The sequence below is a fragment of the Stenella coeruleoalba genome, assembly GCF_951394435.1.
Source record: "Stenella coeruleoalba genome assembly, chromosome: 3".
NCBI lineage: Eukaryota > Metazoa > Chordata > Mammalia > Artiodactyla > Delphinidae > Stenella > Stenella coeruleoalba.
The window spans coordinates 153561794-153845426 of NC_137148.1; the positions used below are offsets into that span (position 1 = coordinate 153561794).

General features: G+C 47.7%; 12 protein-coding genes across 17 annotated transcripts; 7 read left to right on the forward strand and 5 right to left on the reverse strand.

Moving 5' to 3' along the window:
* Positions 1–11727: 11727 nt before the first annotated feature.
* ARL10 (ARF like GTPase 10) lies at positions 11728–22243 on the forward strand. Of its 2 annotated transcripts, XR_013827460.1 has the most exons (5): positions 11728–12632; positions 13255–13456; positions 16365–16540; positions 18634–18980; positions 19413–22243. XR_013827460.1 is itself a non-coding variant. In XM_079915785.1 (4 exons), exons 1-4 carry the CDS (start codon positions 12450–12452, stop codon positions 18805–18807), a joined length of 735 nt encoding a protein of 244 aa, XP_079771911.1. In that variant the 5' UTR covers positions 11728–12449; the 3' UTR covers positions 18808–22243. The 2 variants fall into 2 exon arrangements, 1 of the variants encoding a protein (XP_079771911.1); XM_079915785.1 differs by having other exon boundaries at positions 18634–22243.
* A 1570-nt stretch (positions 22244–23813) lies between these two features.
* Positions 23814–28302, reverse strand: NOP16 (NOP16 nucleolar protein). The gene is made up of 5 exons (XM_079917998.1): positions 28102–28302; positions 27903–28011; positions 26648–26717; positions 25023–25129; positions 23814–24270 (listed from the first exon to the last, which is right to left on the reverse strand). Exons 1-5 carry the CDS (start codon positions 28206–28208, stop codon positions 24127–24129), a joined length of 537 nt encoding a protein of 178 aa, XP_079774124.1. The 5' UTR covers positions 28209–28302; the 3' UTR covers positions 23814–24126.
* Positions 28303–28457: 155 nt separating this feature from the next.
* Positions 28458–29457, forward strand: HIGD2A (HIG1 hypoxia inducible domain family member 2A). Its single transcript, XM_079916089.1, has 2 exons — positions 28458–28645; positions 28984–29457. Exons 1-2 carry the CDS (start codon positions 28492–28494, stop codon positions 29148–29150), a joined length of 321 nt encoding a protein of 106 aa, XP_079772215.1. The 5' UTR covers positions 28458–28491; the 3' UTR covers positions 29151–29457.
* Positions 29458–31233: 1776 nt separating this feature from the next.
* CLTB (clathrin light chain B) lies at positions 31234–49856 on the reverse strand. Its single transcript, XM_079916088.1, has 5 exons — positions 49487–49856; positions 44427–44473; positions 37351–37468; positions 36978–37089; positions 31234–31684 (listed from the first exon to the last, which is right to left on the reverse strand). The coding sequence occupies exons 1-5, from the start codon at positions 49671–49673 to the stop codon at positions 31513–31515; spliced, it is 636 nt and encodes a 211-aa protein (XP_079772214.1). The 5' UTR covers positions 49674–49856; the 3' UTR covers positions 31234–31512.
* Positions 46329–53613, forward strand: LOC307184922 (uncharacterized protein; the record flags this gene model as incomplete). The annotated part of the gene is made up of 3 exons (XM_079918672.1): positions 46329–46477; positions 49597–50273; positions 53429–53613. 3 exons carry the CDS (start codon positions 46329–46331, stop codon positions 53503–53505), a joined length of 903 nt encoding a protein of 300 aa, XP_079774798.1. The 3' UTR covers positions 53506–53613.
* Positions 53614–80702: 27089 nt separating this feature from the next.
* FAF2 (Fas associated factor family member 2) lies at positions 80703–140584 on the forward strand. The gene is made up of 11 exons (XM_079915438.1): positions 80703–80801; positions 113932–114000; positions 121922–122056; positions 123718–123794; positions 126146–126284; positions 127900–127985; positions 128088–128179; positions 129800–129977; positions 130948–131119; positions 131752–131895; positions 136960–140584. The coding sequence occupies exons 1-11, from the start codon at positions 80739–80741 to the stop codon at positions 137140–137142; spliced, it is 1338 nt and encodes a 445-aa protein (XP_079771564.1). The 5' UTR covers positions 80703–80738; the 3' UTR covers positions 137143–140584.
* Positions 140585–154542: 13958 nt separating this feature from the next.
* Positions 154543–163992, reverse strand: RNF44 (ring finger protein 44). Its single transcript, XM_079917217.1, has 12 exons — positions 163906–163992; positions 163091–163145; positions 158423–158574; positions 158025–158214; positions 157679–157846; positions 157098–157274; positions 156830–156991; positions 156623–156747; positions 156219–156306; positions 156009–156130; positions 155773–155872; positions 154543–155569 (listed from the first exon to the last, which is right to left on the reverse strand). The coding sequence occupies exons 1-12, from the start codon at positions 163911–163913 to the stop codon at positions 155507–155509; spliced, it is 1410 nt and encodes a 469-aa protein (XP_079773343.1). The 5' UTR covers positions 163914–163992; the 3' UTR covers positions 154543–155506.
* Positions 163993–188953: 24961 nt separating this feature from the next.
* Positions 188954–215160, forward strand: CDHR2 (cadherin related family member 2; the record flags this gene model as incomplete). Its single annotated transcript, XM_079918673.1, has 31 exons — positions 188954–189005; positions 189282–189353; positions 192806–192945; positions 193057–193110; positions 195102–195191; positions 197035–197124; positions 197750–197875; positions 197952–198098; positions 198179–198254; positions 198354–198469; positions 198591–198824; positions 199758–199913; positions 199997–200158; positions 200445–200506; positions 201009–201252; positions 203646–203885; positions 205616–205685; positions 205810–206415; positions 207250–207321; positions 207749–207798; positions 209168–209319; positions 209469–209577; positions 209669–209757; positions 210389–210457; positions 210569–210646; positions 210741–210801; positions 210891–211015; positions 211551–211664; positions 211746–211826; positions 212289–212346; positions 215020–215160. The coding sequence occupies 31 exons, from the start codon at positions 188954–188956 to the stop codon at positions 215158–215160; spliced, it is 3936 nt and encodes a 1311-aa protein (XP_079774799.1).
* Positions 215161–215341: 181 nt separating this feature from the next.
* GPRIN1 (G protein regulated inducer of neurite outgrowth 1) lies at positions 215342–235395 on the reverse strand. Its single transcript, XM_079918231.1, is given in 3 exon segments — positions 215342–219007; positions 219010–219251; positions 235006–235395. Coding segments are annotated over 2 exon segments (2805 nt in total). The 5' UTR covers positions 219086–219251; positions 235006–235395; the 3' UTR covers positions 215342–216278.
* A 3-nt stretch (positions 235396–235398) lies between these two features.
* Positions 235399–244814, reverse strand: SNCB (synuclein beta). Its single transcript, XM_079918233.1, has 6 exons — positions 244562–244814; positions 243811–243940; positions 240941–240982; positions 240612–240730; positions 236667–236756; positions 235399–236317 (listed from the first exon to the last, which is right to left on the reverse strand). Exons 2-6 carry the CDS (start codon positions 243929–243931, stop codon positions 236285–236287), a joined length of 405 nt encoding a protein of 134 aa, XP_079774359.1. The 5' UTR covers positions 243932–243940; positions 244562–244814; the 3' UTR covers positions 235399–236284.
* Positions 244815–254973: 10159 nt separating this feature from the next.
* On the forward strand, positions 254974–258942 carry EIF4E1B (eukaryotic translation initiation factor 4E family member 1B; the record flags this gene model as incomplete). Its single annotated transcript, XM_079918674.1, is given in 8 exon segments — positions 254974–255036; positions 255870–256039; positions 256337–256432; positions 257047–257096; positions 257099–257109; positions 258076–258189; positions 258324–258463; positions 258828–258942. Coding segments are annotated over 8 exon segments (759 nt in total).
* A 1968-nt stretch (positions 258943–260910) lies between these two features.
* TSPAN17 (tetraspanin 17) lies at positions 260911–270615 on the forward strand. Of its 5 annotated transcripts, none has more exons than XR_013827717.1 (9): positions 260913–261279; positions 265484–265534; positions 265625–265771; positions 266565–266735; positions 268473–268598; positions 269172–269215; positions 269692–269808; positions 269895–269956; positions 270438–270512. XR_013827717.1 is itself a non-coding variant. In XM_079917861.1 (9 exons), exons 1-9 carry the CDS (start codon positions 261193–261195, stop codon positions 270472–270474), a joined length of 846 nt encoding a protein of 281 aa, XP_079773987.1. In that variant the 5' UTR covers positions 260916–261192; the 3' UTR covers positions 270475–270615. The 5 variants fall into 5 exon arrangements, 4 of the variants coding, with proteins under 4 accessions (XP_079773986.1, XP_079773988.1, XP_079773989.1 ...); XM_079917861.1 differs by having other exon boundaries at positions 260916–261279; positions 269168–269215; positions 270438–270615; XM_079917860.1 differs by having other exon boundaries at positions 260911–261279; positions 269168–269215; positions 269692–269956; positions 270438–270575.
* The last annotated feature ends 13018 nt before the right edge of the window (positions 270616–283633 follow it).

A 283633-nucleotide genomic window follows, 5' to 3' on the forward strand; every position in this document is an offset into this window, starting at 1 on the left:
CTCTGAAATTGACCAGAATCTCTCTTACATCCACCCAGGATGCCCCAAATCATCCTGCATTTCTACTTCATGGGGGATGGGCAGAGAGTGGAACCAGACTCTGCCCACCTGCCTTCCTCTAGACATCTGCACTCTCTGGCCAGTACAAGCCCTCAGAAAGGTCCACTCCCTAGATAGACCTGTCAACATTCTCACGACCCATCAGCGTACTGAAACTTGGTCACTGGGATAGTAGCAGGTGGGGCATTTGCATTTTTGGGATCTCTAGACTTGGAACTCTGGAAATCTGCCCCCTATAATATCACAGATAAGGCATTCCACCTAGTAGTGCTTAGGCATTGTCCATTTCCATTGCCCATTTCGCAGCAGAGGAAACTAACACTCTCAAGGGAACTTTGGATAAGATTCCTCAGCCAGGAAGCGGCAGAGTTGAAATTCAAGACGGGCTGAGTGCCCAGCTGATAGTTTCGCTGCTGGCTATCCTTGGCCTCAGCTCCTCCACTTTAACGTCCCTGGGGCTAGAGGGTTGAAGGCACATTCCCAAGGAAGAAACAAAGATCAGTAACACCGCCCTCTAGTGGTGAGGGGTAAAGATTTCACTGAAAAAAATAAGGATGCTTGGTCAGCTGTCAGACTGTCCTTAGAGACAAACTTCTCCTGCCTAATATCACAGATGAAGCAACTAAGGTGCAGAGAACAGAAGGAACCCGGCCACTGTCACAAAGTTAGTCCGGGGCAGTTGGTTAGCTAGAAAATGTGTTTTTGTTTCTTACTTTGTGTCAGGTACTATGCGTGGTACTCAGGATACATTGGGAAGGGTCCCTGGATGTTATAGGCTGACTTGTGTCCTCCCAAAATTCATGTGATGAAATCCCAAACCCCAGTGCCTCAGAACTTAACAGTATTTATAGATAAGGGCTGTAAAGGGGTGATTAGGTTAAAATAAGGCTGGTGTCCTTATAAGAAGAAGAAGAGGCCCCAGAGTTACACAAGCACAGGGAAAAGGCCATGTGAGGATACAGTGAGAGGCAATTTGCAAGCCAAGAAGAGAGGCTGCAAAAGAAACCAAACCTGCCGGTACCTTGATCTTGGACTTCTAGGCTCCAGAACTGTGAGAAAATTAATTTCTGTTGTTTAAGCCACCCACTCTGTGATACTTTGTTATGGCAGCCCTACCAAACTCATACGAGGAGACAGACAACGAATGAGAGATTATGAATAATTAAAAGCCAGATATCAGGAGGCAATAGCACCAAGTGCTATGTAATAGGGGGACTGACTCTGGAACATCAGGGGAGGGTGCCCAGAGAAATACGAGTTACAGAGGCAAGGAAGTAGGTGGAAGAGGGTGCTCCACGTGGGGCACCAAAGCAAGGGAAAAGGCCCGGAGGCAGGAGAAAGCTTGTGTCTGAGGAGAATTGGAGGGTGGGGAGCAATTAGCAGAGTCCTTGAGGTGGCAGAGCCCCCACCAGCTCAAGGTTTATAGGCCAAGGTATGGATTTTGGTCTTTCCCCTGAGAGCCATGGGGGTGAGGGGCCACCTGGAAGTGGACATAGTGTAAACAAGTCCATAGTTGGCCTTGGGTGGGGAGGGGAAGAGAGGGGAGAGTTAGAAAGGTTAATGCAACGGGCCCTGGGGTGATTTTGTTAAGCCAGGTTTTATTAGGGTTGGGGTTTATCTGGACGGCAGTTTGAGCACATTTAAATGCATTGGGAAGAATCAGCAGAGAGGGAAGTGTGCAAGATGCAGGTGAGTAAGGGGTTAAGAGCCCTGAGATGCAGGAAGGGCCACCTGGCATTTGATCAATTACCTAGGGCCTACAGGTTTTTCAGAGACCCACAAAAACATCTTTGAACGTTAAAAGTTAAATGATTTTCCAAGAGTTTTTTAAAACTGCAGAATCAAAACTAATATGTTTAATTAAATGTCCGCACAACAGAGTATTACATCAACTTCCTTTATGATAATATTTAACTCTCATAAAGATGCCGTTGCATTTGAAAACAAATTGAGAGCTAGATTTTTCTCACCTTGAAAAATACTCCCAATGAGCAACTTAGTGCTCCCCCCGAAAAAAACAAAAAGCAAAAAAACATAGTCAATCACAAATTAGACAAGTTGGGACTTCCCTGGTGGCACAGTGGTTAAGAATCTGCCTGCCCATGCAGGGGACACGGGTTCAAGCCCTGGTCTGGGAAGATCCCACATGCCGCAGAGCAACTAAGCCCATGTGCCACAACTACTGAGCCCACACACCACAACTACTGAAGCCCGCGCACCGCAACAAGGAGTAGCCCCCGCTCGCCACAACTAGAGAAAGCCCGCGCACAGCAACAAAGACCCAATGCAGTCAAAAATAAATAAATAAAATAAATAAATTTATTTAAAGAATTAGACAAGTTATCTGTAGCTAAGTAATTTTTAAAGAAAAACTTTTTAATTATTTAAATGTTTTACAGCAATATGTTTAACATGGGACATGAGTACATTTGAATATGTTTGTTTGGTACAGTATGTGGTGGAATGTTGTAAGGAAGGACAGGCTAGGGCAGAGGAGATCTAAAAACCACCCTGGGGTGGGTCCAAAGCATGTGACATGTGAGGGGCTGGCCTCGGAAAGAAGGAAGTTTTCAGTGTGTTTGGTGGAGGAGATGGGCAAGGCCCCCTCTACTGGCTTTTTTGTTGTCGGTGAGGTAGGAGATGAGCTGTCTCTTCTGTCTGTGAGCAGAGAGGGGGAGGTGAGGTGAGGGGCAAAGAGAGAAGAATGTAAAGATTTGAAATTGCCATTTCAGAGAGTGGAGGAGGAGAAACTGACGGGAAAGTGTGGATGACCCAGTTGAGGCTGGTCACCATGAGTAACTGATTGTGCCAATGTGTCTAGTTGTGTGTCTTCAGGAGCATAGTTTAATGGTCTGGAAGCAGGAACACCCTGGATTTACCCAGGGCTGGGGTTCAATAGGGTGAGCAGGATAAAGGGTCAAAGGAGGTGAGGAAGTTAACATCACTTGAGTGCCTACATCATGTGCACAAGAATAGACACTCTTACATACACTGCCTCATCCATAAGGATCATTACATTGGTTACGATGCGTTTGGCTGCAGTCAAGAGAAAAACTCAACTAACAATGGCCTAAAGGTATTTGTTGTTTATTTAGGAGTCTGTAGGAAATTAGACCTCGGATTAGTTTGGAAGCTCCATAATATCCTCAGAGACCTGGGTTTTCCCTTCCCTTTTGTGCCTTCCCTCAGCAAGTTGGGTTTCATTTGCAGGCTTGGACCTCACGTTTGAACTGTGGTCGCTCCAGCTCACAAAGCAGAGCTTCCTCACATGACAGCACTCTCTGTGGGAAGGGAGAAAATTACTTCCTAGAAGGCTAGCAGTCTTCTACCTACAACCCCTGGGTCAGAACTGAGCCAGATGCTCACCCCTACACTAAAACTGATCAACAGGAACTGGAAGGCTCCAATCATCTTAGTTTTAAGTCATGACTCCTCCCAAGGCTGAGCACATACCAAATAAATAAAGTTGGGATTCTGTTAGCAAGAAAAACAGAGGGATGGCTCTGTTGGATATTCCACCAACAGTGTCTGCACAATCATTATCCTCATTTTACAGTTGAAGAAACAGGTTCAAAGAGGTTATGTGGCATGATGAAGGTCACAGTGGGTCTGGAAATTGAGCTCAGATCCTTCTGATACCATTATGCTGTGCCCTGTTCAGGTCTTGCTGACTCTAAGACCAGTTTTCTTTGCATGTAACAATGGTTCCCAACTAGGGGTCCCTATAGCCCCTACAGAGAGTTGGGGAGAGGAGGGAACTTCCTGGGTATTTATTTCCAGTGTAAAAAAATTAATAAACAGAAACCTTAATTAAATAGTCAGGAGACCAGAAGCAGGGAGCTCTCACACTCTGTGATGATGATAACAGAGCCCAAAAGGAATAAGAAAGATTCCTCTTGGGCTTCCCTGGTGGCGCAGTGGTTGAGAGTCTGCCTGCCGATGCAGGGGACACGGGTTTGTGCCCCGGTCCGGGAAGATCCCACATGCCGCGGAGCGGCTGGGCCCGTGAGCCATGGCCGCTGAGCCTGCGCGTCCAGAGCCTGTGCTCCACGACGGGAGAGGCCACAACAGTGAGAGGCCCGCATACTGCAAAAAAAAAAAAAAGAAAAAAGAAAGATTCCTCTTCCTTCCTGACAAGGACTCATCCAGTGAAAAGCCATGGACTCTTTGTTTACTGTAGCCCTCCCAGCTTCCTTTTCCCCTTTATAAAAGAGTTCTCCTTCCCTTGCCATGCAAGGACTTGCACATGGCTTCCCACAATTGCAGGCCCCAAATTGCAATTCTCTGCTCATCTTGAATAAACCCAACTCGGCTGGAGAAATATCTGGCAGTCTTTTTATTTTAGGTCAACATTTTGGTGGCCCATATGGGGGCCAGAGATGATCCCCGCTGGTTCGAGGACTGGTGAGCAAACAGATGCAGTACCCATAATTGAGCCCACTGTCACTCACTGCTTTTCTCACCAACCCTGGTCTTTCTCCTGGATCAAGCTCACACTCTCTTTGCCTTTGAAGCTCTCCAGGCTTTTGGGGGGATCTACTTAAAGCTTTTGTCTTTCTGGTTAAGGTCTTGTTCTGTATGCGAGTACTTTTTTTGCACTTTGGTCTGATTTTTGAGATCAGAATGTTTCAATTGAAGCTGGCTGAGAAGCTGTGGGCCCATTCCTATGGGAACAAGAACTGCTTCACTGAAACTGTGCCAGTTCAGCTGTCAGCCCATTCCTTAGGAATAGGGGCTATTCTCTAGAAACTGACTGAGAAAGTCTTTGGCCTGGCTTCTCTGGGACCAACCTGTTTCCTTAGAATTGGATGGTATCAGCTTTCAAGTTGTTTGAGCTGTTTGAAAATTGTTCTTTTACTCTAGAGAAAAACCTGTAAGAAATAGGGTATCAGTTACCTAAATAGTTTGAGGGTGTCCTCCCTATAGTGACTCTGAATGATTTTATGTTTAAAAACTGCATCATTCTTCATGCACATTTCAACAAATGGACCAACCCAACCAAAGGCAATTTAGAATATCAATGGCCATTTGGAGGAACTTTTGAAATCCACAAACTTAATTTCATTAAAACCAAATTGGAGGGCTTCCCTGGTGGTGCAGTGGTTGAGAGTCCGCCTGCTGATGCAGGGGACACGGGTTCGTGCCCCGGTCCAGGAAGATCCCACATGCTGCGGAGCGGCTGGGCCCGTGAGTCATGGCCGCTGAGCCTGCGCATCCGGAGCCTGTGCTCCGCAACGGGAGAGGCCACAACAGTGAGAGGCACGCATACCACAAAAAAAAAAAAAAAAACAAATTGGACTAAAATGGCTCAAAAAATTTCCAGAACTGAGTTGTATGCCTATTTCAATTGGTACTTTGAGGATTCCCAATGTTATCAGAAGTCTAAAATTGCCTCTCTGAAAAATAAGATTTTAAGATTAAGTATGGCAAATGAAGAAAAACAAAATGGCTCCCAAAGCCTTGGACTCTTCTTCCTTGGCTTCTTTGTCTCCCATTCTGCCTCTGACACCATCTTATCTCTCTCTCCCTTGGTTCTTCATGTTCAGGCCCTGCTCCCAGCGCCATCTTCCTCCTTCCCTTCTATACCACCTACACCTCCTCTATACTCTCAAGTCCCCCATGCTAAATCTCTCACCAAACTTGTCCTTTTTTCTGAAACTCTCCCTACCCCCTTTTCCTCTGAACCTTTAAAATTAAAGGTTCAGAGGAAAATCTGTCCCTTTAAAATTAAGCCTCCTGAGGACCCAGAGAAAAACCCTTAATTTCTTATATTCCCTGGATTAAAATTAAACTGCGAGCCATAGTTAAAAGATTTTCCCAGAGTAACTGAAGGTCCTCCCGGATTTGCTGAGGAATTTAAAAGTATAGTCATTCAAACTTATGAACCTGGTTTCTCCAACTTATATCAGCTAGTTAATATGCTTGTCAGTGGCCCAGCCTTAGATAAAAACCCCTAATTGGGAAAATCATGAAAGGGCTCTAGAATTACAACTGGGAGAGCAGCCCACTAATTGATTATATGATCAGCCTTGTTCAATTGCTAGGTGACTTCACTGAGCAATTTCTAGGGCTTTTCCAAAGCCTATTGATTGAGACAAAATTCAAGCTTGCCCACAAAAATCTGATGAACCTGTTCATGACTATTACAGTCAACTTCAGATTATTTTTTAAGAAAATTCTCATCTTCCTTCAGATGTTGATTCCCCATGGGTAACTTTTAACTCTGTTTATTAGTGGGCTGAACCAGGACCTTTCCCTTCTAATATAAAGGACCAGGATGAAGTGGGAAATTATGTCCACTCTAGATTTAGGTAATCGGGCAAACCAGCTCTCACACTGTAGGTGAGTCACCACCAAAATTCTTAATCTTCAACTCCAAAAATGAAGTCCCCTCAATAAAATCAACACCCTCCCAGTTTCTGCTATTACTGCAAAGAGCCAGGACATGGAAAAGAGGTTGTTACAGACTCAAGCACTTCAGGCACCATTATCCCTCTAACCAGCCTTTCCAACTTCTTCCCAATTCTCACTGACAGGGCTCCAAGGAACTACAGGGCCGCTTCCCAATCCTCCCTCTTAATCAGCTTGGAGAAACACTCCTCCAGATATGGGATGGGTCTCTTCTCATCCTAACTGACACTACAGCCACACTCTCAGTGCTCAACCCCACTACTATAAAGCAGCCCCTGCCTCGGAGTACTAATACAGTTCAAACAGTGGGGATCTCTAATGAACCTCAAGCGCTTCCTGTCCCTGAACCTATTCTTTTTTATCTAGACCCTTTGAAAGATATACATGCCTTTCTCCTCAGTTCCTCCACCTCATCCATTTATTAGGCCAAGACTTCTTACAGAAGTATCACACCAGGGACTTCCCTGGTGGTCCAGTGGTTAGGACTCCGTGCTTCCACTGCAGGGGGAATGGGTTCTAACCCTGGTCTGGGTCCTGAATGCTGTGTGGTGTGGCCAAGAAATAAAAAAGTATCATGCCAGAATTTCTTTCTCCCCAAAAAAGGAAATAATTCTAGGATTTGACAGTAGTCATCAAAGTCACCCACCAGGTGAATTAAATGATCCTTTGACATCTTTTATTTGTTCCATTTCTGACAGTATTAGAGCTTATTCTAGAAACACAGATCATTTGTGCCTATTGAATCAGCTACCATCCCCCTTCTGGGCAAAATCTCCAACTGATGTTGGCAAAATTCATAGCGTACCTCCCATCAAGATTCATACAGACCCCTCAAAACCTCTCCCCAGAATTAGTTAACACCCTATAAGAAGTTCTTCAGGGCATAAGGCCCATAACAGTTACAAGGCTCAAGGCCTCATTATCCACTGTAGTAGCCCTGTAACACTCCCATTTTACCAGTGAGAAAACCTAAGGGTCAAGGGTGGAGGTTTGTGCAGCACCTCAGAGCAACAAACAACACTGTTATCCCTCCACACCCTGTTGTTCCCAATCCTTGTATGTTGCTAACACCCATTCCCACCAGATGTAAATTTTTTACTGTAATTGATTTATGCAGTGCATTCTTTAGTATTCTAGTTGATGAAGCTACCTACCTACCTTTTTGCCTTCACTTGGGAAGAAAAACAATTCACCTGGACAGTAATGTCTCAAGGTTCTACTTGAGACATTACTTCTTATTTCTTGCAAATCCCAGAAGCTGATCTGGATGATATAAAGTCCCCTAGAGGTTCTACTTTGTTGCAATATGTAGATGATTTACTTCTTTTCTCTCTTTCTCAAGGTTTCTCACAGAAAGACAGCATCCACTTGCTAAAGCTTTTAGCCTCAAAGGGACCGAAGTTCACCAAAGAAAAATTGCAGTTTGCCCGAACCCAGGTTTGATATTTAGGATATCTGGTATCAGAACAAGGGCTACACTCAGATCCAGATAGACTTCATGGTGTCCTAAGTTTCCTAAAACCCAAAACTAAGTGCCCACTGGGAGGTTTTCTTGGGCTAGTTGGTTACTGCCAAAATTGGATTTCAAATTTCTTATGGCCAAACCTCTGTAACATTTTACTAAACAATAACAACCTGGACCCAATTTTATGAGAACCAGACAACATAGTTTCCAAGGCCTTAAAGGAGAGTTTGATGAACCCACTTGCTCTTGGACATTGCAATTATCAGATTCCCTTTCTCCTTTTTGTTTATGAAAAGGAAAAGAATGCCCTGGGGATATTCACCCAAAAACATGGGACCACCATTGATGCTTAGGGTATTATAGCCAGCAACTGGACCCTGTGGCATGGGGACACCTTCCTTGCCTTAGAGCCATTACGGCCACTGCTCTTTTGGTTAAGAGCACCAAGAAAATTATTGTGGGATCCCCTTTAACCATCTTTGTACCTCATGCAGTAGAGGCCTTCCTGAGTTCTCATCACACTCAACATTTCTCAGTCAGCTGCCTCACCTCCTATGAAGGCCTTTTGTTAACTGCTCCTCACATAACTCATTATGCTCTAATAACTTTTAACCCTGCTACTCTTCTCTCCTCCAACACATATGAGAGACTTCAGAGCCAAACTCAGTTTTGCTTCTTTTTCAGATGAAAAGTATGATAAAATGAGTGGACCTAGGTTCCAGCAACTGTAAAGGGGGATCTAGGATATTTAAAGCATGGTTTTGCAATCACACAGACCTGGTACAAACCCCAGTTGCATCATTTATTGACTGTGGTCTTGGGGAAGTCACTTCCTCTCTCCAGGCTTCAGTTTTCTCTTTTAGGAGGTGGAGATAAGCTGACAAGTTGACAGATAGCACAAGCCAGCCCCAGGTCAGGGGGATACCCAGGAGTCACAGGGATGTTGGCAGATCAGAGAAACTAGCCCTGTGGCTACCAGAAGAGGGCCGGGCTGGGGTGTGGACAATGGCAGCCCAGAGCAGAATAGGACACAGCCCCATCAGAGTTTTCTGATAGACACACACTTTCTTCTTCCCCACCTTGCCCGGGGGCAGACCTTGGCCAGCCCTATAGCTGTCACCATACTATTACTGCAGGCTGAGAAGGCACTGGCTGGGTGGGGTGGCTTACAGCCTCTGGGTGGGGAGGGAAGTCAAAAACAAGTACAAGGCAGTGAACTGGCCTGTATCTTAGCTTCTCTTCCACCAATCCTCTCCGCCCTCCTGATACCTTAGGCACTAGGTTATGGCAACCATGGGTGGCAGCTTCTAGTAAGAGTCCTACTTGGATAGAGAGAGGTACAGGGAGGTACTACAGGGATGCAGATGTCTGCTCAGGACAGTATAAACCAGGAGGTATAGACTGTACACGAGTCTCCTTCTCAACTCACCAGGAAAAGTTCAAGCTACACTTGGGCTTCGCCCCCTCCCCCAGGCACTCAGTCCTGGCCCCAAAGAAATAGGAGCTCACAGGGGCAGATAAGAGACAGCTGAGGGACACACACCCATCAAGAGAAAGACAACATACAGGGCAACCTTATCCAGACACAGCAGAGTTCATGGACTAGGCAGGACAGGAAATGAAATACCCATTTTAAGTATTATTCTAAAAAGGAAAAGAGAGGATTGGGGAAATATGAAGGAGGAACAAGAAGTCATACAGAAGAACCAACTATAGAGTCAGACATGAAAAATGTCATAGATGAAATAAAGACCTCAAAGTCTGGGGTGAATAGCAGAGTGGATATAGCCAAAGAAATACCAAATAAGCAAGTATTGATATTAAGATCAGGTTGAGAAAATCTCCTAAAAAGCATGAAAAAGGTATAGATATTTTACATGGTACCCCAGTACGTACACACACACACACACACACACACACACACCCTTAAAACAAAAGTTTCATGAGAGGGTGTTATTGTCCACTGTATTCCATATATATATATATATATATATATAAAAAACATATATATGATATAAATTGATTTCACAATTCACTAATGGTCTTAAACTACAGTTTGAAACACAGGACTGGAGTCATACTCTTAGGCTCTCTTGCTAAGCATTACTTCTCTCCAGAGGAATGATTTCTTTGAATGGGGAGTTTGGGAGAAGACAGTAGGTATGCTCACCCCAGCTGCTTCTGGGCTCTTCTGCCCTGCCCATCTGTAGAGATGGTGGATCAGGATGCGCTCTGACTGCTCGGGAGGGGCCTGGCCCTGTAAGGTTTCTAGACAGTTTCTGTTCTCACTTCAGTGCCTACCTCTTTCTGACTATTTGGTGCCTCTGCCATACTGGCTGTTAATATTCTTAGTATAAAACTCCTGCCCTTGCATGATGAGTTGAGTCACTGATCTGGTGGGTAGTCCATCTGTTTCAGGAGAAAGTATCAGCAAGTCTATTTCGGCCCCATGTCTAAGCCACTTTCTCCAATTCAGCATTTATTGACAACAAAGATGACATTTTTCTCTCCATTTGAACATCTTCTTTGTCTTCTCCATTAGTTCTAAACTTGGGGAGCAGAAGCATTCTTTATAAACCTGCTGTTATGGACCAAATGGTGGTATCCCCCCAAAATACATTATGTTGATGCCCTAATCCCCAGTGTAATAGTAATGATAGTATTTGGAGGTGGTGCTCTTGGGAGGTAATTAAATTTAAATGAGGTCAAGAGGGTGGGGCCCCACTATGGGATGAGCGTCCACATAAGAGGAAGAGAGAGCAGAGCTCACTCTCTCTGCCACATGAGTACACAGTGAGAAGGTGGCTGCCTGCAAGTCAAGAGGGCACTAGCTGGGAACTGAATCTGCTGATACTTTGATCTTGGACTTCCTAGCCTCCAGAACTGTGAGAACTAAATTCTTATTGTTTTTCACCCAGTCTGTGGTATTTTGTTACGACAGCCCAAGAAGATTAAAACATCTGCTAAGATATAACAGTGTTGGGGCTTCCCTGGTGGTGCAGTGGTTAAGAATCCGCCTGCCAATGCAGGGGATATGGGTTCGAGCCCTGGTCCGAGAAGATCCCACATGCCGCGGAGCAACTAAGCCCGTGCACCACAACTACTGAGCCTGCGCGCCGAGAGCCTGTGCTATGCAGCAAGAGAAGCCACTGTAACGAGAAGCCCGCGCACTGCAAAGAAGAGTAGCCCCCACTCGCCGCAACTAGAGAAAGCCCATGCACAGCAACAAAGACCCAATGCAGCCAAAAATAAAATTAAAAAAAAAAAAAAAAAAAAGACTTCTCTGCTGGCGCAGTGGTTGAGAGTCTGCCTGGCGATGCAGGGGACACGGGTTCGCGCCCCGATCCGGGAAGATCCCACATGCCGCGGAGCGGCTGGGCCCGTGAGCCATGGCGGCTGAGCCTGCGCGTCCGGAGGCTGTGCTCCGCAACGGGAGAGGCCACAACAGTGAGAGGTCCGCGTACTGAAAAAAAAAAAAAAAAAGATTTAACGGTGTTAAATGGTGCCAGGAGGTCAAGCAAGATAAGAACTAAGATGCCACCAAGGGATTTACCAACAAGGGGTTTGTTAGAGACCCTGGTGAGAACAGCTTCTCTGGGTGGGTGGGTCAAAGAATAGGCAATGCAGGGCTAAAATGGAAAGGAGAGGTAGCAACCAGAGGCAGAGGAAACAGGAGAGATCTGAGCATACCGGGGGATGACTAGAAAAAAGCCCAGAGTCCTCCCTGTTGTATAAGATGGCTTGAGGTGGTTTACAGTAAAAATATACCCATTCTCTTCACAGGGTCCTCCTCTTAAGTACCCAGGCCCGTTTCTCCTGCTTTTCCTCCTTCTGTTACATCTGGAAACTTTGGCAGTCACTGGGGTCACGGAGGACAAAGTGGTCAGGTCTAAACAGACTCCTGGACCTGCCTGCTTCATCAGGATGCCAAGAGACCACAAGAGAGCAGAACCCCTGGGAACCAGGCAGCAGCCAAGGCAGGGTAGAGCGTACAAAGTCATGGACCTGGGTTCCAGTCCTGTTTCTGCACTCCATAACCTGCCATCCCATAGAATTCCTTTCCGAGATCTTGAGGGATGCAGGAAACAGATCGCCTGGGTTTGAATGCAGGCTTCACCAAAGCACTACGGTGTGGCTTGGGCCTCGGTTTTCCCTTCTAAGAGGCACTGTTTTAAGGGGTAACCTAGAACAGCTGTGAGCTAACCCCTTGGCACACAGCAAGTGCTCGGTAGATGCCAGTATCACCGCCTCTTGTCCTGCCCAGGCACAGCCTCTCGCTCCACATCGCACCTTGCAGAGTGGGCAGAAGGTCCCCGCGCTCCGGCCAGCGCCCCCACTCCAGCCGCCAGGGCGCGGGCGGCCTGTCGCGACAGCGGCGGTGCATTGTGGGGCTTGTAGTGCGGGTCTCGGTTGGGTGGGTGGGCGCGGCCGAGGCAGTTCGCAGCGGGGCCATCTTCGGCAGGCCGGCTGGTTCGGCCTGTGCAGCCGGTACCCGCGCCCCTCGCCCGGCCCGATGGCGCCGCGGCCGCTAAGCCCGTTGGTGCTGGCGCTGGGTGGCGCGGCGGCCGTGCTTGGTTCGGTGATCTTCATCCTCTGGAAGACCTACTTCGGCCGCGGACGGGAGCGGCGCTGGGACGGAGGCGAAGCCTGGTGGGGCACGGAGCCTGCCCGCCTTCCGGAGTGGGACGAATGGGACGTGAGTACCTGTAGGGGATCTGCGCCTCCGCGTGCTCAGCAGAGGGGTGTGACCGCCGCCTTGCGGGGCGGGAGCTTGACGCCGCAGGCCTCGCGCGGGTGGACGCGCGTCGGGCGGCCGGGAGTCCCGGAACCGAGGAACGGGTGGGCGTTTGGGGGAGTGTGCTATGCTGCGCCGCCGTAGGCCTAGGGCTTCCTCTGGGCAGCCGTAGCCTGGCGGGCCCGCGCCGGGCCCAGCCCGCGCCCGCCCGGCACCTGCGCAGTGCGCGCGGGCCGGGGGATGCCGGGAGAGGTCCTCCGCCCCCTCACCCGGCCCGCGCGGTTCATTTGCGCCTTACCCAGACTCGGTTGTTCGTTTCGCTGTGGAATGTGGGGATTGTCAGTCTGAGGAGGCTGACGCTCCGCGAGGGGTAGGAATTTGCCCGAGGTCACTCAGGAAAAACCTGAAGAACGGGTCTTGAGACTGAGGACTCCATAGGCCCCGCTAGTCCCTTTGCAGCAGAGCGGGTCTGGCTGCCCCTTTAACGGTGGCAGGGCGGGGATGGGCGCTTTGGGCCTTCGGTCTTCTATGGGGAAGGGTCAGGCGGGAGGGTGCCAACCGCAGCCTGACCCGTACCCCACAGCCCGAGGACGAGGCGGACGAGGAGCCGGCGTTGGAGGAGTTGGAGCAGCGCGAGGTGCTGGTGCTGGGGCTGGATGGCTCTGGGAAGAGCACGTTCCTGCGCGTGCTGGCCGGGAAGCCACCGCTGGAAGGCCACATCCCCACCTGGGGCTTCAACTCTGTGCGGCTGCCCACCAAGAACTTCGAGGTGGACCTGCTGGAGAGTGAGCAGACCCTCCCCCCGTGTCTCCCGCTGTCTCCCCATCATCTCAGCTGGACCCAAGCTGTGGCTTTTTATCTAATCAGGACACGCCCCTGTAGAAAGTCCTTCCCACGCCTCCCTGCGACACAGGATATAGTCCAAGCTCTGTACTCTGGCTTGGTCGACCCCTGTCCCTCACCCTTACTGCAGCCCACATGCCTAACACTGAGATACTAACAGCTAAAGTTTCCAGTATGCCAAGCCCTTGACAGACATCACTTTATAAATCCTCCCAACAACTCCATAAAACCGGAAACAGTTACCACCTTCATTATATGTGAGGAAAGGAGGCCCAGAAAAATAATTTTTTTTTTATTTATCGAGGCCCAGTAAAATAATTTATCCAAGCGCACGCAGCTTGCCGGTCAGCTAATGCAGACTATCTGGCTCTGGACTCTCGATGTTAAGCACCATTCGCAGTGCTTGTTTCTGAAGGGTGCTTGCTGTTTTCTTTCTAATCTTCTGAAGGGTGCTTGCTGTTTTCTTTCTAATCTTCTGTGCTTTGCATGCACACTGTTCCCCCAGTCCGGAAAGCCCTTCTTCCCTTGTTAAACTGCTGTTCATCCTTCAAGATTTAAGTCAAACATGATATCCCTCTGAAGCCTTCTCTGACCCCTATAGGCTAGATTAAGAGCTCCTCCTGCTGCAGTGTTTGCCACATACCACCCTGTGTCCCTGACTAGGCATCTGGGGCACCGATAAATCCGATCCAGCTCTGGCCTCTAGGGCCCAGCCCCAATCAGGTACCTGGGAGAGCTTGTTGAGTGAGTGATCAGAGAGGGTCTGAGCATCCTCCTGCCCTCAGTGTTAGGCCTCTTGGGATCCCAGGAGAGGATGGGAGAGAGGGTATTGAGAGCGCAGCAGTACTTAACCACCTGTGTTCAGCCACAGACTCAGTGGGGATGGACGGGTAGCCTTCCTGCCAGCCAAAGGACTCAGACCATAAAGATTAGGTGGGTTTAGTTAGGTCCTAAAGTGGTGGGATCGGACTCTGAGGACCTGGCTTTTGGCCTGAATGGGTCCAGTTCCTCTGGTCTCAGGGCCTTGCCTGCTAGCCTGCCCTGGCTACATCTTTTCTCCCTGACTGTAGCAAACGCTGACATTCACCTGAGATTTAGTCCTTTCAACAAGCTTTCCCTGTCTCCATCTCTTGTGCCAGGGACACAGAAAATTCAAGTGGGGGTTCTGCACTTAAGGCCCACTCTGTCTGGCAGAGACAGTATCCCCCTCCCTTCACCTTGGAAGAAGGGGTTTGATGTTTTCATGTTACCCAGGGGTCTGCCCTGTTAACATCCCAGGCTCAGTAAGGTCACCCAACCTGGATTCAAACCCAGATCTCCCATTCAAGTCCTGGGGCTTTCCCCTCCCACAGCACACACTTCACTGTGGTCTCCTACAGTGCCTGGCCTGCAGCCCAGCTGAGAGTGAGCACTTTGTGCATTTTTGACGACTTTTGCCTTCCCCACACCTCCTATATCCATTTTATTAGCTAGTTCTGTCAGCTTTATCCTCCAGTCGAGTCTGCATCTGTTCACTTCTCCCCACCTCCATCTCTGCCTAATTGGTCCAAGCCGTGGTCACCTGTCAGGACTACAACAGTCTCCTTGCTGGTCTTCCTGCTTCCACTTCTGTCCTCAATGTTGGCCGTAGGTATCTTTCAGAAACCCGTATCAGATCATGTCATTCTTGCTTAAAATGCTTAAGGGGCTCCCCACAGACTCACTGTGGCTTTACAGGCCCTGTGTGGTCCATCCCTGGGCAGCCTTGCTGGTCATGGCTTCCTCCTCTCCCCTTCTGGCGGCGCCTCAGCCTTCTGTTTCTCGAACACATGGATCTTGCTCTGCTTCTCTCTGCCTCATCTCATGACTAGCTCCTTCTCGTCATCCCAGACTCAGCTCACATGCTGCCTCCTTAGACCACCTTCCCAGACCAACCAGTCCAAAGCCACCAGCACATACAACCACCTCACCCCACCCCTTTCACTTTTTCTGTTTTACTTCCTTCCTTTGTGGAATGTGTTTATGTGTTACTGCTGTGTTGTTTCTGGTTACGGAGGGAGCTCCTTGAGAGCAGGGCCCCTGCCTGCCTTGCTCACCTCTGTATCTCCAGCACCCAGATCAGTGCTTGGCACCTAGTAAGCACTCAGTATATACTTGTTGAGTGCCTGCTATGTGCCAGGCATTGTGCTGAGGGCTTTGGGGGGATCCAGAGATAAATAGCTCTAACTCTCAAAGAGCTTAGAGCCCACAAGTGTCAGAAGTATAACCAGAAACACTAGGATGCAGGATGACCAGTGGGGACTTTGCAGAGGGACAGAGGGGAACAGGAATAACCCAGGTTGGGGGTGCTACTTGGGCAGCCACTTGGTGACACTATTGAGTATGGTGTTTCCAAGGAAAGAAAATGGGGCGACTAGACTGAACAAGAGAAGCCGAATGGAGAATGGCTGTGCACAGGCAGGGCAGGGAGCCCTGGCTGCTGACCACAGCTGCCACTGACCCAGGAGGAAGCTAGGATTTGGGAGGAGGCAAGGCAGCCCAGGAGAAAGAACCAGAGTACTATTTATTGAGCATATAGTATACACCAGTCCTCTGAAAGGTGCATTGCATGTGGTACCTTTGGGTCTTGCTGCAACCTGTTAGGTAAGTTCAGTGAGGAGGAGACTGATGCTCGGAGGTAGCGACCTGCGCAGGGCGACCTAGCTGTCAGAGCTGGAGCTAAACCCAGGTCTGATTGGCTCTGGAACCTGTGAACTTACCCTTGCTCCTGGCCAGTGGAGCCTTGGAAGGCAGGAAGTGGGGTGGGGTCAGGCTATATGTAGAGAGCCAGGGCCCAGGGAGGCTCTGAGCTGGCCCCTGGCCTCTCCTCAGTCGGTGGCAGCCAGAATCTGCGTTTCTACTGGAAGGAGTTTGTGAATGAAGTAGACGTGCTGGTGTTCATGGTGGACTCGGCTGACCGGCTGCGGTTGCCCTGGGCCCGACAGGAGCTGCACAAGCTACTGGACAAGGACCCTGACCTGCCTGTCGTCATCGTGGCCAACAAGCAGGTGAGGGCCATGGGAGGCTGGCTCAGGCCAGGCGGGCTTGATCCACAGATGCCTGGGCAGGGACAGGGAGCACTGGAGAGGTATTCGGGCCCAGGCCCATGACCTGCAACGCTTAGCTGAGAAACTGTCCCCCACCTCTGCTACCTGTACTCTTTTCTCATTCCTAATCCTCATCCTCTCTCTGCCTTCCTCTTTGCCTGTCATTTGTCATCCTAGAGAAATGAGAAAAATTATTATTAAGTGTCCACTATTTCCCAGGTGTGGTTTCAAATAACATTTCATATTATGCTTCTGTTCACCCTACAAGATATGGGATACTCTTTCCATTTTACAGATGGGGAATCTGAAGCTCAGAGAAATTTTGTACACCTTGAAAATAGTAAAATTGGAATGTCTTAACTCCAAAACCTGCACCTTTTCCACTCTTCTATGTCCATATGATTTCTGACTCTAGATCAGAGAGCTATAGCTAGGAAGTGATAAGAAGTTGAACAGATTAAATAATAAGAACTAACATTTATTGTGTGCTTACAGCATGCTAAGCACCTGGTAATCGTGACCTCACTTCAGTCTTACAAAAACCTCACTATAGGCCTTGCTGTTAGCCCAAAGTTACAGCTGGTATGTGGCAAAGCCAGGAGTTGAGCTTAGATCTTCCTCAAAGTTCCTGCTCTTCACTCTACCTCTCCTGGCCCAGCAACTCTCGGCATCACACACTTAAGATGCCATTCTCTGCCACAGTATAGAGTCCTGTCATATTTCATGTGGCCTGTGCCCATGGTCCTGATAGCTGTGGGGCATGTTTCCAGCCTGGCTTGGAGAGAGGCTGTCCATCTTTGACCTCAGGTTCCCTCTGCCTATCAGGAAATACTTGACCATCATTTATAAATAGGGTAACCATATGTCCTGGTCTGCCTGGGACAGCCCCCATTTATGCCTGTTGCTCTGGTATAACTATTAATAATACCTACTTTGAGTCTCTGAAGTACCCCAGTTTGACATGGGGAGGGGGAAGGGTAAGCTGGGACAAAGTGAGAGAGTAGCAGTGACATATATACACTACCAAATGTAAAATAGCTAGCTAGTGGGAAGCAGCTGCATAGCACAGGGAGATCAGCTTGGTGCTCGGTGCTTTGTGACCGCCTAGAGGGGTCAAATGTAAAATAGCTAGTGGGAAGCAGCTGCATAGCACAGGGAGATCAGTTCAGTGCTTTGTGTCCACCTAGAGGGGTGGGATAGGGAGGGTGAGAGGGAGACGCAAGAGGGAGGGGATATGGGGATATATGTATATGTATAGCTGATTCACTTTGTTATAAAGCAGAAACTAACACAACATTGTAAAGCAATTAGACTCCAATAAAGACGTTAAAATAAATTAATTAAAATAAAAAGAAGTACCCCAGTTTGGACAGTGAATCACATCATCATCTTGTATATAAACTATAATTTATAGTGATTTTGAACCTGAGGTCCCAGCACTCTTATGAATTGCTCCAAGAAGAATCATTTTAATCTTGGGCTAGGCTTGAAATTAAAATGTACCATCACCTGCCATGTTGTGTAGTGGCTTCTTTTTCATGTCACTGGGTTTCTAGAAGTCTAGGGAAGGTAAGGCCCTTGTCTGGAAGTGACCCTACTGTAAGATCTCTCTCTCCACCATTAAGTTTAGGAAACTGAGCTAGGATTCCTATAAAGGTTATAAACTTGGTCATCAAGCCAACCTGAGTTTGAAACCTGGCTCTGCCACTTATCACTGTTTCATTGGCTAAATGACTTCACCTCCCTGAGCTTATTTCCTCAGCAGTTAAGTGTGGACTGTGAGAATTAAGTAAGATTAAGTGCCTATCACAATGCCTGACTTAGAGGAAGTGCTCTTTCTTAGCACAGTGGCTGTGGGTAAGAATGACGGGGGGGAAAGAGATTGATACCAAGAAAGTCAGAGATGAGGAAGAGAGTTTAGACCAAGTGGCCGTGAGAGAACTTAGGCCCCAGTGTTCCCCCAGGGAGCCGAAGAACAGTTTATTTCATAGATGACAAGGGTGGGTTGTTGGGAAACACTGTCAGTCCCGCCTGACATCTCTGTTTCATCCCAGGACCTGAGCGAGGCCATGAGTGTGGTGGAGCTGCAGCAGGAGCTGGGCCTTCAGGCTATCGATAACCAGCGGGAAGTCTTCCTCTTGGCAGCCAGCATTGCCCCTGCAGGAGCCGGCTTTGAAAATCCTGGCACCGTGCACATCTGGAGACTGCTCCTGGAGCTTCTCTCCTAGGCTGGTACCCACCTGTTCACCAGCCAGCCCTGGGACCCCAGTTCTGCTCCTCCTGCTTCTTCATCCCCAGCCGGGGCCTGGGGCACAGGCTATGTGGCAGCACTTCCCTTCTCCCCTCCTCGCCCTCTCAAGAGCAGGGCCTGGGCAAGGCCAGGAACCATATGGAAGCCTTGGTGAGCTAGCCATGAGGCTGAAGCAGGGAGATGGGTGAGGCTGAGGGTGGGAGAGAATGGTGTCTTGCCCATTCTGGGCTGGGAGTGAATCCCACTTTCACCAGGGAAGGCAGCCTCGTCCTCTGACCTGTACAGTGAGCTGCTCAGCAGGGTTAGTTCTCCCTGCCCTATAGGTCCCAGTGGTTGAGGACCATTGTAGGTGTCCGAAGTATGCCCAGTCTAGACCATTCCCTCCTGGTGACTTCACACCCCTCTAATGTGGGCAGGTTCTGGGCAGTACGCTGTGAGCTCAGACCCCCACTCCTGCATTATCCTCCAACCCCAGCTGGCTCATGGCCTTGTGCAATCCCTCCCTCTCTGGCTCCAGGGCCATCCTTTTTAAAGAGAAGTGATTTCTATGTTTTTTTTCTAACTTGGAGATGTATTTCCCAGCCATGAAGATAAGAAGCTCAAGGACGAACCTAGAGATCCTAGCAAGGAGCTTTCTGAAACCTCCCTGCTTCCCCGAGGTTGAGGCCTGGCCCATCAGCCTCTTGACTACAGAGTAAGTGGTATTCACCCGCTAATCAGAAAAACTGAAAGCTTCCCCCAGCCGCCCACCCCACCAAAATCTGGAGACAGAAGCTGCTGCTCTTACACTAACTGTGCCAATGCCCATGTTTACATAAGTCTGGGGAAGGAAGGAGCCTGCCTGTGTCCCTGGGAAGAAGACTGTCAGTGGAGTGGGACGTTGCCCTCCAAACTGCATTTATTTATTTATTTATTTATTTATTTATAAAAGGAACAGGTCAAAGTTTAGGCTCTGTTTCTAGGTGCTGTTATTAAAACCCCAGATGATTGTCATGGAAAATTTGGATCTTTGAGGAAAATAACTGGAATCATGAATGACAGTGTGGTAAGCTACATGTGTCAGTGGAGACAGAGCTCGCACTCCCCTGACCCTCTGTGGCTATAATTGATGTCATAATACTTCACAATGATCCACATGAACTTGAACTCCACCACTTGACCCAGTAGTCAAAGGGACACAAACTCCGTGTAGGTAACATGATTCTGGGAGAGGCAATTTCATCATAGTTACCCAAATAAAAAGAAATGAGAATCAGCAGACCAACCAACAGGGTAGCCTTAGGTACATCACTCAGCCTTTCTAGACCTGCTGATTGCCCAGCTAAGGCAAAGTTGGACGGAATTTCTGCTGTCCTCTCCAGTACACATTCCACTATTCTCCTGTTTCCAGTGATCAGCCAGTTTAAGGACTGTCTCTGGATTGACACTTCTCTTTAGTGCAGACAAAAGAAGGAGTCTTTTGTCTGTCAGGGGCCACTGAACTGTCATCTCCACAAATGGGCCTTTTTTTCAAGGAGATATCCAACTCAGTTTGCTTTTTAATTGAGAATAGAGATTATGTGCCTTTGTTTCATTTGACTGGTGCAAAAGGGGCAGGCCAGGAAGGTGGGCTGTAGATGTCTCAGAATAGAATCACTTTCTTTGAAATTCTGATTAACTTTCTGCTTTAAGAAGTGATTTGACTGATTTTATTTTAAATATTTCGGGAATGACTTGGGTTTTAGAGTAGACTTTGAAGCTCTGCTGACACTTTTCATTTCGCCATTAGAAGGTTGAGAGACTACTTCTCTGTTCTATGAACTCCACCTCGTCCTCTAGTACTTAAAAGTTACCTTTGGAGCCAGCATTGTTGAGGGGGGCACCCTTTTCTACTAATTAAGATCTGCCTTTGGTCTAATGAGTATCACTATGTAGTAAGGTTTTTAAAGTCCCCACTGTGGGGAGGTGAACTTGACTAGAGTTTAACTATATGTACTTTAGTAACTTTCAAAGACTACTCTCAGAACTGACAGGTCCCAGTGGCACACCAGAAGACACCACTGAGGAGCACTGAAGGTCCCTGGTACTTGCACAGCGTGTATAGACATTCTTTTGGCCTGTGGCTGTGCCTCACGTGTGGAGCTGCTGGCCTGGCTGGGTGGCATACAGTACTCATCTGCTCCAGTTCCTACCAGGACCAGATTGGGCAAAGTGGGGGAAAGGCCTTTCATAGGAACAGCTAACTGCCTGGCCTTGTGGTGCTCTTACCTAGTTGTTCCTGAATGTGACTTTGGTTCTGGAGCCCAGATGACTGCTTTAGGGAACCAGTCATTACCTGGAGCTGTTCATCTCAAAGTGAGGTTCCTGACTAGCCTGGGTGATGCTGTGTTCCCCCTACTGCCCTGACTCTACCTGAGCTTGGAAATAGGGAGTGAATGGCTGGGCAGCTCTCATATTCTAATGAAGACAATACAGTGCCCACTTCACATGGGAAGGAAGTTTCTGCACCTACTTGCTGGTTGAACCTGTGCCTGGATCACTTACCCTGGCTCTAGTGGCTTCTGTTCTTAAGAGTTATTTAAATGAAACCATGGCTTCTGACCTGCTGCTATCCCTCTGAAGAGACGCCAGCCTGGCCCAGAGCTTGGACATGTGGATGGTCTAGGCAAGAGGGATCCTGAGGCTGCTGGGACCATCACCTTGGAGTGGCTGCCTATTCTAAGAAGCCTCCTCTGGCACTTCTTGGCGCCCAGAACTGCCCGTTGCAAGCTTGCACTGACACATTGGTATCCAGCTGTAAAGACTGGGGAGGAGGTGAAGTTGGTCCATCCTGGCCTCCCGATCCTCCACAGAGAAATGCTAACGAAAAATCTCACAACTCTAGCCTGTCTGTCTGAATGAAACCCCAGGTTCTCCAAAATAATGTTTCCACTTGCCTTTGGGAAAGAAACATTTTGTTCTTATGCTAGTTTAGTATCAACTGCCAGCATCTCGAACCAGCTGCTAAAACTCGCCTGTGGTGTCCATCGTCGTCCTCATCCTGCCCCAGACCTCAGACCTGGGCAGTCTGAGCAGTCTGCCTCTCATCTTTGCTGTGTGCTCCCACATTCTCTAAGTCCTTTCTAGTAACTGAAAAGGGGCACCTCCAAGTTTTCCTGCTGCCTCCAGGAGGTGGGCCTATTAAGGGACAAGGGGAAGATTGCCATCAAAGATCTGAAGTAAAGGAGCCTTGCTGTCCCAGCCCATGCCCTGTGAACACAGACCCACGAACTGCATAAAACGGAGTGTTGGTGGCTGTTTAAGGTATACAATAAACGCAAAAAAGTTGGATATGGTTTCACATAAATCTGATTTTGAGGAACGTGTGCTTGGTGCTTATAGTTCCAGTGAGGGGCAGCTATGGAGGGTGGTCCCAGAACACTTTCTGTGACACAACGTGTCAATCAGCAAGTTCCAGTTCCCTGGCTCTTCAGTCCACGTGGGGTTGGGGGGGTTAAGGAACATCAGCTTTGGCCTAATTCAGTACTTTTGGGGAGGAACCCAAACCCTTTCTTGGGAGGAGTTCTAGCTGTCGGGGCCAGAGCTAGGCGTGGAAATGGGAGCGAGAACATCTTTTGAGTGCCTCCATGCCAGAGGTCAGAATGCAGGCGGCGCCATTCCACAAGCATTCCCCCAGTACCTGCCTTGGGCTGGGCTCTGGGATTCCCAGACAAGGTCCCTGCACTCAAGCCCAGTCTGGTAGAGAATGTCAGCCAGACTAAAAGGTAGTTATGACTGTGATAGGCACTGCTACAGGAAGTCTGGGGCATGGGAACTCCAGCCCGGGGGCAGAGGAAAGTGGTATGGAAGACTTCCTAAAGTTGGCACCTGAACTGGGTGAAGAAACAAGGTTAAGGGCCCAGCCTGGTCAAAGGCCTGAATTTGGAATGCTGTGAAGGGCAGAAGTTAGGAGGCCAAATCACGAAGGCCCCCAGGAGCTCTGCTGCAGACTCAAATCATAAAGGCTGTGCTTGAGGTGTTCACAATGGCCAGTCACTGCTGGAGTCTAGCAGGCCGGATCTGATGGGGGTGGTTTCTGTCTAGTTTCCAGCCTGCCTTAATGGTGTGGGACAGGTGGGCTGCCTTCAGGGTCCAAAGAGAAGGCCAGCAAGAGAAAGTCCAGGCTTAGTCATCGTGCAGACTTGACTTCAAACCCCACGTTAACGCCTCTCAAGCCTGTTTCTTTACCTGCAAGACGAGGATCCCACACAACCTTACAGGGTTTTATGTGAAATGTTCTATGTAAAAACACAAGCCCTTCTTTTCAAGAGCAGTGAGGAGAGACAAATTTTACGTGCTTTAAGGAGAAAGCTTAGGAACAGGTTTTCTGTATTATTAATAGCTGAGGATAACCGTATCAAGACAAGAAAATGCCCAGCACCCACCCCACACTTTGTCTGTGATCCTGCTACATACCAGCTGTGCCACTGAATTAGGCAGGCCTGGCCCCAGGGAATGGCCATGCAGTGTGTAGCCCAGTGCTTGGCACACAGCACAGTGGTATTCAGCAGTCCCCAGACGGTCTCAGAAAGCAAGTTTGGGGGCCTCAGACTCCCTTCAGGAAAGACAAGTAGCAAAGGCAGGTCACTTGAAGACAGACCAGGAAGCAGCTATACAGCTCCTTACCCTCTGGCCCTTGAGCCACAGCTGGCCTCAGACCAGGGCCATGGAGAACCGGTCCACCAGCCCCCAGCCTGGGGTGAGGCAAGCACTGGAAGCCCCTCCCAAGCAGCCCAGAGTTCCCAGCAGGCTTCTGTAGAAGCGTTAGTGGAATTGCTATGCAGGAAACCAAGGCAGAGAGCAGTGGAACCAGAACAGGGGAGAAGAGGAGGGAGGCTGTGCCTAGAAAGGCATGTGAATATGGAGCAAAAAGGGCTGAATGGCCTCTTTACCTTGGCTGAGTAGGTTTTTGCAGGGGCAGCCCCAGGGCTTGGCTGGAAGGGGCAAATACAAAACCATCAGAGAAGTAAAATACTGTATTTTATTGTACACAGACTATATTCAAACAAACCACCCACTCTGAAAACAGCAGGTTTTGGCTTTTCCCAGAGACTCCAGAAGAACATAAATTGAAGCCCCTGGGAGACATTGTCTCCCCCAGGGAAGTGTGAGAGATTTTGTGTGTGTGTGTGTGTGTGTGTATGTGTGCGCTGTAACCTTTTGATTCCATGGGGTTTGGCTAGACTCATCTGTAGCCGCACACCTCTCCTTGCCTTAAACCCTGGCTCAGCTTCTCTGGTCCAGGAGGAAGCCTCAACCTGGGGCAGGTGTAAACCAGTCACTCAACCTCCATCTTATTCTTTTGCAACGAATCGACAAAGGCTTGCCACTCCGCTGGGTAAAAACGCTTATAGACGTTGATCTTATTCCGAATCTGTTTTGGGGTATCTTGATAGTAATTCTTCTCATCCCGGGCCATAGCCTAAGAAGGGAGAAGGGCCACTTGAAGAAGGCTGGACAGGCAAGGTTCAAATCCTAGCCCTGAGTTGGGCAAGCTACTTCCCATCCCTGAGGTTCAGATTCCTCACCTTAAAAGCCATAGTGTATGTGGGGAAATGCCCTCAGGGACTAGGCAGGAACTGGGACCAACTGAGTAGCTCATTCTCCATCCATCGCCAACTGATCCCACCTGGGCACGGGGATCCAATGTACCCAGATCTTTCAATTTTTAGGAGAAGCCAAAAATAAGGACTTTTATTTGAAACCTCCGATAATTAAAATGGCAACTACAGTTAACCCTTGAACAACACAGATGTGAACTGTATGGGTTGACTTATACACGGATATTTTTCAGTAGTAAATACTACAGCACTACATGGTCCATGGTTGGTTGAATCCCTAGATGCGAGGAACCGCAGACTTGGAGGACCAACTGTAAATACAGACAGATTAACTCTCAAGTTGTTCAAGGGTCACCTGTAGTTCAAGTTGATTAATAAAAATACCATGCAAGCAAAACGTATTAATGAGTGTGATATGAACCACAGGCCACTCAGTCTCTCCAATTATAAGCATTCTGTCAATGGCATCCATTTCTTAGGGTCTCTCTTTCCTCTCTGTTTCCATTCAGTCTCAGGAAACAGGCAATAGCCAAGCATATCAGACCCTGAATGGTCCAGGGTACCTTCCCAAAGGGCCCCAAGTGGTTCCTCCTGCCAGGCCTAAGCCACTCACCTTATAGTCCTCCCCATGGTTCTCCACCATGTAGCAAACATAGTCAATGAGATCCCGAGATAGCGTATTTCCTTTCTTTTCTGGAAGGCTGGCTTCTGCCTCCAGGTCTGGGTTGAGAGAAGCCGAGAGACAGGGAATGAAGCTTTGCTTCCTGCACAAGTTGAGCTGCTCAGTCAATCCCAAGCCACAAGAGTTGCTACACCAACCATCGGATGAGCTTTTCCATCTGCATATTCAGTGCTAGAAACTTCTTTTTAGCCCCTCAGGTCCCAGGCTCTGTCTATGGCACAAGCATCTATCAGTATAGCAATGAACTGAAAGGCAAGTCACTGCTCTTTGGGCCTCAGATGGGTGAAAGAAAGGCACCAAACTAAAAATCTCTACTTAATGCCAGGTCCTGGGGACAGAGATGAAGATGCAGTGCCTGTCCACAGGACAGGGCTCCCTTCCAGCTCTAAAACTCTCTGAGAATCTCTTGAAGAGTTAATAACAATACGTGAAATGGAAAGGTGTGAATAAATGAGAACTCCAGCTGTAAGAACTAGGGCCTGAGGCACCTCTCTACTCCTTTGTGTATCTACTCCTTTGTGAGGGGAAAAGCCAAGCTCCAATAATGGCCTCACACCTAAAATAGCTAGGTAAATACTCCCCCACTCCTCATCTATGAAGGGAGAAAAATAGCTACCTCATGGAAATGAGGTAGTCAAATCTTATCCAGGGTCAGGTGCTAAAATTGCTTATAGTCAAAATTATCTTTAACTTGGTTGCCATGGGTTGCGGGGAGGGGAGAACAGGGCATTACTGTTTCATGAGTAAAGAGTTTCAGTCGTGCAAGATGAAAGTTCTGGAGTTCTGTTGCAAGATGATGTGAATATAACACTAATGAGCTATACATTTTAAAATGATTAAGATGGTAAATTTTATGTGCTTTTTAACCACAATTAAATTTTGTTTTAATTAAAGAATTAAAAATAAAACTTTTTAAGATTAGCTTTGACTACAGAGAGTACACACGATTTTGTATATACAGTCCTGTGCAGTCAGTAACTCTTACAAGAATCATTAAAATAGACTACACACAGGAACTCACAGAATTCTATATCAAATGTCTGGTCATTCAGATACTTTAAACTTTAGGAGAACTGTTAAAAACCACAGACAGGAAAGAGGAAGGATGGGTAGAATATTCCAGAGTATTCCTGCTTCCCTGCAGAATTTACCCTCTTCTGTTTTAATATTCAGTCTCTATAGCCTTAATATACATAAAATTGGATTTATCATTGGAAAGATTACATGGTGGAATCTTTAAAAAAATCTGTTCATCCTTAATCTCATAAGAAGCTGAATGTATGCCTGAGACTTACCGTTTTCTCTTCTATCCTCTCAGGCACTAGTTACATCCTCCCTGAACATCTCTGACCTCCCTTCACACATTGGAGCTTAGCCAGTAGACTGAAAATGTCTCAGCTGAGACACAGTCCTAACTCTGCAAGCTGAGCCCTAGAACAGCTCACTTTTTTCCTCTGAACCTCAGTTTCTCCATCTGTGAAATGAGAACATCTGAGGGTCCTTTCCAGCTCTAACTGAGCAGGATGGTGACCTAGAGGAATGTGGCCCACACCCACCATTCAGCACATAGGGCTTCCGCATGAGCTCCTTAGGCCCCTCCTCCACGTCCACTTCCAGGGACTTTACCTGCAGAGAACACAGACCATGAGATTAGGAGACACAGGAAAAGATCCTGGATGAGGGGAAATTCTAAAGGCTCCTGCCCGTCCCAACACAACTGCATTACCCACAAGGATCCCTCCACAAAGGCAAGAATAGATGACAAAAAGAACTAATGCCCTCCCTGGAAGCTTCGTGGTTCCCAAGAGGCTCAAGTAAGCAATTCATCTTTCTGTGCCTAACTATAAAATGGGCATAATACCGCTTGCCTGCCTCACTTAACTGTGCGGTTAGCAAATGAAACAATGCACGTGAAAGCACTTTATACTTTACAGTGAGGAAGAGCTGTCAGACATCTTCTCTTATGCAGAAGAGCAAGCTGACGGTGCTTGGCTATTAGCTTCATAATTGTTCAAGAAACAGTAGCACCATTTTCTTCTGGCATGAAGGGATAAAAAGAAACATGTCTGAAGGCAATGGGACAAATCCAATCAGCAAGCCCATTCATTAGGTTGACTATTTATTGAGCACTAGTCACATCCTAAGCAGCACAGGATTTAGTAGTGAATGGAACACAGATTCTTGTCCCCAGGAGATTATGTTGGTGGAAAGAGTCACAGACAATAAGCAAATATACAAATATAATATACCATCAAGTATTTACAACTGCCAATGAATTAAAATAAAGCAGGAAAGAAGTTACTGAGTGAAAAGGGGTGCTATTTTTGAGAGCGGGTCCAGAAAAATAATTATTCCGGAGAAATTAGCCCTGGGAAAAACTACCCCTAGGGAAGCCTCAGACCAAGGACGACTGGCTAACTGAGGAAAGGTGTAAGGAACAGTAAGTAAAGATTCCAAACTCCTTATTAGAAAAGTTAAGGGCAGAAAAAGATAAATTCTGGAAACTATGGCTGAGATGCCAAGGGACCCAAACAGTTTAATTTCAGAGGAAAAGAAGTAAGTGCAGAAGGAAAAGGGAAGTTCCAACCCAGGTCCAATGTGTGCTGGGGCAGGGAATATGAAGGGACCCTCAACCACAGTCAGTACAGCCTGGCCGAGTTGGCTGTGGGGAAGTCGCAAACCCAGGAAGGGCGTGAGGGAGGTAATAATAGACAGGACTAAGTTCTGAAACCCAGCTAAGTATGGCGGGAGTGGGGGGCGGGGGGGAGCTGGAGATGGAGGGCAAGGGCCGGGACCCTATCACGTCACTACCTTTCTCTTAAGAAGGGGCACTGCCCTGTTGGGGTCCATAGCCAAACCCATATCGGCCAGGTTCTGCCGCACCGATTTGGTCTGGTCCCAGGCATGTCGGATGTGGGAGCTACGGGAAAAGAGAGGGCGATCGCGTAACCATCATTTCGCCGGCTGTCCCGCCCGAGGCCCCCTGACTCCTGAACCTTGGTCCCCTCACCATTCGATCCGCGGCGCTGCCTTCCGTCGAGCATTCCGGTTCAGACGCTTCCGGTTAACATTATAACCGAACTTCTGCCTCCGGGTCTTCCCCTTGGCTTTCGGCATCGCGCTGACCCCAGAACGGGTAACTCAGACTCGGTGCCTCTCACTCCAAGTACCTCGTGTAGCGACTCCTTCCGGCTAGTGATCGCGTGGTTTCGCAGGCTTTGGGGAAATGTAGTCCTCCACGCAGCGACAGCAGACTGATTACTACGACTCCCAGAGTGCCATGAGGGATTACACCTGCGTACAACACTGAGCATAGTCCTTTTCCCCCGCCCTCTTTGATGACCTCATCAGGAGGCGGGGTTTAGCGTACGGGTTTTCTTCTACTGCTGTAGCCTAAAACATGGCGACTCCTGGCCCCGTCACTCCGGAGGCACCCTTTGAACCATCGCAGCCCCCAGTCATTGAGGGCTTTAGCCCCAGTGTATACAGCACTTCGGAAAGCTTCAAGGAAAAGTTTCTTCGCAAGACCCGCGAGAACCCAATGGTACCCATAGGTAAGCAAGCGGGCGCTAAAGGTACTGTAGACCAAGAAGACAGTGATGTACAGGGGAATGAAATCGGGGAGGACCGGGGACGCCAGGGGGGACTGGAATGAGAGTAGACCAGAGATGTAGCGAAGGGGCCGGGCGGTGATTGGAGCAGGAGCTGGACGGGATTGGGGCGCTGAGATGGGGCCGATTCTGACACGGAGGACCCCCGCTTTGGCCAGCCCCTCCCACCTCAGCTCCACCCCATACCCCCCTCTCCTCAGCTGCTGTTTAGAGATTTTGACCCTGGGGGCGGGAGCCCAAGGCGGGGAGGGTGCTTCCCACCTGCTTTGTCGCCTCTTCAGGCTGCCTGGGCACAGCGGCCGCCCTTACCTACGGCCTCTACTGCTTCCACCGGGGTCAGAGCCAGCGCTCCCAGCTCATGATGCGCACCCGAATCGCCGCCCAGGGCTTCACGGTCGTAGCCATCTTGATGGGTCTGGCTGCATCCACTATGAAATCTCGACCCTGAGTCGGTGGCCTGCCCTTGAAAGCTCCGCGGAGATCGTTCCCAGCTCCAGGAGCAACCACCGGTCCTGCCACTGGCATTATTCCCTCATGTCCCCTGACAAGCCCCTGTATCAGTGGGGGCAGAAGTGGCCAATTGTGTAACCGACAGATTTTTTTCAGGAATCTCAGGTTCGGTTCAGTTTGAGTGTTGCATACTTCTAGTTGTGCTGCACCTTCACCACTCCCTACTTAATAAACTCTGATCCACTTGTAGTTTGGTGAATTCATTCCCAGTCTCACCCCCATGCTTTTTGGTTTTTGGTTTTTGGTTTTAGGAGAAAACAGACTAAAGACTGCAGGGGCTCTTAGAATTCCAATAGTCTACTGATTCTCAAACTTTCCTGGTAGCAATCACCCTGGGGTACTTATTAAAAGTAGAGAGTCTCTACAGTGATGTTATATGAAAAAAAAAACAAAAAACTGAGCTTTCCAACAGTTTTCAAACTTTCAGTAGAAAACCTTCCTTCATATGGGCCTGCCATGGTTCTGTCAGAGGCAGGGGGCTCTGCCTTCCACTTCTGCTCCTGACCCCAATCCCACCTCCTGAGAGCACCTAAGGCTCCACTGATCTAGACCATCTCAGCTTGGTTCTTGATGCATTTTATGGACCAGGAAACTGAGGCTTAGAGAAGCAGCGTGGTGTAACAGAAAGGGCATAAAGCATAATCCCCAAAGCTTGCCAGTGGTTTGTGGCAGCACCTAGTGTTTTATGGCTAAGGAAAAAAGGAGGCTGGGGACCTGAGCAACCTAGAAGAGAGGCAACTCATGAGTTTCTCATTCATGTAAAGTCTCAAACAGGTGTTCCTGGTCTGCAGTCATCCCTAAAGTGTTGATTCGGATTCAGGTTCCTTCCATCTGTGACTCCATCAGTTTCAACACCAGCTGAATGACTTAGGCCAGCTAAGTTTCTTGCCCCCACCATACTCTTTCAGCTGTAAGACAGAGATTATAAATGTAAAGCAGTACTTGTGGTGACCCTTGGCCTCCACAAGGAACAGATATGAAGTGGTGAGGACTACGGCACTTCTAGAGAGGATGGCCACTATTTTTAACTGTTGGTGTTGTGGGCTCCCCTCCCTCCAAAAAAGAAAAGATTAGTTGAAGTCCTAACCCCAGTACCTCAGAATGTGACCTTATTTGGGAATAGGGTCTTTTCAGAGGTAATCAAGTTAAAATGAGGTCAGTAGGGTGGGCCCTAATCCAATATGACTGGTGTCCTTATACAAAGGGGAAATTTGGACACAGCAACGGACATGTATAGAGAGCAGGCGATGTGAAGATGAACTCAGGATTGTAGTAATGCTTGTACAAGGCAAGGAACACCAAGGAACACAGATACTTCCCTAGTGCCTTTGGAGGGATCATGGCCCTGCTGACACCATGATTTCAGATTTATGACTTCCAGAACAGTGAGACAATAAATTTCTGTTGCTCTAAACCAGACACTGTGGTATTTTGTTATGGCAGCTCTAGGAAACTAATACGGTTGGCAATTAAATATTTTTAAACATTGTTCAGATCACAATGGCTTGAACATAACCTGTTTGCAACGCTCTTGAAGGGGAAGGTGTTGTCACTGATTGTTTCTCCCAAATCCACAGAAAAGCACAGCTGAAAGAGGCAGAGGGTCCTGACCAATCCCAAGGAAGGGTTGTGGCAGAGGCTACCTTCACCAGCCCCTCACCCAGGCAAAGAGGAAGCACCCACCGGGAACCTCTGGTCTTGCCTCTTCCCTCCAAGCTGCTTCCCCTCTGGGTGTCTGTGGCTATATGACAGACCAACAGAATCCCTATGTCATGGGTTTGTTCAAGGATCAGAAAGGATCAAGCTTGCAAAGCATTCTGTGAGAGGTTGTCTTTCCTCCTGGGGCTGGAGGCAGCAGACATAGACAGATTGGGATGCCCTCTGCCAGCTGGCAGCTCCTGGGTTACCAGGGAAATAGCCCTACCTTCTCTCAAGCCCATGAAGCTGGGAAAGTTCTAAGCACAAACAGCCCTGACACCAGTTTGTGGCTTCCAGAGAAATGAGAATGAAATAAGTGTAAAAAGAGTTAACAACACACCCTTTAAGCCAAGAAAAAAAAATACATCAGGAGGGACAGTCACAATTTTGTGGACTGAGAGGAGATGTGAGGGGCTGGGCCGTAGGGCCGTGAGGGAATGACAGTTGAGAGGGGTGAGGGTTCCCCTTCCCGGCCCCGGGAGATGGCGAGGAACGGAATAGGCTGTGTAGCAGCTGCTGGAGGCATTTCCCCCTGGCCAAAGCAGCTGCTCCTCCTCTGCCCGGCCCGGCCCCTGTATGGCGGCCATGTTGGTGGCAGGCTCCTAGCGGGACAGCGGCGTCTGCTTCAGGGACATGAGCACCGAGCGCAGGCGGGACACGTCTTTGCACTGCTTGCTGCTCTTGGGGTTGAAGTCACACAGCTGGGCCACCTTCTCCCACTCTGTGCCTGGGGTCTCCTCCTTGGATTCCTTCACAAAAGCCTCCTCAGATGCCCTGCAGGTGGAGATAGGACAGAGGTTTCATAGCTGTCTGCCTTTCCCCTTAATCAGTGATGCGCTGCTCCCACTGAGCAAGACTGCTTTGTCCAGCCTACTCTGGGGTCCTTTGTCTAGACGTCTCCTCCCCAGCCCCGGGCCTTCTGACCTCAGGCCCCCAGGAACAGCCTAGTTTGGTCCTACCTCAGGGCCTTTGTACTTTTGGTCACCTCTTCCCCCAGACATGTTCATGGCTTGTTGCTTCTTGTAATTCAGGTCTGAGTGCAGGCCTTACCTCCTCAGAAAGGTCTTCCCTTGCCACTGTAGCTCAAGTAGCCTCCTACCCCTGCCCCAGCACTGTCTGTCCATTACCTCTCTATCAAGAGTTCCCAAACTGGGGCTCCTGACACCTAAAGGCCCTTGGAGGAACTAATGCAGTATCTCAGCTATTTTCAACATTTCCAAAAACTAAGCAGGACATTGACTAACCACCTAGCTGAAGTCTCTGGTTCAGCATTGCCTCGGGGTTCTGTGGACCCTACAAGTGTTCTTTAGAAAAGAGCTGTGGTCAAAAATGTATAGAAGAATCAGTTAAAGAAGATCTTCAAAACAAGACTTGCAAAGCCTTTAATGTGCTTATGTGCACCACGAATGTGAGTACACGATGGATATAGAATCTGCCATATCCCAAGCATACTTGACTACAGAACTCTTTTTAGCCCCAAATGACTATTATCTCTTTGGCGCCACAGCCTGAGGAATGCTCCACTGGAGTCTTTGCCTTTGATTGGAATCAAATTAGGATGGAAACTGGTGGGTTTTTCATCAGAAGTTCTGGCTGACAGTTACAGAAGCCACTGATTAAAGAACAATGGGGAAACAAAGTATAATAAATGTAGTTTAGTGGACAAAACCTAAACATGGGAGTCATTAAGAGAAAAGCAATGAGGGATTCTGGGGTGGGGAGGGCTGGGTCTCTGTCCTGTTTCGCCAACAAGTGTCCCTAAAGCCCCTTTCTCCTTAGAAGCCCCCTGCATCTCAAGCAGGACCAGTTCTGCCACATGCCAGGCACTGACCGATGGCAGGGAGCTCTCCACGTGATCCCCACGGCTCAGGATGAGCCGGCCCCAGATCAGGTGACCCGGCCCCTCGCTAGTGATCTTGCTTCCCTGGTGTGTGCTTATTTCCTAACCTGGGAAGGGAGGATCAGTGCCTCCACCTTGCTGATCTGTCTCACTGGCCTGAGAATCAAACAACGTAGCAGGTGTGTGTAGGCTTGAGAAAATGTAAGGTGCTGTGTGACATTGGCTGACCAGTGGGGCTGAGGGGAGTGATCCTAGGAGCTCTCTCTTCTGGGTCAAGAGGCTTGCCTCTAACCTTGTTGCTCAAAGTGGGGTTCATGGTCCAGCAGCACCGGCATCACCATGGAGCTTGTTGGAAATGCAGAATCATGGCCTCACCTCAGTCCTTCTGAATCAGAATCTCCATTTTGACAAGAGGCCCTGGTGATTCATAGGCACATGGAAGACTGAGAAGCGCTGGTCTAGGCTATTCCTCTCTTCAGGACTCCCTTGGGTGCTCCTTGGACCATTTCTTCGGGTGCAACAGGAGCACTGAACGCCCTGTGGTATTCCTCAGCGCCGATGCCCTTCTTCCATCCCCACTCTCCTGCTTGAAACCTCCCATGGCTCCCCGCTGCCTTCAGGATCAAGTCTGAGCTTTTTAACATCTCACGACAGGCTTTTTGCAACTGGCTCCAAACTGACCTTCTCTCCCCATTCCCACCGCTCCAGGCGCTGCAGGCCGCTAGATATTTCCCATCTCATCGCCTTTGCCCCAGCAGCTTTTCCCACCTAGGATGCCATTCCCTTCTCACCCTCCCCACCCAGCACACTCCTTCTCACACTTTAAGGGCCGGTGGACTCTGACCTCTGAAGCCTGCCTGGGCTCTCCCTGAGCCCACTGTGTCCTTGCATGTGGCTCTTATCACAACACACTCTTGATCATGAGCAACTTGGGGGGACAGACCATGTGTGTCTTACTCCTGTCTGACCAGAGACTGGCACTGGACAGATGGAAGAGTGGACGGAAGGAAGGAGTGGAAAGCTGTTATTCTGGTGTGTCCCATGATCTGTGAGAGAAGCGTTAGCCCAGACAGTGTCAGAGGCCTGCCAAGGGCGTATCCAGAGCGAGGAACAGCAAATATTTGGCACATACACACGTGGTAATCATCACACATTCATCACTGCATTATTTTCTTCGGCTTCACAATCCCCAGCACACTGTCCAGGCTGTCACTACCAGCCAGCGGGGCGGCATAAGAGGAAATCTCTGCCATCTCTGGTCTGGATCAGGCACAGGACCAACTAGACCTCAAAGCAGAAACACGTGAAAGGGAACCACTGGTGGTCTGGACAGGGGCTCATGACCAAATTCAGGCTGAAGTTCTAAGGAGGAGCAGTGCACTTGTGGGCAGGAGCGGGGAATGGCTGTGCATTCTTTATACCTCTAGCACCAGCCCTCAATGTTTGTTTGTTCAATAGAAGACTCACCCCACCTCCCCCCTCCAAGAGGCATCTCAAAAGGAGGGAGTTGGGCTGCTTTGCCCTTTGCCTCTCTCACCTGGGGATGGCCGGACATTCCTTTCTTTTCTTTGCCTGGATTTTAGCAAAGCTGTCTCAAAGATGCTCAATAAACATTTGCTGGAGGGATGGAGGTGAGGGTTGGTGCCTGTACCCACCCCTCGGGCTCACCTCCTGCTCTGATCATTGCCCCAGGCCCAGCCATACTCATTTATACCCCACAAGGGGGAGACTCAAGAAACTGCCAGCCACACACAGGCCCTTGCAGAGGAGCAAAGGAGACACGTACACGTAGCCGATGATATCAGCATCTGGCTGCTGGTAGAATGCTTTGTCGGCGATCCTTGAGGGAAGGGGGTTAGGTGGGGGAAGACGGGATGGCAAGATGGACAGACAGGCAGAGGGTTAAAGAGAAAGAGAGACAGCGTTAGTACCTCCAGTTGGAGATGTGTTAGGAAGCATAGTTCTGGAAGGCTCAGCAAGTCTCCACAGTCCTGAGAGGAGAGCAGGGATCCTCCACCCACCCGAGTGGGTGGCCTTTTCTAAAACTCAGCCCTATCATATTAGTCCCCCTGTTTACAAACCTTCAGTGGCTCCCCACCGCCTGTGTCTGCCCGCCCCTCGCCTCCGAGGCCCTGCACATGGGAGCCCTCATTCCGGCCCTGTCTCCCGCCACTCACTGGTGCCCAAGCACAACGTCCTTTCTTTCGTATCATGCTGTTCCCTAGTCTAGAATACCCTCCCCCACCCCCTGCCCTCTTTCTCCTGGTGAACTCCTAGCCACCTTCCAAAGCCCAGGTCCCTAGACACAGAGGTCCCTCCGCCACCCACATCCCTTGCTTCCACAGCTTTCCTGCAGAGGGCCCTACTACTGAGTTCAGCTGTACCCGTGTGTTTCCCTCCTCTGCTCTTTGAGGACACAGACTGCGTCCTTCTCAGCTCGGCCTCCGCAGTGCCCGGCCCAGGGCCTGGCATGCAGCAGCTTCCAGGTGGTGGCTTCCCAGAGCCAGCCTTTTCCTTTCTGGCAAGTCTTGTACCTTGAAGTGCACAGCCTCAGAGGTAGGGGCTGCTGGCAGTCTCTAGTCTGAGACCATTTCTGCAAGGTATTCTCCGGTAGGCTTCTGCTATCTTTCCTGACCAACATCTGTCCCCCTTCTTCCAGGAAGGGCATCCTGATTGTCCTTTGAAGCATCAGCTGCCCCCACTCAGTCCCTGTGGTTTGGGTGGGACCGGACCCCATGCACAACCCAAGTAATGGGACTATCGACCAAGCTGGGTCTATGGGAGAGTCCCTCCCCCGAGACAATCACTGGGCCTGGGGTGGGCACGTGACCCACACCAGACCAATGAAGGTCAGGTGGAGGACTTCAGCTAGAGCTGTTGGGAGCAAGAGGCTTATTTTCACTGAAGTTGCCAAGAAAATCGAGCAGAAGCCTGGAGCTGCTAGTGGCCACCTTTGCCCCCATCCCAGGGGTGTGTGCCCAAGAGTGAAGGCCACATAGGGGAAAGCAGACCGAGAGACAGTAAAAGTGAGCACTGACGAACTTTGTTTCAGTGCCTGAGTCCACTGGGTCTGCAGCCCTTACCCCTGGCCTTTCCAGTTATATAGGCCACTAACTTCCCTTTATTCTTTAGCCACTTCTGGGTCGAAGCATTATCATTTCTATAAGCAATAAAATCCTGCACACGGCTTGGTTCTTCCCTTCCTGCCAGGCCTGTGTTCTCTGTCATGATAACCATGGCCACAGGGGGCCCAGGTCGAGCTGTTGGCCACTGGGCTCCAGGATGGCCTGGCTTACATCCCACTGGGTCCCAGGACCTCGTCTGCTTACTGGCAGACTCACTTTTGTCTGTCGTGGTGAGGAGGTCAGAGCTTAACGGCATACCAGCTCTGCAGAGCTCAGCGCGCTGAGTTCCACAGGCCACTGAGGAAACATCATCGTGGGTTCGGCTTCTCCTTCCTCCGCGTTCTTGCCACCAAATCACCCATCCTCAAGACAGTCCCCCCACCATAGTTCCTCTCATTGTCCCCATAGGTCCTCTCATGTCCCCATCAGTCCTCTCATGTCACCATAGGTCCTCTTATGTCCCCATAACTCCTCATATTCCTGTAGGTCCTCTCACATCCCCATAGGTCCTCTCATGTCCCCATAGGTCCTATCATGTCCCCATAGGCCCTCTCATGTCCCCATCAGTCCTCTCATGTCACCATAGGTCCTCTTATGTCCCCATAGCTCCTCATATCCCTGTAGGTCCTCTCATGTCCCCATAGGTCCTCTCATGTCCCCATCAGTCCTCTCATGTCATCATAGGTCTCTTATGTCCCCATAGCTCCTCATATCCCTGTAGGTCCTCTCACGTCCCCATAGGTCCTCTCATGTCCCCATAGGTCCTATCATGTCCCCATAGGTCCTCTCATGTCCCCATCAGTCCTCTCATGTCACCATAGGTCCTCTTATGTCCCCATAGCTCCTCATATCCCTGTAGGTCCTCTCATGTCCCCATAGGTCCTCTCATGCCCCATAGGTCCTCTCATGCCCCATAGGTCCTCTCGTGTCCCCATAGGTCCTCTTATGTCCCCAATAGCTCCTCATATCCCTGTAGGTCCTCTCATGTCCCCATAGGTCCTCTCATGTCCCCATAGCTCCTCATATCCCTGTAGGTCCTCTCATGTCCCCATAGTTCCCTCATGACCCTACAGTCCCCTCGCACCCTCACAGCTCCTCTCACCGGTTGTTGATCTTGTTCTTCTCAACTTGTTCACTCTGGCGCTGGTTCCATTCCTCCAGGTCCTTCTTGGCCTTCTCCCGCCACTCCTGTTCCATCACTTTGGAGGCAGCATCTGCAACCCACAACAGGTGAATGAACAGCAGCTTTCCAGGAGGGATGTGAGGCACAGCTGGCTGTGCTTCTGGCTGCTGCTTCTCCCCTCGGCCCCGGCAGGCAGCCCTGGGTCCATCCTCAGCCAATCCCACATTAAGGTGGGGCAGGGCCCCATATAGCCTAAGGCTTCCCCACCCGACCGTGTCCCAGAGAGCCAACCCCGTGGGGAGCCCGGGGCCAGGGGGACCAGCCCAGCTTGCACACTCAGCCCTGCCCTCACCCAGCTCTTGCAGCCGTTTCCGCTGCTCCTCTCTCCATTTGCGGATGCTCTCGGGTTCCTGCGTCAGCCTGTCGACCTGGGCAATTGCAGCATAGCCATCAGCTGGACCATTAGCCTCCTAGGACACAAACACACGGCAGTGTACCCAGCCTGTCCACCTGCCCCTCTGTGTCTGGCGCCTGAGTACCAGGACACCCCCTCACATCTCAAACCACTTCATACCCACTGTCTCCTGGGACTGTACCCTGCCTTTGCACTTGCTGTGCCCTCTGCCAGTAATTCTGCTCCTTGTGTGACCGTGGGCAAGTTACTCAACCTCTCTGTGCCTCACTTTCCTCATCATAAAATGGGCTACAAAATAGCACCCACCCCACAGGGTTAATATGAGGATGAAATGAGTTAAAAAAGTGTAAAGAACTTCAAACGCTTCTTGGCACTCAGAGAGTTCCCTGTGTTTCTATCATTAAAGCCCTGCCCTATTAGTTTTATTTACCAAATAACACAGTCCCAAATGGCCTCACTTTATAATATGCTTACTTGTCCATTGTCTGTCTCCTCCATCAGAATGTCACCCTTGTGGCAACAGGGACCTTGCCTGTCCTGTTCACTGCTGTGTCCCCAGCATCTAGCACAGTGCCTGGCATGTAGCAGGTACTCAATAACTATTTGCTGAGTGAACGAGCAGCCCTGAGATAGGCAGGGTGGCCATGGCTACGACTGTACAGTGATGAAAAACTCAGACTCTGCAGCTGGACCATCTGGGTTCAAATCCCACCTCTACTGCCTGCTATATATGTGTGTAGCCCAGGCAAGTTGCTCAACCTTGCCTGGCCTCAGTTTTCTCATCTGAAGTGAGAATAGTAATAAAATTACCTCTAAGAGTTAGTTGTGAGGATTTGATGCAACAATATTTATAAGACATTTACAAGAGTGCCTGGCATGGAGTGATGGCTCAGTAAATGGTAGCTAGAATTATTATTATTATTAATTCCCATTTTATAGGGGAGGAAACTGAGGCCAGGAGAGATGGCACAACACAGTGGCAGAAGCAGGGCCAGAGTCCAGTCCTCTGGCTCCCAAGCCAGGGCTCTGCCCAGTTCTCCACGCCACCTGCCAGGGTGGTGACTTGAAGCATTGCAGGCTGAGAGCTCAGCCCAGCAAGGATGGGGCTCCCCTCTGGTCTCGCAAAGCTGGAGACTTTATGATCCAGCCCCATCTCCTGGCACGCCCACTCTGGTGCTCTGTCCGCCCCGTGCATTCCTGTCTGCACACATCCCACACGCCCATGCTGCCCGCTTTTGTCTCCTTTGTGCTTTTCGCCTTCAGTTGTCTTCCCTCCTTTCTCTGGCTGATGAAATCTTATTCCACCCCACAAGTTTCCAGCTCAGAGGTCACCAGCTCTGGGATATTTCCCAGCCCCAAAACAGATTTCACACCCTGTCCTCTCTGTGCTTCTTGTCACACCCTCACCTTCTACTGCAGGTGTCTCCCCGCTGGACCGTGAGCTCCCGGTGGGCAGGACAGGACCTTGTTTATAGCCTCTGAACTCCTGTCCCATCTTTTTATTGCTCCCTGTGCTCCTCCTGCAAGCACTCATTAAAACTGTCACGAGTACCAGCGTATCTTCTCCCCACCCAACAACATCTGTCCAGTGGTGCCTGCTGTGGGCATACAGCTGGTGCTCAGTAAGCAGTGGCCATGTGGATGAAGATCCCCCCGGGGCCAGCATGTGCCCGGTTCAGAAGAAGGGCTGGGTAAGCATCTGCCCAAGGGGCTGTGAGCAGCAGGGCGAAGGAGCACGCAGATGGAACATCAGGGCTGCATCTCCAGCTGTCTTTGGGGAGAAGGAAGGGCAGGCCCAGGGCGGAGAGGTGCAGCCTGGCTCCTCGGATCAGGCCCACCCTTGGGTGGGGCAGTTGGGGCACTGTCCTTATTCCTCTTTCCTGCCCAGCATTACACTTCAACTGAGAGAGTCTCTCAAGACATCTCGAGGGGCCTTTCCAGGGCCCTAATCTGGACAACACGAGTTGATCACAGGTGTACCTTTCCAGTTCTGGGAACAGCCCTGTCCTGAGGCTAGGCTACCAGGACCTCTGCCCAATCCTATAGACTGTCCCATCTGCAGACAAATGCAGTTACTTTTACTTTCTACATGTTTATCCAGGTGCTACATTTTATTTCTTCTTGGCACTCAGGCTATCTTAAAAGCCTGGTTTGTTTACATGTTTACTATCTGCCCTCCCCACCCCACCCTACCCCGCCCCCCAGTAAGGGAATTCCATGAGGACAGAGACTGCCTGTCTCTTTATAGTATGTAGAACATGGAGGGCCTGGCTGTAGGAGGATTTCAAGAACATTACTTGAATGAATTAACAGATGTTCAGGCTTGGGGTCAGGGATGAACGAGACAGCCCATCATCCGGAAGCTTGCAGAGGGAGTCCCTCACAAATGAGGACCATAGCTGGGGTACATGCATAACACGGGTCATGAAAGAGTGGGGACAAGGGAGGGCATGACCTTTCTAGCCTGGGAGCAGAGTAGGCTGGGAAGAGATAGGGAAAGGGCATTTCAGACCAAGAGCGGGCCGCTTAAGGACCACATGAGGCCGGTGCCTTTGCAAAAATCTGAGTACAGAGATGCTACCAGGTGTGGAGCAGATGGGGTGGGAGAGGTGGGCTGGAGGGGGTCCTCTGGGTAAAAGTCATCCCATGGTGTCCTTCAGGACCCACCATCTCCATCAAGACTGCCCCAAAATTAAGACTCACAGGTTACAGCGTTTTAAAACTGGCAGAGAACTTGCAATTAAACGGTTCCCTTTGGTCTTTACAACCCTACATGGTGGGTTTCATTATCTTTGTTTTACAGGTAGGAAAAGTCTAGCTCCGAAGTCCCAGGGTCACCTGGCCAGGAACTGGCAGGGCCAGAATTCAAACTGAATTCCTGGGTGTCACACATAGCCACACGTGTGTCCATACATAGCCAATAGGGACCAAAGTTACTTCTGTGTCACGTGATTTTGGTCTCCCTGATAAGTCTACCATCCCAAGGTTAGAGACTGCACCCCCTCCTCCCACTGCCCCACGCCCCATTCCCCGTCTGTCTCTCTCACACCCACACATGCACCCGCCTTGGCTCACTCAGTGGCTAGGTCAGGGATTTAGAAGCAGCTTCCAGGGCTACAGAGCACTTTTCTCAACAGACCTGCAGAGGCAGCAGTGCAGGGCTTCTAATCCCAATTTCACAAATGAGAAATCCAGCTCAGGGCAGTAACTAGTCCAAAGCCGTCCAGCTGGGAAAAGCCAGAAATGAAGCGCAGGTTGTCTGACTCCATCCAAACTCCTCTGCCGCAGCCCGCCACAGCGCCCCGCGTAGGAGCAGTCTGGGTGTAGGAGCAGCTTGAGAGACCCTGGGGCTTCTCTGGGGCGGGGGGGGGGGGGGGGGGCGGGCGCGGGCAGCTGCACTGCACACCCAGGGGCACTGCTCAGTGTGGTCCAAGCATGCTGTGCCCAGGCCCTGGGCACAAAGCCTGGCCAAGCTGGGCCTGCGTCCTCCACCAGCATGGCCTAGTAACAGTCTCTGGCTGGGAGCTGTGCCCGCCCCCCCAACCCCCATCCCTTCCGCCTGCGGGCACAGCAGCCCTGAACCCGTGGTCTCTTCAGGTTCCCCCAGCACACCCTTCTCTGCAGCAGGTGCCAGGCTCCAGGCAAGCCCCAGAATGCGTGTCTTATCCTCTGTGCCTTTGCACATGCTGTCCCCCTAGCCAGGACCACCCACATGCCCCTGGGCAGCCTGGAACCCACTTCCAACATCCGTCCCTGTCGCACTCTCTGACTTCAGTGCAGCGTCTGGCACCTGAGCCTGGTTCAGGTCCCAGCTCTTCCCTGCTGTGCAACCAGAGCTATTAAACCTCCCTGTGCATCCTCCTCCTCATCTGTAAAATGGGGATAATGACAGAACCTACGTCGTAGGGGTGTTGGGAGGATGAAATGAGTTAATCCACATAACGCTTTTGGGTGGTGCCTGACGCATAGTAAGAAGTCTTGAGACCAGCCCCACACCCAAGCCCTTGCCATCCTGCATGACTTTCAGGTCTCTGTCCTTTGAGCTCTTCGAGGACAAACATCCATGGGATTTGCCTCTACATCTGAGGCCCTGAGCACAGCGTATGGCACTCAGAATGCGAGTTGACTAAATGAAGGAATGAGGGGCTGCCTGCAAAGCGATGTGGAGGGCACGGGGACACAGCCTCAGAGCGACTGGGCTTTAAGTTCCCTCCTGCGACTCATTGGATGCGCAACCTTTAAGAAGTCCCTTCCCCGCGCTCCTTAGGTTTCCTCACCTGTCAAATGGGAGTGACAACATCCCACTCGGGGTGCAAAATGGGGCCTGAATGCGATAACTGCCCTGTGACCCCTGTAGCCTGTAGCGGACATGCACATGCACATGCACGGGTGGCAGAGCTGCAGGGCTCACCATTGCCCGTGGCATGCCCCCAGCAGACCGGCTTGCGCTGTACCATCACCACAACCAGGAAGAACACAGTGGTGCTGCCAGCAGACAAGGCCCTGAGAAGCTATTTGCTGACTACCCTTCTCCAGCTGCTCTGGACTTATTTTCCTGCCCTGCCCCTGCCAGTGAGCAGTGAGGTCGGGAGGGCCACAGCCGGGCTCCTCTTTAATCGCTTGACTGTCGCAGTGAGGAAATCGGGTCAGCCGCCAGTGGGGCTGGCAGCCCAGGAGGGCTCACCAGGGGCTGCAGGAATGCTCTGAGTCCCTCCCAAGCTCGAAAGGGAAGAGGTCAGGCAGGAATGGCCTGTGGACTAAAAGGCCACAGGCTACAGTCAGGGCCAGGCTTTCTCAGCCCAGCTCCCCAGCACTCCTCTCCCGAGGGACCCCTCCGCTGGACACTGGATACCACCACAAGGGCTTCCGGGGGGCCATGCTGGCCGAGCATGTACTGTGACTCCAGGGACAGCCAGGAGGATGAGGCATAACCAATCTGTGGGATTGACCAGCTAAAGCTAAGCTGAGCTGAGCTGTTGATTCCTCTAAGTAGCTCAACGGGGATGCAGGCTTATCCTTAGGCCTTATTGGGGACCAGGTTCACAGTTGGACCCCCTAGTGGCCCATAGCCTTCCAGAAAAGATTAAGAAAGGTAGCAGGAAAGTTCTGCCCAGGACCCTTGAAAGCCTGGGGTGCACAAGCCAGACCCTGCTCTATGCTCCATCCTAAGAAAAGTCTGCAGGGGCTTCCCACCCGCCAGCCAGGGGCTGTGGCCTGCCTGCTCCAGCAACAAGGGGATGGTACAAAGGGCACCAGATCAGGGGCAGGAGATCTAGATGAACCTGAACTTGGCCACTAAGCTTCTGAGTGACTCGCCTCATCTGTGACCCCTCCCCTGCCTGTTAGGATGCTAACGTGGCACAGATGTGAAATGAGTTACAGATAAACATAGCTGGGGTTATTCTTGGTAGCAGGGAGAATAAGAGTTCCCACCGAGATTGTGGAGGAGGCCCAGGGTTTCTCAGATCCATTAAATACAAAGCGAGGCCTGGGGCAGGGAGGGAGAAGGCCTCAAGATCCTAATGTATAGAAAGGGAAAATTATCCTGCTCATGGTGTTCTAGGTACTTCTCCGGTCCCAAGTGTATCTCCAGCTCCAGGGCCACTTTAGGACACAGACCTTTTGGGTCAGGCCACGTCCTTTTCAGTGTGCCCGGGACAGGAGCAGCCTGAGTCTCAATGCTCTGCCAAACTGTACCGGCGTCAATGCTGCTTATTTGGTGCTCTCAGGCCCAGGGAGACACGAAGCCCTTAAAGTCCTAGAGACTGACTTTTCTAGCTTGCTGGTAGTTGAGTAATTTTCCAGAAATGGGACTTGGCCAGTTGCCCTGTGTAAGGTACCAGCCCATCTCTCTTACATAAGAAAGTATTGTTTGTTCTCCCTGAGGATTTAGGAGGCCAGCTCCTCAACGAAGCAGAGCTCAGGAGATCCTGCAGCTGCAGCCCCAGCAGTCAAGGGTCTTTGAGCCAGTCCAGTGGGAATTAAAGTTTATCTAGTGAAGGTTTTGCCCCCACCCAGGTATCTGCAGGTTGGGGGTAAAGACTGTTGCATCTGTGGGGTCCTGGGGATGCTATTTGTGGTCCAAGTTCTTTAAGTACTTTCAAAATGAACTGTGTATGTATGAAGGGAGGGGGGTTAAGTGAGTGTGGAGAGAAGCACTATTTAACTAGAAATATCTTTACTAGCTGTTTTTTTGTGGGGGGGGGTGAGTGTGTGCGCATGTGTGTTATAGGATCACTACAAAGAATTTTAAGACAATCCAGTGAAAGTGAAAGCCCTCTCCTTATCCCCCCTTCTCCCGCAAGCTCGGGGCTAACCACTGTTAACAGTTGGTACACATCCTTTCAGATCTTTCATGGAAACATATTTCTAAAATAAAAAACAGGACCATACTGTGCATATTATTCTGCAAGCTGCTTTTCCATTTACTATATTATAGGCATCTTTTCATGTCAATACAGAAAGCTCTGACTGCTCTTTTTAACAACAGAATGGTTTTCCAATTTACCTACCCAGGCCCTCAATACTAGGCACTTAGGTTGTTTCCAGTTTGTCTGCTATTATAAATAATCCTGCAAAGAATCTGGGTGTCCTTGTCCAGCTATTTCCTTTGGGAAAATTCTGAGAAGTGGAATCTCTGGGTCCAAGGCTCACCCAGTTAAAATGCTCAGACATGGTGCAGATGACCACTGGCTTCAGCCTCCCACCAATGGCACACACGTGTGCAGGGCCCTGTGTTTCCTTTAGTCCATGCCACTGCAGGCCACTTAATCTCTCCCTCTGGAAGCTGGACATCATCACGGGCAACCTGAGGCAACACCCCATTGATCCCTGTGGTCCTTATTCTTCATCCCCTTCTCCTACATGACCAAAAGAACCACATCAAAATCTTTCTGATGTTCCCATCCCAATGAACAGAACTTGAATCCCTAATCCCACCCATGATGGGGGCCAAAAGTTACTGAGACCCAGGCTGTCAGTCCCTTCTCCTGCTACGACAGAATCTTGCTTACCTGATACACATCTCCATTGACTGTGGTCCCCATGTCCTCAGAACCCGCTGGAAAGAGAACAGAAGACAGCATCACTCATTGCTCAGCTTATAGCAAGCAGGGTCTTACATTAGCCCCCGAAGCAACCTCTGTATATGTCCATGTGCGTATTGACTCCCCGCCCTACACGCACACATAATGGATATGCAAATAACCTGGGCTCAATCCTTGACTGTGCACAAAGCCTTCTCACAGCCATATGACCTCTGATTTTCACCATAGCCTTGTGACAAAGCTGTTATCAACCCATTTTACAGATTCTCAAATTGAGGCTCAGAGAGGCTACATGATTGCCCAAGGTCACCCAGCCAATAATAGGTCCTCACCTACCCAAAACTGATTTCCCCTCAGCCACGGCTGGGAATGGCCCAACTGTCTGTGGAGCTTGTGCCTGGTGAACAGGCAGAGGCTCTGGAGGCTCAGGGCAGGGTCTGAGAGGGCTCAGGAAGAGGGGCCTGCAGGTCTCTGCCTGTCCCTGTGGTGCCTTGAGCAATGGCTCCACCTCAGAGAGCAGGAATCACTGCCCCCACCAGGCAGCACCTGGCCTACTTTTCCTCCTCCTGCCCCTCCCAGAAGGAGTCGATTTTGCCCTCACCTAAACAGTGACTCCTCCCGGTCCCTTTCCCTGACATCTGGTTAGTCACAAATTCCTGTGGCTTCTGCTGCAACAAGAATCCTCAAAGTTGCCCTCCGCCCTCTGCCCCCAGCCTGGCCCACCTGTACAACTACTTTGGCCTGTCTGTCCCGCTAGTGGCAAGCACCTGGACGGGCACGCCTGTGTCCATTATCCTCACTGCTGTCTTCCCCAGAGCCAGGCACGGTACCTGTGACTTAGGACGCGCTCAGAAACTAATTGTTGAATAAGCAAATGAATCAGTGCATTAAAGAAAGAAGGAATAAATGGTTTTTGTCCACTCACTGGCCTCCCTGCCTCCATCTTCACCCTCTCCCAAACCTCTTTCAAACCAGCTGCCAAGGTTGACGTTTTGAAAAGCATACACTTACCTATGTCACTCCTCTAATTAAAAATATAATGAACACAAACCAAAAGGAAATCTACTTCCCATGGACCATGGTGGCCGATAGGGCCTGCTCCTTCCTTGGGGCCTTGGCAGGTGCTGTCCCCTCTCCCTAGAAAGCTCTCGCCCATTTCTATGTGGACTGCTGCCTCACGCCCTTCAGCTGCTGCTCAAACACTGCCTTATTAGAGGCCTTCCCTGACCACCCCTGACATTCATCCCCCAGCACCCCTACCTCCTCCCCTGGGCAGTTATTTTCTCTGTAGCACCTACCACAGCCTGATATGTTTATTTTTGTATGTGCTTATCTGTCTTCCCCACTTGAATGCCCTCTGGGAGGGCAGAGACTTTGTTTTGTCCACTGCTGGGATCCAGCACCTAGAACAGTGCCTGACACATAATAGGAGCCCAATAAATATTTGTTGAATGAGTACATTGAACTTTGGCCCATAGCTCGTGAGGATCTTTACAATCTGGCCCTGCCCATTTTTCCTGCCTCACTTCCCACCAGTCCCTCCCACAAACCCTATTCTGGTTTCCTCCTTCCCCAAACACACTATGCCGCATCCCACACCTTTCTTCCTGCTTCCCTCACTAAAGAATGTTCTTTGGGATCCAGTTGTTTTCCAAGGCCCAGCTCACAAGTCATCCCCTCTGGGAAGCCCTCTACTACTTCCCCTACTTCCCTGGGTGCTGATGGAAGGTCTCAACTCTGGGGTATCCCAGAATATCGTACAGAACCCCCCACGCTCTTATGCGATTACTGTGACCTCCCACGGGTCATTCACTCCGTTATAAGGCTCTGTACCCCATTCAGCTCCTAAGGGTGAGCAGTTTTGTCTAAATGGAAGCTGAATTGCTCTTTGGGGGCCCACTGTTATCTACAAGGCCTGAGGACTCTCAGAAACTGCAGTGCCTCTTAGCCAAGACCCACAGGAGGCTGCACGAGATCACCGCAGATGGACAAGTACACTTTACCAGCCAGGTAGAGCTGTGAGTAATGGTGACAGTGTTTTCAGCTTGGGGACTGAAGAGAAGGATACTTAATCCCATGGAAATAATGCCCAGCTGATATAGATTATAATCAACTTTGTTTGCACAGCCAAACATTCAAACATTGATTGATTTTGACCAACCGTTGTCAGCCACCCTCCCTACTCATTCAGATGGGGTTTCTCCTGCATGGGTGGCCTGGCCCCTAAATTAGTGGCAGCATCTTCTGCAAAGTGGCTTCTTCTCCTGGGGCATCTCCTCTACCAGGGCCTTACGTTACCAGGGTCCATTCACGATGATGCTGGTCTGTGCACCTGGCATTTCTGGAGGGGAAGTTGCAGCCCTGCCTCCCCGACCAGTCCCAGCCTCAGACTCCTTGTCCACAGGTGCCCACCCTGGCCTTCAGAAAGTCTCTGTGCCCCAGTCTTTCAGTCCCATGAGTGTTCTCCTGGAATGAGGCTTAACCTCTTTGGGAATCCACACATACCCACACACAGAATTAAAAGTCTCTGTCCCCACAATGAGTAGCCCATGGCACGTTGATAATCACGTGTCCATAGTCCGAAGCCGGCAGAACCGGAGTACGGCAGATACGAGTCCCAAGGATAACCCTGTGGGTGTTGCTTCTCTCAGATCCCTGACCCCTTTTGGAATGGGGGCAGACAAGGGTCCAGAACATTCCTGGGAGGTTACTGAGGCCCATCAGGGGAAATGGGCTTGCCAGGAAATGACTGGGCAAGTCGGGGTCAGAGCCAGGTGGAGTGCTTAGAAATCTGGGTGTGAAAATGTACACACCTCCTGGGCCCTACCCAAGGCTGATGAATGGAAACAAAGTATCCATTGCTCAGGCTGGCCGTAGTTCCAGCCCCAGAGGAGAGACTCAAAGTGGCTCAGGCTCAGGCCTACACTAAACAGTTTCCCTGGGAGCCCAACGTCAGTGCACTCAGCACAGGGGCATCATTTAAGAGACGAGACTCAGTGGTGATGAGTGGTGCTGGCTGCGGGAGCTTCCACCCAGCTCCCAGCAGCCCAAGGCACATTTTCCGCACCTCATTTGGGCTTCTGGCACTCATCACTGGTCTCGGGGGATTACTTGCTCATCACCGTCTAGGCCTAGGAGGATCAGATCAATTCCATCCTATCTGGCCACCTATTGAGCCGCCATCCCATAACCCCTCCCGGATCCCCATGCCCCACTCAGCAGAGCAGCTGAGCATTTGCAGCTTTACTGGTTGTGAGTCTGGGAGACCCTCAGAGGGCCACGTCCCCGCTTCTCTCCCTGCCACCTCAGGTCTGGGGGCCAATCTGTGCACCACCCCTGCCGGAGAGGGAACCTCCCATCCAGGCTGTAAACCCCTGGAGCCCCATTGTCCTGGGAGAGGTCACAGCCTGCTCAACCCCCAGCCACCTCTGCGGCCCTCTGCCTGACTTCTACCTGCTTCTCTCTTAGGTGGTTCTGACACTGGCTCTCCCAGCAGGGCCTCTCCCAGGCCAACCCGACTGGGGAAGTTGGTGGTCTCAAGGGGAAGATGTGGACAAATGAATACTGGTACATGAACGTGGGCTCACATTTCCTAGGAATTCCCTGGGATGTGTGAGGGTCCCGCTGAAGTGCTAGGAGCTGCTGCTTCTTCAGAAGTCCTCCACTGCTGGCTTGGTTGGGTAGCAAAAGACCCCCCTCCCTACCTCTACATCTCATCACCTCCCAGGGTGACTGCCACAGCATTTGAAAGAGCATGGAGCCCACAGTTGAGAAGCCTGGGATCAAGTCCCAGATCTGTCACTCATGGCTGTGTGACTTTGGGCAAGATATTCAGGCTCTCTGGGCCTCCAGTTTCTTATATGTTACAAAAGGCTTGTTATGTTTCTCATACCAAGAGGATACAGAGATGCTTCAAGCTCCTCAAGCCACAGGAACTGTCTTATTCATATCTGTATCCCCACTGGGCCTGGCACACAGTAGGTGCTCAGTAAATGCTGAATGAATACAAACATGACTAAAAGAATCCTTACTTGTAAACATTTTTAAAAAATATGTAAGGTACCACTTATTCCAACAGGCCCATAAACTCCTACCAAAACGACAACATTAACAAGAAGCAAGCGCTGTTTTGGAGGTACCCATGAAAGTGATATCTACTTTTTTACTAGATACGTTAAGAAATTGCCCTTTCAGGCAAAGCCAGAGCACGAACATTGTTGATAAACACAGTACTGCAAGGACCAGGCCCCAAATCCTGAGTCCTGGACCTCCTTTGGAAAACCATTGAGCTACAAACCCCAGGAGGACAGGACCACATCTGACGGAAGCCCTCTGTGCTCCTGCCCCCACCCTGGTGTCTAACTCAGAGCCTGGCATATGGAAGACAGTGTGGTCAGGTGGAAAGGGTTAGAGTTAGAGAGAAATGATTTAGAGTCCTCACTCTGCCACTTACTAGTTGTTTCAGTAGTGTACCTTTTGAGCCTCGGTTTTGCCATCTCTGAAATGGGTTTAATAATGCATATGAAATGATTAAATGTAAGAAAAGTGCCTAGACCAGTGACTGCAGGATGGCAGGTGTTCCCCAGGGAAGGTCTGTGAGTTCTTGGAGCACCCAGCATCCCCTGCTTTCCCAGCTGTTAGGAGGGAGCTACTTCTGAGGAGCAGGGAGATCTGGGGTTCTGCCCACACCTGCAGGGCTCGGCCTGGGGCAGCCAGCCTACTGGGAAGCTCAAGCCTGAGCTGTGTTGGATTCCAGAGCCAGGCAATAGTGGAGTTGGCTTGGGGATGAAATGTCATGACGAATTTCTGTCCTGGGAGCCACCAGATCCACAGCCCCAGGCAAGGCCTCAGATGGGGATCTCCAAAAGATCCCCCCCGTCCCCGCCGCATCTCCTCCAGGTCCCGGTCAGGTACACACTAGCCCCAGGCCTGCTCCTGGCTGGCCATAGCAGGCCCTGTTCACTCCACCCGGTACCCCGGGTGCGAGCCCCAGGTCCCCCAACCCCCAGGCCACCAGGCTGACTCACCCCCATTCGCGGGTCCCGGCTGCGTGAGGGCCGCCTGGCTGCCAGCAGGTGCCCCGAAGCCCTCGTCATTCTCTATGCCCGCGATTTCACTCTCCTGCTGGGCGAGGAAGGCAGCCGCCGGGTCCTCCTCGGGCGCCTCGGGGGCCCCGCTCTCCGTCGACGAGAAGAAGCCAAAGTCATCAGCCATTTTCCCCACGTCTCTCTGAAGCGTCCGCCTGCCGCTCGGCTGTGCCCGGCGCGTGCCCCGCCCTGCGCCCGGCGGCCGCGACACTGTCACCCGAGCCGCCCGGGGAAGCCGGCCTCGGCGGGGACAGGCTCGGCGCGGCGGCCCCGCACTTTCTTTCCGCCACCGGGCCCGGCTCGCCTGTCACTGCGGCTGCAGGCGGGAGGAGCCGGGACGGGAATGCGGTGATGTCACCGGCCGAGGGAGGAGGCCCGCAGGACGGCCGGAGGTCGCCTCACAGCGGCCACAGGAGGGCGGCAGCAGGACGGCGGCGCAGCCCGAGGGGCCCAGAGGCCCGGGCCGCACTCCCAGCTCCGGGCCAGCAGCACGCATTTCCAGGACACCAGGACAGGGCGCAGCTCCCGCAGGGTCTAGAGGCGAAGCGGACTGCAGAAAGTGACCATAGCGTGTACAGGGCCACCGCAGGTTGGCAGCCCGGGCTTCGGGAGCACCGAGGGGGTGGTCGCTGCGCAACCTGGCTCCTGATTCATTCTGCAAAAGTTTCTTCTCCTAAGCTAGGCGGGTATTATGAAGCCCATTATCATGAGCCTTGGAGAAATGACAGTAAGTTCCACGGCTTTATTGTATCTTTCCTGCAAGTCCAGGGCCTTTCCCGCAAGGCCGTGTTGCTTCCGTGCATTTCTTCAGCACTTCCTTTCATTCGGTGAGGCTTCAGCTCAGGCCGCCAGAGTTTGTGTGTCCTGACTGGGTCCCTACTTGGAGGCTGGGTCCCTTAAAAGTCCCTTAAGTATGAACCAGCTTGGGAAAGGCAGACCTAATTTATCCAGGCAGCCTGCCGTTCAGTCACCCTGAATAAACAGTCTCCAAAATACAGTAAAACCGAGACTTGGCGATGGGGAGATTACAATCTAAGAGGCCTACAGATGGGAAATGGCCAGACAGCACAGCGTAAAAGGCGCTCTGACATTTAAACACAGGGTATTGGGGGGCCCGGAGAACCACCATTGGATTTGGGATTTTCTCTTTCTAATTTGAAACCTGAAAGTCAACTATAACCTGGAAAAGAGAAAGGAAAGATGTGCTGCAAACTGGGGGTTCCCTTGGGGGTGGGGAGCAGAAGGCTAGACCGAAGGGCAGTTTCAGTTTTGCACAGTAATACTTTGATGTAGTTTTCACTGTTATGATGAGAATATAATTATTTTTCAGTGTAGGAAAGAAAGAAAGAAGTTTCAGGCCCTGCACAACCTGGTCCAAGCACAGCACTCCACCATCATCCATCTCATTCCTCTCCCTCATTCCCCCAGCCGCAGGCTCAGGTGCTGAAAAGACCTTGGAAGTTTCCTAGTTTAACAAACCAGCCATAAGTGTGGACTCCAGGTTTCGTAGAGACAGAAGGACTAGTGAACATGCTCTGTGCCCGCCGTGCTCTCCCCTGGATGTTCTTACTTGGTTCCCGGAGACTTCGGTGCCACTACAGGCACTCTTCCCAGCTATTTCTTCCTTCCTTCCTGCTCCTTCCTAATTTAACCATCAGCAGAATTTAGCTCCATGCTTAATTTATACAAATTACTGGTCCAGATCATTCTGCAACCATGCTTGCTCTTGTACATGACTCTTATTCTTAATCATGAATATTAAAAATGATCGTTAAAAAGTTATCTTTTGAACCATGCAGCACTTCTTTGTGCTGGAGATTCCCACTTTCTTGACACCTCCCTAAATATCTTTGGATAACTCTAAACACAGTTCTTGTCTTCTAATTCTCCATTTAATTGTGAAGCTCAGTAATGGTCAAAAGACATGAATAAATAAAGTTGAGTAAAGATATGGGACAGTCGCACAGAATCTAAATTTCAGCTTATGAAGTCTGAAGTGGAGAAATTTTAAAAACATTTTTAATGGAAAATTTCAAGCATGCAGAAGAGTAGAAAGATTGGTATAATACAACTCCACATAATAACCCCTGAACCTCAGTGTTACCAACATAGAGTCAGTCTTGTTTCATCTGCAACCTTTATTCTTCCCCATATATTATATAATTTCATCTGTAAATCATCCACTATGTTAACTTCTAGTTTTTTAATTTAGAGATTTTTTTTAATTGTGGTAAAAAATACATCAAAAGTATGGCCTTTACCATTTTTAAGTGCACAGTTCAGTAGTGTTAAGTACAATTACATTGTTGTTCAACACATATCCAGAACTTTTTCATATTACAAAACAAATTCTAGGACTTTCCTGGTGGCGCAGTGGTTAAGAATCTGCCTGCCAATGCAGGGGACACAGGTTTGAGCCCTGGTCCGGAAAGATCCCACATGCCGCAGAGCAACTAAGCCCGTGCGCCACAACTACTGAGCCTGAGTTCTAGAGCCCGCGAGCCACAACTACTGAGCCCATGTGCCACAACTACTGAAGCCTGCACGCCTAGAGCCCGTGCTCTGTAACAAGAGAAGCCACGACAATGAGAAGCCTGCGCACCACAATGAAGAGTAGCCCCCGCTCACCGCAACTAGAAGAAGCCCGCGCACAGCAACGAAGACCCAACACAGCGAAAAATAAAGAAATAAATTTATAAAACAAACAAACAAAAAAATTCTATACCTGTTAAACAATTCCTCACTTTCCCTTCCTCAATGCCCATGGCAACCATCAGTCTACTTCCTGCTAATATAAATTTGACGGCTTTAGATACCTCACAAAGGTGAAATCATACAGTATTGTATCCTTATTTCACTTAGCATGTTCTCAAGGTTCACCATGTTCTGACAGATGTAGCATGTGACAGAATTTCCTCCCTTTTTAAGGCTGAATAATATTCCATTGTATGATGTATATACCGCATTTTCTTCATCCATCCGTCCATGGACACTTGGGTTGGTTCCACCTTAGTTACTATGAATAATGTTGCTGTTAACACAGCTGTGCAAATATCTCTTTGAGATCCTGCTTTCTGTACTTTTAGATGTATACCCAGGAATGGCATTGCTGGATCATATGGTAATTGTATTTTCAATATTTTGAAGAATCACCACACTGGTTTTCAGAGCCACTACACCATTTTACATTCCCACTAATAAGCTCCTTTTTTTTTTTTTGATTTTACTTTCAAGGTTCCCCCCCACCCTTTTCAACTTTTAATTTCAGACTTACAGAAAACTGTAAATAATTCCCACAGGCCTCTCACCAGATTCCTTAAATGATAACACTTTATCACATTGTCTTTATTCTTTTTTCTTCTGTCTCTCTCCTATACTGTTGGAGAGTAAGTTATAGACACCATGACCCTACATCCCAAAATATTTCACTTTGTGTTTTCCTAACAATAAGGACATTCATTTATATAACTATTATACAATTATCAAAATCAAGGTATTAATATTGATATAATACCATTATCAAATTGACATAACCTACTCAGATTTCACCAAATGTCCCAACAATAGAAGAAAAGAAAATCCCAAATAATGTATTTATGTACTGCATTCAGTTACCTTCTCTGTTTGATCTCCTTCAATCTAGAACCGTTCCTCTCTTTATTTCTTTCATGACATTGATGTCTTGAAGATTACTGGTCAGTTATTTCATCCTTCAATTTGAGGTGCCTTTGTTTCCTCCTGATCAGATTCAGGTTAAACATTTTTGGCAGGAATAATACAAATGTGATGCTGAGTTCCTTTCAGTGCATCATGTGAGGAAGCACATAATGTCAATTTCTCCAGTTACTGGTGATGTTTATTTATGTATTTTTTATTTTTTAGCTGCTGGCATGCGGGATCTCAGTTCCCCAACCAGGGGTCAAACCCATATCCCCTGCATTGGAAGCTCGGAGTCTTAACAACTGGACCGCCAGGGATGTCCACTGGTGATGTTAACATTGATCACTTGGTTAAGGTGGTGTCTGTTAGGTTTCTCCACTGTAAAATTACTACTTTTCCCTTTATAATTAATAAATGTCTTGTGGAGGGTACATTAATACTTGTAAATTTTATATCGCTCTGTAAAATTACACCGATTCATTCATTATAGTATCTACTGATTTTTACATGATTCAGGTATTATAATGATAGTTGCCAAATGGTAATTTTCTAGTTCCATCATTCCTTATACATTTATTAGTTGGCTTTCTACTATAGGGAAAGTGTTTGTTTGTTTGCTGTGTCTGCAAGATTCATAGACTCATTTGATCCAAGTGGGTTGTAGTATTTTGCTATCATTATTTATTTTAGTGCTCAAATTGTCCAAGATTGGGTCACTGGGAGCCCCTTCAAGCTGGCTCCTGTGTTTCTGATATGTCTACATCATTCTTTGAGAGCATTCTCACTTTCTGGCACAGCAAAATGTTCCAGGCTTAAGAATAAACCATTTCTCTATCATCAAAAAGTCTACAAAGAATAAAATGCTAGGGAGGGTGTGGAGAAAAGGGAACCCTCCTACACTGTGGTGGGAATGTAAATTGGTGCCACCACTATGGAAAACAGTATGGAGGTTCCTTAAAAAGGCTAAAATAAGAGTTACCATATGATCCAGCAATCCTACTCCTGGGCATATATCTGGAAAAGACAAAAACTCTTAATTCAAAAAGATACATGCACCCCAATGTTCATAGCAGCACCATTTACAATAGCCAAGACATGGAAACAACCCAAGTGCCCATCAACAGATGATTGGTTTAAGAAGATGTGCCATATATATATATATATATATATATATATATATATATATATATATATGGCACAGCAACAGCAACATGGGTGGTCCTAGAGAATAGGCCTAGAGAAAGTCAGACAGAGAAAGACAATTATTATGTAATATCACATATATGTGGAACCTAACAAACAATACAAATGAATCTACATACAAAACAGAAATAGACACACAGACATAGAAAACAAACTTATGGTTATCAAAGGGGAAAAGAGGGGAGGGGAGAGATAAATGGGGGAGGAATAAATTAGGAGTACGGAATTAACAGATACAAACAATTATACTATACATAAAATAGATAAGCAACAAGGATTTACTGTATAACACAGGGAACAATATTCAGTATCTTCTAATCACCTCTAATGGAAAATAATCTGAAAAAATATATATATAACTGAATCACTTTGCTGTACCCCTGAAACTAACACAATATTATAAATCAACTATACTTCAATTTAAAAAGAGAAAGAAATGGTGATGATTAATGTCATACATGTGCAGGCTAAAGCTATGGTGGTAATTATTTTGCAATATATGAATGTATCAAGTCAACTGGTTGTACACCTTAAACTTACTCAATATTGTATGTCATTCATATCTCAATAAAGCTGACAGGGGAAAGAATAAACAATTTCTATGAGAACTTCTGGTACCTTTGAGAGGAAGATGAAGAAACCAAGATCACGTGCCAGGTGTGATCCTTGTTATGGCTGAAGCTTCTCCTCTTCCTCCTCCTTAGTCCTTATCTTCATCTTCTTCTTTACATAACCACAAAATTATTATAACATCAAAAAAAGTTTCTCCTCCAAATTCTGCAGCGTCATCCATTATCTAGTCTGTATTCAGATTTCCCCACTTGTGCCATAAATATCTTTCTATTGTAGGTTTACTCACTTAGGATCCAGACAAGGTCAAAACATTGCATTTGGTTGATATAACTCCTAAGTTCCTTACAAAAAGTTTTTATTATGGACAATTTCAATCATGTACAAATATAGAGATAACAAAACTAATATATAATATAATAATAAAATTATAATTACAATAATATACTAAACCGCAGTGTGCCCATCAGCCAGCTTCAATAATTATCAATATTTGGCCAAACTTGTTTCACCTACATCCCCACCACTGTCCCGTGCTTTAATTCTTTTAAAGCAAGTCCCACATGCTATATCAATTCATCTATAAATATGTCTCTAAAATAGAAGGATTTCTTACCTCCTCTTAATATAATCACAATATTAATTATCATAGATAAAAATAAAGAATATTAATATCAGCAAATATTCAGTAAGTATTCAAATTTTCATAATTGTCTTATTTTTTTGCATTGGTTTGTTAGAATCAGGATCTAAACAATGTCTCCATATTACATTTACTTATGTCTCTTAAGTCTTTTTGAAAAATCAGCTTTATAAGGTAAAATTTATAATCAATGAAGTGTGTCCATTTTAAGTGTATAATTCCATGAGTTCTGATGTGTATACCTGTATAACTATCAACACACTCAAGATATGAAACATGTATTACCCTAAAAAGCAGTACGCGGGCCTCTCACTGTTGTGGCCTCTCCGGTTGCGGAGCACAGGTTCTGGACGCGCAGGCTCAGAGGCCACAGCTCACGGGCCTAGCCACTTCACGGTCTGTGGGATCTCCCTGGACCGGGGCACAAACCCGTGTCCCCTGCATTGGCAGGCAGACTGTCAACCACTGCGCCACCAGGGAAGCCCGTGCTACTTCTCAGTCAACTCCCCCTACTGCCTGCAACCTCCAACCACAAGCAGCGACTGCCTTCTCTTACTACAGATTACTTTTTGTTATTCACCCATGTTGTTTCATATATCAATGTTTTACTGCACTGTAGAACTTTGTAATAGTAGGGACTTCACTGGTTGTCCAGTGGTAAAGAATCCACCTTCCAATTCAGGGGACGCGGGTTCCACCCCTGTCGGGCAACTAAGATCCCACATGCCGCAGGGCAACTAAGATCCCACATGCCGCAGGGCAACTAAAATCCCACATGCCGCAGGGCAACTAAGCCCACGTGCCACAACTACTGAGCTCGCGCTCCTCAGCTAGGGAGCCCACATGCTGCAAACTACAGAGCCCACACGTGACAACTAGGGAGAGAGAAAAAGAAAAAAAAACAGTGACCACCCAGACGGGTGGGATAGGGAGGAGATATGGGGATATATGTATATGTATAGCTGATTCACTTTGTTGTAAAGCAGGAACTAACCATTGTAAAGCAATTATACTCCAATAAAGATGTTAAAAAAAAACCCAAAACTGCAGGCCACAACTAGAGAGAAGCCCGCGCCCCCCAAAGAAGAGCCTGTGCACCGAAACGAAAGATCCCGTATGCCTCAACGAAGATCCAGGGTGCGGCAACTAAGACCTGACACAGCCAAAAAAAAAAAAACAAACAAAAACTCTGTAATATGAATAAAACATAAATTGTTTTATCTTTTCACCTACCGATGGGCAATAGAATTGTTTCTAAGTTTTTGCTATGATGCAAAAGCTACAGCCTTTGGACATATTTCCATTTCTCTTGAGTAAACATCTAGGAAGGAGTTACTGGTTTGTATGGAGAGTGTACGTTTACTTTATAAGGAACAGCTAAACTGTTTTCCAAAGTGGTTGTACATTTTACATTCCTACCAGTAAATTGTGAGAGTTCGTGTTGCTCCACATCCCCACCGACACTTTGTCTTTTTAACTTTAGCCTTTCTATGTGTGCAGTGGTATCTCATTATGGCTTTCATTCGTGTTTCCCTGACAACTAATAATGTTGATCATTATTAATGCACTTATTAGCCATTTGTGTATCTTCTCTTCCGAAGTGTCTGTTCAAATCTTTTGTCCATTTTATTACTGGATTGTTTTCTTATTGTTGAGTTCGTTATGAATGCTTTACGTTTACCCTAAATTCAAGTTCTTCAATAGATATATGTTTTGTGAATATTTTCCCATTGCCTTTCCACTTTTGTAACTGTGTCTTTTAGAGACCGGAAGTTTTTAACTTTTATGAAGTCCAATTTATCAATTTTTTTCTTTTATGGTTCATGCTTTTTGTGACTTTTTTTTTTTTTGCGGTACGCGGGCCTCTCACTGCCGCGGCCTCCCCCGTTGCAGAGCACAGGCTCCGGACGCGCAGGCTCAGCGGCCGTGGCTCACGGGCATAGCCGCCCCGCGGCATGTGGGATCTTCCCGGACCGGGGCACGAACCCGCGTCCCCTGCATCGGCAGGCGGACTCTCGACCACTGCGCCACCAGGGAAGCCCATTGTGACCTATTTTTAAAAATCTTTGCCCTACATCAAGGTGGCAATTTTTCTTCTGCTTTCTTCTAGAAGTTTTATCTTTTATGCTTAGGTCTATGATCCATTCCAAGATAATTTTTACGTAAGGTGTGAGATAAGGATTGAGGCTAATTTTTTTCCATATGATGTCCAGCTGTTCCAGCTTCATTTGTTGAAAAGACTATATAATTTCCCTCACTTAAGTACTTTGCCTCTTTGTTGAACATAAACGTACCATATATATGTGGGTCTACTTCTTGATTCTCTGTTTTGTTCCATTAATCTCTGTGTCTATCTTTATGCTAATACTACACATCTTGATTACTATAGCTATAAGTAAGTTTTGTAGTCAGATAGTGTATTTCTTCCACCTATGTTTTTCTTTTTCAAAATTGTTTGCTTCTTCTTGATCCTTTGCATCTCCGTATAAATTTTAGAATAAGCTTTTAAATTTCCGCCCAAAAAAGCTGTTGTGATTTTTGACTGGAAAGGAACAAAATCTACAGATCAACTTTTGGAAAATGGACACTTTGACAATATTGAGTCTTCAGATAAATGAATATAGTATATCACTCCACTAATCTCTTCTTCAATTTCTTTCAGCTGTGTTTTGTAGCTTTCAAAGTATATTTCTTGGCCATCTAAGTGTTTCATGGTTTTTGATGATATTGTAAAGGACATATTTCAAATTTTCACTTTCTGATTATTTATTGCTAGTATATAGAAATTAAATATACTCAATTTTATTGAGATATAATTGACATATAACGCTTTAGAGTTTAAGGTGTAGAACATAGCGATTTGCTCTATGTATTCATTGCAAAATGATTACCACAATAAGTTTAGTTAATATCCATTACCTCACATAGTTACAATTTTTTTCCTAGTGTTGTTAGATTTTTTAAATATATTGACCCTGTATCCTATGGTTTTGCTAAGCTCATGCATTCTAATAGCTTTATTTATATTTTTTTGGCTGCGTCAGTCTTAGTTGCAGCACGCAAAATCTTTGTTGAGGCATGCGGGATCTTTTGTTGCGGTGTGCAGGCTCTTTGTTGCAGCATGCGGACTTCTCTCTAGTTGTGGCATGCAGGCTCCAGAGCACGTAGGCTCTGTAGAGCATATGGGATCTTAGTCCCCCAACCAGAAATCGAACTCACATCCCCCGAATTGGAAGGCGGGTTCTTTACCACTGGACCACCAGGGAAGTCCCCTCTAATAGCTTTAAAAAACAGATTTCTTAAGATTTTCTATGTACATGATTTTCTAAGTTTTGCTAGAAAACAATTTACCCCAAAACGTAGCTGGATAGGGCAACAAACATTTTATTCTCTCTCAGATTTTCTTTGGTTCGGGAATTTGGAAAGTGCTCAGGTGCAGAGTTTTGACTCAGAGTTTCAGATGGTAGCTAGAACTGAAAGAGCAAGGGGGCTAAAACCAGGGAGGCTAAGGTGGACATCTCTCTCTAGTCAGACAGTCTCAGAGCCTTTCTGTATGCTCTTACTGTGTGGGCTATTTGAGCTGTCTTTATTGCATAACATCCTCAGGACAATCAGACTGTTTATATGGTGGCTGAAGGCTTCAAGAACAAGTACTATTGTGAGCAAGGCAGAAGCTATATCACCTATGTGTCCTATAGCCTTCAAAGTTTCAAAGCATCACTTTCACAATACTATATTGGTCATGAAAGTCACAAAAGGCCATCCAATTTCAAGAGAAGGAGACACAGAGGCCATCTCTCAATTGGGAAAGTGTCCAAGTCACATTATAAGAAGAGCATATGGGATGGGAGATATTTGTGAAAGCATCTTCCGAAAATACAATCTGCCATAATTATCATATCATCTGCAAATATAATTTTATTTTCTGTTTCTAATGTTGCATGCCTTTTTTTCTTGCATTATTGTGCTGGCTAGGACCTCCAGTACCATGCTGAATAGCAGTGGTAAGAGTGGATATCCTTGTCCTTGACTCAATTTTAGGGGAAAATCTTGAGTCGTCCATCATCAATATGATGCTAGCTGTTTTTCATACATGCCCTTCCTCAAGATGAGGAAGTTCCTTTCCACCTAGTATGTTGAGAGATTTTATCATGAATGGGTATTGAATTTTGTCAAGTGCCTTTTCTGCAACTACTGAGAAGTTAACTAAAGAATAGTTTATTTTTTAACGTTAAGCCAACATTTCCTGGAATAAATTTCACTTGGTCATGATGCAGTATCATTTCTGTATATTGTTGGATTCAATTTGCTAACATTTTGTTATTTTGTTTTTATCACTCCATTTCTTACACTTTGAGTTTGAATTTGGGCTTCTTCTTCCACCTACTTAGAGAAGCTTAGTGTGCTCATTTTAAACCTTTCTTATTTTTTTATTTTTTTGCCACACTGAGCAGCTTGCGGGATCTTAGTTCCCGGACCAGGGACTGAAGGGACTGAACCCATGCCCCCTGCAGTGGAAGCATGAAGTCCTAACCACTGCACTGGACTGCCAGGGAATTCCCCAAACCTTTCTTACTTTCTAATACAAATACTTAATGCTATAACTTTCCTTCTAAGCACTGCTTTAGCCTCATCTTACAAATTTTGATATATTGTTTTTAATTTTAATTTACTTCAGATATTTTCTAATTTCCCTCATGATTTTTTTGACTTCTCAGTCATTTAGAAGTGTGTTATTTAATTTGCAAATATTTAGAGGGTTCTACAGGGAATATATTCTATATGATTTCAATAGTCTGAAATCTTATGAGTCTTGTTTTATGACACATACAGTCTATCATGTGCTCTTGAAGAAATATGTATTCTACAGTTTCAGGGTGGAGTATCTTACGTCAGTTAAGTCAAGTTGGTGGGTAGCGTTGTTTGTCTCTTATATCCTTACTGATTTACTTTATACTTATTCGATCAAATACTGAGAGAGGAGTGTTCAAATCTCCAACTATAGTTGTGGATTTGTCTTTTCCTCCTTTTAGTTCTATCAGTTTTTGCTTCTCACCATTTTGAGGCTTTATTATTATTAGGTGCATACATACTTTGGATTGTAAGGTCTCCTGATGAATTTCAGCCTTTTACATGATGATATGATCCTTTTTAACCTTGATAATCTCCTTGTTGTGAAATCTGTTTTGTCTGATCTTAATATAGGCATTTCAGCTTTCTTATGATTAGGGTTTGCATGGTATATCTTTTCTCATTCTTTCCTATTAACCTACCTGTGTCTTTGCATTTAAAGTGATTTCCTTATTGAAAGCATATAGTTGTCTAGCTTTTAAATCCAGTTTGATATTCTCTGCTTTTTAATTGCAGTGTTCAGACATTTACATTTAATATAATTATTAATCTGACTGGGTTTAGATCTTGCTATTGGTTTTCTCTCCTCCCTCATCCTCTTTGTTCTTTGTTTCCTTTTTATTGCCTGAATATTTTTTAGGATTCAATTTTACCTCCATTATTGGCTTACTAATTATGCCTCTTTGTGTATGTTTTTTGTTGTTGTTTGCTCGTTTGTTTGTAGTTGCTCTAGGTTTTATGATACTCATCCTTAACTTATCAGAGTTTATCTTCAAATAATGTAATATCATTTCATGTATAAAAACTTTACAACATTATACCTCCATTTCTTCCCTCTCATTTTTTGTGCAATTTTTATTCTACACTTATTTCTATGTATGGTTTAAACCACACAATACATTAATGATTTTTTGCTTTAAACTGCCGATTGTCTTTTTTCCTGTCAATTTGTCTAACTTTTTTATTGTGTGAAGTACATATACCATAAAATTTACTGTCTTAACCATTTTTAAGTATGTGGTCCAGAGCATTAAGTACATTCATATCGTTGTGCAAACCATCACCACCATCCATCTCCAGAATTGTTTTCATCTTGCAAAACTGAAACTCTTTACCCATACAAGGGGGAGAATAACTCCCTGTTCTCCCCTCCCTGCAGGTCTTGGCAACCACTCTACCATCTGTCTCTGATTTTGACTACTCTAAGTATTTCTTATAAGTGGAATCATGAATTATTTATCTTTGTATAACTAGTTTATTTCCCTTAACATAATGTCCTCAAGTTTCATTCATGTTGTAGCATATGTCACAATTTCCTTCCTTTTTAAAGCTGAATAATGTTCCATTGTATGTGTATGCCACAATTTGTTTATCCATTCATCTGTTGATGAACTTTTGGGTTGTTTTCACATTTTAGCTATTGGGAATAGTGCTACTGTTAACATGGATGTGAAAATATCTCTTCAAGACCCTGCTTCAATTCCTTTGAATATATCCCCAGAAGTGGAATTGCTATATCATATTGTAATTCTATTTTTAATTTTTTTGAGGAACTGCCATACTGTTTTCCACAGTGGCTGTACCATTTTACATTCTCACCAACAGTGCACAAAGGGTTCCAATTTCTCCATATCCTTGACAATACTTGCTTAATTTTCTGCTTTATTTTGTTTTGACAGCAGCCATCTTAATGGGCATGAAGTGGTTTCTCAATACGGTTTTGATTTGCGTTCCCCTGATGGTTAGTGATGTTGAGCATCTCTTCATGTGCTTACTAGTCATTTGTATATCTTCATTGGAGAAATGTCTGTTGAAGTCCTTTGTCCCTTTTTTTAAAATTAATTAATTTACATACTTATTTTTGGCTGCATTGGGTCTTTGTTGCTGCGCACGGGTTTTCTCTAGTTGTGGCGAGTGGGAGCTACTCTTCATTTCAGTGTTGCAGGCTTCTCATTGCGGTGGCTTCTCTTGTTGAAGAGCGCAGGTTCTATGCGCACAGGCTTCAGTAGCTGTGGCACGTGTGCTCAGTAGTTGTGGTGCACGGGCTTAGTTGCTCTGTGGCATGTGGGATCTTCCCAGTCCAGGGCTCAAACCTGTGTCCCCTGCATTGGCAGGCGGATTCTTAACCACAGGACCACCAGGGAAGTCCCGCTTTGCCCATTTTTAAGTTGGCTTGTTTGTTTTTGTTGCTGACTTTTAGGATTTATTTATGTGTTCTGGATATTAATTCCTTATGATTTGTAAATATTTTCTCCCTTTCTGTGGGTTGCCTTTTTACTCTGTGTATAGTGTCTTTTGATGCACAAATTTAAAGTTTTTCCATGAAGTCCAATTTGTCTATCTTTTCTTTTTTTTACCTGGGCCTTTGGTGTCATATCCAAGAAATCATTGCCAAATCCAATATTGGGAAGCTTTTGTCCTGGGTTTTCCTCTAAGAGTTTTACTGTTTTAGGTTTTACATTTAAGTCATAGATCCATTTTCAGTTAATTTTTGTATGCGGTGTTAGGTAAGGGTTCAATTTCATTCTTTTGTGTGTAAATATCCAGTTCTCCCAGAACCATTCATTGAAGGAGTTGTTTTCTTAATTTCCTTTTCAGACCTTCATTGTTAGTGTAAAGGAATGCAACTTAAATTTGTATGTTGACTTTGTATCCTGCTGCTTTATTGAATCCATGTATTGGGTGGGCCAAGATGAGCCTTCGGTTTTTTTGTTGTTGTTGTTGTTGTTTTTTTGCGGTACGCGAGCCCCTCACTGCTGTGGCCTCTCCTGCCGCGGAGCACAGGCTCCGGACGCGCAGGCTCAGCGGCCATGGCTTACAGGCCCAGCCGCTCCACGGCATGTGGGATCCTCCCGGACCGGGGCACGAACCCGCGTCCCCCGCATCGGCAGGCGGACTCTCAACCACTGCGCCACCAGGGAAGCTCGAGCCTTCGTTTTTTTAAGTAAAAATAGAAGACACATTTTTCATTTTCACCAAGAACTGTATTGAACAACATATTCACCTTTTTGTTCCACTACCTTCTGCCATTTTTCAGGTAACTTCATAATTCCATCTTCCCAAAACTTTTAATATTTTTGAGCAAAGAACTGTTCTAGATGCCTTTTAGGGAATTGAAATTTTTTCCATTAACAGAATTTTGTAAAGACAGAAATAAATGGAAATCCGAAGGTGCAATGTCTGGTGAATGTGGTGGATGAATCAGAACATCCCAGCCAAGCTGTAATAGTTTTTGCCTGGTCATCAAAGAAACATGCGGTCTTGTGTTATCCTGATGGAAGATTATGCATTTTCTGTTGACTAATTCTGGATGCTTTTCATTGAGTGCCACGTTCAGTTGGTCTAACTGGGAGCAGTACTTGTTGGAATTAATCGTTTGGTTTTCTGGAAGGAGATCATAATAGAGGACTCCCTTCTAATCCCACCACATACACAACATCAACTTCTTTGGATGAAGACCAGCCTGTGGTGTGGCTCGTGGTGGTTCATTTAGCTTACCCCACGATCTCTTCTGTTCCACATTGCTGTACAGTATCCACTTTTCATAGCCCGTCACAATTTGTTTTAAAAACAGAACATTTCGGGCTTCCCTGGTGGCGCAGTGTTTAAGAGTCCGCCTGCCGATGCAGGGGACACGGGTTCGTGCCCCGGTCCGGGAAGATCCCACATGCCGCGGGGCGGCTAGGCCCGTGAGCCATGGCCGCTGAGCCTGCGCGTCTGGAGCCTGTGCTCTGCAACGGAAGAGGCCACAACAGTGAGAGGCCTGCATATCGCAAAAAAAACCCAGAACATTTTCATTACGTTTAAATACAGAATCGCATATGGAAATATGGTCAAGAAGGTTTTTTTGCTTAACTTATGTGAAACCCAAATATCAAAGCGATTCACATAACCAAGCTGGTGCAAATGATTTTCAATGCTTGATTTGGATATTTTGAGTATTTCGGCTATCTCCTGCGTGGTATAACATTGATTGTTCTCAATTATTGTTTCAATTTGATCGCTATCAACCTCAACTGATCTACCCGACTGTGGAGAGCATTGTCCAGTGAGAAATCTCCAGCTCGAAACTTTGCAAACCACTTTTGACACGTTTGATCAGTCACAACATCTTCTCCATACACTGCACAAATCTTTTTGTGCATTTCAGTTGCGTTTTTACCTTTCTTGAAATAATAAAGCCTAATATGCCAAAAATGTTGCTTTTTTTCTGCCATCTTCAGTATTAAAATGGCTACACAATTTTGATACGTCTTTTTTTAAATGCATGCTGATATGACAGCTGTCACATACAATCTAATAAAATTGTTTCGAATGAAGTTGAAGACTAGTAAGTACTACTAGATCCACCTTATGGAAAAAAACGAACGAACTTTCTGGCCCACCCAATATTAGATCTAATAGTTTTGTGTGTGTGTGGAAGCTTCAGGGTTTTCTACATATAAAATCATGTCACCACATGTAGATTGTTATTTCGTCATAGAATCAAGGGCAATTCCTATGCATATTTCTGGAATACTTGCTGTGCCTCGTTCCCTCCTCTCCAGGACCCTGCCCTGTAAACCCTATCCACTTCAATCTCCCCAAACGCCTATCACTGTCTCCGATTTTTGAAACCACTGAGCTCTGTTTGTGTTCCCCTTTCATACTCAGCAGTTTAGATATTCCTTCAGGCAGAAAGCCTGGAAAATCACAGCGCTTACTTATTTGTTTCTCTTCTCTCAGGGATCACAATTCTGTGCTGTGTCAATGTTTAAAAACAATTCTATCACATATTTTGTCCAGTTTTCTAGTTGTGTATTGTGGGAGAGTAATTTTGAACCCTGTTACTCCTTCATGGCCAGTGGAGAAAAGTAGAAATCTCCTCTTAATCTTTAAAAAAAAAATGAATATGTTTATGAAGGATAAATATCACTGCTTGAGAAAAGCAGAGTTAAACTTCTTTAGAGGATGTGCTTCTCCAAGACTTAATGGAGTTGCTGAAACTGAACGGAGACATTTCTTTGAGCAAAATTTTCTTCTCTGTAGAGATTGGAGGAGGGCTTTCTGGTTGACAATGAATACACATCCCTGAAGATGGAGATAGCATTCTGAGGTTCCTGACATTCTTGGTGCATCCTGGCTGGTGCTGGGTTGGGCACAGGGACCCTGGGGGCCGTGGAAGGAAGGAGAATGCCTTCACTATTGTTGATCTTGGGAATTCACAATCTTCCTGAGATGTCTGTGTCTCTGATATACCTGTCTCTGCCTAGAAAATTCAGGCCCTCAGAGGTTACTGAAGGCTGCAGGGTCATCCAATTAAAGGATCTGGCTGTGCTGAGACTCTCTCTTTATGCCCAAACATGAAATTGACATTTTCTTCTCTAAGATCTGCCCAAAGCCTTTCTTGTTCTCCTGACTTTCAGCATCTTTACTGCCCATAACGTAGCCCTGCTTTTTCTGGGCCTGGGCTGACAGGGCTTGTTCAGGAGATGGTCCTGCCCTTTGCCTTTTTGCCAGGTTAAAAACCAGTGAAACAAACCCCGAGTCCTAGTTCTTTCTTTCTTTTTTTTTTTTTAAATTGACGTATAACATATAACAGCATATTAGTTTCAGGTGTACAGCATAATGATTCTATATTTGTATATATTGTGAAATGATCACCACAATAAATATAGTTAACATCTGTCACCCTACATAGTTACAAACTTTTTTCTCTTGTGATGAGATCTTTTAAGATCTACTCTTTTAGCAACTTTCAAATCTGCAATACAGTATTATTAACCATAGTCACTTTGCTATACATTACATCCCTATGACTTACTTATTTTATAACCGGAAGTTTGCACTTTTTGACCTCCTTCACCCACTTCATCCACCCCTCATCCTTGCCTCTGGCAACCACCAATCTGTTCTGTACCTGAGTCCTAGTTCTAAATTAGCATTTTGGAGGAACCTTTCTTTCCCTTCTGTAATGCAAACTGGAGTGTCTCCCTCACAGGAGCCTCCATTAATTCCCTGTCCTGGGCAAGTAGCTGGTCTCTATGGTATGAGAGGTCCATATCTTACTTACCCTTAAAGTTTGGGGTCTCTTAGGGTCTCACTCTATCCATATGCGGTGAAATATAACTTTGCGGAGCTTCCTAGCTCACTGGATTTAAGGATGTTTCTTAAATCTTTTTTAATTTACACATTTCCCCCCACACCCTTTTTTCCTTCAACTTGTTGTTGCTGTTGAAGAAATCCTACTGCTTTGTAGAGTTTATCTCAGTGTAGGTTTATCCATTTGCATTCCTGTGGTGGCGTTTAACTTGCTCTCAGGACCTTTATTACTTCCTATAAATTAGTAGTCAGATCTAGAGTGGTGGTTCTCAACCAGGGTTGATCTCATCCCCCAGGGACCATTTGGCAATGTTTAGAGAACTTTTTTAATTATCACAACTTGCCGGCTGCTAATATCAGCTAGTGGGTGGCAGCCAGGGATGTTGCTAAACATCTTACATGCACAGAACGGCCCCTCACAAAAAAGAATTATCCATCCCAAAATGTCAGTAAAGCCCAAGCTGAGAAACCCTGATCTAGAGGCTTGAGCAGATTCCAGATGAATTTTTTGCAAGAATATTTCATACATGATGTTGGGAAATTCCCATTGCATCATATCATATATCACATCATGTCTAGTCACCTCTTAGTAACATTAACATTGATCAGCAGGTTTAGGTGTTGTCAGCCTGATCATTTGATAATAAAGTTTCAGATCAGCTTTTCATCTCAAGCTCTTAGCACTCTTTGTGATTTTATCTAAATCAGTTACTTTATTTGGGGTTGAAACTGTGGTGATTCTATTTCTCTCACTATATTTGCATTAGCTGGAAATTCTTTTTTTAATTAATTAATTTTTAATTTAATTTAATTTAATTTTTTATACAGCAGGTTCTTATTATTCATCCATTTTATACACATCAGTGTATACATGTCAATCCCTATCTCCCAATTCATTATTTCTGTGATGCATTAGCTGGAAATTCTTGAAGAACTTTCTCGTTATCAGTTTGGTTGCCCACAGGTAGAGTTCATAGAGGACAGGTAAGACCAATGCTTGATTGCTTCTCTTAATTTATCAGCTTTCAGAAAAATGAACTGATGTGCTGGCAATCTCCAAAAGCAATTAACGAGCATGGGTTTGTGGTTGTTCTCTTTCTGATATCATAATAAGCTCCTGGTTTTACATATACTTGATGTGTTTCAATTCATTGTAGGCATTATATTTTCTAAGTACCTCTATTTATGTATAATTGACATGTAAACTGCACATATTTAAAGTTTACAATTTGAGAAATTTTGACATATGTGTACAGCTAGGAAATCCTCCCTGCAATCAAGATAATGAACATCTCCAAGAACCTGAAACATGTATTTGTTCCCTTTGTTCCCTTTGTTCCCTCTCTCCCTTATCTCCCTGCCTCCCTCCAATCCCCAGACATCCACTGATGTGTTTTACATTTTGCCTTGAATTTTATGTAAATAGAATCATACAAGACTCATTCTTTTTTGTCTGGCTTCTTTTACTCAGCGTAATTCTTTAAAGATTCATCTATGTTGTTCCATGTATCAATAGTTCATTCCTTTTTATTGTGCTGAGTACTAAAATTTGTTCATCCATTCACCTGTTGATAGATATTTGGGTTGTTTCCAGTTTCTGTTTCTGTTTCCAGTTTATCAATAAAGTTGTTATGAACATTTGTGTACAAGTCTTTGTGTGAATACATGTTTTCTTTTTTCTTGGGTAAATATCTAGAAGTGGAATGGCTGGATCATAGGGTAGGAGTAGGCTTAACTTTTATTTTTATCATTTAAAAAGTTAATTTTTTAGAAGAGTTTTAGATTACAGAAAAATTGTGAAAGTAGTACAGAGAGTTTCCATACATCCCATACCCACTTTCCCCCATTAACATTCTATATTAATATGGTATATTTGTCACAGTTAATGAAACAATAGTGATACATCATTAACTAAAGTTAGTGTAATATTATTATATTTTATTTAAAGGCTTTTACCTAGTATTTAAATTGGACTGTTTGTTTATTTTACTATTGAGTTTTTCTTTCTTTCTTTCTTTCTTTCTTTCTTTCTTTCTTTCTTTCTTTCTTTCTTTCTAGGCTGCGTCGGGTCATAGTTGCGGCATGGCAGGTTCTCCGTTGCGGCGCACAGGCTCTTCTCTAGCTGTGGCACACAGGTTTTTTCTTTCTCTGGTTGTGGTGCGCAGCTCCAGAGCATGTGGGTTCTGTAGTTTGCAGCACATGGGCTCTCTAGTTGAGGCACGAGAACTCAGCACTTGTGGCTTGGGGGCTTAGTTGCCCCACGGCATGTGGGATCTTAGTTCCCCAACCAGGGATCAAACCCGCATCCCCTGCACTGGAAGATGGATTCTTTTCCCCTGGTCCACCAGGGAAGCCCCTACTCTTGAGTTTTGACAGTACTTTATATTTTCTGACTAAAGTCTGTCATCAGATATAACATGCAAATATGTTCTTCCAGTCTGTCTTTTTATTTTCTAAACTGAGACTTTTGAAGAGCAGAAGTTTTACATTTTGATGAATTATAATTTATCTGTTCTTTTATGTATCATACTTTTGTATTATATCTAAGAAATCTTTGCCTAACCCCAGTTCGCAAAGATTTTTGTCTAACGTTCTCCTCCAGAACTTTTATAGTTTTGTGTTTTACATCTAAGTCTATGATGAATTTTCCTTGAAAGGCACAAACTACTTGAATACGCATATATCTGTTAAAGAAACAGAATTTTTAGTTAAAAACCTTCCTATACAAGAAAGCTCACTTTTGCCACTTCTGTTCAACATTGTACTGGAAGTTCTAACCAAAACAATTAGGCAATAAAAGGAAATAAAAGGCATCTAAATTGGAACAGAAGAAGTAAAATGTTCTCTATCTACAGATGAAATTATTTTATATATTGAAAATCCTTAAGACTACACATCAAAAACCATTAGAGCTAATAAATGAATTTAGCAACGTTTTAGGGTTCAAGATCAAGAGACAGGGACTTCCCTGGTGGTGCAGTGGTTAAGAACCCGCCTGCCAATGCAGGGGACACGGGTTCGAGCCCTGGTCCAGGAGGATCCCACATACTGTGGAGCAACTAAGCTCATGCACCACAACTACTGAGCCTGTGCTCTAGAGCCCGCGAGTTACAACTACTGAGCCCGTGCACATAGAGCCCGTGCTCCACAACAAGAGAAGCCACTGCAATGAGAAGCCCACGCACCCCAACGAAGAGCAGCCCCCACTTGCCGCAACTAGAGAAAACCCATGCGCAGCAATGAAGACCCAATGCAGCCAAAAATAAATAAATAAATAAATTTATTAATAAAAAGATCAAAAGACAAAGAATAGTTATGTTGTAAATCAACTATACTCCAATAAAGTAATTTTTTAATGTTCTATTTTATTTATTTTGGCCGCGTTGGGCCTTCGTTGATGCAGGCGGGCTTTCTCTAGTTGGGGTGAGTGGGGGCTTCTCTTGTTGTGGAGCACGGGCTCTAGGCACGCAGGCTTCAGTAGTTGTGGCATTCTGGCTCAGTAGTTGTAGCTTGAGGGCTCTAGAGCTCAGGCTCAGTAGTTGTGGTGCACGGGTTTAGTTTCTCCACGGGGGGTGTGGGATCTTCCCAGACCAGGCTCGAACATATGTCCCCTGCACTGGCAGGCGGACTCTTAACCACTGCGCCACCAGGAAAGCCCTTAATAAAATAATTTTTTTTTAAGTTGTATTGCCATACACTGGCAATGAACAATCCAAAAATGCAATTAAGAAAACAATTTCATTTACAATAGCCTCAAAAGCATAAAATGCTTAGGAAAAAATTTAACAAAAGAAGTGCAAGGCTTGTACACTGAGAACTACAAAATATTGCTGAAAAAATTTAAGGAAGACCTACACAAATGGAAAGACGTGCAGTGTTCATGGATTGAAAGACTTAATATAGTCAAGATGACAATACATCCCCAAGTGGTCTACAGGTTCAGTGTAACTGCTATCAAAATCCCAATGACCATTTTTGCAGAAATGGTAAGGTTGATTTTAAAATTCATATGGAATCTCAAGGAACCATGAATAGCCAAAACAATCTTGAAAAAGAAAAACAAAGTTGAAGGATTCACACTTCCCACTTTTATAACTTACTACAAAGCTACAGTAATCAAGAGTGAGGTACTGGCATAAAGATAAATCAATAGAAGAGTATTGAGAGTTCAGTAATAAACCCATATACCTATCATCAAATGTTTTTGAAAAGGGTGCCAGGACTATTCAATAAGGGAAGAATAACTTCTTCAACAAATGGTGCTGGGACAACTAGGTACCCACAGTGCAAAAGAATGAAGTTGGACACTTGCCTCATAACATATAAAAAATCAACTCAAAATAGATCAAAGATGTAAATGTAAGACTTAAAACTGTGAAACTCTCAAACCTAAGCGTAAATCTTCATGACTTGGTATTTGGCAATAGATTCTTAGAAATGACCCCAAAGCACAAGCAGCAAAAGAAAAAAATAGATGAACTTGACTTCATCAAAATTAAAAACTTTTGTGCATCAAAGGACACTATCAAGAAAGGGAAAAATACAACCTACAGAATGGGAGGAAATACCTGCAAATCACACATCTGGTAAGGATCTAATATCCAGAATATATAATAAACTCATATAATTCAACAACCAAAAGACAAACAACCCAATTAAAAGAAATATGCAGAGGACATGAATGGACATTTCTCCAAAGAAGACATACAAATAGCCAGCAGTCACATGAAGAGATGCTCAACACCATTAGTCACTAGGGAAATGCAAACTGAAACCACATGAGATGCCACTTTATACCTGCTAGAATGGCTGTAATTTTTTTAAAAAAGGAAAATGTATTGGCCAGGATGTTGCATAATTGGAACCCTCATACAGTGCAGGTGGAACGTAAAATGAGGCAGCCTTTGTGGCAAACAGTTTGGTGGTTCTTCAGAAGGTTAAACATAGAATTACCATATGACCCAGAAATTCTACTCCTAATATCCAAAAGAATCAAAAACAGGTATTCAAGCCAAAAGTTGCTTACAAATGTTCATAACAGCACTATTAACAATAGCAAAAATGTGGGAACAACCCAAGTGTTCATCAACTGACAAGTGTATAAACAAAATGTGGTACACCCATACAATGGAATACTATTCAGCTATAAAAAGACTGAATTGTAACTATAAAATGATTAAAGTGGTAAATTTTATGTTATATACTTTTTACCACACTTTTAAAGAATCAATGAATGTAATTGACAACATTAAAAAAAACCAAGAGAGAAAAACCATATGATCACTTCAATGCAGAAAAAGCCTTTGACTAAATCCAACATCTTCCTAATTAAAACTCTCAGCAAACTAAGAATTGAAGGAAACTTCCTCAACCTGATAAAGGACAGCTATGAAAAACCTTCAGTTAACATTAAACTTAATGGTGAAAGACTGAACTCTTTTCCTCTATGATCAGAGATCACACAGGTTGTCCTCTTCTAGCACTTCTTTTCAACATTGTACTGGAGGTTCTAGATTTAAAAGGAAGAAATAAAAGTACCTTTATACACATATACAGACAATATGATTAAGTAGAAAAATAGATTCTACAAAAAGCTAATATGTGTGTTCAGCAAGTTTACAGAATAAAAGATGAACACACAAAATGAATTGTATTTTTATACACAAGCAGTGACCAAGAGGAAATTGACAATTTAAAATGCCATTTACAATAGCATCAAAAATATTAAATATTTAGAGATAAACCTAACAAATAAAATGAAAGACTTGTACACTAAAAACTATAAAATATTGCTGAGAGAAGTTAAGTTCTAAATAAATGGAGAGATATTCTTTGTTCATTGATTAGAAGACTCAATAGTAAGATGTAAATTCTCCTCGTATTAATCTACAGAGTCAATGCAATCACAAAATCCCAGCAGGACCTAAAATAGTCAAAACAACTTTAGCAAAGAAAAAGTTGGAGGACTATCATTACCAGATTTCAAAATTTATTATACAGTTACAGTAATCAAGACAGTGTGGTATCGGTATCAAGATAAACAAATAGATCAATGGAAGAAAATAGTCTGGAAAAAGACATGCACATATATAGACAACTGATTACTGACAAAGTTGCAAAGGCAATTCAGTGGAAGAGAGATAGTCACTATACTTTTTGACGCTTAAATTTTCCCATCCTTGGCCCCTTGTAACAGTTTGACAGCTTCTTTGTTCTCTGGTACACGTTCCTGGCTCATCCTGTACATTTCCTGCCCCCAGACTGGAATTAGCTGTTTCTTCAAAGAGTTCTATGACCTGTTAGTGGCAAATAATATTTAGAAACCACTGTCTGGGCTCCTCAGTAGTTATTTCTTATAGACCTCTTCAGTCAACAGAACTAAACAATACATTTTCTGTTTGAAAGAGAAAAATACATTGTGTTCTTACTAATATTTCTAATTCAAGTTTAAGATTACAATGTTTTTACTCAATCCTTTTGATTTTAGATATATATATTTCTCTTTCACCAAAAATCTTGGTTCTAATGCATAACATAATCACTGTTTTTGCTCTATCTACATGAATATATAGTTTTTATTTTATTTATTTTTTATTGAAGTATAGTTGTTTACAATGTTGTATTAGTTTCTGGTGTACAGCAAAGTGATTCAGTTATACATATGTGCGTCTATCTATTTTATATATAGTAGTGTGTAACTGTTAATCCCAATCTCCTAATTTATCCCTCCCCCTCTTTTCCCCTTTGGTAACCATAAATTTGTTTTCTATGTCTTTGTAGTTTTTATTTTTTTTATTTTTTATTTATTTATTTATTTTTTGCGGTATGCAGGCCTCTCACTGTTGTGGCCATTGCTCCACATTGTGGAACACAGGCTCCGGACGCGCAGGCTCAGCAGCCATGGCTCACGGGCCCAGCTGCTCCGCGGCATGTGGGATCTTCCTGGACCGGGGCACGAACCAGTGTCCCCTGCATCGGCAGGCAGACTCTCAACCACTGCGCCACCAGGGAAGCCCTGTCTGTGTAGTTTTAAAATAACAACATCAATATTATTATTGACCTATGATTACTAAATATCATATAAGATTTCTTTCTGTTTTTAGGATATAGCCTATCAGGAACTTGTAGGCAAATTACTGTGTTTTAAATTCACTTGAAATTATTATTTTCTTATTATTTTCTCCGTGGTTGAGCCACTAATTTGATACACAGCATCATAGGCTAGGTCCCATAGAAAACATAGCCTGAATCAAAAGCTTACATGTTTATACTTTACTGGGGAGTACAATTCCAAGGTATCAGGCATGAGAGAATGAAGCAGGGAGGCAAGGAATAGGGACAAGTACAGGGTAGGAAGTACATTGCGCCACCCCATGGGTTTGCCTCAGAGAGACCATATAAATGACCGCATCTCAAGACAACTCAACACGGGGCAGGAAATGAGAAATTTTCATGTGGTGGATTCCCGTCTGTCATTGGTCAGGGTTTTGCCCCATGGCATATGAATTCCCCCACATTTCTGGGTAGTGCATGTGTGGGCACCGTGCTGATCTGCAGTGTCTTGTGCTCCAGTAGCAACAGGCAAGCTGTAGCAGGGGAGGCGGGAGGCTGGTGGTGCACGGGTGAGGTGAAGTGCTGTCGGGTTGTGTCTGTGTAAATGGGTCACCATGGTGGTGACTAGAAAGAATCTGTGTAGAGTTGGTCCCACAGAAGTGGCCAAGGTAAAACAAGTGACCAAGGGCCTTGGAGACAGGTGAGACTGCAAAGATCTGAAGTGAAAACATAAGAGGCGTCTGATACAGCACACCCCTTGGACCCCTCCGTGCTATTCATTCCCTCTCATTATACCTGGTCTCATACGACAATATGGGTTCTCCTCTACTGTGGGAAAAAAATGCCCTCACTCCTTCCAAGTGATTTGAAGAAAACATACATTTTAGGTTTTCTCTGAGGATGCTGTACACATGTACTGAGATCTGCATGTCAAAAGGGACCAGCCATGTGAGGACTCAAGAAAAGTGTTCCAGGCAGAGCGTACTGCAAATGCAAAGTCCCTGAGGTATGAATAAGAATAATGAGGTGGAGGTTTGAGAGTAATGTGTTCACAGTAATGAGGTCATAGAAGCGTAAGTTAGGCTTCCTTGTCAGCCACAGGACGGAGATTGGATTCTATTCTAAGGGCAATGGGAAGCCAATAGAGGGTTTGGAGCTGGGGAGTGATAGGATCTGACTTACTTTTTTTTTTTTAATTAATTAATTAATTTATTTATTTATTTTTGGCTGCATTGGTCTTTTTTGCTGCATGTGGGCTTTCTCTAGTTGTGGTGAGCGGGGGCTACTCTTCGTTGAGGTGTGCGGGCTTCTCATTGCTATGGCTTCTCTTGCTGTGGCGCATGGACTCTAGGTACACGGGCTTCAGCAGTTGTGGCACGCAGGCTTCAGTAGTTGTGGCTCGCAGGCTCTAGAGCACAGGCTCAGTAGCTGTGGCGCATGGGCTTAGTTGCTCCGCGGCATGTGGGATCTTCCCGGACCGGGTCTCAAACCTGTGTCCCCTGCATTGGCAGGCGGATTCTTAACCACTGTACCACCAAGGAAGTGCCCTGACTTACTTTCTGAAACGTTTCTCTGGCATCTGTGATGAGACTGAATCAGAGAGGGGCAAATGTAAAATCCAGGAGACCAGTTAGGAGGGAACTGCAGCGTTCCAGGGGAGAGATGAGATAGGGAGATAAGAGGACCTATGTGACAGATACAGTCTATTATCGACTTTTGGGTCTCTGTCACTTTCCACCTGATACTGCAGTTGACTTCCTGTTATTCTAGGAGATTCCTGAGGCTAGGTCATCCGCAGAACTGAGTAACTGTAAGACAGTAACACATATTGAATCAATCTATAGCAAAATCTAACTTCTGCGAAGGACTTTAGCAATGATAAAGCCTTCTCCCTTTTTTCCAAATTTAGTTTATTGAAGTATAGTTGATTTACAATGTGTGTTAGTTTCTGATGTATAGCAAAGTGATTCAGTTTATATATATATATATATATATATATATATATATATATATATATATATAGTCTTTTTCATATTCTTTTCCATTATGTTTTTTTTTTTTGCGGTACGCAGGCCTCTCACTGTTGTGGCCTCTCCCGTTGCGGAGCACAGGCTCCGGACGCGCAGGCTCAGCGGCCATAGCTCATGGGCCCAGCCGCTCCGCAGCATGTGGGATCTTCGCGGACCGAGGCACGGACCCGTGTCCCCTGCATCGGCAGGCGGACTCTCAACCACTGCGCCACCAGGGGAGCCCTCCATTATGATTTAATCGCTGGATATTGAATACAGTTCCTTGTGCTATACAGTAGGACCTTGTTGTTTATCTATTCTATATATAATAGTTTGCATCTGCCTATCCCCAACTCCGAATCCACCCCTCCCCCAACCCCTCCCCCTTGACAGCCACAAGTCTGTTCTCTGTCTTTGAGTCTGTTTCTGTTTCGTAGATAAGATCATTTGTGTCATATTTTACATTCCACATATAAGTGATATCATGTGGTATTTGTCTTTCTCTTTCTGACTTACTTCACTTAGTATGATAATCTCCAGGTCCATCCATGTTACAGCAAATGGCATTATTTCATCCTTTTCTATAGCTGAGTCATATTCCATTGGATATATGTGTGTGTGTGTGTGTGTGTGTGTGTGTGTGTGTGTGTGTATCAATCATAACTTCTTTATCCATTCATCTGTCGATGGACATTTAGGTTTTTTCCATGTCTTGGCTATCGTGAATAGTGCTGGATAAAGCCTTCCATTAATACTTTATTTCATTCTGTCCTCTCCCAAATCTTCAAGGTGGCTATGATGAGGGCATGAATTTTACATGTCCTCTCTGAGTTAACCCTTGCCACAAACTGTGAGGTAGAGACTATTTGTTTACAGCTGAGAGATGAGCAAACTGCAGAGAGGTTCACTTTCCAAAACCACACAATTAATGGTGCAATACTCAGGTGTCCCTGCAGAGCATGAGATGTACTTTTTGACTTACATAAGGCAAAACTTTGCTTCCAAGCTTAATTTTTTTTCATCAGTCCAAACACCCCTAGCAGAAGCCTGAGAATCTAAAATACACTATTGGGTGCAGGTATTACTTCTCTCACTCCCCTTACTTTTTGGATGAATCTAGTTGAGTCACCTTAATTCCTGCTAGCTCCACTTAACCAATAATGAATAATTTGATGGATAGCAGGGCAACAAACAAAAAACTGTTGCTGACATCTCAATGGTCTGCTTTACTCAGCAATCAAAATGCCATGTCCCCAACTGACAGAAAATATCTTATGTTCCAGTTATTCAGAAATTGAGGACTTGTTCTAGGATTTCCATGACTCAGCAGGACAGAATTCATCCTTTATCAGGAACAAAATGGTAAGGTGTCAGCAAAGCCTTATTACTAGGATTAGAGAAACAAATATTCATTAGATTCCCTGAGACAGCTCTCAGCCACAAATCCCTGTGTGCACTCAAAACCTCTATCTCTCTCCCTCTTTCTTTCTCACACACACACACACACACACACACACACACCCCAGTCCAGAGACTGATGAAAATTCATTTAATTTTTCATTAAACTGTGTGTTCTTTCGAGGACAGTGGCTGTGTGTTAACTTTATAGCATGTGGTACAGAGCCTGGATCAGAATAAAGCACTCAGTAAATGTTTGTTTAATCGACTCCTAAAATCTGTAGATGAATATAATTTTTAAAATTTTATTGAAGTATAGTTGATTTACAATGTTGTGTTAATTTCTGCTGTACAGCAAAGTGTTTCAGTTACACACATATATACATTCTTTTCATATTCTTTTCCATTATGGTTTATCATAGGATATTGAATATAATTCCCTGTGCTATACAGTATGACCTTGTTGTTTATCCATTCTATATATAATAGTTTGTATCTGCTAATCCGAAATTCCCAGTCCTTCCCTCCCCCCACCCCCCTTTCCCTTGGCAGCCACAAGTCTGTTCTCTATGTCTGTGAGTCTGTTTCTTTTTAGTAGTTACGTTCATTTGTGTTGTAGTTTAGATGCCACACATAGGTGATATGTAGATGAATATAATTAATAAATCTATTAAAAATATCTTCAGAATGCTTTAGAATGCACTGTCCAATGCAGTGGTCAGAAACCATGTGTGGTAACCCAGTACTTGAAATGTGGCCAGTCCAAATAGAGATTTAGGGAAGTGTAAAATACACCCCAGATTTTGAAGACTTAGTACAAAAAAAGATAATATATTTGATATATTGGGTTAAATCAAATATATTACTAAGATTAATCTCATCTGTGTTAAATGTGATCCTATAGTATTTAAAATTACACATGTGGATATCATTGTATTTTGATTGGACAACACGGCTCTAAAAAGGAAAATAAAGGTCAGAAAAAATTATTCTTAAAGAAGATGGCAAGCCAATATTTGATGCCGCTTTCCACACTCTTCATCTTGAACCTATCAAAAAAGCTTAGGTTTCTTCCAAGGCCAGCTTCTCCCGTGGCAAACAGAGGCTATGAGGATTCTGCCTAGGTCAGAGGGGTGGGCTGGTAGCTCATGGGCTGAAATGTGGCTTGCAGTTATGGTTGACAGTAATTTTCTTAAAAACTGAATTAGTTATTACCATTTCAAAATGGGGAGATTTCATACACAGATCCTTATTTGTTAGGTGCTCTTAGAAAAGGGGAAGTTGTGGCAATGCTGGTCTTTTTTTTTAATTTTTTTTTTATTTGTTTATTTTTGGCGGCGTTGGGTTTTCCTTGTGGCGCGCGAGCTTTCTCTCCTTGCGGTGAGCAGGGGCTACTCTTCGTTGTGGTGTGCAGGCTTTTCACTGCAGTGGCTTTTCTTGTTGTGGAGCACGGGCTCTAGGTGCACGGGCCTCCGTAGTTGTGGCACACAGGCTCAGGGGTTGTGGCTTGCGGGTTCTAGAGCGCAGGCTCAGTAGTTGTGGTGCATGGGCTTAGTTGCTCTGTAGCATGTGGGATCTTCCCGGACCAGGACCCGAACCTGTGTCCCCTGCATTGGCAGGTGGATTTTTCACCAATGCACCACCAGGGAAGCCCTGGTTTTCTTTTTTTTTTAATTGAAGTTTAGTCAATTTACAATGTTTCAGGTGTACAGCAAAGTGATTCAGTTATACATATATATATACATATACGTACACATATTCTCTTTCAGATTATTTCCCATTATAAGTTATTATAAGATACTGAATATAGTTCCCTGTGCTATACAGTAGGTCTTTGTTGTTTATCTATTTTACATATAGTAGTATCTACCTGTTAATCCCGAATTCCTAATTAATCCCTCCCCAGTACTGGTCTTACATGTAAGCCAAAAGGTACAGCTAAAAAGCAGAAGCCGCCTTTGCCCAGGGAATGGATTCTCCAGTTTGCCATATTGTATTCCTATGGTCGAGTTGTTGTTGCTGTTGCTTTTTTTTTTTTAAGTAAAATATTTCTTGTAGCCACACTTTTATTCAAAGAAGAAAAGGGAAATGTAGACTAAAAGGGTGTCTGTGTCTTAAAGGAAGAGAAGAACATTCAATGGTGTTTAATATAACCACAAAGTTTGTGTGTGGAAAGAATACATCTTAAATCAAAATTATGCAACAACTCCAGATGGCACCTGACTTTGCAATCCCTCATCTAGTTCTTCCGGATCCATCATTATTGGAGACGTTGAATAGTACTGCATCTCATTTGAGCTTTGAGTTGATGTAAAAGAAATTCTCCAAAGTGGCTCTACTTGCTTACAATTTTACCTTAAGGGTCTAAGAAAAATTCTAGGACATTGTTATGCAGTTTGTGCAGACCTAGTAAGACCTGATTCAGGCCTGAAAGAAAGAAATAGCCAAAACTTAAGTCCTTCCATCCTTTAATGTACTCTTCACGGAACTTCAGCTTTCAAAGCACTTCCGGTTCTGTCTCACCTAATTCAACCCTGTGAAGTTCATGGGGTGAGATTCCATAGATGGGGAGGACAGCGGGTGCCCAGGAGGCTGAGTGCCTTGCTAGGAGTCAGACGGGTAGTCTGTGGAAAAGCACCAGAGCATGAACCCTCTGCCTCCCAAGGCCTTCTGGACAGTGGACAGAGAAGGCGGGTGGCAGGAGAAAAGAAGTGGAAACGAAAATGGAGACCTGAAGAGAGGTGGCGGGTTAAAAGGGGCAAGGAAAGTGCAGAAGAAGGCAGACATTGAGGGGTGGAGATAAGGCAGTGGAAAGGGTGGGGGACTGCTTCCAAGGAGAATGAGCTTAGACAGCATATCTGGGGCTGTTGGTGAATCTCATTCCATCAATGGCAAAACTAGAGCAGAGAGGAGGTGGTTTGCCCGGAGATGTCCAGCACTTTGCCAGGTGGACACTAGAACGTGAATCCAAGTCTCCTGATCCCAGTCCTGGGATCTTCCTTCGGTTGGTCACAGGGAAGACGGGCCAGTGGGCAGAGAGACGAGTGAGGGCCTGAGGCAGGCAGGATCAGAGTCGCAAGAGGCGTGGACGGAAAGCTCTGCCTAAGGCTGGTAGTGCCCGGGTGGCCAAGAGCCAACCATTTTCAAGGGGCGCACATCTTCCACAGCTTCCGGCTCGAAGGCGGCGTGGGAAACGCCCCCATCCCCACCACGCCCCCAGTATTCGGGGACTTTCGGAACCTCCTGAGAGATGGTCAGGGGATTTTGGAAACATCATGGCAGGAATCAAACGGCCGATATTTCTGAACGACTGCAATTTCCTAAGAAACATTCAGAAACATTGGAGATGAAAATGGTTAGGAAGAAGGCGAAATCTGCCGAGGGGCATTCGTGAATTTCCGAAGCTTCTCGAGGAGCATTCGGGACCTCTCGGTTCTTTGCGATCTATTCGAGAGTCAAGTCCCTGGTAGATCCGTTCGTCGCCTAACTCCTAAGGGCGACTTGGGCAGACAGTCCCCCGACAATTTTCGTAAGTGTTAGGGATCGGCCCGAGAGTGGTGCCCTCTAGCGGCGGAAATTGTCACCATTCCCGCCTCCAGGTTGGGCCGGCACGCGCAGACGCAGTTGCGCGCCGGCGGCTGTTCAGACCGGATGTGGTTGCTGCTGAGGTCATTTCCGGCGGGTGACGGTGCGGACGGGTCAGAAGCGTAGAGGCGGCTGCAAAATGGCGGCGCCTGAGGAGCGGGATCTAACACAGGAGCAGACAGAGAAGCTGCTGCAGTTTCAGGTAGCAGCGAGTACTCGGTGAAGCGAATGCCACCGCGGGCTAGGGAGTTGGTCCCTAGAGGAGCCCAGAACCCTGCTCAGATTGGGCCCGAGATTCTTCTCAGACCAGCAGGCGGCCTCCTCCCCCCCCAGGCGCCAGTTGCCCTGCTTGCTGCCCCCGGCGCCCGAGCCTCTGTCGGTCCCCAGCCTTCCAGGAATGGCTGCGGGCAGACCCGCTCCCCCTCTCTCCCCTCAAGAGGGTCAGCTTCCCGGGTTCCCCTTAGCGGCGCCCGTCCTCAGCCATCCTTTTTCCAGCCTGGTTACCGGTTGGACCCTCTCCGCCAACGACTGTGGATCTACTGGGATGCTTAATCCCCACCGTGGAGTTGACTTCGTTTCGGGTCTCTGGAAGGCCTCCTCCCAGCTTCCCATGCCATTTCCACAAACGTTTACTGAGGGCCTCTTGGGTGCCAGGCCCTGTGTTGGGCGCTCTGGTGGCAGTGGGGTGAGGATTAGCCCCCGCCCTAAAGATGTGGGAGGACACCTCGTAATGAAACAGTGCATGAGAAATGTCATCAGTGCCGTCTGACGGGGTTTATTACCCCGGGCTTATTCCTGGGCTCACGTTCTTGACTCTGCTTGAGGAGGGTGGGAAACTTGGCTGGAATCTGCCTCCTTTTAGTGGATGTTTGGGTTAAGAACTTTGGACACTATGCACTTTATCCCTGAGCTGGAGAATCTGGTTGGAGGAGACTTAGGTAACCTTGACTCTGTGTTACCCTGATGGGTACCAGTTTCTTTATTTCTAGAATACGTATCTTAAAAGTGTTTATCCCCTAAGGATGTTGTGGAGATCAAAATGAGTTTATGGATGTCTAAAGGGCTTTGTAAACAGTAAATTGCTCTTAAACGTATTGCAACTATTAATCATTATTTAACTTAGGATAGAATTAAAGTTAGTGGTATGCTTATTTCCTAATATAAAATATGCTAAATATTCATTAATTACACAATATTTACCAAAAACCTTAGTGCTCAGGCAATAACAACAAATGGATAGAATACCATTTATTGAGTATGGTGTTGTAAGTACTTTCCTGAAACACTTAATATACATTATTGTATTTAATGCAACCCTATGAGAGTCATACTGTTACAATCCCTATTTTAGAGATGAGGGATATGAGGTTTAAGAAGTAACATGCTTAGGTTACACAGCTAGTAAGTTGTGATGTCAGATTTAAAACCAGGTCCATCTTTCCAGAACCCTTCCTGAGCTCTTGACGTGTGTGCTGTACAACCCATGTAAGTAGCAGTGTACACCTGAAAGTGGAATGCAAATGCTCTAATACTGTATTTTTTTTCTCTTTGCAAGCGCTCACTTTTCTGTGATTTCCTTGATTTCACTGCAGTTAATTTTGAAGTGTTTTCTCTTAAATCAAGCAGTGGGTTGGAAGTGTATAAATTGGAAAATACTGTCATAGAAGTAGTTGACATTTGTTTGGAGTTTTGAGTAGAGAAATTGATGACACAGCACATTAGAATTAAAATGAATAAAGAGCAGATAACTAGCTTCTACTTCCTTACAGACTACTAATTTCAGAGTGTTGTTTAACTCTGGCAGATCATTTTATCCCTTACAACTCTTGAGGGATAAGCCCCCATGTTGTTTAAAGTGTAATGAGGTGAGGTGAACCATAAGTCGTGAAGTACTTAGTCTGGTCCTGGAAGAACATGAATATGTGGTAGCATTTCTGAGATAAAGTGCATAGGAATCTCTGTTTTTGTCTTCATTGGCTGTCTCTATCAGTAAGAGAGGTGAGTAGCAGGTTAAAGTTGTATTAAGATTGCTTTATGAAATTGGATTTAATAAGACAAATACATTTTACATTTGTGTATTCTTTAAGCAGTTGCTTGGGTCAGGTTCATCATCCAGATTACCATTAACATCCTCTGAAATTTACTAGGTGTCAAGCGTTATACGAGGTATTTGATGTACATTAACTCTTTTAAACCTTTTTGTAACACTGTAAGGTGTTAACCCCAATTCAGTTTATTAATGAAGAAACAGGTTCTGCGAGGTCAAATAACTTGCTCAGGTGGTAAGTGGCAGAGATTTAGAAATCCATACCCATAACCATCTTGCTTATAACCTAATGGAAAAGCCAGACACATACATAAATAATGAGTATTCTGCAGTATATTAGTGCTCATGGTGTAATATACATAGTAGTATAAACAAAGTGCTGTGGAAATTTAGGAAATGATAGTATTGATGAGGATGGAGGGGGAAAGAAGGATGGCTCAGTAGTTACCATTAAGTTTCTACCGTGCCTTAGGTATGGTGCTAGATAGTTTAGAACCATTATGCTTAATCCTCACAATAGCCTTGTAAAAGTGCCACAGGTGATATGCCTCCTCCTAGGTAAGGAAACAGGTCTAGTAAAGTATTTGCTCCAGATCATTAAGCTCTTAAGTAGTGGGGATGAAATTAGAATTAGAAATCTAGTGGATCTGGATCTGAACTTAAAAGCTGGACCCTTTCCACTGTACTTTGCTGCTTTGAAGGAGGAATGGAATAACAGGTGGTGGGCAGGAGTATGTTCAAAGCTGAGGCATGGATATGAAATAATGTAGAATGTGTTTGTTGTGATGGATTTAGAGAATTGGAAGATGAAAATAACACTGGAAAGGTAAATTACAGCCAGATTTTGGAGGCCTGTGCTCAATGGTTTAAACTTAAATCTGTAGGCTTGAAGAGCCATCAAAGATTTTTTCAACTAGAGAGTGAAATAACACTAGGTTTCAGCTTTGCTTCACTAACAGTATGGAGCATGTGCTTGGAATCTCCACAGGGGTTAGGACAGAACAGGATGACACTGCTAGGAGTCAGTTTTCAATAAGTTGCTTCATTTGATATATCGAAATTAGCAAAAGTGAAATATTTTGGAAATCTCAGGTTTCCTCTATTTCACTTTTTTTGTGACATATGATTTGATTGGAACTCCTTAGGTTATATTTAGCAGGCTTCTAAGTCTGTTTGATGTCTTTTAAGATTCTTCTAGTTACTTTCTCCTGTTTATTTTACAAGCAGTTGAATATGAATAACTAATGCCATATTTATTTTAGGCTTTCCCCATTTTCTTTAAATGGGAAGTAATGAGTTTTAAGAGGAGCTAATACAAATATGGGGAAGGTCAGTTGTATTGAAGTCCATGTTTCCAAATTTCCAGGTATAGCCGATTCCCCTGGTGTCTTGGTTTACTGCCTCTAGGTTGCTGTTTGAACACCTGGAGAAGGATGACATGGATAAAGAGAGAAGCAACTAAAGGAGCTATACATGGCCAATAGAGGAAGAAACAGTCCTTTTCTGCTTGTACAGCAGTATGAAATTTTGAGATTCGAAGGTGTTTTTGTTTTTGACATTGTTTAAACACTTATTGAGCATTTACTTTATCGAAAGTGCTCTAGATCCATTGTATCTTTAAGTCCTCCCAGTAAACATGGTGTAGGTTCTGGTATTGTTGAGTAAACTAGGATCAGGAGATAATTTACCTAAGGTCAGTGATGAGCTTAGATTTGAATCCAGAACTCTGGATTCTCTTTCTTACTACCTAGCACTGCCGCTCTGGCCCTAGGTTTTGATTTGTTTTCAACAACAGGTAGGTGAGTAGGGCCAATAGAAACAGTATGGGACACTTTGAAGAAAGAGAACACAGCAAAGGAAGTCCAAAAGTGTGATTCTAATCCTGGACATCATCACTAATGTTAATTCTCTTAATCTTCTCTACGTGAAGATGGACTTTTTAAGGAGAAGGGAAGAAGAATCCCCCAAAGTGGGAATGAACAAGGAGGACCGTTCTCTCCCTTCCATACCCACAGGTATGAGAGAGAAAATGGGAGAGAGGGCTTCAGGGGGAGTATCTTCAGGGAAGAGCCAAGTTTCAGTTAGACCATGAAGATGAAGGAAGTGTTCCGGAAGTTAAGGATCCTAGGGGATACTGCTGACATAGCAGGGCTTTTAATTCTAAACAGAATCCTAAAAATGTGGTGTTACTGGGTCAAAACAATGTACGTTGTAAATTTTAATAGCTACTGCTAGACTGCTTTCCAGGGAGTTTTGGCAGCTCACACTCTCACCAAGAGGATGTGAGACGACCAGTTTCCCCACATCCTTGCCAGCACTGGATGGTGTCTTTTCAGTTTTTGTTAATCTGATTAAATTTTCAGAGTCCTTGTTTTAATTTGCATTTCTAGTCGTAGTGGTGTTTGTAGTTTTTGATTTTGTTTTGCAGTCAGTTGAGTTTGAACAGCTAATGCAAACACTTGTTTTAAGCTATTTCAAATGGGAAAGAGTAGGGACATAAGAGTGACGGATTGGCTTTGCAGGTGTCCCATGGTATTATGGAAGGTTTGTTTTCTGTTTGCAGAATAAAAAGTGCTGATTTTAAGATTGAATTCCGTTCTATAAACTCCTGATTATGGATGAGATTGAGCTCCTTTTGGCTACTTATGGTTAGTTATTGTATAAATTCCCTGTTTATCCTTTGTTCATTTTCTATTGGATTATTTGACATTTTCTTATCAGTTTGTACGAGTTCTTTATGTATACTGGTCATGTATAGCAAATATTTTCTTTCGTGACATTTATCTTTGATCATTAATCTCTTCACTTACCCTTATTTAAAATTATGTCATCAAATTGGCATTTTTTTCGTTCTGGCTTTTGGATTTTCTGTTTTGTCTAAGAATGCCTTCTACTTAATGACATTATACATATGTTCTCTTTTGTTTTCTTCAAAATATTTTATAGATTTCTTGTTAAAATCAGATCTTTACTCCATGTGGAATTAATTTTTTGTATGTATGAGATGAGAACCCAAACTTGCTTTTTTCCAGGAAAGACTATAGTTTAGCTGAATAGTCAATCCCTCCCCCAACTGATTTGAGTAGTCCTGTTTATCATAGTGTACTCTGTTTTCGATAACCTATTTGCTAGTGGCATTACTGAATTAATAATAATAGCTTTCTACCAAATTTTACTGATAATACCTGATAGGACAGGACTCCTTCCCTATTCTTTTTTTTAATTATTGGTAATTCTTACAAGTTCTTTCATGTACATTTAAAAATCATTTTGTGAGCCACTATGGAGAACAGTATGGACGTTCCTTAAAAAACTAAAAATAGAACTACCATACGACCCAGCAATCCCACTACTGGGCGTATACCCTGAGAAAACCATAATTCAGAAGAGTCATGTACCACAATGTTCATTGCAGCTCTATTTACAATAGCCAGGACATGGAAGCAACCTAAGTGTCCGTCGACAGATGAATGGATAAAGAAGATGTGGCACATATATACAACGGAATATTACTCAGCCATAAAAAGAAATGAAATTGAGTTATTTATAGTGAGGTGGATGGATCTAGAGTCTGTCATACAGAGTGAAGTAAGTCAGAAAGAGAAAAACAAATACCGTATGCTAACACATATATATGGAATCTAAAAAACCCAAAATGGTTCTGAAGAACCTAGGGGCAGGACAGGAATAAAGATGCAGATGTAGAGAATGGACTTGAGGACACGGGGAAGGGGAAGCTGAGATGAAGTGAGAGAGTGGCAAGGACATATCACTACCAAATGTAAAATAATAGTTAGTGGGAAGTAGCCACATAGCACAGGGAGATCAGCTCAGTGCTTTGTGACCACCTACAGGGGTGGGATAGGGCAGGTGGGAGGGAGGGAGACGCCAGAGGGAAGAGCTATGGGGATATATGTATATGTGTAGCTGATTCACTTTGTTCTAAAGCAGAAACTAACACACCATTGTAAAGCAGTTATATTCCAATAAAGATGTTTAGGGCTTCCCTGGTGGCGCAGTGGTTGAGAGTCCGCCTGCTGATGCAGGGGACACGGGTTCGTGCCCCGGTCCGGGAAGATCCCACATGCCGCAGAGCGGCTAGGCCCGTGAGCCATGGCCGCTGAGCCTGTGCTCCGCAACGGGGGAGGCCACAACAGTGAGAGGCCCGCGTATCGCAAAAAAAAAAAAAAAGATGTTTAAAAAAAATCATTTTGTGCAGCCGTGGAATTATTGGAATTGCTTAAAATAATAATTTGGGACTGGTTGAAATTCAGGCACATGTACATTTCTTTATTCAGATGTCACATGTCCTTTAAAATTTTTTTTTAACTTTCCTCTAGTTTTTGGATATTCCTTATTACACTTATTCCTAGGTATTTTGTAGTTTTGGTCACCCTGTGAATGGGATATCTCTTTATTTCTAAATGGTTACTAATAAAAATGCTGTTGCATTTTGTACATTTATCTTGATTTTTTTGATCTTCTATCGAATTTCTTATCATGTTTTCTGATCATTACTAATTTTCTAGTTTTGTCTCTTGGGCTCTTTTTTTTTAATAACAATTTTATTGTGATATAATTGTCGTATCTTAAATTAACCCTTTTAAAGTGTGCAGTTCAGTGGTTTTTAGTGTATTTACAAAGTTGTGCAACCATTACCACTATTTACTTCCAGAGCATTTTCATCACCTCAAAAAGAAACCCATTAGCAGTCACTCTCCATTCTTCTCTCCTTCTAACCCCTGGCAACCACTAATCTATATTCTGTCTCCATAGATTTTGCCAATTCTGGGCATTTGGTATAAATGGAAGCATACACTGTACAGCCTTTTGTGCCTGGCTTCTTGCACTTAGCATAATGTTTTCAAGGTTCATCCATATTGTAGCCTATATCAGTACTTCATTCCTTTTTATGGCCAATAATGTTTCATTGTGTGGATAAACCACATTTTGTTTATCCATTTTATCAGTTGATGGCCATTTTTATTGTTTCAATTTTTCAGCTATTAATATTGATGCTGCTATGAATATTTGTATACCAATTTTTTTTGGACATATTTTCAGTTCTCCTAGGAGTAGAATTGCTGGGTCACATGGTACCTCTGTTTAACTTTTTGAGAAATTGCCAAACAGTTTTTCCAATGCAATTATACCATTTTCCCTACCAGTAGTATGCGAAGGTTCCAGTTTCTCCACATCTGCACTAACATTTGTTAATCATCCATCTTTGAAACCATCCTGGTAAGCGTGAGGTATTAATCTCGTTTAATCTCGTTTTGATTTGCATTTCCCTAATGACTGAAAAGATGGTTGAGCATCTTTTCATATGCTTATTGGCCATTTGTGTGTCTTCTTTTGGAGATACAAAAATCAAATCTTTTGCCCATTTTTTAAAAATTGAAGTGTAGTTAACTTACAATGTTGTGTTTCAGGTGTATAGCAAAATGATCCAGTTATATTTTTTTCAGATATTTTTCCATTATAGGTTATTACAAGGTACTGAATATAGTTCCCTTTGTTTCACAGTAAATCCTTGTTGCTTATCTATTTTATGTATGGTAGTTTGTATCTTTTAATCCCATACTTCTAATTTATCCCTCCCCTTTCTTCTTTTCCCCTTTGGTAACCATAAGTTTGTTTTCTATGTCTGTGAATCCGTTTCTGTTTTGTATATAGATTCATTTGTACTATTTTTTTAGATTCCACATATGTGATATCATATAATATTTGTCTTTCGCTGTCTCACTTCATTTAGTATGATATTCTCTAGGTCCATGTTGCTGCAAATGGCAATATATCATTCTTTTTTATGGCTGAGTACTATTCCATTTTGTGTGTATATGTGTGTGTATATACACACTACATCTTTTTTTTTTAACTGAAGCATAGTTGGTATACAATATTATATAAGCTACAGGTATACAATGTAGTGGTTTGCAAGTTTTAAAGGTTATACTCCAATTATAGTTATTATAAAATGTTGGCTATATTCCCCATGTTGTACAATATATCCTTGTAGCTTATTTTACACATAGTTGTTTGTACCTCTTAATCCCCTGTCCATATATCACTCCTTCCCCCTTCTCCCCACTGGTAACCACTAGTTTGTTCTCTATATTGGAGAGTCTGCTTCTTTTTTGTTATATTCACTAGTTTATAGTATTTTTTAGATTCTACATATAAGTGATATCATACAGTATTTGTCTTTCTCTGTCTGACTTATTTAACTTAGCATAATACCTTCCAAGTCCATCAGTGTTGCCGCAAGTGGCAAAAACTTCACCCTTTTTTATAGCCGAGTAGTATTCCATTGTGTATATATACTACATCTTCTTTATCCATTCATCTGTTGATGGACACTTAGGTTGCTTCCATATAATGGCAATTGTAAATAATGCTGCTGTGAACATTGGGGTGTATGTATCTTTTCAAATTGGTGTGGGTTTTTGTGTTTTTGGATATATACCCACCAGGAGTGGAATTGCTGGGTCGTATGGTAGTTCTATTTTTAGTTTTTTGAGAAACCTCCATACTGTTTTCCACAGTGGCTGCACCAATTTACTTTCCCACCAACAGTGTATAAGGTTTCTCTTTTCTCTACATCCTCTCCAACATTTGTTATTTGTGTTCTTTTTGATAATAGCCCTTCTGACAGGTGTGAGGTGATGCCTCACTGTGGTTTTGATTTGCATTTCTCTAATAACTAGTGATGTTTGAACACCTTTTCATGTGCCTGTTGCCATCTGTGTGTCTTCTTTGGAGAAATGTCTATTTTGGTCTTCTGCCCTTTTTTAAAATAAATTTATTTATGGCTGGCTGGCTGGCTGGTTGGCTGTGTCGGATCTTAGTTGCAGCACATGGTATCTTTATTGTGGCACACGGACTCTTTGTTGTGTCACGTGGATTTCTCTCTAGTTGTGGTGTGTGGGTTTTCTCTCTCTAGTTGTGGCGCCCAGGCTCCAGGGCACGTGGGCTCTGTAGTTGTGGCATGTGGGCCCCAGAGCGCACGGGCTCTGTAGTTTGCGGCACGGGGGCTCTCTAGTTGAGGTGTACGAGCTCAGTAGTTGTGGTGTGCAGGCTTAGTTGTCCCGTGGCATGTGGGATCTTATTTCCCCGACCAGGGATCAAACCCGTGTCCCCTGCATTGGAAGGTGGATTCTTTGCCACTGGACCACCGGGGAAGTCCCGGCCCATTTTTTGATTGGGTTGTTTGTTTTTTTTGATATTGAGTTGTATCAGATGTTCATATATTTTGGATGTTAACCCCTTGTCAGTCACATCATTTGCAAATATTTTCTACCATTCTACCATTCCGTTGTCTTTTCGTTTTTTTGATGGTTTCTTTTGCTGTGCAAAAGCCTTTAAGTTTGATTAGGTCCCATTTGTTTATTTTTGTGTTTATTTCTTTTGCCTTGGGAGATGATCTAAGAAAACATTGCTATGATTTATGTTCGAGTATGTTTTGCCTATGTTCTCTTTTAGGAGTTTTATGGCATCATGTGTCATATGTAGGTCTTTAAACTATTTTTATTTTTGTGTATGGTGTGAGGGAGTGTTCTAATTTCATTGTAGCTGTCCAGCTTTCCCAACACCACTTGTTGAAGAGACTGTCTTTTCCCCATTGTATATTCTTGCCTCCTTTGTCATTGATTAATTGACTATAGGTGTGTGGGTTTATTTTTGTCCTTTGCCCATGTTTTACTTGGGCTATTTGTCTTTTGTTGTTGGGTTGTTAAGAGTTCTTTATATATTCTGAATATAAGTCCTTTATCAGATATATCATTGGCAAAAATATTCTCCCATTCTGTGGGTTGTCTTTTCACTTAATCGTGTCTTTTGAAGTTTTTTAATTTCATGAAGTCCAGTTTAATGTTTTATCTTTTGTTGCCTGTGCTTTGGTCATGTCTTAGAAACCATGGTCTAATCCAGGGTTACAAAGATTTACACCTGTTTTCTTTTAAGACTTTTGTAGTTCTGGTTCTTACACATAAGGTCTGATCCATTTTTAGTTAATGGATATGAGGTGGGGGTCCAACTTCATTCATTTGGTTGTGGATATCCAGTATTCCCAACACCATTTCTTGTAAAGATTATTCTTTCCCTATTGAATAACCTTGAAACCCTTGTTTAAGATCAGTTGACCATAACTAAAGGTTTATTTCTGGATTCATTTCTGTTCCATTGATCTGTGTCTACCCTTATCTGTATCTACACTGCCTTGATTATTGCAGTTGTGTAATAAGTGTGATCAGGAAGTATGAGTCCTCCAACTTTGTTCTTTTTCAAAAGTGTTTTGGCTATTCTGGATCCCTTTCATTACCAAATAAATTTTGGGATCACCTTGTCAATTTCTGCAAAAAAAGGCAGCTGGGTCTTTGATAGGGATTGCTGTTACTCTAGATCAGTATGGGGAGCATTGCCATCTTAACAATATTAAGTCTGTCAATCCATGAATATGAGAAGTCTTTCCATTTATTTAAGTCATCTTTAGTTTCTCTCGATGTTTTGTAGTTTTCTGTGTACAAATCTTGCACTTCTTTTATTAAGTTTATTCTTTTTGAAGGTACTGGGAAAGGAAATGTTTTCTTAATTTTATTTTCAGGTCGTTCATTACTACCATATAGAACTATAACTGATTCTTGTATATTGATCTCATATCGTACAACTTGGTTGAACTCTATTAGTTCTCTATTAGTTTTTTTGTAAATTTCTTAGTTTTTTCTATATACAAGATTATGTCACATGTGAATAGATAGTTTTATTTCTTTTTTTTCCTTCTTGCTTAGTTTTAGTATAATGTTGAATAAAAATGGCAAGAGTAAATATCTTTGTCTTGTTCCTGATCTTAGGAGGAAATCATCAGTCTTTGACCATTATTATGTTAGCTGCGAGTGTTTCTTAGATCAGGGTGACAAAGTTCCCTTCTATTCCCAGTTAGGTTTTTATCCTGAAAGGGTGTCTTGGGTTCTTAAAAGGGTTATATGAGACAACGCAAGTAAAGTACCTGATAAATACTAGGGCTCTATCAAAAAAAGGGGCAGTTTTGGAGAATGTTCAATTGTACACATGTTTTGTTACATTTCTCTTTATTTTTCCAGGGAATATTTAATAAAGGGTAGAACTGAAAATTTGCAAAACTGTCCTCCTTTTTTAAAACTGGAGTTAGAAGATAAGAAACACTTATCAAGTAGCCTAATGTATACTCGAAGGAGTGCAAGTCCTCTTCAAAAAGGATACATATAGAAAATATTTTATATACAGAAGACTTGTCTGATATTTTTCAAATTTACAGAATTAACCCTGTGATTTGGGAATTTAAAGTGTTGACAGTTAAACTTTGTAAAGATTTTTCACTTGAAAATTCAAATTTAGCTTAGTTTTAGTATCCTTAGATACATTTTCCACAAGATTAGCATTAGTTTTTGCCTAACCTTTTCATACAAAATGATGACATTCTGACGCTGTCAGCCCTTCTTTATTTGTTAATAGGGATAAAGATACATGTTCCCTCCCCTGTTTAGTTACACCGAGTTATAGTGTATATAATAAAGGCAGGATAAACATTTGATCCTTTCAATTATTTATTAGTTTTTAAATAATGAGTTGATTCCTAGCATCCTATGAAGTAACCATTGAGATTTTTTAAATTTTTATTTATTTATTTATTTATTTTTGGCTGTGTTGGGTCTTCGTTGCTGCACATGGACTTTCTCTAGTTGCGGCAAGAGGGGGCTACTCTTTGTTGCGGTGCGCAGGCTTCTCATTGTGGTGGCTTCTCTTGTTGCGGAGCACAGGCTCTAGGCACGCAGGCTTCAGTAGTTGTGGCACGTGGGCTCTAGAGTGAAGGCTCAGTAGTTGTGGCGCACGGGCTTAGTTGCTCTGCGGCATGTGGGATCTTCCCGGCCCAGGGCTCGAACCCATTTCCCCTACATTGGCGGGTGGATTCTTAAGCACTGCGCCACCAGGGAAGTCCCACTGAGATTTTTTTTTTTAACATCTTTATTGGAGTATAATTGCTTTACAGTGGTGTGTTAGTTTCTACTTTATAACAAAGTGAATCAGCTATACATATACATATATCTCCATATCTCCTCCCTAACCCACCCCTCTAGGTGGTCACAAAGCACTGAGCTGATCTCCGTTTGTTATGCGGCTGCTTCCCACTAGCTATCTGTTTCACATTTGGTAGTATATATAAGTCCATGCCACTCTCTCACTTCGTCCCAGCGTACCCTTCCCACTCCCCATGTCCTCAAGTCCATTCTCTACGTCTGCGTCTTTATTCCTGTCCTGCCCCTAGGTTCTTCAGAACCTTTTATTTTTTTTTAGTTTCCATATATATGTGTTAGCATACGGTATTTGTTTTTCTCTTTCTGACTTACTTCACTCTGTATGACAGACTCTAGGTTCATCCACCTCACTACAAATAACTCAATTTTGTTTCTTTGTATGGCTGAGTGATATTCTGTTGTATATATGTGCCACATCTTCTTTATCCATTCATCTGTCGACGGACACTTAGGTTGCTTCCATGTCCTGGCTATTGTAAATAGAGCTGCAATGAACATTGTGGCACATGACTCTTTCTGAATTATGGTTTTCTCAGGGTATATGCCCGGTAGTGGGATTGCTGGGTCGTATGGTAGTTCTATTTTTAGTTTTTTAAGGAACCTCCATACTGTTCTCCATAGTGGCTGTATCAATTTACACTCCCACCAACAGTACAAAAGGGTTCCCTTTTCTCCACACCCTCTCCAGCATTTACTGTTTGTAGATTTTTTGATAATGGCCATTCTGACTGGTATGAGGTGATACCTCATTGTAGTTTTGATTTGCATTTCTCTAATGATTCGTGATGTTGAGCATTCTTTCATGTGTTTGTTGGCAGTCTGTATATCTTCTCTGGAGAAATGTCTGTTTAGGTCTTCTGCCCATTTATGGGTTGGGTTCTTTGTTTTTTTGATATTGAGCTGCATGAGCTGCTTGTAAATTTTGGACATGAATCCTTTGTCAGCTGCTTCCTTTGCAAATATTTTCTCCCATTCTGAGGGTTGTCTTTTCGTCTTATTTATGGTTTCCTTTGCTGTGCAAAAGCTTTTAAGTTTCATTAGGTTCATTAGGTCATTTGTTTACCACTGAGATTTTTAAAATTTGAATTGTAGAGTTTTAAAATTTGCAGTGAACTCATGGATGTAAATATATTTAACGTATTACATTTCATTGCCGTTGTGCTTATTAAGGCTTAGGTTGTGCCATCTTTGACAATTGTGAGTCTATTCATTTATTTATTTATTTATTTGCGTACGTGGGCCTCTCACCGTTGTGGCCTCTCCTGTTGCGGAGCACAGGCTCCGGACGCGCAGGCTCAGAGGCCATGGCTCACGGGCCCAGCCGCTCCGCAGCATGTGGGATCTTCCTGGACCGGGGCACGAACCCGTGTCCCCTGCATCAGCAGGCGGACTCTCAACCACTGCACCACCAGGGAAGCCCTGTGAGTCTATTTAGATTGGCTCCTAATGAGTTTTATTTTTTAGGAAATCCTAGTATTTACATAATTTTATTTTTTCAGAGTCACAGAAAAGATTTACCGTTTGAATTTGTAATTTGGAAGAGGCTTGTATTATTTTTCCTGAAGACTTTTATCATATTGTCATGGCCCCAGTAGTCCTTGATAGGTTTTTAGCTTTTTGACGTTGTAAGATGTTTGACTCATCTTGTGCATTTTCTAGAATCAGGTGTTTCTCCAGGAAACCTTGTTACTTTTTGGTAAGAAATTATATTTAGATGCCACAGGTCTGGTAGCTATGAGTGCTCATCGCTGTTGGGTTGGTCTAGAACTTTTTAGTTAACAGAAGTAGGAAATACATATAATATATAGTACAGACACACACATATGTTTGTATTTATTTAATTCATGATAAAACAATTTGATATTTCCAATTCAAATTCAGGACTGCCAATTCAAATTCAGCCCTACATTTTACCTCTCTTCTTTCTCCATACCCAAAAAATTGGTTCTTAATGAGATTAACATGATTATTCATTTGCCTTATCACATAATCAACACTTTGTCTCAAAATAATAATACCCTTACTAGTAACAACAATTTGATTGTTTAAAACAATTTAAGCCCTTTTATTGCAGAATGTATAGTCAGTTTACTGTGTTTTAAAGTCATGTGGGATAATTTCATTTTGGATAGTTATGCTACCAACTCTACACTTGATTTTTGCTTCTGATGTTTAGAAATTGTTGCTGCTGCTTTTTCTAAATTTTGTTTTATAAAACAGCTGCAGGATTCCAAAGTCAAATCTACATGTAACAATATATTTAGAGAACTCTAACTTCTGTTATTCTCTCTTATACCCTGTTCCCTGCCTTCCCCTGCAGAGAAGTTTAGAATTAAAACAAAAACAAAAACCTTTCTTTTAAAAAATCTAAGTAATAAGTGTATATATTTGTGGACCCCTCCCTTTTAAAAAAGATAAATGGTGATGTATATTACACACTTTTCTCCAACTGTCTTTTATACTTATTATCTCCTGGTGATCACTGCATAGCAGTATAGGGATTTATTTCTCTTAAGTATTTACAGCTGTATAATACTCTATTGTATGGACATACCGTAATTTAGATTGATGGATGTTTAGGTTATTTCTCATCTTTTGCTGTAATAAATAATAGAGCAATAAGTAGCCTTGTGTACCAACATTTTATTTTTTGCTAGTGTGTCTTTGGGATAGATTCGTAGAAAGATTTCTGGGTCAAAGGATTAAATGCTTATATATATGTATACGAATCTGTAGTGTTGCTAGATATTGCCAAATTTTCCTACATGAGGATTGTACCATTTTGTATTCCCACTAACAATGTATGGGCCCCTGGCAACCTCACCAACAGAGTGTGTTGTCAAATTCAGTATAGTGTTTTGTTTTTTTTTTTGCCGTACGCGGGCCTCTCACTGCTGTGGCCTCTCCCGTTGTGGAGCACAGGCTCCAGACGCGCAGGCTCAGCGGCCATGGCTTACGGGCCCAGCCGCTCCGCTGCATGTGGGATCTTCCCAGACCGGGGCACGAACCCGTGTCCCCTGCATCAGCAGGCGGACTCTCAACCACTGCGCCACCAGGGAAGTCCCAGTATAGTTTTAATTTACTTTTTCCTTATGAGTGAGGTTGATCAACTTTTCATATATATAAGGGCCATTTGAGTTTATTTTTCTATGAATCGTCCACTTTTTCTTACCCACTTTTGTAGCAAGTTATCCTTTTCTTCTGGGTTTTTTGGTTTTTTTTTGGGGGGGGTTGTCATTTTGTTTGTTTGTTTTTTGGGTTTTTTGGCCGCGCTGCACGGCATGCGGGATCCCAGTCCCCGACCAGGGGATCGAACCCATGCCCCCCTGAGAGTGGAAGTGTGGAACCCCAACCACTGGACTGCCAGGGAAGTCCCATCCTTTTTCTTCTGTATTTAAAAAAAATCTTTATATATTAGGAATTTTTTTTTTTTTTTTTTTCTGTACGCGGGCCTGTCACTGTTGTGGCCTCTCCCATTGCGGAGCACAGGTTCCGGACGCGCAGGCTCAGCAGCCATGGCTCACGGGCCTAGCCGCTCCGCGGCATGTGGGATCTTCCCGGACCAGGGCACGAACCCGTTTCCCCTGAATCGGCAGGCGGACTCTCAACCACTGCGCCACCAGGGAAGCCCTCAAAAGAACTTTATAATCAGCTTCTCAAAATTGAAATTTTATTAAATTTATAAAATGAATTTGAGGGGATGTGATTGACATCTTTATGCTGTTGAATCTTCTTATTCAAGAACACAGTTATTGTCCTCTCAGAAGCTTTTTGACAGACTGATTCAGTAGTGCTTGCTAGGCTTCGTTTGTTACATTTTTATGTAACAATCACAGGCATTTATGATCAAGTTGGTTCAAGTTTTGGGTTATTTCTTCAGAATGGGCTGGGCATCCCTGTTTGTTTTTGCACTCCTTTAAGTGTTTCAAGGAATAACATCTGTGTAATTGGCAGAGTAGTATAAAAGAATATCTGTATTACAGATATTCTTCTAGAAGCATATCTTCGAGGTGGATATTGATAAGGATTAATTCTGCCAATTTTCTTTTGGGCCAGTTGAGGGTCATTTGACATATTTAGGAAATCTTAGTGGCTATTTCTCCATATTATATTTTTCCTTAAAATGAATAGCAAAAAACAGTAACGTAATAAAATTGAAGATTTGATGTTAAATGCTTCCTCTGTGTTCGTGTGTTTTTAAACTACCGTTTGGTGAGAGTGCCAGAAATGATAAATAGCAAAATCACTATGAGCACTGAGGTGCCTCTTGGCTTTGGATTTTCCCACCAAGGAAATTTTGAAAATGTTTTCATTTTCCTGGTATAAATTTAGAAGAGAAAATATTTTCATGCTAAGTATCTGGGGAATTTTTTTTCAGTATGTATGCATGTGTATATGTATTAGTGTTTATAAATTCCTGTTGGAGTTAAATAAGTGAAACCAAAAAATCCACTACCCTCAATTAACCCTCCACTCTATCTGCATTGCCTCTACCCTAGTTTACACTTCATTTCCCCTTTGGAATATTTCAGTAACTGTACCACTGCCCCTAATTTCAAGTCTCTGTCCTCTTCAATTCAGCCGTCTTACTCTTTCCAGAATAATCTTTCTAGCAAAGATTTGATTGTGTCACTAAGATTTTTCATTTGCTTTGCATTGATTAAAGCAGCATGAAATCTTTGCATCTTATGATCTGACCCATATTTCACTGTCCAACTCCATAATTCTACCCTTTCCATTTCTATTCCAGTGATATTTTTCAGTTCCCTTAACATGGCATTCTTTATCATTGCCTCTGTGCCTCCATGCATACTCCTCTGTTGCCCTGAAACACCTCCTTCTGCTAGTTTTCAGCTCAGAACTCTGATACCATCCTGAGTTCCCTGGAAGACTTGGATTTGTTTATTACTGGTGTATAGTTTATTTATTTACATGTCTTTTTTTTTTTTTTTTTTTTTGGCTGCATTGGGTCTTCATTGCTGCACGCGGGCTTTCTCTAGTTGTGGCAAGCGGGGGCTGCTTTTCATTGCGCTGTGCAGGCTTCTCATTGCAGTGGCTTTTCTTGTTGGAAGCACGGGCTCTAGGCGCGCAGGCTTCAGTAGTTGTGGCACGTGGGCTCAATAGCTGTGGCTCACAGGCTGCAGAGCACAGGCTCCGTAGTTGTGGCATATGGGCTTAATTGCTCTGCGGCATGTGGGATCTTCCCGGCCTAGGGCTCGAACCCGTGTCCCCTGCATTGGCAGGCAGATTTCTTAACCACTGCGCCACCAGAGAAGTCCCTATTTACATGTCTTTTTACTCCACAAAATTATTGGGGATCAGGACTGTGATTTCTTTGTGGTGCTTGCTGCATGATGCTCAATTAATATTTGTTGAGTGAATTTAATAACTCACCAGAAATCTCACTTAACCAGAGGGGTTTTGTTTTAGTTGTTGTTGTTCTTGATGTTGTTTCTCTTTCTTTGTTAAAGCAGTTGCAGCAGCTTTAAGTATCCCATTTTTAGGAGGAAGGGAAAAGCAAAAATTCGAGTTAGCCACATTCTCATCTTTGCAGTATGATGTAGGGGAAAGAGCTCCATATTAGGAATTGCACCATTTGAGATCTTGACAGTTAATTAATCCCTCTAGGCCTCAGTTTCCATATCTGCAAAATGACTCTGATATTTCTAACTTTACAGGGTTGTTTTAAGAGTGGATAAGAAAGCACATACTACAGTGCTTGACTCATAGATGTTTAATAAATAATTGAATCTAAATCATGGAGCATTTTATAATGCCAAGTTTTGAGGCTGAAAAGTATAATTAAATTTAAAAGTAAATTGTTAACATTTTGTCACTTGACATTAGATTATACATATATGGATACATGTATATATGTATGTATATATACATACATATATACATACACAAATCTCATGCATGTCAAGTTTTGGAAGTGTAATTTCACGCTATTTTGAAACATATACAGTGGCAGATACTGTTGGCCTCGAGGGTGGGGAGGGAACAGGGAAGGCCAGATTCTCAGATGACATTTTGGAAGACTAGTAAAGTTTGGTGCCTTTGTAATGTTTCTCATAAAGAAGAAAGCAATAACACCTTTATGTCTTCCTAAACAACTTTTCTGCTTGATTCTGAGTAGCTGAGTCACATTAGGAAAGGTTGAATAAGGCCAAAGTGGTTTTTGTTTGTTTTTTAGTGGAATTAAGTGTGTTAAATGAAAGAATAGATACTGAAATAGGAACTTAGTGAGAAGTAATTTATTTGATTCCCAGAAAACAATCTGATTGTAGTACTTTAGAACCTTTTAATCAAGTTCAAGTTCATCTCACAACACACTACAAATGTCTTTTTCCCCCAATTTTTAAAATGTGGCAGAATACACATAAAAGTTACCATCTTAACCTTTTTTTTTTTTTTTTTGTGGTACGCGGGCCTCTCACTGTTGTGGCCTCTCCCGTTGTGGAGCACAGGCTCCGGACACGCAGGCTCAGCGGCCATGGTTCACGGGCCCAGCTGCTCCGCGGCACGTGGGATCCTCCTGACCAGGGCACGAACCCGTGTCCCCTGCATTGGCAGGCGGACTCTCAACCACTGCGCCACCAGGGAAGCCCCTTAACCATTTTTTAAGCATATAATTTAGTGATAACTAGTACATTCGTAATGCTGTGCAACCATCATTATCATTCATCTCCATAACTCTTTTCATCTTGTAAAACTGAAACTATACCCATTAGACAATAACTCCCCATTTCCCCCTCCTCCAGCCCCTGGCAGCCACCGTTCTACTGTCTTTCTCTATGATTTTGAGTACTCTAAATACATCATTTAAGTGGAACCATACAGTATTTGTCTTTTTGTGACTGGCTTGTTTTTCTTAGCATAATTTTCTCAAAGTTCATCCGTGTTGTAGGATATTGCAGAATTTTCTCCTTTTTGAAGGCCGAATAATATTCCATTGTATGTGTATATCACATTTTGCTTATTCCACTCATTTGTTGACAGACACTGAGTTGTTTCCCATCTTAGCTACTGTGGATAATAATGCTGCTCTGAACATGGGTGTACATACACAGAAGTGGAATTGCTGTGTCATATAGTAGTTCTATTTTTGATTTATTGATGCACTGCACACTGTTTTCCACAATCGTACCAGTTTACATTTCCACCAGTGTTGCACAAGGGTTCCAATTTCTCCACATCCTGGCCAGCACTTTTCATTTCCTGTTTTTTCAATAGTAGCTGTCCTAACAGGTGTTAAATGGTAGCTTATAGTTTTGATTTGCATTTCCCTAATGATTAGTGATGTTGAACATCTTTTTATATGTTTATTGGTTATTCGTATATCTTCTTTGGAGAAATGTCTATTCAAGTCCTTTGCCCAATCAAGTTGTTTATTTTTCTGTTGTTTTAAGAGTTCTCTATATTCTGGATATTAATCCCTTATCAGATATACAGTTTGCAAATATATTCTCCCATTCTGTGGGTTGACTTCTTACTCTGGGTAGTGTCTTTTGTTGTACAAATTTTAAAAATTTTCATGAAGTCTAGTTTGTCTCTCTTCTTTTGTTGCCTGTGCCTTTGGTGTCACATTCAAGAAATCATTGCCAAATCCAGTGTCAGGAAGTTTTTAGCTTATGTTTTCTCCTAAGAGTTTTATAATTTTAGGTTTTACATTTGGGTCATGGATCCATTTTGAGTTAATTTTTGTATATGGTATTAGGTAAATGAGTAGGAAAAACACACTCCTCCTATGTTTCTCCTTTTCTCTGAATAGACATGTACGTTTTCCACACATCAAGCAATTCTTTTTTTTTTTTTCAAGTTCTCATCATTTATTGATAAAGCATAATAGTCCATGGCATTAGAGTCTAAGGAGCATTCTATGCAATTCATGGTGAGTTACAGGACGAATAAGGCAATATTTTACTCTTCAAGTTATAGTCATGGAATTAACCTGACTTTCCTTGGAGCGTAGGACTTCTGCTGGGAGGAAATGATGCAGTGTGAAGTAGTGGAACGTGTACTGTTTTTCTTTTTTAACATCTTTATTGGAGTATAACTGCTTACAATATTGTGTTAGTTTCTGCCAAGCAGTTCTCCTAGATTCAATTCAGTTCAGTTCTGACACTGTGTACCTGAAGTTAGCATCAGATCCCACAAGTTAAGAGTTCAGTCCCACAAGACTGCCCCCACTTCAGATGCCAATCACAAGTCCCAGATGCCACCTGAACTTCTGACTGACCAGCTGTATATTGGGGTTCACATGACCCCCTCCTTGGGTTTGATAATTTGCTAGAGTGGTTCACAGAACTCAGGAATACACTTTCGTTTACTGGTTTATTACAAAGGATATAATAAAGGATACAGAAAAACAGCCAGGTAAAGAGATATCTAGGGCAAGGTCCAGAAGGGTCCCAAGTGCAGGGGAGCTTCTATCCCAGCGGAGTTGGGATGCACCACCCTCCTGGCATGTAGATGGCTTCACCAACTCAGAAGCTCTCTGAATCTTATACTATTGGGATATTTACGGAGGCTTTATTGCCTAGGCATGATTGATTTAAATTCCATTTTCAGACCCTCTCCCCTCTTTGGAGATTGGGAGGTGGGGCTGAAAATTTGAAGCTTCTAATCATGGTTTGTTCTGTCTGATGGCCAGTCCCTATCCAGGAGCCCACCAGGAGTCACCTCATTAGAACAAAATACAATGATATCATCCAGGAAATTCCAAGGGATTTAGGATCTCTGTCAGGAACCAGGATCAGAGAACAAATATTAGAACAAAAGATGCTCCTAGTGCTCTTATCACGTAGGAAATTATAAGGGTTTTGAGAGCTTTGAGTCAGGAACTGGGGTCAAAAACTAAATGTTAGAACAAAAGAATCTCCTGGTACCCCTATCTGCAAGGGTTTTAGGAGCTCTATGTCAGAAACTGGGGGCAAAGACCAGTATATATATTTCACAGCAAAGATCCAGCTTTGGCATGTGGATATCTAGTTTTCCAGCACCATTTGTTGAAAAGACTGGTCTTTCCCCATTGAATGGTCTTGACACCTTTGTCAAAAATCATTTTACCATATATGCAAGAGTTTATTTCTGGACTCTATTCCATTCCATTGGCCTATATGTCTGTCTTTGTGTCCGTACCACATTGTTTTGATTATCTTTGTGTCAGTACCACATTGTTTTGATTACTGTAACTTTATAGTAAGTTTTGAAATCAGGAGGTGTGAGTCCTCTAGCTTTGTTCTTTTTCAAGATTGTTTTGGCTCTTCGGGTCCCTTGAGATTCCATATGAGTTTTAAGGTTGGTTTTTCTATTTCTGCAAAAAAAAAAAAAAAAAAGGCATTGGGATTTTGATAGGGACTGCTCTGAATCTGTAGCTCACTTTGGGTTTTTAACAGTATTGTCTTCCAATCCACGAACACTGGGTGTCTTTCCATTTATGTAGGTCTTTAATTTCTTTCAGCAGTGTTTTGTAGTTTTCATTGTACAAGTCTTTCACCTCCTCAGTTAATTCACAGTATTCTTTTTGATGCCATTGTAAATGGAATTGTTTTCTTACTTTCATTTTTAGAGTGTTCATTGTTAGTGTAAAGAAATGCAACTGAAACTTGTGTGTTGACTTTGTATCCTGCTACTTTGTTGAATTCATTTATTAGTTCTAACAGGGATGGGGGGCGGTCTTTAGAGTTTTCTACATATAAGAAGTTATGTCTCAATTGATTTTAATAGATAGCTATCATACAAAGTAGCTTCTCAAACCACAATGAAATTAAGGTAGAAATTAATAACAAAAGTAAAACTGGAAGATTCACAAATGTATGTAAACAACACACTCTTAAATAACCAATGGATCAAAGAAGTAATCACAAGGAAAATTAGAAAATATGTAGAGATAAATGAAAACACAACACGCCAAAACTTACGGGATGCAGCAAGAAATGCTTGGGGAGTGGTGGGGGCATTGGTAGCTATTAAACACAAATGTTAAAAAACACAAAAGATCTTAAATAAAATAAAAAAAAATAATAAAAGGGTCTTCCCTGGTGGTCCAGTGGTTAAGACTCCGTGCTTCCCGTGCAGGGGGCACAGGTTTGATCCCTGGTCGGGGAACTAAGATCCCGCATGCCACGCGGTGTGGACAAAAAATAAAAAAAAATTTTTAAACACAAAAGATCTTAAATCAACAACCTAACTGTATAAATTAAGGGACTAGAAGGAAAAGAACAAACTAAACTCAGAGCTAGCAGAAGGAAGGTAATATAAGGAACAGAGCCTAGGTAAACAACACAGAGAATAGAAAAATCAATGAAACCAAAAAATCGGTTCTTTGAAATCAACAAAATTGACAAACCTTTAGCTAGGTGGACTAAGAAAAAGAAAAGATTCAGATTACTAAACAGAAATGAAAATGGAGACATTATTACCAATTCTACAGAAGAAAAAAATGATTAGAAGAGAGTACTGTGAACAATTGTATGCCAAAAAATTAGATAACCTAGATGAGATAGACAAATTCCTAGAAATACAAAACCTACCAAGACTAAATCACAAAGAAATAGAAAATCTGAATAGACCTATAACCAGTAAGGAGATTGAATCCATAATCAAAAATCTCCCAACAAAGAAATGCCTTGAACCTGATGGCTTCACTGGTGAATTCTACCAAACAAATTTAAAGAACTAATTCCAGTCCTTCTCCAACTTTTTTAAAACACTGAAAAGGAGGGAACACTTTCTAACTCATTCTTTGAAGCCAGCATTACCGCCATACCCAGATGCCGCTAAAAAACTACAGACCAATATCCCTTATAAACATTAATGCAAAAATCCTTGACCAAATACTAGCAAACTGAATTCAGCAGCATATTAAAAGGATTATACACCATAACCAAGTGGGATTTATCTCTGGAATGCCAAGAATGCTTCAACATATGAAATTCTATCCGTGTAATATTCCACATTAAATAATGAAGGGAAAAAATCCACATGGTCATCTTAGTTGATGTACAGATGTCTTCCTTGTCCACATGAACTAAGTACAGTTTCATTATAACATTCTCATTTTTAATGTTTCCTTCATGTTTCTTAAAAATAATAAATTGAGCATTCTATACTTAATCTTTACAACCCAGTGGGTTAATTAGTATTTTAATTTCCATTTTACCAATAAGGAAACAACCTTGTGACTTCCCTGGTGGCGCAATGGTTAAGAATCCGCCTGCCAATGCAGGGGACACGGGTTCAATCCCTGGTCCAGGAAGATCCCACATGCCACGGAGCAACTAAGCCCATGCACCACAACTACTGAGCCCACGCTCTAGAGCCCGCGAGCCACAACTACTGAGCCTGCGTGTCACAACTGCTGAAGCCCACGCACCTAGAGCCCATGCTCCTCAACAAGAATAGCCACCGCAATGAGAAGCCCGCGCACCACAATGAAGAGTAGCCCCTGCTTGCCGCAACTAGAGAAAGCCCCTGCACAGCGACAAAGACCCAACACAGCCAAAAATAAATTAAAAAAAAAAAAAAAGAAACTGAACCTCAGAAAGATGCCTAAGTTCACCCAGCTAGTAGAATTAGAATGAAGGATTATTCAAGATTCTGGTGTCTTCTAAATTTCCAACAAAGCTCCACCACTTATTCCACCTACTCTTAATTGCTTGGATAAGACCTTCCTTTAGGTGAAGTTAAATTTTTTTTTTCTTTTTAACTAAAGGCAGGACTTTTCAAAGCCTTTAAAAGATGTATTGGGAATTTCCAGAAAGGGGATTTGATAAGCAGCATTTTCCAGTCTTATCTGACACCAAACTCAAAAGAACAAAACTTAATTGTTGACTCTGGGTATAAAGGTGAAAAATTTTATGTACATCTATGAGCTGTTTCTTAGCTACCAGTAGGTACAGTGATGATAGAAGAGACTGGGAATAAGAAGACTGGACAATTCTGCCACCCTCATGCTCTGTGACTTGGGAAAGCTTGTTCACTTTGCTAAGCCTCAGTTTCCTTTTATGCAAAATGAGGGGTTGAAATATTGTCCTCAATTTATCTTTACTCTTTAATGTGAAAATTGGAAAAATTCCAGATGTTTTATTCTCAGTTGAACGAAAATTTTGTTGAAATTTTCCAAATTGAGAATTTATTGAAAACTTCTTGTTTTCTAAGATGAATTAGTTAAATAATGGGAGACAGTATAGCATAGGAGACAACCTGGACTTTGGACATAGTTATTCTAGGTTTCAGTCTTGGCTCCACCACTTATCATTATTCTTAAACGAGGATATTCTTACACAAAGTATATAACCTCTTGAATCCTTGGGTTTCTCGGTGAAAATGAGGGCTTTATTACTTACATTGCCTATTACATAGTAATAGGTGCTTAGGAAATGGAAGCCGCTGGTATTTAATTTGGTAAATCAGTAATTAAATGTGAATAATAAAGATCTGAGTGTAAGAGCTTTAGTTACAGATTAGAGCCGAGGTGTGATCACTTCACTTCCTTAAAGGACTTCAAATTCCATTTCTCCTGCCACTACTAGTGAGAGCATACTGCTTATTGCATAAAGCAAAGCTATCTGTGTTGCAGGAAAGAGAGAACAAAGATCTCTGCTTTTTCCCAAGTTTCTCTCTGGGAATAACTGAAAACAAGTTAAAATATGCATCCTCAACAAGCTAGAGCCAACAAGCCAAGTGGAATTTAGAGAGTACTTAGATTTCAACTCAACCTCCTGCAGTGTTTGTTAGTATAATAAACAGATGAGGTGTGGAAAGAAACACTTCTTAGGAAAGCTCTCTAGTGATTACTGTAGAGTGATTAACTCTAGTTACCCAATCCCTATCCAAATAGTCGAATGAGACATCTGGTTACAACACTGTACGTCTGTTGTTTGTGGTACCTTCCTTGAGTTATACTTAAGCAAGAGATAGATCGAGGATCACAGTATTTCAGATGTAGGTTGCCAAGTGGTGTTGACATCCTACTGTCATCTGATTTGGGAGGAGGAAGTTAGACTAAGGTTGGAATAGGAGAAGGATATAGAATGGTTCACGCACATCCCTCCAATCTCCCCTATGCATTTTGCTAGTTAGAGATTGATTGGGGTTCTGGGTCTTTTTTGCCCTAAAGATAAGTACTTCCTTTCTCCTACTAATGCTGTCAGTCTGTTACATTTGTGTAAATTGATGTAACTAAATGTAATATTATGCTAAATCCTTGGGAGGGCAATTCATTGAAGAGGAGTTAGCTTTGAGAGCTTTGAGGGGAGGCGGAAGGGAGAGATCATCTTGGAACAAGGGATATTTCTCAGTGAGACAGACTTGGATGGGCCTGCCTGAATAGGGGATTTGTGGTACACACTGGTCCTGAAAGATTAGAGGGAGAAGGAGGTGCCAAAGTTAAACTTTCTACTCCTTGAAGCTGTTTTGTCCAGTACCATCTCAGATCACCTCAGATGTCAGTAGATCTGAATGTAAACCAGAGTTCTGAAGAGCAGGCCAGTTAGGTGAAATTACAGATTTAGCTAACCTTTATTGATCACTTACTGTGTACCTGAATTAGTGCGCGGTGTCTTCCACATAATTCTTTTTAAAGAGTCTTGATATTCTCAACTGATAATGGGTATGATGGCACTATCTCATGGGATTGTTGAGGAAACTGTATAGCTCCTTACACAAAGTAGGAATAAATGAGTGATAATGAAAAGAACAATGTTTAAAAACTAGAGAGAGATAAAGAAGTAAAAGTTGATCATTGGCGTGAGGGCAAGATGTTCATTTAAACATATTCTACTGTATGCTAAGGCACTACACTAGGTCTAGGGGATATAGAGATAAACGGGTTCTCTTTGCAAAAGAAAGTTCCTATTAAAAGAATTACAGCCTGCTGAGTTCTAAAGAAATTAGTTTGGGAGGAGCTTGAAACCAATGACTGAGGTTATTAAATATAAAATTCCCTCAGCTTCTGTGTTTCATCTCTCTTCTGTAAGTGCTTATAGCCAAACATGTTATTGCTGAGGAGAGAATTGGTAGCAAAGCTAATACAGTGTCTCCAGCCAAACCTGTAATATTCTTTCTTTTTGAACAAAGCTGGCATTGCAAAGCTTAATTGGCACCGAAATGACTATTGGCTTGACACATATTTAGTTTTTTATGGGACACATATTTAGTTTTTGACTCACGTTGAAACCAGCCCTATTTAATGTAAATTGGAATAGTCCTTTTAAAGTGCATTTTAGCAGTATGTATCAAGAACATAAAAATATGTATATTCCTCTCAGGGAAAACTGAGAATGTGGGGGGAAAAATGTATATTCCTTGGCCCATAATTTTAACTGGATCCTAAGGGGTAAAAGCCTAAATACAGAGAAACTTTATAAACAGAAATGTTCATCAAAGTGCTGTTTTAATAACAGAACATCAGAAGCAGTTGCAAAATCTATATGTAAATTGTTTTAGCCAATTAGAATATTATATAATCATTAAAATGGGTTATGGAGACTAATGCATAAAGGAGTACTTGGTATAATAAGTAAGAATGCTCAAATTTGTGCATATCCTGGAGAGAAGACTCTCATGGAGAAGAGAAAATTGAGAAATCTCCCCAAACCTTGACTGTATGCAGTGATGTGTGAAAGGTGGGGCTTGTTAGTGGAAAGAATGGGGTGGAAAGATTGGTTCCCAAGCCAGGAGAGAAAACACCAGAAGAGTCCTACGAAGATCAGAAAGCGAAGGTGAATGGATTTTTGTCAAGATGCTTACAGTCTAGAAAGGAGAAGCAAAGACCATTAATCAGTTCCCCCTGTATGTTTGTTTTTGTTTGTTTGTTTTTAAGTTTGGAAAGGAGATTGAATCAAAACTCTAAATCCTTTTCTTGGAATACAGGGAAGTGGTAGTGGTTGTGACCACAGGGAAACCTCTCCCTTCCTCATCTTTCTCTAGTATTTAAACTGTCTTAACCTAACTTATACTAGGTTTTTTAAAGTACAAAACTGAGAGAAAACCCAGGTAGCCGACCCATGTCTAGGTTATGAGTTGCATCTGTTTTCAGACAGTGAGTGCCAGATGAGTTCGGCATGTTTTTCATTTTTGGATCCTGTTGGCTAGCTTTGAGGTCAGGAAATCCATTCCCGCACGATGCATTTAGCATCATGATATAATGAATAAGAGTGCATTCATCTTTGGCGGTCTGTTTCCACTTTTCCTCCTAATTTTTTTGAACACTGTATCTTAATATTTCTCTTCTACTTCCACATATTATCCAATCTTCTTGGCTCTGTCTTTACAATATAACCTCAATCTATCCTCTTCTTTCCCTTTTCACTGCTACGATCCTATGCTAAACCAGCATTCTCTTTCCCTAGGATTCCTGTATAGTCTCCTTGCTGTTTCTTGCTCTCTGTCATGTCCTCTACAATTAATTCACAAAGCAGCCAGAATGACTGGCTACATATGGTCATGACACTCCTGCTGAACTTAGAAGTAAGGCTCTGGGTTAGTGATTCTCAACTCTGACTGTACATTAGACTCAGCTGGAAGCTCCTTCCCTTCCAGGAAAAAATTTACCTGTGCCTAGCCTGCATATTCAGAGAATCTGATTAAATTGCTTTTGTGGGGGGGGAGGTGTCTAGATAGCTGTAGATTCCCCTTGGATGCTTCTGATGTGCAAGCAGGGTTGAGAAACACAACCCTAGATGAACTTTCCCTACCCTGCCTACTTCTCAGACCTTATCTGCCAACTTGCCAAGCTTGTTCTGTCTCAGATGTGTCTCTCCCACCCCAGTTTTGTTTTGTTTTGTTTTTCCACTTTTTTTTTTGGCTGTGTTGGGTCTTCGTTGCGCACAGGCTTTCTCTAGTTGGGGTGAGCGGGAGCTACTTTTCGTTGCGGTGCGCGGGCTTCTCATTGCAGTGGCTTCTCTTGTTATGGAGCATGGGCTCTAGGTGTGCAGGCTTCATTAGTTGTGGCACGTGGGCTCAGTAGTTGTGGCTCGCAGGCTCTAGAGCGCAGGTTCAGTAGTTGTGGTGCACAGGCTTAGTTGCTCCACAGCATGTGGGATCTTCCTGGACCAGGGCTCGAACCCATGGCCCCTGCATTGGCAAGCGGATTGTTAACCACTGTGCCACCAGGGAAGTGCTGTTTTTCCACTTTTTAAATAAACGTTTTATTTTAGAATAGATTTACAGAAAACTTTTAAAAATAGTATGCAGACTTCCCATATACCTTCACTCAGTGTTCCTTATTAACATCTTACATACTAGTTTGGTACATTTGTCACAATTAATGAACCAGTATTATTGCATTATTATTAACTAAAGTCCACACTTTATTCAGATTTCTTTAGTTTTTACCTAATGTCCTTTTTCTGTTCTGGGATCCCATCTTACATTTAGTGACTGTGCCTTCTTAGGCTCCTCTTGCCTGTGACAGTTTCTCAGACTTTTCCTGGTTTTTGATGACCTTGACAGTTTGAGGAGCACTGGTCATGTATTTTGTGGGTTGTCCCTCAATTGGGATTTTTGTGATGTTTTTCTCATGATGAGGCTGGAGTTTGGGGTTTGGGGAGGAAGACCACAGAGGTAAAGTGCCTTTTCATTACATTTTATCAAGGGTACATATTATCAACAGGATTTATCGCTATTGATGTTGACCTTGATCATCTTGCTCAGGTAGTGTTTGTCAGGTTTCTCCACTATGAAGTTAATCTTTTTTCCTCCTTTTCCGTACTGTACTCTTTGGAAGGAAGTCACTATGCACAGCCCATACATACCTAAGGAGTGAAGAGTTATGTTCCACCTCCTAGAAGGCAAAGTATCTACATAGTTATTTGGAATTCTGCACAGGATTTGTCTATTCTCCCCCATTTATTTATTTATTCAGTCATGTATTTCTGTTCATATGGACTCAAGGATGTTTATTTTGTATTTTGGATTATAACCTATTACTACTTTATTTTCTTGCTCAAATTGTACCAGCTTTGGCCATTGGGAGCTCTTTCAGTTGATTCCTGTATCACTTTGATATATTCCCATCATTATGGGGTTTTTTGAGCACTCCTTTACTTTCTGGAACTACAGGATTCTCCAGGCTCATCTTGTGTATTTTTTGCTCCAGTCCTAGAATTAGCCATTTCTCCAAGGAACCTGGTTCCTTTTATTGGAGAACAGTATTATAAACCAGAATCTGGGCATTATGTGTGCTTGCTATTGGGGTGTGTGTTGTTGCCTCTAGGCCCTCTCAGCTGATAGAGCAAAGACATACGTGTGTATACTAAGCTAACTAGTTCTATATGCAGCCATCTGTCTAAATTAAACTTAAAAATGAGTTGATTCAGATGTTTCCAGCTCTCACCCACATGGATCATTCCAGCCTTCTCCCCTCGACTATCTGTAACTTCCCGCTTCAACAATGAGAAAACTGGCTCCCACTCTCTGTTTTATTGTTCAGAGTATAAGTATATGGATATAGTGCTTCAGAATTAACATATACAGTGAACCAACTCTGTCAGCTAGAGCACAGTGCTTGTGTGCAGTTCCTTTTGCCTTTAGTCTTACAGACTTCACTCATTTCCAGAGTTTTAGGTTAACACCTTTTCCTCCCACCCCATTCAGTGAGGTTGTTTCATATATTTTTAATACAATTAGATTATTTTGTCACAGTCTGTGTTCCATCCTGGGATCCTCTCACCTTCTAAATTATTTTTTAAATTTCTGTACATTAAGGTTCACTCTGCTGTAAAGTTCTGTGGGTTTTGACAAATGCATAGTGTCATGTATCCATTTGTCTCAGAGTTTTTGCATTTGTCCTTCTGCCTGGAATAGTCTTCCCACATATTTTCCCATGACTGGACCCTTATCTTTCATCAGGTCTCTCCTGAAATGTTATCTCCTTGGAGAGTCCTTCTTTGAGCACCGTATCCTGAGGAATCCCCAGCCTAAATTTTTGTTCATTTATTTTCTCTATGTGTGTGGTTTGTTTTGCTCAGTCTCTCTCTAGTAGGATACAAGCCTAATGAGTGCAGGGACTGTATTTGTATCCTGGATATCTAGAATACCAGATCAGTTAATATTTGTTGATATATGAATAGTCCTTTCCTAGCATATTGCTAGTGCATGTTTTTAATACTCATCAGTAGTGACTGAAAAGCAGGCTTATTCAAGTTGGGCTTCTAGTTTACCCTGATTCACTACTTGTACAATAAAAGGGTTTTGCTTGCATTAGGTTAAGTATTTCAGTATACTGAAGATGTACAGTTACCCTGATTGTTCTCTCCTACAGTGTTCATAACCCCTTTTTTAAAAAGTTATTTTAATAAGTGACGTATAATCTCTGGTCCCACTTAGAATTGTACAGTACCATGGATTTCCTGGCCTGACTGTACATTAGAATCAACTGAGGAGCTTTTCAAAAAACCCACTGATTCCTTGGCTCCATCCCTGACTTATTGATCTCCAGGAAGATTCTGCAAATATGTATTTTTAACAGCCAGCTTAGCATCTAGTTCTGACTAGATAGAGTTTAATTAAAACCCCAGGGTATTAATATACCATGAGTTTTGGTGACATTTTCTAGAGGATTTCACTTTAGTAGCTATGATTATTGAAGCTTATACTAAAAGGTCTTTTTAACTCGGACAGACTTTTTCTGCAGCCTTTTAAGCCCTTAACTGTGTGCTAGGTACTGGGGAGCATTATATAGAGATGAACCACAGACACTGCCGTTAAGGAGCATGTATCCTCTGATAAGGCAGTAGAATGAGTGTAAATAGTCATAATAACTGATAGAAAATAATAGGTTCATAAGAGAGGTAGAAAACATTTTTGGTAAAGACAGAGTAGTCATTCATACCCTGAGAAGAAGGTAAAAGTAAAGTCCCAATTCTTAAAGAGAATGTACAGAGAGGGAGTGGAACCCTGGACATCCCAGTTATCTGCAATGGGCTGTAAGGAAATCAAAAGTTAAAGGCGATCCTATTATAAGCCAGAAGGCAATAGCCAAACTGGTAAGAGGCCCGCAGGGGTCAGGAAAAAATCCACATTGTCAGAGCTGTCAAAGCCAGTGGTTCTTAATAGAGCTCTAGAGTTCTTAACAGAGCTTTCCAATTGCACTATTGAAAATTTTGTAGTATTTTAAACATAAAAATATATTAGCAGGGACTTCCCTGGTGTCACAGTGGTTAAGAATCCGCCTGCCAATGCAGGGGACACGGGTTCGAGCCCTGGTCCAGGAACATCCCATGTGCCATGGAGCAACTAAGCCCATGCACCACAAATACTGAACCTGCTCTCTAGACCCCACAAACCACAACTACTGAGCCCGTAAGCCACAACTACTGAAGCCTGCACACCTAGAGCCTGTGCTCCACAACAAGAGAAGCCACCACAATGAGAAGCCTACGCACCGCAACGAAGAGTAGCCCCCACTCGCCGCAACTAGAGAAAGCCGGCGCGCAGCAACAAAGAACCAACGCAGCCATAAATAAATAGTTCAGTTTAAAGAAAAAAGCAAAGTTTCTATACTACTTGTGTAATTAAAAAAAATAAACGACTGCATACCTAAAGAATGCAAAGTTCAGTTTTTGGTTTTCTTCTTCTAAGCTTTGGAAAGGATATCCAAATAGTCCAAATTAAATCCCTCACGTTGTACATAAAGGAAGCTAGAATTAAAACATGTTTGGTCACTGATCACAGGGCACAGAACCAAAGCGAGAATCTCAGGCTCCTGACTCACCAGTACATGTTATGACATTCTTAGCAGGTTGAGATCAATCTCTTTTTCCTGTTGCTTGCTGGTTATTAAGAGGAATTTCTTGAGGATAGAGACTGTATTGTATTCATCCCTATATCCCTGGACATAGTAAGTAATACACAGAATAGGAAATAAACAGTAGACATGTGTTGCATGAAAGGATGGATGGATGGGTTTGGCTTTTGTATTAGACCTTGAAGCAAGGCTAGAATTTAGCTCTGTGGAAATTCTGGTCATTAGGTGTACACGTAAGCTGTTAGATTTGTTGAGTATCGGACACCTAAAGGGAAATAGAAAATAATGTAGAAAGCTAGGTTGGCGCCACATTATAGAAACAATTGAATGCCAAGCTAAGGATTTTGGATTTTATTATCCAGTCAGCTGAAAACTTTTGAGCAGAGAAATAACACACACACAGGGGAGTGGGGAGACCAGGGGAGGTGGGGAAGAGTTAGAAAGAGGAGGAGAAATTAATTATTTTGACAATTCACTTGAGGTGTCATTAAAGCTTGATTGAAGATGCCGGCTCAGGGAATGGAAATGTGATTATAGATATAGAAAACAGTCAGAACTTGATTACTGATGAAGTATGTAGTTCAAGGGATAGAGTACTCAAAGATGAGGCTGAGGTTCCAGATGTCATATTTGCCTGTATATTTTGGAAGGTGGTGATGTCATTAACACATACAGTGGTTTTAAATGATGCATTTGTGGTACTGGTGCCACATCTACGTAGAAATGTTGAATAGGCTATTGGAAACATGCTGCTAAACTTCAGAAAAGGTGACAGGTCCAGAAATTTATGAGTCATTTGAGTAGAAAGGGTCATTGAGGATTGCCAGGAAGAGGCAAAAGCCAAGGACACATCCTTAGGGAAATTTCTACATTTAGAGGGGATAGGAGAAGAGCCAGAGAAGGAAATTTGGTCATAGACAAAGTGAAACCTGAGAATAGTACAAGGAGAAGGGAGTAGGGAAAGTACATATTGGAGGGAAGCATCTGAATTACAGACTTCCTTTGATAAAAAGTTTTACACATTTTGAATTATAAGCTAATAGGTAAAATGATGTAAGTTAGTGAAAGGCATTACATTTGCAGAAAACCTGCATTTTTATATCAGTATGATAAACAATAGATGTTTAGCATTAAAGACTATTTTGCTGGGCGCAGAGGTTGAAGAAGTCTTTCATTTTTTAAACTTGAAATTGAGAGAATATTGATTTTGATCAAGTAGTCTTGAAAGCCTTGAAGTTTTAAAAGACAAGGAATTTTCATTTTTTTGTTGTTGTATGGGAGTAACATCTACAATAACTGACTGAATAAATTCTGAATAGTGACATTTTACCATACTTGAGTATCTGCCTTCAAAACTTTATTTTCCCAGCGGTATTCATAAGTATTCTATTAGGAGTAAAAATATCCAATATGTACTGTTAGTTTTTCCCTAAGTAACTTTTTGTTTTTAATCTTTCAGGATCTGACTGGCATAGAATCTATGGATCAATGTCGCCATACCTTGGAACAGCATAACTGGAACATAGAGGTATAATAGGATTCATTGTGAGCTTACTTATATTTCTTTTTCCCTGGTCTGATAACAAATCTCAAAGACACGTGTTTTTTTTGTTTGTTTCTTTGTTTTTTTATGAATGTCTGAAAATTTTTGTGAAAGGTAACAAACTGTACCTTTTCTGCAAAGTCCCTCCTTTTGCAATCCATGTTAAGTTTTGAGATTTAGCCATTTTGGATACATTTTAGCTCGGTTCATTCATCCTATGTAGCAGGTCTCCTCTATGAGTATACCATTAAAAAACCCCACCGCCCTGTTAAGGCTTTTCCTTTCTCTACTGTCTTGCTATCACAAAGGAGCCTGCAGTCACCACGCAGGGCTGTCTGGACGCCTGCTTCTGGGTGGAATTGTCAGTGGATGGCAGGTGACACGTATTTTTTTTCACAGCAGGAATCTTCTCTCAATAGATGTTTTTTCAAATTTACAGCTCTTTAGTCTTTAAAAATAAATTTGTGAGAAAGGTGAATTTTATGATCAAAGTTTATAAAATCATAGAAAAGATTGTGACCAAATCTCTCAGTATAGTGTCCCTCTCTCTTTATTTTTTCTTAATTACTCTTCGAGAAAAATACTGGTTTTTAAATATTTGATTTGTAACCAGATACCATCATGTGAACCTTTTTCTTACATATTTTATAATTTATTCTTTTGGATTTTCTAGATAGTTGTGTCATCTGCAACTGCATGATTTTTTTTTTCAGTATATGGATCTTTCGGTTTTTTTTATATTGAATTGGCTAGAACTTCAGAGCAGTCTCAATTAATAATGGTAATAGCAGACATCTTGTCCTCACTATAATGCCTGTGATGTTTTATTATCAGGTATGTTTCTGGTTACGTTATTATTTTGAGATAGAACTACTAGAATGTAATAAGCTCCATGAGAGCAGAGTTCTTTTGGTTTTGTTAACTGCTGTATTCCCAGCATATAAATTTGATCCTAGTATGTCTTAGGCTCTCAAATATTTATTGACTCTTCTTCCATTCTTGGTATATTAATATATATCAAGAGTGGATGTTGAATTTAATCAAGCACCCTTTTGATATCTGTTGAAATTACTGTTTAATTATGATATATTATTTGAATAGGGTGCTGGATTTCTGAAAATATACTCCTAAGTGATATTTAGTTATTCAGCACTATTTTTGAGCAATTAAATTCTAGGCTCTGGTACTATGCCAGCAAATAAGACGAAGTCCCTACTCTCATGGAGCTTAATTCTAGGTAATTTAACTTTGCAGTAAATGCTATGAATAAGATGAGTATAGAAAATAGAACAAAGAGGATCAGGAAAGTTATTTTAATAGGGTGGTCAAGTAAGGCCTTTCTGGGGAGGTTATATTTGAGCTGACACCTGAATGATGAAAAGGAATAACGAATGTGCACATTTAAGGGGAATGCGTTTTAGGCAGAGGGAATGATGTTGCTCTGTATGATACTCTGGTGTTGTCTCCTTGTTAGGCTTTGATTTCAAGCATATGCTGGCTTTATAAAATGACTGACTTGATAAAATGAGTTGAGAAGCCTAGATAGCATAGATTTTAAAGAAAGCACTTGAAAACTTATTTCTGCCTGTTCTTTATTGACTTCTTCATGGTTTCCCCATTATTCATAATCTATTTGTTGATAAGCTTTCTTAGAAGATGCTTTTTTCTTAGAGATTTCCAGGTTATTTAGCATAGGCTGTACAAAGCAGCATATCATTTACTCTCTTCTGTGTCTGTTCTATTATCCTCTCTTCTCATTGTTTTTATTATGCTTATTTTCCTTTTTTAAAAACAAGACTTGCTGGAGACTAGTTTATTTTATTTGTTTTGTTTATAAAAAGCTCTTATATTTATCAGTTCCTTTTTTCTGTTTATTAAGCAAAATCTCTCTTTAATGTATTTTTTCATACTTTTGTAGGTTTATGTTCCTTTTTTTAGCATTATGATTTTTGCAGCTTTATTTGTACTCTTTCTTGCATTTAAGGCTGTGAATTTTCTTCTGAAACTGTATTTTAAAAGTTTTTCATTTTCTTCTTTGGCCCAAGAGTTATTTAGAAACATATTTGGAATTCCTAGTAGCTTGTTTTTTTTTGTTTATCCTTTTCATATTAATCTTTCATTTTATTTATATAATTTAATATTTATATATTAAGGTGCTTGTCATTTAATAACATTATAAAATATATATTTTTAAAAAATTAAATTCTTAAAATTTAGAGAAAAATATAGAGATAAAAGGAGCCACCATGTACCTACTATCCAGCTCCTGAAAGCAGGCATTTTGCAATACTTGTTTCAAATTTCTCTTAAACAAATATAGATAAAATTGAAGCCCCCATTGTCAGTTGCTTGCATGTCATCCTGTCTGCACCCCCTCCCTTTCTTTCCTTTCTTTCCTAGAAGTAACCACTATCGACAACAGTGGTTGTCAAGGAATGTGTTTTTTGTGGGATGAAGGTTTGGTGTCTGTATTCAATCAAGCTTATTAAATGTACAATTAAAATCTGCTGTTTCTTTTTTTTCTGGTTACTTAATAAGACTACTTGACATGATGAACTTGAATGTGGTTTTATAGATTTCTTTATTTTTCATTGGTAATATCTTTGTTTTTTCCTGATTACAAAACCAATACATGTCTACAAACAATTTAAGAGTTTATAAAGTTGAAAATTAAAGTTCTTAATAACCATACTTGAGATAACTACTTTTGATGTTTTAGTATATCATATGTCCTTCCAGACTTTCTTATATATACACCTCTGCTTAGTGTGCTGATAATATTAACTTTCCCAATGTTAATAACAAATATATCAAAGAGAATGCTTTTCTATATGCTGTGGGAAGACAGTACATGGTGCAAATAAAATGCATTAATAAATTCTGTGTTTATTTGGTGGGGGAGATGTTCTAACTTTTATATAGTTTGACTATTTTATTTGATGCATGAAGACCCGTGGCCATTAGAACTTTCTTGTAATAACATATCCTTTGTTAATATCAGATGATGCTTTTTACTTTAAATTCTAATTTGGTTTATTACTATTGCTGCCCCTGCTTTATTTATTTATTGTTTTACAACTAATCTGGTATAATGTCAGCCATGCTTTAACATGAAATGACGTATAGAAATATTAAAAACTTGTTGCAAAAATACCCATGCACCCACACAGGAAAAGAATTCCAGTGTTAAGAAGAAAATGCTCACCCTTAATCCCATCATTTCATGGATAGCTAGTGTTAAATTTTAGTGTATATCCTTTCAGACTATTTTTGTTCGTTTATATGGCTATATAGGTTTAAATATAATTTTCTTGTTACACAAATGGGATTATGCTATATTTACATTTTTTCACTTTTAGTAACTCATAAAAATAATACATAAAGATAACTGTCATTTGAAGACATACAGATGGTGGCCAATAGGCACATGAAAAGATGCTCAACATCACTAATTATTAGAGAAATGCAAATCAAAACTGCAATGAGGTACTATCTTACACCGGTCAGAATGGCTATCATTAAAAAATCTACAAAAAACAAATGCTGGAGAGGGTGTGGAGAAAAGGGAACCTCCTACACTGTTGGTGGGAATGTAAGTTGGTGCAGTCACTGTGGAAAACAATGTGCAGTCACTGTGGAAAACAATGTGGAGGTTCCTCAGAAAACTAAAAATAGAATTACTGTGCGATCTAGCAATCCCATTCCTGGGTCCATATCCAGATAAAACTATAATTCAGAAAGATGCATGCACCCCTGTGTTCATAAGCAGCACTATTCACAATAGCCAAGAAACAACCTAAATGTCCATTGACAGATAAATGGATAAAGAAGATGTCGTGTATATATACAATGGGATACTACTCAGCCATAAAAAAGAATGAAATAATGCCATTTGCAGCAACATGAAGTTCAAACAAAGCCTAAGATTAAATATGAAAAAAATCCTGCTCAGATCATTTGCCTACCACTGTTTCTCAGTCCTACACACCCAACATAGCAATATTAACAATTTCTTTTGCTTTTTTCCCAGATATTTTTGTGCCTGTCTAAAAATATGTATATTTTTCTCCAAAGAGCTTCTATTTATATGGACTGTATCTATTGATATCTATTACCATATGACAAATTAAAACTGAAATTGTTCTGTTTATTAATTCACTTTAAAAATAATAAACTCGGGACTTCCCTGGTGGCGCAGTGGTTAAGAATCCGCCTGGCAGTGCAGGGGACATCGGTTTGATCTCTGGTCTGGAGGATCCCACATGCCGCGGAGCAACTAAGCCTGTGCTCCACAACTGCTGAGCCCGTGCTCTAGAGCCCGTGCTCTGCAACAAGAGAAGCCACCGCAATGAGAAGCCCGCATACTGCAATGAAGAGTAGCCCCCGCTCGCCGCAACTAGTGAAAGTCTCGCGCAGCAACGAAGACCAAATGCCAAAAATTTTTTTTAAATAATAATAAATAAATAAACTCATTACATGTTAACATTAATGTTTGCAGACTTTTTTGTCTGGCTTAATAGAAAACAGCTGGATTTTCATATTCACTCCTGCTTGTAATCTTTTGTGATACGTAGTTTTAGTTGAAGTATGTGAAGAAAATCTGGCTTCACCCAGGTATGTAGTTTACCATTTTAACCATTTTTAAGTGGCATTACAATTTAGTGGCATTAATTTAATTACATTTACATTGTTGTTCAACAGTTACCACTATCCATCTTTTTTTTTTTAATTTATTTTTGGCTACATTGGGTCTTTGTTGCTGCGCGTGGACTTTCTCTAGTTGTGGTGAGCAGGGGCTACCCTTCGTTGTGGTGTGCGTGCTTCTCATTGTGGTGGCTTCTCGTTGTGGAGCACAGGCTCTAGGCGTGCGGACTTCAGTAGTTGTGGTGCGCGGGCTCAGTAGCTGTGGCACAGGGATTTAGTTGCTCCGTGGCATGTGGGATCTTCCCGGACCAGGGATTGAATGTCCCCTGCATTGGCAGGCAGATTCTTAACCACTGCGCCACCAGGGAAGTCCCACCACTATCCATCTTTAGAACTTTTTCATCGTCCCAAACTGAAACTCTATACGCATTAAACAATTACTTCCCATTACTGTCTCCACCCAACCTCTGGTAACCGCAACTCTTTCTGTCACTATAAAATTTGACTATTCTAGATACGCATATAAGTGGAATCAGACAATATTTGTCTTTTCGTGTCTGGCTTATTTCACTTAGCATAACGTTTTCAAGATTTATCCATGTCACAACGTGTATCAATACTTTATTTTTTATTATCAAATAATATTCCTTGTATGAATCTACCACAATATCTTTATCCATTCATCAGTTGATAAACATTTGGATTGTTTCCCCTTTCAGTTCTTGTCATTAATGTTGCAGTGGATATTAGTGTACAAGTTTTTGTGTGGACATATGTTTTCATTTCTCTTGGGTATATATCTCGGAGTGGAATTGCTGAATCATATGATAACTATGTTTAACCTTTTGAAGAACTGCCAGACTGCTTCCAAAGAGGCTACACTATTTTACACTCCCAGCAATGGTATATGATGGTTCCAATTTTTCCACATCCTCACCTATAACTTGTAACATCTGTCTTTTATTATATTACAGTCATTCTAGTGGTTATGAAGTAGTATCTTGTGATTTTGATATGCATTTTTCTGATAGCTAATAATGTAGTACATCTTTTTATATATTTCTTGGTCATTTGTTTATCTCCTTTGGAGAGATGTCTATTCAAATCCTTTGCCCATTTTTAAATTGGATTGTTTGTCTTTTCAATGATGAGTTGTAAAAGTTCTTTATATATACTGTAGATACTAGATGACCCTTATCAGATATATGATTTGTAAATATTTTCTCCCATTCTGTGGGGTTGTCTTTTGACTCTATGTTAGTGTCCTTTGATGCACAAAAGTTTTCAGTTGTGATGAAGTCCAGTTATCTATTTTTTTCTCTTATTGCTTGTGCTTTTAGTGTCTTATCTAAGAAACCATTGCCTAATCCAAGGTCACAAGATTTTCACCTGTGTTTTCTTTGGAGTTTTATAATTTCAGCTCTTATATTTAAGTCTTTGATGTATTTTGAGTTAGTTTTTGTATATAGTGTGATTTAGGGGGTCAGCTTCATTATTTTGCATGTGAATATCCAGTTGTCTCAGCCTCATTTGTTGAAAGACTATTCTTTCCCCATTGAATTGTGTCTTAATATTTGAAAACATGAAACCTACAGGACTACATGAAGTTAGCCATATGGCAAAGTTTAAAGCCAACTGTCAAGGTTGGAGGACACACAAGTCCTCCAAAAGACCACCCTCACTTTTTTTTAAATTAATTAATTAATTTTATTTATTCATTCATTTATGGCTGCGTTGGGTCTTCATTGCTGCCCGTGGGCTTTCTCTAGTTGTGTTGAGAGGGGGCTACTCTTTTGTTGTGGTGCGCAGGCTTCTCATTGCGGTGGCTTCTCTAGTTGCGGAGCATGGGCTCTAGGCGCACGGACTTCAGTAGTTGTGGCACATGGGCTCAGTAGTTGTGGCTCGCGGGCTCTAGAGTGCAGGCTCAGTAGTTGTGGCGCATGGGCTTAGTTACTCCGTGGCATGTGGGATCTTCCCGGACCAGGGCTTGAACCTGTGTCCCCTGCACTGGCAGGCGGAATCTTAACTACTATGCCAGCAGGGAAGTCCCTACCCTCACTTCTGACAGCAACTGCAAGTTCAAGGTGTTCCTAAAACCACCTTCAGGTTTGATAATTCACTAGAAGAGCTCACCGAAAGGTATTATAACTCATGGTTACAGTGTATTACAGGGAAAGGATACAGATTAAAATCAGCTAATGAAAGAGACACTTAGTGCAGAGTCTTGAGTTCCAAACACAAAGATTCCTTACTTCTCTCATGGAATCGGGACATGTTACACTCCTCATGGAATCGGGACATGTTACACTCCTGGCACAAGTGTGTGACAATATGCATGAAGTATTACCAACCAGGGAAGCTCACCTCAGCTTCAGTGTCCAGAGTTTTCACTGGGGCTTCATTACATAGGCATGATTGATTTGATTGGTTGCCTATGTAATTGAACTCAGTCTCTAGGTTGACTGATACTGCATTACCCAAAATCCCCAGCCTAAATTAAATGGTTGGTCTTTCTAGGGTGGTCAGCCCTACCCTAGGTTCCCATAGCAAAGATACTCTTATCAGGTGTGACATAGATTATCTCCAGAAGTCGAAGGCAGAGATCAGACCTCCTCTTGTGTAAGGCCAAATTTTTTTACTACAGTGGGACAAATATCCATTTTCAGGGGCAGAGTTAGGAAAGGAATGAGACTTTTTAACTGAAGATCGTCTGTCTGCCAGGAATTATATTAGAATCTTTGTGTATGGTCACCTCATTAATTTTTCAAATTAACCCTGAGAAGTATTGTTTCTTCATTTTGCACATGAAAAACTGAGGCACAGAATCCAAGCAATTCTTCTGAGTGCTGGAGCTAGGATTCAGACCTAAGTTTCTCTGCTCCAAAGCCAAGCCTTCCATCAAACACCAACCATCAGGATTGCTCCATTGCACAGCTCTGGGGACACAGTCTGCTTTGCTGTGTTCTCTGTGGATGGTTTTCCTTACGCTTGTACAGTGAAGCACCTTGTATCCCAGCCACCCTAAATAACACATACCATCTTAATAAAAGCAGTGAGCTTCCAGACAAGTTCCTAGTACTCCTCTACTGTGTATGAATTCTGGAGCCATCACCACACATTGCCTCCCACCATAGCAAGTTAAAGAAAGGTTCATAATTATATACTCCCTGGTGACCTATTTTGAAACACCAGCAATGGTTGTCTCATCTCTTCTAGGTTGATTTGAGCATCACTGAAGTTCTTGCTACTCTTTTCTTCTCAGGCTGCTGTACAGGACAGATTGAACGAGCAAGAGGGTGTACCAAGTGTTTTCAACCCACCACCATCCCGACCCTTGCAAGTTAATACAGCCGACCACAGGATCTACAGCTATGTTGTTTCAAGACCACAACCAAGGGCAAGTTATTTCATAGCTGGAATTTCTCCCTTTTTTATTTTAAAAGTTCTTTCACTTGGTTATGTTGATCTCTGTATGATAGGAACAAAAGGAATATTCAGAATATAAAGCTGTTAGCTTGACCTAGCTCCTTGGTAGGTTTATTGGGTTTATCATTTTTCCTTTATTCCTTAATGAACCAATGAAAGTATCCTTTTTTTTCCTGTTTCCATGCCAGTTATTTGAAGAGTTTTCTGTGCCTTGTTTATAGCACTTCATCTACATGTATTTACATGTCTAAAAATGTTTGCTATGTGTTTAATAGATCTTCCACTCTTAAGTTAGAGTGTTTACTGAATTCTTTGTTGCTTCATTTTACTTAATTTTAAGCTACTTCTAGGGAAGTACTTGTAATCTCTGTGGGAGAAATTAGTCTTGAAGGGCTAGCAGCGAGGAGGTGGTTCAGTTAAATTCAGCAAGCACTTAAGAGTGTTCCAAGGTCCTTGATATTTTGCTGTTGGGGATCTAGAGATGAATAAAGAGGCATTCTTCCCTCTTCAAATTATTCAGTCAAATTAGGGAAGTCAGGTGTGTATACTGATAGTGAACACTCCAGAGAACTTTTTGGAGTTTCTTATTCTTGGAGTTACACTCACCTCTTATAATTGGATTTAGAATTTACTCCATCACTCCTTTTTGTGGAGTACTTGATAATGTTTTAAAAATAGTTTCTAAGTAGATGTTTTGGGGTATTCTGAAGTAGAACAGCACAGATTCCTAGAGCAATTATATGATTCAAGGAGTAGTTCTAGGGAATTCCCTGGCGGTCCAGTGGTTAGGACTCCATTTTCAGTGCTGAGGGCCCAGGTCCAATCCCTGGTCAAGGAACTAAGATCCTGCAAGCCGTGTGGTGTGGCCAAAAAAAAAAAAAAAGAAAAAGAAAACTTTTTTCTTTTTTAAATTAAAAAAAAAAGGAGTAGTTCTGTATGTGTCCAATGTTTCTCCAGTTGTTTTGGGCTTGAATGTGTTTGGGACCCTAATGTCCACTAATGGGGCTCCAGAGCTCTAGAGCTCCCTGGCCATGGACACAGAGGGTCTCAGACTAACACAATATACCGTGTAAGAAATGTTTTGTAAGCTATAGAGCCTTATATATTTGCTAATTAATAATAAGAGCAGCAGTAATCAACACTGTTAAAATAATAATTAAGAGTATTACCAAGATTAGCAGCTGTTTGGAGATTTATAATTGTGGTTAATATAATTATTTGTCATTTATATACAAATGTTCAAGGTAGCAGTAGTGGTTATCTTTCTTGTTATTTCTATATACCACATTTTAATATATTAAGTCTAAAAAGGAAAGAATGAATATTTATGATTTAGAGAGGAAAACTTGCAACTGAATTTGACAGCTAATGTATGTAAGTAGCTGCAGAATAAGTGTTCAAGCAAATTTAATACAAAAATTATTGTATAAAAGAAAAATATAATAGTATTAGATGAAGTGAGGTCAAAGGTAGTTGGTTTTTAAGAAGGATGAGGTGGGCCAGGAAAAGGGAACCTTGTTTTGCAGAGGGAGAAATTACAAGAAAAGGACAAAAAAGAATGTAAATCTTAACTAGCAATTAAGGTATTAGGGATTGAGAGAATGATATCTAACTTTGTTTTTGGAATTTCAGGGGCTGCTTGGATGGGGTTATTACTTGATAATGCTTCCATTCCGGTTTACCTATTATACAATACTTGATATATTTAGGTATGTACCTTTGTATGTATGTGTTAGTAGTAACAAGGTAGACGTTGGAGCTGAAACATAGACCAGAATAAGGTTTATGCTCTATCAATTTTGGCTGCCAGTTTGTCATCAGATTGAATACTTTTCCTGAAGTATTCATATAGCATGAAAATATTTTCGGTTTTTCAGACATAACAACAGATGTTATCATTTTCACAAATAAATCTGCCTCCCTATCCCACATGTTTGTCCCCCTACGTTCCCTAGTTAATCTTCACACCCTTTCCTTTCCAACCTCTGTTATCTTTACTAGCTTCACACTCCTTGTAACTTTTACCCTAAATCATTTTACAACTCATAATTCCAACAAATTCTTTTGCTCTGAGATGACCTACTTTCTTCTAGATTCCTCCTATAACAATTTCACCATTCTAGACACACCTTCTGTACATTTTCCTCTGTCCTGGCAACCCATAGGTTGCTGGCACTGGAACCCTTCCATATGTGTTCCCCCTTGCTTCACACTTTCACCTTTCTTCTTAATTCCTTCATGTACCATTTGGAGAGCTCAGCACAGGAAGCTACAGAAAGGCTGGAAAATGTCAAGGGGCCCAAGTTTCTGGCACATCAGACTTGGGGTGTCTGGTCTGGAACTCAGTAGTAGATGAACCCACACCTAGACTTCATGGAGAACTAAAATGTTTTATGGGCATCCATGCCAACAGATGGAACCTTGCATACAGGGCATTCTATACCTTCCTCTAAATATGGGCTAATCTTTGCCTTGCTCTAGGGAGCAGAGCCTGAAGGTAAGGACCCAGCAGCTGCAGAGGATCAGACAATACCTAAGAATGGGCATGTAAAAACCTTTAAAATCATAATGAAGTCTTAGTTGATATCTCTATTTTTTTTAAAAAGCTGATTGTCCTAAATTGTGTTGGCCATTGGAATATATTGTAATGAGAAATAAAAAAATTAAAACCTTTATCCATTCATCAAAATTTGAAAACTTAAAGAGTAATAAGATAATCCTAAAATACTTGACTTCAGAGAAAGTTATCAAAACATTAATCTTCTTAAGGATTTCTAATCACTCCCTCACATACACAGCTTCTTACTTTTGTTTTTAATTTGCTCTGGAATGTTTGTGTCAATGAGTTTGATTTGATTACTCAGGAGAAATTCCAAGTGAAATCATGTTTATATGGGGAATTTGTTAAGGGGATAAGGAATTGGCTCGATATTTGGTAAGGAAGGTATCATAGTTTAGTCAGCTTTTCTATGCTGATATTTCTTTAAGTATATGAATATTGTTTGCTTTCTTTGGGAAAAAATATGCATGGCATGTGTTACTAATTTTAATCCGACTGTATCATCCAAGTAACTTATTTAATGTTACATAGCACATTGACTTATCAAGCCCCTGCTCCTTTGCCTTTTATGGAAACCCAGAGGATAAATAACTGGTACTATACAAATGTGATAAGATGGGCTCTTTAGAAACAGATGTGTGGTACCGTCTTTAACCTTACAGTAACTGCCAGGTCTCCAACTCTGCCAGTGTTGTCTAGATCCATTTTATAACTTCCTCCATGGATGCTATCAACCATAAATCACTGAGCAGAATTTACTTGCCCCGTTGAAGAGCAAGTCAGTCATGACTGCAAGTTTGGATTTGAAGTTCTTGTCCATAATTTGAATAGTTTGGGAATGTGGACTCATAATTCAAAATCCCAGGAGAACAGAAAGGAAAGGGAGAGGCAAGTAGAAGAACCAGAAAGAGATACAGCTCTGTTCTAGAATAGCACTAATAGAACTTTCTGTGATGATGGAAATGTTCTATATCTGCAGTGTCTAGTGTGGAAGCCACTAGCCACATGTGGCTGTTGAGCACTTGAAATGTGGCTGGTGTGAGTGAGGAAGTGAATTTTTAAAATTGTATTTAATTAAATTAATTTTCTTGGTAATTTAGATAGCCACATGTGGCTCGTGGCTGCTGTTTTAGACAGTGCCGTTATGGAGAGTCTGGGGACACAGCCTGACCTGTGATCTTTTTGGATATTGCGTCTTCCTTTCCCAATTCTTATAGCCCTAAATTTTTCTGCAAAAAGCACTCAAGATTTGTTTAGGCCAGTGTTGGAATTTATAATTCTAGTAATTTGCATTCTTCTTAAGCAGACAGTGGTGTAACACTTGCTGCTTTGTGGCTTTTGAGCTAGCCTGTACTCTCAGGTTTGATGGTCCACTCACAGACCGTTCACCTCCCTTTGCTGCCATGCCCATGGCTCTGCTATAGGAATCTTTACAAACTGGCCCACTCCATATGCACTACAGTAAGCCGATTCATGTGATATTTATTCCTTCCTCCCCAGGTTTGCTCTTCGTTTTATACGGCCTGACCCTCGCAGCCGGGTCACTGACCCCGTTGGGGACATTGTTTCATTTATGCACTCTTTTGAAGAGAAATATGGGAGGGCACACCCTGTCTTCTACCAGGGAACGTACAGCCAGGTCAGTGCCACAAACCATATAGATGCCAATTTTTGATATGATTCTATCCTCAAAGGAAAGCATAGCTTAGCACTGATCATGTCATTCTTTGATTCAGAAACTTTAAATAGCTTTTTATTGCTTACACAAAAAGAGACCAAGCCCTTTAGCTGGGCCCTCCTTGATCTAATCCCAACCTCCTTTTGAGGTCTTTCCTGCATAACTTGTTTCCCTATACCCTAGGTTCCAGCTGACCATTCCCTTAACATACTCTGTACTTTCCCACCTCTGTGCCTTTGCTTTTGATTTACTGTTTCCTCTATCTAGAATGCCTTCCTCACATTTTTGCTAATTGGAATCTTGCCCATCCTTCACCAGCTCATGTCACTCCCCTCTTGTACCCTTTCCTAATTGTTGCGCCCTACCCTGCCTACTTGCAATCTAAAATAGTAGTCTTTCCTTTTGTACTTTCATAGTGGTTTTCTTTTTTTTTAAACGTTATAGCAATTTCACATTCTTCCTTATTTTATAGTTGTTTGTGTTAATGTCTTATCTCCTGTATCAGACTGCAAGCTCCTCCTTATAGGCAAAACCTAAGTCTTGTATCCCTCGCAGAATTGAATAAGGGGATAGACCATAGACTCAAAGCAACACATCTCATTCAACCCAAGCCACGCAGACATTCGACTGTTGTTACCTCTCAGGGAGCAAAAATTAGGAGTTCTATGGGTGTTGGGCATATCTCTAGTTTACCAGAGAAAAATGTAGAAGTAACACCTTATGCCTGAGGGTGGTTCTGCAGCCTCCAGGATTCCTGGATCTATCTGGAGAAAGAGAAAAATGCTTACTCTTGCTTCCTTCTGTGATTCTCCCACATCTGCTTTTTCCCACTGGCTGCTCCCACCCCACTCAATGAGCATTAAGCACGTACTATATGCCATGCATTGTGCTCAGTGCTAGAGATACAGACATGAATGAGATGGGCACCTCTCATACACCCTCTTTGCTGTAATCCTGAAGGTAGACCACCAATGGTCATTCAGGAAATCTTAATTAAATTGTAATGTACTTGGGATTCTGCAAATGCAAAAGCATACACAGAAATCTGGGACACTAGCCTTGTCTTTGAAGATCTTTTAAACCCCATGCTCTTTAAAATGCCCTTGGGTCCCTCAGTCCCTCATCCCTGCTTGGTATGTGGCCTTGGATCAGGCTTATCTTCGCAGTATTTTTTATGTTGTAGCTGTAAAGTGGCAAAACTCTCATCTCCCTTTTCAGGTCAGATTTTCCTGTTTACATCTTCCTTTAGATTGTGGGAACAGATGACTTTTCTGTGATTGGGTGGGAAGGGGGCCTTTTTTTGTCAGCCTGCCTACTCTTATGTGCCTGATAGAATTTAAATCCTAACAACACTAAAAACTTTTTCATTGAAGCTTGTTAGCATGGACTTTTTGTAGGGAGAGAAATGCCAGGGTTATGAAGGTAGGAACCCAGGAATTTTCTGGTTTTCTTGCTCACCTTCCCTCATTTCTTCTTTTGTTCCTAAATACGTAGCTGTATCCATTAGGACCCTTAGCCTAACTAAAAGTTTGAGGCACAGTCATCATCATAATTTGTGATCTTTTGTTTCTCACAGGCACTTAATGATGCCAAACGGGAGCTTCGCTTTCTTTTGGTTTATCTTCATGGAGATGATCACCAGGACTCTGATGAGTTCTGTCGGTAAGTGGATTGATTTTTTTTTTTTCCCTCTTTTCTGATCTTATCTACTGATAATTTGTAGTAAGCAAGTTCTTCTCATGTCCTCTTCATCCCTCTCCACAGCACCACACTCTGTGCTCCTGAAGTTATTTCACTAATAAACACTAGGATGCTCTTCTGGGCATGCTCCACAAACAAACCTGAGGGATACAGGGGTAAGTCGTGTTTCTTTTGCCTCATTGAGATTGTTGAGATATCTTTGGAATAATCTGGAAGGACATGCCATTTATTGCATGAGTATTCTGTGGCTGACCGATCCTCTCAGCAGTCCTGAGAGATGGGGGTTGTATTACCTCCACTTTATGGTTTAGGAAACAAGCTCAGAGAGTTTAAGCCACTGGCCCAGGATCATACAGTTAGCAAGTTTTGGAGCAAGCTCAGGTCTGTCAGGCTCTAGCCCATTCATTACAGTTAACAATTGCCAGAGCCTGTTTTATTTTTAAAAATACCCAGTCCTGGGGCTTCCCTGGTGGCGCAGTGGTTGAGAGTCCGCCTGCTGATGCAGGGGACACGGGTTCGTGCCCCAGTCCGGGAAGATCCCACATGCCGCAGAGCGGCTGGGCCCGTGAGCCATGGCCGCTGAGCTTGCGCGTCCGGAGCCTGTGTTCCGTAACGGGAGAGGCCACAACAGTGAGAGGCCCGCGTACTGCAAAAAAAAAAAAAAAAAAAAAAAAACCCAGTCCTGGCCAGCAGCTTGCCTTTAATCTTAATGAGCTTTTTACTGAAGAGTTTATTCTTGTCATCAGCAATTTTAACAGAGCTTCTTGCACAATGAGTTTGAGTACCCTGAGTGCTGATAGGGATTCAGAAAGCTCAGATCTTTGCTGACTATAACTAACTCTTAACTGGAGGTAAATATCTTTAGAAGTCAGTATAAGATATAAAGGCATCTAGTGAAGGAAAATGTAGTTACTTTGCAGCTACTTCTATTCAGCAACTTTTGAATATATACTAGCATACCAGGTGCTGTGCTAAATCCTGAGAACCAAAGATGCAGCAGATGTTTTGTCTACATCCTGGAATCCGAATTGTTATTCCTAATTGGTTTTTAAACATCTGATAAGTTCCTGCAGTATATGTTTTGCCATTCTCTTACGGCTTTGGGTGTGAGGAGTGATAGATAGAAGGAGACTAAGAATATTTTTAACAGAAGCTTAAAATCTCTTCTTTCAAATCATAAGGTAAAACAGGTAAAGCTCTGTAATTGTAAAATCTTGGTTATTTGGAAGACCAACTTTCTAAACTCCTTCAGAACAGAAAAGCTAGCCCTTTTTTAGTGGGTGGGGGCAGGTAGGACATAGGAAAAGGGGATAAGGAAGGGATTGGATGAGAGGAACAAAAGACAAGGAAGATGATGGTGGAGATCCTCACCAGTAACATAAACTTGAGACTTGCAGCCTTGTCCCCTTCGACACAGGGGGAAATTATGCTGAGCAGTAGCCAGAGTCTTTGTAGAGCCTTTTCGCTCCATCAAATAGACATTGTTCTTGAACTCTGCAGCCTGCCCTAGCATCATCATGACAACCACACCCCACCAGAAAAGCCTGTCCTACTCTAATCAAATTACCTGGGAATAGGGACACAAGTATATAACAACAACAGCAAAAAGATTGAGAAACTAGGAGGGAAAAAGGTAGGCAGGGAATAAATGACACCTCCCTTCTTTCCCAACTGAGACCAAAGCAGTTCTCTCTTGCTTGTTGTGTAAAGTCTAAGAATTAATCTGTTTTATCCCTAAGTCCTGCCCTTGATCTTTTGGGTCTTCTTTCTGTCAGTCTCACAGGCTTTAAGAGAAAACACCTATCCATTCCTGGCCATGATTATGTTGAAGGATCGGAGAATGACTGTGGTAGGACGGCTAGAAGGCCTCATTCAGCCTGATGACCTCATTAACCAGCTGACATTTATCATGGATGCAAACCAGACTTACCTGGTGTCAGAACGCCTAGAGAGGTACAGGGGAGTTCCTCTCTGGAACTGAGACGAGCTGTAGACTTGGGTGCCTTACCTGGGGCTCCACAAATCCTGACTTCTTCTCTGTTAGGCAACTTTAAAAGCCTTGTCCATTTAGTGTTAAAATATTTATATATTTTTACCTAAATAACTCCATCAGATCATCTTTTCTTGGAGATGTGATTCAAAATAAAGACAGGACTCTATGCTCAGGAATGTAAATTGTGTCATTTAAAATAGCTGAGCATGATATAAAGAACTTAAATGTAAAAAATGAGGAATGCTTATAACTTGGTTATAACTCCTCCCCCATCACATAAGTAATGTACATTAATTAATGTAGAAAATTCAGGAAACATAGAAAAGCACAGAAGAAATTTTAAATCACTCATAATCCTACCACCACTTTTAACATTCTGGGGTATTTTCTTTTAATTTTATAGACACAGACACACACACTCCTACGTACATACACAATTTTTTGGAGAGAAAAAGAAATATCCCAAAATGTTACAGTGTTTTCTCTTTAATTAGTAGAACTCTGAATAAGATGTTTCTTTATTTTTCACATCTTCTAAAATGTGTGTATGTGGTTTTTTGGTTTTATGAAAGCAACATACACAAAAATGTTGTAACCCAGAAAGGTATTTACCTATAAAATATGATCCCACTGATCATTTTATGGCAATAATATTGTGTTACTTCTGTTAGGATTGGGGGGAAAGGATAGTTTTACATGGAAAGTTAAAAAGAGAGGGAAAAGCTTGCCATTTCTTTTTCTGCCAAATTAAAGTAAGAAAAGAGATGGCTCATTCAGATTCTGCATGAGAATCTGAATCCCTTATGGTAGTATTAACTGTCATCTGCCAAGATTGTCAACCTTTTTAACCCCCTAAAAAATTTCAATATAAGAAAACACAGAGCTTTGTGAGATTTATTTTTTCCCTCTATGCTTTTGATCTGTCCACAGGGAAGAACGAAACCAGACCCAGGTGCTGAGACAACAACAGGATGAGGCCTACCTGGCCTCTCTCCGGGCTGACCAGGAGAAAGAGAGAAAGAAGCGGGAGGAGCGGGAGCGGAAGCGGCGGAAGGAGGAAGAGGTGCAGCAGCAGAAGTTGGCAGAGGAGAGACGGCGGCGGGTAAGGAGCCTGTCTTTATTTACTTCTGGTGACTCTCAAACTGGTCTTTTCTCAAGTGTGAGAGAAAAAACTAGATGATAGGATTGTGAGTGATTTAAATTCTCCATGCCATTTTAATATTTACTACATTTTCACAAAAAGTATTTTTTAATTGTTTAAAAAGTTTATTAAAACAAATACAAGAGTAAGTAAAAGTTAGGCAGAAAAGCTCTGTTCCATGAAAAGTAAGTATAAATAGATAATAAGCAGTTCAATATGCTAATTCACAGCAGTAGATTTTAAGCATTCATTCTTAGTACCAGTGTTTAGCTCATCTGACATTTTATTCATCATCTTGTTTCATTGCATATTGCCGCTTGATTATAGCCAGGGTCTTTTAGTCATTCCCTTTTTTCTAACAGTTACATACCTTAACATAGTCAATAAATAATACATGTGATGCAATAGTGTGTAATCAAATAAATATAATTTGAATTAGGGTGTTTCTGACCCTTGCCAAGAAGTTTTCTTCTGATACTGGTCATTAATTTTTCATCTGACTGCCTAGTAAACCTACATGTTGTGATTGTGTTTCTTGTTTCCTTGTTCCCTGATTGGAGCCATAGCCTCACCTTTGCTTTGTGTCTCTACAGAATTTACAAGAGGAGAAGGAAAGGAAGTTGGAGTGCCTGCCCCCGGAGCCTTCCCCTGATGACCCTGAAAGTGTCAAAATCATTTTCAAATTACCCAATGATTCTCGAGTAGAAAGACGATTCCACTTTTCACAGTCTCTAACAGTAAGGACTGCCTAAGTTGTGTGAAGTGTATGTAAAGTCTGGGCTGTGTGGGCTGTAGATATGGAAACTTTTAAAGACTCTCAAGAGTGTTATTGCTGTATCTGCTGCTCTGATGAACAGGGGAGGAAGGAGGTGGGGCAGAGAGAAGAGTGCACTGAATTATTGTAGGTTCCTTCAGGTCTAGCTGCCAACTCAAAGCAGTTATTAAGGTTTCATTTTATCATGTTTGAGCTCTGCTAAGAAGAAAAGATAGCTTACCAAGAAGTCCCACAAAAGACTTGTATGTTGGAGGTGGGAGGCTCTTCCAAGCTGCTCGACTCGCATTGGCTTTAGAATCCCACCAGAACCCCTTGCTGTGTAGAAAAAGCTCTATCCCCGCTGCCCTGGAAGGACTGGAATTACATAACTGAATATAAGTGCATGCACAGCTTGCATGCAGTTGTCACCCTTTCTTTCTACTCAGCCCATTAGAAGCCCCACTTAGTAGGGCTACCTTGGGTATCTGGTGTCCATAGGTAAATAGTGTTTGTCATTCCATAGGGATGTAGTTACAAGCAGAGACTCTCAGAGTCTCACAGAATGAAGATCAAATTCTCATTGTTCCAGTGTTAATAGGTGTGTTTCCTTGGTCAGTTTACTTAATCTGTAAGCCTCAGTTTCTTTATCTTTAAAATGGGTATAATAGTCACTCTCTAATAGGATTGTTAGGATTAAGTTCATATGTAAAGTGCTCGACATTGTGCCTGGCTCATAGTAAGCATTCAAACGCTATTGTTTTTGGTGTTTATTATCAGAAGGAAGTTCCTGTTTATATTGAGCGTTGGTAAGTTGCCTTTCCAAGTTTACAACTATAATAGATGCTGCCATTTCCCTGATCATTTGAAATAATCAAGAATAAACTGCATAATAGAAATGTGGATGCTCTGTAGTCAGGTGAGGCTGGGTAGCACATTCATTACTTCTCCTGTTTAACTGGAAAACATTGGACAAGTTACAGAGTCTCTTATAGGGCCTCAGATATATCCTGCATGTAAAATGGAAATATAACCTGTCCTCTGATAACATTAAACTGAAGGTATGTCAGGCACTGTGCTAGGCACCCTAGGGGTTATGCAGGTGAGTAAAGCGTGGTTCTGGAATTCATGGAGCTTACTGGCCAGTAAGGAATGTAAGACGATTCAAAGAGCTAATTCAGAGTAAAACGTTGTGAGGCATCCTAGTGAGAGAGAAGCAATAGCTTCCTCGTTTTATTTGTTTATCTCTCATTTATACATTGATTTATATGGGAGAAGGTGCTCACATCTCTAACTTTGGATGTTTTAGTTGGGAATAACATGAATGAGCCTCACACAGGACCTAGCATGTAGTAGATGATTTCTAAATGTTCATTCCCCTTCCTTGATGTGTTTCCTAACTACTGTTTTCTGTGTGGGTATTAGCTTGCAGCCATGTTCACTGACAGTTTCTCTGTAGTATGCCCAAGCGCTTACGGAGCTTTTACTCCCCAAACTCTAATTATCATTTTGTATATGAAAAGCCTAACCAAAATTTCCTCTCTTGAGAGTTTTGGAGGAAAATCTGTTAGAATTGTGGAATAGAATAGACTTTTAGCCAAAGGGGAACCAACCCATTTATTAAATATTTAATCCTTCTAGGCTTTTTAAATATGTTTACACTACAAGTTATTTTTTAAAGAAGAAAAAAACTTCAGATGGAGAGAAATAATTCGTAAATGGGGACAAGGATCAGATGGGAAAGAAAGAAGTGTAAGAGGAGAGGTGTATTGGCAGTGCTGGCCTTTCATTTAACATTTATAGAGTTAATAACGTAACTGAATAGTGAGTTACAGTTTTTTAGTGCTCCTGCGGAGTTTGTGTGATCTTCTGTGAGCTCTACCATTTATAAATACTCTCAATGAGTGAATGTTCAGCAAAATGCTCAGTTTGTGTATGATGCTCAGCTCTTGACAGGTGTTAAAAGCTAGGATAAAAAAGGGTAAACTGTAGAAAAATCTCTAGCCTTCAAGAGTGAGCAGAAAAGTGGCAGCTGACTTTCTCCTGAATGAATGCATGTAAGAGAGAAACCAAATTATACTCAGCCCAGAAATCATTTTTCTATCCATTATGAACCAAAAGGGACCTGTAGAGGTGATTTCATCTGTTTCCTGATGGTATTGGTGCATTGCCAATGATAAACAGAAAATGTCAGTGTTGTATCAGTGTTGAGTATTGTCAAGCAGTGACTGAAAAGGAAGCAAGATATTTTGCCCTTTTGTAAAACCCTGTTGGGTTCATACCAAGAATACTTGGTGCAAGTCTAACTGATGCATCTCAAGAAAAGAAAAGGAGAATGAATGTTAATGGAAATTGCAAAGACAGAGAAAGGAGCTGAAAGTGATTAAGGTTGATGGACCAAAATATGAGAATTTTGTAAAATCATGAATGGATTAGGTGAAAGGAAAATGAATTTACTCCTTAAATGGATTTGTAGCAATAGCCTCTTCAGGCAGAGGGAAATAAACTTATGAGAGGTGGAACAAAAAGGAAATAGAAATAGATACCCTCAAAAAAGTAAGGGTAACTTGAATGGGGTGCTCCTGATCTTTGGGATGGACCTGAAAGAGGTTAGCAGTGCCCTTCACTGCACATCCCTTAGAGTCTTGTTAAAAACAGAATTTGAGATAAAGAGGACCATAGATCAGATCCAGGGTGCCTGTTCTTAATGTGTGGCGTTAAGAGACAGGGGAAAATAAGAATTTACCTGTACCTTGCCAGAGCCAGACCAGGGTGAAGAGGGCTTTCTCACAGAAGAGAGGTCTACGTGGAAGGTGTCAGATCTCGATCAAGTGAAGGAGGTGTGCATATGTGAGAGCACCCAGTGCAGAGAAGTCAGAGCCCAAGTGGCCTGGAGATGGGGTGGGTGTTAAATCCAGAACCAGGTAAGGAGGGTATACATGAGGAGAGGGGAATCAACTCATGGCTCTCAGTATACAGGGGGAAATAGAGATATAGATGCATATATGTATGTACACATTGTCTGGCTTTCTCCACAGAGAGTGCTTGGGAACATCAGCACCCCAATAGCAATGAACATACCTAGCACCTAGGTCGTTGTTGTTATTTATTTATTTTCTGTTTTTTCGTTTTTGGCCGCACCACACAGCATGCAAGGTCTTAGTTCCCCGACCAGGGATCGAACCCATGCTCCCTGCAGTGGAAGCATGGAATCCTAAACACTGGACCTCCAGGGAATTCCCTAGATCGTGGTTTTTAAATAGCATTGTCCATTAAGAAGAATCACGGTTCCTTGGAGAAATGGCTGATTCCAGGACTGGGACAGGGAAAATACAAGATTAGCCTGGAACACCTTGTACCACAAAGCAAGGAATTATTCAAAAAATGATGGAGACATGTCAGAAAGACGTGGAGGCCAGCTTGACTGGGCTCCTCGGACTCCATCTGAAACAGTTTGAACATTAGAACCTATTGAATAAAATAGGAAAGCATGGCTCTATATTAATATAAATAAATAAATTGAAGAAAGTTTGAAGAGCCAAATGTCTCCGTAGTCTCAGAGTACCCCCCCACAAAATACTTGTTAATAACAAAGGAGAAAAGACTAACTTAGAGTGGAGAGGCCTGGCAGGCACCATCTTAATCAAGTGGTCACAGTGGACATCATAGGTAATGGAGCAAAATGAAATTGTACTCCACCTGAATAGGATGCATTGAGTAGAGCACAGCATCATTTCTGTAATACTCCTGTCAAAGATGCATAACTGGAATCTAATCAAGAGTAAGTGGTTAAGAATCCGCCTGCCAATGCAGGGGACAAGGGTTCATGTCCCAGTCCGGGAAGATCCCACATGCTGTGGAGCGGCTAGGCCCATGAGCCACAACTACTGAGCCTGCGCGTCTGGAGCCTGTGCTCCGCAACGGGAGAGACCGCGACAGTGAGAGGCCTGCGCACCGCGATGAAGAGTGGCCCCCGCTTTCCGCAACTGGAGAAAGCCCTCACACAGAAACGAAGACCCAACACAGCCAAAAATAAATATAAAATAAATAAATTTAAAAAAAAAAAGTAAACGTCAGATAAACCAATTGAGAGACAAAGTAACTGACCAGTAATCTTTAGGAGTGTCAAGGTCATGAAAGTCAAGGAAATCCTGAGTATTTGTTCCAGGCTAAAAGGAGCAGACTTAGGAGATGTGACAACTACTAAATGCAACATACAATTTAAAACTGGATCCTTTTGCTATAAAAGGCAACTGCCAAAAAAAAAAAAAAAAAAAAAAGGCAACTGCCAAGACTTGAATGGGGCCTGAATAAAAATTTAATGTACATTATTATATTACAGTAGTAATGTATCAGTTAAGTTTCCTGATTTTGAGGGTTGTATTATGAAGGTGATTGCCCTGTTTGTAAGATATACACAAGAGGGCTTCCCTGGTGGTGCGGTGGTTGAGAGTCCGCCTGCCGATGCAGGGGACACGGGTTCGTGCCCCCGTCCGGGAGGATCCCACATGCCGCGGAGCGGCTGGGCCCGTGAGCCATGGCCGCTGAGCCTGCGCGTCCGGAGCCTGTACTCCGCAACGGGAGAGGCCACAGCAGTGAGAGGCCCGCCTACCGAAAAAAAAAGATATACACAAGTATTCTGGGGTGATGGGACATTCAGTTGGTAGCTCACTTTCAACTGGTTCAAAGAAAAAATTCTGTACCTGTGCTTCCAACTTTTCTGTAACTCTTGGTTATTTGTAAGTTAAAAATGTTTAACTTTATATCAGACACGTTTTCAAAAAAGAAACAGATGGGTCAATTCAGAGTAGGACTAGCATTGGGCTATGTAATAAATCTCTTAAAAGAGCTGCCCGACATGTTTGCTCTTTGAAATTGATCAACTTTGAAATGGAATTTCAGTCTAATGTGATTACTTCATATCTCCAAGTTACCCTGGGGAGAGCTGGGGTATATTTGATTTCATGGTTGTGTGTGTGTCTGTCTTTGTCTTTTTCTCACTGCCCTTCTTTTTCTATAGGTAATAGAAAATTACCTTCTTTTTCTGCAGGTAATCCACGACTTCTTATTCTCCTTGAAAGAAAGCCCTGAAAAGTTTCAGATTGAAGCCAATTTTCCCCGGAGGGTGCTGCCCTGCACCCCTTCAGAGGAGTGGCCCAACCCCCCCACGCTGCAGGAGGCCGGACTCAGCCACACAGAAGTTCTCTTTGTTCAGGACCTAACAGACGAATGACACTTTTTCTTCCTCTCCTTTTCAACCCCAATCCCTAAAAGAAATGGAAAAAAACAAAAAAATAAGAGAGAGAAATTCATATTATTATTATTATAATACAATATTTTTTTTAAAAGACTGCTGCATCCTCAGGAAGGATCAGAAACCATGCTGCCTGCAAAAGTCACCACCTGTGTGTGCACTCGAGGTTAGCAGTGAACGTTCCTGCTGGCAAACCCACCCTTCCCTACTGCCTCTGCACCACACCTTCCAGTGAAAGGAGACTCTTCACCTCCAACCCAGCCATTGTCCCAAATGGGGAAGGGGACATTCCCACTAGATCTCATTCATTCTTGCTTTTATAGAAAATAAAAGTGAAAAAACCTCCAACAACCAGCTACTGCAGCATCTCCTGAGGACTTGCTTCTTCCACCTCTGGAGAAGAGAGAGAAGGGAAGGCACAGAGCAGAGATGTTCCTTGAACTTCCCACAATTTATGAATAACTTTAATTTTTTTGTTGTTGTTGCTTTGTAATGACCAAAGGAATGAGGCTGACATAGATGTATTTTTTTTCCTTAACATCATTTGATAAAGAGCCATTTCTTAAACCCATGAGTTCTTGCCCTGGGCTCCTTAGCCCACAAGAGTGTAATAAAGGTGTCCCAGGCTGGTTTGTGCTTATTTCTGCCATTGTCCCTCTCACGTTCCCAGAGAGGTTCTTTTTGGTCCAACTCTTGCTGTCCTTTCTTGCCACCTATGCATCCCACTTGGTACAATGGGAGGAAATCTGGGTTTGTAGCTCTACAAAGGCTGTGTATGTACAGATACACCCATATACATGGTATGAACTCCGTGTAGACTAACCTATACGTACAACTGCAGCTTTTCCTTGGAATCTGGACCAGGTGGTCATTATGGGATCTGAACAAAGGATATGTGTTCTGACATGTGCATGCTATTCCTGCCCAGCCTTGAGCTTTCCTGAATTGCCAAGCTTGGTGCCTTTCCAGAGGACAAGCAGGGTCTGTGGTGGAACCAGCAGAACCATGTGAGAATACCCCGCCTGTCTCACTGGGAATGTGGTGGTGGTGGTGGTGTTTTAAGGGTTGAAAGAACCGGAGGCCTTGAAGGGAGCCAAGACAGAACTCAGCCTGTGTAAAGTGTCGGAAGGCACATTTCAGTTTTTGGTGTAGCCACCTGCTGGGGGCAGTTTTATCCTCTCCCTCTATTGCTGTGTTGAAGCAGTAGGGGTTTTTCCCTCTGATGTCTCATCTGTGGTTGAGTTTATGGTAATGAGTATAGGGGTCAGGCCATGTATTCACAGATGTCAGCGTGAGCTGACAAGTATTCCAAAGTGTTCTGTAGCTAGACTTGCAGAACTTGTAACGCTGCAACCTACTGAAGTTACTGAAGTTATTGCAGTTCCCTAGCATGCTGTGAGGCCAGGGTTCATGTCAACATAAAGCATAACTTGCTAGACTTGCAGCCTCCAAAGGCTTTCTCTTGCTTAGCTAAAAGCTAAGGACCATTCTTTTAAGTAGCAGTGATGTGACTGCTCTTCTCTGCCACCCTTAGTGTTTGGGGTAAACACCAAGGGGCAGGGTGAGGAGCCCCATGGGTATCACCTGGGGAGCCTGAGAATTTCCCAGTTGCCTTGGCACAGGTGTTTGCAGTACCATCTCCAGGAAACTTTAATTCTGCTCCTGGCTCCCTGTTTTTCTTTCACTTTGTTTCCTGCTGTCCCAAGTCCAGATGAGTGGGAAATCGCTTTCCGACTGTTGTCATAAAATGTATCTGGAGTGACTAAGGATAAACTGTTCTCCACTCTACCTTACGTGAAGTCTACTTCCTGCTGACAACCATGCAAAGATGAATTTTTCCACTTAACTCGGAGCCACCCTCCCTGTCTGGAATGCAGAGCTGTTTCCCCGCATAGGAGGGTATTAAGGACCTTCACCAGGCTGGGTGTACCAAGTATCTTTTCCACACCACTTTGGGAAGTTGTAAATATTTTCTTAATAATTCAATCTGCATATTATTCTATGATGTGCACTTTACGCCTCTTGCCTTTTGATAACTTGTCCAGTGAAGAAGGTCAGATGCCAGAGTATTAAAGTCTTCCTAGCGTTGAAACAGCCCTGCTTTACTCAGTCTCGCTTCCTGTCTTCATGCTGACCTAGACCTGCTGCCTAGGTGCCATCTCCTCTCCTCCATGAAAGATGCACATTTTGTCAACGCCCGGACAATCTGTATGTTACTCCCAAAGACCTCTGGGAACTTGATGGGACCTGCAAGTGAGAAAATACTGAGAAGCCGGTGATCTGCAAGCATTTGCTCTTCTTTCCAAATCACCTCCTAATTATTTCAGCTGTTGTTTCCAAATGGCAAGTCATCAACTAAACAAAAACACTTGTTTCCAGTTTTGTTTTGTACTCCCAAGACTAAAGTTGTAGATTCAGCTGAATTTCCATAGGAACTGACCAAGCAAAGATACCTAATTGAAGTCAGTCGAATTTCTGCAGCCTCAGTCTTTTCTTTCACTTCTGCAGGATTTCCTGCAGCAAATACTTCTTTCTCCTTGCTTGTTTTCACTATGATGTTTGGATAAGAGATGGCCAATGGAGAATATTTCTTTTAGAAAAAAATAAAAAGAACCTAGAATCTTCAACTGAGCTGTCATGAAAATTGCTAATGGTGCCAAGGCCAAGGAAAAAGTTACAGAAAATGACTGTGGGAAGGAGTGATAACCCCCAGAATGCAAAATCAGGAGTGTATTATCTGGTGCTTGAACAAGGAGCTCCACTTTACAACTGGTTTTTTTTAGGACTTGTGAGGGATGCAGCAACAGGAAATCCATCCACAAAGGATGCAGTGCCCCAACTTGTACTGCACCTGAATAGTTACGTGATAATTTACTGAAGAAATCTAGTGTACTTTAAATTTTTTTCATAAAAGTTTACATTGTATTGTAGGTTAACATTAAATGTTTTATAACAAAAATTTCCTAACAAGTTGTGGGTCTTTCTGTCTAGGGGAGATCTGGTAGATGTTTCTCTGTCTGAAGGCAAGGTTGGAAAACACCAGGAGAGGGAACAGAGGGAACATTGCCAAGAAGCAAGGAGTTAAAATAGACCTTCTACAATGTGTTCTTGTGGAAAATGGCAGCTCAGGCAGTGTGCTTTAGTAGAAGGAGCTGGCAGATCTGGGTTCAAGTTGGGGCTCTGTCATTTGTCAGCCTTATGACCTCAGACAAGTTTTTTAGCTTCCATGAGCTTTAGTTTCCCCAACTGAAAAGTTAACATCATCTGCCTCAGGATAGGCTTGTAGATTAAAAGATTAAATAAATGGAAAAAAAACTTAAAATGTATATGAAGCACCTGACACAGGTGTCATTCAATATTTGTTCCCCTTTCTCTAAGGAAGTGTATTTTGAAGGTGTATTTTCTGGCATTAAGAACTCAGTTTTTTAAGGCATGTCGTTTCTCCTGCCAGAACAGGCCCGTGTCCTTGCAAATCAGTGGCTAGAGAAGAGTCACTTTGGATCTAACAGATTCTGGACTATTGGAACTATGCTCCTAGGTATTTTTGCTCGTATTTTCATTTGAGAGGAAACTTAAGCCTCAATTCTTTGCCTTTCTCTTTCCCACTGTCTGTCCTGGGCAAAGAACTCATTTCTGTGAGTATGGATTCTTGTCATCTTCAGAGTCTGCCCTGTTGCTTATCCAAAGGTATGTAGGTGGGTATGCGTGTGTGTGTGTGTATATAATTTTTTTGAATGCACATCTTAAGTGTAAACTAGAATGTCTTCGTCTAGTAAGTTTTCAAGAAGAGTTTATTCACCTTAGGTCAGAATCCACTAAAAATGAATACTTCGCAATTGTGAAGCTTACATATAAAAATTTTGCCATCGATTAATAGAGTCAAGGAAGATGCAGACTCTGATGCCAGATACACCTGGTCTCAAATCCTGACTGGGGCTGTGATTCTGGCCAACTAACCTCAACTCTAGGCTTCAGTTTCATCATCAGTAAAATAGGGCCAACTGTACCATTTCCATGAAGATTCTGTGAATTGCTGCTGCAGATAGCCTGGCACATAATTAGTGTTGGGTAAAAGCTCCTATTACTGTTTGCCAGTTTGTAGTTTGCCCACTGCTAGCAATTCACCCCATATGGATTAAGGAAGGAGAGGAAAAGGGGAGGGGTTGAGGCTTTGCTTATGGGCAAATAGTGCCTGACACTTTTTTCTTGACACACTTCCATCATTGCAGTTGGAACTCCACGTGTGCTTTTACCTTGATGGAGCCACAAGCCCCGAGCCACCAGAGTCCCTTCCTCTTGCCTCTTCTGCCACTTTGATGCACTGTCCTCCAGGGCAAACTCCCAAAGTACATGCCATCTGCTTGGACTACTTTATCCTGTTCTGGTTGCTACTGGCCATTCTCCAGATGTTGGCAACTGATAGTTTCCACCAGCAACCTCAATGACTCACATCTACATATTTGGATTCCCTAAAATTCCAGTTCTTCTGCTGATTTGCCTTGTGTGGCAGCTGAGTATGGTGGGATGTGGCTTTGGGGTCAAATCTGGATTTGAAACTGCTGCTTACGGATTGATCTAGGGCAAGTTTCCTCCTATATAAACCTCATGGCAGTACATTCCTTGCAAAAGTCCGGGTGCCATTTTTGGGGGGTTGGGTTTTTTTTAAATTCGTTTTGGCCGCACTGAGTGGCTTTCAGGATCTTAGTGCCCCAGCCCCCGGCAGTGAAAGTGCCAAGTCCTAACCAGTGGACCACCAGGGAATCCCCTCCAGGTGCCATTTAAATGAGCTGATACCTGTGAGTGCCTGGCATTGGGTAGATGGACACTTAGATGAGTGGTCACTTCCCTCCCTCCTTTGCCAGCAGTCCCCTGCTTTGAGTGTGGCCTTCACTCAGAACTACTTCACCCTCAGGACTTCAGAACCAGTCCCTCTCACCACAGCTGTTACCACCCAACTCCACTGTCCTTACTCTCCTCTCAAAGCCCTCCTGTCCCTTCACCCTCATTTCAGTCTCCCTTCTGATGTCATCTTGGCTTCACGCCTCTCTCCACTACAAGCCAGTACTGACTGTCACAATTCCCAAAGTAAACTCAACCGTTTGATTTCTTTCCTCTTGCTCCTTCAGCTGCAGAATCCTAGTATGTATCACAGTGAGTTGAAGAGCCCTGGGGGTTGGTGCCCACTCCTTTGATCCAGCTCTAGGAAACCCTATGCATTTCTACACCATAGGCACTGCTTCACTGTGTCCCCCTTTCTCAAATCCAAGCCCACCTGCATCCTCCTCACTCTAAACCCACTGCAACATCTTACTTCCTGAGAAAACTGAGGTCTTGTCACAGAACTTCCTCATCTTCCTTTTTCACCTCAAAATTGTTCTGTGATGTCACCTGCTTCCTGTTTCTCTTCTGTCTTGTGGGTGTATTTTCTTTTAAAAGAGATATAATTTACACCCAGTAAAATGTCCAACTGTTAAATCCACAGCTTGATAAAATTTTACCTAAGTATACACCAAAACTAAGATGCAGAACACCACATTACCCCAGAAAGTTCCCTTGTGCACCTTCCCAATCAATAGCCTCTCAGACATAACCATCTATTCTGACTTCTTTCACCATAGAAGTTTTGCCTGTTCTTAAACTTGGTATAAATGGACTCCCTATGTATGTGTGTGTGATTTTATAAGTTGTTTTCATGATGAAATTTTAGGAAGTTCAAAGAAACAAAAAAATGTATTATACCACACTGTCCAGAGATGTCTGCTGTTAATACTGTGGTGTATATCTTCCCAGACTTTTCATTGCATATAAAAACATTTTTAATACAGAAATGGGATAATATTGTAAATACTGTATTATCTCTATTTCACACATTCTTCTATATCGTTTTTAATGGCTATGCAGCATTTCACTGAATAGCTGTACCATAAATTGATCAAAAGCCTATTGTGACATTTAGGTTGTTAACCTTTTTGTTTGCTTTTATCTAATAGATTATCTAATAGATTGATAAACATCCCTGTAGCTAAATATGCACATCCATGTTTATTTTCTCAGGAAAAAAAATTTTTAGTAGTCAAAAGGACTACTAAAAGGAATGGAAATTTTTACTTTTTAAAATGTTTGTGTTATCTCCAAATTGTGGTGCAGAAAAGTTATTTATACTCCTATCAGCAGTGTGTGCTCAGTCTCCCATCTGTGTCATGATCGCCAGATCTTTACCAAAAACTATCCCCTTTCCAATTGCTTGGATCTCTTTATCTTCCACCAAAAACTGTTTGGCATCTCCTCCCTTACAAAATCTTAATGTTGCTTTACCCACAAGTCACCACCCTGTCTCCTTCCCTGCCAAGATAGGTTGCACAACCAGCCTCCACTTCTTTCTTAACCTCCTGTTAATTATACTTTCATCTCCACTGACTGTCTCTTATGGTCACCTGTGACCTCTTTTTTTTTTTAATAATGTATTTTTAAAATTTGTTTTATTTGTTTATTTTTGGCTGTGTTGGGTCCTTGGTGCTACGCGCGGGCTTTCTCTAGTTACGTGAGCGGGGGCTACTCTTTGTTGCGGTGCACGGGCTTCTCATTGCGGTGGCTTCTCTTGTGGAGCACAGGCTTCAGTAGTTGTGGCACGCGGGCTCTAGACACAAGCTCAGTAGATGTGGCGCACGGGCTTAGTTGCTCTGCGGCATGTGGGATCTTCCCGGACCAGGGCTCGAACCCGTGTCCCCTGCATTGGCAGGCAGATTCTTAACCACTGCACCACCAGGGAAGTCCCACCTGTGATCTCTTAATTACCATTTTCATTGGCCTCTTACAAGACCTTTCAGAATGTAGAAGTCACCCAGCTGATATTTGACACAGAGTAAGTGTCGCCTTGTTTCCATTCCCACAGGTTGGGGGTCAGAATATGTAAACGAGGTTAAAGAATTCACACTTTATCCTGCAGGCCATTGAGGGGCTTTAAACAAGGGATTGGGGTTTTAGAAAGCTGATTCTCTCACCATGGGGAGACTGGATGGGAGGGGGCAAGATGGCAGGCAAGACAAGTGACATGATGAGAGTCGTGGATCAGGAGCGGCCTGGGGACGGAAAGAGTCTAATGATGGGCTGAGCACTATTTAGGAGGGACAGTGGCCAAGGCTCGGAGGCTGATTAGATATGGAGGGTCAAGGAGAGGGAGAAATTAAGGATGGTTTCCGACAACTAAATTTAGAAACAAAAATAGTCTCTGGTGCCCTTGGCTGGTGCTATTTCAGTGGAGGAGTACAGTGTCAGAGGCACAAGTAATGCATGAGAGGTGACGTGGAAAGATCGAGTATAGGCAGCTCTCACAAAATTTGTCAGTGAAAGGTATGGGGGGAAATAGGAGCCAGGACTGAGGAAGAGTTATTGTTTTAAGGTAGGAGAGACTTCATTATGTTTAAATGCTAAAAGCAATGAGATTTTAGAGAAAGAGGTTGAAGATACACAGAGAAGGGATAATAGAGAAAGATGCCACTGGAGTGGTGGGAGGCATTGGCTTTAGGAGGAAGGATGGGAGCAGAAGTCAGTGCATTCTGACTTCTGGAATGTAGGTTTGAAGGCAGAAGTTGAGGGTGTCCCCAAGTGATTGTGTCTGTTCTATCTGTCAGGTTGGGGGGAAGTGATGGGCCAGAGGTCTAAGAAGACTGGGGAGATTTAAAATGGCTATTTAAGAGAACAGAACAGAGTGTAGGAAGACTCAGAAGTCTGTCTCAGCAAACTGAGGGCCCAGGCGAGACTGAGACCAGAATACACGGTGGGAATATGCACAAAAAGTTACTAGTCTACCTCCCTCACTGCTGCCGATTTCTTTCTGAAAACAGAGGTCACCTGGGAGCATTCAGAGCCTCTCAGTTCCCCAGCCTAGAAGTTGGGGCCTCAATTCTAGGGCCCTGATGGAACTTCATAACTTCATTTTTCTCTGTTCCTCCACATGGTCACACTAAGTAACACACACAGATCTCTTGATTGTTCCCTAGACACACCAGGCATCTTCCTGCCTAAAGCCAGGCCAAGAAAACTCATATTCAATAGAAATGGTTTAAAGGATGTGCTGTCAATTTTTCAAACTCCTCTGATTGCCAGGAAGGCAAGTGCCTAGACCACATGATTCTAGTCTTCCAGAATCAATCACATTGACAAGACTCTTTTTTAACTCTGGCTTCATTATCACCCAGGTACTGGCAGGAGAGTAGATGTAAATCATAACTGGCCTGGCATACCAGTTTTGACACACAGAGCTGCACACACCTGGATGTTCTCACACAGCTCTTGCCTTTTGGCACCTATCTCTAAAGAGGTCTTTAGTTAGCAAACAAACAGGAAACCCATTCTAGCTAATTTAAGGAAAAAACTGATGTGTTGAAAGACTATGGGGTAGGTCCCAGAATGGAAAGCCAGACCTCAGAAAGGGTGGGGTCCAGGTTTCAGAAAGGGTGGGTGGAGTGCAGTTGTGGGAAAGGGATTGTCGCAGGTAGAGGGCACATTTCAGATGTCAAGGACTCCCACCTTTGGAGCATAACTGGCAAGCAGATTGAGGTTTCTCTGTTTAGTTGCACCCCATACAACAGAGGCAGAGCCTTTTAAAATGGTGCAGAAAAGTGTAAAGAACACTTATTAACATTAACATTCCCACCACTCAAAATAATTAACATTGATATTTTGGCATATTTGCTTCAGCTTTTTTTTTTTTCCTGGATATGCTTTGGTTAAAACCACCTAAAATGTTTATGTATTTGCTAAAATAAATCCATTCATATTCAGCAGATGTGGCTAATTTCTGGCCTATCTGGGCCCTGGCGCCAGCCCCTCGGGTGACCTACCATGGCCTTGAGTACTGACCAGCTGGCCGTGAGCCTCTGCTGTTCGGAGGGCTTTCCCAGCCTGCACTTCATCTGTGGTCAGATTAACAGTGAAGCATGATGGGTGTGTCCCAGCTTGTCAGTGGAGGCCAGGGAGTGGACATCATCATACCAAAAATAATTAATAATGAGAGAGAGAACAGTTAATTTCACTACCCTGGGATAATGCAAAGAGAGGGCAGGGCCTGTGTAAGATCATCTGGGCCCTGGGGCTGGGGTCAACTTCCCACATATTTTTCCTCCCAGGAGCTCACTCATTTATTCATTTATTCAGTCATCTATTTAGAAACACTCACAGATGCCTACTGTGTCCTTGCCCTTTTGTTAGGGTCTGGGAATGTGGCGAATGTGATGGTCCTTTGTCTGGTGAAGCAGAGTCATGGGCAACAAGAAGGATTCATAACAGGTGAGCCATCTGCGTGGTGTGCAGTGGAAACCAGAGTAAAGTGTGGCCTCCTCTGGCTTGAGGGACGGGTCTGAGGAAGCTCGCTTGAGGAGGGGACATTCAAGCTGGGCTTTGGGAAGGGAGCATGCTTACCAGAAGGAGAGAATTCAAAGCATCTGAGGCAACTTAGTGTGATTCATGGGCCAAAGGGAGCAGGGGGCACATGGCATCTCCCTCTCTGAGCCTCAGTCCTCAGTTTCCCCAGTGGGAACTATGAGGAAGGTAGGAACAGCTTTACAGTCAAGAAAACAGAAGAAGGATCCCGTGAGAGAAAAACTTGGTGTGGTGTGTGCTCACGAAATGTGAGTGGTCTTCCAAGCAGAGAGAACAGCACGCAAAACAAGGGGGTGAAAACAGGGCACGATGGAAAAGAAAAATAAACAAAACTCCCTCTGTGGCTGCCAGCCCCCGAAGGACCCCTCCAAGGGACAGAGATCTTCCACTTCCTGTTGCATTCAGGAAGTTGTAGGGGGCAGTCGGGGAGGGCTCGCCTGGAGCCTGGAAGAGGGGGAAGAAGAGACCAAAGGGAGGCCTCCGTGCGGGCTTTTCAGAGGTAGATTCTCTGACTTGGAGAATTTAGAAGTGGAGACTACAAGGCTATCTTGATTCTCGCATTTTCTAACTGGGCCTAGAAACCAGGCCTCTATAGCCTCAGTGCCCCCAAATGGAAACCGAAGATAATAAAACTCGGCGTGTTGAGGGGCAAACACTATGGGACCTGGCCCCTGCCTCCTCTCCAACTTCACCCTGTGCTCCTGCCCAAACTCATTCTTGCCTCTGGGCCTTTGCACATTCTGTCCCCTCCCTCTAGAATGCTCTTCTCCTGACTAGCTCCTTCTCATCACTCAGGTCTCAGTAATCTCAATGTTGCCTCCTCTGAAAGACCACTGCTATGTCAGGGTGCCCCTCCCTGTATTCTCCTTCATGGACCTTGTTATATTTGAAACTATTGTTTTTTTGTATTTTGTCTGTATCTCCTTCTGGAATGCCAGTTTCTGGGAGGCAGGAACTTTGTTTCATTCACTGGAGTTTCCCCAAGGCCTAGAACAGTGCCTGGCTTTGGGCAGAAGCACTCAGCCAGGTTTGTTGAATGACAAACTAAGCACCCTACCAGGCCTTGAGGACCCAGTGGCAACTAAACGCCTTTATGGAATGTTTAGACTGTTACACCCTCTGTGCCCAGAGGAGAACTCTGAATGTTCTACCTGTCAGCATACAAGCTGAGTTCAAGGGACACTGAGCCCAAAAGTGAGAGAGCATCCAGTCCTGGAGCTCCACCCTCCTCCCTCCAAGGACAACTTGTAGTGTGTGACCCTTGGAAAGGTGTTGCCAATGACACCAACTGTTATTAAAATAAAGACACACTTTACTGGCAATTCATTCATTCAAAAAAATGGCCACCATGGGCCAGGCATTGTTGTAGTTGGTGGTAGGCAGAGCTTTGGACAGAAAGGAGGTAACCACAATAATCTCTTACCCCCCGCCACTGCCACACCTTACGTAGCAGAATCGCAGCCCAAAGATGATATGATTTTACTGATTCATAATGTTGAATCTTTACCCAATTTCCCTTTCTTTACTTTTTATTTTGAAATAAATATAGGTTTACAGGAAGTTCCAAAAACATTACAAAAAGGTCTTACGTACATTTAGTTTCCCTCAACAATAACATCCTGTGTAAAACCAGAAAATTGACGTTGCCACCATCCACAGATTTTGCCAGTTTTACATACCCCATTTGTGTGGGTGTGTGTAGTTCTGTCAATTTCATCACCCGTGTAAATTCATGTAACCTCACCATAATCAAGATATGGAACTGTTCCATCACCACAAAGATCTTGCTCCTGCTACCCCTCAGTAGTCACACACATCCCACCTTAGTCCCCCATCCTTAACCAACCCCTGGCAATCACTAATCTATTCTCCATCTCTCTAATGGTGTCATTTCAACAGTATCGTAAAAATGGAATTATATGTCACCTTTGTGATTGGCTTTTTTCACTCAGCATAATTCCCTTGAGATCCTCCAAGTTGTCACGAGTGTCAATAGTTCATTCCTGGTGACCTCCCTGGTGGTCCAGTGGTTAAGAATCCGCCTTCCAATGCAGGGGATGCGGGTTTGATCCCTGGTCAGGGAACTAAGATCCCACATGCTGCGGGGCAACTGAGCTGGCGCGCCCAGAACTAGAGAGAAGCCCGTGTGCTGCAAAAAAAGATCCCACATGCCCCAACTAAGACCCAACCACCCAAAAATAAATACATACATACATACATACATATTTTTTTTTAAAAAATCATTCATTCCTTTTCACTGCTAAGTGGTATTCCACCATCTGGATGGACTACAGTTTATCCATTTACTCATTGAAGGACAATTTGGGTTGTCCCAGTTTGGGGATATTAAGAATAAAAATGGCTATTGAACTTTTGTGTGTATATTTTTTGTGTAGACACGTTTTCATTTTTCTGGGATAAAACGCCCAGGAGTGCAGTTGGTGGGTCATATAGTAAGTGCATGTTCAGTTTTATAAGAAAATGCTGGGCCATTACCATGGTGAAGCTGGGCAAAGCGGCAGAGCAGGGGCTGCAGCAGCTCTTCAAGAGCGGCCAAGTTGCCACTTGCTGGGGGTTTTTATGCCTATCTTGGTTTACCCAGGATTTAAGAGGGGTGCAGATGCTGGGAATGGCTGAGCCAACCTATTTTGAGCTTACTTTGGGGATCAATGACTATTTGGTCATCTGGATTTGGAAGCAATCAATGGACAGGAACAACATGGAAGGTGTGCGCTCTGGCTGGGATGAGCTGGAACAGTGCTCACCAACCAATGGCACACGGCTCTTACTTCACAGATGCATCTCTACTGACTTATTTATGATACACTGCATCAAAATTAATATTTTAAACACAGTTTTAAAATATAAAAAAGAAACTGCCAAACTATATTCCAGAGTAGCTGTGCTATTTAACGTTCCCACCAAAAATGTATGAGAAATCAAATTTCTCTGTATCCTTGTCAGAATTTGACATTGTCACTATTATTTTAGTTGTCTTAATAGGTGTAATAATCTTATTGTGGTTTAACTTGTGTATCCCTAATGGCTAATGGTGTTGAACGCAATAAATATCCTCTTTGCTAAAATGTATGTTGATGTCTTTTGCCCATGTTTTTTAATTGGATTGATTTTCACTGAGTTTTGTGAGTTGTTTATATATCTGACATGAGTCCTTTGTCAGATATGTGACTTGCAAATTAGGTTTTAATTTTTGATGAAGTTCAAGTTTCAGTTTTTTTCTTTTATGGACTTTTTCTTTTTTTAAACATCTTTATTGGAGTATAATTGCTTTACAATGGTGTGTTAGTTTCTGCTTTATAACGAAGTGAATCAGCTATACATATACATATATCCCCATTACCTCCTCCCTCTCGCGTCTCCCTCCCACCCGCCCTATCCCACCCCTCTAGGTGGTCACAAAGCACCGAGCTGATCTCCCTGTGCTATGCAGCTGCTTCCCACTAGCTATTTTACATTTGGTAGTATATATAAGTCCATGCCACTCTCTCACTTTGTCCCAGCTTACCCTTCCCCCTCCCCGTGTCCTCAAGTCCATTCTCTACGTCTGCGTCTTTATTCCTGTCCTGCCCCTAGGTTCTTCAGAACCATTTTGTTGGGTTTTTTTTAGATTCCATATCTATGTGTTAGCATATGGTATTTGATTTTATCTTTCTGACTTAACTTCACTCTGTATGACAGACTATAGGTCCATTCACCTCACTACCAATAACTCAATTTCGTTTCTTTTTATGGCTGAGTAATATTCTATTGTATATATGTGCCACATCTTCTTTATCCATTCATCTGTCGATGGACACTTAGGTTCCTTCCATGTCCTGGCTATTGTAAATAGAGCTGCAATGAACATTGTGGTACATGACTCTGTTTTGAATTATGGTTTACTCAGGGTATATGCCCAGTGGTGGGATTGCTGGGTTGTATGGTAGTTCTATTTTTAGTTTTTTAAGGAACCTCCATACTGTTCTCCATAGTGGCTGTATCAATTTACATTCCCACCAACAGTGCAAGAGGGTTCCCTTTTCTCCACACCCGCTCCAGCATTTATTGTTTGTAGATTTTTTGATGACGGCCATTCTGACTGGTGTGAGGTAAATACCTCATTGTAGTTTTGATTTGCATTTCTCTAATGATCAGTGATGTTGAGCATTATGGAGTTTTTGGTATCATACTTAAGAATTCTTCACCTAGCCCTAGATCCCAGTGAAGATTTTCATTTGTTTTCTTCTAAACGTCTTCTAGTTTCATGTTTCACCTTTAAATTTATGATTTTTTTCTTTTTGCTTATGGCTTTCCAATTACTCCAGTATTATTTGCTGAAAAAAACTATTCTTCATTGAATGTTCCAAAATCAGTTGGTTGTACTTGTGTGGGTCTATTTCTGGGTTCTTTATTCTGTTCCGTTGATCTATTTGTCTATCCCTCTCCTGATAAACTGTCTTAATGCATCTCTTCAGTGAAATATTGCAATCAGGCAGTGATTCTTCTCACTTTATTCTTGTTTCTAAAAATTGTCTTAGCTACTCTGGTTTCTTTTGCCTTTTCATGTAAATTTTAAAATAAGCATGGCAATATGTCAAAAAAACCCCACAAAACTTTGCTGGATTTTAATAGGAATTGCATTAAACCTAGAGATTACTTTGGGAAGAAATGACAATTTACTATGCTGAGTCTTCCAATCCAAGAACATGACATGTTTCTCTGTGTAGGTCTTTGCCTTGTTTCATCAGTGTTTTGTAGTTTTCAACATACAAGTCTTATGTTTTGTTAGATTTACATGTTTCTTTTGTCTTTCAAGTGATTGTAAATAGTATCAGCAGGTTTTTAATTTCCATTTCCATGTGTTCATTGCTAGTATGTAGAAATAATACAATTAATTTTTGTATATTGATCTTATATCCTATGACCTGACGAACTCATTTAGTTCTAGTTATTTGTAGATTCCTTAGAATTTTCTACATAGATCTTCATCATATCATCTACAATAGAGTTAGTTTGATTTCTTCCATTTTAATCTGCATTCCTAATTTCATTTCCTTTTTCTTGCCTTGTTGTGCTGGCTAGGACTTCCAGTATGATGTTGAATAGAACTGGTGAAAGCAGATATCCTTGCCTGTCCTGATCTCAGGGCTGGTAAGCACCTAGTCTTTCACATCATTAAGGATGATGTTAGCTGTAGGTTTTTGTATAGATGATCTTGTCAAGTTTTATCATGAATGAATGTTGAATTTTGGCCAAAAAATTTTTTTTGCATCCATTGATACGATCTGTGATTTTCCTTTCCTACAGGCTTTTTGAAATACTGAAAAAAAGCTTAGCGACTTCCCCATCTGACAATTCGCTCAGACTGGGAACTCAGCTCCTACCGCTCATCTAGTGCACCATGCCTCAGTGTGTTCCAGAGAATGCAACTTGGCCTGGCATGTGGCCAAAGAAGCCCAATGTAGGAAATGCTGCCCAGAGTATGTATCCACTGCTAGAGATTTACAACACACATCAGCATAGCCAAGGCTCAGAAAAGCCCTGCGATATAGGCTGTTACTCTCAACATGGAATTTCCCAAACTTATCTTACCAGAGTCCTTTTTTGCACAAACTCCAGTATGTTCCACGAGACTTTATCTGAAACACACTTAGGGAGCCGCTCAACTGAGTCTGACCCTTAATTTGCCGATGATCCAAAGGTTGAAAGAGAAGTCCCCTGACCAAGGTCACAGATAGTGGCATCACAGGCACAACAGGTCTCCTGCCCCTGACCATGCTGCTTTGACATACTACCAAGTCAGCGGGCAGCCCTGCCATACCACACGCCACCATGGAGAAGAGGAACGTACCCACATCACCAGTCTGGCCCCTTTAGTGGCTCTCGGGCCCTTCGTCCCCACTGAGCTTGAGGATCAGGGGCTCAAATCCTTATAGGTTCAGTGGGGTCCATGGGTGGGTGGGTATGTAATGCAGGCTGGGCCAGTCATGCTGTTCTAGCTCCCTAACGGTAGCACACGTTTCAGGGATGGGCGTGCAACCTGTTGGTCCAACAAGACTCCAGACCAGGAATTATTAGAATTACTGGGGGGGAAAAACAGTTTTTGCATGGAGATGATGCTAAATTAGAAGAAACTGAGCTAGAGGTACCAGGAAGCACCAGGCAGAACAAAGTTGTAAGATGAAGAGAAACCTGGTTCCTTAGGACATGCCTGAGCCCCATCTGGTCAAGGCTGAAGCAGAACCTCCCTCCAGAACTTAAATGACAGACTAGTTAAGTGCCGTTTCCCTCAAACCAGTTAGATGGAATCCTGTCGGTTGCCAACAGAATCCTAATTTGCCTGTGAAGCAGTGTGGCCCGGAGCAAGCTGTCACTGAACTGGCCCCGTAGATCCCTTTCCATCAGGAGGTATCATTTCCCCCAAGATTCCACAGCGAAGAACAATCTTTTCTGCCCCCCTCCTCCCTGTCCCCTACCCACCCTCAGACCGACATCCCCACGCGCGCTTCCCATCAAAAGGACGAGAACACAGGCGGCCAAAGGCAGCTTGGGCAGTACTCGATATACATCATACATTTATTATTAGTGAATATCCCTCTGAAATCAGCAACAATATTAAAAAAAATAATGATTGCACTACTTGGTCAAGCAGAACTAGCAAGTTTCATTTTAAAAAAAGTACAAATCTGTTAAAAATTTCAATCAGTATACACATATATAATACAACATACTAGTTATGTTAAATGCTACAAACCAATGTGAATCCAATGGAATGGAGAAAACCACACATTTAAGCTTTAAGAACCATTTTTTTCTCTATATATTAGCATTTTCTCAAATACATACATGGGAAAAATGAGGTAACTGTAAAATGTGCAAGGAACAGGGCCCCCCAAATTACATATATTTATATATATATATGTAATTTTATATATATATATATATATATATATATATATATATATATATATATATATATATATATATATATAAAAGACCTTTCTAACACAGAATACAGGCACTGGGCCCAGCCAGGGCTGGGGGACAGCACCCACTGTCATGCCTAGGCCAGAAGTTGGTAAATAAAAGAGTAAACAATGACAAGCCCCCACCACAGGAAATCATTGGTAACATGGCATCTATAGCAAGGTCGGCAAATCACAAACATCCTAAATAATTGTTTTATAAATCTTTTTTTTTAAACTTTTTTTTTTTTTTAAATGTTGTGTTTCCCCCCCAATAGCTGCTCGTTGGAATCACTGCTGCAGTCAACACACCATCCGTGAGCCTGTTTCCACCTGCCCCAGGAACCGTTAAGGGTTTCGAAAACCTTTTTTTTGGGGGGTGGGGAAGGGAGGGGGTCGGAGAGGGTAGTTCTCTGTGTAAAACAGGTGGGGTATCAACACTGCTATAAATATAGAAATGTCACCTGGAGTTATATACAGTAAGACTCTGGGTTCTCCATGGGGTGGGGGCCAGGCTGATGGGGCCCCACGGCAGGCTGGGGGGAGGCGGTGGGCCAGGGCCGCTGCGGGAGAACGAGGGTGGTTGGAGCATCCCTGAGGCAGCAGGCGCCAGGGGCTGCCTGCTAGGATGTGCCGGCCCCACACGCGGTTCGTTCGGCGCAGCAACCCCAGCGGGGGGTGAGGAAGAAACGGAATGGGACCCGGGTGGGTGAGGGTAGGGAGCTCGGCCAGACCCTCCGGGGGCTCCTCCAGGTCTTGGAGGGCAGGGCTCAGGCTGGGAGGGGGCCCCTGGAGGCGGGGTCCACACCCTCCTTGGACCCTGTCCCCCTGGGACTTCCCTGGAGGAGACACGCCCAGGCAGGTGGGAGACAGGCCCTGGCTAGAGAGGGAGAAATGCCCTGAAAAGCGTACGGTCCCGGTAGGCTCTGGGGACGTGTGCAGTACAGTGCATGGCAGTTATCAGCTGAGCACAGACCCCCCCCACCCCCCCAACCCCACCCATGACCGCCAGCCGCCTGGCCCCGCCCCAGCCGCGCACATGCATGCAGACCAGGCGGCACCACCAGACCATTCCCTGCCCCTGGGCACTTGGTCCTGGTTGGTCCCTATACACCCCCCCGCCCATTAAACCAAAAGAAAAGAAATTGTTTAAAAAATCCACACCCTCAAATCCTACACGCGATTTTGGGCCAAATGAATAAACAAAAACTGCTGCTCCTCACGTTCATGCAAAACGACAGAGAGGGGAGATGGGGCATGGGTCTGGGCCCTGTCACCGCCAGGCAGGGGCAGCCACCAGCAACACAGGAAATCACTCTCCCTGGCCTGGTCCAGGCCCCCTCAGGATACATGCCGTCCCGGGTCAGGGCCTGCCTCCCACCTGCTCGGGAGGTTGGCTCTGATGCCCTCCAGCCTGGGCTTGGGGCAGGAATGTTGTACCCGAGGTGAGGGTCCTCTAGGGAGCCAGCCCCACCCCACAGCAACCTGGGTGGGGCTGGCTGCCTGAGTCTGTCTGGGGTCAAGGCAGGAGAACCCACTGGCCTCCTGCCACTGTCTGTCCACGCCTGTCAGTGCCACCTGAGCAGAGAGCACACCACTTCAGTGCAAGAGACCAGGCGACCGAGGACAGCACCCCCTTTGCCCATCCCGGGGCCAAGGATCTCCACCAGCCACACGAGGGTAATGAACCCCTGGCTCCCAGGGCCGGCAAGAAAAGGAGACAGACCCGAGGGCAAACAGGAGAGACTGAGTTAGGGACTCTCAGGCCGCTCCCTGGCGGGCGTCTTTTAGACTGGTGGGCAAACGGGGAGGGAGTCTTTGGAGCTTGGCAAATGCAAGGGCTTATTGCAGGGGCTTCTCTCGGGCTGACCCTGGCACCAGCTCTGGAGATGCAGGCAGGAACGGCAGGGCAGGCCTGGGCCACGCCCTCCTCGGCCTTCCGGGGCTCCCGGAGTTTCCAGAGCTTTGGGCAGGGTTCTCCTGGGTGGCTGTGGACTTCACTCAGCCTCCCTGGGCACCTCGGAAGCGTCAGCCCGACAAATGGGACACGTCCGGTTGGCCTGGGGGGAGCAGCCGCACATCAGGTTCCACTCTCACCGGACCCCCAACCCATCCGGGGCTGTTCTGCTGCCCGGTGGGGACCTGGCTCCCTGAGTGGAGCCGGAACTTCTGGATGCTGAAGAGGACACGAAGGGAAGCCCTCCAGGCCACCCTCCTCCCTCACTACACCAGGAACACCTGGGAGCGGGCGTGGCTACGTTACCTTCAACCACTTGTCGACACACTTGGTGTGGAACTCGTGGTTGCAGGGGAGGACCCGGAGCAGCTGCCGTGCCTCGAAGTCGCTGAAGCAGACGACACACCTGGGAGGAGGGCACAGAGCGTCACCCGCACACTGAAGGCGAGGGCAGGTTCGCGGCAGAGCACGAAGCGCTACCTTGGGAAGACCGCAACGCATCTGTGCTCACAGAGAGACAGGAGGGGGCGCAGGGCACTCACAGCGTCTGCTCTGACTGGTGGCTGTCAGGATGAAAGCGGTACGATGGAAGCTGCTCGATGTCCGCTTTGGTGAGGCCGCGAGGCTTGGCGTCTCCCAGCCGCTCTGCCAGGTTCAGGAGGGCCTGGACGTGTGCAGGAGGGGAGGGTCAGTGGCAGCCAGGGCTGGAAGTCCCCCATGCCCCCACCTCCCAGGACAGGGCTCCACGGGACCTCATAGTTCTCCATCTCCACGTCATCCACATCAAGATCCAGGCTGATGGTGGGCCCCATTGCTGTTGGTGACATTGGCAGCATCGAGCTAGGGGGAGATAGGTACGCGGGCCCGGGGTCAAGGTCAGTAGGCGTAAGGGGCGCAGAGCTGCTCCCGACTCCCGCCATGAAACAAAGCCCAGAACTCTGCACTGTTCACACCAGGGACCCCAGTGTCTGTCCCAAGATGTCGCAGTAGGGCAGGGAGCCCAGCTGGTGAGCGTGAGTGTGCATGTATGGTTTGGCGGGGATGCTAGGTGGCTCGAGAGGCCCCGGGACCCCACGGGGCTGTGTTTGGCTCTAACCACTAGAGGCCCCAGAAGAACAGGGCACCACAGCTCTGGGGCACATGTACAGGTACTTACAGGAAGTAGGGCAGGAAGCTGGGGTAATACGGTGGTGGTGGAGGCGGCGGGGGTGGTGGCGGGAGCGGCTGTTGTAGGCGGTATCTCTGGGTGCTCAGTCTCCGGGGCATCATGTGGGAATATGGCTGCAAGAGGGGGGCCAGGTGCACGTCAGCCATGGGCCTGTCTCCCGGTCACCCTAGATCCTGGGTGGGGAGTGGCACTTACCACACCAAAGGACAGCTCCTGGTGCAGGGTATCGTGGGGCAGGTAGTGCAGGGGCACGGATGGGGACAGAGTTGGGCCCGGGGCAGAGGTGGAGTAGGTGAAGCTCCCCAGGGGGTGCTGATCCCCCCGCAGGTCCACATCACTGTCGAGCCGCTGCAGGGGCTGGAAGAAGCAGGGGTGAGTCAGCAGAGTCAGTGACAAGGAAAGCCCCCACCTCCCTGCCCCACTTGCCATCCCCTCTAGCATCAGACCCATCGCTCAGACTCACCATACGTGGATGCTGGGTCTGCAGCGACACAAACTGCCCAAGAGGCGCCATATGAGCGGGCTGGGGGTGTGGGGCTGGCGGTGGAGGGTGCAGGATATAGTGGTCACTGGAGATAAGGTGGGGGTAGGCCTGATAGGGCACAGGGAGCTGCTGCATGGTACATGCCTGGATCAGCTGCTGAGAAAGGGGGCAGAGGCTGGAGAATGTTCTTCTGGGCTCTGGGCGGGGTCTGCTTGTGGCTGGGCCAGGGGCCATTCCACCCAGCGAGCGGTCCCAATCAAAGGCCTCTGGACCACCCATGCCTGGCCTAGGCCTCCCAGGCAGGACGTCTTGCTCTTAAGACCCACAGTTACCACTCCAAACCATAAAGCAGGCACTGGGAGCAGGGAGGTCCCTGAACTCTGAAGTGCCCTCCCACTGGACGTGAACGCACATATGCCGTTCTGGACAGGGCTGTGGCCTGGAGCCGAGCAGACACTGACAGCCTGGATGGGCGCTGTAAGCTCAGCTCAGTTCCGACACTGGCCTGTGCCTGGGGCCTTCAGCTGGGGGCAGGGCAGGAGGCCCAGGCGCTCACTCACCGGGGGCGGGAGGCAGCAGAGGGGATAGTGCTGCCCGCTGAACATCACGGAGCATGCTGGGAGCTGCTGGGTGCTGCAGCCAGGGATGTGTTGGCCTGTAGGCAAGGGGAAGCCTTGGGTCGTCACTGTGGTGACTGTGTAGGACAGAGGGACAGGTCCCTGGTGCACCTGCAGGAGGAGAGACCCAGGAACTGTAGGGAGGCCACTCTGCTGCCCCCAGGTGAGAAGCAAAGTCCTGCCGGGCCAGCTCTGGTGAAGGTGAAGTCAGGGCTTGCTCCCTCTGCTCCTCAGACCGGCTCGCCAGGGGCCAGGGGCAGCGGGGCGTGGGCATGGGGGTTCCGCTTACCTGCTCGTGGAGATCAACCATGAACGGGCTCTGCTGGGAGGCTGGGTGCAGCATTCGGGGGCTCCCGCCGGCAGGAGCCGAGGCTCGGCGCTCCTCTACGGGGAGGTATGCTGGTCGGGTCGGCGGCTGCTGGGAGGGTAAGCGCTCATCCTGGGTAGGTGGGCTGGCCAGGGGGCCCTCACGGCCAGGGCTGCACCACAGAGAGGAAGCCCCAGTAGCACTGACGGGGGCCGCTCATTCACAGAGCATGGAGAGAAGCCAAGGTCACTACCCACTGGGGAAGGAAGACAGCTCAGGGCCCTGTGCCCTACCACCCCTGGCCCCTGTGCCCCAGCCCAGGCTGAAAGCTCCAGTACCAGGGGCTCCGGGCTCCACAGGACTGGGAGGTTCCCTCCTACCTTCCCCAGAGCTGGCCTGGGCTGCTGCTGGGTCCTGCAGAGAATCGCCGCTGACCCACAGGGGCAGAGGGCGGCCACCTAGTCACTGCCAGAGCCCATGGCTGCATCAGGGGAGGCAGAGGGGTGGAGGGGCTGGGCCAGGGCTCACAACCCTAGGAAGCAAACCGACAAAGGAACTAAGGTACAGAGAAGTCCAGTCCCTTGCTCCATTAGGGGTCGGGGAGACAGAATCAAACCTCTGCAGCCTGGTTCCAGAGGCCACTGATGCCCACCACACCCTGGGCTCCCCAGGCAGCGCTGCGCTCTGGCACTAGGGTTCAGGCTTGGCCTGCAGGGAGTCCAGGCCTTAGTTTCCTGCGCTGTGAAATGAGATCAGGGTCCGCCTCAGGGTAAGTTCAGAGGGCTGGCCGGCATGCTTCCAGGCCAGGGGGCTCTGGTAAGGCCCCCTCAGGGTGGGGTCTCCAGGAAAACCTGTCCTGGCGTGGGGATCTACAACTCTGACCTCTAGGTAACTGGGGCTCCTGAGGGGACTCCAGCTTCCTCCCTTCTGTCTGGTTGGCTCAAGATGGATTGCAAACAGGCCTGGGGCCTAGTTCTTCCACTAGTAACAGGTGAGAGGTTCTGACTTGGTTCTTGCCCTCGGGGTTCCCAGTCCAAGCCAAGTCAGTACAGTCATTCCTCAGTATCCACGAAGGATTGGTTCTAGGACCCCCACGATACCAAAATCCGAGGATGCTTAAGTCCCTTATATAAAATGGTATAATATTTGCATATAATCTACACACATCCTCCCATGGACTTTAAATCATTTCTACATTACTTATGATACCTAATACAATGTAAATGCTATGTAAATATGATGTAAATGCTATGTAAGTGACAAATTCAAGTTTTGTTTTTTGCAACTTTATGGAATTTTTTTCCCTAAGTATTTTAAATTTGCAATTGGTTACATCCATGGATGTGGAACCCATAGATAGAGAGGGCTGACTGTATACTTCCTTTTCATAATCTGTTCCCACAGTGCCTACCCAAATGGGACTTCACCTACTCTTCAAGTAAGGTACTGTTAGCCTCATTTTGCAGAAGAGAAAACTGAGGCTCAGAGACGAAAGGACTTGCCCAAGGCCTCACAATAAGTGTCAAAGCTGGGAGGTGGGCTGACTACCAGCCTCTTGCTGCACACTGATGCTGATGGGAAGGGGTCCAGCCCAAGGGTTCTGGCAGGACGTGATGAAGGAAGTCAACCTCTGGTGAACTGGTGGGTCTGGCGTGCAGCCAGGCCCTTTGTGTGTGGGGGGAGTGCATGCAAACCAGACCCAACACAGCCCCCAAGTCGGAGGTGGGGCTTGCTGAGAAAAGAGGAAGCAAGAACCTAAACCTAAGGGAGGAAGTTGAGTGAGAATGGGGCGGGGCAGGAGCTAGGGTCCAGGTGGGGAAAGTTGGGGGGACCACTCATTAACTCCAGAGCTTGGAATGAGGCCCTGCCAGGGAGAACTCTGGAAACTGTCAGACCCTGCAATGCTGAAGGGCGCATCCAACAGGACCAGCCTTTGGCTGTTCCTGCCACAGGGAACCCTGCCTCCATCTAACAAAACTCCTATGCTTCCTTCATACCCAGCTTTAAGTGTCACCTCCCTGCTAACACAGCTAGGGAACCGGTGTACTGTCCCCTCAACACCTTGTTCCTTTCCTCTGTGCTGGGCTTTACGTGCATGGGCCCTGACTTTCAAAATGAGCCTGAAAGGGAGGCTCTTCACCTGATAAGACAGCACAGGGCCAAGGCCACAGCCACAGTAGAGCTGAAATTCACATTTCTCCTACCCAACCTGGGCTCCAGCACTTGGCAGAGGGGTGGGCAGGGCCCAGTGACCAGCTTGTGTCCAGCACAGGGCAGGCCCGATGTGGTAAATGCTCACTGGAGAGCCAATTACATAGGTCTAAGGCCATGTCTGGCAGCAGTGAAGTTAGTGCCAATGATTAAAAACTGGGACATAAAAAAATCTGTCCTTTCAGTGTGTTGTGTGTGTGGCGGGGGGAAGGAAGCAGAAAATCTGGTCCCACTGGGCCCTCATTTCTGCTTGACCCACCTCACTCTGGGCATGAGTTTTCTCTCCAGGCCACCCCAGGCCCATTCCTTGCCTGCCCACCACAGGTGACTGGGGTCGTGAGCCCCCAGCGTGGGCCAAGTGCATATCCTTACACTCATGTGTACACACACAGCCTCCTTGATTCCTGCTGATAATCCAGCCGAGCAAACAAAGGCCAAGAGAGACTCAGAGGAAACCCCTAAATAACTTTAACAACAGACTCCTGACCCACCCCAGATTTTTGGATCAGAATCTTTGGAGGGTTGGGGAACAAGGGCACCTAGATTTCTACTAAATTCCCCAGCAGTTTCTACAGCAGAGGCAGGTGCTTGAGAACCTCTGTTCTAACTGACCTCTGAGATCCTGGGAGCCCACAGTCCTGCCTATGAGGAGTATACAATACTTCCCATGTGCCATCCTGATAAGTCCTCATAGCAACCTTCAGAAGTAGGCATGCTGAGGCTCAGAGAAGTGAGGTCCAAGGCCAGTCAGTTGGAGCTGTGAGTGCACTGGGACATGGCAGTGGCCTCAACTGCTCCTCTTGTGCCAGGCTGTCTTGAAGTCCGGGCAGTGTCAAGGCTCAGGGGTGCAGAATCACAGAGGCCTAGGCCCATGGGAATCTGCTCTGGCCAGCCTCTTCAAGGACACCCACACCTCAGGAAAGGAAGTGGCAAGGAGCCGAGAAACCCAACCACCAGACAGAAGGCCTCTAGCTGTGACTGACGGTGACAAAGATGACAGTGTTGACCCTTGCATTCTTACACACAATACCCTGACTTCTGGCCAGAGTCTTGGCTGAGGATTGGGCACATCGCCTCCCCTCTCTGAGCCTCAGTTTATTCATCTGTAAAATGGGAATAGCCCAATAATCACCTCCCAAGACTGCTTAAAGGCTGCTGCAGTGATTTGTAAAGTTTAGGTGTGACCGATCACTATTAGAAAATACAACAGGCTGACCTTCACTCCCACCCCCCAAGCAGCTTAAAGATGCTATTTTAAGCTCTGCAGGAGGCAGCTGGGAAACATGCCTCCCTCAGGGAATATCCTCTCCCAGCTGGCAAGGGAGGGGACCCTGGTTCTTGACTGGAGACAGAGATGTCCCATGGGAAACTCACCCACTTCACAGTTGAGGAAACTGAGACCAGGAGAAAGAATGTAACTTGCTGCAGACCACAAAGCCAAAGAAGGACAGAATTAGTCCTGGCTGGCCCGCTAGGCCCAGATTTCCTCAACCCCTGACTCTCATTACCATCAGTAACCTCAAGAATTACCTAATGCCAATTCTCTACTGCAGGCCCTAAAGGAGATCAGGGGAGCTTTCTCTTTCAGGCATCCTGACTAGACCTATTGTGGAAAGAAGCAAGGAAGGCCCAGAGCTGGAGCAGCAACTTGCTCAAGGTCAAACAACAAGGCCACCACCTAACTGCTCTGCCTTTCACCACACCTCCTCTGTGCTGGGCTCTCAGTGAGGTCTCCGTAAAAGGGTCTTGAGGGTCCCTAAATCCAATCTCGCCCAGAAGCAGGGACTGCACCTTGCATCCACCCCCTCGCCCAGGAGGCAGCCAACTCCCTAGTTCCTATCCCCATCCTGGTCTAGGGAGATCCTGACATATCATTTGGGCCTGGGGGCTGTTTGCAGGTACAGGGACTGTTTTGCAGATAAGCTAAGTCAGGCCCTGAGAACAGGAGCAGACTCAGGCAGGCTGAGGAGCCCCCCTCCCACCCCTCAAAAAAGAGGCGGGTTGGGCCCAGCACTGACTGGTGGGCAAGCAGAGCTCCCTAACTGTGGTGCCTGGAGGCAGCTGAGAGCAGGACCACCAGGCTGCGAGTTAAGAGTTGTTGGCCAGCCCAGACTCCCTGGGTGACCTTGGTCAAGGAAATCTTCCCTTCTGTGCGCCTCAGTTGCCACAACTGTAAAATGGGAGTGGAAATCTCTCCTTCCCAGAGCTCCCAAATAAAGCCACAAGAGGCAAGACGCAAAAAACCAGGTGGTCACATTACTGGGGGAGGAAACCAGTGTCCCTGAGGAGCAAGCCCCTCCTCAATGTGGGCCAGGAGCAGGTTGCGGGATTCGGGGAGCTTCCTCAGCCATCCCTCCCTGGGACTGGGGACGTGGGTGGGGAGGACGTGGTACAGATACTCGCCCAGAGAGGGGCTTCCCTCATCCCCCTCTCACTCCTTTGTGCCGGGCTCGGGGGGACATCGGGGGCTGGAGGCCATACGGCGGCGTCGGGGCCAGAGCGCTGTGACTTTAAGAGCCGAGGATCCCGGACCATGTGCTCGGCGTGAGACAAAAGCAACAACAAAGGAAGTGGCGGCGGCAGGGGGAGGGGGCGGCTCCTTCCTCTCCAACCGCAGCGCTCTGCCTCTGGAGAAGGGAGACTCGGCCTGGCCTTGGGGGGCGCTGGGGGTGGGGAGGGGTCCCGGATTCTAGAGGCCTCGCCATCTCCCCTCCGGACTGCCCGTAATTAACTCCTGCAGAGCCAGCTAGATCACAGCCCTCAGTCCCAGGGGAAGGGGGGGGCAGGAATTCCAGGGATGCGGAAATCGGGAGCTGGGGGCTCTGGCCCCGACTCACCTTCGGCCGCCTGGCCACACGTTGACTCCTTTGTTCCCGATCTAGGACGGCCAAGCTGGGCAAGAGGCGGGGGTGGGGGGGTGGGAGTGTGCTGCCTGGACCCTTTAAGAGCCCCCGCCCTGAGGAACAATGTGCTCCCTTCCCCACCCCCCCGGTCCGGGGGCAGTCCGGCTCCTTCCGGGGCCCTCTTTCTTTGTTGTCCGTCCGCCGGGCGTCTGCCTCGCGAGGCCCACGCGCGGTCAGTCTCTCGGCCCAGGCCCTCTGGGAGCGGGAGGCGGCGCAGGACGCGGCCGGGTTTGCGCAGCTGCCGGCGACTGGCCCTTTAAGAACTGTCCGCGGCGGCAGCGGAATGTAACAAACCCCACATTTGATTCACAACATTCGAAGCGGCGGGGTCGCGCGCCGGGCGGGAGGGGGGCTCGCGGGGGCGCGCCGGGAGGTTCCGGCAAACTGTAGCCGACTGCTCCCCGCGAGGGCCCCGCCCCTTGCTAAGAGTTCCGCCCCTCGGGGGCGCCAAGAGCCAATCATTCGCCGAGACTCGGCACGTGATTAGTGGGCCGCCATCTTGGAAGGCAGTTTTTTTTTTTTAAAACCTCCTCTCGCCCCCACCTCCTCACTTAAAGTGCCCGCAGCCATCACAGGAAAGGGGCGGGGCCACATGGTCTGACCTAAAGAGGGGAGACCGCGCGGTAAGCAAGACAAATTGGCTGTAACTCTAACTTGCTATGCAAACTCACAAATCACTCATGCTTCTGAGGCTCAGTTTCCCCGCCACATAAGTGGGTCCCGCTGGGAGAGCCGCAGCCCGGACTTACTGTGTCATGGTCCCCTCCTTGGGACGGCGCCTGGGACGCAAGTGCAATGGACCTGACCTTCGACAGGGCAGCAGCGGCTCTTAAGCCAGTCCGAGTGGTTAGGAAGGCTCTAACAGCCCTGGGCCGGCAACCTCCCCGGAGATGACGTCAGCCCCGAAAGCTACTGCGCCGCGATGACATCATGGCCTGGCCTCCTCGCATCTCCTTGTTTATACTGCGCGGTGGCTTTAAAAAGTTGGGAGGGGCTGGATTGCCCAACGAACCAATAATGGGCAACCCATGCAAATAAGCTAACGCTTGTCGGGAAGGATTGGCCCGGCTCGCGTTGACATCACAGAGACATTTAAACACCCCGCCCCCAGCGTGGCCCGGGAAAAGGGCGGGGAACAGTTTGAAGCTGGAGCAGCAGTCGTCCCGCGCTCTAATTGCTCTAGGCGAGGCCTCGGAGAGCTCCCTGCTTAGGGGGATTGGGGAACTAAACCCAATGAAGTCTTTAGTTTTCTACTGTACTCCTCCTAGCAATTATGAGACGCATTACTACAACCTGCCCATTTTACAGATGGGTAGAGAGACTCAAGAGGGGTGTCATTCACCCCAGGTTACAAAGCGAGGAAGAGTGGCCGAGCAGATACTTGAACCCAAGCCAAAGCCCAGCGTCGTTCCCCTTTGCCTCGACGCCTCCCCAGGCAGACGTTATACAAAGTGGGGTATTATCTCTACATCGATAGAAAAAAAAAAAAAGCTGGGAGCTGGGAACAGGTCAAATAAATTATGCATATAATCAATAACTGGACTCCTCTGTATGCAGCTGCACTGACATAGGGTTACCTCCAGCACAGCCCTAAACAAGATACCAGCAAAAAATGTTAAAACATTTGTTAAGCCTGTGTGGTGGGGTTGCTGGGTGTGTGTGTGTGATTTTCTATGCTTCTTTGGTATATTTCATAATCCCAAATTTAAAAACTGAAAGAAAGATACTGAACAGAGTATAACAGTATCAATGTTTTTAAAAATTGGATATATACAGTATCTGTATATAGAATATTCCTGGAAGGATATACAGGAGACTGATTAATAACTGTCCTCAGGGAGAACTGGAGGAGAGCACTGGGTCAGGATAGACTTTTTATTGTATACGCTTTTGTACATTTGCTCCTTAAAAACAAAACAAAACAAGAAAAACTCTATACAGTATAACCTACTGAAAATTCTAAAGAAAATTACTGTGAAAGAGTATGTTTTAAATATTTTAAGCCATAAAAAACTTGTGTTCCTTTAGAGTCAGAAATCCCCCTTTGGAAAGGGTATCCAGTGGAAACAATCCAGAAGGAAGCTGGGGAACAGACATGCTTATCCAAGTGTTGTTTAGACCAGCAACAATCTGACACCACAATGTGGATGGCAGCCAGCAACACGATGACTGAAAATGGTACCCACTCGCTGTTTGCATATCTCTAAGGACAGAAGATCAAGTTCATGATGCAGTGCTACAGACGTTACCTGGAATGCCAAACTCTATCCATCATAGTTAAACTACGTGTGCATGAGAATAAATGGGGTTGCGTTTCTCTAACCATCTCCTTATCAGCAACTCTCCCTTCTCCTAAATCCCTTCCAACCTTTTATTTTTCTCACTCTGTAAAAGCAATCAGAAAATCCTTCCCACATTCAAAGTGCCTACATTGTTAAGACCACCCCCCTGCTTGCCTGTGTAGGGATAGAACCTGCAATGGCTCCCTAATGCCTGGCTTTCAGGGCTCTGTTTAACAAGACAAGCTTCCCTTACCAAACTTTTTTTTTTTTTTTTTTTTGCGGTACGCGGGCCTCTCACTGCTGTGGCCTCTCCCATTGCGGAGCACAGGCTCTGGACGCGCAAGCTCAGCAGCCATGGCTCATGGGCCCAGCCGCTCCGCGGCATGTGGGATCTTCCTGGACCGGGGCACGAACCCACGTCCCCTGCATCGGCAGGCAGACTCTCAACCACTGCGCCACCAGGGAAGCCCCCCTTACCAAACTTTTCAGGCTCACCTCTCCCCAGCCTCTCTCCCATGACCATGGCAGTGCTCCCTCTGGCCTTCCCTGCCTGAGATGCTCTCTCTCTTCCTTTCTACGAATCCATTCCTCTTCTCTGTCCCTTGAGGCTCTGCTCCCATCTCACCTCTTATAGGAAGCTGTGAAGTCTCTAGCTTGTACTGAACTCCTCTGTCTCTGAACTCAGGCCTAGACGCACCCTGACCTTCACTTCATGCCATTTAATTTGCACACAACCCTGTCGTGATTGCTTCGTGTCTCACTCAGTAATCTCCTCCTGGGCTTCCCTGGTGGCACGGTGGTTAAGAATCCGCCTGCCAAAGCAGGGGACACGGGTTCAATCTCTGGTCCGGGAAGATCCCACATGCCGTGGAGCAACGAAGCCCGTGCACCACAACTACTGAGCCTGTGCTCTACAGCCCATGCGCCACAACTACTGAGCCCGCGTGCCGCAACTAGCAAAGCCGGCGCGCCTAGAGCCTGTGCTCTGCGACAAGAGAAGCCACTGCAACAAGAAGCCCGCGCACCGCAACTAAAAGTAGCCCCTGCTCGCCACAACTAGAGAAAGCCCGTGCGGAGCAGCGAAGACCCAACACAGCCAAAAATAAATAAATAAATAAAGAATCTCCTCCTGGCGGAAGAGGATACAGCATTTTTAACTGCGCTGACATTCAGCCTTCACTGAGAGGCAGACACCACGGGGTAACCAGTCTCATTTTATGGTTGAGGATCTGAGGCTCAAGGAGGTGAAGTGACTTGCCCGAGGCCACAATGTGAAAATCCTTTACCACTCCCCACCCTCAGAAAGCGACTCCAGTAACTACTCCACAATCCAGTTACTCCTTTGAAGCCACCAAGCCTCTGACTGTGCCATTCTCTCAGTCTAAAATGTCCTCAACACCCCTACTCACCTCTGGCCAAACCCTGCTCAACCTTCGGGGCTCAGCTCAAAGGCTGCCTCCTCGGAGCCTCTCCTGACCATCTGCTGGCTTCTTCAATATACGGCATGACTATTATCACACCACATCAGGATGGCAGAAGGTATCTCCATGGGACTGCTCTCCCTACCCGCAGCAGGGCCTGGCTCACACTTCCTTGGATGCCCAAGGAAGGGACTCTGTATTGCCCTTCCTTGCCCCTGATGCTTCAGGGCCAGGAAATCCTTGCCCTGTGTTCTCTCATGCATGACCCTCTAGTTTACGCCCCTGGGAGGCCCTCAGTAAATTCCCACAGACCTCTGGGTTCCCCCCAGGACCGGAGGCCAATAACACATCTCCCTCTGAAAAACCTTGCTGGGTGCATGCAGAATCACTCTGGAGCAAGAGGGAGGGAGGCTCAATTTTACCAGATTTCTCAGAGAAGCCAGAAGTCTGGACTTTCCTCTCAGGTTCACTGACAAGTCTTATGCTTTGGAACCCCAACGTGGGCCCAACGGCCTGCATACCTACTCTGTGCCCCATTCTTATCACCCCACCCCCACTCCCTTGAAGGCAGGTTCTGTTACTTTCACCTTACACAGATGAGGAAAGTGGCTAAGGAAATGACTCCCCTTGCCACAGATCCCAGAAGTGTAGCCCAGGTGGGGGTGGCTCACTCTTGCCCAGGCATCTGCCTCGAAGCTCTGTGGAGAAATCAGGGTTCTAGAGTCTTCTGCATGATCTGGGCAAGTCCTACCCTGATCATCTCATTGGTCCTTCCAATGACCTAAGAGCTAGGTACCAGTGTTTGCTCCAAGAAGCTTGGGCAAGAGAGGATATGATTCACCCACCGTCACACAGCCATCAAGGGGCAAACCTGGGATCACATTTTAAACGAAGATTAAGTTTGGTGCATGCAATGCAAATGCCAACACAGGGTCCCCAAGTGTTGCTCAATAATCAAAAGCACAGATGTCCTGGGGCAAGAGACTCTCCAGGTCCCAGAGTGGAAGAGTAGCAGAGAGGGATTTGAATCCAGGTCTCTCGAGTGCAAAGTACTGGATGCTACAATCCAGCTTCCACTCCCAGGCCTCCTCTGCAGGAGATGGGAGGGATTCTGTGCAGGCAGGAAGAAGGTGGGGTCATCGGTTCCTTCTGGAGCCCTCCCCTGCTCCATCTGCCTACCTAAGACCTGGACAGCTGGCTGCCTCCTTCCCTCCATCAGGATCAGAAAGTACTCCACTCCTTTTTTCTAAGACCCCTCAAACTCTCCTCCAGATGCAGGGCCTTCCCAAGTGGAGCTGGCAGAACATAGAGATTGAGGGACCATCCAGGGACACACAACACAGCCTGGTAAAGCCAGCTCAGGACACAGACCTCCCAGCTACCCCAGGGCATCAGACTTGAGCCTCATGCTCCAGGCTGGGGGTTGACAGGCCCCCTGCCAAGTCCTCTCTGCTCAGGGCAGGCCTGAACACACCTGAGCCCCAAGCTTTGTCTCCCCTAAAAAGCAGAGGCTGTTTGTGCATATGGGGGAGGGCAGAGTGTCTGTAAAGGTGTTCCCAGGTCTGGGTCCAGGGCTGCAGCACTCTGGCTCCAGCTTTGAGACTTGGTCACTTATGTGGTCTCACTCTTCTTCAGTCTCATCTGTAAAACCAGGATGATGACAACACTAATGACAGATGACATTTACTGAGCACTTAGTGTGTGTAGCACTGCTGTTCATCTCCTATAGGCTACTGAGGGGGCAGGCATACACTGATGGTTAAATACAGAGCCTCTGAAACCAGCCCACCGAGGCTTGGACCCTGGCTCTGCCTTTTATCAGCTTGGTGACCTTGAGGAAGTCACCACCTCTATGAGGCTCACAGTTTGTCCAGGTGTAAAATGGGGGCGATTATACCTACCTCAATGAGTAAATAGTGGCTCTCACTTGTGTGTGCATCTTCGGCGGTACCTGCCTGGCTTTCTGGGTCTGGGTCTGCGCTTGAATGTGTGAGCTTTGAGGGTAGGGCGTTGGGAGGGGCTCCCCTTTCTGACTACCTCCCCGCTGTAGCTCTCACCACTGGAACCCGCAGGGTCTGCAGAGGAAGGAGCAGGTACCATCACCACATCATCCGGTGATGAAAATTGGGGGCTGTAAGAGTGGGGGTGCCTGGCAGACCCAGGGAGAGATGAGTCCAGCCGAATTCCCCATTTTCCCTCTATCCAAGGCCAGTTTCCTACACCCACATCTCCTTCCCACCCCGACACCATCTCGACTCGGGCTTAATAGCCCTCAGGCAACAGAAGGTGTGTGACCTTGGACAAGACACAGACCCTCTGGAGTCCCCGCCTTCCTACGCCCTCAAAGCAGTAACCAAGCCGCTGGCGCGCGGCGGTCTGTTCCCCGGACCCGCAGCCGCCCCAGGGCAGGGCTCGGGTCGCTCTGGATCCCCAGAGGCTGGGACAAGGAGCGTTGGTAAAGTGGGGCAGTCGTGACGAGGCCAAAGGACTGCAGCTCTGTCCCGGACGCCTGGGGCCCAGCCGAAGCCGACACTCGCCAGGGGTTGCGATCGGGGCATGAGTGGGGCGCAGGGCACGCTGGGACTCGTAGTTCCCAGGGCCTCCCGTACTGGGGCTCTTAGACCTACCGGGCGGAGCAGCTCTGGCTCCGGGTCCCGGGACAGCGAGCTCCGGCCCTGCGGGCGCAGGCAGCGGCCTCGCTGGATGTCCCTGTGCTACACTGCCAGCCCGCGGCCGCCCCCTATCGCTCCGTCTCTCTGGCCCCGCGCCTGGGGCGCAAGGCGCAGGGTCCAGGCCGGGCGTTACCTGGGGCCGCGGCGGGGCTCCACCCCCACCGGGAGGCCGGCGCGTCGCTCCCGCTGCAGCCGGGGGTCCCGGTCCAGCTGCGGCTCGCGCCGCCTGCCGCGGCCCCCCCTCTGGCCCCAGGCAGTGGAACCGTCCACGAACCTCTTCGCCCGGGCGCGCGCACGCGCGCGCGGGGTCCACGCCGGCTACGCAGCTTCACCCTCCCTCCCGCGGGTGTATGGAAGTACCTGGACTGCACCAAGCGCGCGGGAGCGGAGGGTGGGAGGAGGAGGAGCGTGTTTCGGCCACGCCCACTCAGTGTCCAGCGGCAAAGGGCGCGCAAGGGCAAAGAGTCCGGGGCCTGGCCTTCCAGCCGCCCCCTTACTACTGTGTGCCCTTGGCGAGTGACTAAATAGGAAAGATATTACGACTCCGTGGTCGTTCAAGGAACCTTCCCTTAGCGGACAGTTTGTTCCCCTCCCTCAGCCTCGGAATTGTGTGTGTGTGTGTGTGTCAAGGATCAATATACAAAGATTAAGGACTATGGGGTCAGCAGTTCTTGGTTCCTCCCTTTGTGTCGTTCTCTGAGCTTCAGTTTCTTCGTCTGTGAAATGTGAGCGATGATAACCGCCTTTAGGCGGTAGGGAGACTAGTGATAAGAGAATGCGTATGCCCATGGCTAGAGCTAGCCTGGACCGGAGCGTGGCTGATACCTGCTCAGGCCGGGCATCCCCAGTCCCAGAGGGGATCCCCGCCGCCTGCATCCTTGGGTATAATTAGCCGGCAAGGACTACAACTTCCAGCGCGCCCCGCTCCGGCTGGGTCTTTCCGGGAGTTGTAGTCCCCGAAGTCCTCACCTCTCAGAGGCTGCCCTCAGGAGGCCCCCTTTTCTCAGCCCAGGACTTGGCACCTCTGCAGAGGACTGTTTTAGACCCGCTACCTCGAGGCCGATTTATTTATTTATTTATTTATTTTTATTTTTATTTTTTTTTGCGGTGCGTGGGCCTCTCACTGTTGTGGCCTTTCCCGTTGTGGAGCACAGGCTCTGGACACACAGGCTCAGCAGCCATGGCTCACGGGTCCAGCCGCTCTGCGGCATGTGGGATCTTCCTGGACCAGGACACGAACCCGTGTCCCCTGCAGCGGCAGGCAGACTCTCAACCACTGTGCCACCAGGGAAGCCCCGATTTATTTTTTAAAGCTTGCATTTGTTGAGCTCTTCCCACGTGCCAAACAATATTCTAAGTGATTAAAATGAATTAACTTAGTTGGTCCATAAAATCCAGCAATCCAGTGAGGGAATATTATTATTGTCCCTGTTTTATAGATTTGAAACCGAGACATAGCCAGCTAAGGGATTTTGCTAGGAAGCAACAGGGCTCAGGATTTCTGCTCAGGCGGGACATTCAGAGCCTGTTTTCTACCCCACTCTGGTTCATCCTTTAAACAAACAAGTTTATTTGTTTTTTGGGTTTTTTTTGTTTGTGTTTGTGTTTTTTTCTTTTTAAATCAGAACTACATTAAAGCCTAAAGTAGGGTATACTTTGTAACTCTACAGTAAAATAAACAAATCTTACGTGTATAGCTTAGTGCATTCTTCATAAATGTATACCTCTGTATAACTAAAGTCCAATCAAGATCTAGAAAATTTCCATCACTCCAGAAAGTTTCCTCTCACCCCCTTCGAGTCAATTTACTCTGGTCATAACTATCGATCTGTTTCCTATCACTATAGATTTGTTTTTCATGTTTAGAACTTCATGTCAATGGAATGGCTGACTGTATAAATACTGCCTTCTTTCATTCTGCATCATGTTTTTTGAGATCCAACCTGTGGTGCGTATCAATAGTCTGTCCTTTTTTTACCCCCAGCTTTATTGAGATCTAAGTGACATATAACATTGTGTAAGTTTAAGGTGTACAATATTATTCGATACATGTATATATTGCAAAATGTTTCCCAAGATAAGGTTAGTTAACACATCCTTCACCTACACAGTTCCCATTTTGTTGTTTTGGTGAGAACATTAAAGGTCTACTCTCATAGCAACTTTCAAGTATAAGATAGATCCAGGGTTTCCCCGGTGGCAGAGAGGTTGAGAATCCACCTGACAATGCAGGGGATACGGGTTTGAGCCCTGGTCCATAAAGATCCCACATGCCGTGGAGCAACTAAGCCCACGTGCCACAACTACTGAAGCTCGTGTGCCTAGAGCTGGTGCTCCACAACAAGAGAGACCACCGCAATGAGAAGCCCGCGCACCATGGCGAAGAGTGCCCCCCGCTTGCCACAACTAGAGAAAGCCCGCGCGCAGAAACGAAGACCCAACACAGCCAAAAATAAATAAATAAAAATAAATAAATTTATTTAAGAAAAAAGATAGATACAGTACTGTTAACTATAGTCACCTTGCTGTACATTAGATCCCCAGAACTTACTCATCTTATAACTGAAAGTTTGTATCTTTTGAGCAACACCTCCCAGTTTCCCACAGCCCACAGCTCCTGGCAAACACCATTCTACAACCTGTTTCTATGTATTTGACTTTAAAAAAAAAAAAAGGTCTACACATAAGTGAGATCATCCAGTGCTTGTCTTTCTTTATCTGGCTTATTTCACTCAGCAAGGTGCCCTCCAGGACCATCCATATGGTCACAAATGGCAAGATTTCTTTATTTTTTATGGCTGAATAATATTCCATTGTATGTGTGTGTGTGTGTGTATGTGTATGTGTATATATATATATATACATATCACAGTTTCTTTATCCATTCATCCATTGCTGGACACTTAGGTTGTTTTCAAGTCTTGGCTATTGTGAATAATACTGCAATGAGCACAGGTAAGTTTTTTGTTTTAGTTGTGTTGTGTTTGTTTTTTAACTTGCTGGCTAGTAATTCATTGTATGAATGTACAGTAGTTTTTGAAACCCAATCCTTTGAACAAATGACCCCTGAGTTCCAGCCACCTTGGTCTTTCAGTTCCCCCGAGGGACCGGTTCTTTCCACAGTGGGGTTTGGACACACTGTTCCCTCTGTCTGGGCTTCCCTTTCCTTCCTCTTGGCCTGGACTACTCTGCTCTCATACAGAGTGTCCCTCAGTGGGGGCAGGGATGCTGGTCCCCACCCCACCAGTGCCCACCGCCAAGCACAGTGCCTGGCTAAGGTAAGCAGTAAGCCTCTGTCTGTTGAATGGACACAGAAGTGGCAGGGGACCCCAGGAGGGCCGTGTGACACCAGGTTGCATTCCTAGAGGGCTCAGAGGCCTGTTCAATCTCAGAGCTCCACGAACTGGACTGACAGAAAAAAAGCACATGTTATTTCACTTCCCCCTATTTTCCTGATGTGGAAACTAAGGCTCAGAAATGGAGAGTGGTTTGCCCTAGGGCACACAGCCAGGAAGGGACAGAGCTGGAATGGGAACCCAGGTCTGCCTGGCTGCAATGCGGGCTTGGGATGGTGGTGGTGGGGAGTGATGGGAAGAGCCCGAGGGAAGGCCCTGGGAGAGTTGTTCCAGAGCAGAGTGGGGAAGTGGGGCCTGGTGCTCCCGAAAGTCCAGCCCCGTGGAAGTGGCCAGGCAGCTCTCAACTCAATAAAACAAATACAGTTGTGGCCATGGAGTGGAGGTCATGGGATGAGGTGAGCTCCCCATCACTGGAGGTATGCAAGCCATGGCAGAACAGCCCCTTGGAAGTGGTCCTTTAGAGGGACTGTGTGCCCTGGGAAGGGGCTCAGTGGTCTGGGGGGAGGTGAGGAGTTGGTCTTATGGGTCTCCAGGTTCTTTCTAAGGTGGGAGGTTATGAGTCTCTGACACCAAGGGGCTCCTCTTGGGCTGGCCCCTCAGCTGTAAGACAGAGCGATGAAAGAAACTTTTACTTTGCAAAGCTGTGTGCAACAGGGAGGGATGACTGGAAGGTTGAGGAAGGATCAGACACATGCACAGAAAAGAGCCACACTCAGCGCAGGCTCTCCAGGTCACCTCTGAAGCTTCACGCTGTGGGGGAGGGGTGGCGCCTCCATGTTGCTGATGAAGAAGTGGCAGCTGAGGTGAGTGAATTGTTGGACATCATACAACTGGTCAGAGGGCAAGTGAGGACTTGATTTCAGCTTGATTAATTTCTGAGCGCATAGTGAGTGCACACAATAGGTTGCCAGCAAAGACAAGCAATGAGAAGTTTTTCTGATCAAAACTTTTAAAAACCACACCCCTGAGATAGTGGCTATGAAGGATCCCTGATCTGTGTCTGAATTGCTACCTCAGGTGCACACCTCTTTATCACTTGCCCTGTGCTGGTGCTTTACCACGTTACCTGCTTCATCTTTTTTTTTTTTTTTTTTTTTTTGCGATACGCAGGCCTCTCACTGTTGTGGCCTCTCCCGTTGCGGAGCACAGGCTCCGGACGCGCAGGCTCAGCGGCCATGGCTCACGGGCCCAGCCGCTCCGCGGCATGTGGGATCCTCCCAGACCGGGGCACGAATCCATGTCCCCTGCATCAGCAGGCAGACTCTCAACTGCTGCGCCACCAGGGAAGCCCCAGCTTCATCTTTATAACAAACCTATGAGTTGGTTTCTGCTGTTGTGCCCATTTTACAGATGAGGATTTTGAGGGTCAGGGAGATGAACTCCCTTGCCCAAGTCCCCAGCTGGTAAGCAGTAAGGAGATGATTAGGACCCAGGTCATCTGAGTCCACATTCTGGCCTCTTAGCCCTACTGTGTGCCTGGCTGTCTGCCAGTACCCAAAACTGACTCTGGGTCTGGATCTGTGACTCAGACCTGGATCATCACAGCCCAGAGCCCAGTGAGCTTTTCAGGCCACCTTGTGGCAGGCAGACAGGTGCCCCTTGAGATGGTTATGGCACCATCTGGCCATACCCGGCTCATCCACACACTGGCCAAAGGTCTGGGCAGGCCAGGACATGCCCTGTGGGGGTCGGAGCAGTGATCCAGAGCTGTTGGCCCCAGCGGTCAGAGCAGGGAGGGATAGCAGGGCCTTAGGTTGGGATCTGCCCTACTTGGTCCTGGGCAGAGAGATTAGGCTAGCTCCCTTGGTCTGCGGTGGGCCTGGAGCCTGGAGCTTTGGGCAGTGTTGCCTACCTCTCCGCCTACCAATTAAGCCACCAATGATCCCACCACACCACTACAAAGCTAATATTCCATGAGCCTTCACTCTGTTAGTCACTGTGCTCGGGACTTTAAGTGCATGAATTCATTTCTTCCTTACCACCACCTTCTGAGGTAGGTTTCATACATAACCCATAATTTACAGATGAGGAAATTGAGGCTTAGAGAGATTCTGTAACTTGCCTCACTACAATTGAACCCAGCCCTGACTCTGAACCTGATCTCTTGACAGCTACGTTATAATAGCCGTGTCAAGTGCCATCCAACCTCCTGCAGCATCCTTTCCTTGGAGACACACAAGAGGAAACACATCTTAGGTATTAGGAATTGCACCATAGCTCCCAGATCCTGGTTCACGATTCCTCTCTCTCTCTCCCACCCCCGGTCTCTGTTGCATGGATGCTGAACTTAATGGATCCCAGATCCTGTTTCCCTCTTTGCCTTGCCTGCTGGGAAGCTCAGAACCCAATTCATGGCCTATCTCTGACATTTATCCAGAACTTCAAGGTAAATATTTAAATATTTCATGGACTCTACTCAGGCCTAAATTTTCCTCATTTTTCTCATTTGTTTTCCTTTCATCCAGGTTTCTTCACTTTTTAAGCTTGTTGTAGCACATAATTTTTCCAATTTTTAAAAATTGTGGTAAAATATATAACATAAAGTTTACCATCTTAACCATTTTCAAATGTACAGTTCAGTGGTATTAAGTACACTCATATTGCTGTGGAAACATCTCTGCCATCTGTCTCCAGAACTTATTTCATCTTGCAAAACTGAAAGCCTGTATCCATTAAACAATTACTCCCCATTCCTCCCTCCCCCAGCCCCTGGTAACTACCATTTTCCTTTCTATCTATAATTTTGACTACTCTAAGTAGCTCCCATAAGTGGAATCAATTTTTGTCTTTTTATGACTGGCTTGTTTCACTTAGCATAACGAGGTTCATTTATAGCATTTGTAGCATGTGTCAAAATTCCCTTCCTTTTTAAGGTTGACTAATATTCCATTGTGCGTATAGACCACATTTTGCTCATCCATCTGTCAGTGGACATTTGGGTTGCTTCCACATTTTAGCTATTGTGAATAACGCTGCTATGAACACAGGTATACATGCAGCATATATATTTTGATAATCTGTTTTAAAATTGGAGGTTTAGGAAACAAACATTCTTTTAAAGTGCCTGGCATATTGTGACTACCTGATACATATCTATTGAGTGTAAGTCAGATGTGGCACCTGCCATGAGGAGAGGGCCACCCAGGATGATGGAAAGACAGTGGGCATGTGTCCTGAGCAAGCCATGGATTCAATGCCCTGGGAGCTCAAACAATTGGTGGGTGGGGTCCTTGCTATGTGCCAGTCCCCATGCCAGGAACAGTATCTCAGTGATCTGGTTTTATCCTCACAAGAATCCTGTGAAGTAAGGAATATTATTTTCTCTAAGTTATGAATGAAGATGTCCAATATCATGCTACAGGGAGAAGTGGGGACTCCAGGAGGCTTAACAGGGAGATGGCCAAGCCAAGTTCAAACTCTGGCCTCTCTTACCCTAACTCTGTGCCCCATCCTTAGCATCTGGGTGGGGCGGTATAGGGATGGGGAACTTCCTGCCTGAGGGGCATTGTAGTCAGGACAGACTAATTCAACCAGACCTAGCAAAAAAAAAGAAAGTATTGTTTCAATAATGGAAGAGTCTGGTGGTGATGGCTTCAGGCATGGCTACATCTAGGGGCTCACACAAAGTCTTCAGAAGTCCACGTGTCTCCATTTCTCAGCTCTGCTTTACTCAGTCTTGGATTATTTCTCTGTAGATCTTTCCCTCATGGTAGTAAGACAGACAGCTGTTGGAAGTCGCTTTCTCACAGCTTGGACATCCCAGCGGGGAGCAACGAGGTTCTCATTCTCAGCAGTTCCAACAAAAGTCCTTTATTTGAGTCCCACTGGTTCTAACTGACCCAGCTTTGGTCACATGCCCAAACTCAAACCAACAGCTCTGGCCAGGGGGTTGCTGTGCCGGACTGGTCAGGCCTCATCACATGCACCCCATGGGGTAAGGAGAAGGAGGGGTGAAGAAGTTTCCCAAAGGAAAACTGGGTGTTGTTACCAGGGAAGCGAGGAGAGCTGCTAGGTGGCCAGAACGGGGGGTGGGCAGGGGTAAGTGTGGAGGAGGCCCCACTGGGTGAGGAGAAATGGGGAGGGCTGAGGTGAGCGAGGAGGACTCTTTCCTCATTGCAGGGCCTTGTTGCTGCGGTCAGAGTTGGTTCCTGGCTTACGGCCACTTCCCCTCTCTGAGCCCCATGACACTTCTCTGTAGCGTAGGCATGGTTAGAATGGAACCTGCCTCTCCTGGGCAATGTCAGACATCAGAGAGACCATGATGTAAAGCACACCGTAGGTGCTCAGTAAATGCTGATTCCAACTCCACTCAGGAGGCACAAGGACATCCTCCCCTAGGACTTCCCTGGAGCTGAGAGTGTATTTGCATCTCACAATCTCTTTTGGTTGTTCGAGGCCTCACTGAGTGCCCATCCTGGGCTGGGTGTCTCCCTGGCCACCCTCACTTGCCCCTGGTGTGGGAGGACCCAGCGCCCCATGGTCCAGACACAGACAGCATGGCTCAGAGAGGGGCGGTGACTTCCCCAGGCCTCGCAGCCCCAAGAACTTGAGATCCCCTTTCTCCTGTGTCAACATGGGGATGGTTGGGCCTGAGACTGGAGGAGGAGTTGGGGGTTCGGCCTCTGCTGGGAGGCCGTGGGTTCTGGGAAGATATTTAAAGCCAGTCTGAGGGTGGATGAGCTCCTGGTGTGGGGGGGTAGATACCCTCTGAGGGCCTCAAAGGAGGGGAACAATCAAGGTTGCCTTCACTCCTCAGTGAAGACCTCGTGTTTGATTATTACGCTATTTTACTAGTTCCCTTCCCTGACCTATTGCCTTTCTCACCTTCCACACAGGTCCTCTGCCACGGAAGACTCTTGTAGCAAGGAGGGGATGGAGGGCTCACCTTCCTCGCCTGCCGCCTGCCCCAGGGCTGGGCCTGGTTCCCACATTACCTGGGCTCAGTTCTGCCAGACCCTGGCTCCTGTGACCTAGGCCCCCAGGCCTGGGAGCACAGGGACTGTCACCTTGATCCTGCCCTCCTACCCTCTCCTCATCTGTGCTCCGGGCCTCCTGAGGAGTCCTTCCCATCCCAGGAGGTGTGGTCTCTCTCAGGGTTAATGATTGCTCAGGAGAGGCGGAGGTGGTGTCAAAGTCTGCTGGCCGCACCACCGCAGGCCCCAGAAGGTGCCCACCTGTGCTGCAGGGCCCATCATCTGCCTCCGGGGCCCCTTCCGGGGCACAGGTAGGGAGGGCACAGCTCCTCTGCAGCAGGGGCGCGGGGTCTCCTGGCCAGGGGTAGGGACCGAGTGGGATGGTTGGGGCCATGGCGTGCTCTGGGGGTCTCCCCCGCAGCTGGGTGGGAGCGCTGGGAGGAGGGAGCAAGCACTGAGCAGACCTGGAGTGGGTCCCAGCCTGGCCGCAAGGCCTCAGTGTCTCTTGCAGCGTGAGGCTAGTAATACCTATTCTCAAGGTTCTGATGGCTCCCTTCCTTCTAAGGCCTTGGGCGATTTGGATCCAATGAGGTTTCTTCTCAGGACAGAGGGAGGCAGGTGCCCTAGAAAAATGAATTCACATGCCCCAGCCCCTTTCACAGGAAGCCTGAAGTGGGGAAGAGAGGGCGGCTGAGCCAGGGGCTCCAGAGCTCAAAGAGAAAGGACTGGGCTCCAACTCCAGGTGCTTGGGTTCAGATCCCAGCTCCATCCTGACTTTGGGTGGGCTCCATAACTCTTCTGGGCCTCAGTTTCCTCATCTGTAGAATGGGGACGGTAATAGTGCAGGAAAGACGCTGGAGAGCCCCAGAGCAATTTGGCCCGTGGTCGGTAATGAAGTCTGGTGCCTCCTCGGCCCAGACTAGGAAGTGTCTAGCTGGGACTCACTACAGGTGGCCCCCAGCTCTGGCACATTCCCAGGCCCCGACACATCTCTTTGCCCTGGGGTACGAGGTGGAGACTTGGCTGAGAGCTGAGCCGGGCCTGGGCCTCTTCCCTGAGGCAGGGACTGCTGGGTTGGGGCACCAGGCACAAAAGCAGGGGCCTGGGGACACTGAGATCCAACTTATGGAAACAGGCTGTGACCAGTGTGTGGACTCTGGTTCTTATCCACACCATATTCTCAGGCGGTGGGGGGGGGGGGGGGGCGGGGAAACTGAGGCCAGGAGGATAAGACCTTGCCTGGGGTAAGTGAAATGCGGCAATCCAAACTCCGGATCATTTGACTCCATGTCTGTTTACCAGGGAAGCAGCCTGGGGATGGGACTGGAGGGGCCCCAGGGCCCTGGTGGCATCAAGTGGAGCCCAGATGGAGGCTGGCCCAGGCGCTCCTGGCTTGGGAGCCAGTCTGGGTCTAACACTCTGCCCCTTCCTCTGGGCCATCCCTCTCTGAGCTTCTCTGAGCCTCAGTTTCTTCACCTGGACCCCAGAATAATAATTCCCACAGCTGGGAAACAACTGTGAAAAGTAAACAAGAAGGCAAGAAAGCGGAAGTGAGAGTTTGTAGTCAGTTGGAAGTGGTGGAGTGGCTGGTGGCTGAGCCTGCCTGCAGGGGCCCCATGGGTGAGGAGGGCCACCTCCCTCTCTGACCCTCCTGGAGGCCCTGAGCAGTCCTAGGGTCCACACTCCCAGTGCCTCCGAATTCTAGAAAGTCTTGGAGCCGTGGGCTGTTGAGAGCTGTGGCTGCCGCAGGGGGTGGGCAAGCCCCTCCCAAAGGGACAGGCCCAAGGGCCTGCATGTCTCATGGGGTGCGGGCCAGAGCCACTCTAATTCACCTCTGCATCCTTTTGTTTTGTTTTGTTTTGTTTTTGTTTTGCGGTACGTGGGCCTCTCACTGTTGTGGCCTCTCCCGTTGCGGAGCACGGGCTCTGGACGCGCAGGCTCAGCGGCCATGGCTCACGGGTCCAGCCGCTCCGCGGCATGTGGGATCTTTCTGGACCGGGGCACGAACCCGTGTCCCCTGCATCGGCAGGCGGACTCTCAACCACTGTGCCACCAGGGAAGCCCTCTGCATCCTTTTTGACCCTTTCCCAAGCACTTTTTGAGGGCTGGGAAAGGGGAAGTGTAGAGAGAGCTTTGGGGACGGGGCTTGCGGGAAAAGAAGCTGTAATTTCTAGAATGTAGGTAGTCTCATTTTTCAGGAGACAAACTGAGAGTCAGAGAGGAGCAAAGCAGAGCCCCAGGGCTCAGCTGTGCAGGGACTGGGGCCTGGAGAAAGCCATGCCTCCTTCACTCCCATGCCTCTGCCTAGGGCTGCCTGGCACGAAGGAGCCCTGGGGAAGGGACTGGCCTGGGCCCTGTCAGGTCCCTTCCCCAGTATAATCCATGGGCAACTCCATTCACTTCTCCTCCCCCTCTCCCTCCCCCTCCCCTCCTCTTCTCTTCTCCTTCTCCTTCTGCTTCTCCTTCTCCTTCTTCTTCTTCTTCTTCTATTTAATAGTATTTTCAATGTTGTTAGTTTCAGGTGTACAGCAAAGTAATTCAGTTATACATATATTCTTTTTTCAGATTTTTTTCCCTTATAGGTTATTACAAAATATTGAGTATAGTTCCCTGTGCTATACATTAGGTCCTTGCTGGTTATCTATTTTACTCCATTCACTTCTTGTTCATTGGTGCTCGCTCTGTCCCTTGCCCCTGCTGGCGTGCCACGAGCTTAGGGGCCAGTGGAGGGGCCACCAACGCCTGAATTCGGCTCCACACCTGACCTGGCCTTGGAGGATAGAGAGAATTTGCACATATGCAGAAGACTAGGGAAGGTGTTCTGGGCAGAGGGGAGGACATATGCAAATGTCTGGAGGCAGGAAAACAGGCTGTGTACTGAGAACAGGAGCATTCAATGCCCATGGGCCACAGGAGGAGAAGAACGGCTTGTGTGGGAAGAGACCCAGCAGCTGTGAGGTCCTAGCTTGCCAAGCAGAGGGACAGGAAGTGGCTTCCGCAGCCAGTGGGAGCCATGGCGGAGGTTTGAGCTTGGGAGTGGCCGAGCCTGGTGACGTGGGCAGGCTCACTGGTGGGGCAGGTTCAGCCTGAGCCTTCCCCAGCTCACACAGACTCTGTGCATTTTTCTCAGGTGACCGAATGCAGAGGATGCTCTGACTGTAGAACTTTGGCCTCATTATGATCAAATTAGTGTGCATTTATAAAAGTTTTTGTGACAAGGAGGAGGCAAGATTGCGTGAAACCCAGGGCTGGGGCGAGGCAGTGAGAAAGAGCGCTGGACCGTGAGGCAGCAGGTTGGCGTCCAGGCTCTGCCCTGGGCGTGGTGTGTTGAACAGGAGCCTGAGCTTCCCTGGGACTCAGCCCTCTCTTCCTTCCCCGGGGGATGGTGAGGGCTTGACGCAGGTAAAAGACTCCGTGTGCCTCACACAGAACATCAAAGGTCATCATGCTGCTCTGAGTAAGGGTCACAGGCTTCTGGAGGCCCCATGAGAATGGGAGGGGGCAGTCAGAAGAAACTTTGATGAGTGATGGGTAGAGCTGGGTGGGGGAAGGGGGCCTGGAGGCGGAGGCCTCAGGGACCCTGCAGAATGAAGCCTGTGGTTAAGGCTGTTCTGCCCCCATCTCGACCCTGGGGGCTCTGCACGGCCTGTGGGAGAGTCTGGCCAAAGGGGAAGAGAAAACCAGAAGCCTGGCAGGAGAGAGCACAGACATCCTGCTCTGAGTTCTGATCCCATTACTCATTGGGTCGCGTCCCTTCCCATCCAGGGCCACAATGTGCTGAGGAATCAGTGGTAATGGGTGCAAAGTTCCAGCCACAGCACTTGGCCATCGAGCCTGCTCCCTTCCCCTGGGGACTGGATCCCTTCCCTACTGCACTTTGACTTGGTGAGGAGCACGGCTGGCATACCTGAAGCCGCACACTTAAGTGTCCAATAGTCCTATGGCTGCTGATTCACCTCTAAAGGAGGGGAAGCGAGGGAGAAAAAGAGGTGAGGGTGTTAGGTCCAAGATCACACCCCAAGGGGGTGCCAGGGCTAGCTGCCTCCCGCCAGTGTTAAGTGTCCCGGATTTTGCTCACACAGTGGATGCCAGCAGTCTATCAGCATCACCGGAGCCCAGCTCCATCAGCATCTCCACTATCAGCCCACCACCACCATCATCATCTCCGCCCCACAACCATCAGCACCACCAGCTCCATCTGCATCCCCACCCGCATCATCACGAACATCACTGTTGTGTCCACCCCCACCTCATCCCCACTGCCATCACCACTTCCATGCCCTCTGCCATCCCTACCCCTAACCAAACTGCTCTCTCTGAACCCCAACTCCATTGCGCCAGCACCTCTCATGGCATCGCCATCCCCACAGCACAGTCGTCATCTCACTGAGGACTGTGGCTCAGCACACGTGATTCTGAGGACTGAGGGCTTTTTTTTTTTTTTTTTTGCGGTACGTGGGTCTTTCACTGTTGTGACCTCTCCCGTTGCGGAGCACAGGCTCCGGACGTGCAGGCCTAGCGGCTACGGCTCACAGGCCCAGACGCTCCGCAGCATGAGGGATCTTCCCGGACCGGGGCACAAACCCACGTCCCCTGCATCGGTAGGTGGACTCTCAACCACTGCGCCACCAGGGAAGCCCCCGAGGGCTTATTAATTCCTCCCAGGAAGCGGGTCCATCTGCACTTCCCAACCTGGCTGAGCATAGCCCTGCTGTCCAGCATGTGGGCTGTCCTCAGCTATCATCTTTGGAGACTTTGGCAAGCCAACAGTTTTCACAGCCGCTTCCCCAGGGGCACTCGCTAGAGTCCCACTGCAGGTGATGACCCAGAAATACAGTCCTTGGTGTCATCCACACACAGCCCTGCCCTGTTCTTGACCTCTACACTCAATCTCAGGGCATGGGCAGGATCATGGGCACAGGGGAGAGACGGCAGCGGTTTCTGTGGTGACCGCACTGGGAGTAGCAGTCATAAAGTGAAGATGGCCCCACAAGATGCACAAGGAAGGGATTTGCATTTGCTGAGCACCTACTGTGTGCCAGGCACCGAGCTGGCACATTCTATTCTCATTCGCCGCCTCCCCCCCTCCGCCCCCAACTTATCACTTATTGGAGGTATCATTCCTATTCTACAGATGAGGAAATAGGCTCAGGGAAGGGCAGTGAATTGCCCGGCGCAGCTCTGCAGCTTCTCATCTCTGTAAACTCAAGCAAGGCTCTTCACCTCTCTGAGCTTTAGTTTCCCCATGTGTAAAGTGGGTATAATGGCTTTTACCCTTAAGTGCTCTTGTGAGTGTTACATAGCACCCGGGCCAGGGTCTGGTACATCGTAGCTGTTCCTTACGTGGCAGCTCTTACTGTTCATCACCACAGTGTTGAATGGCTGCCACACGTTCTGTCAAGGGCTCGGCCACATTTTTCTTAAGCATTTGCTTGTGTTTCATGTTTAGGTTACTTCCATTTTCCAAGGTCAGAAATAATCGCTTGTGATGAACAACTTTCTGCAAAAAGTTTCTTTATTTTAGGTTAGTTAGATTACTGGGTCAAAGAGGGCGCATGTTTTAAAGATTTTGAGTCCACAGCTGAACTGGGTTTTTCCTCTCCTGCTGGAGTCCTGGCGGAAGGTGGGGCTGCACCCTTCCCTCTGTGCATGGGAGAGACCAGGGCCTTGAGCTTGGAGAACTGTGTTTGAATCCCACTCATTTCTAGCTGTGAGATCCTTAGCGGATCAGTTTGAGCCCCAGTTTCCCTGTCTGCAAAAGGAGATTAAATTATGTGAATTCCAAATATCCGGCCTCCAAAATATATCTCTACTCTCGCCTCTTCTCTCCAGCCCTGCTGCCACCATTTCAGCCCACTGGCACACAGCAGCTGGAAAGATCTTTAAGAAAAGTAAATGAATCCCTGTCACTCCCCTGCTTAAAACCCTGAAAGGACATTCTGTTTTTCTTAGAATAAAACTAACCATCCTCACCATGTCTTACAGGGCCCAGCATGATCTGGCCCCAGCCTACTTCTCCAGGCTCATCTCCCACCCCTCTCCCCTCTGTCCCTGTGCTCCAGCCACACAGCCCCTCTTTCAATTCCTGGTTCTTACCTGACCCGGGGCCATCTCTTGTATTGTCCGTACAACCTGGAAGGACCCTATAACAGTGCTCGCTCACAGGGCCTGCCCAGATGTCTTAATTGTAAAACCTGTGGGATTTTTATTTATTTATTTTTATTGAGGTATGGTTGCTGTACAATATTATATAAGTTTCAGGTGTACAACATAGTGATTCACAATCTTTAAAGGTTACAATCCGCTTCTAGTTATTATAAAATGTTGGCTATATTCCCTGTGTTGTACAATGTATCTTTTTAGCTTATTTATTTTATACCCAGTAGTTTGTACTTCATCCCCTACCCCTGTCTTGCCCCTTTCTTCCCTGTTCCCACTGGTAACCACTAGTTTGTTCTCTATATCTGTGTCTGTTTCTTTTTTGTGATATTCACTAGTTAGTTTTATTTTTTAGATTCTACATATAAATGATATGATACAGTATGACTTATTTCACTTAGTATAATACCCTCTAGGTCCACCCATGTTGTTGCAAGTGGCAAATTTTTATTCTTTTTTTATGGCTAAGTAGTATTCTACTGTATGTATGTGTGTGTGTGGTGGACACTTAGGTTGCTTCCATATCTAGGCAATTGTAAATGATGCTGCTATGAACATTGGGGTGCATTTATGTTTTTGAATTAGTGTTCATTTTTTTCCAGATACATACATGGGAGTGAAATTGCTGGGTCATATGGTAGTTCTATTTTTAATTTTTTGAGAAACCTCCATGTTGCTTTCATAGTGGCTGTACCAATTTACATTCTCACCAACAGTGTACAAGGGTTCCCTTTTCTCCACATCCTCATCAGTATTTGTTATTTCTGTTCTTTTTGATGATAGCCGTTCTGACAGGTGTGAGGTGATATCTCATTGTGGCTTTGATTTGCATTTCTCTGATGATGCTCAACATCGAGCATCTTTTCATGTGCCTGTTGGCCATCTGTATGTCTTCTTTGGAAAAATATCTATTCACATCTTCTGCCCATTTTTTAATCAGGTTGTTTGTTTTTATTGATGTTGAGTTATATGAACTGTTTATGTATTTTGGATATTGAGCCCTTGTCAGTTTCATCATTTGCAAATATTTTCTCCTACTTGGTAGGTTGTCTTTTCATTTTGTTGATGTTTTCCTTTGCTGTACAAAAGCTTTTAAGTTTAATTAGGTCCCTTTTTTTAGTTTTTGCTTTTATTTCCTTTGATTTAGGAGGCAGATCAAAAAAATATTGCTACAATTTTTGTCAAAAAGTGTTCTGCCTATGTTTTCTACTAGGAGGTTTATGGTTTACCTGTCTTACATTTAGGTCTTTAATCCATTTTGAGTTTATTTTTGTATATGGTATGAGAAAATTTCCTAATTTAATATTTACATATAGTTGTCCAATTTTCCCAGCACCAGTTATTGAAGAGACCATCTTTTCTCCATTGTACATTTTTGTGGGTTTTTTTTTTTTTTGGCCACGTTGCACAGCTTGTGGGATCTTAGTTCCTCAACGAGGGATTGAATCCAGGGCCTTGGCAGTGAAAGTGCGGAGTCCTAACCACTGGACTGCCAGGGAATTCCCCAGGATTTTAAATTTATGCAGATGACGTAGTGATGACCTGGAGAGGCTAAAGCCATTGAAGGAAGATTTTATTACTCACAGTTCCCTAGAGGAGGGGGCATGCCACTCCATGCAGGGCCACATGGGGAAGCACCAGGTTTGGTCAGGAGGCAGAAGGAGCGAGGGGAAAGCAGGGCCCAGAGTCTTTACTGCATTTTCCATGGAAAGGAAGGTGGGAAGGAAGCCGCAGGTTAAGCAGCTGAGCAGGCTTAGGATTGGATAGTTTGACTAATTTTGGCAGGTTATAGGAGTCATGCTTAGTCATCCAGTACCTGGTGCTGGGGAGATTTGAGGCAGCAGGAATATTGGTTTGGTGTGTGAGAGTTGATAAAGGTGGCAGCTGGGAATACAGGCTTTGATTTGGTTGGTTTATACATGAGAGGAGTGTTTGCAGACAAATCACTTGTTATCTCTAAGAATTAGCTAGCCCTGATAGGGACAGCCTTTCCCAGACCAGCAAAGCCCCCAAAATGTCAAATCATCATAAAATACAGAAAATAAAAACATGATGAATGCACCAGATTGAAGGGGAGCAATTCTCACATCTTGCTGAGAGGAGTTTTAAAAAGTCTGCAGCCCACTTTATCTGCCAGACTGCCTAAAGTAGTGTCCCTTTACTGTACTCTCGCAATGCCCACATTCTCTTCCTTCATAGCACTTAATGCAGTAAACAATTAGACAGTACTTTCCTTGCTTGTTTAGGGTCTGTCTTATTCACTGAGCATAAATTTGGTGAAGGCAGCACCTTGACTGTTATACCTACTGTTGTATCTCCCCAGTGCTGGGAACAAGGTCTGGCACATAGTGGATCAAGGACACCCAATAAGTATGTGTTAGGGGAATGAATGGATAAATAAGGGTACTCAGCACAGAGTAGGTGCTCAGGAAATGTCAGCAGATATTTAAAATGACCAACCCTCTTGATACCCCAGTAGATCTGGGCAAAGTTGGGCAAAGACAACTCTGAGTTAGAGGGGGAAGACTAAAGCTGGAACTTCAGGACAGGTGGAGGAAAGCCAAGCCCAGAGGATGGTGGCCAGATTGGTGCCAGTGTCCCTCTGGCTATCTAGGGGACATTGACCGAGAGGGACCTGTGAGGTGACCAAGGCTGGCCAGAGCAGAATATGGGGCTCCCAATGATGAGGGGGGCAGAAGACAGACTTTTATCTCCTCCATAATAATAGTTGCTGACATTTTTTTGCTAACATACTTTGAGCCAGGCACTGTGTAAGCCTCACACAGACCCTGTAGTGTAGGTGCTGTTATTATTCCCAATTTACAGATGGCGGAACTGAGGCCTAGAGAGGTTAAGTTACTTGCCCAAGATTACATTGGATTGACACTCAGGCTCTCTAGCCCGTATGTTTACCCCTTGCACCCTGCCCCACCTCTCAGGCTTTCCACGTCAGGCCTCTGGGGTTACAGTGATTCACTGGCACACTCATTTATTCATTTCTGAAATGCCCCCTGAGCTTGCCCTGGGCTCAGCCCTGGGCTCTGTCCTGGGGTCACAGAGATGAATCAGACCTGGACCTTGCCTTCACATCTCTCCTGGTCTGGAGGGAGAGGCTGATCTGCAAAGAGATAATGGGTCCTGAGAGCTACAGAGGTTAGGCTAGGATCTGAGCAGCATCTGGTGAGGTCTCTAGGCCAGCGCAGGAGTCAACTCCTCCTGTGGGAACACTGAAGGAGTGTCTGGACAGAAGATGACCTTGGGGCTGCTCATCAGTTAGCAAGGCAGGGAAAGGCATTCCAGAAAGAGGGAACTGCATATGCAAAATGAGGGAAAACAGAGTGGGTCTGTGGATGTGGGAGGTGTGAGGGAGGGAAGCAGGGCCGGATGGTCTGTTCGAAGCCTTTGTATGCAGTTTGGCAATGGGGAGTCACTGAAAAGTTTGGAGCAGGGGAGAAAGGTGATTAGAGGGAGTGAGGAAGGATAATTTTGGTTGAGAGGACTTGATTAGAGACGGAAGGGAAGGAGACCGTGAGGAGGGCTGAGCCGGGGAGAGAGGAAGCCTGTTGCAGGATGGAGAGAAGTGTAAGAGGTTCAGGGACGGGATTGGATGTGGGACATTCGGGAGAGGGGGAGTCAAGGGTGATGGGGGAAATGGGCGATCCCTGAGGCAGGAACACAGGAGGAGGGGTAGGTGGTGGGAGGGAGAGGAGTTGTGGTTTCTGATGTGTTTCACGGTCAAGGTTCAGCTCTGGAAGCCATTCCGCATCCCCCTCGGAGGGCCTGTCATATGGAGTCTACCGTGGGTGAGGGTCCCTCCTTCTTGGTTCTCCCGTAGCTTTGGAGCCGGGCTCCTCTGGAAAACAGTGCTTGTCTCAGCCGCACTGGGGCAGGAGTGGGAGCTGCCCAGGACCCAGTGAGGGTGCTTAGCAGCAGCTGTGTTCCTTTGTGTGCTTTATAGCTTTAATTTATCTTTGGAAAAGTTAATATATTCACTTAGCACGAAATCCAAAAGGTACAAAAGAGTACGCAATAAAAATCCTGTCTTATGGAATGATTATGTACATGCAAGCACGCAACACATTTTCTTGACAGAGAACAAGAAGCATTTGCGAAATGTATCCTGCTCTCCCTCTTGCTTTGGTAACAATTGTCTTTTGGGATGAAAGAGCCTTGGGGGTTCAGGTATCTCTCGATGACAGTGAATCAAAGTCCCTCTTTTCCCAGATGAAGGATCGCTTGCAATGTAAGATGACCAAGAAGACTGGGCAGGGCAAGGTTTTCCAAGCGTTCCTGCCCAGCTGTCAATCAGCAAGAGGAGCACAAAGCCCTTCCCAAACTGACTTGACCAGGGAACCCTTCTGTTATGGGACATCTTACAGGGCTGGGGTTCCATGGAGTACACTTTGAGAAAGGATGCAAAGGCAGCTATTAATTGTGTCAGCAAGTGGGACAAAGGACCGAGCCCCCCCACAGAGGCTCTGGATGGTCCTGGACAAGTCATAGTCCCTCTCCAGGCCCCTGATTTTGAAGGATGCTATTAGCTTGGACTCTAAACAGGCAGGTTAGTGCAGTGGTTGAGGGAATGAATTCTGGAGTTCAAAAGACCTGTTTTCAGAGCATGGGCTTGCCATTGACTCTCTGTGTGGCCTCAGGCAAGCCCCTTAGCAGCCACCTAGTTGTAAGAATAAAGAGATTATGCACGTAATATACTTGGATCCGTGCCTGCTACAGAGTGGGCACTGAACCCTGGGGTCAAGTTCAGGGTCAGTCTCAGGCTGGGGCTCTAGATCAGGCTCAGCTACCCTGCCCCTCCCTGCCATGCCTCCCAACTCTCTATCCCCTGGAACATCTGGCAAATGGGCAGAATTTTTTTTGTGTGATGGAGGTGAGTTGGCCGGGTTCAGACCCGACTGATCAGGGTCCACCAGAGGAGGGAGGCCTGGGTTCATGTGCCCCTCCCCTGATGCCTCTTCCCCCAGGTCCCTCCAGACGTGATGGTGTGGCCGTGGCTGTCCTGCTTCTTGCTTCCTGCCCTCATGGTGTCTGGTGGGTACCTCCCCTCCCCCACCAGGGCATCACTAACCTGGGGATCCTCAGCAGAACCCTCCAGAAGGGTGGGATGCTGCTTCATCAGCAAGCACCCAACTCCTATGGCCCAGCCCTGGGCTTGGCTGCTCTGGGGAGGCCTGGAGAGGAATCCAGTCCTGGGCCGGTGAGCTGGACTGAAAATTGGCCAGTGGGACTGGTGTGGGCTCCCACAGGGGCAGATGGGGGTGTCTTTATGGAGGTGTCCAGATGTTCCAACACTCTGTGTCCCTACAGTGTCAGCCAACGCGGCCCCAACATTCCTGTCCAACATGTCATTAGTGACCCTGCCCGAGGACCTACCAGTGGGTGAGTAACTGTCCCTGTGCCCAGACTGCACCAAACGCTTACCCACAAGAGGGCCCCAGGGGCTCCCCTGTGGGCTTGCTTGCCATCCCTGCAGCTCCACGGCTTGTCATGGGGCAAAGGTGGCCTGAAGGAAGTTTTTTCCAGAAGTTTGTTTTCTCCTTTGCAGCTTTTGGGTCGAGGGCCCTCACACAGCACCAAATAATCAAGACTCACCCCAAGAGAACATTCCTCGCATTTCCCATCTCTTTCAGTCTTTCTGATTTCCCAAGAGAGAAAGTATCCATTTGGTACATTATTTCTCTTCTACCTCTCTCACTTGTTCATCTCTCTTCCTCCTCTGCTATTTTTTTTTTCAGACAGAAAGAGAGCAGGCTTTAGGCTCAGAGCCTTTCATGCACACATCTCACCAGAAATTGATACTTTTGCTGTCTTCGTTTGTAGAGTTACCTTCCCTCTATGGCGAGTGAGATGAGTTTTCTACGTCCAGTAGCCATCTAGTTTGCTTTTAAAATAAATGTATTTACATGAAACAGTAAGTCAGTTAAAAGGAGGGTCATAAAGAATGAGACGTGGATGTGGTAATGATCTTGGCAGTGTACAGGAGTGAATGATGTTCATGAAACATTGTTTTGGATGAAGCCACAGGGACTGGATGCCAAATTCCCAGAAGGCAGGATGGGGGTTGAAGAAGCTGAAATGATAGATGACTGTATTCATTGGGATACAGGGTCAGCTGCACATAACAGACCCCAAATAACAGAGCTGTCAACAAGGTCAAAGTTTCCTATTCTCTTACATAGTCATCTAGAGCAGTGAGCCCAGGGCTGTCAGAGGCTCTGTTCCATCAGGCTGTTCTGTGCCCTATACTTCTGGCATCAGGCACCCTCCTTCCATTTCCAGGTTCTGCCTCCCCTAGGGCCTGGCCCTCATCCACATGGTCCTAGATGGCTCATGTCACGCCCTATTCCAGTGAGAGCTGGGGGCAAGGAAGGGCCAAGAGGGCCCATTTCTTTCTCCTAGGGACAGGGCTCCAGGTTTTACACATGTTACTTCTGCTCACATCTCATTAGCCAGAATGTAGCCACATGCCCTAGCTGCAAAGGAACTGGAGAAATGAGGTCTTTATTTTATTTAGCCATGTGCACAGCTCAAAATCTGGGGTTCTATTAGTCTGAGAGAAAGGGGGCTGTGAATACTGGGGGACAATTTACAGTCTTTGTTGCAGTGTCAGAATTGGGTCCCCAAATATCTAAATCTACTAGATGAAGCAAGAGACTGCATCAAAGGTGAAATCCAAAGTCTGCCTTGGAATCCAGAAACCCAGGTCTAGGTACACGAAGAAAGGGTGGGCGATGGGCTTCAGAGCCACGAAAGCCACATCCATTTGCATGTGGTTGCCAGGACAGCAAAATCTACTAAGGGTTATATTAATAAAGGTTTAGATCCCAGGATGAGGGAGGTGATAGTCTCATTACATTCTGAGTTGGCACAATCCTCCCTGGAGGACTGGGCTGAGGTCAAACTATTTGATATCTGTGAATACAACAGACAAGTAGTATATACACGTTAATGATATTTTATGTATATTTTCATAGCTGTTTGGTCGTGGATAAACACACACACACCTTCAAACAAATGTCACAAACATATGTAACCCAAATGTCCTCAAGATCTCCATTCTCTTGGGTGACCCTTTAATGTCAAGTCTGATCTCAGGCAGACCAAATGAGAGTCTTTTCTTCGATAACCACAGGGCCCCTCTCTGGGCTTTCTTAATCCGAAGAGCAATTTCTTCCTTTCTGAGATGAATTGTATGGCTCTCTTTGGATGAGAAAGCATTTTCAGTCAGGTTTTTAAAAAATGTTGTTTAGACCTTTTATTTTGAGGTATAATATATATACATGGAAGCACACCGACCCCCTCTCTGCCCTTCTAGTCACTCCCTGTCCTTTCTCTCCTGCAGAAGACCTGTTTACTTGACACTCACACTGTATAATAGTTTAGTTTTGTCAGGCAGACGTTTTAAAATACGTCAAATTTGAGTTTAAAGACAGACACCTAATATATGTCTTTTATTTCTGTAGCTCTTATTGATTTATTTGTTACAGTTAATTCTTTTTCAGACAGACTTTTAAAAAAGCTTTTTCTCCCTGATCCTTCTTTCTGTGTCCATGAACACATGTTTACAGAGAAGGATTTACACATCCCCACTCACTTCCCATGGGTATGGGTATAAGGGCCATATCAGTTTACATTTTGACATTTTTGAATCAGGATGTGTCTTATATTTGAGATAGCCAGTTAACACAGAGTGACTCCCCACCCCAGCAGTCATTAAATTGACAGTGTGTCTCACAACAGAGGAAATATACTGTAGATACTAACAGCTTTCTAGCCCGATGGTCTTCCTGGAGGAGGGGGCCTGGGTGGGAAGGGACCAAGCTTTCTAAGGAGTTTCTGGAGGAGCCAGAACTATTTGGTCAAAGAAGAGCAGACTCCAGATGTGCTGCCCAGACTGTCCCTGCAAGGCTGTCGTGGGCAAGGGTGGGGGCACGCTGGTTCTCTGAGACTCTCAGGCTGGGTGCTGGGCCCCACCACCATGTCACTGTTCTGGCACTTTTGTTTTTGTAGGCCTCTCCCTCCAGAAAAATACATTCAAAATATACTTTAATATACTGCACTGGCATAAAGACAAATATCCTGAGGGCTAGATTATAATCATTTATTCCTTTTGATTTTTTTTTTACCGTTTGAAAAAATGAGGTATAATTGACATACAATATTATATTAGTTTCAGGTGTACAACATAATGATATATTTGTATATATTTCAAAATGATCACCACAATAAGTCTAGTTAACATATGTTACCACACATAGTTACAGATGGCTTTTTTTTTTCCCTTGGGATGAGAGCTTTTAAGACCTCATCTCTTAATAATTTTCAAATACCCAATACAGTATTGTTAACTCTAGTCACCATGCTGTACATTACATCCCCAGGACTTATTTATTTTATAACTGGATATGTGTACCTTTTGACCCTCTTCACCCATTTCTCAGTCCTCCGCACCCCACCTCTGGCAACCACCAATCTTCTCTGTATCTATGATCTTGGTTTTTTGTTTTTAGATCCCACATGTAAGTGAGATCATACAGTATTTGTTTTCCTTTGACTTATTTCTCTTAGCAGAATTCCCTCTATGTCCATCCATGTTGTCACAAATGGAAAGATTTCATTCTTTTTTCAAGGCTGAAAATATTCCATTGTACATGTATACCACATCTTCTTTACCCATTCATCCATTGATAGACATTTAGGTTGTTTCCATGTCTTGGCCCTTCTAATTTTAAAAGAAGTTTGACATTCTTGTGGGCCTCGTGGGCAGCTTGGCCAGGCCAGCATTGAACTAGGTGGCCGTGGGCCCTGTGCATTCCCTGTCCCGTCTGCAGGTACTGAGGTCTTCTGGCTGATAGCTCAGGACCAGGAAAATGACCCTCTGACCTATAGGATTAGTGGCTCCTATGCCTACTTCTTTAATGTCACCCCGAATACTGGGGAAGTGAAGCTGGCCAACCTTCTGGACTATGAGGTAAATGGAAGCAATCTGAGAAGGCCTCGTGCGGGATTGGGGAGGTAGGGAGGGCTCTGGTGGGCACCCGAACAGGGCTTACCTTGTTTCCCTTCTCTCTGCCCACTGCAGACACTCTACTGGTTTTCCATCGACATCTCTGTGAGCGACGGTCACAATAATCCAGTGAGTCAGAAGTGGGCCCGGAAGGGAGGTCCAGGGATTAGAGAGCAGGGGACTGAGGGCCCACCGCTAACTGCCCACTGCAAATAAGCAGAGAGAGCCCCAGCTAACAAAAAATGAATTGAATGTTTATTTTTATTGAAATTATACTTCTCCATTTTTCGTCATACAATATTAGCCAAGATTTTAGTATTTATTATAACATATTAATTTATACAAATATATGGTTTATCTTTTGTGTATTTTGTATATCTATTGTATATCATTAATTACATTATTATTTTTTAAAAGATTTATGTACTATTTTTTATTTACTTTTGACTGCGTTGGGTGTTAGTTGCAGCACGCAGGATCTTCACTGAGGCACGCGAGCCATTCGTTGTGGCGTGTGGGCTTCTCTCTAGTTGTGGCGCATGGGTTACAGAGCACATGTGCGCTGTAGTTTGCAGCAGGTGGGCTCTAGTTGAGGCGCGAGCTCAGTAGTTGTGGCGCATGGGCTTAGTAGCCCCGTGGCATGCGGGATCTTAGTTCCCTGACCAGGGATTGAACCCACGTCCCCTGCATTGTAAGGTGGATTCTTTACCACTGGACCACCAGGGAAGTCCCAATTACATTATTAACTTGTATTAATATACTTATTAATAAAAAAACAAGTGCCAAATACCTCCCTACCCTCTCTCCACTGAGGTCATCACTTTCAACCCCTTTGGCTGATGGGTTGGTCTCAGTGTTCATGTTTCTCAATAACACACTTATGCAGCTGTGTCTTGTGTCTGTGAAAGTTGGGGGGTTTGTCTTTATAACCTATTCCCCAAACCCTATCCGTTAAAAAAATCATTTTAATGACTTGGATATTCATAAATATTTTCTCTTTGTAAACAGTTTTAAAAGTGCAGATAGAGCTCAAGTCCCCTTGGGCAACCCTTCCCAGCCCACTCCCACCTGAAGTGTCTGCCATCACCGTGTTCTTTTCTATCCATCGCTAAACACTGACATGGATATATGCATCCACGGAAGAGAGATGGTAGTTTTGGGTGCGTTTTCTGAAATCCAAGTGGGATCCTACTGCATATATGGTCTTGAACTGCCTTGATGACTTGACAATCAGCTTTGGAAGACTTCCCTGGTGGTCCAGTGGTTAAGACTCTGTGTTTCCGCTACAGGGAGCCCGGGTTCGATCCCTGGTCAGGGATGTTCCGCATGCCACAGGGTGCAGCCAGAAAACAACAATCGGCTTTGGGGTCCCTTCTGTGTCTGCACATGAGTCTCCTGTTTCCTGTATGTCTATAGCCCAGTGTGGGGACTATAAGCTCCATGGTGCTCAGCTGGTCTCCTCAACACTTAGGTTGTTCACAGCTTTACGCTATGGCTAACAAAGCTAAAAGGAACATTCTTGTAATAGGACATTTTAGATTTTTTTTTAATGACCTAATGATTTCCACAACATACTCTCCAAATGGTTCAGTAAATCTGTGGAGAGAAAAACTAAATAAGGGGTAAATCTGGATGAAGAGTATCAGGAATTCTTTGTACCGTACTTGCAACTTTTCTGGCCTTTGAAATGGTATCAGATAAACACAGACGGGAGAGGGGGAAGCTGGGGCAAAGTGAGAGTAGCATCAACATATATACATTACCAAATGTGACATAGATAACTAGTGGGAAGCTGCTGCATAGCACAGGGAGATCAGCTCGGTGCGTTGCGACGACCTAGAAGGGTGAGATAGGGAGGGTGGGAGGGAGGCTCAAGAGAGAGGGGATATGGGGGTATATGTATGCATATGGCTGATTCACTTTGTTGTACAACAGAAACTAACACAGCATTGTGAAGCAATTATACTTCAATAAAGATGTATTAAAAAAAGTCACCCCAGACACCACCTGATTGTTCTCCTGAGAAGCTATACCAACTTGCACTCCCGTCCTGATACTCCTGAATTTGTTTTCTCAAGCTCCCACGTTTTCTGGGCTCACCTGGGCTTTCTCACTTGCAGGTGCGGAAGGAAATGGTGGTGATCGTGGAGGACAGAAATGACAACGCACCCGTTTTCCAGAACACAGACTACTCCACCAGAATCAATGAGGTAACATCTGCCTTAACGGGGTGTGTGTGTAGGATGCGGACATCCCACAGATCTGCTCAGAGTGGGAAGGACCAGAGATAGACAGCAGGGCATCCAAGATGGGGAAGTGCACCTCCTAGAAAGGGCAGCTTGATGAACCAAATTCAGGGGGTTGCATGTAACCCCACATACCATAGTTACAGCAACATTTTGCAATCTATCAGACTGGATTGGAATTCTTTAAGTTATGATAGTCAGGGGTGGTGGGGGGAAAGGAATTGATTTTCTCATGTTTCTGAAAAATTTAACAGTATATCTGACTTCAGGCATGGCTGGATCCAGGTACTCAAGCCATGTCATCAAGAAGAGATTTCTCTCTACCTAGAAGCTCTGCTTCTCGTGTTGCCATCATCCTGGGGTGGGGCGAGCAGTTCTCCCTTATGGTGATAAAAGTGTCCCCCAGCAGCTCCAGGCTCACATCCCACCGGCTTTGCAATTGCAACACAGACTGTCTCTTTCTCAATGGTCCCAGCCAAACCCCCAGGACTGACTCTCATTGGCCCATTTTGGGTCAGGTGCCCATCAGTTGAGGAGTATGGAATGCTCCAATTGTCTAGGTCTGCATCATGTGCTTTCCCCTCTAGCAAGAGGAGCAGCCCCACTTGAACTGCATAGGCAGGGAGGAGGTTTCCCAGTGGTTCCAGGGCAGCAAACACAACACCACTCCTGAATCTTCATTACTACGTGGCTTCAAAGTCCTGACAGGTGTGGGTCCCCCTCCCCCAGGCCAGACCTGAGGCTGGTGAGGTTCAGACAGCCCTTCAACAGGCTCTGATTGAGCGCCTACTGTGTGTCTGGCACTGTCCTTGGTGCTGAGGATATCCAGTGAAGACAGACTTGGTCGCCACCCTCGCTAGCTCACATTGTAATGAAGAGCACAGACAACAAAACATTTAATCAACAAAACATTAAATAAACAGGATTATTTCAGATGGTGATGAGCTCTATGAAGAGCATAAAACATGACTGGGGAGGGGCCTGCTTTAAGTTGAGCCAGTCAGGAAAATCTTCTCTGGGTAGGTGACATCTGAGCAGAACTAAATGTTGAGGAGCCAGCATGGGCTGCTCCAGGAAAAGGATATTCCAGGCAGGGAACAGCAGCTGCAAAGGCTCTGAGGTGGGAATCAGCCTGGAGTGCTGTAGGCATAGCCAGGAAGCTCATGTGTGTGGGGGGAGGAGGCTGAGGAGAAGGTAAGGTCAGAGAAGTGGGCAGTGGCCTGAACCTGGAGGGCCATGGAGGCAGTCTGGACCGTATTCTGGGCAGAATGCGGGAACCACTTGTTGGTTTTGAGCATGAGACTGATGTGGCCTGGTTCAGGATTTTCAAAGATCTTTTTGGCCACCGTGAAGAAACAGTGAGGGTGTGGACAGGTCCTAGAGGAAAAGCCTCCCAAAAGAACCTTCCAGCTCTGCGAGGTGCTGTGTGGAACCTACCGCTGGACGCTACAGAGAACACACAGGGCTGTTTAAGCAGGGGAGTGGCACAACCTGAGTTCTGGAATGGTCACTCATGGTGGTCCTGAGGGGCGCTGCAAATCAGAAGCCAGCTCAGGTTTCAGGGAGGCGTGTGGGGAGAGGAGAAGGGGGAACTCTGCTCCCTGCCTCTATCCAGATGCCCCGAGAAGCCCAGCCCAGGTGGGAAGGAAAGGGGGACATCTGTGGAATGCTGGGTTTCAGGTTCTGGAAGGTCCATCGCTATCCCTGTGGTACAGCTGGGGGCACTGAAACTCCAGGAGGGGGCATGATGTGCTTGGGCATGGAGGAGATGTGTTGGAGCTCAGAGGTGACAAAACCCTTGTTACAGACCCTGCCGGTTGGCTCCCTGGTGTTCTCTGTGCTGGCCAAGGACAAAGACACGGGGGCCGGAGGCGCCGTGGTGTACTCCATAGAGAAGGTAAGTGTGTGCGGGTCCACGTGGGAGTGTGGGCGCCACCTCTCCTCATGGCCGCCAGGGGGCAGCATCTCCCACACAACCTGCAGGGACCTTGCGGAGCAGGGGCTCTGCGACGGCCCAGCCCTGGTCCCCACGCCTTCCTCTGGCCCCCCTCTGGACCTCATTTGGCCCAGCCGCCTAAGGAGGGTGCCTGCTGCAGACCGGACTCTCCTTCCCACCCTCTCGCCTGGGGCACTGTCTGTGTCTGCGCGCGGTTAGCGTCACACCACCTGGTGGCTGCGGCAATCCTGGCTTCAAAGAAGAGGAAATCAAGGCTCAGAGAGGTCCAGGGTCTTGTCCAAGGTCACACAGACAGTGGCGGGTGTGACCCCAGTTTCACGAAGACACATTGGCTAGCCACGGCCCCCATCACTGAGCGCCCACTACATGCCTGGAACCTACCTTAGCTCACTTGACCCTGTTTTCGTCCCACTGAGGCGATATCTAGCCCATTTCCCAGGCTCAGAGAGGTTAAGTGACCCGGTGAGGTCGAGAGCAGAGCCAGGATTCGACCCCAGGTCTCTCAGAGCAGGTCCTGGGGGCAGGGCTGTCCGGGGGAGCCTGGCCTGACTGTGCTCTGCCTCAGGTCATCCCTAGCACGGACAGCAGTGAGTACCTCTTTGGGATCCTGCCCAACGGCTCCATCATCCTCAACGGCAGCCTCAGCTACAACAACAAAAGTGCCTTCTATCAGCTGGAGCTGAAGGCCTGTGTGAGTGCAGGCGCAGGCGGGGTCAGGGGCATCGGCACCCGAAGCCCCGGCTTCATGGAGACCCATCTCCCGGCAGGACTCGGGCGGCGAGTACAACAACAGCATCGTCGTCCAGTGCTCCTCGCCTGTCTTCGTGTCCATCTCTGTAATCGATCAGCCAGACCTGGACCCCCAGTTTGTCAGGGAGTTTTACTCGGCCTCTGTGCCTGAGGATGCACCCCAGGTGTGCCAGGGAACTGGAGGGGTCTGGGTGGAGACAAGAGGTGGGGAAAGGGTCTGGCCACTGACCATGCCTTCTTGCAGGGAACCTCGGTGCTGAAGGTGGAGGCCATGGATGGCGACAGAGGCATCAATGACCCTGTGATCTACAGCATCTCCAGTGAGAATGGGGTGTCCCCAGGCTGGGGCTGAGGCAAGGGAAGGGGTGGGGGCTCCGTCAGAGCCACTGGAAGTAGCTGCTCCTGCTGCCTTTTCCCAGACTCCACAAGGCCTGGCTGGTTTGACATTGGGCCAGACGGGGTGATCAGGGTCAACGGTTCCCTGGACAGAGAGCAGCTGCTGGAGGAGGATGAGGAGGTGCAGGTGCAGGTCATGGTGAGTGAGAGGGCCACTGCCCACTTTGTACCCTGACTTTCTATACTCTGACCTTTGATCTCAGCTCTCTCTGAATTCTGGTTTTCTGATCTCTGCCTCTCGGCCTCTGCTCTGCTCTCAGGCCACCGAGATGCACCCCAACGTCTATGGGCAGGAGGCCAAGGTGAGCATATGGGTCAAGCTGAGAGTGACAGACGTCAATGACCACAAACCTGAGTTTTACAACTGCAGCCTCCCAACCTGCACCTTCACCCCCCAAGAGGCTCAAGTCAACTTCACTGGCTACGTGGACGAGCACGCCTCCACCCGCATCCCCATCGATGACCTAACCATGGTGGTCTACGACCCAGACAAGGCAGGGGCACCCAGACCATGCGCGGCATGGGTGGAAGTGATGGTTGGGAGATCGTTGGAGGAGGGAAGTGGCGAGTGACCAGCAGAGTACAGCACCACAGTGCTCGGTGGGGCAGTGGGCAGTGGGCAACAGTGGTGCTGACCATGAGCGGTGGTCGGAGTTGTTGGGTGACACTTGGAACTGCTGAGTGATGTTGAGCTGGCTGGTAGTCTTGTGTTCAGGGTGGTGCTACGTGGCGGGGAACAGAAAGGCAGCACTGAGAGGAGGTTGGTCCTGGATGCTGGGTAATGTTGAGTGGAATGTAAGTTTTGGCGGTGTTGAGTAGAGGGGGTAGTGATGTGTGGATGGTGAAGTTGCGGGGTGCTGGGATAGTACTGGGTATTGGGGGATGTGGGCAGTTTTGAGCACAGTGTGGTCTGGGTGGCTGTCAAGTTGGACAGTATTCCTAGGTGGAGGTTGATACTGAGTGGTGGGTGATTTGGGTAGTATTGAATGCTGAATAACCATGGATGGTGTTTGGTAGTATTTGGTGATAATGAGTTGGTACAAAATGTCGACTGGAGGGTGATATTGGGTAGTGGTGGATGGGTGGGTGTGTTGAGATGGTGGTTGGCCTTGACTGGAGAGGGGTGTGGAGTAGAGGGGGTGTGGATAATGGACCGATGTTGGACATTGATGATATTTGGTGTTGGTATGGGTGGTGGAGGGTGGTGCATGGTGGCTGGTACGGAAGACTCAAAGGGAGTGAGGGGTGTGTGTCCAGGCTCTGAAGCCCAGGCTGGGGCCTCGGGGAGGTCTTCTTCTGATGAGCCCACATTGACAGGGACTAGTGACTAGCCTATCCTCCTGGGACCTGTGGCCAGGGATTGGGAGAAAGATGCAGGTGGGTACATTGCAGGAGTGGGGTCCCTAATATACAGCCCACGTCTACAGGGCAGCAACGGCACCTTCCTGCTATCCCTCCGGGGCCCTAATGTTGAAGCCTTCAGCGTCTCCCCGGAGCGGGCGGCGGGCTCAGTGGATGTGCAGGTGCTGGTGAGAGCACCGTCGCTGGTGGACTACGAGACACAAACGGTGATGCTGGTGCAGGTGAGGGGTATTCTGGGGCACCACGGAGAGCGGGCCATGGGGTGCTCCAGTCCCAATGTCGCTGCCTCTTCCCCTGTCCTCAGGTCGTGGCCACTGACTCGGTCAGCAGAAGCTCCTCGGTAGCCTTGGTGACCATCCACCTTAGAGACATTAATGATCACAGGCCCACATTCCCCCACAACCTGTACAACCTCAGTGTCTCCGAGCACAGTGTGGTCGGCTATGTGGTCACCGACAGCATCCAAGTGAGTGATGGCGGACAGGGCTGGGCAGGGCTGGGAGAGATGTGGAGATGGGCAGGCCTGGGGCTGTGGCCCTGCTGGAGTCCCTGTATCATCTGATGTCAGCGGGGGCCAGCAGGTGTGTATGCGCGTGCGCATGTATGTGATGTCTATGTGTCAGTCTGAGTGAGTCGGGGGCTTCTCCCTCTGGGTCAGGAAGCAGGACGGCCCTGTCCTCGTCAACTGCACGGTTGACAGAGCAGGTGTGGCTTCTGCTCAGTGTCCCATTATCTATCTCTCTGCCTCACAGGCCTCCGACCCAGACACGGGCGAGGGGGGCCGCATCACCTACAGCTTGCTTCCGGGGAATGGGTAAGTTACCCGGGTGGGCAGCGGGCAGGTGGGCGAGGGGGACCCAGGCTCACCTCTCTGCCTCACAGCAGGGCTAGAGGAGTCAGATAAAATATAGGGTACCCAGTTACATTTCAACTTCAGATAAACAATGAATGGGTTTTTTTTTTTTTTTTTTTTTTTTTTTTTTTGCGGTACGCGGGCCTCTCACCATTGTGGCCTCTCCCGCTGTGGAGCACAGGCTCCGGACGCGCAGGCCCAGCGGCCATGGCCCACGGGCCCAGCCGCTCCGCGGCACGCGGGATCCTCCCAGACCGGGGCACGAACCCGCATCCCCTGCATCGGCAGGCGGACTCTCAACCACTGCGCCACCAGGGAAGCCCTGAATGGGTTTTTTTTTTAGTATAAGTAGGTTGCAAATATTCCATGGGACGTCCTAAAATATTTTTCATTGTTTATCTGAAATGCAAATTGAAGTGGGCATCCTGTATCTTTATTTGCTCCATCTGGCCACCCTGCACAGGGTGGACATCTTTGCGGTGGATCCAGCCTCGGGGACAGTGACGGTGAGAAACAGTGAGCTGCTGGATCAGGAGAAGCAGGCCGTGTACTACCTCACGCTGCTGGCCACGGACGGCGGGAACCTGTCGTCCTCCACCATGCTGCAGATCGTTGTGCTGGACATCAATGACAACAAGCCCGTGGTCAGCGGTTCCTACAACATCTTTGTCCAGGAAGAGGAGGGCAATGTCTCCGTGACCATCCAGGTGTGAGCCGGCCTGTAGCTGATGGGTGGGAGGGGCACACGGCACCAGGCCTGCCTCTGTAGTCCTGCTGGTCCTGGGTTGGAATCTGGGCTCTGCTGTGTAGTCCTTAGAAAGTCACTCAGTCTCTCTGGGCCTCCGTTTCTTCTTTGGAAAATGAAGACAATCTCAGTACTTATTCCCAGGGTCATAACGGATGTAAAGTGCTCGGCACAAGGCCTAGCACAGAACAAGCCCTCAAAAACATATTGCTCTTTTAAATTCAGGCGCCTGCCTCATTCCAAAAAGGATTTGAGGTGGCTTAGATTTAAAAGTGTGATAAAAGAAATAAGGAAAAAGAGAAAATAAGGATGGTATTTTTTTAAAGTGCACAAAGGTAGAAGCCATACAGTTGCTAAGAGCGGGCTGAATACTCAGTTCTGAGCTTCCTAATGGCCAAAGCAAAAATGGAAATGAGATCAGTGGTCAGGTTCACAGACTCTGTGAGATAAAAATGCACTACTGGCTCCAGAGGAACACTGGAAAGAAGCTTCTCCTCTGATTCTGAGGCCTTCAGAAGCTTCTCCACTGAGTCACCTGTAAGGGGATCTTGTGAGAATTGAGAAACCAGGTCCTCGGAATGACAATCACATGGCCGTGGAGCCCTCCCGTCTTTCTGGGGCTTGTAGTTTCCAGAGTACATTCCCATCTCTGATCTTTTGACAAACTTATAAAGTAGGTGCTCTAATGCTCCCCATTTCACGGAAGGAGAAAACTGAGGCTTAAAGAGGTTAAGTGACTTTTCTGTGGTTATACAGCCAGTCAGTGGCAGTGCTGAAACCTGGGCCTTCCTTCATGCACCTCAGTGCTCCTCACCCTGGTCTGTGAGCTCTTTGGGGCAGGAGCATTTCAGATCTGCTGCCAGAACCATGGTGCCCAGTGTGAGGCCTGAGAAGTGCTTGGTGAATTAACCGGCCTGAGTTCAGAGTGCCAAGGAATGAACAGACAGAGTTTTTCATTTCATAAACACGATCCCAACAGATCTGAAACAAAAACCTGAAGGTGGCAGTGGGCAGAGAGGAGGGGAAAGAATTGGATCCAAGTGGGACTAGCCTAGCTCTGTATTCAAAGCCATGTTTGCTGAGCACCTACTATGCACCAGGCCCTTTGCTGGGCCCTGGGTCCTCCGAGATGAACTCACCATAATTCCTGCCTTCAGGGAGGGTGGCGGACCATCATCCAAGGGTGTCACTTGTGCTGTACTGAAGGTAGCACAGGGGTTGTGGAGGACCAGGGGAGGCACCAGTCTGACCTGGAGTCAAGCAGACAAGGTGTAGAGGGCATTCATGTGCATGTGCAAAGGCCTGGTGGCAGGGAAGAGCATCTTGTGCTCTCCATGCTGGATCACCCCAAAAGCACACTAAGCATGTGTTCACAACCTTGGTAGGACAGAAACACACACACACACACACACACACACACACACACACACAGAGATTGGATGAAGAATTTCAGCTATTTAAAAAAATATAGCACTGAAGTAGTCATCATGGGAAAGTCAGAATCTTGTTGGACTTCACACTTATTTATTTATTTGGCTGTGCCGCATGGCTTGTGGGATCTCAGTTCTCCAACCAGGGGTTGAACCCGGGCTACAGCAGTGTAAGCCCAGAATCCTAACCACTAGGCCACCAGGGAATTCCCCCCCCCACTTTTTTTTTTTTTTATTAAATTTATGGCTGCGTTGGGTCTTCACTGCTGCGTGCAGTTTTTCTGTAATTGCGTTGAGCGGGGGCTACTCTTCGCTGCGATGAGCGAGTGGCTTCTCTTGCTGAGAAGCACAGGCTCTAGGTGCGCAGGCTTCAGTAGTGTGGCTCGCAGGTTCCAGAGCACAAGCTCAGTAGTTGTGGTGCACGGCCTTAGTTGCTCCGCGGCATGTGGGATCTTCCCGGACCGGGGCTCGTACCTGTGTCCCTTGCATTGGCAGGCGGATTCTTAACCACTGCGCCACCAGGGAAGTCCACACACATACACTTATTTTTGTTTATTTTAAACTTTGTCTATATTATACTGCCCCCACTCCTCCCTCCCCACTAGAATATCAGCTCCATAAGGGAACTGTCTTGATCGTGGCTCTATTCCCAGTACCTAGAACAGGGCTGAGCATGTGGTAGGTAAACATTTGTGGGATGAATGAGTGACCTCAATGTTTCAGACCTCAGAAGCTCTTGAAAGCTGTTGGTCTGGCCCTCTCAGATGCAAGACTGAGACTGGGAGATTGGGGAGCATCCCTCTGGCTTCAGGCCCAGTTACTGCCCTCATGGGCCAGCGCTGGAGGGAGAGTCCAGACTGCAGGGCAGGGGCTGGGGCCGGGGAGCACCTGATGGCTGACGTCCCGACCCTGCTTACCTGCACAGGCTCACGACGATGACCAGCCAGGCACCAACCACAGCCTTCTGCGCTTCAGCCTGCTGAGCAGCCCCTACAGCCACAACTTCTCAGTGGACCCCGACAAAGGGATCCTCAGAAACCTGGGGCCCTTGGACCGAGAGGCCATCAACCCCACCCTGGGGGGCCGCATCGTGCTGACCGTGCGCGTATCTGATTGTGGCGAGCCTGCCCTCTGGACTGACGTTAATGTCACCATCACTGTGGAGGTAAGGTCTGGCTCAGCCGGGGACAGGGTCCAGGATGAGCCCTGTACTGGGGGGCTCCTGAGCAGATGGCCAGCTCCCCATCCTCCCAACTCAAGTTACATTTCTGCCCTTTGCAGTGCGGTGGGTAAAAGAGTTCTGGAGCCAAGCTGATGGGTCAGAATCCTGGCTCATTTGTTGTGTGGTCTTAGGCAATCGCTCAACTTCCCTGTGTTCTCAAGTTCCTCATCTGTAAAATGGGGATGAAAATAATATAAAACGAGTTAAAAAATGGAAAGTGTTTCAAAGAATGCCCAGCCCAGAGAATACACTCAGTGTATACCTGGTCCTGCAAGGGAGGCATTGTTCAGCACCATTTTATTGATCAAGGGACTAAGGCACACAGAGGTTCTGTAGCCTGCCTCGGGTCACAGAATGGGATTTTGAATCCAGTCTGTCTGGTTCTAAGGCCGCCACTGGGTCACAGGCACTTTCCTCTACGATGTCCACAATGTGGTTGGTGCCCCCTCGGGTTGTGCAGTGCACAGCCTGAACCACCCCACACAGCAGCCCTGTTTCCCACTGGGTTGGGATGTGCCGCTTTCCCACAAGGATCAGAATGAGACCTCAGGGAAAATAGAGAAACAGAAGTCGGATGAGGACTTGCCAGCTGTCCTTGGGGTGGAAGTAGGCCTCAGAGAAGGAAGAAAGCAAAATTGCATTTCCTGAGCGAGAAGAGTCCTTTCACACCCAGGAGCTCTGTGAGTAGGGAGGACCACTCCACCTTGCAGATGAAGATATTGAGGCCCAGAGAGGTCAAAGTCACATGTGAGGAAGAGGTGGAGCTGGACTGAACTCAGAGCTGTGCTCTTAGCCCCTCCTGTGAGTTAGGACGACCTTGAGAGCGCAGTTGGCCATGTGCACGGAGGCAGTAATGCCATTTCTGGGAAATTGCCATCAGAAATTACATCTGGTTAAGGGGGAGAGGGCTCAGTTTTCAAAGATGTTCTCTCTACCATTATTTAGAAAAAGCTGAAAGCAAAAGCAGACACCTCTGGGCCATCCTGGGGAAGGACTGGGAAAGCCAAGGGTGCCCAGCACGCACCAGCATCAGGGGAGGAAGCACAGGCAGAGTTGGCCTGATGCTGGGACAACAGGGGCAGCACCCTGTCTGGGCGGGGTGACCAGGGCCGGAGAGGGAAGGCGAGAACAGAACACAGCGGACGTCTCAGGACAGGACCAGGTCAAGCCCTGGCAGGTGCCCCCAGCCCAGCCCCACCTGAGCACAGAGTGAGTGTCTTGGGGTTGACTGAGGGCAAGAGGGACAGGAGAAAGGAGGGAACCAGGGAAATCTTGGGCCTTTGTGGGATCATGGTGGTATTGGGGCCAACCCAATAAATCCAAGAGATGGGGAGTCAAGCTGGGCCAGACAGGGACACAGGTGGGGACTCAGAACTATCCCTCCCAAGAGCAGGGTCTAAGACGGCTCTGAGTGGTGCACAGGGAAACAGAGTGTACACCAAACTTCAGAGTACCGCCACAGACCTCTGAGCCCCAGGGGTGGGGTCTGGGCGAGTTCTGTCTGCTGGAAGCCTGTTTCATCATCTAGGAAGCGGGCAGTGCTGTCTGAGGAGACCTGGACAGAGAGTCTGGGCCTCGGGCCAGGGGAAGTATGGGCTTCTCAGACTGGCTCTGGGGATGCTGAACCTGGGGTCTCCTGAGTTCCCTGGGCTCAGAACTGCCTCTGTCTGCAGGACATCAATGATAATCTTCCCATCTTCAACCAGTCCAGCTATTCCTTCTCAGTGAGGGAGAGGGACCCAGGTAAGTCCTCCCTCGGCCAGGCTATACAACCCCTTCGAGGGCAGGCCCCCAAGGGGAGTGAGGAGAGAGGATGCCCCCAGTGGCCAGGTCAGGGGTCCCTCCACACTCTGCCCCTCATTCACAGGAGTGCTGGTGGGCGTGGTGGAGGCCTGGGATGCAGACCAGACAGAAGCCAACAACCGCATCAGCTTCAGCCTATCAGGGGGTGGTGCCAACAACTTCTTGATCCGAGGCTTGGTGCTGGGGTCTGGGCTGGCAGAGGGCCACCTCTGGCTGCCCTTGGACGTGAGCCTGGACTATGAGACACAGGACTTCTTCAATCTGACAGTGAGTGCTGAGAGCCCAGACCCCCAGGGACATGACGCCACAGCAAAAGTCCTCGTGAATGTGGAGGACGTGAATGACGTGCCACCCACCCTGGACCCAACCTCGCTCCGGGGCATCCGTGTGGCTGAGAATGGCTCGCAGCATGGTATGGTGGCTGAGGTGGTGGCTCAGGACAGGGACACCATGTCCCAGGTGGAGGTACAGCTTGTGAACGTCATCTGTACCAAGGCCGGGGTCGACGTGGGCAGTCTGTGCCATGGCTGGTTCTCTGTGCTGGCCAACGGCTCTGTGTTCGTCCATCAGAGTGAGGTCATCGACTATGAGACCTGTGACCTGGTCACGCTGGTTGTGCGGGCCTATGACCTCACAACGGACCCCCGCTTCCAGGCCTACAGTGACAATGGTGAGGCAGCCTGGCCTGCAGGGCTCAGCAGGCTGTAACATAGGGGCTGTGGGAAAGAACTGGCGCCTGCAAGGTCTGGATTCAAATTGTGGCTCCAGCCCTTACCAGCTCCTTACCAGTTCCACTGGGAAGGTCATGACACCTCCCCAAGCTTTAGTAGCCCCATCTATCAAGTGGAGCTGGGTAGTAGGTTGGCTGTGAAGATTAAATGAGAATATATATGTAAAGCATTTCATGCAGTGTTTGGCACATAGTAAACACTTAATTAATGCTATTATGTTGTGAGGCAGCGTAAAAGAAAGAGCATACTTCAGAGCCAGATGTGCAGTCAGATCCCACCTCTGACACCAAGTAGCAATAACAATCATATTAACAGCTAGCGTATATTGAATCCTTACGACAGCCAAGATCTATGCTAGGTACCTTGCAAGCATTTCTTCATTTTATTCCCACACAATCCATGTGGTAGGTGGTCCCTATCCAATTTTATAGATGAGGAAACTGAGGCAGTTCAATAATCTAGATTACACAGCTAGTAAGTGTCAGAATAATGTTATGGTCGGGTGGGACATACCTGGGTTGGGCTCAGTCTTGGCCCACTGCTCTTGCTGTGTGACTTTGGACAAGTTGCTTCTCCTCTCTGAGGTCTGGGGAGGATGCTCCCTCCTACGAAGGCCAGAGGAGACTGAGTCAGCATCCTGAGTCAGGAGCAGGGGAGGGGACTGAGCATGGGTGATGCATGGGAGGGAGGCTGCTAGGAGCAAGACTGAGGATGAGACTTTCTGGGTCAGGTCTTTGCTTAGACACCAAGACCAGCCAACATTTCCCCCCTAGGAAGCCTCCCCATCACCATCGAGGATGTGAATGACAATCCACCCTACTTTCTGCCTGAGAATAAGACTTTTGGTAAGCAGCAAGGTCCTCCCTCCCCACCCACACTGTACTCTGCCAGGACTACTTTTGGGCAACTCCCACAGATGCTCCTCAGACCCCAGGTGTGCACTTAGAAAGGGAAGAAGGCCTCCAACCCTGCCTCTCCCTCAGGGTTTCAACAGGAGGGGAGACCTGAGTTTTCACCCCAGCTCTGTCCCAACTCACATCTGACCCTGGGCCAGGCCCTCCTTCTCTGGGCCTCAGTTTCCCCATCTGCACAATGAGAGGTGGAGGACCTGCTAACTAACGGCTTAGGGGTAGTTGTAATGGGGGGTCTCTGGTGGTAGAGAGGTTAACGGCAGGTTTGGTGGGGTGAGCCCTGAGCTGGGCTTACGGTCGGCACTTGGCCAATTGGGCACTGGTCCTGACCCCACTGACCTCTTCCTGTCCACACCTGTAGTGATCATCCCAGAACTTGTGATACCCAACCAGCAGGTGGCTTCTGTCCAGGTAAGTCCTTGGCTCCAAATGTTGTCATTCACATTAGCTCCAGGAGACACAGGGCCTAGGCCTTTAGGTCCTTCAGCTGCCCCCAGAATGTTTTAACGCTAGAAAGAAAATCTATTGGCTCCGACATATGAAAAGAAAACCTCAGAATGGAAATGAACACCTGCTTAATTGATATGATTAAACTCCATTAACTGTTAAATGTAGTATTCATAAAAATTTCATGACCGTAAAAATCACTTGCAGTGGTTTTCTCATTACACCAGAATTCTGGAGTATTACAGAGAAACCATAGTAACGGTAAATTAAACAAGTTCCTCGTATTAAATAATTTTCAGAGCAAAGTTGTAAAAATACTTTCCATTTTTATGGCATTGTATGTGTTTATTAGAGGGTGGCAGCTATGCCATGCAGGGGGGGCGGGTAGTGTGGCCTCCCACACAGCCCTGGGGCCTGGGCCTGGCTGGGCCTCTTACTGAGCTGGGGAGCTGCCATACCTTTCGGGAACTCACTTTCCCTCCTGGACAAGGAGCTGTCAGTTCTTTGCAGTAACTCCTTAGGGTTAAGAGATGGGTTATATGTGGGCGTCACGCCCTGTGCTGAGGAAAGGGCACAGGTGTGGAGATGGATGGGCCTGGCCCTCCCCACTTAGAGCTGTGTGTGCCTGTGGGCAGGACAGGGTCTCTCTCAGAACCCCAGCGTTCTCCCATAAAAGGGAGATAGTGATTCTCCCTCTCTAGGTTCTTTCTAGGCTTAAACATTCAGTTTTCCAGTCTTCAGCCAATTGCATTCTAATGTCATGAGTCTGGCCATGGCTTTGAACAATTTTCTTTAAATTGACTCCTTTTTGAAACATAAACACCAGCTTTGGCCTCATCCTGAAAAGTGACATCAGTGGACTCACAGCTCTGTGTGTTGGTTATATTCTTCTCTAAAAGGCACTAGAATGAATAAAATTGCTTGTGCCCTTTCCCCCCATCATTTTGTGGTCCACTAGGGGAATTCGTACTCATGTTAGCAAGCACTGAAACGAGGGATCTAAGGGAAGGTGACTGGCACACAGTAGGTGCCCAGGAAATCTGAGTGTCCCTGAGCTTGTGTGTGTGTGTGTGGCAGTGGTGGGGGCGGGGGAGAGCAGGGTGGGATTTCCACACGGGAGGGACTTTGGGCAATGACCTGTTGAGCTGGGGCGCCAGAAGCAGGGACTTGTTCAAACACTGTTTGTTTAAAGCATTTGGTCAGTGGCCTGGGGAAGGCTGATAGAGGTCATGGGGACCAGCCTCCCAGGCCACCCTAGCCTCAGACTCCTGCTGGGGATGGAGGGGTGCCTGGCCTGGCCTGGTCCGCAGTTGTTGTTCGCCCTTGCTCCTAGGCCAGAGACAATGACTCAGGGAACAATGGGGCCATCCTGTTCTCCATCCTCCAAGTGGATTTCATCGCTAAGGATGGGGCCGTGATCCCTTTCCAGGGCTTCTTCCATGTCTCCACTTCCTTGGAGGCCAGCGTGTTCATTGGCAACATTGAGTAACTGTGGGCAGCCCCTGGATGGGGTGGGGGGAGCCAAGCAGGGCCTCAAGGCAGTGAGTTCCTCATCCTGGGAGGTGTACCAGGAGGTTCCAAGGAGACTTCAGCTTGGGTTTCAGGACTGAGCTCTGCTCTCCTACCTTCCATAGGCTGGTGACCAACCTTGATTCCACTCTCCAAGGAACTTACCAAGTGACGGTCAAGGCCCAGGACAGGCCATCTGAGGGTCCTGCCCAGGAAGCCAAAATCACCCTAAATGTGAGTGTCGGGTTCTGCCTTCAGTTCCTAGTGCCCTCTGCCAACCCCTGGGTCCCTTGTGCCTCATCTTCCCCCTACCCTCTTTCTGTAGCTCTTCACTGTGGACCAGAGTTACCGTGTGAGGCTGCAGTTCTCCATGAGCAAGGAGGAGGTGGGCGCCAACACGGAAGAGATTAAGGCGTAGGTCTGAGGAGCTGGGAGGGGCCTGTAGGGAAAAACACGGTCTGGGAGCCTCGTCCCTGACAGAAACCTGGATGGCATATCTCTTAACCCTGTCCCTGACCCACACTTGACCTTGTCCTTGTCTTTTTTTAAAATTAATTTTTATTGGAGTATGGTTGCTTTACAATGTTGTGTTAGCCTCCACTGCACAACAAAATGAATCAGCCATACACATACAGATATCCCCTCCCTTTTGGACTTCCCTCTCATTTAGGTTACCACAGTACATTAGGTAGTGTCCTTGTCTTTGACCCTGTACCTGTACCTGTACCTGTACTTGCACTTCCTTTCTGCCTGTCCCCAGAAGCCTATGGTTGCCTGGGCAAAGACAGGCCTAAATAGGGCTGCCATGTACAGTTGCAAAGGCTGTGCATTGCACAAGGGCACTCTGCTTGCTAAACTGGAAACCCAGTCCCAGAGGAAGGGGCATCCTTGTCTAATTTGCACAGAAGTGCAACTTGCTTAGCCAATGGAGCTATCCAGAGGTGGTGCCCCTCACACAATCCCTAATTCCACTGGCACAGCCCTGGCCACAGGCCTGGGCTAAGGCCCCTACCCCAGCCCTCTGTGACACCTGCCCCCTTTGCAGGGCTCTTGTCCAGGCAACCAGGACTACTGTCTACATTGTGAACATTCAGGACGTAGAATCCATGGCTCGGTGAGTGCCCACACGACCGGTGGTTGGGGCGAAGAAGAGAGGACCAGCAGTAGGAGGGGCCTGCCTGTCTGGTGGTTCTGCGCTGCTGGCTTCACCTCTGCCCCATTCCAGGGCCCGAGCCCGTTCCTACCTCGATGCCTACTTTGTCTTCTCAAATGGGTCAGCCTTGACCCTTGATCAGCTGAGTGTGTGAGTGGGGCTGCCCTTGGGGTGGGCAGGAGGGTGAGCAGGAAGCCTGGGGGATGCCAACGTCCCTCGGGCCTGAGCGGGGCTCTGTGGCCAGGATGATTCGGAATGACCAGGACTCCCTGACCAAGCTGCTGCAGCTGGGGCTGGTGGTGCTGGTGAGTGCCGGCAGGGTGGAGGTAACAGCGGGGGTGAGGAGGGGGGTGTTGACCCTACATCCTCCCCCATCACAATCCTTCTTCTCCAGGGCTCCCAGGGGAGCCAGGAGTCAGAGTTGCCGGACACGCTCCATAACGCCGTCATAGGATTGGGAGTGGCTTTGCTGCTGGTCATTGTGATCATGACCACGGTCCTCGTGTGTACCCAGAAGAGGTGCTGCTCCCATCACCCCCTGTGTCTTCAACCTCGCCTCTCCCACCACCCAAGATATCTGAGGGGTAGAAAGACCTGGGGTTTAGGTGTCAGGTACATCTGTATTCAATCCCAGGTGACCCGTTATGACCTCTTGGGTACGTTAAACTCCCCTCCCCAAGCCTCAGTTTCCTCATTTGCAGAATGGGCATGACACTAGATTCCTCAAAGCATTCAAGGGAACCATGCGCATCTCATACCGAGCAAGCTGTCTGGCACATACTATATGTTTAATAAATGCTGCTTCTTTTTACCTTTCCAATACATATGAAGCCAGTAGCCACATCTGGGTTTGATTCTAGGCTTTGCCACTGGTCAGCTGCGTGTTCTTCAGCAAATCATTTCCCTTCTCTGGTTCTTCCTTGTACCCTCTGTAAAATGGAGCTAACACTCCCACCTGCCAGGGTTGTTGTGAAGTCACACTCTCAGGGCCTGCACTGGGCACACAGTGGGTGTGCAGGGAAAATAGTGATGCCCCCCCGCCATGTTCCCCCAGCTACCACCGGAAACTTCGGGCTATGAAGGCTTCCAAGGAGGCCCGGAAGACAGCGGCGGGGGTGATGCCCCCAGTCTCTGCCATCCCCGGGACTAACGTGTACAACACTGAGCGGTAAGTGGGGGTCGAAGGATGGGTAAGAGGCCCCATGGGGTGGTTGAGGCCCATGGTCGCTTGACTGGGCCTTCTTTCCAGTGCCAATCCCGTGCTGAACCTCCCCACCAAGGACCTGGGCTTCGAGTCCCAGTCTTCCTCCAGTGACTTGGACCACGTCAGGTGAGCAGTGCTGGTTGTAGTGGTAGTCATGGTGGTGGTAATGGTGATGGTGACAGTGATGGTGGTGATGGTGATGATGGTGATGGTGATGGTGCTGATGGTGATGGTGGTAGTGGTGATGGTGATGGTGGTGGTGATGGTGGTGGTGGTGATGATGGTGGTGATGGCAGTGGTGGTAATGGTGATGGTGGTGGTGGTGGTGGTAGTGGTGACAGTGATGGTGGTGGTAATGGTGATGGTGGTGATGGTGGTAGTGGTGACAGTGATGGTGGTGGTAATGGTGGTGGTGGTGATGATGGTGGTGATGGCAATGGTGGTAATGGTGGTGGTGATGGTAGTGGTGGTGAGGTGGCAGTCGAGGTAGTGATGGTGATGGTGGTGGTGATGGCAGGGGTAGCTGTTGGTCAGAGACAGGGAGGGCTGGGCCTGCCAACTCTCTGAGCTCCATTATCTCCCTTTCAGCCTCAACTCCCTGGATGACAACTCTGTGGATCTGGAAAATAGCAGGCAGGAAATCAAGGCAAGATGGGGGATGAGCTGGTGCCTGGGGCTTCTGACTTGGGGCTCTTCTCTGAAGGGGTGGGTTTCAGGACAGAGCTCGAGGGACCTCCTGCTGCCATGGGTGTGTCTGCATCTGGCCCTGGGAAACCCCACAGCTTTGGAATGGGGCCCGATCCTTGCTCCTCTACTCATTAACTGTGACCCTGGGTGGGTGAATTCTTCCCTCTGGTTCTCAGTTTTCTCATCTATAAATGGGGATCAGAACACCAAATATGCAGGACTCCTGTGAGGATGAAATAAGAGTGGGTATGAAAACGATCTGGCATAAAACGAGTGGTCAGGAATCTGGTTCCCTCCCTTTATATCCTTTATATAAAAGCTGGTGGGGCGGGGGGAGGAGATCCAGAGATGAACATAATCTAGCCAGGGAGCAAAGGTAGGCTCAGATGAACAACAATACCATCATTTATTCAATAGGTTAGTTGGTTCAGTTAGACCAAGCATTTGTGCAGCCTGGGCTGCTGACTGAAATCACGTGGGGAGCTCTTTAGACCTGAGGATGCCAGGTCACAGCTCAGAGATTCTGATCAGATAGCTGGGGTGGGCCTGGGCAGGAAGGTGCTGCTAAAGCTTCTGGGGTTCTAATGTGCAGGCAGGAGTGAGAACCACGAAAGTAGGAGAGTAGATCAGAGGGCTGAATGGGGGATGGGACGCCAGAACCAGAAGGAACTACCCTCTCCTTCCCACTCTGAAAACCACCACTGGAGTAGAAGCTCTAAGACCCACTGAGCTTTTATAGTCTGCGGTTCTGTGTGTGTGTGTGTGTGTGTGTGTGTGTGTGTGCGCGCGCGCGCACACGCGCGCATGCGTGCGTAGGGGTGGATATCCACCCACCATTCACCTTATCCACCCTACTTTGGGTCCTGCCCTCAGCCGGGCCCTGCCCTTCCAGGGGGTCCCTTGCTGTTCCTCATGAGTCAGGACTTATTTTCCCTTGAGGACCCCTTACCTGGAAAGATTTGGTCAACCAAAGCCTCTCGTGGGTGTTAAAATATCAGAATGCTGCCCAGGGACCTGGCTGTAACATGGAGGCCTCCAAATGGACCCCCAAGGATGGGGGTCATCAATGGTGGTCCAGGCTGCCAGGCAGTGCAGGAGGCCTCTGGGTGGATGGCTCATCTCTGGTTCAAGACGGTTTGGGGCAAAAACTCCAATAAACATATCTGGGGGGAACTGAGGCAGAAGGGAACAGTCTTGTGGGCTGGAGCTTGTGACCCAGCAGGTAGGCCCTGGTGGAGGCCAAAGCTGACCCCCAGAGGGGAGTGGGGTCAGAAACCCCAGCAGTGGGGCTGGACCTGTGGGCTGAGGAGGTTCAGGGAGCTCTGAGAGTCTGGAAAGGGAGAGGGGGCCAGGCCGCTAAGAGTCTTCAAAGCCAAGAAAGAGCCAATCCTGCAACGGCAGGGGGTTGTTCAGTTTCTGAGAAGCTGCCCGAGGCTCCACCCCAACTCCTGCAGTGGAAGGTGGGCCTTGGGGTCTCTGGGTGGGGAACGCAGGTGGGGCTTCCTTCCACAGATCCCTTTGTGCCCTGACTCACCTAAGACTTCCGTAAATGTTTGTGTGGAAGGTCTGTGAGATCTGAGGGCCCATCCAATCCAAACTTTTCAAGCAACCAAGGCCAGGGAGGGGTGCTGAGCTGCCCAAGGTCAGAAAGCTTGCAAGGCCAGGGCAGCCCAGAACCCAGGTATCCTGTCTCCCGGGCCAGGCTGCACTTCCTGGGCTGTACTGCGCCAACTGCTCCCACTGGGGATCTGTGTAGAGGGCTCTGGGAAGCTCAGGCACAACGTTTAGTCCCTCCTGGGGCCCCTCATGTGTTCCACTGTTTACCAGGGACTGGAACAGTCCCAGTCTGGAAAAAGCCCTTAGTGTGCCCTGGGGAGGGTGGAGGTGGTGGAGGCTCTGTCCCCGTGGGTGTCTACGTGGTGGAGTAGCTGAGTCTTGGGGCCTGGCTGGTCCACAGGAGGGATTCTTGTGAGGGTGTGACACATCACATGGGGAGGGGTAAGAGGAAAGGCAGGAGACGAGAGAGTGTGTGCCATGATGGCCTGCAGGCGGGATCCTGGGTGTGACATGTCCCTCTGGGGTGGCAGAAGGACCTGCCAAACTCAACCAGGAGCAGCGCTGAGCCATGGACAGGCTTTAGAGCCAGCAAGACCAGCGGTCCAAACACCGCTCTGTCCCTTCCTGGCCAGAGAGCGCTCCAAGCCTCAATTTCCACATCTGTAAAGTGGAGGACATGATCCCTCCCTTGGGGGTCCTGTGGGTACCTCAGGTGATGGATGGTTGTGCCCAGCACGGTGCCTGCCGTGAGGTACAGGTGACAGGAACTGTGCTGGACTGACTCCTTGGCACAGGACACAGGGCCTGGCATCGTTCAGGACTGGGCAGAACACCCAAATGCCACCATGTCCATGGGTGGGCAAAGGCCAGAGTAGACCCCCTAGGCCCTCCCCTTCACCTGAGCCCATCTGTACCGCCAGTATCCATGGCCCCTTCTGGGACAGAGTCAGGAAACTGAGGCCCCAGCCAAGGAGCCATCTGGTCGTGGGCTTGGAGGGCCACCCACTCTCCTAAGGACTGGGGAGATCACCCCATCTTGGCCCTGGCCTCACACCTCCCCTCCCTCTTCCCACAGAATGAGCCCCTGCACAGTCTGATGGAGCCGGATCCAGAGCCCCTGAACAGAGTGCTGTCAGGAATGAAGGTGGGCACACGTGGACAGCAGAAGGAGGAGCTGGCCTTCACCAACACTGGCCTGAATACCACAGACGTGTGATGGGGGCCCTGCCACAGGACCCTGGCCACAGAGCCCCACATGGGCCCCCACTCTTCTGGGTCACCTTGGAAGAGCCTTGTTACCCCCAAATTATACCTACCCCTCCCTGAACATAATAAGATATCATGTTGCTCCACCCCCGTCTGCTTGTAGCCAATCACAGCTGACAAGAGTTGGGGGAGTATTTTATTACCAATGTATATATTGTGACAGTTTGTAGCCAAAAACCGCGGCTGGAGGGGTGGGACACAGGAACTGAGTTGTCACAAGGGACTTGTGGGGCTCACAGCACTGGGGGACCGAGGGCTGGAGAGGGTGGTCTTTCAGGGACTACTGTGGTTGTAGAATGAGCTCTCCATCCTGCCCCCAATACCCAAGACCAGTTGTCACCCAGGCTGTCTGTGAGCCTCTGACTCTGATCCCCGGACCTGTCTGAGCCCTCTCCCCTTTCTGTGACTCAGCTGCGCCCCCAGGGCACTCCTGCAGCTGCCTTTGGCCTGTCTGCGAATTGTGGACCAGTGTCCAGTGAGGGTGGGGATAGGGTTGCGGATTGGGCCAGGTGAGGGGGAGACAGGAACTGGGGACAACTACCAGCATGCAAGAGATGCCCAGGCCATGGGGCCAGCCCGCTGCATGGACATGCACTCGCATACACCCGGGGCCTTGCACATCGGGGGGTCTCACATGTCAATCCTCGCACACTTGGGGTTTTTGTACACAGTCTCTCCCGTTCTGGGGACCTGGCCGCCGCTGGAGACCACAGTGCACCAGTCTGGACATCTCAGGAGCCTGCCTCAGCTCTCAGGGCTGGGAGCGTGGGTGCTGAGCGGGTCCCCAGAGGTTGCCCAGTGTGACCGGGAGGGGGTGGAACTGAGGGCTGTGAGGGGACAGTGGGGTGTCAGGGCTGGGTTCGTGGGCTCATGACCACGAGGGAGCCGGGTAGAGGGCGTTCATTTGTGTGTTTAGGAGGGGAGGGGGCTGGAAAGACAAGATAAGACCCTAGAGGCTGCCCGCCCCTCGGAGGCCTGTCACGCGTCGAGGGGATCCCTTCTAGGGGTCTGGGGTCAAGAAGGGAGCCTGAGAAGGTTGGAAACCCGGGCGTACAAAAGGGGAGCAGATCACTCGGCCGTGGGTCCGGCCCGTGAGCAGCACCGCGGCCGGCGCACACTCTGCAGCAGCGCGCGGAAGAGGCCGGGTGGGCGCTTCGCTGCGCCCTCTGGGGGCGCGGTGCGCACGGAGCCCGCACGGCCCGGGCCCTGACGCGCAGCGGGCGGCGGCGCGGGCGCCCCTTGGCGGCCGTGCTCCTCGATCTGTCGCTCCAGATGCTTCTGGATGGCCATGCCCAGTACCTCCACCTCCATGGCGGCGCCGTACACCTCCCACGTCATGCCCTTTTCGTCCCAGCTCACGTCGCGCACCGGCTCAGCGGCCTCTGGGGGCGCCACGGCGGCTGCCAGTGCGGAACCCGGCCGCACCCGCACTTCGGGGAAGGCGGGCGGCGCGGCGGCCTGCGGCGTCATGGGCTCCGTGGCCACGGAGCGCGTCTCAGCGGCGCCCAGTGACACCTGTAGGCCCGCGTCCCGGCGAGAGGGCGGCCTGGGCGCGGGGCTGGGTGCGCGCGGCGCCGCCTGGAAGCTGAAGGCCGAGCCGCCCCCGCCGTCCTGCGGAGACATGGGGCTCACGGCCACCGACACACAGGCCTGCGAGCCCGCCTGCGTGCCCGCGTCCTCGCGTGGCGGCGTGGCGCTCGCCTCCCACGACGGCGCCTTGGTGAAGTTGTCGCGAGTTCGCGGCCCCGGCGACGGCGCTACGGCCTCCAGGCCCGGGTTTCTCTCGGCCCTAGTGGCCGCCGGGTCCTTCTGGCCAAGGCTGCAGGCCTCGGAGCTGGGCAGTGGCGCTGGCTCCACGCGACCCCCGCTATCCGCGGGGTAAGAAGTGGAGCCGCAGGGTTTGTCATCTGCCTGCCTGGAGGAGGAGGCCTCCGTCTTCTCCAGGGTCAGGTGGGCCTGCTTCCCCGAGGATGGGGGTTCCCCTTTTCCCTGAGGCGCAGAGTCAGTCTTCCCCAGGGCTACAGGCTCCAACTTCCCAGAGACAATAGAGGATCCAGGATCCCCCTTCTCCGAGGTCAGCGGCTTCTCCTGCAAAGATTTAGCCTCTGCTTTTCCTGATGAGGCAGTGCCCTCCTGCCCAGGGGGCCTTGTTTCTGCTTTGCCCTCAGACTTGGGTTCTGCTTTCCCTGAAGCCCCGGGATCCACCTTCGTGGAGTTCATAGGATTGCCCTTCTCTAGAGGCAGAGGATCCACCTTTCCCTCTGGGACAGCTTCTGCTTTTCCCGAGGATGCCTGGACTGTTTTTCCTAGGGTCGTGGGGGCCACCTTTCCTGCAGACTCGGAGTTCATGTCTCCAGGGGGAACAGTTTCTGCCTTTCCCTTGCACACAGGGTCCACTTTACCCAAGGTCGGGGGATCAGCCTTCCCTGAGGCCATGAGACCCACCTTTCCAGGGGCCACAGGACCTGACGTTTCTGAAGACAGTGGATCTGCTTTTCCTCCAGTCACTGTCTCAGTTTTTACAGAGGATGGGGGACCCGCTGGGCCTGAGGACACAGGGTCTATCTTTCCTGATGATTCAGGATTCACTTTTCCAGAAGATGATGTTTTTGTATTTCCCACAGAAATGGGATCCCCCTTTCTGGAGGACACTGGGTCCTCCTTTCTTGAGGATGCAGTTTCTGTCTTTCCCACAGACATCAGTTCTGCCTGTCCAGGAGAAAAGGGCTCTGGCTTTCCTGAGGACACAGGATCCACTTTTCCCAAAGAAACTGGACCCGTCTTGCCTGAAGACACAGGGTCCATGTTTTTCAAAGATGTAGGATCCATCTTTCCTGAAAACATGGTATCCACCTGTCCAGTAGACATGGTTTTTGTCATTCTCATAGACATGGATTCTTGCTTTCCTGAGGAGGCAGGATCCATCTTTCCCAGGAACTGAGGGTCCTCTTTTGTAGAGGACACGGTTTCTGCATTAACCATAGATGCAGGCTCTGTCATCCCTAAGTGAGTAGGATCCACCCTTCCAGATGACCCCAGAGCCACTGTTCCAGGGGATACAGGCTTGATTTTGCCTGATGACCCTGGAGTCAGCATACCCAAGGACCCGGGATCTGTCTTTCCTACAGATGCAGAATCCGTGTTTTCCAAGGACACGGGATCCACCTTTTCAGATAGCTCAGGATCTCTCTTTCCCAAGGATACAAGATCTGTCTTTCCTGCAGATGCAGGACCCACCTCTTCTGAGGACACTTGAAGGTCTTTTCCTGAATACCTGGGCTCCTCCTTTTTTGGGAATGCAGGATCCACTTTGCCCAAGGATACAGGATACTCCTTCCTTGCAGACATTGTATCCACCTTGCTGGAGCACTCAGGATCTACCTTTCCCAATGATCCAGGATCCTCCTTTTCTGGGGTCACAGGATGCATCCTTCCAGAAGCCACAGGCTCCGTCTTTCCTGTAAACATGGGATCTGCCTTCCTCAAGGACCCGGCATCTTCTTTTCCTATGGAAATGGAATCTGCCTGCTTTGAAGACTTGGAATCCATCTTCTGTAATAACATAGGATTTCTGTTTTCTGAGGGTGAAGGGTCAGTTTTCACTGAGGACACAGGCTCTGGCTTCCCAGAGAAGGTGGTTTCTGGTGTCCCTGAGATCAAGGCTCCATGTGTCCCTAATGTCTCCTTGGCGGCTGCCTCTTGGGGAGGGATGCAGGTCAGGGAGGGGAAGGCCAAACTCCTGCCAGGGCCCTCAGAGCACGATGCCCTTTCCCCAGCCCCAGTGGGGTTGCTGTGTCCATGCCTGGGCTTTGGGCAGGGGTGTGCCTTGGGGGCGCAGGGCTGGCCTTTTGCTGGGAGGGGCAGCAGTCCCTCATGGCCAGGCTCCCAGCCCCCAGGCTCCCATCCTGTGGGCAGCAGAGGGCTGTGGGCTGGGGTCCTGGGGGGCTGGAGTCCTTTCGAAGCAGCTGGAGCCAGGCTGGGTCTTCAGCGCTGCCCAACTGCCCTCATGACCATGCTTGGGCCCCAGGTTTCTGTCTGGTTCTGAAACACAGAGAGAGCAGACTCAGACTCAGAGGGGATCCAGTGGGGAGGAGCCTCCATCTGGCCCTCCTCCTTCTCACTCTCTTTCTAGCAGGTGGGGCTTCTCACCACGTTCTCTGCCTTTGTCTGGTCCCCTCCCGCCCATAGGGTCTGGGCTAAAAACATGAACCCAACTATGTCATTCCCCTGCTTCACTGCTCCCAGTGGCCCTCTGGATAAAGGTAAGGCTTCCTAAAATGGCATTCAAGGCCCTTCACAACTTGGCCACAGTCTAACTTTTCCACTCCATCTACCATCACCCCTCCCTTATCAGCCCACCCCATGCAACATGCTACCTAGAAGTTATGCTTTTCTCCTTTAGGCCATGGGTCACAAATTCTGATGCCATAGGAGCCAGGTAGGTAATTTAATTGAGGGAAACAGACTGGGTACAGAACAGTAGGGAGTGGTGGGGACTAAGGCAAAGTGGAGAGCACATGCCCTGTCTAAAGGGGGAGCCATACTCCATCAGCCAAGTACTGCCCTGGAGAAATGCATCTTAGTAGTATCAGTCAGAAGTGGGAAATATAGAAGTTTACTGTAAAATGTCCCAATTAATTCAAGATTAAAAAAAAAAAACCAGTATGTGGCCCAAACAAAATATGTCTGCAGATCACCAGTTTATGTCTGTGTAGGCCCTGGGGAGATGGGAATGGTTTACAGTCAAGGAAAGGACACAGTCTGAAATGTGTGTTTTCAAAGGTTGCTCAGGGATGGTGTGGAGGCTGGAGGGGAGGGGCTGCCCAATCATTTATTCAATCTCTCATTCATCTAATTCTTCATTCGTTTACCCAGCCCCTTCTCTGCAACAGTCTAGATGAGAGATGGTACAGCGAAGGTTGTGGGAATGAAGAGTTGGCAGGATTGAGAGGTCTGAGGGAAACTAACAGGAACCAGCTGGCGGTAAGAGGTGATGGTGGGGGTGGCCTGCAGGATGCTGGCTAGGGTGGTGGGTGCTGGACGACAGATCCGGGAGAAGGGGGAGTTGCATTTTGGACAAGCTGAGTGTGTGGTGCCTGGGGGATATCAGGGAGAGGGTCTGGCAGGCAGCTGGATCTGCATGCAACTCTGTTTTATTATACACTCAGCGGCCAAAGCAAGCAGAGTTCCCAATTCCCCCCAGACCCATTCCTCCTGCCATCTTCTCCAAAGCCATATTGCTGGTGCTCAGGCCAATATCCCTTGACTTTTTCTCACACCCGGCATCCCATCATCAGCAAAACATAATGGATCTACCTTCAAAATATATCGAGAATTTGGCCACTACCCTGAGCCAAACCTGCACTTTCTCCCACCTGGATTATCCTTGCTTTTTCCTTCACCCCATATAGTTTTTTCTCAACACAGGAATCAGAGGGATCTTAGTAAAACTCAAGGTAGATCATGTCCCTCCTTTGCCCAGAACCATGCAATGTCTCGCCATCTCATACAATGTAGAAGTAAACTCCTTACCATAGCCCACAAGTTCCTGCATTTTCTGGCCCCGTCACCGCTCTTGGCCTTGTCTCCTACTGCTCTCCTGTGATTACCCTGCTTCAGTCACCCTGGCTGCCCCGCTGATCCTTGAACCCACTGCCTTGGGGCCTTTGCACTCGCTGTCTCCTCTGCCTGAAATGCTTTCCTTCCCAACATCTGCATCTCCCTGAAGCTTTCCCTGACCCAACCTGTGTAAAATAGCCTCCTTCACAACACTGGCTGACGCTTTCCATCCCCCTTGCCCCAATCAGTTTTTCTTCATGGTACCTGTCTCCAGCCACCATATTGCATATGTTTGTTTATTGCTCGTGATTTGTCTCTACCATCAGAATGTCGTCTCCAGAAGTGTGGGGACTTTGCTGTGTTTACTGATGTGGTCTCAGGGTTGAGAACAATGACTGGCACATAGTAAGCAAGTGGCTCCCAATAAATATTCGTTAAATGAATGACTGAATGACCTGTCTATGATGTTAGTCCAACCATGCCACTCCTTGGCTCAAAACCCTCCTTGCTTTTTCGGGGGAAGTAAATTGGTTGTAATGTTTTTGGAAGGACATTTATCAATTCATATCAGTTTACAATGCATACAGCATTTGGGCCAGCAAGCCCACCTCTGGGGTGGTCTTGAAGACAGACAAATGGTGCATTGAGAACATGGCTGGTGATGAGAAGAAAACCAGGAAGTGGGTTTGTAAAATGTGGGACAAGCACAGAGGACCTCCCCTCCCCCACAGCTGTTAGAATGTGTGGAGTGATGAGGAAAGATGCCCAAGATAAATTAAGTGAAAAAAAGCCAGAGGATAGCATGGCTAGTGGGATCCCATGCGGGTAGGCAAGGACAAGGACAAATACACATCTGTAGGTTTATTTATAAAGAGAAAATTTCTGGAAGGAAACCCATGAAACTTTTAGCAGTGATTGCCTTTGAAGCGAGACCAGGGATCTGGAGGTGGAAGGGATTTTTTTTGAATGCCCCTTTGCGACACTTGAATTTTGGTTTTGTGCACATATTTTTTTAAAAACAGGAAAAAAAAAAAACTTTTAATGACTCCCTGTTACTTATAGGGTCAAGTTCCAACTCTTCAATGTGCTTCTAAGCCCCTGTGTATTTACTCACCTGCTGGGCTTTATCTTTCATTATGCACTCCATCCCCCAAAGCATGTGTACACACACACACACACACACACACACACACACACACGAAACCTCTTTGGGTTCAACCATGGGTTCACATTCTTTCCAATCTTGGCCTCTACACACCTTCCCGCTTGGCTTTTATTAAACCTTCAGTCCTCAGTTTAAATGCCTCCTCCTCCAGTGAGCCTTCTTTGCCTACCAGCTTCCTCAGGGTCCCTGTGGCCTCTTGTTCTGCCCCTAACCAGACTCTTGTCATTCTGCTTGTAGCCCTTTACACCTCTGGGTCCCCGCCTAGCTCTCAGGTCCCTGGATGGGGACTCAGCTGGTATTGTTCACGACTGGGTCCCCCAAGCTTTGGGCATATGAGACTTGGGGGGATAAGGGTTATCACCAAAATGGGGGCATGGGGGGAGGGGCAGTTTGCAGAGGATGGTGCGGGACTGGGTTATGGGAAGTTGAACTGGGGTACCTGGGGGACTTATAGGGGAGATAGCCAGGAGGCTGCTGGGAGACAGGTTTGAAACACAGGAGAGGTCTGCTGCAATTCTTCGGATCTGGTTTTCATCAGCATAAAAATGGCAGGTGTATGGGGAGCTTGGGCTGGAACTGGAAGGAGTCACCAAGGGCTATAGGAGGTGTGCTCTGAGTCTTCACCACCCTTCCTTTCACCCCTGGTAGCTCAGCCCTGGGGTCCTCTCACACCAGCCCCTCCAACAGGCTCCCTACCCCTGGGTGAGGCATGGGTAGTAAGTTGGGACAGCTCCCTGATTTACCAGCTCTGTGACCTCAGGCCAGTCCCATCTCCTCACTGGGGACCCTAACAAACCTACCCCCTGCTCCCACAGGGCTGCAGGGAGAATTAAAGATGAGGGGTGTGCACGTCTCTGCTACTTTAGGTCTGGGCTGTGTACATGCAAGGCCTGTTTTTATCTACTCAGCCTGTCAGAGCCCAGCTGTGGTCCCAGGAGGGGGCAGGGGAGGGAGGGCCAGCAGCACAGGCACAAACTGGCAAAACCTCACCCTTAGACATGCTTAACTCAGAGTGCTTAAAAATTTTTTTTAAGGAATTTAGTCATCAACATTTAAAAATTAGAAGGTTTCATGTAAAAATCAGATTTCTAGCTTCTCTTGGAAAACTAAAACTTGGCAATCTGAGCATGCTTCCTGCATGGCAGCAGTCAGCTGGAGCCAAGCAGTGGCTACTTCCTTAGTTGGGGGTACACTCTCCAATTAGCCACCATCTCTACCCCTCCCAGTGGTGTCCTGGACACTGAGGTTGACTGCCCGCTGCCACTGATCACTGATTTGCACCATCATTCTTCTTATAGCAGCCCTTCATGCATGCTGCCCACCTGGCCGGTAGTCACCTGAGTTTTGACCCTTGACCTAGATGCCAAGAAAGGTGGGAGGTGACCTCAAGCCCTTACTATGCTTATTATGTGCAGATCCTATACACTTTCCAGGCAGATGTTGTGTTCTTATTTTCCAGAGAAGGAAACTGAGGTTCCAAGAGGCAGGCATGGCCCAGCTGGTAACATACCCCTTCCAAAAGTCCTCCTGGAAGAGGCCGGCTTCTTAGTTCTCAGCTCACAATTCTCTGATACGGGATAAGGTCCCGGATTGGGACAGAGAGCCTGGCCAGGGAGTTAGAAAGATGTGGGGTCAAGCCCCAGCTTAGTCATTGACTTCCTACATGACTTTGGGTGAGTTTTTCCACACCCTGAACCTCCATTTCCCAATCTGTGAAATGGGGGAGAGGATGTAGCTATATTTAGTAGAGCTGGCTGAGCCCTGGGTTTAAGATCTGCCAAGATACCATTCCCAGAGGCTCTGCTGCTCACAGTTCTGCTAGACTTTTCCTGGTTCTCAAAGAAGCCTCGGTATCGGCCAGCCTCTTCTCCAAAAGGCAACTCAGGCCTGGGGCCCTACCTCCTCACCTCCCATCTCCCACTGGAACCCAGCCCCATCACTCTCCCACTGTGCGCTCAGCCCTGGACGCAGCATTCTCAGGCTCATTTTAGCACCTGGACTCCACAACAATCTCACGAGGGGGGCATTATCATCCCATTTCACAGATGACACTGAGGTCAGAGGGAGAAAAGACTTGACCAAGGGCACACAGGTGGGATGGGGGGCTCTAATTCAAAGCCTGTTTTGTCTGAATCCAAAGCCTGGTTCTTCCCACTCATATCAGCTGAGATTCTGGACACTGATGCTTGGCTCTTAAGACCCCTTTCTGCTCTTCAGGGTCATGCCAAGGGTCCTCCCAATCCCCTGGACCTAACAGGTAACAGTGTGAGGGAACGTCTAGGAAAGGAAGCAAGAGTGTCCTCCGTGCGGGAACCCGCCTTTGGGAACACCCTATGAGCAGATAAGCCTGCGCACTTCTCCCGCCCGGTTGAGGTAAAAGATTGAAATGACCCCCGGTTGTATGGGCTGGCTCACCCAGCATGCAGGAGAGCACCTAGGTGGCTTGTGGACATCTGCACCAGCTTAGGCCAGCCTGGGGAGCCAGGGCCTGGCTCCTACCTTCTGCTCAATAACTTGGTGTGCACATGTGCAGAATGCCCTGTGTCTCATGGTGGCCACTTGGACCCTGTGGGTATGCACATGTGTGGCCACATGGCCTCAGAGCCTCACTCATTGGAGGGATGGCCTGGGTATGTGCACAAGTGATTGTGCCCTGCCCCCCGGCAGAGAAGCCCCTGTGAATGCTCACTCAGGCCCAGAGACCTGACCAGCCAGTTATTTTCCCTTCAGGATTTCTTCCCTAATTGGAGCCAGGGCGCCAGGCACCTGCAAACACCTCCTCCCATGGTGATAAGACTGACAAAGGCTTGTGGTACTTCAGCAGGTGTGTGAGAAAGAGTGTGTGTGTGTGTTACAATCCTGGTGTGCTGTACTTCACTCTCTCATCCGCTTGTCTCCTACAACCCTCAGAGCAGCAAAGCTTCCTCCCTGGGGCTGGAGGGGAGATGGAGTCTAGCAAAGGGTGATAACCAGTCTTCCTTCCAGAAATGGCCTCCAGACCATCCGTCCGTCTATCCACAGGAGAGCAAGACTAGACATGCAGGAGTGGGTGTGTGTGTGTGGAGAGCAAGCTAAAAGTGTGTGACGGAGTGTGTGACACGCCTGCTCCGGGGTCCGGGGGTACATGAGGGATACCATGACGTGAATAGGCGCAAGCAGGCCAGAGCAGGATGGCTGCGAGTGCTTTGTGATCGGGGAGTATTGCTGAGTGTGCTGTGATAGGCAATGGCTGGTGTGAGTGTGTAGCTATGCCTGGGTGTGTACCAAAGGTGTACGGGGTGGGTGCACAGGTGACCATGTGTATGAGTCTGATGGAATGATCAAGGGACACAGTGGGTGTAGACCTGTGGCCTCGAGCGGTGAGTGTGTGACAGTGTGTGTGATGGAGTCCCAGCGTGTAGTCCACACTGAGCGTGCGACAGCGAATGTGCTCCATGGTGCCAATAGAACCACTCGAGCGCCGAGCTCGCTCCAGGGGGAAAATGAATCAACGCGGGCGGACCCCTCCCCGCGGTGGCGGGAAGCGTCCCCTCCCCGCGGTGGCGGGAAGCGTCCCCTCCCGCACCACCGCGCCAAACAAAGCGGCAGTCAGCGGCGAGGCCAGGAGCGGGGCCGGGGTCTTACAGGGTGGGCTGGCCCGCAGGGCCCCTCGGGTGCTCGGCCAGGACTGCGGACCCACCCCCGCCCCGCCCCTGAGTGGAACCTGGAAATGGACACCCGCCGCCCCGGCCGCGCGCGTATATTCACCCGGGCGCACGCCAGACACACGCTGCGCACGGTGCCCAAACCCCGCCACCCAGGAGGTTCGAGGACCCTGGACAGCGGCTCTGGGGCGGCCGCGAGCCGAAGAAGGCGGTCGACACCGCCCACCTGGAGCGGGCAGCAGGTGCAGGCGCGGCGCTTACCCGGCTGTGCCGCCGTTCCGTCTCCCCGGCGCGCTGCGCTCCGACTCCCGTCACCGCCACCGCTACCGCCACCGCCGCCGCCCAAGCTGCCTCGGCTGCCTCCGGCAGGGCTGGCGGGCGGACCCGCGGACTCCGCTACGCCGTCCTCCGCGCCGGCTACGCGCTCCAGCCCCGCGCCCCGCCCCGGGCATGCGCACTGGCCGACTCGCGGCCTCAGAACCCGGGAGGGGGCGGTGCCCGCAGGGAAGTAGGGGCCCAAAGGAGGGAGGGGCGCCCCTCGCCTGCCGCCCCTCACCACGGCCGCTGGGCTCCTGGGTTCCCCGCCCTCCTCGACCTGGTTCCCATTTCACAGACAGGAGACTAAGGGGTGGAGAGGCTGCCTATTTGCTTCGCCCCTGTTGAGGGAGGGGCGCGCTGTCAGGTCTCACTCAATCCAGCCCGGTGAACGCTGTCTGCTTGTTTCACCGAGGAGGAAATTGGGGCCCAGAGAGGGGAAGCCGCTTGTCCGCGGATACTCGGCCCCTGGAGCGGGACCCAGGTCTGCGCGATCTCCGAGCTCCCCCTGCGCGGAATTTCCCGCCTCCGCCTTGGCCGTACTTCCGGCCTTCTCCCCCTCACCTCGCCCCGCCTCCGCCCCCTTTGTCTCGCCTCCACCCACGCTCCCGGGAGTGGAGGGACCTGCGTGGTCGGGGGAGCGCCTTCGATTTCCCCGCTACCGGCCTCCCTAGCCGGGGTGCCCGCCCACCTTCTAGTCTATGCAAGCCGGGTTCTCCTCCTCCTGGGTACCCTCAAGCAAATCATTTCACCTCTCCGAGTCTCAATTTCCCGATCTGTAAGGTGGGACTAACATTAATCACCTCACAGTAAGTGGTCTCGGAAGGATGAAGGAGCCTGAAGTAGGTGTTAAGGGCCTTCCAGCTGAATCTGAATTGCCAAGGACAGGAGGACTTGCTGCCCACCCTGCCTTAACTTTTCTCAGCAGAGAAATTGTCCCCTCCCCTTTGACTTCCCAGAGAAGAAAAAATGTCTGTAATGGCCAAGAGGTGATAAAGCCCTCTCGCTTGTACTGTGAAACCACCTACTAAAAATGGTAACAACTAACGTTAATATAATGCTTATTTAGGGGCAGTGTTTTTATGGTAAAGCCCGCAAGTTAACCTAACAACTAACGTTACCTTAATTTTGTTTTCCGGTTTCATCTAATTTCAATTTCCAATCACTTATAAGCAAGTTAATATTAATGTATTATATCCCCGTTTTTCAGATAAGAAAACTGAGATACTGATGATAAATCAGTTGTGTGCGTTAGTAGTGAAGTTAACTCCTGAAACTTCAAGCTTCACCCTTACTTTCTATTCCTCTCACTTACCTGGTGAACCATAAGTCACCGTGATCGTTAAAAAAAAATTTCTTTTTTTTTTTTTTAAATCTAGATGGCAAATGAAGAAGAAAAAAAAAAAAAAAAATCTAACGGATGACGTCTTTAGCCAGCATCCCAGGGAAGCCAATAACGGGAGCACAGAACCAATTTTCAGCACCACGGACAACACTCATGCAAGGGCGGCTTCCCCACGTCTCTGGCCCTGAAAATTGCTCATTCATTGCCACAATGGCACTTCGCTTCACAGTTTACAAACCCTTTTCTACGCTCATCGTTTCATTTTACTTTCCCTACAGTCCTTCAAGGTAAACATCATCGGCTCCATGATACAGATGAAGACATCGAGGCTTGGGCAGGTTCACAAGACATGAAAAGTAGCAAGAACGTGGCTGTGATCTAAAAAGCCCCCCACACCCCCACCCCGGGGCAGGGCAAGTGCGGATGGGAGCAGGATCAGGGCATGAGTGAGGAGGCCGTAGCAGCTGCCCAGGTGAGAGGTAATGATGCCTGAACCATTGGGATGGAGAGGAGGGGCCAGATCTGATAACTATTTAGGGGTAAAGTCAACATGTCTACATCATGGGGTGGATGTGAGTGTGAGTGGAGAGAGGATTCTGCTGCCCCTCTGAGGTTCTGCCTTGGGGAGCCAAATGGTTGGAGGACAGATACCTGATGAACCCTGGGGAAAGAAGGGACTTGTGAAACAGCCACACTGAGACATCCGAGTCCAAAACTGAGCTCTGAAGTGGCGAGGCCTGGCGACAGACCAGGGAGCTGGTGATGGAGGTCAGGAGAGGTGTGTTGGTACATGAGGGGAGAGTATAGGCCAAAATAGGGTGAGACAAGGGCCCATCCTGAGGAACATCAACATTAAGGGAAAAGGAGGCTGCAAAAGAAGAATGAGAAAAAGTGGTCTGAGAAACCAGAAGAAACCCAGGAGAGTGTGATGTCTCAGAAGCCAAGGGGAGAGAACATTCCAGAAGGAGGTCAGGGTAAACTGCATCAGGAAGGCAAGATACAGCCTGAGAGTTGTCCTCTGGACTTGAAAAAAAGATAATGGAAATTTGATGAAAGCATGGTTACTGAAGTGGTGGGGGTGGAAGCCAGACTGGGGTGGGGTGGGGCAGGGACTGATGAGTTAATGGGAGCAAGGAGGTGGAGAGGGCAAGTAGATGACTCTCAAGTTTGGGCTTGGAGGGAGAAAGGGGATCTGATAATCTCTACAGGGGCATTGGAGGCATTCAAGTCCTGATGGGAGGGGGACAGTAGAGAGGGAAAGGGAGAGGCCAAGAAAGGAGATCATAACGCCTGGGCCCAGATGCTCAGTGTGGAAGGATAGGATGGGATCCAGCACCCTGGGGCAGCTCACAGACCCTGAAATGAAGATTCAGGGAATATGGTTTATTTGGGAGGTGCAGGGACACCAGCAGGGGAGTGGGAAGGTGACCCAGGAAGGGAAGGCATCCAATAAGAGGTGGTTATCAAGCCAGCTACCACAGTGGGTGAGTGAGGCTTAATCCTGCAGGAAGTCTTGGGAAAGGGGGTAAATGCACATCTCAGAATTCCCCTGGCTGAGGGCAAGGGAGCTGGTGTATTTATATCCCAGCATCTGGCAGACATTGGTGAAGAGCCAGCCCATGGGGCTGTGTGTTAATTCCCAAGCACTTCTAGCCCACAGTGCATGTGGACAAAGTGGGTTCCATAGCCCGAGGACAGCTCTTCGATAATGATGCGGGTACTGGCTGTTGGGAGTCCTACTGGTGGGCACAGAAATAGTATGGTCATCTGAGGGGATGTAGTCAGAGCTCTGGCCATGTCTGCTACATGTGCACAGTCAGGGCCTTTTTCCATCGGTGCCCTTTGCCACACTCCAACCACTCTTGTTCCACGGTGACTTGTTGATAAAAAACACGTTTAAAAATGAAAATTTTCAGACAACAAAACAAAACACCTGCCAAGGCGGAGCAGGAGCTCAAAAAGGGCACGGAGGTAGGCAGCGTGGGTTCACATTCTGACTTTGGCAGTTGCTAGCTGTGTGGCCTTGACTGAGGTCTCTCTAGGCCTCAACTTCATCATTTGTAATTCTTAGCTCTCGGAGCTCTGAGGAGGATGCAGGGAGAAAAAAATCCCCAGGGACCAAGCATAGTGTAACACTTGTGGTGGATGCCAGGGTATGGCAAGCCCAGCACTGTGTACCCTTGTCTGACCACAGGACCTCCATTTTCCTTGAGGAACCGCGTCCTCACTCCAGTCCATGTGGTGGAGTGGGATGGACCCACTGCCATTTCTAGGGATGGGCAGTGACCCAGGCCTGGCCAATCACTGTGCAGTGATTAGTTCCAGGGGTAGAAGTAGAGCAAAGGACCACAGCCAGGGCAACTGGCTCTCCCCCTTCCTTGGAGCCTTAGGGGGTGCTAAATTGGTGGTGTGTCTGCCTGGAGCTGCTGAGGGTCATCTTTGTCCCCACGTGGAGCGAGTCTGCCTGGGCCCGGACCGTGGCTCATCGGGTTCAGGCTCATACTGTGACAACCAACATGACTGCCCGCACCAGTGTGAGTGTATGTGTGTGCGTATCTCTGGTTGGTCTGCCTCCGTGAAGCCATATACACTCATACACACCAGAAGATAAACAAATGCCTGCAGCTCCTTGGCTGGCGCCCAGGCTGGGGGTGGAATAAACAATCCCAGTGACTTTCTGAAAAGCAAGCGTGTGTGGCAACAGGCACCATGGAGACAAGCAGACTGTACCAGAGCAGAGACAGCAGCCACCCCCCAGTGCCACCCCAGCCCCACCGCCACACACATGCAAATACACACGCACATCTCATGTTCATATCTACACATGGTTCCGCTTTCAAATCCAGGCACATCACCTTTGGGATCTGGCCCCCATTCCAGCTTTGCTTGAGACTAAAGGCCTTTGAGAAGGTCTGAGATTTCCAGTACAGTGGCATTCACAGTTCCTCACCCCTTGCGTGGACACTGGTCCTGGTCTAGGCCAAATTTCAGTAAATCACAGCTTCTAGGAAAGGTGTGTGTATGTGTGTGTGTGTGTGTGAGAGAGAGAGAGACAGAGAGGAGAGAGAGAGAGAAGGGGAGAGAGAGAGGGAGGGAGAGAAGGAGAAAGAGGTGGGAGGGTGGGCAGGATCACATGGCAGGCAATGCCATATAAACCCAACTTTCTGGAAAGTTCTCTTTGCTTCAGAGGTGCACACACAACACACATTCATCTGCTTCTTCAAGAAACACTCACCCAGACCCCTCACCCCCTGAGGCTTGTATGGACACAGCCCTGGATACACTCAGATATGTATCCATCCTCATGCATGCAGGGCATAACCCAGTATCCCCTAGATGGTGGTGGTGGTGGTGGTGGTGTACCATTTACTGACTGCCCAAGTGTTTTACAGTCATCTCTTTATATTTAACCCTTAAGAAAAACCACCTGAGATTGATATTATTATTATTCCCATTTCACAGATAAGGCAACAAAAGTTCATAGAGGTTAAGTAACTTGCCAGGGTCACACAGAAAGTGACAAAGCTGGCAGCCAAACTCCTGCCCACACTATTAGCCCCTCTTCATTTAGTCAGATATACATGCAACAGCCATGCGTGCACAGGTGTGCGTGTGTACACAAACACACACACACAAACCCTGCCTCCTCCGTCAGTGCAGGTAACTGATGTCCATGGAGTCATTTTCCTCACCCTGACCTCCTCATATGCACCACTCCCAGACCCACAACAGCACTGCCCTGATATTCATGAGAGCCCCTCGTCCAGGCACCTATGAGCACAGCCTGCTGCCCACAAAGGTCCCCTCCCCACAGCAGCTGTAGGCTCAGCTGCTGCCCAGCTGGGGGCCACCCTGGCATTTGGATGGGTGACTCAGGCTGAATCATGGCCCAGCTGCTCCTTGGCAGCCCTCTCCCCCACTCTGCCCAGAAAGCCTATTTTGAAGGCAGAGATGGGCCTTGGGTAGCGGACAGGGAGCGGGGCAGTCAGGGATGGGGACAGGGAGCATGGGCACTTGAGCAGGAGGGTCTCTGTGCCCTCCTCTACTCCTCAGTGGTCTGCAGGTGCTCTCAGGCAGCCCCCGACCACGCCCCTCATTCTGCCAGGGAAGTGGACGCTTCTGCCTGGGCACAGGTAAGGGGCTCCCTCTCTGATCCCAGGGCCCACTTTGGCTCCCCTGCCCCACCTTTTGGCCCTAATAACAACAATAATAACAATATTTACTATTCTAATTGATCACTCACATGTTACAGTATTCTACAGTTTCAAAGCACTTTCTCATCAGTATTGCATTTAATTCTCTTATTAGTCCTCGAGTGGGCTAATAGCATACTTAGGAGTGGAAATTATCATCCTTACGTTTGAGCTGAAGAAACGGAAGCTCAAAGAGATTATATGAACTATCTAAGGTCACACAGTCGAAGTGACAGAGCCAGGAACAAAACTTAGGCTTCTTGGTCCAATCTGTGGAAGGTAAGCATTAGGGCTGGAGTTAAGCTGCAGTTGGGCACGGCAGGGCCATGGTGGGGCCACGGTTGGGGCACTGGAAGTGGCATGGGGGAGTGGCAAGGTAGGGGGCCTGCCTAGTGGCTTGGTGTGTGGCAGGATCATGACAAAATTTTTCTCTTTACCCTTCTACAACTAACAGATTATGGAATCATTTATGCTTTTAAATCTTCTTTTCCATGTTTCAGGCCAATGTCCTATGGCTAACAAGTGCAGAGCCATGGAGTTTCTACTGAGAAGTCTTGACCCAGAGGACCTTTGCTTTCCAAAGCCTTAGTTTCCTCATCTGAAAAAATGGGCCTGGGCCTCCAGTGGGGCAGGGTGTTGAGAGGCGTGAGTGCAATCATGTGCATCATGCCCTTTAGAAGCCATGAAGGACTTCACAAAAAAGGCTGTTGTTCACATTTTGTTTTATCTTTAAAAAACACCTGTGGGTACTGGGCAGAGGGCAGGTGGGCTTCTGGGAACCTGGGGGCAGTACCGAGAAGGGGAGTGGGTGACAGGTCTTCCTTCCCCCTGCCTGGGCTCGGCCTGGCCTTCCCCCACCCTCAGCCCAGAGCTGGTTTCTAGGCAACAGGATGGATGCAGGGATGGTTCGGAGGGGAGAGAGCTATAAATAGGGAAGGGAGAAAACAAAAATAAAGTTCCAGAGAAGGCTGTGGAGCCACATTACTAAGGGTGGGGTTGGGAAGACAGGGAGGGAGATGGGTGAATGGTGGGGCACAGGGACAGCCCCCATCCCTTCATCAGGAGAGAGGGCAGTTTCAGGTTACCCAGCCGGCAAAGGTCCACAGAATGCTGACATGTGTGAGGAGGGGGTCTCCGTGTGCACAGCTGAGAGGATGGGGGTGACAAGGAGGAGTCAGTTCTGGTTAGAGAACTAGGGGAAGCTCAGAAGAGGGAAGGATTTCAACAGGCAGAGTTGCAGGCAGATGTCCAGGTGAAGGAAAGAAGCAGGCTAAGGAAAGGAAGGTGTGAACCAGGTGGGGTGGGGCTGGACCCACAGATCTCAGAGGCCTGGCCAGGCGTGGCCTCGCTAACCACACACACCGTGTCCACAGAGACGCAGCAGGGCTCTTCCTGTGCTGTGATGCTCGCCCTCCCCAAATTTCCCAGGCCACTTCCTTTTCATTCAGGTTTCAGCTCTACCTCGCCTCCTTAGACGCTTGACCTGACCACGCAATTGAATGCTGGTCACCACCCTTACTGTGTCACATTCTATCACATTGCTCTGTTTTTTTTTTTGTTTTTTTTTTTTGTGGTACGCGGGCCTCTCACCGCCGTGGCCTCTCCCGTTGCGGAGCACAGGCTCTGGACGCGCAGGCTCAGCGGCCATGGCCCACGGGCCCAGCCGCTCCGCGGCACGTGGGATCCTCCAGGACCAGGGCACGAACCCGCCTCCCCCGCATCGGCAGGCGGACTCTCAACCACTGCACCACCAGGGAAGCCCTGCTCTGTTTTATGTTCTCCATAAAACCCAAAATTATCTTGATCCATATATTTGCTGATCCATGGACATGAGTTCTGCCAGGGCAGTGACCTGCAGGGCTGTTCCCTGCAGCCCCTTACTTCTAAGAACAGAGCAGGTGAGCAACACACACTGTCGAATGACTAAATGCACACAACGTGTGGGCAACCTCCATGTACACGTGTGAACAGAGATACACCTGCATCCATATGTTAGTGTGCACACTCAACACCCCCCCCCCCACACACAATCTCACTTGCAGTCTCCATGAAATTGCGCAAGCATCTGTTATCTACACTCTGCTGCCTCCACATTTTCCTGTTGTTGGTGGGTTTTGTTTGTCTCTCCTCAGAGCAAGTCCCTTTTGGAAAATTCCAAAGGAACTGGGCTTCGGAGTCAGGCTCGGGTCTGGATGTGGCCTTTGCCACTTCCCAGCAATGTGACCTAGGGCAGGTAACTCTGCCTCTCTGGCCTCCATTCTCTCATCCATAAATTGGGGCTAATAAGGAATCCTTGAGGACAGTTTCAAGTGAAATGAATGGAGGCAAGTGCTGGATGCCTGGGAGATACTGGGCACTGGGGAAATGGCTCTGTCCCTGTCCTGAGGGTGGAGCCCATGAGCTGTGTGTGCTCACACAGGCACTCACAGTCAGGAATTCGGTCTGACACAGGGCTGGCATCTGCCGTTGTCACTTCTGGGCTTGTGCCTGGAATGCATTTAAAGTGACCTCTGCAGATGAGAATACTGGTCTCTGAGCAGAAAATCAAGCTCAGAAAACCAGGTGTGTGGCTTGGCACCCGGGAACGAGGAATAAACCTCTTCACAAGCCAGATGGTGAACCTGGTTTGGGCATCTAAAAATGGATATCAGGTGCTGGTAGCTGGCAAGGGGTTGGCAAACTCAAATTCCTCAGAGGTCAGGCAGTTCATGAAAATGAGTGAAGTGGATGGGAGGCACACAACAGGGAGGGAAAGGGACTGTCGCCAACTGGAATCAAATGAAAAATATTTAAACCTTGTGCTAGAAAGTTAAACATCTCTACAGGCCAAATTCAACCTAAGGGCCACGAGTTTGCAATCCCTGCAGACTGTGGGTTGTAAATAATGTCTTAATTCAGCCAAAAAGGATCTGGCCATCCTGGAACCCGCACGTTGAGCCAGAGAATTGGAGCCCACCGGTTTGTTCTCCCTACACACACGTCTGTCATAAGCCTCCTACTTCCAGAAGTAAAGGCTCGTACACTGCAGGCCAAGGTGACCCGAGTGGACCCCGGTCTCCCCCAGCGTGCAAGGCCTTCTCGAGCCAGGCACCACCCCCCGCCCCGAACAACTCAGGGAAGGAGGGGGCGCTGAACACCTGGCGGTTGACTGAATACAGTAAGCTCCTTCCAGCCCTTGGGGCTGGAGGGGCGAAGCAAGGTTTGAGTGGGAAAGGAGGTCGGACCTGGCAGAGAAGGGGCTGGGTCTTCCTCAGGCAAGAATGGGGGTTATTGCGGCAAAGCAGAGCCGGGCTTCCGCATGGGTGAGTCAAGTTAGCCCGCGGCTGCGGCAAAAGAGAGCAAGAGCACTGCATCGTCGGGGGCGGGGCCTATCACAGGTTGGGGCGGGGGAACTTCTATGCCAATCAGAGCAGTGCCTTCGCCTTGATGGAGGCGGGGCCTCTGCGCAGCAAAGCTGCATCTCCGCCCCCCTACTTCCCTGCACCGCGGCGGTGTTGGGGGCCCTCTAGTGCCAATACTCATCCGCTCAAGGCGCCTGGTCGGCTTCCCAAGATTTCTGCATACCCTTGCTCACCTCAGCCGAGGTCGCAAACTTTCGGACTCCTTTCCGGGAAGGGTGGAGCACTGGTTGCCCGAACTCTGCTTTTTTCCGTGGCAACTGCCCATTTCCCCTCCCCTGGGATGAGTTTTTCTGCGGTGAGCAGGTGTGCGCAGTGGTATGTGCGTATCAGCGTTCTCGCGGGGAAAGGTTTGAGCGAAGCAGCTTCTTCCAGTGACCGCGCTGCTGTTTTCCCAGAGCTTCATCGCGGCGCTTGTGCAACTCTGAGTGCGCGCGCTGGTCTGCACGTGTCGGCCAGCGTGCGTGCACGCTGGTCCGCGCGTGCGTGATCATCGAGGCGCCTGCGCTGCATGCGCCTTGAGCCCGCCGGCCCTGCGCCTTGGCTGCAGCGGACTTCCCTCCGCCCAGCACGCCCAGTAGGAGCTTTACTGTCCAGTAGGTGGCGCCCGAGGCCGCCTTCCCGCCTCCCAGCCCACAGCGTGGCCCAACCTGGGGGGAACCCCTCCATCCAGGTCGTCCCCCGGGGGTGCGGGGCGGGTAGGAGCTGAGGCCAGATGTGGTCAGTCTTGTACCTGGGCTGAGTGTGCCGGGCCCCAAAGAGGGGCGTGGGGCAGGCTGGGACGTGGAAGCCTGTCGGTCGTCCCCATCCGGCGCCCAGCCCAGCCCAGCCCTGCCCGTGCGGCGCCTGCTACAGACAGATTGGCTTTATTCATGGACACCCGGGGGGCGGCCGGGCCCGCCCGCCCGGGACACGCTCACACGGGGGTGGGGGACTCTCCATGCCACAATCACGACACACGACGCCCGCGCTCGGACCGGGCCGGCTGGGGGAGGGGCATGGCACAGCCTGGCTCCTGGTTTTGGTTAAAAAAAAAAGGTTCTTGGGGTCGATGTGGGAATGCGGGTGTGGGGGGGTTCTGGGGCTGCCCGGGGCCCCTCAGAGAGCCTCTGTCGGGGGTGGCGGGGAGCCGCTGCTTTCCGACTCGTTTAAAAACACATCGAACATGCTACATCCGCGCAGACACTGGATGGGATGGGATGGGGTGGGGAGGGGGCAATATAGGTGGGGCGAGGCTACCAGCCGTGGCCGCAGCCCCGGCCCTGTCCACGCCCCAGGGTTGGTCGCGGGCAGGTGAGACAGACAGACTCTAACACAGGCTCCGAGGGGGCGCCTCGGAGCGAAGGAAGATCTCGTGTTTTAAGGGGAAGGGGTAGAAGGACAACCCTGGCTCTGGGAGGCGGGGCACAGGACAGGGAAGGGATTGTGCTGCTGATGGGGGGCCGTCCTGGGCCCTTACGCCTCTGGCTCATACTCCCGATACTCCTCCTGCATCAGAGGGATGGGGGTGGAGTGGAGAAGAGCAAAAGAGGAAGGGGTTGGAGACCAAGTGGCCAGGCCCGGCTCAGAGACCCCTACCCCTCAAGGAGGAATAGTGCATGTCCCTCTCCCTGGGCAGAAGAGAAACCTGGAAGTTGGGGACATCTGGGATGTTCTGGGCAGGGGTGCCTGGCGCCCAGTGCTAGGCCCCATCTGTCCTCCCTCCCTGTTGCCACCTCTGGTGTCTGGGTTCTAGAAAAGGGGGGCTTGAAGCTCCCAGGCCTAACCTTATCCTGCCAGGAACCTCCCACCCCAGCTGGGGATGCCCAAAGCCCCACCCAGCCTTGACACCCCTCACCTGGGGCGGTTCCTCATAACTCTCCCCTTCTGGCTCCATCAGGGGCTCAATCAGCGGCTCCTCTGCAGCTTCCTGGGCCACTTCCTCTGGCTGCAGGCAGAGAAGAGACAGTGCCCATGAGGCCAGCTGGTGATGCCCCTCAAATTCCTACCTTGGGAAGCTTTTGGTTGTTGGGGGAAGGCTAGGTTTTGTTGGCAATGCAACCAGAATTTTTAATTAAATTGTTTATTTGGAGTGCCTTGGAAGTGGGATGGAGGAGTGAAATTCCTCCAATTATGGCTTGAAGCTGGGGGTGGCGAGGGGGAGAGGGCTCTCCATACCCCTCTCCCCAGCACGTGGCAGCCTCCTGTGCTCCCATCATATGGACTGGGTGGGATGGGGAGATAGATGGCACACTCAGTCACCCATTTATCCCTACCCTCTTTGTGTCAGCTCTGTGAGGAGGTGCATATCAGGTCCCCAGAGATAACCCTGGAGGGAGATGGAGGCTCAGGGACAGGGCTGAGCAGGGGCTCTGAGCCATTCCCCTGCCACTTTCCACCCATCCCTCCCCCAGGGCCCTGTGTGGCCTGGTTTCTTCAGCTGTTGCTATTTTAAGATAAGCTGGAAGCGACAGCTCATGGTGTTGCTTGGATGTGTGAGCTAAGACTCTCCCCTCCCCACTGCATCTGCTGTCCAGACCGGTGCAGACCAGCAGGCACGCAAATAGGGGGCTGCCAGACACATGGCCAGTCCCCTGTGGGCGACTGCACAAACATGGGACTGAGCTGACTGCACACGTGGGCACTCACAGTAACCTGAGGTCCGGGCACGGCTGCACAAGGCCACGTGTGGGGGAACCTGTAGGCAAGGGGCACCCCACCTCCCCCACTTCCACATGTAACCACTGTCCCTCCCTACTGGACAGAGGTGAGAATCTTGGGACCCTGGAGGGCTGGCACCTCTACACTCCAGTTGCTCCGGCTCCATCCAGGCAGCTTCAGCTCCTTCACATTACCTGTCATGGGCCCTGTGGGCACATGAGTTTACACTCCTGGCCTGGCTCACTCCCCAGTTACAGGTGGGTCCATCAAGGCCCAGGAGGGGGGAAGTGTTAGTTTGCCCAAAGTCACCCAGCTATGACCAGAACCCAGGAAAGAAACAGACTATTAAGAATCCTAGCTCTGCACATTATTGGGAAACAAATGTCCAACAACGGTAGAATGGATGTGTGCTCTGTCATCCTATCACACAGTGGTTACTTCACCTCAAGGATGGGGAGCCACAGTGCACACCACAGCATGGTTGACTCTCACACTTACTGATGAATGAAAGAAGCCAGGTACAGAAGAGCATGTGCTCTAGGATAACATTTCTGTGAAGCTGAAAAACACCCAACTTATTTGTGGTGATAGAAGTCAGGAAGCAATTAGCTGTGTGGGGGGAGACAGGGCCAGGACAAAGGTGAGGAGAGTCAGGTGCCTGGGGTACAAAGGAGACCCTGGAATAAGCATCCTCCCTTAAATTTTGTGCCCCAGATACCTCACTTCTCTCACCCTACTCTTGGCCCCGGGAGTAGGGACTGGGAGGAGGTGTAAGGGAGGCTTCCAAGGGGCTGACGTTCTGTGTCTTGATCTGGGTGCTGGTTACTTGGGGAGAGTTGAATTTGTGAAAATTTCATGGAGCTGCGTGCTTTCTGCATGAATGCTGTACTTCAATAAAAAGTTCACTTAAAAACCATCCTAGCCTGGCCATTCACTACCTCTTTGGCATTAGGTAAGTCGTTTTACCTCTGATCTCAGCTGCCTCGGGTGGGAAATGGGATGGTGTCTCTGCTTTGTATGCATATGGGGAGGCTTCTATGATAACGTATGTGAGCAGACTGGGAGGTAGAGACAGAAACTTGCGCCCCCAGCTTGCATGGGCTCTCCATGGGCCAGTGGCCCCAAAGGCCTGGCTTTGGATTGTAAGTCTATGATCTTGAGCTCCCTTGAGAGAGGAGGCTTGAAGTGTCAACAAGTGCTGGTAAGAGGAAGGCAGCCTGAGAGAAATGGTTCTGTGCAAGGCCCCCACCAAGCCTTGAGCTGAGAGCTCAGGCCCAGACCTGCCTTCTCTGCATCCCAGCTCTCAGCGCTGGGCCTGGCCCCATGTTGGCACCAAGGGACTACAGTGACATGAACCTGAGCTTATCCTCCCAACCACCTTCTCAGGGGGGCAGTCAGGATTTGTGATCTTGGGCAAGTCATTTTACCTCTCTGAGCCTCAGTTCCTTCATCTGTAAAATGGGTTAATTGTGATGCCTTCTTTACAGGGATGTTGTGAAGATTCAATGAGTGACTCCACGTACAATATCTAGAACAGTGCCTACCCACACAAGAGATCAGTGAATGGGAGCAATCACTGGAAACATAAGGATAAGAAATGGGAAGTCACACAGCTGATAAAGTGCAGAGACAGGACTTGAACCAGAGCTTGAGTCAAGTCCCAGCTTTCAGACAGGGGAAGGAACCAACTGTGCAAAATGTCTGGAGTGGAGGGTGCCGTGGGATCTCCTCAGCATGGATACCCTCATGCTGAATGCACACTGATCTCCTGATCACGCTGAAGAAAGCCCCACCCCCACAGAGGTGGAGTCTGCACTTACACGTGGACAACACAGAGCACCCCATGGGAGGCGTGTCTCTACAGACATCATATAGACCCACAGAGTGCACTGTCCTAGCACACCTATGGCGACACAAGACCTTGGGGGTGCACACAGGCTGACCATGTGATCGTGGGGCCATCATCTCTTACTGAGCACTCACTATGCCATCCAGCGTTTTTACATCAGTAGTTCTCAAAGTGTGATCCCTGGACCTGCAGCATCAATATCACCCAGGTACTTGTTAAACATGCAAATTCTCGAGCCCCACAGACCTGCTGAATCAGAAATTCTAGGGATGGGACCAACAGTCTGTATTTTAACCTGGCCTCCTGGTGATCTAATACACACTTAAGTTTTTGAGAACCTCTGAGCTACATTATCTCTAATCTACCTAAAAGTCCTCTTGTGCTCATCTCCCGTCTTAGAGGCAAAGAATCAGGCTCAGAGACATGATGGGACCTGCTCAGGGTCACACAGGAAGTAGTGGAGTTAGGATTCAGATCCAGCTCTGTGGCGCTCCAGAGCTCACAGCTCTCACCCTACAGCGTGTCCTAATGAGGTATCTGACTTCCTGCACACGTGGGTAGCCGCCACCACTTGCCTGGGGTAACATGTCTGCACAAATGTGTGACACACAGTTCACCCCTCCCCATGGCCCACTTCTGCTCATGCCTGCCTCAGGGCCTTTGCACGTGTTCTTCCTACTGCCTGAAATATACTTTCCACATGGCTTGCCTCATCCCTTGGGTGTCAGCTCTAAGGTCACCTCCTCAGAGAAGCCTTCCCAACTTAAAGTAGCCCCCTCACCCCTTGACTGTCTATCTCCTCACCCTTGTCTTTTCTTCATAGCACATACCCCTGTCTGAAACCATCTTGCTTACTGGTTAGCTTTTTACTGTATCTTCTCCCACTAGAGTGTCAGCTCCATGAATGTAGGAACCTATTCTGTCGTAACCCCTAGAACAATCCCTCTCTAGCATGAATACTTGTTGACTGAAAAGACATGAGTGAACAATCAGTGACATATGTGGATGAGGCCAAAAGTAGTCCAGATGACTGTCACAATCAGGATACATGTATCCAGCCAGATCTGGGTCACAGTCACGGGGAGTGCCATGCCCGTACACAGCTTCATGCAGACTCATTCTGAGCTGCGTCTAGCAGGGCCCTGCAGAACGTGAGGCAAGGTGGCTTGTGCCCCAGGCTGGCTGGGGGAGCAGGGAGCCTGGTGGCAGGTTTATGGGTGTGCCTGGCACGTGTGTGTGTGTGTGTGTGTGTGTGTGTGTGTGTGTTGTGTGTGTGTTGGAAGGATAGCTCACCTTCAGATCGGTGGGAAATTCCTCCTTCTTCACCAGGCCTGTGGCTGCTGCGATATTCCCAGCCCCAGAGAACACAGCTCCTCCCAGATGAGATGCCTGCTCCTTGGTTTTCTCAGCCACTGCGTCAGGGAGGGGGTTGGGGGCCAGGGTGAAGCAGGCATAGATGCCACCCTCCTCCATAGTGTCCCAGGGCCTGCCTTCCCATGGAGCACACCCCCAGGAAACCTTAGGGGTGCCCTCTTCCACCACCCCTCCCCCGCAGTCTCTGGGGGCCAGCCAGATCCCAGGCCAGGGTGAGGACACAGGGCTGAGCAGGGCTGGGCCGGTACCTGAGGCCACTCCTTGTACAACCCCCTCTCGGGTCTTGCTTCCTATGGGGACAAAAATGAGCACACATAAGGGCTCTGAGCCAAGGGAACAGACTCCAGCAAGCACAGCGGTTACAGAGTGGGCAGAGGGACCCAGTCAGCAGTGGGCATCCTGGCCGTTCACTGCCTCCTTGGGCTCCCAAATCCCACAAGTGTCCCCCATGCCTATATCCTCAGGACTTCCAGTTCTCCCCACTCTCTGTCCCCTACCACCCCCACCTGATATGATACCCACACCTCTGGTGGATGTTGCCTGAGCGCCAGCACTGGGAAAGCACTCTACCTGCGCCGGTTCATTTAATCCTCTGCCCAGGATGGGAGCAGATGGGGGTGGAAGGGGGGTGGAACTGGGGGCGGGGAAAAAAGGCTCTGTATTTGGAAAGGTGCCCCTGGTGCCCCTGATGCATAACTGCCCACTTCCTACCCGAGGACACTCACATCCCAACATTCCTCGCTCCATTTCTTCTAAAGACCCTGTTCTAACTAGAGTGCAAATCCCTCCTTCTGGCCAAAGTTGGGAGAGTCTTAGATGCAGAATGGGTGTATAAGGGTGACGTGAAGATGGTGACTGACACCCATGGCATTGGCTGGGTCTTTCCAGGAGGGTAGCGACTGGGAAAGGCAAGACATCCTAACCTGAGGTGGTGGGGGGTGGATGCCCTCAGGGGAGTGGGCTGTCTCCCATCCTGAGGATTTGGCAACCCAGACAACAACTGATGGAGCCGGAAACGGGTGTCTGGGCCAGCTGAGGCTGGCAGGAGGAGGGTGCAAGAAGACAGGATTCTCAGGGCTAAGTCCAGTTAGACCCAGAGACGGGCAGGGGTCAGGGGTTGTGCATGCACATCCATTTATTCCTCCCACAAATGCTTGTTGGCACCTGCTCTGATTCAGGTTCCAGGCCAACGGCTCACTGTCAGATGGAGGAAAGAGAAGAGCAGAGTTGGTGCCCTGGACCTCAAGCAGTGGGGAGAGGACTTCCAGCCTCCAGGGGGTGCGTGATGGGGGAGGGGGCACTGCCTGGGTCTTGACAAATGGGGAGCAGGTGGATATGCAGAAAGGAGGCTGAGGAGGTGTTCCAGGCACAGGGAACCATGTGGGCAAGGCATAGAGAGGTGTGTTTTCAGGGCCTGAGCGGAGCACATCGACGGGGTCTGTGTGCTCGAAGCAATGGAAACTGAGGCAGGGCCACAAAGCACATTGAATGCTAGGCTACAGGGAGCTGAGGCTTTGATGAGTAAGAACTGGGGGTCATCAGGAGTTCCTGGTCAGGGGGAGGAGTAGGAGGTGCCCATCTAAGGGGAAAGGGAGGGGCCGAGTCTGTTAGCAAGGACACAGTGTCAGGGGTGCCAGGGGTCCACAGGAGTGAAAGGGCTGAGGGAGAAGGGAGGAGGGAAGAGGGAGGCCAGAGCTGGGGTCCAGCAGGTGTGGGCTCAAGCCTTCTCCCAGTCTCCATCACCTCTGCCCTAGCTCCAACCACCCTCATCTGGCAACTATGTTACCACCCAGCGGGCCTCCCTGCAATTTGTTCTGTCCCCAGAGGACTGAGGGACTTTCCATACTGAAGTCAGATCCTGTCGGTCCCTGGCTTACAGTCTATCATGGCAATTATAATAATGCTTTGCCCGGGCCTGCAGGGGCCACTCATGAACTGGCTCTTGCCCACCTTTCTGATCTCATTTCCTACCACTTCCTTCTGCCCTCTGCTCTCGAATCCAGTATCCTTCAGCCCATTCCAGGGCCTTTGCACCTGCTTTTCTGCACCCCCTTCCCAACCTCCTTATTCTTCGGGCTCAGCTCAGATGTTACCCTCTTTGTTTACCCTACCAAAGTGGCCCCCACCCCAGCCACTGGATGTCAAATCCCACTACTGGAATACTTGGCATCACTATCAGGAGAGCCGGCACCTACCAGCACATAGTAGGTGGTCAATAAGTATTTTTCGAATTATCACAACTCCAAGTCTGCCAAAACCCTGGGCAAGTTAACCAGCCCTCTACAGCCTGAATAGGAGATAATTCTACGGACCGCACAAGTTAAGCCCTGAATCAGCAGACAGAATTCAATCAGTTTCTTGCCTCCCTTTATGCAAATGATCCTGCAGTCTCCCTCTTTTTTCCCACTTAGGGTGAGACATTTTAACCACTTGGCCTTTCTCCTGATGACAGCTGTCAGCTGCAAGGAGGGTGCACCCAGAGGAGAGATGCCAGTGGTGGAACTGCTGGGAGGAGGGAGACCCAGAGAGCGATTCAGATGTGGAAGTAGCTGGAGAGGAGGGCTGGGAGGGAGCCCCAACAATACTGGGGGGAGCACAGCAAGGGGAGGGGGCATTTTGGAGCCCATAAAGCTTGGCTCAAACTCCAGCTTCGCGTTTTATCAGCTGTGACCTTGACCAAGATAGTTAAACCTCTGGGAAGCCCCAGTTTCCCCGGTCTGTGGATGGGCAGGGAGCATTAAATGAGGTAATAGATGTTATGGATGTATTTCACAGGGTACTTGGCAGAGAGTAAGGGCTCAGCACCAGGTAACTATTAATAATGGGAAGAATAAGGAAAAGAAGGCTGTCTCCTTTGATCCCCGCATTGGTCCCTGGACTTTCAGCTGAACCCCACCCTCACCAATCTTTCCCCCATTCCCCCTCCGGTCAGTCTCATCACTGGCCCAGGTTCCATCACTGGCTATGCCTTCAGTGACCCCTGCTGACCCGGCCCCATCTGCTGACTCATATTCTCCTGCCCAGACCCCCCACTCCCTTCTTCTAAGGACCTCGGCTCCACTCCCTGCACCAAAGGACACCAAACCCCTGCACCCCGGAAGCCCCGCCCCTCGCCCACCAACGTAGAGGACACCCTCCTTGGTCTTCTCCGCGGCCTCGGTGACCCCCTGCTTGGTTTTCTCCGCGGCGGCCACGACGCCCTCCTTGGCCATGGACAGGCCCTTCATGAACACGTCCATCCTGGCGGCCTGAGGAGGGCGAACACACGGGCACGGATGTGCTGGCCCCGCATTCTCATCCCAGCCCTTCCGGAGGGACGCTGGTGTCCCCTCCCCTCCCTCCTGAGACCGAAGGCGCCCTTCCGGGTCCGGAACCCCCTCCCGCCTTACCCCCTCCCCAGCGCTAGGCCACAGGGCCGCAGCGAGTCCTAGCGTCCTTGAAACCGGGGACGCAGGAGAGGCCACCGCCTCGGTTATCCGGGGCCCTGCAACCTGCAGCCCCGCGGAACCGGAGTGCTGGGCAAGGCGCGAAGCCCCGGGGTCTGTCTGTACACACACGACAGAGTCACACGGCCATGCACACAAACATACTGCATGGACACGCTCACGTGCACACACAGGACATGCAGGCGTTCAAAAGCGCACGGACACTCTGACACACAGGGGGCACACGGCCGCGGACGCACGTCCACACGGCCACCCAGGCAGTTGCAGACACCGAGCAACAGAGACACATATCCCGGGGCGCACACTGACACGCACCCACCGGCGTCCTCTTTCCATTCTCCAGCCCCTTCCCCATCCCATCCAGTTCCCTCTCCATTCCCAGCCCTTTCCTCAGCCCGGGTGCCCGGAGCGCGGCCGCCTCACCTGGATGCGGGTTCCGGTCTGGGGATGGAGCTGCGGTTGCGGCTGCGGCTGCAGCAGCGGCAGGCGGATGCAGGGGCTCGGCTAGGATGGGCTGGGGTGGGCTCGGGGCCGATGCGGGATCGGGCCGTGGCCAGGCGCTCAGTTTGGTCTGCAGCAGGCGGGGCGTGAGCCCTGAGCCGGGGCGCAGTAGTGCCCTGGCCTTGGGTGCGTCGCCAGCCACCGCTCGCTCCTAGCGCCCTGCTCGCTCGCGCGCTTCTGCTCTGGCTGGGGCGCTGCGGCAGCTCTGAGCAGCGCCCCCACTGGCGGCCGCGCCACCCCTCGGCCTGACTGACAGGGGGCGGGGAGGGTGACATCTCCGCGGAGCCCGCTAGCCTCACGGGGCGGGCCCGGGACACGCCGCTGGGGAACCCGGAGCGTCGTCAGACTCAAGTCCTGCTCCCAAGAGTCTAGTCTGGTGAGGGAGAAAATGCGGCGTGCTGAGTAGGGACGTGCAGTTGGTTTTAGAGTTCAGACCTGTTTGGATCTCAGCTGTGGTTTTATTAACTGTGGGACCTTGGGCTACTCAGCTGTCCTTTCTGAATGTCAATTTCCTCTTCTGTAAAATACGGATGGTTCATTCAATGAACGATCATTGAGCGCTTAGGTGCCAGGCAGGTTTGAGGCTGGAGACAGTGGAAAAGGAAAACAAGGTCCCTTGCTCTTCGAAGTTTACAGTGGTGAGTTTCTGCGTGTGCAGAGATGGGTCACAGGACAGAAAATAAACGTCAACACTTAAACCAAACAAGGTTATTTCAGCTTCTGAGAAGTGTCATGAAGATGATGAAATGGAGATGAACCAGAGTTACTAGAGGAGGGGCACTTGAGACCAACTGGTCAGGGGAGGCCTTTGTGAGAAGGTGAATGGGAGCAGAGACCCCAGAGAGGCGCCAAGGCCAGGATGCTTGAGAGCAAGATCCATAGAGAGGGAACTGCAAGTGCAAAGGCCCTGAGGCAGGACTGTGCTTGGGAACAGATAAAAGACTGAAGAACCAGGAGGGAGGGAGAAGGAGGTGGACATGATCCTTTTTAGTGTGGTTATGGTCTGGATTGTCAAAATGGCCATAGAGTGCCAGGCACACATAGGTCCTTAGTTGGTATATGACAGAATTATGCCCCAAAAGCTGTGGTATCCCAGAGGAAGGGGACTCTGACAGCTCAAGGGAGTCAGGGAAGGCTGTACAGAGGAGGTGACATCAGAGCTGGGCCTTGTTTGATTTCATCTGGCAGACAAGGGAGGAAGGGAATATTAGGCTGTGGACATAGCATGGGCAAAGGCACTGTGGTTGGAAATGCAGGGTGTGTGAGAGGGCAATCAGGAACCAGACTACGCAGGGCCTGGAAAAAAAAATGTTCCCAGATTGCCGGTAGAGCTGCAAATTGTCACATGCTTTTTGGAAGGTGATTTGGAAACATTTACCAAAGACATAAATGCATGCTCCTTTGGAGCCAACAGTTCCTCTTCCAGGAATTCATCCCTTGGATCTCTACTCATACAAGCACACAAAGACATTTGTGCAAGGATGTTCACTGCAGCCTGGTTTATTGTAGCAAAAAACTGAAAATAATCTAAATGTCCCTCTGTAGAGGACTGGCTAGTTAATTGTGATTCATCCACTCAGTGTGACTCTGTACTGCCATTAGAAAGGATGGGCTAGACCCATGTGTACTGATATAGGAGTGTGACAAGACATGGTGTGAGGTGAGAGAAGCAAGGTGCCAAACTGTAATGTGTGGAGCTAGGCAATTAAAAAAAATTATTTTATTGAAGTATAGTTGATTTACAATGTGTTAATTTCCATTGCACAGCAAAGTGATTCAGTTATACATATATATATATATATATATACACATTCTTCTTCATATTCTTTTTCATTATGGTTTATCACAGGATATTGAATATAGTTCCCTGTGCTATACAGTAGGACCTTGTTGTTTATCCATTCTATATATAATAGTTTGCATCTGCTAACCCCAAACTCCCAATCCATCCCTCCCTCACCCCTTGCCCCCTTGGCAACCACAAGTCTGTTCTCTATGTCTGTGAGTCTGTTTCTTTTTCATAGATAAGTTCATTTGTGTTATATTTTAGATTCTACACGTGAGTGATATCATATGGTATTTGTCTTTCTCTTTCTGACTTTACTTCGTATGATAATCTCCTGGTCCATCCATGTTGCTGCAAACAGCACTATTTCATTCTTTTTTATGGCTGAGTAATATTCCACTGTATACATGTACTACATTTTCTTTGTCCATTCATCTGTCAATGGACATTTAGGTTGTTTCCATGTCTTGGATATTGTAAATAGTGCTGCTATGAACATTGGGGTGCATGTATCTTTTCGAATTATAGTTTTCTCCCACTATATGCCTAGGAATGGAATTGCTGGATCATATGGCAACTCTATTTTTAGTTTTTTGAGGAAGATCCATACTGTTTTCCAGAGTGGCTGCACCAGTTTACATTCCCACTGACAGTGTAGGAGGGTTCCCTTTTCTTGTGGAGCTAGTCAATTTTGATACAAGGAAAATACATACATTCACACAGTTATATATAGACACCTTATATATAAATATAGACATCTGGATATACAAAGAACACACCTGCAAGGACTTCCAAAACACTGTTAACAGTAGTTGCCCCTGGCAAATGGAATTGAGAGAACTCAGGGAGAGAAGCTTGTACATTTCATTACCTTCCTTCTTGTGCTGTTTGATTACTTTTCCTTGAATAGTATTTTACTTGTGTAATTTTAAAAGCTGGCATGGGGAACAGCATGGCCTCTCATCACTGAAACTGTCTCCTTCTTATGTCTGGGGGATCCCGCACCTTATGAGGCAGAGCCCATCTCCCCACTCCAGGAGGTGACGATGCTTTCCCAGCTTTCCTTGCTGCCAGGACATGTGACCTCAGCCCCAGACTTGGAACCTGAACGTAGTGCCAGGAAGAAGCAGGGAAGGAGGAGAGTGCTCTGGTGAAGACAGGTGGTGGTGATGGTGGTGGCAGTTCCTGCCAGGGACCAGGGGCAGCACTGCTTTTGGAAGCATCAGTCACCAATAGGGCAAGCTGTACTGTCTGTACTCAGCTGTAGCATCTGCGGAGTCTTCCTGGGACTGCTTGACAATGTGATTTGGCCATCATTCCAGGCTGCATGGTCTCCAAGTGGACTCTGGCTTTCCAGGAGAGTTTCTGAGCTTCCCACTAATGGATAATAAACTCCTTATCTGTTTAAATAAACCAGAAGTGATGTTTATGACTCTTGACTAAGATCCCCTGAATGTCAGATGAGGAAGGACCAAACAGTAGGGAGGAGAGAGGAAGAAGAGAGAAAGAAGACCATACGAAGGGTGTCTGTACTCCCTATCTTAGGAATTGGGAAGTCACTGAAGGATTTTAAGTACAAAAGAGACCTAAATGAGACTTGCATTTTATGGGGCCCAAATGGAGGTGGGTTGGAGGGGGACACTGCTAGAATCAGCAAGAGCAGTGAGGAGGCTGGGTCAGAATCCACTGGAGGAATGATGAAGCCTGAACCAGGGAAGCCTCGGTGAGGCTGGAACAGGACTGGAGGGGAGACATGAGCATCACTGAGGACATAACTTATTAGATGTTGGGGAGGAGGGAGTGAGATGAGTTCAGGAAGATTGCCAGGTTTCTGGCTTGGACAATGGGGTGAGTGATGCTGCTGCAAAATGAAATAGACATTGAGGGGGTGGGGCAGCTTTGGGGGGTGATGGTGAGTTTGTCTGGGGCACACCGAATGTGCAGGACGAGGAGTCCAGCTGAGAGTTGGACATCTGAGCCCAGAGCTCAGGAAGTCACTCCAGCCTGGCTTCAGGTATCGATTTGGGCCATGGTATAGTGGGAAATCTTTAATACATGGCTTTCCAAGCAGGGAAGCCCCTTGATTTGTAGAGTTTGCCCATACCCGTGGTGTAAATTCTCCTGCTGTGGTTGATTTCAAGATGTCACTGTGATGTCTCTGAGCATTTCCACCATTCAGATAAAATAGATAAAAAATAATCTTAAAAGCATAGATAATAGTAAAATAACTAGGAAGTTATGTTTTGAGTGTTTATTATCTTTGTTTTGAACATATTTATATAATCATAAATTTATATAACTTAATTTTTAATAATGGCCTTAACACCTGGCTCACAAAATTCCTGAAACTTTGTTCTCAGGAGCTGGTCCAAGCCAGCCCAGTACACCATTGGATTTGTAGTCATCTGCATAGAGGTGGTGGCTGGAGGATGCAATTGCCCAGGAGAACAGGTAGAGTGAAAAGAATGGAGGGGCCAGAACGGAATCCTGATTTACTGCAAACTTCCTGAGTTCCAGAGCCCAGGGAAAGCCTGAGAAGGAGCAGCACAGAGAGGAGGAGAAACTGGAGAGAGCGGTGACAGGGAAGCCAAGGGATTAGAGGACAAAATGTTACAGGGAAGCCAAAGCAATGAGCAGTAAAGAATCCTCGAATGGTCAGCAAGCAGTCTGTGGGGGAGTTTAACAGAAGCAATAGGAGGTGCTGGGAGTCCACGAGGGAAGAGGTACCTAGGGAAAGCCTCCAGAAGAAAGTGACATTCAAGCTGGGTTTTGAAAGATGAGAAAGACCTTACAAGTGGTGGTGAGCTTTCCCAGCAGATGATCCAGCAGGTGGAAAAGTCCAGAGTGTAGAGGGAACAGAAAACAGGTTGAAATCTGAATCAGGTGGGAAGTTCATTTGGCTGCTAATCAGAAGCTTAGGCAAAGCAGGTGTTTATTCTTTCACTTAAAGAAGTCGTACTACTGCAGTAGGCAGTCCATAGTTGGTGTGATGACTTCACAGTCCTCAGGGACCCAGAATCCTACCTTCCTGTTCTACCATTCTTAGTACCTGGATTCCACCTTCAAGGCCCCTTCAACGCCCAGGGTGGCTGCTTCAGTTCCAGCCATCATGTCTATGTAGAAAGCAGGAGGAAGGGAAGTAGGCTAAAAAGAGTACCTGCCAGTTTTCTGTCTCTTTCTTGAGTTTTCCCAGAAGCCAACAATTTCTGTCTACTTCTCATTGGCTACACCTAGCTGCAGGGAGGCTGGAAAACTCTGGTCATCTTGCTGGGCTTATGACTTCCTAGAATCAAAGTATGAGAAGGGGAGAATGGTCACTGGTGAGCCACTAGCAGCTCTGTCCCCCCTCCCAAAGTTTTGCCCCCAACTTATTATTTTTAAAAACTTCAAACATAGAGAAAAGTTGCAAACATAATACAATGAGCAAAACCTTCAGAAAAGTTGCAATATTAGCACAATGAATACCCAAATATCCTCACCTACATTTGCCACATCTTTGTTTCTCTCTCTGCATATGTGCTGTCTCCAGAAGAAGGTGGCATGGTTACTGGGCCACTACTTTCTAGCACAATGGATTCTTTACCCCATGTCACATGGCCAGCCCCCCTTTAGGGCATAGGATGGCAGAGCACAGGCCCCTGCGTCTCCTTCTGGCCAGGCCCTAAACCTGTGAGTTCTCGGGGCCCTCTCTTTGTTTCTGTTCTCTCTCCCCACTGGAAAATGGGCCGCTCCACTCCTCTCTTTTCTCTCCCCTTCTTAAGAGTGTACCAAGGAGCACAGCTATTGAAGCTTCTGGAGAGGAAAGGCTGGGAGAATGTGAAGAAGGGTTTGGGAGAAAATCCCAGCTGGAGCAGCAGGTGCTCTCTTAAGAGAATCCTAGGGATCCTAGCTTTGCCTGGGTTCTGCAAAAATCCAGAAGTGTCTTTGTAACTCTGAGCGTGGTGCCTGACAGTGTGATTGAACATTTACCAACATTATTGCTGTCCGGGCCTCAGGATGGGGAGGAAGACAGGCAGGCGGGATTAGGGTGCTAAGAACAGAGCGGGGGTGGGTGGGTGATACTGAGTGAACACCTGTGTGCCAGGCACTACATCATTAAGCCCTAAAATCAATCCCTTAAAGCAGGCACTTTCATTCCCACTTTACTGATGAAAGAACTGACACCCAGAGAGGGAAAGTCATGTAACTGGTCATTGGCCTCTATTCTTTTCAGTCGGTTTTTCCTGAGTGCCTACTCTGTTCCAGGTACTGTTCTAGGTACTGGAGATTCAGCAGAAAACAAGATGCATGAAGTCCTTGCTCTTCTAGAACTTACTATTCTAGAAGGAGGCAGCAGACAATTAACAAATGAACTAGTGACCAAATAAAATGCCTTAGATTGTGTCCCTTTTGTCAAAATCAGTGACATTCACCTCGCTGAATCTAATGGTCAATTCTCCCACGTGACTCTGATTTCTGGGTACTTGCTCTGAGCCAGGCCCTGCTCCAGGAACTGGAGAACAGAGTCGTGAGTAAAAGAGGCCCTGGGGACCTTATATTCTAGTACCAGAAAGCAGATGATGAGTAAAATAAATAAGTAAAATATAGGGTGTGTCAGGAGGTGATAAGTGCTTGGAGGGAAAGCGAAGAAGAGAAAGAGCATGGGGGTGCTGGGGTGAGGCTGAGGGTTTGACCAGTTAAATGCAGTGGGCAGGGAAGGCCTGGCTTGAGGTAGGAATTGAGGGAGTGGCCAGAGTAAAGTCCTAAGGCAGGCGTGGGCCTGGCACGTTTGAAGACCTGCAAGGTGGCCAGTGTGGTGGAGTGAGTGAGGGGTGGAGAGTAGCGGGGAGGGAAGGTTGAGAGCTGGTGGGACCTTACAGACCCTTGTAGTGTGAGCTCAGGAGTGATGTGATCTAACTTTCCTTTTTAAAGATTGCTGTGTAGGGAGTAGATTGTTCTTGGGCCAGGGTGGAAGCTGGGACCGGTTTGGATGCCATCACCATGGTACAGGGAAGGTGACAGTCCACTTGGGCTAGGGTGGTGGCAATGGAGATGGAGAGAAGCAGCTGGATCCTGGATGTTTTGAAGGTAGAGCTGAAAATGGGTTACAAGAGAGGAGTCAGGACCAGTCCAGAATTTTTGTCTGAGCAGGTGGAAGGATGGAGAAGATTGTGGGAGGAGCAGGTCTGGGGACAGGGGAAAGTCAGGAATTCAGCTTTGGATGCAATAAGCCTGAGCCAGATGCACATTAGATGCCCAGGTGGAGCTGTGAGCAGGCAGCTGGATGTGCTCTTTGGGATTTCAGATTGGGGCCACAGGTGTACCATACTCGTCACATTCAATGCCCGAGACTGGGTGAGACTGTGAAACAGCAAGTGTTGACAGATCAACACTCTGTCAACACTTAGTCCTGGGGCCTTCCAAAGCAAAGAGGAGGAACCATCAGCTTTGTTCACATCTTTAGCCCCCATCGCCTAAAACAGTGCCTGGCACAAAGTAACTGCTAGGTCAGTATTTTTTGAATGAATGAATGAATGAGTGGTGCTAAGTGCTAAGAAGGAAATAAAATGGATGCTGAGTTAAAGAGTATATGGGGGACTTCCCTGGTGGCGCAGTGGTTAAGAATCCACCTGCCAGTGCAGCAGACATGGGTTCGATCCCTGGTCCAGAAGATCCCACATGCCATGGAGCAACTAAGCCCATGCGCCACAACTACTAAGCCTGCGCTCTACAGCCTGTGAGTCACAACTACTGAAGCCCGCGTGCCCTAAAGCCCGTGCGCAACTACTGAGCCCATGTGCCGCAACTACTGAAGCTCGCGCGCCTAGAACCCACGCTCCGCAACAAGAGAAGCCACCACAATGAGAAGCCTGTGCGCCACAACAAAGAGTAGTCCCCGCTCGCCACAACTAGAGAAAGCCTGCACACAGCAATGAAGACTCAATGCAGCCAAAAAAATAAAATAAAATAAAGTACATGGGAGAGAGTGGTCTACTTTAGATAGAGTGGTCAGGGAAGATTTCTTTGAGAAGGTGGAATGAGTCAAGCCCTGAAGGACAGGGAGAAGTCAGTCATATAAAGAGTTGGGGAGAGATGTCAAGGGCAACGTCCCTGAGGCAGGAGCTAGACTGGCCTCTTGGAGGATCAGCCCTGTAAGCCTGGATCGTGCAGGAACTTGCAGTCCCAGAACCTAGACTTTGGATCACATCCTGGGTATCCTGGAGAGGTTTAAAGAGAGGAGTTAAGTGATCAGACTGATTGTTTAAATAATCCCTCTGAGCCACGTGGAGGATGTTTTGTAGGGAGGCAGGAGTGGAAACAAGGAGAGTGTTAGGAGAGAAAAGGCAGTGGCCCAGGCCAGAGATGGCGATGCTTGCTGAGGTGAGGGAGGGAGAGTAATGGGCAGATTCGAGATATTTTAGGAACAGAATGGCAGGATTGGGATTCAAGAGCCTCTACTTGTTCAACCCCACTGTGAAAATGTCCTCCACAGACAGACTTGGGAGGGCCTGGGGTAGGGACCAGAACCCCATAGGGCTGGGGGGGTTTCCTCCTGGGGTCTCTTCATAGTCACCCAACCCCAGACTCCAGGGGCTGCCCCACGCTGGAAGACATGGAGGATGGTGGGAAGGGCTGCTGTGGCTGCTAGGATCATCCCATGCCAGGCTCTGGGCCAGGACTCTAAGGCAGCTAAAACCATGTCTGGCACTTGGAGAGGGTCCTTTCCCCCTTTTTCTCCATCAGATCTGGATTCGTGATCTCTCCCCAAGCCTGGCCCTCCTCCAATGCTTCTCCTGTCCAAAATTCTTCAACATTCCTCCCATTGAGAGGTGGGATTATGTCCCTGTTGTTGAATGTGGGCCCTGGGACTCAAAAAGAGTACACTGGACATAAAGCTGTGCCAGGTTTCAGGCTGAGGCCTTAAGAAACTGGCAGCTTCTGCCTCTCATCTCTTGGGACATTGGTTATGAGAACCCAGCCACAATGCTGTGAGGAAGCCAAGTGGTCACATGGAGAGGCTGCATAGAACTGTCCCAGCTGACACCCCAGTTGAGGTTCCATCTGTCAGCCAGCAAAGACCGCCCCACTGTGAGTGAGAAGATAGCCCCAGCCCCAGCCTGTAAGCCACTCCAATCGATAGGGCTTTGGAGTAGAGATGGGCCATCCCTATCGAGTGCTACCCAAATTGCAGTTCTGTGAGCAAAATAAATGATTATTGTAGTTTTAGGCCACTCTGTTTGGGGTGGTTTGTTATGCAGCAACAGGGAGCTGGGACTTCATGCCCACCTCTCCAGAGCCTATCCACAACCAAGCACTACTGAGTCTTCCTTCTAAATACATGTTCTCTTCATCTTCCCTGCCACCCCATTTGTGACCTGGACAGCTACGTCAGCATCCAAGTAGATCTCCTCCCACTCGCTCTTAATTGCACAGGGCCTGTTTCCTGCACAGCAGCCAGAGAACTTGCTAGAAAGCCCATCTGATTACCTCCACAGCCCCTCTGTACCCACTTGAAGCACCCAATGGCTCTCCACTCTCCTAAGATCAAGACTCACCCCCCTTGCCCCCTTTAGGCCTCAGCGACAGTGGTGGTCTTTCTTCTCTTCCTCCAGTACCTCACGGGCCCTTTGCCCCAGAGCCTCTGCTCGTGCTGCTTCCACTCCCCGAGATGCCCTCCTCCACCTACCTAGTTAATGCTTGCTCAAATGTCACCTCTTCTGTGAACTGCCTCTGAGTCGGTGGTTCTTGAAACGGGGTCTCTGACCAGCATCATCAGGGAACTTGTTAGAAATGCCAATTCTCAGGCCCAAGCCCTGTGCTAAGCCATCAGAAATTGGGAGGCAGGGCCCAGTGGTCTGTGTTTAACAAGCCCTGCAGGTGATTCTGATCCATGCTCTTGAGAAGTGCTGCTCTAAAGCCCTCAGCGCAGGTCATGGATTTTGTCTTCTCCCATCTGTGAATTCCTCTCCTTCAGAGGTCTGCATTTATGATGACACAGGTCTTTGTGAGATTACCTGATGCCTGGCTCCCCTGATAGACCAGAGCACAGGGGACACTCATCTTCTGCTCCTCACTGCCTCCTAGGCCTAGGCCTGGCGCACCCTGGAGCTTAGGGATGTGGGTTGAACAGATATTAACTGTCGGCCTCCAGGTGGTCATGGGCTTCTCTGGCTGTGGGGTAGGGGAAGGGACTGGTCCCTTACAGAGCTGGGACCCTCAAAGTGGACAAGGGGAGGGTGAAAAACCTTAAGAAGTTTGGGGAGCGTTCAGCCCCTGCAGAAAAGGCTGCTGTTCAGAAGGCAGGGAAAGAGTCTCCCTAGCCACAGCTTTCCCTCCCTCCCTCACCTCCCCAGTCCCTCCTCCACCCTGGGGTAGCCCTCAGCTGACTGCTATTGACCACTGAGCCAGGCCTTGTTTTGTGGGCTTTAAGTGTTTTATATCATTTAATACCTAAGCTTCTGCGTTGTGTATCATTAACATTCCCATTTTATAGAGAGGGAAACTGAGACTCAGTGAGGTTCAGGTACTTGGCTGAGGTCAGGGCAGGGAGGACTTGAACCCAGGCTGTATGACAGGTGCACTGGCCCTCGCCATCCATGCCCAGGTGGAGAACACTCAGATGGCCCAGGAGGTAGGAAGCAGGAGTGCAGTGGGCCGGCAGGCCTGTGTGAAACCTTACTTGCTCTTCCCTAAGGCAGCGTCCGCTGTAGCAGATTGGGAGAAGGAGGCCTCAGTGTTGCCAGACCTCTCTAAAATTTCAAGAGCAACCAAAAATGTGGATTTTTTATATCCTCCTTGTTTCTAAATAATCACATTAGAAAGAAAACCCTTAGGTGCTTCCAGAGACCAGATAAATGCCTGTGTCAGATGACATTGATGGCGAAATCGAGTGGGTGAATGACAGCAGAGCCAAAAAGGAGACACCACAATGTGTGTATAAGATCTCGGACCTGGCCCCGCCCTGCCCCCCTCCCCCATTTCAGAGTCACAGCTTCTGCCATGTCTGGGACGGTCCGCTTTAAATTCAGTGTCCACCCTTGGCGGAATGCGGTTTCACTAAGGGCAGACCCCTAATACTGACACTTACCATTGTATCTCAGCCCCCAAATGGCCAGCACCATGTGGGCGGAGGCTAGGTCTGCCTGGTCACAGCTGTATTCCCAGCCCCCGGGCTGCAGTGCTCACTAAATGCTTGCTGATGGAAGTAATAGTGTAAGCCCTTCCCGCTCTGAACACCCCACTCCCCCACCCCTACGCTGGCTCCTCCCAGTCCCCTGTCCTGGGTGAGCGGGGCGGGGCGATGGTGGGTTAAAGGCCGGCAGCTGGGGACCCCCTCGGATGCTGGGTGCCCGTGGAGTCCAGGCTGTAGCATGGCTACCGCGCACTCTGTAAGTCCACCCGCCCGCCCCCTTGGGCAGCGAAGGCTGGGGCTCACCGCCCACCTTGACTTCTTTCTTTGGTCAGGCCAAAGAGGCTGAGGGTGGAATCCAAAAGTGGAAGAAAGAGAAGGAGGAGAAAGAGAAAGAGGAAGAGGAGGCAGCAGCGGGGGTGTGGGTGGGTGAGGAGGCTCTGAGGAAGGCCCGGGCCGAGGGCCCCGTGGAGAGCAAGCTGGAGTTGTACCCACTGCTGAACAGGTAGGCCCTACTCTTGGCCTTGGAATCACTTCCTCATCTGGGAACGGCCAGAGCTGGCCTAAGACTTGGGCTCTGGTGGCCCTTCCAGCCTTGACCCAGCTGAGATTCTGGGTTAAAGGCCCTCACTTATCCCCTGGCCCTTCAGGATAACTGGCTCCAGTCACCTTGGGCGGCCTGTGCCCCAAATCCTATCTCCCTGTTTGCCCTTGGAGGGACAGGGCTTCCCTGCCAACCTAGCTGCTGCTGGGGGCGGGCAGGTGGGTGCACTCTGCTTCCTCCTGGCCCGCCCTCCTCCAGGTGGGCTCTGTGGTTCTTCAAGAATGACTGCAGCAGGGCCTGGCAGGACAACCTGCATCTGGTCATCAAGTTTGACACCGTGGAGGACTTCTGGGCATGAGTGTCTGTCCCTCATGGAGGAGGCTGGGGCCATGGGGTTCTGAGCTGGGGATCCTTCGCAGACCCCACCCCTCCAGGGAGCTGCTTTCTACACAGCTTTCCCAGTCTTCCCTGGGGCCTTGCAGCATCTGCTGAGGACTGGGGCTTGGTGGGTTCTGCAAGGAGGTGGCGGGGGGATTGGGCTGGGTCACATCCCCCCCGAAGCCTCCTTGGGACCCAGGGAGAGAGCCTGGGAAGTGGGAGAAACAAGGAGTTGACCCTGACTCTGCTGCTCCATGCTTTGTGACCCTGGGCAAGTTCCTGCCCCTCTCTGAGCTTGTCTCAGCCACAAACTGAGTTTTAAGGCTGTCTCAGAGTCTGTGGTGATCCAGTGAGGAGATCTGAAAGGTGCTTCACAAACCCTAGAGGTGGGTGAGAAGGTAGAATTCGAAGGTCTGGGCAAGTGGGGATGGAATTCCTGGCAGGGGGCACCGGTATGAGCAAAGGCTTGGAGGCTGGAAGGTGGGTGGAAAGCAGTGGGGTCTGGTAAGAGATTGAGGGGGTCTGAGGCCAGTTGGAACCAGGCTCTAAAAAGCCTGGACTTTCAGCCTGGGGTGGGGGCCTCTCTCCAGGATGTACAATAACATCCAGCTGGCCAGTAAGCTCTCTTCTGGCTGTGACTACGCCTGTTCAAGGTAAGCCCTGCTTCCCCACCCCCACCCTGTCCCCAGGGCACAGGGGGGCTGATGCTTCCCAGCTTCCTCCCTCACAGGCGTTTGGGGGTGGGGTGCCGAGGACAGCCTCCCTCAGAGTCAAGTATAATTTCAGATCAGAGGACCGCTCGGCAGAAGCATGGACAGAGTGTCAGACCTGAGCTGTACCTTGAAGGACAGGGGAGGGGGATGAAGGGGGAACAAGGAAGGAGTCTAGGTTTCTGGCCTGGCTCCTTAACTAGGGAGGTGCATCAGAATTGCCTCAGGACACTCATCAATGTCCAGGCCTGTCCCTGGAGGTGCTGTGCAGTGGGGCCCTGACATCAGCATTTAAAGATTTTCCTTAGGTGATTTGTTTCCAGCAGCTGAGCCTGGAATGTCTGCCTTTGGCCACACTGGGGTTGCCCCAGATGCTTTCTTTTTTTCTTTTTTTTCTTTTGCGGTACGCGGGCCTCTCACCGTTGTGGTCTCTCCCGTTGCGGAGCACAGGCTCCGGACGCGCAGGCTCAGCAGCCATGGCTCACGGGCCCAGCTGCTCCGTGGCATGTGGGATCTTCCCAGACCAGGGCACGAACCCGTGTCCCCTGCATCGGCAGGCGGACTCTCAACCACTGTGCCACCAGGGAAGCCCCTCCCCAGATGCTTTCTTAATCACCTCCATTTGAACTCTCATATCAAGGAACTTGGTTCAGTACGGGAGATAAACACACACCCACGCAAGGCTATGTGAGGTGACAGATGTTGAGGCTTAGGGGCCCATGGGAACTCACAGGAGGGTCTGGGGGGCTGAATGGCTGGTAGAACCTGCTTGTACAGGAGGGATGAAGGCAGAAAGGTCCTGGCCTGTGGAGGCCTACTGAGGGGCTAGAGCAGGACCTGGGGAGGTGGCCAGGCCCTCACTTTCCTCTGAACAAAGGGAGGTGGTTGATCTGCAAGCCTGCCTCCCAGGATGGCATTGAGCCCATGTGGGAAGACAGCAGGAATAGGCGGGGTGGCCGCTGGCTGGTCAGCCTCTCCAAGCAGCAGCGCCACAGTGAGCTGGACCACCTATGGCTGGAGACGGTGAGTGGGGGACTGGGCGGGGAGGCTTCCCAAGGGAAGGGGCTGGGCTGGTGTGTAGCGGTGGTCTCAGGGTGGTGGGGGCAGACTCTGTGTCCACCAGGAAGCCTCATCCTCCTCCTTTTTTTTGGCTCCAGCTGCTGTGTTTGATCGGGGAGAGCTTTGAGGAACACAGCCGGGAGGTGTGTGGGGCCGTCATCAACATCCGAACCAAGGGGGACAAGATTGCTGTATGGACGAGGGAGACAGAGAACCAGGAGGGCGTGCTGCGCATTGGGTGAGGGGTATCTCTGGCACAGGGTGGGGTCTGGGTCTCTTCTAGGAGAGAAGGGGAAAGTGGTGGAAGGGGCGTGGTTTGGCCTGCAAGGGAGACCTCTGGAACTCTGCATGCTGTCTCTCCCTTCTTTCTTCACCACTTGTGTAAAGGGTGTGGCGTCTCAATTTCAAACTGTTTCTTAACAGACCTCTTCTCCTTTGCACTAGGCACATTTTGGGTTTCCACATGGGTAAGACAAATACAACAGGAGTTACTGTGGTTGGAACCAGGGTAGGAGCTCTGAGCAAAGGACCCAGGGTCCCACGTTATCTCCAGGACCCGCTGCTGACTGCCTGTCTCCTTTCCTCTCCCACTTACCTCCCAGGCGTGTCTACAAAGAGCGCCTGGGACTCTCCACAAAGACCATCATTGGGTACCAGGCCCACGCAGACACGGCCGCCAAGAGCAACTCCCTAGCCAAGAACAAATTTGTGGTGTGAGGGGACCCTGGCACCACTGCCCATTTGGCTGCCCCTGAGCCTCCCACTGCTGTGTGTGTGTGTGTGTGTGTGTAAAAGGGGCTGGGCTGGGGGCAGATGGCATGGTTCTCACCTATTCTGGAGTGAATACGAACACTCTTTAATGTGAATTGGGGCCCAGGACAAGGGGCAGTTCTGGTGGGGGACCCAATGTGAGGGACCAGGGCAACGGAAAGGTGGAGGAAAGCCTGGGCTTGTTTCACCCTGGGGGTTGGGTTGGGTAGAGTGGGGTGAGGTGAGTTATTGGTGGGAGGAGGGCTCAACTGCAGGTGGAAAGATAACAGGAGAGAATCCTAGGATCCAGGACTTACTCCGTGCTCCCCACCTCGGGAAAAGAGGCTAGGTGGCCTGAGGGCCAGACTCTTCCATTTTGGGGGAGGGGGCTCAAGGCCGCTGACCCAGAGCTGGAGCTCAGGGACAGGAGTGGGGGGCTCTCTCAATTGATCACTCTGCTTTAAAAACTTTTATGGATTGCCTCTCATCAGATTTGTAGCCTTGGAGCCTACCCTGTATCCCACACCTCCCCTCAGCCAGCTGTGCGTGGGTCCCTAGAGGGGTGGGAGCGGGGGCGGGGGCGACTGATGAGGCCCTGGCCCAGGAGAGGTGGTCAGGCCTTACTATGGTTCTGCTAGACGATGATTAACTGGAAGGTGATGAAGCTTAAGCCCCTTTCTGTTTCCTAAATAAATACTTTTAAACAAAACCAGAATTATTTTTAAAGAGGACTCTAAAATTGAGTAAAATTCAGGCCCCCCAAACCTTGATCTGCTCTAGTCCTGCCTTGAGAGGGCTCATGTGAGACGCCCCAGGTACCAAGGAGCCTGATCAGGGTGGAAGCTGGTAGGGGGAGAGGGGTTAGATGGTGGGCGGGGGGCTTTAACCGCCAAAGGGGCTTGAGCCAGGGGATGCAGTATATGCCCCTGGCAAAACTGAAGGGGCAGGGAGCAGCAGGAGTGGCCCTCACAAGACCCAGGTGTCATCCACTCTGAGTTTGAACGAGTAGAGGTAGAACTGAATTTCTGGGGCTTCCCTGGTGGCACAGTGGTTAAGAATCTGCCTGCCAATGCAGGGGACATGGGTTCGAGCCCTGGTCTGGGAAGATCCCACATGCACGCAGAGCAGCTAAGCCCGCGAGCTACAACTACTGAGCCTGCACTCTAGAGCTGGTGAGCCACAACTACTGAAGCCCGCTCCGCATCAAGAAAAGCCAGCCCGATGAGAAGCCCACGCACGGCAACTAGAGAAAGCCCGCGCGCAGCAACGAAGACCCAACGCAGCCATAAAAAAATTTAAAAAAAAAGAATTTCCATCCAGTGAGGAGCGCTTTTTTAAAAAATTTATTTTTATTGGAGTATAGTTGCTTTACAATGTTGTGTTAGTTTCTACTGTACAGCAAAGTGAATCAGCTATAGGTATACAAATATCCCTCTTTTTTGTATTTCCTTCCCATTTAGGTCACCACAGAGCATTGAGTAGAGTTCCCTGAGCTATACAGTAGGTTCTCATTAGTTATCTATTTTATACATAGTATCAAGTGTTTATATGTCAATCCCAGTCTCCCAATTCATCCCAGCACCCAAAAAGCGCTTCTGATTGGACTCCACTGTAATAAAACGTCCTGCACGTGTGCTAAACACCATCCATATAACCATCCTCCTCTCGCTCACCAGCTCAGTAGTTACTCCTCTCTAGGGATGGGAACAGACGGCAAGGTCGGGGATTGGGGTGGCGCTGGTCCTGAGCTTTGCGGTGTGGGGGGAACTAGGGGTCTTTCGTGTCTGCGACTTGCGGCGCCCTCAGCATCTCAGGTTGGTCTGAAGGACGCTGCAGCGGCCAGCGCATAGGGAGGAGTCAGGCCTAGAGGCTAGCCTCCGAGAGGGCTGAGTCGGGCTGTGGGGAGGGGCCTGTATGGGGGTGGGGTCCGGAGGGGACAGTCGGGAGACTGGGCTCCAAAGGGGAGTAAGGCTGGGGGCGGAGCCTATGGAGGGGGCGGAGTCATGCCTAGAGGTGGGGCTCTGAGGGGGACCAAGCAGGGGGCGGTCCGGGAGCCGAGGGCGGTCCCTGCGGGGCGGACCCTGGGGGTCGGGCGGGGCCCGACGGGCGCTCTGGGTGGCCGCAGCCATGAAGCCGCAGCCGCCGGGCTAGGCCCCGGGCGGCTCCAGCCCCGGGCGGCCCGCGGAGGGCTGGGCCCAGACCCCGGCTCCGCTCACCATGACCGGCAAGCACCAGCACTTCCAGGAACCCGAGGTCGGCTGCTGCGGGAAATACTTCCTGTTTGGCTTCAACATCGTCTTCTGGGTGAGAGCGGGGTGGGTTCTGGGCCCTGTGCTGGGGATGGCGGGAGAAGGAGGCTCAGTCCCCTACTAGGGGGAGACACTCTCTGCCACAAGGGCTTGGGACCGTCCCCCCACTCCTTCCTCCCATTCGCACCTCCACGCCCACCCCCAGGACCACCCAGGGGAACTACGAAGAGGCCCGGATTGCAGGGGACGGGTCCCAGCCACTGCGGTAGTGGCGGGGGGGGGGCGGGGGGGGGGACAGTCTTCCGGGGTCTTCCCGAGGCCCGGCGGAGAAATGGGAGGTGTTTCCGTGAAGACCCCATGGGCACGCTTAGTGCGGGCGCCCCCTCTCCCTCCCAGCCCCTTTGCTACCCGGGGGTGTCAGGGATACGCGGAGCCCCACCCCTGGTTTTACCCGTAGGGATGAGAGCCTCCTCGAAGGACGGGATCCCGTCTCCTGCCCCTTTACCTCTCCAGTACCTGGGCCTGCTGCCTCGCCTTAAGCTCCTACAAAGGGGGAGGGTAGGTCAAAAGTCGAAGCCCCACCCCCACCCCAAAGAGGCTTGCGGGCAGGGAGGGCCAATCGCCCTAGTTCTCGGCCGGGGACAGGGGATGTTTCCTGATGAGAGGCCAGGAGAGCTGGCCCTGGGGAACAGAATTCAACATCCACAAATGACCAAACCGAGACTCCAGGGCAGGGCTGCCCCTGCCTGGAGAAGGGAGCTGCTGGTGCCCCTCCCAGGGTGACATCTGTAGCCCTGGGCCCTGCCAAGTCATCTTTCCCTACTCCCTCTTCATCCCATATCTCCAAGGCTACTTGCTGCCTCTGCAGTCTCTGCTTCTGACGTCTTGGGTCAGAATGCCAGACCCATTCAGTTTTGTTTATCAGGACTCAGTGGCACTGCCCTTTACCCACATGCTGCTCATGCAATGTGGGTGTCCTTTGGCCCCAGCAGTGCCCAGCCTCGAGGGTGTGAGCCATGTGCAGAGAGCACTAGTCAGGGAAGTCTGAGGCTCTGGGTGAAGCAGGCCTAGCTGTGAGACAGTGGGCAAGTCACTTCTCTCTGGGCCTTAGCTTCCCTGGCAGCGAGTGGGTGATAATGAAGCCTGCCCCTCAGGACTGTTAGGCAGATTAAATGAATTATAACTTACTGTATTCTTGCAGCTACTTTATTATCTACATTTTACAGGTGAAGGAACAGGCACAGAGAAGTTAAATCTTTTAACCCAGAGTCACACAGCCAGTAAGTGCAGAGCCAAGGTGACAGCTCAGTGGGCAGTAGATGGAGGTGAGGCAGAGCATTAAGCAGAGGGAACCCCCCCAGATGTCAAGGGGCGAGAGGCATGAGAGACCCAGGCTTGTTCCAGGGTCCTCCAGGATGGGGAGCCCGAGTGTGAAAGGCCCCAGGTCTGGGGCAGAGAGTTTGAGTTTTATGTTGAGGGCAGAGGGTAGCACTCAAGGCTTCAGTGCTGGGTGATGGGTATGTTCTAGCTTCTGTTTTGGAGGCAGATCTGCCTGGCTGACATGGGGAGGGTGAGTGAGGGGCAGGGTTTGGAGGTAGGGAGACCAGGGAGGAGGGCTGGGGCAAAGTTGGGGTGGTGGCAGGTGGGAAAGGTGAGGAAGGCTCCAGGGTAAGTTATGAGGCTGAACTGACAGGACTGGGCCACTTGGGGGTTTGGTTTTGGGTCAAGGTGGCCTGAAGGAGGTACCTGTGAAACAGGCCCAGAGATTTTTTTATTTTAATGGAAAGCAGACCCTTATGTTACCCTGCTCAGAACCTTCCAGTTTTTTCTCACTAGAATACAGTCCAGACTCCTCCCCGTGGCCCACAGCACCCTGTGGTGTCTGGCCTTGCTGCCCTTCAGTTTGTCCCTTGCACTGCCAAACATGATCTTACCTCTGGGCCTTTGCCAGTACTTCCGCCTAGAATTCTCTTCTCTTCAGTGCACCTTTTCATCATTCAAACCTCAGCTAAAATGTCACCATGCTCCCTAACTGAAACATGCCCCCACTACCCTATTAACTCCCCATTTCATCACCCTGTTTGATTTTCTTTAAAGGCTCTGTTGGTATCTGAAATTACCTTGTTTGCTCACTGTGGATTTCCCCCACTGGAGTGTAAACTCCATGAGGGCTGAGAGCTCATGTGTCCTATTCCCTGATGTATTTCTGGTGCATGGAATGGATCCTGGGACATGGAGGCGTTTGCAGCAGGCAGGTGGACTAAGGGCTCTAGAGCCGGGGAGAGGTTTGGGTGGAGATCAGGAGATGCCAGTGTCACGATGGGGTGAAAGATGAGTGTGAGAAAAAGAAGACTAGAAGGCTGAGGTTGGAACCTGGTGGGGGAGGGGGGTAGCCATGTGCATGGCGCAGGTGAAGCAGAGCACTGTAGGAGGGAGGCTGAGAAAGGGCAGGAGGAGGAACGGCGTTGCGTTAACCATGGAGAGGTTTGGGAAAGAGAAAATAGTGATCATTCACCTAAAGGCCACGGCGGGTCAAGTGGGATGAGGCAGGAGAAGTGATGTTTGGTTTCACATCCCAGATCCAGTGTGGGGGAGGGAAGGAAAAATATTTCTAGAAAAAGAGTACAGCAGTGGGAGGAGCCTGGGGTTGGAGAGGGGAAGGTGCTAAAGGTGGCAGGTCAGGGGTGGAGCTGACTGAGGCTCTGTGCTGAGGGGAAGGAGCCTGTAGAGAAAGCAGGTGGGAGAGGGAGGTCTGAAGAGGTGGGGTGGCAGCCTTGGGCTTGGGCCAGAGGGGCACTCTCCCTCTGAGACTAGATGTCCTGCCCAGGTTCAGGCAGCTGCCCTCGATATCCAGGGCTCTTCCTAGTACGGAAATGAGGTGGGATGGTGGGTGGTGTTTAGAAGGCCTAGGCTGGTGCCACTCTGCTGATACGGGGCTGAATTGGGATTCCCTGTCATTTAGGGGTCTTTGGCTGTGAACTACAAACGTACTCTGCCAGACAGAGGTTGAAAGGGTGGGACGGGAGTGAGGTGGAAGTCACAGAGTTGCAGGGCAGCAGGAGGACCAGACTTGGGAGGGGGCAGAGAGGATGCCAGGAGCCTGGAACCCTAACATAGGCCTGGGGTGAGAACAGAGGCTCAGGAAACAGCTGCTGCCACTTGGTGGGACTGTTTTGGCCATCCTCTGCTCCAATTCTGAGTTCCAAGAAGGGGCCCGCCTTTGTCCGTCTTAGGGCTGGGGACGGTTCAGTCTTCCAAGCTGTGTCCTGTGGGAAGAAACACTGAGATGCATTCTTGGGAAGATTGAAAGGACCCTGAATGTAAATTGATATAGCCACTATGGAGAACAGTATGGAGGTTCCTTAAAAAATTAAAAATAGAACTACCATATGACCCAGCAATTCCACTACTGGGCATATACCCTGAGAAAACCATAATTCAAAAAGAGTCATGTACCAAAATGTTCATTGCAGCTCTATTTACAATAGCCAGGACATGGAAGCAACCTAAGTGTCCATCAACAGATGAATGGATAAAGAAGATATGGCACATATATACAACGGAATATTACTCAGCCATAAAGAGGAACAAAACTGAGTTATTTGTAGTGAGGTGGATGGACCTAGAGACTGTCATACAGAGTGAAGTAAATCAAAAAGCAAAAAACAAATACCATATGCTAACACCTATATATGGAATCTAAAAAAAAGAAAAGAAAAAAAATGGTCAGAAGAACCTAGGGGCAAGACGGGAATAAAGATGCAGACCTACTAGAGAATGGACTTGAGGATACGGGGACGGGGAAGGGTAAGCTGGGACAAAGTGAGAGAGTGGCATGGACACATATACACTACCAAACGTAAAATAGATAGCTAGTGGGAAGCAGCCGCATAGCAGAGGGAGATCAGCTCGGTGCTTTGTGACCACCTAGAGGGGTGGGATACAGGGGGTGGGATACAGATGGTGGGAGGGAGACACAAGAGGGAAGAGATATGGGGACATATGTATATGTATACCTGATTCACTTTGTTATAAAGCAGAAACTAACACACCATTGTAAAGCAATTATACTCCAATAAAGATGTTAAAAAAAAAAAAAGAAGAAAGGACCCTGGATCCCATTTACAGCCCTTTCCCCTCTTTCTCTCTTTCTCCCTGGCTTCCTGAAGACCCTGAGCAGTAGTGGGGACGGGGCTCTGCTGGGGGTGGGGAAGGATGCTGGTGCCCCAGCCCTCAGCTCTTTGCTGCTGCTTCTGCAGGTGCTGGGAGCCCTGTTCCTGGCCATTGGTCTCTGGGCCTGGGGTGAGAAGGTAAGGCGGTGGGGTAGGGTGTGGGGCTGCTCTGGGTCAAGATGGTGGGAGGGCCAGCTCCCCCCATTTGCCTCTGCTCGCCCTTCACAGGGTGTTCTCTCCAACATCTCGGCGCTGACAGATCTGGGAGGCCTTGACCCTGTGTGGCTCTTTGTAGTGGTAGGAGGCATCATGTCGGTGCTGGGCTTTGCCGGCTGCATTGGGGCCCTCCGGGAGAACACCTTCCTGCTCAAGTTTGTGAGTGCCCTCCCACTGGGGACCCCAACCTCCTCCCACCCACTTCTTGCATAGTTCATGCTTAATAATGGTAGTTTTATTATTATGTTATTGTAACAATAATCACTAGATTTGTATTCTCCACGTTTATAGTATCCTTTCTGTTGTACGGGGCCGAAACCTAGTGGCCTAAGCTAAAAGGGCCACTAAGAAAGCCCAAGGGCGTGTTAACTGCCAGCGCATTTGGATCCAGCAGCCACCACAGTGTCACTTGTCCTAGTCGCTCTGTTTCTCAGCTCTGTCCCTCTGGGTTGGCTCCAGTCCTCTTGGGGTGGAAAGATGTCCAGGAATGGGTGGGTGCTGGCTTCAAGCTGCCCTCCCAGGAACTCCTGATGGAGGCTGAGTGAGGCTCTCCCTTCCCAACCATTCTGCCCAAGTACTTCAACTGCATCTCCTTAGTCCTGATTGGCTGCCTCTGGACCAATCCCTGTGGTCCCAGGGGAGGTAATGCTCTGATTGGTGGGATCTTGACGCATGCCCAGTCCTCTGTGTGGGAGTGGGAATGGGAAAAGAGGTGGAGGTGGCTCCTGCGTAGCAGCAGAAACTGAATGTGTGTGTGGAGAGTGGTTTCTCAAAGACAACAGGGTAGGTAAGAACAGCACTATCTTTTTTCATCATAAAACAATACTAACATGATAGAAGGTGGGGACTCTGGGCTGTCTTGGGTCAGGGTGCAGGAGGTTGGAGCCCCACCCAGTGGCAACCCCAGACCCTGTATCTCTGACCCCCACTGTCTGTGTGCCCCCAACCCCAGTTCTCCGTGTTCCTTGGCCTCATTTTCTTCCTGGAGTTGGCAACAGGGATCCTGGCCTTCGTCTTCAAGGACTGGATTCGAGACCAGCTCAACCTCTTCATCAACAACAATGTCAAGGCCTATCGGGACGACATTGACCTCCAGAACCTCATTGACTTTGCTCAGGAATACGTAAGTCCAGCATCCAGCTCTGACCACATGCAGGAGGCACGTGCTGGACAGATGAATGAGGGAGCAAGCTCCCTATGTGCTGGGTCTGTTCCCTCGCCCACCAGGCCAGGCAGGCCCCAAGGAAGCGAGCCAGGAGGGCCCCTGTCTGAGAGGAAGCCAGCCCCTCGTGATCTCCATGTGCCTAGCCCTGCATGGTCACAGCATTGGGGAACAGAGGCCAGAGGATCCAAACTGGCAGCTCGTAGGCCAGGCTTACAGAACACTTAAAGGAGGAAACGTGGCATAAAAATATAGATTTCTTCTTCTACTAAACTGGGCCCACAGTCTGGGCTGGCGCTACATTGCCACTGCCCCCTTTGCTGGTAGAGGGACTGTTTGCCCCGTCCCCGCCACTCTATTTTATTATACCTGTCGGCCCTCTTCCCTCATTTATATTATTCGTTTGGCCTCTGAACATATTCGAGTTTGAGACCTGCCCCCCAGAAGCTCTGCCCTCAAGCTTGCAAACCTAACCCCTGTGAAGAAGCAGTCAGTGAACAGTTCACAAAATCCTAGACACCTCCCGCCTGCACATTCTCACCCACTCACACGCGTAGTCACACACACTCAGAGTCATACTCCTTTGGTGCCATCCACCCCAAGAACTGCTCTGGGATCCAGAGTGAACCAGAGCCGGTGCCTGCTTTGAGGAGCTCTCAACCCAGGGCAGAAGTAAACAGAGAGGCAGGTGGTTAGGATGTGATTTATTTGTTCATTCAACACAGAATTGTTATGGACCTATTCTGTGCCAGGCTCTGGGCTAGGGGCTGGGGATTCAGAGGTGAAAAAAGCTGGGACCTGTGTTTGTGGGGATGGTAGTCTGGGGGAAGAGACAGATGATAAAAGAGCAAAACAAACAAACGTGTGTGTGTGTGTGTGTGTGTGTGTGTGTGTGTGTGTGTGTGTGTGTGTGTGTGTGTGTGTGTGTAATTATAAACTGTGGTAAGGGCTGAAATGGGGAAGCCCGGAGAAGGCGAAGGCTTCTTGGGGGCAGCCTTGGGAGAGGAGAAGGCCTCTCAAGACCAGCCTTGAGCTGGTCCCTTGAGGACCAGCTTTTTAGCAGCCTGTGCCATGTCAGTGAGTTAAGGCTGTGTGCTCCTGTCTCCCCACTAGATCATGAGCTCCCTGCTTCATTGCAGCCCCACGATGTGCTGGGTAGGGGTAATGGTGATACAGGTGCTGACAGCAGCATCTGTAAAGTGGAATGGGATCATTGTGAGGGTGGCAGGATTGCCCTCCTGTCCTGGCAGAGAGGAAGAGAGAAGGTCTTCTGTAAAAATCGCTGGGGCAAGTGTGGGGAGACGGGTCACAGATGTGGGGTTCAGTGGTGCCTTTCCCCACAGGGTTTGTTGAAACTCGAACCCCTCAAGGTGGCCTGGAGGAAGCCACAGTCCTTGGGCCACCATCCCTGCCCCCTCCCTTCCTTTTCTCATCCTCTCTTAGACTAGGGGACAAGCTCAGGAGCCCCTTCCTACTCCACCCAGCCCCCACCAACCCAGGCAGGAGCCTCAAGCTGCTCTGGTGGCCCTGGACCCAGGCCTGGCCTGTCTGTGGCGGAGCTACCCGCCTGCCTGGCTGCCTCTAGGCCCCCTCCCGGCCAGCCCAGCCCTGTCTTCCTGCAGCCTGGGCCTGTCCCCAGACAGGATGGGGCTCCTGGACTGGGCCTGGCTCACCTGGGGTTCTTCTCCCACCCGCTAGTGGTCTTGCTGCGGAGCCCGAGGGCCCAACGACTGGAACCTCAATATCTACTTCAACTGCACTGACGTGAACCCGAGCCGGGAGCGCTGCGGGGTGCCCTTCTCCTGCTGCGTCAGGGACCCTGTGGTGAGTGGGGCCTGGTGAGGAGGGGTGGGCCTCGCAGTTCGCAGGCGCAGTCTGGGAAGAGCCCATCCCCGGGCTGGCTCGACTCCACCCTGCTCTGGGGGCTGTGGATGTGGATGTTGGGGGAGGTCAGCTTACATAGGAGTAGCCCTGTGGGCTGGGGAGTTTGTGTCCATGGGCAGTGCTGAGCCCTGTTGGATAGGGACTGCTCCTCTTGGGCCACCATGCTGGGGTGGCAGTGTTGGGGGTTCTGACCCTTTCATGGCTTTCTTTAGAGCAGAAGCTTCTCTCGGTGACACCCCTCCAGTCACAGTGCACAGGGACAACGAGGGCCAGGTTTCTTCCCATTCTTATAAAACTCGAGCAGTCAGGGTTCCTAAAACTGAAGCAGTTCAAGCTGGTGTTGTGGCCATGCGCCCTGGCATCAGGGAAAGAGGTGCACGGGTCCCAGCCAGCCTAGCTTAAGGAGCGGTGGACGCAGCGGAATCCACGGTTCCATCTGCTTCCCCTGAGACCCCATGGATGCCCCCCCCCCCCCCCACTGAGTTGCTCACTGGCCTGTTTCTTCTCAGGAAGATGTCCTCAACACTCAGTGTGGCTACGATGTTCGGCTCAAACTGGTGAGAGGGGAGGGGACAGGGCTGGGGGCAGCTGGGGGCACTGGGATCGGAAGCGGGGGGTCCCCTCTAGGCTCTAAAAGGCCTCAGGGATTCAGGGGAGGGGATGCTGAGTCCTAGGAGGCACGCGGGGCTTGGTACAGCCAAACACAAGGCAGTGGACTCCACTAGAGGGAGAAAACAGTAAGACATGGATAAAGAAATACGAACAATAATGTGACAATTTCAGCTAAGCACTTGGAAGAAAATAAAATCAGAGAAGTGATGGGATTGGGGCAGGGCAGTCAGGGAAGGCCTCTCCGAGGAGAAGGCATCTGTGCTGAGACCCCGATGAGGAGAAGGCCCTGTGGTTGAGCTCCAGGCTGCAGGCACTAAGGTGTAAGGTCCTCGGCGGAGCTGAGCTTGGCAAGCTGGACTGAGATGGGGCCTGCAGTGGTGGTGGGTGGGCTGAGCCGAGCCTGGTGCCCATCTGTCCCCAGGAGCTGGAGCAGCAGGGCTTCATCCACACCAAAGGCTGCGTGGGCCAGTTTGAAAAGTGGCTGCAGGACAACCTGATCATCGTGGCTGGGATCTTTGTGGGCATCGCCCTCCTCCAGGTACCACTGTGGCCCTGCATGCCCTCACTCTGCCCTGGACAACCTGCCCTGCCAGTGGCCTCTCCCTCACCTGCTCTCCGTTACAGATCTTTGGTATCTGCCTGGCCCAGAACCTCGTGAGTGACATCAAGGCAGTGAAGGCCAACTGGTGAGGCTGCCTCGCTGGCCATGGCCACTCGCCTGGCTGACCCAGGGACCCCCCCCCCCCACAACTCTCCCCATGATGGGCAAGGCTGCAGGAGGTGTTTCTGCTTGGACCTGAACCCCACATGGGGCTTGCGTGCCTCTGGGCTGTGCACCCATGGAGAGAGCTGCATGGCTCTGCCCGGGCTGCCTGTCCTGTAGCTGTGTGCACGGAGGGTGGGTGTGGCCAGTGGGTGTGCACAGGGAGCCGCCATCTCAGCTGTTGTTGGGTGGTTGGCTCTCCAGGGGACTAGGAAGGGCACAGCTAAGGGGGCAGGCCAGGTGGGGTGGGCTTGGGGCCTGCTGTTGCGTGGGACACAGCCTCATGTATCTCAGAGCTCTCTCCACTAGCTGTGACCTTGACCCTGCCAGGAGCCCACTTCAGCCTCAATGTCTCAGACTCTAAAATGGGTCCAAGAATTTTCTCTCCCTTGCTTGCCTCTCAGGATCAAACATGATGATGGCTACAGACTACTCAAATAAACAAAACCTTGAAAACCACTGGCTTCCGCCCGGCATCTTGAAGGTTCTGTCAGCTGCAGGTTCTCAGCAGAGCTCTCCATCTTGGGCCCCAGCCTGGAGCCATCCGCCAATGTGTTTTCTTGGCCTGGGTAGTATATACATTTGAGACAACCTGTAAAACTTGGTGTATTTCACATAAAAGTCCAGGTCCCCAGCTTCTTGTGAAGATTGGCCATCTGGCCACAGCAGCTCTTGGGACATCGTCTCCTGGGTCATGTGCTTCCTGTTCTCTGAGGGACCCACCTGGCCTGTGCTGCTCACCCTGTAGGTTGGGGTTGGCCTCCCCACTGCTGTAGGGTTTTTCCCTGCAACCACTGCGAGGCTGCCGTGGGCTAAGCCTGGGGCGAGGCACCAGGATGTGAAGAATGGGGAGGCTGGACCCTGCCGTGAAGAGGCCACACAGCCTAGGAGGAGTCCAGCCACACTGGAGACTGAGATGGGTGCCCAGGAGAGTGGCTGAGGGGTGGAATGGAGATCAGGAATGTTTGGGGAAGGAAGTAGTTGGAAGTTGAAAACTTGGCACACATGGGGTTGGGGGGAGCCTGCTTTGGGACCCATGGTGGTTGACAGGGGCTCACTTGGAATCAAATCAAAACTCTTCATGGAGGCCTGCAGAGCTGCCTCATGGCCACCAGAGGGCACACCAGCAAGCTTTGCCTGGGTCTGGCTGCTTCGTCCACAACCTCACTCTGGTACAGCCAAGTGCCTGGTGTGTCCACCCAGCTTACCAGTACTTTGGGTTCAGGGAATTTGAGAACTTTGAAAGGAGCAACTGGCTCAGACTTGTGAAGTCTGCTGCTCTCAGCTCTGCCTCTTAGCTGCATGAAGGGGTGTGTGTAGAGTGACTGCCGCACCCATCCCTAGGGTGCCCTTTGTGGATAAAAGGGGGGATTTGGGCTGGTTCACAGATCTCTTACTCAGATGCTCTTAAGGTTGTATAAATGAATGAAGTAGGCCTTTGACTTGTGAGGTCTTTGCAGTGCAACTGACTTTCCTACTGTTCCTGAAGACTACACAGAGAGACATTGCTTTATAATGAAAAATATTTGGACCATCAAGTTGACAATAGCAGCTGACCTTGAGGTACAATAGAGTGGTGGGGACTGGCAAAGCACAGGTCCCCATCTGAAGTTGGTGGTTGTCATTTAGTTGTGGCTAATTGCTATAAAGTTGGAATGCAGGTCTAATGTCAGAAATCTGGAGAAGCCAGAGATCCAGGCTTTTATGTGAAATATTCCTATTTTTAAGGTGTTGACAACTAATGAAAAAAAAATGCTGCAAGCCCAACAAAAGAGGAGGGAGCCAGCTTTGGCCCCTGTGTCACTACGGTTCCCTCTGGGATAATCACCCATTGGGGTCCTGGCTGCTGTGCCATTCAGGGGTGCTGGGAGCTGCTGCCAGGAGGGGAGGGTGTGGGGTATGCAACCAGCATTGTAGCTCCCAGACACAGGCTGGACAGTGTCCTGGGGTCCCTGACAGGTACCAGTGGAGTACAATAAATGCAGCTCACAATATTGTGCACGTCTTGCAATTTTTAATTTCACAAGCTTTTACTTTTCATTTTCCCCCTCAAACCTCACAACCCCCTTGTGAGGTGGAGACTCTTTTCCTGATGAAGAAACTGGGCTCAGAGAGGGGAGCGAGTTGCCCACCACACAGCTGGAGGAGGCACCCAGATCTGAGCCTTCTCGCCGGAGTTCTGCACCAGACCCGTCCTGCCTTTCTGATGCATTTGGGTGACACCTGCACACTTGAAGTGTGAACCAGTAAGGGCCAGCAAGGGATCGTTCCCCAAGCATGAGTTGAGCTTCCACACAGGTGCCGGGGATGTAGAGGAGAGAGAAGGGCAAAGTCCCAGCCCTCGTGCTGCATTCTCGTGGGGGAGACACAAGTAGGCAAATAAGCATTTTTGTTAGTAATATAATCTATGAAGAAAATAAGAGTGATGAGCTAGACAGTGATGGCTGGAATGCCTGTGAGAAGGGACCCCTTGCTGGGGTGGTGGAAGAAGTCCCATATCTGGGAAGCTCCAGGGGAACAGTGTTTCAGGTTTTGGTACCAGCTGCCCTAGAGGCCCTGAAGCTGGGTAGGCTTGGCATAGGGGAGGCTGGGGTGCTGGAGAGGTGCGAGTGAGTGAGGGGCAGAGGGCACGGACAGAGGGAAGTGGTGGAACCAGGATATATTTGGAAATAGGACTGATGAGATGCATGGGAATGACTGGAAGGAGTGGTCGTGAGCTTGGCTGCGGACCCAGAGTTCTCCAAAGCTCAGTTCTGCTACAGGACATCCATCCATCCATCCACTCAGGTAGGCCCTGGCTGGAGGCTGGGGTTGCTGAGGCAGCTCAGATTTGCCCTTTCCCTCCCAGAGCCCATGGTTTCCTGGTAGAGGTAGTGGTGCGATGTGTATGTGGTGACGAGCACATGATGATCACTGCACGTGGCGTTTCATGCTGGTGAGAGACAAATCTTCTGTCCCCAAAGTAGAACTTGGAGCAGTTACTTTCCTTGGACTGAGGAGCCCTTACCCAGATGGAACCTCTCCGGATGTGTAGAAAACACAAGGAAGCTTATAAGCTACCTACTGCCCTTCACACTAGGATCCCTGGGACATGGGGACCAAGGTCACCCTCCCACCCACCGTCAGGGACACTGGAGGTGACAGGGGTGGGCATTGTCTTGCAGCCTGGGAGACCCTCAGGAGCCACGGGCCTACCTAGTCTAACCAGAGGAGAGGCTGCCAGCAGCTCCCCTATCATCTTGGCAGGAGGGCATCTTCTGATATCAAGCTACCTTGTGCGTGGGGGGAGGGCGGGGGAAGAACTGGAAGGGACAGATTGAGCCGGACCATTGAGCCCTTGGATCTCTGGAGGAGGAGGTCAGATGGGCTATGGAGTCCGGGGCCAGGGTTCACTTCCAGAGGGTGGCTGGCGCATGCCTTGGAAAGAGACACTCCCGGCGGCCACCAGAGGGCACCAAAGCGCAGCCCACGCAGGCAGCAGAGTCAGCTGTGGGCAGAGAGGGGCTGTGGGTCGTTGGAGGGAGGTCCGCGTGGCTAAGCAAAGACATGCCACCTTCCAGAGACCTGGGGGCCCACCCTGTTGGAACCAAATCCAGACCTTGCCACCCTCTGCTTTATTCTCCGAGGACTTAGAGCAAATGACACTGCCTGCCCCACAGATGCCTCTCCCAGTGCAGTGCTCAGGGAGACCTGAGCCCACCTTCCCGTCCCTGAAGGCGGTGATGTCTGCCAGACAGAGCTGGGAAGGGGGTCACTTTCTCTAGGAGGTTGAAGCGACATGCTCCAACGCATACACGTCCATTCATTCATTCAGCCAGATTTACTGAGCACCTAACTGTGTGCCAGACGCTGTGGTGGGCACTCGGGATACATAAGGGAACAAAACGAGACCCCCATCCTTGTGGTGCTTACAGTCCAGATCAGGGTTGGCAACCTTTGTCTGCAAAGGGCCAAATAAATATTTTAGGCTTTCAGGTCATACAACCACTCAACTCTGCCTTTATAGCAGAAAGCATCTCTTGACAAGACGAACGAATGGGCTTGGCCATGTTCAAATAACATTATCTGGACACTGAAATTTGAATTTCATATAATTTCCATGTGTCACAAAATACTATCCCTCTTTTGATTTTCAACAATTAAAAAACATAAAACCATTCTTTTATATATAGCTCTGGAGCTGTGTAAAAACAGGCAGTGGGCCAGATTGGCCTCACACACAAGCTGGTATAGCCGTCCCCCACTGCCCCCTCCCCCCAGGAAGGGAGAAGACCAGGCACAGCGAGCCTCACTGCTGTGGAAATATGAGTGAGCAAGGGGCCTTGGGAGTGTAGGGGCTAGGTCAGGCCTCGGCACTAAAGAGGGTGGTCAGAGGGAGCCTTGATGAGACAGCAAGATAGAGCAATGACTTTTTATATTAACTTTAAATCATTTTGGTAGCACAGGTAAAAATAGGAACCCAGTCTACTTAAAAAATGGATGACTCTGAGGTCCCCTTACTGCCCTATTCTATTCCCCTCTCCTCTCCCTGTGATGTTGAAGCTGTGAGCTATAGATCCCTCTGGACCACTTACATTTTAAAAATTTCCTCCTCATATTATGCACTCAGAGACAGTGTTCAGCATCGTGTGTATGTGTGTTAAGTGGCGGGATACTGTCCGCATCTTGCTGGGCTAGCTTTCCCCCCACCGCTCCCCCCACACACACCAGTGATGTGTTTTGAAGACAGAGTCACATTTGTGCATGTAAAGCTGCTTCATTTCTCCACTTCGGGGGTGTTCCCTGTGGGGATAAGCCATGTTTTGCCTCTCCATCCCCTTCCTTGACTGTCCATGGATAGTGGACAGTCAAGCTCTTCCCACTTTGGGGCTCTTTCCGCCACAAGGCTCTGGTGAGAGACACAGCCGGGCCTCCTCTCCTGGGGTTCCAGCTGGAGCAGCCACTGTTCACTGCACAGGACGAGGGCTACAAGGGAGGGTGGCTCGAAGTCGGGGCTGATGGCAGAGGTGGGCCCAGCAGGTCCCTTCCTGTGCCTAGGGGCATCATTTCTGCTCCTCAGCCCAGGCACCGGCCTGGTAGGCTGCATTACCACAGATCTGGGACCTGGAACTTAGCCCATCAGAACTGTGAAAGCCACACAATTAGTCCCTTGGCACTGTGAAGGCTGTTGCCACGGTAATGCCTCCCTGGTCCCTCGTGCAGCCATGCAGATAGATGGGGACATCAGCCTCCTGCATACAGAGGGGCCTGCGCTGTGGCCTGAGAGAGGGTCCTGCCCTTGATCGAGGCTGTTATCTTAGGCTCCTGGAGGCCTGGATGCACCTGGACACCTGGGTCCTGCTTCCAGGAATGATCCTCTAGGAAGTAGCTTTCGAGGTCTGCCTCCCACTAAGGCCAAATGCTCCCCAGGCTGCTCCAGCATGCCCCATCCCTAATCTGTGGGCAACTCCTGGGAATCATGCCTTGTGGGGGAGTCCCAGCAGAGGGACCACATGGAATTCCAGCAAGCTCACCCATCAGCCAACATTTGCCAGGTACCTTTGTGTGCCAGGCTGGGAATTCTGCAGTGGCTCCAACACAGTGTCTGCCCTCAGGGGGCTCATGGTCTGGTGGGAGATGCAGACAGGTGAATCACCAGTCTTCATGAGTGATTTATTTGTTTGAATAGATGGTGCAGGCATGTGGTTAAAAACTGCAAACTGCGTGGAAGTCTCTGTGCAAATCTTCCTCTCGCCCCTGTCTCCCGGTCTCCTGCCCCTCCCCGGAGGCAGCCACTGTTGTCAGCCCTGTCCACTTCCCTGGAGATGGTCTATGCATTCAAAAGCAGATCTCCTCAAGAAACAAAGCCAGCCAGAACCCAATCCACATCCTGCACCACTGGCGGCCTCTGTCTGCATTTTTCACTGACCAGCATTTCTGGGAGATAATTACATATCAATATGTACAGATCCATCCAATGCTTTTCAACAACAGCAAACCCATAATAATAGCAAGAACTTATACTTACTCTGTGCTGGACGCTCCTCTAAGCACTTTATTTGTATTAACTGATTGACTCCCCGCAATAGCTTGGAGATGGGTGCTCTGCTTATCTCACTCCATGGGCAGGAGGTTGGGGATGCCCATTGTGTGACGTGGCCTGAGTGACTCTCACCACCCTCCTGATGGACAATGTGGAGGACATTTCCAGGCAGTGAGCACTCTGGTACTTTTATCTTTGGGCACTTGTATCTCAGACGATGAATGCTTGGAAATGAATGGCTAGGTCAAAGGGCAGGTACATTTTGAATTTACATAGCTATTGTCAAATTACCCTCTGAAGAGGTCACACTCGGTTACTAAGGTGGCACCTGCCCCTCCTGCTCTGGCAGCGAGGGCTAGCACTGCCTTTATCCACCTTTTCTATCTTTGCCAATCTGATAGAAGAAAACCATCTCTTCTCATGGTTTTCCTTTGCATTGCTCTTATGAGAGAGGTTGAGTGTCTTTTCAAACAGATCAGTACAATCTGGTAGAATCAGAATTACACAGAGCGAGGTCCAAAGGGGCTAGAAGCCAAGAGGCTGGAGTGGTTTTTCTGTCAGGGGTAAGGGTAGAGGTGGTCCAGGAGCGTTGCTGGTGATGACATCTGAACTGGCCCTTGGGATATGGGGTAGACACAGGGAGGGCATTCTTGGTAGAGGGGAGGGTCCGAGCAAAGGCTCAGAGGGCTGGGCAGCAGGGACACCTGAACAGGCCAAGTCTGAGAATGCACCTCTTCTCATCAGTGTCACCCCTACTCCCTGAGTCCCGAATCCCCAGCCAGACTGTTTCTTCTGCTCCCACACACAGCTTGAGCTAAACCATGGTTCCTGGGGTCTCTGCCCCAAGGGAGCATCTTCCAGGGACCCTAGAGGGGACCTGCCCCACCAAGCACTTAGTAAGTAGCCTCCCCTGCCCCTCCCACCCATGCCCACCACCAGCTGGGTGTGCGTACATCCTCATTAGCACGGTTCAGTGGCCAGTACTGGTAATTGATCTCCCTCCAGCCCAGTATGGACAGTAGCTAATGGGAATGATTGGGGAGGGAGTTGCCGCTGAGGGACGCTTACTCGGAGGCCCGCACATGGTGGAGAGGCAGGCAGGAGATGGAGATGCAAGGCCTTCAAGTCAGCTGGGAAGTCTGCAGCTGCCTCTGCCCACCCCTCCAGGCTGCCATCCGACCCTCAACCTGACCCTGGGGCAGGATTAGCACACAGGTGGGCAGAGGGGCTCTGGAATTCAGCTGCCTGCTGGGGTGGAGGCAGGGGCCAGTCTTGGAGGTGGGATTGGAGTTCTGGGAGGGCATCCTAGGAAAGCTATGAGTGCTGGGGCCCAAGGTAAGGCAGGGTCCCCAGTTAGTCGTGTGTGAAGGAGGGACCAAGACACTCCAAAACCGAATTGGCCAGCCATAGATTCCATCGTACAGTCAGTCAACAAATATTTATTAAGTGGTTACGGCGTGCCAGGCACTGGGTAGCTGCAAAGTGACCAGAACAGTCAGGATCTTCTTCATGGGCGGGGAGATGGACAGTAACTAGGAAAATACTTCATGTGGTAATAAATGGTGATAACTGCTCAGAAGAAAATAAACAGGGTTACATGACAGGGATGCAGGATGGAGTGCTACTTTAGGAAGAGGGCTGGGGAGGCAACGTGTGAACTGAAACCTGAATGGTGACAAAGAAAAGCACTCCAGGGCTTCCCTGGTGGTGCAGTGGTTAAGAATCCACCTGCCAGTGCAGGGGACACGGGTTCGAGCCCTGGTCTGGGAAGATCCCACATTCCACAGAGCAACTAAGCCCATGCGCCACAACTACTGAGCCTGTGCTTTAGAGCCCGCGAACCACAACTACTGAAGCCCACACGCCTACAGCCCGTGCTCCGCGACAAGAAAAGCCACCACAATGAGAAGCCCGTGCACCTCAACCAAGAGTAGCCCCCACTCGCTGCAACTAGAGAAAGCCCGAGCACAGCAATGAAGACCCAACGCAGCCAAAAATAAAATAAATAAAAATAAATTTATAAAATATAAGTAAAATAAAATAAAGTGAAGTGCATTTAAACAAAAAAAATCAAAAGAAAGAAAAGAAAAGCACTCTAGGCAAAGGGAACAGGCAGTGCAAAGGTTCTGAGGCAGAAATGAACTTTGGGTGTTTGAGAAAGAAGATGGAACCAGTGTGACTGGAGCAAGTCCAGTGAGGAGGAGATGAGCTGAGAAATCGGTGGCAATAAAGTAAGGACGATCATGGTCAAGGCCAGAAGCCCAGTTGCCAGGTGTGTGGGGTCATGGTGAATGGGTCCCCTTTCCTGGTGGTGTTGGCCACATGCAAAGACAGAGAGAAAGGTCTGCCCTGGGGTCAGCATGGCCAAGGAAGTCGGGCTTGGGAAGACCCCTGTCACTCTCTGGTCATGTGCCTGCAGACTGGGGAGGGGCAGACTTTCAGTGGTGTCAGGGCCAGCCTCAGCCTGACTTAGAGGAGGCACAGAAGCCTCGCTGGCCATTCTGGGACAAGGTATACCGTCTCTGCTGCGTGTACGGCACAATGACATTCTGCATCATCTAACTTCTGGCTGACTTGAGCTACAACTCAGGTAACCCTTCCAGCAACTAACAAATATATTAATGAGTGTAAATGTTAAAGGATAAAGCTTAATAAACTCCCAGAAGCAGGTTGGAGTCAGCCTGGCAGGCAAGCAGGAGCACTCTAGAATTCTTACAGAGTTTTAGACATAAAACCCATGTATGTTTTTTATAGGCAATGTAAGCAGTTTCCATGGGTTAATCTTGACTGTTCTCTTGATTTTTGCCATGAGTGCCGACTTCACTGTAGAATGCCCAAGTTACTGTTCCTGTGGGGTTGAGGCATGTCCTGGACCCACAGTGGGCAGGTGTTTGCAAACCAGGAGAGGGGATTTCACATGAAACAACCACTCAGACTAGTACTCATTCTCTAAAGGCATGTTCACATGCCCATATCCTTGCTGAGATTGTCCCCGCAGCCTACAATGCCATTCCCCTCATTGAGGCTGGTCAGTTTCTCACATCCTTGAAGGAACTACTCAAATGCTCCTTTAGCCCCTGCCTCCCCTCTCCTAGAGCTTAGTGTAGTATAGCTTTTGGATTACAGAAAATATGATCTAGAAAAAGCATTTGATAAATTTTAAATCAATTTATGCTTATTTTTAAAATCACAATTTCTTAGCAACTAGAAATAAAAGAGTTTCTTTAACCTGATAAAGGGCATCTACCAGACATATAAGACAACTGTTATACTTAATGATGAAACATTAGTAGCAGGAATTGGACAAGGATGCCTAGTATTGGCATTGTAGTGGAGTCCTAGCCAATGCAATAACACAAGAAAATAAATAAATGTAAAGAATAGAAAGCAAGAAGGACTTCCCTGGTGGTCCAGTGGTTAAGACTTCGCCTTCCAATGCAGGGGGTATGGGTTCAATCCCCAGTCGGGAAGCTAAGATCCCACATGCCTTGGGACCAAAAAACCAAAACATAAAACAGAAGCAATACTGTAACAAATTCAATGAAGACTTTAAAAATGGTCCACATCAAAAATCTTAAAAAAAAAAAAAAAGAATAGAAAGGAAGAGACAGGGCAGGGACCATCTCTTTCATCTTGCTTCCAATTAAGCAGATACTTAATAAATGTTTGTTAAATTGAAGAAAAATTCAGTGTGCTCTCAAAGAAGTTTCTTGAAGGAGGCAGGAGCAGAACTGATCCTCTAATAGCAAGAATCAGAGAAAATTCACTGGTGCTCATGAAGTTCCATCATCATGGTGCTGCCAGAAAGATAGAAGTATGATGTTTCCCTGAGACCAGAAGTGAGTGAGAGAGCTCTTGGGATGCCAGGAAAAGACTTAGTTATGTCCAGGAAAAGTAGCTCTGGCTTAAGGCAAATTGGGTGTTGGGTACCTACTGTCTCTGCCTGGTCCCTGTCTCTTCCCCCATCTTCTGGAAATAGTACCTGAGTTATCTTTTGGGGAGAAATCTCCCCCACCCTCAGTCTGTGTTCTTCAAGGGGAGTAGGAACAGAACCCAGGCCTGACCAGTCAGCATGTTCCATCCCTTTGGCTGTGGAGGGTTGGCAAAGGACATCTGTTCCTGAATGTTTGCTGATAACAGAGATACTCCCTCTCCTTGGTGTTCTGGGTCTACTGGTGACCACCTTCCTGCCCATGGTCCCAGAGTGAAGCTGACACAGAGAGAGTCAAGAGAGGGAGATCAGTCTTGGCCTGGTGACCATACTTGATCCCTAGATCTAGTCATGTCTGATGGCAGAGCTTTCCTGCTCTTTCCAATGACACGAACAAATAGCACCCCGACTTTTTTTTTCAATTTTTAAAACAGTTTTATTGAGGTAATGTTGACTTCAATAAAGTACATATTTAAAGTGTGCAATCTGACCAATTTTAACATGTATACACCCACGAAATCATCATCATAATCAATAAATGAACACCCCAAATCATCATCCCCAAAGTTTTCTCAGGATTATTTGGAATTCTTTTCTCCTGTCCTTCTCTTCACCCACAAGAAATCACTGATCTACTTTTCCTCATTATAGATTAGTTTACATTTTCTAGAACTTCATATAAATAGAATCATACAGTATGTCTGGCTTCTTTCATGCAGCATAATTATTTTGAGATTTATTCATGTTGTTACATGTATCAATAGTTTATTCCATTTTATTGCTAAGTAATATTTCATAGTGCGGATATACTATTCACCTGTTGTTTCCAGTTTTTGGCTACTTCAAATAAAGCTGCTATGAGGGACTTCCCTGGTGGCGCAGTGGTTGAGAGTCCGCCTGCCGATGCAGGGGACATGGGTTCGTGCCCCGGTCTGGGAAGATCCCACATGCGACGGAGCATCTGGGCCCGTGGGCCATGGCGGCTGAGCCTGCGCGTCCGGAGCCTGTGCTCCGCAACGGGAGAGGCCACAACAGTGAGATGCCCGCGTACCGCCAAAAAAAAAAAAAAAAGCTGCTATGAAAATTTGTGTATAAGTCTTTTTTTTAATTGAAGTATAGTTGATTTACAATGTTTCAGGTGTACAGCAAAGTGATTCAGTTATATATATATATATATATATATATATATATACACACACACATATATATGTGTATATATAGATACATATAGTCTTTTCCAGATTCTTGTCCTATAGGTTATTACAAGATATTGAATATAGTTCCCTGTGCTGTCCTTGTTTTTTTTATCTATTTTATATATATTAGTGTGTACCTGTTAATCCCTCTCCTCCCTTTCCCCTTTGGTAACCATAAGTTTGTTTTCTATGTCCTCCCCTGCCCCACTGCTCTGCTTTTTGTCTAAGCTGATTTGAGTTGGGTTTCTGTCACCAGCAACCAAAAGAGTTCTGACTGACACAATGGGAATGAGAATGTCTGGGTGGGAGAAGCTGAAGGTCTGCATCATACATGCTGTCTCACAGGGGTGAGGTTTGGTGGGGGGCAGTGCAAACAGCTTCCAAATGGAGCCCAAGTCAGCATCCCTGCCTCTTCCTTTATTCTGTGTTGACCCTTCCAAGGGGACTGGCCCCAAGATCCCAAGAAGAATGGAAGAATGATCAGATATCATTTTTGGTAAGTCGTTTTTATAAACTCAACTTCATTGAAGTAAAACTTACAAACAATAAAATGCACTCATTTTAAGTGTATATTTCAATGAGTTTTACAAATGCATTGCCCTGTGTAATCCCCATAACAATTAAAATACAGAACATTGTCATCACCCAGAAGGTGCCCCATGGTCCTTCCTGGCCAGTCTCTGCTCTTCCCCCAACCAGACAACTACTGACCTACTTTCTGTCACTGCAGGTTAGATTTTTTTCATATACAGTCAGTCCTCAGTATTTGCAGATTCCATATTTGAGAACTCACCTACTTGCTAAAATTTATTTGTAACCCCCAAATCAACTCTCGTGGTGCTTTCGTGGTCATTTGTAGGCACACGCAGAGGGGAGAAAAATTTAATTCATATGACGCCATTCCCAGCTGAGACTGAAGAAAGCAAGGCTCTGCTTTTTGCTTCAGTTCCCACTGTAAACAAGCGTTCTCTTTGCAGGTTATTTAGTGCTGCGATTTTTGCATTTGTTTTTGTTTGTTTGTTTTTGGTGGTGGTTTTGCTGTTTAAAATGGCCCCAAATGTAGTGCTGAAGTGCTGTCCAGTGTTCCTCAGTGTGAGAAGGCTGTGATGTGCCTGATGGAAAAAATACATGTGTTAGATAAGCTTCGTAGAGACGTGAGTTACAGTGCCTCTGGCCGTGAGTTCAATGTTAATGATTCAACTATATGTATTAAATAAAGTGTCTTTAAACAGAAACACACACACAACAAAGTTATGTATTGATTGGCTGACGCACATGTGACCAGAGGCTTGCAGGAACCTAACCCTGTGCGTATTCTCCCAGGAGCGATGGTTCAGACTCACAAATTCAGTGTTTGCAGTGACTTTATAGAAGAATGAACCTCTGTGTTTGAGATCACACAGAGGCAGCCTTTTGAGTCTGGCTCTGCCACTCAGCATAATGCTCTGGAGATGCATCCACTTCGTTGTGCATATCCATAGTTGTCCCTTTACTGCTGTGTAGTATTCCATCATGTGGACACACAGTTTCTTTATTCATTCACCAGTTGATGGAGCATCTGGATCGTGTCCAGATTTTGGCAATTATGAATAAAGCTGCTATGAACTGTATGAACGTACAACTCTTTGCGTGGACATATGTTTTTATTTCTATTCCAAGTATTTTCACATGAGCAAATCAATGTCATAGTTGCCTAATCCTTACAATAACCCTGACAAGCAGCCTCATTTTAGACACAGGAGGATAGGAGCTTAGAGCTTGGTGGCCTGCCACAGGTCACACAGCTCACAGCTCCTGCCCCCAGCCAGGCTGCCTCTTCCCTGGTGGAGACCTGAGGGTCCCTACTCAGTGTTGGCCCCATGCTGGGGTTGGAGGGATCTTGGCTCTGTCACTGTCTCTCCATGGGCCTTGGGCTCCCCAGCTACAAAATGTGCAGTTTCAGTCCCCTCCAAGGAGCCCTCGCTCTCCAAGTCTGTGATCTTTACCCTGTGGGGAATCTGAACAACTGGGCCGGGCCCAAAGCAGCCCTTGGGAGGCCAAGCCAGGCAGGAACCAGAAATTCAGAGTCTGGGTGGCTTGGCTTATTCGCTTACGGTACTTGAGCTGCCCGAGTCCACGCCTCTTGCTAGAAGTAACAGTTCCAGTTTTTTCTCTTGGGGATTCTCCTCCTCCATCACATGCAGCCTAGTGGGGACTGTCCTTCAAGGCCTTACCCTGGCCAAAGGAGGATTACCTGCCCATCTCTGTGCCAGGGCTTTGAGTCCCGAGCAGAGGGAGGCCTGACACAGGGACGGATAAGTGGCCTGAGCAGGCTCTGAGCTGCTGTTGATTCAGTAAGCTGCCTGACAACTTCCCAGGGCAACCCGGGAACTTTCTGTTGCCTGTAATCAGGCATGATTGCTATTCCCCTCCCTCATGAACCTGCAGCCTTAGTGCGGGCTTGGCTCTCAG

Bases quoted from the DNA above. Each gene is read 5' to 3' on its own strand.
- ARL10 (XM_079915785.1), top strand. From the start codon at position 12,450: ATGGCGCCGCGGCCGCTAAGCCCGTTGGTGCTGGCGCTGGGTGGCGCG. The intron at 12,633-13,254 runs GTGAGTACCTGT...CGTACCCCACAG, and splicing joins CGGAGTGGGACGAATGGGAC to CCCGAGGACGAGGCGGACGA. The intron at 13,457-16,364 runs GTGAGCAGACCC...GCCTCTCCTCAG, and splicing joins CGAGGTGGACCTGCTGGAGA to TCGGTGGCAGCCAGAATCTG.
- NOP16 (XM_079917998.1), bottom strand. From the start codon at position 28,208: ATGCCGAAAGCCAAGGGGAAGACCCGGAGGCAGAAGTTCGGTTATAAT. The intron at 28,012-28,101 runs GTGAGGGGACCA...CTTTTCCCGTAG, and splicing joins GCAGCGCCGCGGATCGAATG to CTCCCACATCCGACATGCCT. The intron at 26,718-27,902 runs GTAGTGACGTGA...TGTTCTCTGCAG, and splicing joins TGCCCCTTCTTAAGAGAAAG to GTAAAGTCCCTGGAAGTGGA.
- HIGD2A (XM_079916089.1), top strand. From the start codon at position 28,492: ATGGCGACTCCTGGCCCCGTCACTCCGGAGGCACCCTTTGAACCATCG. The intron at 28,646-28,983 runs GTAAGCAAGCGG...TCGCCTCTTCAG, and splicing joins GAACCCAATGGTACCCATAG to GCTGCCTGGGCACAGCGGCC.
- CLTB (XM_079916088.1), bottom strand. From the start codon at position 49,673: ATGGCTGATGACTTTGGCTTCTTCTCGTCGACGGAGAGCGGGGCCCCC. The intron at 44,474-49,486 runs GTGAGTCAGCCT...TTCTCTTTCCAG, and splicing joins GCCGGGACCCGCGAATGGGG to CGGGTTCTGAGGACATGGGG. The intron at 37,469-44,426 runs GTAAGCAAGATT...TTTGTGTCCTAG, and splicing joins TCAATGGAGATGTGTATCAG to GAGGCTAATGGTCCAGCTGA.
- FAF2 (XM_079915438.1), top strand. From the start codon at position 80,739: ATGGCGGCGCCTGAGGAGCGGGATCTAACACAGGAGCAGACAGAGAAG. The intron at 80,802-113,931 runs GTAGCAGCGAGT...TTAATCTTTCAG, and splicing joins AGAAGCTGCTGCAGTTTCAG to GATCTGACTGGCATAGAATC. The intron at 123,795-126,145 runs GTATGTACCTTT...CTTCCTCCCCAG, and splicing joins ACAATACTTGATATATTTAG to GTTTGCTCTTCGTTTTATAC.
- RNF44 (XM_079917217.1), bottom strand. The intron at 156,992-157,097 runs GTGAGTCTGAGC...TGCTTCTTCCAG, and splicing joins AGACCCAGCATCCACGTATG to CCCCTGCAGCGGCTCGACAG. The intron at 156,748-156,829 runs GTAAGTGCCACT...CCCCTCTTGCAG, and splicing joins AGGAGCTGTCCTTTGGTGTG to CCATATTCCCACATGATGCC.
- SNCB (XM_079918233.1), bottom strand. From the start codon at position 243,931: ATGGACGTGTTCATGAAGGGCCTGTCCATGGCCAAGGAGGGCGTCGTG. The intron at 236,757-240,611 runs GTGAGCTATCCT...CTCTGCCTGCAG, and splicing joins AATTTCCCACCGATCTGAAG to CCAGAGGAAGTGGCCCAGGA. The intron at 236,318-236,666 runs GTGAGGGGTGTC...CCTCTGATGCAG, and splicing joins GTTATGAGGAACCGCCCCAG to GAGGAGTATCGGGAGTATGA.
- TSPAN17 (XM_079917860.1), top strand. From the start codon at position 261,193: ATGACCGGCAAGCACCAGCACTTCCAGGAACCCGAGGTCGGCTGCTGC. The intron at 265,772-266,564 runs GTGAGTGCCCTC...CCCCAACCCCAG, and splicing joins ACACCTTCCTGCTCAAGTTT to TTCTCCGTGTTCCTTGGCCT. The intron at 266,736-268,472 runs GTAAGTCCAGCA...CCCACCCGCTAG, and splicing joins TTGACTTTGCTCAGGAATAC to TGGTCTTGCTGCGGAGCCCG.